Source organism: Lepidochelys kempii, chromosome 8 (assembly GCF_965140265.1).
Source record: "Lepidochelys kempii isolate rLepKem1 chromosome 8, rLepKem1.hap2, whole genome shotgun sequence".
Lineage (NCBI taxonomy): Eukaryota > Metazoa > Chordata > Testudines > Cheloniidae > Lepidochelys > Lepidochelys kempii.
In genome coordinates, this window is record NC_133263.1 from 57,238,493 (window position 1) to 57,526,850 (window position 288,358).

Genomic DNA, 288,358 nt, shown 5'->3' on the forward strand with positions numbered 1-288,358 from the left:
AAATGCCACAACCTAGTTATGCAAAAAGCTAGCCTTTTGAAACTATGCCCTGAGGAGACAGTGATTAAAAGGTTACAAAGTGCTGGAGATCAAAGGCCTGAGCTGTATAAAGAAACAGTTGAACTGTCCAGTTTAAGCCTAGTTCCTGATCTAAAACCTGATATGCACTTGTAACCAAGGGGTCAAATCCAGCCAGACTCCTATGTTGGAGATGGGATGATCTCTGGTAAACTTTCAGCACGTGTGTAGATTATTTAGCATGTTTTCTTAGTAATGCTTTTTCCCTAAGAATAAATGCAGTTTGCTTTGTGAAAGCTGGTTGGTAACTGGTGTACACCGTGATAGCTCCTGGAGAAAAAGTTAACCACAGCTGCTGGACCTCATTCAGATCTTCTGGGAAATTGCAGTGAAGTGCAGAAAGTTTGTAAGTCTAAACCTCTGGTCTGACCACAGGTGATGTCTGGGAAGCCTAAAACCTTAAGTGGGTACCCTAAAGGAAGACCAGGAAGTGGGTAAAAATGCAGTTAATCCTGAAATTCTGACAGGTGTTTCTTTATGTGTGTATTCTAGTCAGAGCTAGGTAGGAATGTAACCTACTTACATATATAATTGCATCCAGGCTGGGAATTTGCTGTGTGTGTACAGGATCAAGTCTGGTTACTTAAGAGCAAAATTATTCGGAGTCCCTATGTTAATACAGTCAGAGCACATGGGCCAAATTTAACTCATTGAGCTTTGCAGAATTTTGTGTGTGCTGATCTGACAGTAGGTAGAGTTTCCTGGCAAAGCTAAACCCTCTCTAATGACACTTTTATTAGAATAAAGTTAGGAAAAAATTAGTAAAAAGCCAGTATAATAACAGCAGAAGACACAGACAAGTGCCAACTTTTTGACCTGTTTCAGAGTGGTAGCCATGTTAGTCTGTATCAGCAGAAACAACGAGGAGTCCTTGTTGCACCTTGGAGACTAACAAATTTATTTGGACATAAGCTTTCATGGGCTAAAACCCACTTCATCAGATGCATGGAGTGGAAAATACAGTAGCAGGTATATATACACAGTACATGAAAAGGTGGGAGTTGCCTTACCAAGTGAGGGGTCTGTGCTAACGAGACAATTCAATTAACAGTAGAATACCAAGGGAGGAAAAATCACTTTTGTAGTGGTAATGAGGGTGGCTCATTTTAAACAGCTGACAGGAAGGTGTGAGTAACAGTAGGGGGAAATTAGTATGGGGAAATTAGTTTCTGTAATGACCCATCCACTCCCAGTCTTTATTCAGGCCTAATTTGATGGTGTCCAGTTTGCAAATTAATTCCAGTTCTACAGTTTCTCATTGGAGTCTGTTTTTGAAGATTTTTGTTGAAGAATTGCCACTTTTAAGCCTGTTATTGAATGACTGGGGAGATTGAAGAGTTCTCCTACTAGTTTTTGAATGTTATAATTCCTGATGTCAGATTTGTGTCCATTTATTCTTTTGCGTAGAGACTGTCCGGTTTGGCCAATGTACATGGCAGAGGGGCATTGCTGGCACATGATGGCATATATCACATTAGTAGACGTTCAGGTGAATGAGCCCCTGATGGTGTGGCTGATGTGGTTAGGTCCTATGATGGTGTCCCTTGAATAGATATGCGGACAAAGTTGGCACTGGGGTTTATTGCAGGGTTTGGTTCCTGGGTTAGTGTTTTTGTTGTGTGGTGTGTAGTTGCTGGAGAGTATTTGCTTCTGGTTGGAGGGCTGTCTGTAAGTGAGGACTGGTGTGTCTCCCAAGGTCTGTGAGAGTGAGGGATCGTCCTTCAGGATAGGTTGTAGATCCCTGATGATGCACTGGAGAGGTTTTAGTTGGGGTCTGTAGGTGACGGCTAGTGGTGTTCTGTTATTTTCTTTGTTGGGCCTGTCTTGTAGTAGGTGACTTCTGGGTACCCTTCTGGCTCTGTCAATCTGTTTCTTCACTTCAGCAGCTTGGTATTGTAGTTTTAAGAATGCTTGCTAGAGATCCTGTAGGTGTTTATCTCTGTCTGAGGGATTGGAACAAATGCGGTTGCATCTTAGAGCCTGGCTGTAGACGATGGATCGTGTGATGTGGTCTGGATGAAAGCTGGAGGCATGTAGTTAAGTATAGTGGTCAGGAGGTTTCCAGTATAGGGTGGTGTTTATGTGACCATCGCTTATTAGCACTGTAGTGTCTAGGAAGTGGATCTCTTGTGTGGACTCGTCTAGGCTGAGGTTGATGGTGGGGTGGAAATTATTGAAATCCTGGTGGAATCCAATGAAAAACTGAAGAACTGGAATTAATTTTGCAAACTGGGCACCATCAAATTAGGCCTGAATAAAGACTGGGAGTGGATGGGTCATTACAAAAACAATTTTCCCCTACTGTTACTCACACCTTCCTGTCAACTGTTTGAAATGGGCCACCCTCATTACTACTACAAAAGTGATTTTTCCTCCCTTGGTATTCTACTGTTAATTGAATTGTCTCGTTAGTACTGACCCCCACTTGGTAAGGCAACTCCCATCTTTTCATGTACTGTGTATATAATACCTGCTACTGTATTTTCCACTCTGTGCATCTGATGAAGTGGGTTTTAGCCCATGAAAGCTTATGTCCAAATAAATTTGTTAGTCTCTAAGGTGCCACAAGGACTCCTCATTGTTTTAACTTTTGACCTGTTTTTTTTCTCTCCATGACTTGTATACTAGCTGCCATATGTGAGCTATTGTTTATTTAGTTTAGCTTTATTAAAAGATGTGCCTGGAGAAATGTAATCTACTGAATGAATCCAATAGTGACTAAGAACTAGAAAAGAGGGATGGCCTTTTGGTTAAGGCACTGGACTGAGACTCAGGATGTTTGGATTAAATTTATGTCTCTGCAACAGAATTCCAGTGTGATGCTGTGCAAAGCATTTAATCTCTCTGTGCCTCAGTTCCCTATTCGTAAAATGGGGGTAATAGTTCCTTTTCCCCTACCCTTTGTCTGTCTTGTCTATTCAAATTGTAAGGTCATCAGGGCAGGGTCTATCACCTACTTTGTATTTGTGCAACACCGAGCACAATGGGGCCCCAATTTCACAGGAGCCTCTGAGTCCTGATTTAATGTATATCATTAATAATAATGAGGATGCTCAAAAATGTAAAGGCTCCAACATCAATTGTGACTTTGGTTTGTTCATTGGCTCATGGTGCATCCTTTCACATTGAGCTAAACTCCATTGTGTTCTGAGTGGTGTTCTGCAGTTTACTAGTTGTGCATCTCATGAAAGAAAGGCTTTGAAAACTATTGAGATATATTTTTAATTGAATATAGGATGTTCTGATGTGTACCTTGCTGTGCATTGCTTTTCCACTGCACTTCCACAAGCTGGGACAGGAATGTGGCTGATTTTTATGATGTAACTTCTTCTATTAAGACAGGATATCATTTTTCTAATAGCATCCCTAGATGGCACACAAGATTAGGTAACTAGATTTCTACCTCAGGCTGTTGTGGTTTAAAGCTTGTCTTTAGATCATAAGTAATAATGGGCACACTGGTGTAACTCCTAGTCCTCTTGTCCTCCATTTCTACACACCATGAAGTCACTCTATACTATGGAACAATTTCTCATTCTTTGCCAGAGAGAGGCTGAGTCTGTTTCAGCTGCAGTGCATTAGCAGAGCTGTGTACAGCACATGCCTGGACTGTGCCTTCCTGTTGCATACATAGTTAATCTTTTACTTATAAGTACAAAATTTACTCAGTTTTTAAAATGAAAAATAATCTGGGTATAGTCCACCCAGGCCTTAAAAAGCCAATACTCTATGTAGATGACCTCTCCTGCTATTGCCCCATTTACTTCCAATCATAGAAATGTAGGGCTGGAAGGGACCTCGAAAGGTTGCCTAGTTCGCTCTTCCCACACTGAAGCAGGACCAAATATACACAGATCATCCCTGACAGTTGTTTATCTAACCTGTTCTTAAAAACCTCCAATAACAGGGCTTCCACTACCTCTCTTGGAAACCTATTCCAAAGCTGAACTACCCTTAGAGTTAGAAAGTTTTTTCTAATATCTACCCTACATCTCCTTGCTGCAGATTAAGCTAATTATTTCTTGCCCTACCTTCAGTCAATGTGGGAAACAATTGAGCACCAACCTCTTTTTATAACAGTCCTTAACATATTTGAAGATTATCAGGTCACTGTTTTGTCTTCTTTTCTCAACACTAAACATGCCCAGGTTTTCTTAACCGTTCTCACAGGTCAGGTTTACTAAATCTTTTATCACTTTTGTTGCTCTCCTTGGCACTCTCTTCAGTTATTCTACATCTTTCGTAAAGTGTCATGCCCAGAACTGGATACAATACTGCAGCTGTGGCGTCCCCAGAGCCAGGCAGAGTGGGACGGTTACCTCCCGTGTCATACATACAACACTCCTGTTAATACGCCCCAGAATCATATTCACTTTTTTTGCAATTGCGTCACATTGTTGACTCTTAGTCAACTTATGATCCACTATATTCCCCAGATTCTTTTCAGCAGTACTACCACTTAGCCAGTTATTCCCCATTTTATATTTGTGCATTTGATTTTTCCTCCCTAAGTGTGGTAATGTGCACTAGTCTTTATTGAATACCATCTTGTTGATTTCAGACCAATTCTCCAATTTGCCAAGGTCTTTTTGAATTCCAGTCCTGTCCTCCAAAATGCTAGCAACAACCTCCCAACCTCATCCACACATTTTATAAGCATATTCTCCATTCCATTATCCAAGTCATTAGTGAAAACATTGGATGGTACCAGACCCAGGGCAGACCCCGACAGGAATCCACTGGATAACTCCTCTCAGTTTGACCGTGAAACATTGATAACTACTCTGAATACAATTTTTTAACCAGTTGTGCACCCAGTTTATAGTAATTTCATCTAGACCACATTTCCTTAGACCTTAATCTCAGACAAAATCATGCTAAAGCATCGACAAGCAAGTTCTGGAGTCATTTTGAGTCAGTTAACATCCAGTATGCTTTGCAATTAGGCTTCAGACCAGGGCAATGCATAGACAGTTCTGTATCGCCACCTTTTGGCCAGGGATGGAGACTACATGTCAGCATTCATGCTAATAGATCTCTTCACAGCTTTCGCTAAAATCAACCACAAGATGCTGCTGAACTGCCTACATGATTTAGGACAGGCCTATACTTAAAACACTGCATTGGCACAACTGCCCCGGTGCAGCTGCCTTGCTATATAGCTTTAATGAAGATGCCATAAGCCAACAGGAGAGAACTGTCCCGTGCGTGTAATTAATCCATCTCACTGAGAGGCAGTAGCTGTGTCAATGGGAGAAGCTCTCCCGCCAATATAAAGCTGTCTACACTGGGATTAAGTTGGTATGACTACGTTGCTCAGGGGTGTGCCCCTGAGCAACATAGTTATACCAATGTAAGTCTGTATTGTAGACCAGACCGTAGTTGGAGTAGATAGTGCAGCATTACAACTGCCCAATCATTCTGCAATAACAGGACTTGGAGAGTGGTGGAGCTAAAGTGAGTGGCACAGAGAGCATTCTACATTGGGCAGATACAACTATATCAGAGGAACTGATTATAACATGGTTGTCTCCTGTAATACATGCATCACCTCCCAAGCGCCCCCTCATGGCCAGAGGTGGCTCTGTGGCATCATGTCTCAGTTTCCCTTTCTGCTCAGGTTGCCAGAAATAGTCCAAAAAGGCTTTTTATCCAATAACACCTCTTCTAGGAGCCTGGACTTATGAACAAAAATATCAAAACAATCCTCAAAATGAAGTCCCAAAATAAGTCACTCTCACACGTCTCCAGATAGAGTTCTTTCATGGGCCTCTGCCTGCCATGTTCAACTCTCTGGCTCCAGCAGCTCATCAGTCCATCCCCCTTTACCGCTGTCCAGCCCTCCCCTGGCTTCTGAGGGTCACTGTAGGAGTCTCCTGCATGCTGTAGCTGTCATCTGCAGCTGCTTTCCCAGGCCAGCTGCACCTTTCCAGCCCTGCCCTGTGTGGTACTCCCAGCCCTGCTTAGCTGGAATGTTAGGCTCTGGTTCAACCTCCATCCCCCAGGAATCTGTCCCTTCCTCCTTTATATCCACAGGCCTGGCCTGAGTTAATCACATGACCTCATGCATTATTCCCCACCCAGGGAGATGAGCTGATCCTTGTCACAGGTGGGGCTGAGGTCCCATTTCCCCTTAAAGGAGCTAGCAGTGCTATGACATCTCCTGGAAAAGATACTTAGTGTAAAAATCACAGTTGTCTGATTATTTTTTTAAAACCTACTGTAGTAAACATCTAAGATTAATGTAAATGAAAAAGATTAGAGAAAAATGTACCTCTTCTCCCAATTTTTCTTATTGTTTACTTTGTGGTTTTGGCAGCACTTTGTGCTTAGTTGAACTTGACAAAAATGGTGGAAAATTTTCACCACAAATGTTTAAAATTTCACCATCATACAGCAAAACAGGAGAGAAAAATACTTAAAACTAGGGAAATTGATTGCAAAACCGCAAAAATTGTAGGGGGACTGAGTTGAGGGTCTGCTGTATGGTTATTTTGAATGCTAATTTTATTTTATCAATTGACTGAATTTAAAGTTAACTGTGTCCCTTTAAAGCATGTTTCCATTTTGCAGCATAAATGGGATTAAAGTGTGTTTTAACAGTGTCTGAAGCCTTGGACATCTCCTGGCTTTACAAGTGATTTGTAACCTTCCTGGGTATGTACAGCTCTGGATTGTTCCCTTGCAGGAGCTCCTCATGGGGAAGAAAAATTCCTAATGTATGTGAATAACAGATATTCATATAAATTCAATTCATAGATGTAAGACCAAAATGGCTCCTTTCATATATGAAAGTACACACACATGCAACCTCAGTTAAAACATGCATACTATTACACACACAAAACACACATCTTTCTTACTTTCCTGCATGCAAGATTGTCTCCAATTGACCACTACAAAACTTGAAATTGTTCTGGGTAATTGTGAAAATGACTGATCTGGAGGTGCTAAATTTGCGGCCTCACCTCTGCTATTCTTCTGGTGATCACTGATGCTCATGCTGACTTATACAATGCTTATAGCTAAAAATAAGTGGCAAAGGTCAATAGGAACTGCTACATTTTATGATAACACAATGTGAAAACTTCTCTGCCATGATTAAAGTTTAGATTTAAGAGTCACTGGACAGCATTTCAAATTAGGGAGGAAATTAGCGGTGTACAACTGCACTGACTAGTAGGTCTTTAAACAGTATCTTTTTAGAATAGTTGACTGATTAGACTCAGATCTTCTCACACTATATGGAGGCTAATGTAGCAAGCAATTCATATCTGTGCACAGTCTTCCTATTGTGCATTTTGCATCACATTAAAGTGTCACATGTTTAATGTGGAAGAATAGAATGGCCATAATAGATCAAACAAATGATCTGTCTATCCCACTATCTTGTTTTCCGAAAGTGGCCAGTGCAAGATGCTTCAGAGGGAAAGAACAGAACAGGGCAATTTACTGAGTGATCCATGCCCTGTCATCCAGTCCCAGCTTCTGGCAGTCAGAGGTTTAGGGACACCCCAGAGCATGGGAAGACATCCCTGACCATATTGGCTAATAGCCATTGGTGGATCTATCCTCCATGAACTTATGTAATTCCTTTTTGAATCCAGTTATACTCTTGGCCTTCACAACATCCCCTGGTAATGAGTTCCACAGGTAGACTGTGCATTGTATGAAGAAGTACTTCCTTATGTTAGTTTTAAATCTGCTGTGTATTAATTTCATTGGGTGACCTCTGGTTCTTGTGTTATGTGAAGGGGCAAATAATACTCCCTTATTCACTTTCTCCACACCATTTATGATTCTATATGTCACTCTGCCAGGAGTCTTACCACGAAGTCACAGACAGTCCCCTTAGACTCTCCAGTCTATCTTGCCACCCAGACAAACTGGACTTAGTGATACAAGGTCACTTACACTGAAAATAACACCACATTCAGGTTCATTCCAGTACCAAGAGACCAGTCACTTACCCTGATCAATTGGGACCCTAGATTTTACACCAAAGGCAATGCCTGTGGCCAATCCTGTAATGAAATATCTAAAGGTTTATTAACTAGGAAAAAGAAATGAGAGTTATTTGCAGGTTAAAACAAGCAAACATATACACACAAATGAGTTATCATCTAAATCTGATGAGTGACAGAGTTGTAGTGATCTGTCAATTCAAAGTATTTTTCAGGGTGGAGCCAGGGGTAACCCCTGGGGAACTCTGGCTTCAGTATCGTTTCTTTAACCCTGTCAGAGTTCAAATGGGCAAAAAGATGAAATATTATCACATCAGCTCTTTTTATTTCCCTCTTTCAGCATTCAAAGTGATGGGATGAGACCTTCTGCAGATACTCCTCCATGAGTGTGATAGGCCATTAACCAATTGTCTGTATTGCAATGTTTCTTGATGGCCCAACTGATTTTGATAACCCTTTGGATCTGGGAGGGATGATTCCTGTGCTTGAGATAACGAGTTCAGAGCAAACATTTTGAAAGTTATAAAGCCAATTACACCTATTTTCTTGTGCCATGGAATACAGACATTAGAAGTGCGATTAATGCACACGGCAACTTACAAGCATTTAATAGAATAAGGCCCAAAGGGTCTAGAACTGAGGCCTGTAGAGCTACCAGGCAGCTGGTATCACCAGGCTGCCACCCAGCAGCAGCTGTAATTAGCTGTACTCTACTCCCCCTGACTCACTGTGGACACAGACCATGGGAAATTCCACCTCAGAAATTTGACAGACGGCAGCCTCATAGTGCCTGATTGGCTCCCTGCCCTATATACCCTAAGGAGTATTTCAACAAGTGCCCAGGCAACAGGGTGGATCTTGTGTAGTTGCTGTGACTATGCCTGGCTTTTACCTCAACTTGACCTGGACTTTGCCTCCTGATTCGGACTCTAACACTTGGTATCGAGCTGAGTCTGGAACCCATCTATGAACTCTTCTGCTACTCCCAGTCTCAGGTTCGCCCCTGTTCTGACCCTTGGCCCTGACTGCCCTTGTTGGGACCCTGATACACAGAGTCTAAACCCTAAATACATTCCAATAAGACTAATACTGATTTTGAGCAAAACAGACACACGGGTGATCTGATTTGGTCACCAGCTATGAGTTTGTTAGTTCTTAGCTAAAGCCTTCAGCCTGGACACGAGCTGGCATCTGGCCTGCCAGCGTCACCTTATAGACCTTGATCATATGCCACCGTAGTTGTCTCTTTTCTAAACTCAACAGTCCCAGTCTTTTAATCTCTCCTCGTATGTTGGTTGCCCTTCTCTGTATATCTTTTTTGATATAACTTAATATATATATTTTTTGAGATGGAGTGACTAGAACTGCATGCAGTATTGAAGATGTGGGCATACAATGGATTTATATAGTGGCATTATGATGTATTGTAATTGTTATTTCTCCCTTTCCTAATGGTTCCTAACAGTCTGTTTGTTAGCTTTTATTGATGGCTGCTGTACATTAAGAACTATCCAAAATCACTCCAAGATCTCTGTCTTGAGTGGTAACAGCTAATTTAGACCTCATCTTTTTGTATGTGCAGTTAGGATTATGTTTTCCAATGTTCACCACTTTTCATTTATCAACACCGAATTTCATCTGCCATTTTGTTGCTGAGTCACCCAGTTTTAGGAGATGCCTTTGTAACTCTTTGCAGTCAGCATTCGATGCAACTTTCCTGAGTAATTTTGTATCCTCTGCAAATTTTACCACCTCACTGTTTTATCTGTTTTTTCCAGATCATTTATTAATAAGATTTGAATCTTTTATCTCAGTTATTGTGGGTTCACTCAATCCTGTTTAAAACACACATTCCATATGAATGACAACAATTGGAGAGATGTCAGTACTGAAGTTAAGTTGGGTTTTTTATTGGAGGCGGTCTGGTGGCAGAGCAGCAGTACAGTTCACTGCCTTTAAAAAGAACCTGAGTTCAAGGATGGACTAGAGACCTAAGACAAAAACTCAGAAGGGTGAGGTATTAACTCAAATTTGTCAGAAACAGAAATGTCTGTTACCCCTTGCAACACTGCTATCAAGTGGTGTTCTCAGATGTGATAATATTCCACCTAGACTTATTGAAGTGTAAGGTGATGAGTAGCTAATGGACCATGAGAAGCAAAATCTGAAGCTTGGAAAGGTGCACCATGTATGGAAAAAGATCAAGCAGTAAAGCTTACTGTAGACTTCTTGGCTTCACAAACTTTTACTTGCTGGTAGTATCATAATAAATTCTGAGGAAATATACTTAGGAAATTGATTGTCTGAAACAATTAATGGCCTGAGTGAACAGTTTGCAGCCTGAAGCAAAACTTAGGACCAAAAGACATACCAAACTAATCATTAACTGGTAATAACTGGTTTTCAGAAGCCTATTATAAGAAAACTAATGTTTTGATAGCATATAAGCAAACTAGTGCAGAAACTTCAGAAAAGTCCTTCCATCCTCTTAGGATGACTTCTACAGACAGAGTGGAGAAACTAACTATTTTAAAATCACAATAGTGAGTATTAACTCCATCAGTTTGCCTACCGCCAATTCAGATGTAAGACCCCAAATGACTTCTAAATAATAAAGAAAGAGCTCACCTAGGTCCCAGTTGGGACAATATTTGCACATGTGCTTGACTTCAGTGGTATTTAAGCTTAAAGTTAAGCATGTGTGTAAGTGCCATCCTGAGTAGGGATGCTTTCCTAATCAGGATCTTAATACTCCTACTGAATTTGTTAGCTAAAGTGCATGTTCCTAAAGTATATGTGTTCTTTCACATGATATAAGAGGCTGCCTTGGCCTATGGGGTGAAATAGTGTGAATGCTGACAAGTTCTATTCAGAACCAGGGACCAGATTGGTTACAAATTCACTATTTTGTGTTAGTTCACAAAAAGCTTGGTTCTGGGGCACATACTAGAGTTATTTCTTTTGTGGGAAACACATTTTTTTCCCTCAAGCCATTCAAATACCATTTCTCCTGTCAGTGAGGGAGAGAAGAGGCAGCCAACACGGAAACAGAGTTGCTTTTTGATAAGCACAACTCTGGAGTAGTCTGTGTTCTTGGCATCAAATAAGAGAATACTGATTTTTAAAAAACTTGCTGACGATGCTGTTGAGCCCAAATTGTTATCTAGCCTGCAGGGTTCTACTTGTTAATGTTTACATATTGGTTAAGCTTGCACATGATTTACAGGCTGTTTGTAGTTTTAAAAACATTTGATCAAGGGTTGTGGTGATGCAGAGGTGAATTGTCCGCAAAAAATATTAGTCTGCCTCTGGGATTCTAGATTTGTATCAGTGGCATTTCCCCTTTTTAATAAAACAACTTCTGTCTGCTAGAGGTGGGACAAAGAAAGGGCACGCTTTGGTTACAGGATCAAATATGAAACTTCACTATCATCCTTTTCTGGTGGCCAAAATCAGCCATTTATTCCTACTGTTTTTTGCCTCTTAACTGGTTTCTAATACATCAAACTTCATCTCTCATTCCATGGAATCTTTGTTTCCTTAATAGCCTCTAACTGGGGCCTTTTATGAAAGTTTAAATTAATCTACCAGTTCACTCTTATGCACTGTTCTGTTGACTTCTGTCTCTCTTTAACCTATTAGAATGATTAATGTTCCTCTACAGATGTGGTGATAGTTTGTCCTTAGATGATTTGTCCCATGCTCAGCTGGGGGTTTTTGCTCTCTGTAAATATATATATATTTAAAATGTGGGGTTAGCATCTCTTAAGGGGGTAAGACAAAGTAGTCTGCCTTGGAGGAAAATATCATCTAGTGTTCCGCCCCAGCATGGTCCTTTAAGGGTTCGGAGGGGAGAGAAAAAGATGAGGAGAGGGAGAGAGAGCACGAGTACTAAGAGTTGTGAAAATGAATGGTGCTTCAAATACATTTTAAGGGCCCAAAAATTTACAGAGAAGGCAAGGCTTCCTCTCATTCCTTCAACTGGGAGGGAATTGGGGCCCAGCAAAAAGGCTGCCTCCTCCTCCCTCAGAGCAGGCAGACTTGCCAGGAGATGACTGACCTGCTGAACCTCCAGAATGGAAGGCTAGTTGGAGAAGGGTTTAGCTGAAGGAATCTGACAAAAGCCTTGCAGCTGACTATTTCAAGGCAAGAGGCCTTTTCACAAACCCTAGCTCCAGAGAAAGGGCTGAGAGGGAATGCCTGTCAGGAGGAGGGAGATATTGACTGCTGAAAAGGTGAGAGAGTGAGGGACTCTGCAGCAGCTGGGCTGTATTGCAAGTGAAAGGATGGGAGCAGTCATTGAGAAAGTACCTTCATAGCTAGCTAAGGAGAAGCTATGAGGAACCATAGATTCAGCTGGGGACTGCAGAGTCTAGAGACTTGCTGAAGATGTTGACAAGCAGGGTGAAGGTAGGTACAGCTCAGGGAAATGGCAAAGGGATTTAAAAAAAACAACAGTCCTTATCCACCTAAAACAGGGTCCCTGGGTGGTAATCCAAGAGAGAAGGGTGGCTTGGGTTCCCCTACCCTTCCCCAGACTAAGAGGGAAGGTACAGGCATCAGGGGGAGAAAAGGACAAGTATTGCAGGCCTCAGACAAAGGTTGAGAACTAGTCTCAAAAGCCATTAGACTTTGAGGTTTCCTATCTGAGACTTTTCTGTTAAACCAGGAAAGGGGACTGGACAGAGCATTGACCAGGTCAGAGGGCTAGGCCACGTACAACAATAGACTGTTGTGGCATCAGAATAACGAAAGGGGGAGATCAACTGAAAGAACCCCTGCAACGCTGCACCTGGACACAGGGAGGCACTGTGGAGGTGAGAGGTGTGATTACAGGGGACTAACACAGGAACATGCAGAGCTGTAAAGAAGGTTCAGAAGCCTTGCTGTTTCAAGACTTAGCAAGCTGCTTAACTACTGGTTGTACTCATTAATCACTTGTAATAAATATTTTTTTGGTTTAGTACCTATCCAGTAGTAAATATCGTCCTCTGGGTATACTGGCTGAAGAAAGTCTCCCTTTACTGGGAAGCTTATTGTCAAGTCTCTTCTCAGTGGATGGTGAACTATAACTGGTCCACTAGGGACAGTTGCGAGGCTGAAGAGTGTTTCCAAAGTAGCCAGTAGTACCCTCATGTATGGGAAGTGACTATCAGATTTCAGATGTATTTACTGGAATATAAGCTTGCAACATTTGTCTTCCTGCCTTCCAGACAGGAAACTTCTCCCTTTTACTTCATAAGAATTGATAAACTGTTCCCTGAAAGTCTTATCGCTAGCTGGCCCACTCATGAGAATAAGTAGCACCACTTGTGGGGAAGGAGAGGAACTCCAGGGGAGAAATTAGCAAATCAAACTAACATCAGCCGAATGCAGGAACGAACAAGTAACATCAATAAGATTAGGGATGCGCAGCACTGGAACTTACTCAATTATAAGGCTGGTATCTTTTTTTTAAAAAAATCCTGTGCCAAATAAATAAAAATGATATTTATTAACATAGTTCTAGGGCTAAACTGTGCCTTCACTTCCTCCTGTGTTATCTAGCACTTACTGGAGAAGATGGTGTGTACATTAAACACAATTTCAAATAAATCTAGTAAGAATAGAGGTGCATACAAACCAGAAATTCAGATCTGGATCTCAAATACTCCCAGACACTGGGGGGTTCTCAATCCAGATATAATTTTATGACCTAAGACCACCCGAGTATAAAACAGTACAAAAGATGAGGAGTGACAAATAGAAGGGGTTTTATAATCTTTATCCAGGCTGTCATAAATATAAAGGAAGGGTAACCACCTTTCTGTTTACAGTACTATAAAATCTCTCCTGGCCAGAGGCAACATCCTGTTACCTGTAAAGGGTTAAGAAACTCAGCTAACCTGGCTGGCACCTGACCCAAAGGACCAATAAGTCTCTAAAGTGCCACTAGTACTCCTTTTCTTTTTGTGAATACAGACTAACACGGCTGCTACTCTGAAACCAACCAACCCTAGCAATCCTTCTCGAGGTACTGCTTCCCATCCCAAAAAGTTCCCCACCTACAAGGCAGGCGATGATACCAAGGCCTTCTTAAAAAACTTCAAAAGGGCCTGCCTTGGGTACAGCATCTCTACAGACCAGTACATGGTAGAGCTGAGACCCCAGCTCCGTGGACCCTTAGCAAAGGTGGCGGCTAAAATGCCTAAGAAACACATAAACAGTTATAAACTTTTTAAAACCCAGGCAAAAGTCAGAATGGGGCTAACACCCGAGCATTCCCGCCGGCAGTTCAAAGCCCCAAGGTGAAAACCAGACGTGTCGTTTACCTGACATGCCTACCACATTGTGAAACATTGGGATGCCTGGATATCAGGAGCAAGTGTTAAATCTCCAGAGGAGTTGCCCTTCCTAATGCAAATGGAGCAGTTCTTAGAGGGTGTTTCCTAAAAAAATAAAAAGGTACATCCTAAATGGGAAGCCCAAAACTGTAATCAAGGCGGGGAAGATTGAAGCCAAATGGGTGAAGGTGGCAAAAACACCCCCCCCCAAAAAAAAAAACAACTAGTAGCAGTTGGAGCAAATATCAGAAGGGGCAACCAAAACCAAAACCCTATCACCGGGGGCAACCCAAGGCCCCACCTACATCCCAAGAAAAACCCCAAACACCTTATCGTCCCACCACACCATTCTCCAGCAACCCACCTCGCCCCAAAGAGCAGTCAACTGGGCGATGTTTTAAATGTAATAAGCTGGGGAATGTGAAGGCCAACTGCCCCAAAGACCCCAACAAATTACAGTTCATTGCACTGGGGTCACACCAAAGGTCCTCAGGCCCAAATGCCTCCCAGATACCCTTAAAGCAAAGGGAAACTGTGAGTGTGGGCAAAAAAAAGGTTACAGCATGGCGGGACACTGGAGCACAGGTGTCAGCTATCCATCAATCCTTAGTGAACCCCAACTTAATCAACCCAGAGGCCCATGTGACAATTCAGCCCTTCAAGTCCAACTCTTTCGATTTGCCTACAGTCAAGTTGCCTGTCCAGTACAAGGGCTGGTCAAAAATGTGAACTTTTGCAGTCTATAATAATTATCCCATTCCCATGCTGCTGGGGAAAGACTTGGCCAGCCAGGTAAAGCTGGCCAAGAGGGTGGGAATGGTCACCGCAGCCAAACTAAGCAAGCTTCCACACCTATCCCTGTTCCTAAGCCTTCCACCAGGGTCCCATCTGTGTTACCAAAGACCCAGATGGAGGTGATGGATTGAACAACTGCAATGGCCGTAGTGGATCCAGTCCCAGAGACCCAGCCAAAGCCCGTCCCCAAACCAAAACTGGCAAAGCAACCAGCACCAGAACCATTGCCAGCACTAAGTCCAGCGCTTGCAACCCCGTCTACAGCTCCAACACCAGAGGGCAGAACCAAGCCTACACTGGCAGCAGCAGCAAATAACCCTACACAAGAGGCTCAGCCAGAGCCTAAAATACCCCATAGTGCACCAGCAAAAAGTGGTTCACCATCAGCGAAAACAGCCCCATCACCTGCATTGCTTCCAGAGGAACCAAGCCCAGGTCCACAATCCAGTAAGGAACTAATGTCTCCAGCATCAAGGAAACAGTTCCAGGCCAACAGAAAGCAAATAAAAGCCTCTAAAGAGCTTGGATGAAGGCCTGAAGCAACCCACCACCTCTCAACTCTTCTAATCAATCCCAGTTTGTTGTAAAAAGTGGACTTTTATACAAAAAAACTCTTTCGGGGCAGCAGAAAAAACGGCATCCTCAAAGACAGTTGGTAGTTCCAACTAAGTACCGGAAAAAGCTCTTAAGCTTAGCCAACAATCATCCTAGTGGCAATGCTGGGGTGAACAGGACCAAAGACCATTTGGGGAGGTCATTCCACTGGGAGGGAATGGGCAAGGATGTTTCTGCCCATGTCCAAGCTTGTGAGGTATGCCAAAGAGTGGGAAAACCCCAAGACCAGGTCAAAGCCCCTCTCCAGCTACTCCCCATCATTAAGGTTCCATTTCAGCAAGTAGCTGTGAATATTCTGGGTCCTCTTCCAAAAAAGACACCCAGAGGAAAGCAGTACATACTGACTTTCATGGATTTTGCCACCCGATGGCCGGAAGCAGTAGCTCTAAGTAACACCAGGGCTAAAAGTGTGTGCCAGGCACTAGCAGACATTTTTGCCAGGGTAGGTTGGCCCTCCGATATCCTCACAGATGCAGAAACTAATTTCCTGGCAGGAACTACAAAAAGCCTTTGGGAACCTCATGAGGTAAATCACTTGGTTGCCACCCCTTACCACCATCAAACAAATGGCATGGTGGAGAAGTTTAATAAAACTTTGGGGGCCATAATACGTAAATTTGTAAATAAGCACTCCAATAATTGGGACCTAGTGTTGCAGCAGTTGCTCTTGCCTACAAAACTGAACCCTATCCCAGTTTAGGGTTTTCACCATTTAAACTTGTATATGGCTGCGAGGTTAAGGGGCCATTACAGCTGGTTAAGCAGCAATGGGAGGGGTTTACACCGTCTCCAGAAACTAACATTCTGGACTTTGTAACCAACCTACAAACTACCCTCCAAACCTCTTTAGCCCTTGCTAAAGAATACCTAAAAGATGCTCAAAAAGAGCAAATAGCCTGGTATAATAAACATGCCAGAGAGCATTCCTTCAAAGTAGGGGACCAGGTCATGGTCTTAAAGGCGTTCCAGGCCTATAAAATGAAAGCGTTGTGAAACGGGCCATTCATGGTCCAAGAGCTGGGAGCTGTTAATTATCTCATAGCATTCCCCACCTCCAACCAAAGGCCTAAGGTGTATCATATTAATTCTCTAAAGCCCTTTTATTCCAGAGAATTAAAGGTTTGTCAGTTTACAGCCCAGGGAGGAGATAACACTAAGTGGCCTAAAGGTGTCTACTACAAAGGAAAAAGTGATGGTGGCGTGGAAGAGGTGAACCTCTCTATGACCCTTGGGCGTATGCAGCAACAGCAGATCAAGGAGCTGTGCACTAGCTACGCGCCGACGTTCTCAGCCACCCCAGGACTGACTGAACAGGCATACCACTCCACTAACACAGGTAATGCTCACCCAATTAAAGCCCAACCTTACCCGGTGTCTCCTCAAGCTAAAACTGCTATAAAACGGGAGATCCAGAATATGCTACAGATGGGTGTACTCCGCCCCTCCCGCAGTGCATGGGCATCTCCAGTGGTTCTAGTTCCCAAACCAGATGGGAAAATACGTTTTTGCGTGGACTACCGTAAACTAAATGCTGTAACTGGCCCAAACAACTATCCAATGCCACACACAAATAAACTATTGAAAAAACTGGGACGGGCCCTGTTCATCTCTACCTTGAACTTAACCAAGGGGTACTGACAGGTACCGCTAAATAAATCCTCCAAGGAAAGGTCAGCCTTCATCACACATGTCAGGCTGTATAAATTTAATGTGCTCGCTTTCGGACTGCAAAATGTACCCTCCCCCTTCCAAAAACTTGTAGATGGTCTCCTAGCAGGATTGGGAAAATAGGCAGTCGCATACCTTGACAATGTGGCCATATTTTCGGATTCCTGGGCAGAACACCTGGAACATCTACAAAAAGTCTTCAAGCGCATAAGGGAGGCAGGACTGTTACGGCTAAAAAGTGTCAAATAGGCCTAAACAAAATAACTTATCTTAAACACCAGGTGGGTCAAAAAACTATCAACCCCCTACAGGCCAAAGTGGATTCTATCCAAAAGTGGCCTGTCCCAAAGTCAAAGAAACAGGTCCAATCCTTCTTAGGCTTGGCCAGATATTACAGACGATTTGTACCGCAATACAGCCAAATTGCCGCCGTACTAACAGACCTAACCAAAAAAACCCAGCCAAATGCAGTTCAGTAAACTAAAGAGTGTCAAAAGGCCTTTAACCAGCTTAAAGCCACACTCATGTCTGACCCTGTGCTAAGGGCCCCAGACTTTAACAAACCACAAATGCGTCCAAGTGTGGTGTGAAAGCAGTCTTAATGCAGGAAGAACTGAATCTAAAGTTCCATCCTGTCATGTTTCTCAGCAAAAAGCTGTCTAAGAGGGAAAGCCATTGGTCAATCAGTAAAAAGGAATGTTACCCCATTGTCTACGCCCTGACAAAGCTACGCCCATATGTTTGGGGACGGCGTTTCCACCTGCAAACCAACCATGCTGCGCTACAGTGGCTTCATACCGCCAAGAAAAATAACAAAAAACTTATTCAGTAAAGTTTAGCTCTCCAAAATTTTAATTTCAACATACAACACATTTCAAAAGCTTCTAACAAAGTGGCTAATGCACTCGCCCATAAAAGTTTCCCAAAATCAACTGGTCCAAATCGTCCTTAAAATGTGAAAAATATTGTTAGTCTTTATACAGTTAGTAGTATATTTAGAAATGCATGTGTCTTATTAACTCTGTTTTCTCCTAAAGCTCCAAGAAGAAATCACAGCCAGTGTTTCACTCTATCTGTGATTTGGGGGGCGTGTTATAAATATAAAGGGAACGGTAACCACCTTTCTGTATACAGTGCTATAAAATCCCTCCTGGCCAGAGACAACATCCTGTTACCTGTAAAGGGTTAAGAAGCTCAGCTAACCTGGCTGGCACCTGACCCAAAGGACCTATAAGGGGACAAAATATTTTCAAATCTTGGGGCATGGAAGGCTTTTGTTTGTGCTCTTCGTTTATGTGGTTGTTCTCTTTTGGGACTGAGAGAGGCCAGACAGAAATCCATCTTCTCCAACCCATCCTAATCCAGGTCTCCAATATTGCAACCAGTATAGGTAAGCCAGGCAAGGCGGATTAGTTTATCTTTTGTTTTATGTGAATTTTCCCTGTGTTAAGAGGGAGGTTTATTCCTGTTTTCTGTAACTTTAAGGTTTTGCCCAGAGGGGGATCCTCTGTGTTTTGAATCCGAATACCCTGTAAAGTATTTTCCATCCTGATTTTACAGAGATGATTTTTACTTTTCTTTTTTTTTAATAAAATCCTTCTTTTAAGAACCTGACTGATTTTTCCATTGTTCCAAAATCCAGGGCTTTGGGTCTTTGATGATTTTGTAACCAATTGGTGAGGATTATTATCAAGCCTCCCCAAGAAAGGGGGTGTCGGGCTTGGGGGGATATTCTGGGGGAAGATGTCTCCAAGTGTTCTCTTTCCCTGTTCTTTGTTTAAAACGCTTGGTGGTAGCAGCATACTGTTCAAGGACAAGGCAAAGTTTGTACCTTGAGGAAGTTTTTAACCTAAGCTGGTAAAAATAAGCGTAGGGGGTCTTTCATGTGGGTCCCCACATCTGTACCCTAGAGTTCAGAGTGGGGAAGGAATCCTGACACAGGCCTTATCCACTTCAGCAATGGCTCTCATCCTTGTTTTGGTCTGTGATCTGCTAAATGGCTGAAAATCATCTTGTGACCCACCACATTCCATACTCCTTTGAAACTGCAGGATTGGGATTTTGGGGCAAACATAATTTTTTTGCCTATTGTAATCTTTACCAGTATTGGTTAGGCTGTCAGCCTGGAAGACAGGAGACCTGGGTTCTATTCCTAGCTTTGCCACTAAGCTACTATGTGACTTTAGGTGAGTCACTTTGCCAGTCTGTGCCTCTGTTTCTCCTCCCACCCTTTGCTTGTCATGTCTACTTGGATTGTAATTATTTGGGGCGGGGAGATTTCTCTTACTGCGTGTTTTGTATAGTGCTGGTCACAATAGGGCTTCTAGGTGCTATTTTAATTCAAATAATAACTAAAGACACTAGCCATTAATCAAATCGATAGCAAAATGGCAACACGAAGGGGAAAATATTTATTTCCATGGAATATTAGAAAAATTCCATCACCACAGAATCAGCCTTCATTAAATGAAAGGAGTAAAGCCATTGTGTTAGAGTGCCTGAAGATTTTGACAGACATCACTCTATCGACTCATGGGTTTGAGGTTATTCCTGCAAGTATACAGCTTAGAAATTTTTAAAATGAATGTCTAAGAGGCTGAGGGAAAGTGGCTGCAACCCACCTAAAACTTGTTTGTGATTCCAGGTTGTTCACCCTGGAAAATCACACACTAGACTGTTGTATACCCAGTCAAATCCTTTGGTGATCTTGAACCTCAGTTTCTGAATCTGTAAACTGGGGATAATAGTTACTTTCCTGTGTTACCTAAATGTGTTTCCAGGATCTTAAAATCTGTAGATTTCTGTGTTAATCACTTGCTTTAGATATTTCTCTACTTCTGCTTGCAAAATGACTGTCTTTCAGCTCATTTGAGTGGCAAATTGTCAGTGGGAGTGTTAATATAATATCAGTAAGGTTCATGTAGGTCTTTATTTTTGTTTTCTTAAGATTGCTGTGAGACCAAGATTCATGAAAGGACTTAGGTCCCAACTGCCACTTTAGATGCCTAAATCCCAGAATCAGGCCTAGTGGGATTCACAAAACATGTGCTCAGCTGCTGCTGAACCCTGTAGTTGCCTAAACTCTCTTGGTGCCTAAACTTTTGCAGTAAAAGTTCCCTAGGTGACGGTGTCTATGTTTCTGCTTCTTTGCATGCATAGAGCAGCCCAGTGCCTGGTGTCTGGATGTCAGAGCCCCAGAGCTTAGAGCTTGCTAGTGGATCAGGCTCCTAAAGGCATGCTTACACCAAATGGCAGAGGGAGGGGGACAAGGACCTACCTTGTAACTTTTAGCTTAGTGGTTAGGGTACATATATGGGATGTGGGATACCCCCCTGGTTCAAGTCCCCCTCTATCTGAGGGGGAAAAAGAGATTTGAACTGAGGCTCTGCCACCTCTCAGGGAGTGTTCTAGCCCCTGGGCTAAGGGATATTCTGATGTGGGTTCCCTCAGACTCTCCTTTCGAAGCTGTTCCAAATAATATTTTAAAAAGTCATTGGAACAGGGTATCCCTGGAGGTAGGAGACCATGGATCTTGGGGTATATCACCTACTAGGTGAGTGCTCTAATCCCCATGCTACAGAGTCATTATCAGGTGTTCTTGTTCTCTCTCTCTTTCTCTCACATAAGAATGGCGATAGTGGGTCAGACCATCAAGTTCAGTATCCTGTCTTCCAACAGATGCTTCAGAGGGAATGAGCAGAAATAGGGCAATTTATTGAGTGATCCATGCCCTGTCATCTAGTCCCAGCTTCTGGCAATCAGAAGTTTATTGACAACATGGGGTTGCAGCATGGGGGTTGCATGGGGTTGCCATCCTTGAGCATCTTGGCTATTAGCTATTGGTGGACCTAGCCTCCATGAGTTTACCTAATTCTTTTTTTGAACCCAGTTATACTTTTGGCCTTCACACCAGCCCCTGGCAATGAGTTCCATAGGCTGACTGTGCATTGTGTGGAGAAAGTACTTCCTTATGTATGTGTTAAACCTGCTTTCTATTAATTTCATTGGGGAACCTCTGGTTCTTGTGAAGGAGTAAATAACACTACCCTATTCACTTTCTCCACACCATTCATGATTTTATGATATTCACACCCCACAACCCCAGTCATCTCTCTTTCATCTCTCCTTGTATGAAAGTTGTTCCATACCGCTTATCTTTTTTGATTGCCCTTCTCTGTATTTTTAACACCAGGCACTTAAGTTCACCCATCTTAGTATTTATACTTCTCGCCCCATAATTCTTTCACTGTTTATCCACAGTGAGATATTTTCAACAGGAGAGCGTGAGGAATCCTGGTATCAGAATATCACCAGAGCTGAATGGTAAGGTCACTCACCTGAGAGGTGCTGGATCCCTGTTCAAATCCCTTCTTCCCTTCAGGTGGAGAGTATGACTTGACCTGGGGCTCTCCCATATCCTATGTGAGTACCTTAACTACTTGGCTAAAATTTGAGGGAGCTGCTATTGCTGTGGTGGTACCTAACTCCAAGAGAGGGTTTGTAGCTGAGAATCCCAAGAGGAGGTATCTCCCTGAAGCCTGGACTTAGGTGCCTGTCTGCCTGAGAGTTGAGCACAAACCCCTTGTCTTGGCATCTCACATTGGCTAGCTTAGGGAAGGAGCCACCTAGCATTCTGGCTGTTGTGACTCCCATTCTGAGGTACCTATCTCTCTCCATTCATTGTATAGAGAACCTTAGTGTGTATCCCAAGCTTTGTGAATCCCATGACTTTTTCTAGATCCCTAAAACTTAAGCATGGCAACCCTGAGTGTCACCATGCCAAAGTTCCTTTTTGACTATCATCCCAGACGTCAGAAATCATCAAAATATCCTCTTTCAGAAATGAATAATGTAAGTAATCCTGAAACTCTAGACACACAAGTAACCACTAGACTCCATTTCATGACTAGTAGTAGCAGTTCAATGGTTTAGTTTGCAAGTACGAAGAAGTCTGCATATTTGAATTCATTTCTTGAGTGTCCTCAGCTGTTTAAGATAGAATGGAGTTAATCCTTATGCTTCTGACTGAAGGAATGCTTAGATTTAAAAAATCCCCAAAGTGGAGCTGTCTCATCATTCTCTTGATTTTATTTCCTTTATGAAACAGATTGTTGGCAAAGTTTTATCAAAGGTAGAGAAGGTTATTGGGTGGTATGTCTAACTTCTAAATGTTACATACCATACAGTACCAAAAACAGGAGCAGGGCGATTATCTCACTCTCCAATTAAATGTGAAGAGTGAACCGTTCTGGTTCAATTGAGAACATGTCCACAGATTGGCTTGATCTTGTTTCTTCCCAGGTTTTGAAGGGTGAAGTTTGAGAAACCATACAATGTGTGGTTCACCTAAGATGTCAAACTGTGACTGGGAGAGGTGGGGAAGGGGGAATAGGTTAGTATGTGAATTCAAATAAGGTTTGTATATGGGAGGTCCACTTATTTTGGAAATATTTTGGAAATTCCAATTAGGAAAAATTCTTATGGGCAGGAACTGAGGGTAGCTGCAGCATTAGGAGCAGTCTAGAAGGAAATTGAGATGATTTAAAAAAAAATCAGTTATTTAAATTTCTTCTCTATCCCCTGTATGTCTCTAAACCTTCACATCTCTTCATGGGCCTGCAGGAAATAAGTTTAAAGCAAAGAATGGCATTCAGGTTTAATTTGTTTTAGAGGAGTGTTTCTCTGTGGCTAAGGTAACCAGATATCCCAATTTTATAGGGACAGTCCTGATTTTTGGGTCTTTTTCTTATAGAGGTTCCTATTACCCCCCACCTCCGTCCTGATTTTTCACATTTGCTGTCTGGTCACCCTATCTGTGACCCATGGAGCACTTTCGTGTAGTCTTCCAAGCTGCTTCTGTCATAATAGTGAGTATATGTTAGACTCCGAAAAGTAAGACTTCCTGCTGCTTTTAGCCCAGTTCAAGGTTTCTTTAGGATTTCCAGAGGCTTTCTTGAACTACAAGACCATGGTGAAACATACACTTCCCGGTACCTAGTCTGGCTTCTTCATATTTCTCTTGGAGGGGTTTTTCTTAGGTGCAAGTTCAACCAGGGTCAAATTTATGAATGCCAGCCACCATTTCTGGAGAGGTAGCAAACATTTAGCAAGACAGACAAAGAGAACCGGAGAGATTATTATAGTGGGGTTTATCATTGCATTTTCTGATGATTGGAGAACACTAAACTGCAGAATTGTTCCACTGCTACTCCTTCATCTTATGCCTGCCACCATTCCAAGCTTCCTCAGATAGTGGGAAGTCTATCAAGGATTGTATAATAGAATGATTCCTTTTCAGGATACCCAGTAGAGTAGTATCAGCAGGCCCCATTCCAAAGGATACTGTCGGCTGTAATAGGCAGACTGGAATGGTGAAAAACACAGATTTTTGGTACTTTCAGACTTCTGATATTGTTTCTGATATATGTCCCAAACCTACTGCCATTGAAGTGAATGGCAAAACTCCCATGGACTTCAGTGGGAGTAGAAGCAGAAAGAGAAACAACAATCCAGATTCCCAGAAATCAGAAATCTGTGTTAAAATAACATAGGAAGCTGAAGTACTCACTGAAAAGAATACAGCTGAAAAGTTGTATGCATTTTCATTGCTTCTTTGAACAAATCATGCTGATATAGACAGATGTAACAATCGAATTTGTTTTAGAACTCTGAGTGTTCTAAATGCTTCAGTGAAACATACTTTTAATTTTTTTTCTTAAAGTGGAGATGCTTTAAAAACAGACTTAAAATTAAAACTGAGCCAAAGTGAGACTTTGCATGTCTGTATATGGTATACTTTGTACTAGTGAAAAAAGAGTTAAATTCTGAGTTAAGCAATATTGTGAAAATGCTTTCCATCCATTAAAAAGACATGGTAATTGAAATGCACTCCTTCCAGGGAGAAGGGGAGGGAATATGCACTTTGTTACTCTTTAACTGTGATACAAGCTTTGAAAGACATGAATGGAGTATTCAGAAAACTAATGACCTGTGATGCAAACAATAAGGTGTCAAGAGAAGTTTTATTATGCAATAATTTTCCAAAGGGCAAACAAGGTTGTCCATACAATACAATCAATTTTTTTGGACACTTTTTATCTCCCAAATTAATGCCTGCTCACCCCACAAAATACCACAGACTCACTTTAGTTCACAAACTATTATTGTGAGTTCAGTGCAGACAGCTGCTGTAATCATGCATTTCTATTGAGTTGAACTGTAAAAAATCGCTGGGATTGTAGAGTCACACACTGATGGTGTCAGAGCAACTCCATGTACTTTAATGTGAAGGGCTCACTTCAACAAAATGGATCCCACTGTGTTTTTTCTGGGACCTTGCAAAGTTTTTTCACAGATCTTTCAGGATATAAAATACTCAAATATGGAGTCAGTCTTTCAAACACTTACTTGCATGAGTAGTTCCATTGACCGGGAATAAGGATTTGTCAGATCAGATCCTACATTATCTGTTAGTACAAGAGGATGGGAGATGGGGAAAGAAATCTTCCTATTCCCTACATTCAGACACTTGCTATTGCTGTTATAACAGATTACAGTCCCTATTCCTCATGTACTTGCAGGTGCCTTGTCCTCTTAAGATATGAGTGGTGTCTTGCCTTGAGTTTCAAGGGTTTGGATTTTCAGTTGTTTAGCAGGTGGGCTCTGCAATTCCACACAGCCCCGGCCAGTGCTTATAAGGCAAAAGCATGCCCTCGATATTATATATTTTTTTTAAATATCAAATATATATGATTTGATTTTAGTTTTGCTGGTTAGTTTCCCTTTCTGTTACTCAACAAAGTGTGTGTTGTTCTTGTATGAAATGCATTATGTTTACAATATGCACAAAAATAGGGAGAATTGCATATTAACATTAGGAAGAATACACTCCAGGACACTTGCTGGCACCCTTTAAAACTAGCATTCAAATATTGACCAAAGATACACATAGTATTTGTTCTATCTATAACTGTTCTTTGTGGGACACTTTTGCACCATTCTAGCAGTGTAAAAGGGCTTGAATATGGGTGTAAATATAATTTACTCTCACATTAAGGCCCTTTTACACTGACTGAGTTGTGTAAAGTGGCCTTAGTGTAAATTAAATTTGGGTTTATTGTATTTAATATTCTCATTATAAAATCACTGAATTTTCCTCAATCAATCATAATGAAACATCAAGTAATGAACAGAAATACAAGTCTGTACTGGAACTGCATATCAGTGGAATGGAAATTCTTGGAGTGAAATTAGCTTAATTCTACAAAAATTGACCATTAGGGAAGATAATCCAGCTCAGCAACCTTCCCCCTCTTCTGGTAACCAAAGCATTATATTTAACTTTGTTTCGTTGGCCACTTACCAATTTACCAAATTAGTCAAACCATGAAAATAAAGACTGTAAATACAATATACTGGTAGCATATACAGGGGATTTTGCACAGGAAAGTATTTTGTTTTGGTCATTTTAAACATAGGTTAAGATTATGGAGAAATCCTCAGATTTTAGTCACACTATGGCCCCAATCCTTGGGGTTCAACTGCATTGTGCTTGAGTGGGGATGGGGTGTTCAAACAGACTGTACCTTCTTGCTCAAGTAATCCACGGGGATGCTATGGGCTAGTTCAGCCACAGTTGTAAGTTAGAGCAGCCTCAGGGCTGCTCTAATGTGGAGCCGCTTGCAAAAGTCCCCTGTCCCTGGTGTGATGTAGAACCAGCTACCCTGACTTTCCACAATAGGAAAATCCCCAGCTGGCCACTTGGGCCAACTTTAAGGTTGGTTTCTACTGCCAGAGTAGAGCAAAAAAGAAATATAGGGGTTAACTTAAGTTCCTTTCAAGAAATATAGGGGTTAACTTATGTTCCTTTCAAGATATGACAGGGTCTGGGATGTTAACCATAAATGAGTTTAGCCACCCAGTGTAGTGAAAGTGCCAGCATCTTTTTTGCATTATTTTGAAATCACAAGATATTTGCGAGAGTATTGTAAAGGTGTGGAGAGTCAGCTCATTTCATAGACTGAGGAGAAAGGAAGGTTTGCAAAAGCACTTCTAGGTGAGAGACCGAGGGCCTGATTTTGCAAGCACATATATAAGTGAGTAACTTCCCTTATTCAGATCTCTCATGTGCCAGTGTGTTTTCACTATATCTTTGACTTCTTTCTTTCACTCCAGGCCCAATCCATGCAAAGTACTAAAGAAACGGTCAGGACTGTCTTGTATCATGGGAGACACTGAAAAGTACATCAGTTAATAGTGGCTACAAATCTTGTAAATAAACATAAGAAACTATGCTGAGGGAGGTTTATATCCTTTGTAGATCTATAGTGTCTTTCATTCAAGTGTAGGGCACTCAGAATGTGTAAGCATAAATGCACAGATGGAAGCCTTGGGGAGGCAATTGGAAATATGGTCCATAGTCTATCCATCTGCCTATTATCATAGTGCTTTATGTTCACAGAGGACAGGCAGTTTCTAGCATCAAAACCATGAAATACCAGGCTGACCACATATTGCAGCCATTGAATTTCAATTAAAAAAGCAGCAACATTTCTTAACTTCTTGCTTGGTTCTAACTCCATTCCTGGTCTGAGTTATATGAGTTATACATAACTATGACATCACTTAGAGCCGGGAACGTATTAGCTGTACTAAATTTAGTATGAACACCATTGTCCCAGAGAATAGGCACCGCTGGCAGTTGTTTAAGGGTCACTGAATCATTTCTCACTTTAAATAAATAGAAAGACACTAAAGGGGATGGTATTGTTTGTTGGGAATTCCAAAGCAGGCAGGCTGGCAGCTGAGAATCTCAGCAGCTAAACTGCCCTTTCAATAATCAGTGTTTTTCTTACATTTTGATTTATATGTACAAAGTGGTAGATTGGAATGGCCCAATGCTTCTATTCTTGTTCTGTTTCTAGCTGCATTGCAAATATGGCACTGGGGGATAAGAGAGGGAGACAATGGAGATGGGATATCTCATGAAATTACTATTGTTCATGGGTTTCCTTTAATTTTAGTAGCTGCAGCAGTATTGTTGTTTGCTGCCAAGTGTATAAACTAGGGGGAAATTATGTGTTTGTACCTATGGTTGGAAATTATAGTGAGAGTCTCTGAGGTGGAAACAGGAAGAAATCCAGGCCCATTGCTGCAGAGAGAGGACGTATCACATCCCTGCCTGCCTACCATGACCACCTCCTCATTGGTTGGACAGATGGTGGCTGCTTGTCAGAGTCCATGGTGCTCAAAGGAAGCAGTGCACAGAGAAGTGCTATGATAGCACCCACATGTGGTCATGTCCTTGGCCTATGGCCTTGATCTTGTTATTTTGTAGTACACTAGTAATCTGAGGCACCACTCAAGATCAGGGCCGTATTGTGCTAGGATGAATGAAGTAAAAGACAGTTCATTCCCGAAAGCTCTTACAATCTAGCTAAAGACAACACCATATGTGGGTGTAGAGCACAACAGAAGGGATTGAAGGAGGGAGTCAAGCGTAACAGGAATAGGAACATGTGGTTGTGTAAGACTAGCTCCATTCTTCCTTTCACCAGACCTGCTGTACCTCAGGCTCTTCTGTGTGTGATTCTTCTGGCTCCAAAGGCTGCATCCATAATCTCATGCCATTCAGTGTGTCTATGTCTATCAGTTCATCAAGTGCCATGGCTGAGATGGCCACAATCATGAAAAAGCCATCAAACAGATGGAAGGAAGAATAGAAAAAGATGGGTCTTTCCAAGACAGACTGCTAGGAAAAGGGCAGTTTTTGAATACTGGAGCCCCACTGCTCCCAGAATTCACTAGATTATGTCCCTCATTCAAAACAAAAACCCTAAATGATAGATGTCTGTTTTTTGAATGGTGAGAAAAGCCATATGCATGTGTGAGAGAGAATGGGAAAGGGGGAAGTAGACAACAGGAAGTTTCAGGCTTTTCAATTTTCCTTTGTTGGAGGAGGTGCCTGACACATTGGCTGAGAGGAACAAGCTGGAAACTAGAACTGTGAGGCACAAGCAAGAAGCAAAATTTAGGCCCTGAAGTAGTACGGTAAATTAAGCACATGTATAACTTTGAGCATGTGGGTTAATTCCTTATATACTTGCTAAGGCTGTTCTGGGCCTCTCTTGGTAGATACAGCCTCCTTCAGGGATGATACCCATCCTTCAGGGCCCCTGGTATAAGGGATATTGCCAGGGAACAAGGGGTCTCTCTGGTTTTGCAACACATGCAACTTGGTCAAACCAGAGAATCTGGCCATATTAAAAAACAAACAAACAAAAAACACCCCTAAAACAAAACACAACATCCAGGGTTCCTAAGGAAGAAGGCAATGCCTATTGACCATAAAGAGATAAAGAACCTCCTGAGACCTCCGCACACCCCCAAAGTTTTTATTCATTTCCAGCCTCCCATCTCCCACTTTAATCTTCCTATCATCAAACCCAGACATCTACTCCACCCTTGGAAAGCTGAGGAATAGAGAAAAAGCATGTCATGAAATTGAGTTCTGGGCTGGCACACTCAGGAGGACAAAAAGTTCCAAACCAAAGTGGGGCTGGAAGTTGGTGCTCCTCAGATGACCTCCTATGAGTTGGTAATACATAAAGAGACCCAATCTTTCAAATAACCAGGATCTAAATAATTTAGTGCTTTGCAGGTCAAAACAAAACACCCAGAAATCAACCTGTAGCCAGCACAGGTGTCATATACTTTCTGTGAGAAATGCTACTTTACAAACAGTCTGACTCATTATGAATCTGCTTCATCTTCTGATGGATCTGAAGGTTTGACACCAAGAAGAGGGTTGCAGGTGATTAAGATAGCGATAACCCTGGTGATGTCTGCATCCCAAAGAAAGGAATGCAATGTGTTCTGCCAAGTGCAGATGATAAGAGGTGCTTTTGACAATTGCTGTTACTTGGGAATGTGGCTGGAGGTGGGGATTTAACTGGACCTCTGCAGGCTATGCAACTATGTGTAAGGGGACTGTTGCCCCCTTACTAACATTCAGTGGGGGTGTTTTAGTTGCTAGCTCCCAGTACTAAAAAGGGGGAAGGGTCGAGGGGAATCAGGACCCTGAGACTGACAGCCCCCAGGAACAATGGGGAGATGCCAATGCTCCAGGTCATCCTGAATGACTGGGCGAGCAGGCTAATGAGGGAGTCAGGAGGCCAGGGAGGTCCCATCCTCTGTGTGAGCTGGATTTGCCTGGGTCAGGCAGAGTGGGGCTGAGCTAAGGAGAAAGCTGGGGCCCAAGCTAAGCTGGGGAGCAGAGCTGTGCCAGATCCAGAGGGACCAGAAAAGCAGCCCAGAGAGAGCAGAACCTGTCCTGGGAGCAGAGCTGCAGCCCCAAAGCCAGAGGCACAGCCCAGAGAGAGCAGACTTGCCCTGGGGGGAGAGCTGCAGCAACTAGAGCCAGAGGGGCCAAAGAAGCAGCCCAGGGAGCTGGAGGCAGAGCAGCAGCAGCAGCAGCAGCAGCAGTGCTCAGACAGAGTGGTGGAGCTGGGGCTGGAGCAGCCCAGAGCTGGGTGCGGTGAGCAGCTGGGGAGACCAAGGGGGACTCTGGGCAGCAGGCCCAGCACAGGGAGACGTCTCAGCCAAGAGGTTCTGCAGGCCAGGCTTGGATCGTAACCCCGACAGGGCGGGGGCGACACTGGGAAGAAGGGTCCTACCACTTAGAGCCTGAGAGCGTGTGGCCACCACCAGTGTCCTACCCATAGCATCACTACAGCACAGCCAGGGTCTGAGAAGAAGGCCTGGGACTTACAAGGAACAGACTGTGAACTGCCCTGACATTCCAGAGACACGGTTTGTGATGTTCCCTGCCACAGAGTAGGTTGATGTGTTTCCTTTAACTTTTCCCATTTTTCCTTATTCTTTTAAAAATTAATTGTTGATTAAATAACTTGCATTTGCTTTAACTTGTATGTAATGGTCAGTGGGTCAGAGAAGTGCCCAGTGCAGAGAGAGTACCCCAGAGTGGGGACACCCTAGCCCCTGTCCTAGGTGATCACAGCAGGGTTGGGGGTCGAGCCCCCCAGGAATCCTGGCCCAAGCCTTGTTGGGGTTACGAGGACTCTGCCAGACAGGAAAGTGGGAGGGGAGCCCTCAAGGGCAGGGAAGCCACTGGGTAAAGGAAGTGGGAGCGAGGACTCAGATCCTTTCACTAGCCCACTTCACCGGGGTAGTGCAGAAGCCAGGAAAGTTCCCCACAATAGCAGGACTGTTCTCCCGCTTACATATGCAGTATATCCAGATAGTGTGTAGGCCTCAGTAGAGGTGATTCTAAAGACATGTGCAGTGTTGGGTTTATGTCTGTTTTTTATTCTTTATGATCTATAAAAAGGACTGAAAAGGTTTGGATTTTCTTGTTCTGATGCTTTTCTTCTGGAAGAGGAGTTGTATTTTTACCTTGGGAATATCAGGTCTGTCAAGTCTTGTTTCCTCATGGAGACCCAGAGATTTACATTAGGAGCTCGGTCAACCCTTAACTGAATGAAACACACACACACACCCAGCCAATCTTTAGCAGAGTGCTCTTTTCTTCCATCTCTTTGTTAGGCATTTGTGTTAAAGAAGAGAAACCAAACCCAAAGGCCTCTAAACAATCTGAAATCTATCCCTTCCTCACACAATCAGGTTTCCTTTCCTTGGATAAGCAGTTAGATGTCCTGACTTTTCCAGTGGTTCACTCCGGATATTTGGAGCCTTAAAGTGAGACACTTAAGTGACCTGTGTTATACTTAGCAGCTCCCCATAGTCCTCCCCACAGCAGGACTGCTGCTGCAGGCTCTGGGAGGCCATTCTTCTCAGCTCTCAGAGAGAGCAACTACAGTAGTACAGCCAGTATCACCACCAAAGTTTGTGCCAGCTGGGACGATCTCCATCTTTGTCAATACTGTCACCTCACCTCCGTGGCTAAAAGCACGAGTCTCTATGGCTTGAACTAACTGGGAACTGTAACTGCCCCATATCCTCTATATGGATTGGGCACAAAACAGGATACACAGCATATACCATCCATTGGGTTATACTGGCACCACCAGTTAACCTATAGGAAGTAGCACGCAGCCATCAGCACTGGCATCACGAGGTGGCAGTAGTGGGGATCAGCTGTTAGCAGCATGAGCTTAGGAGGCAAGGACTGTGGGCAAGTGTGGGGAATGAGCTCTGTACTGGGGTGTGGGGGTGTAATGGGTGTCCTTTGTCATTTTGATAGTCTGGTCACTTTAACTTGCTGTTTATCCTGACCTAAATCTATTGGCTTTTCAGTCTTTTAGGAGAAGTAAGGCAGAAAAGACTGACATTTCTAATAAATTAAAAAGAAAAACTATCATAACAGAAATAAAACCCTCTCAGATGTTCCATGTGTATCACAAAGCAGCAAAAGACAGGTGACAACTGATATTTTCCCCACTTCTTAGATGCAGCACCCTAGAGAAGGGCTGGGTTATTCCTGTGGCAAACCAAGATCCAGGTGTTGTGACTGAAAACCAGGACAGGCAGCATTAGTGAATCGTAAGAGCTACCTTGTTTATTGATTTGTAACTTTGTTTTGGGGTTTACTGACTGTAAAGCTGCATGGAAGAAATATAGCCAGAAATGGTACTAAAAGTTTGTATTCTGAGTAAATCTGAATCCCCAAACAAACAGGGTGTTTTGTGTTTAAGCATGAGACTGCTGAGGTCTCTGTTGCTGTCTCTGCCTGGCTCTTAGTTCTGCCATATCAGTCTTAGGACAGGTCTACACTACAGGCCTGTATCAGTATAACATCGCTCAGAGGTATAAAAAATCCACACCCCTGAGTGACGTATTTATACTGACCTAACCCCCCGTGTAGACAGTGCTATGCTGATGGGAGAGCTTCTCCCGATGCCATAGCAACTGCCTTTCTGGGAGATGGATAACTACCTTGACAGGAAAAGCTCTCTGGTCAGCATAGCAGCGTCTTCACTAAAGTACTGCAGCAGCCGCAGCACTGTCCTTGAAGACAAGCCTTTAGGCACAGCTCAGGGGAAAAAAAGTAGAGACACTAAAGAGTAACCCCATCAGACACCATCTGAGGTCTATGGATGTGCTAAAAACACCTTCTCCCCTGTGTTATTGAAGGAGCTCACCAGCCAAAACCACCATCTGCAGCCGAAAACCACATGGAAGCAAAGGGACCCGAACCATCTTCCTAGTGCTGGAGCTGTCCTGCTGCAATTTTCTTCATAATATTCCTCAAAAATGGGAAGATAGGACATGGGGCAATTAATAGAGAGGCCTAAGAAGTGTTCTTTAAAGAGAGCTATTGTACCTTTCCGTTCTTCAAGGAGCACCAACAATCATTTAATTCTGCAGGCTTTCACCCTCCAGGTTGGACATAATGCTAATTCAAAGGTAGCTGCCTGAATTCCCCTGCACTTTTATCACATCACAGACATCGGGGGATATTCGAGACTGGGGAAAACTTGGTTGTGACAGGGAAGTGGTACTGAAACCCAACATTCCTGTATATAGGGGACTGGTGGCTAATTTGCTGCATGTTGTTTAATAATGGTGTTGCTAATTTTGTACATCTCTGTGCACCTCAGATGGAGAATGTGGGTGCATTTTTTTATTTTTGCTTTATGAAAATGTACCCTTCAGATTGCTGTGCTTAGTGGGATCATATTTTTTTATTCACCAATACTAAGACCCTCTGTGTTCTCCTCACCCCTTTTGGGACCAGGTTTTCAAAGGAGTCCAGCTCTTATTTAGGCATCTAAATAAGGGCCAGACTTTAAAAAATACTCTGCATCCTGCAGCTCCCATTATCAAACTCTTGGCCAGATTTTTGAAAAAGCTCAACATCCAACAGGCTGAGCACTCTTGAAAGTCTAGCTCTTTGTTTTGGTGCGTAAAAAGGAGCCGCGCTCTTGAGAATCTGGCCCCAGTTGTGCGTGTTTAGCCCATCTGAAAACTCTGAGGGCTAGAAATGATGCACTCAGGTTTCAGCCTGTAGAGGCACTACTATACTACCCGGGAGTGCTCCGGCCAATAAAAGGTTTTGATGGTCATGATATTGCAAAAATAAACAAAAATATTTTGAACACCTCTTTAAAGATATAACTATGCCCTGAATTATAAACCAAGTAGGGAGCCAATGGAGTTATATGAGATTGGGTGATGGGTGCTGTGGTTTACTTAATAAGAACCCATTGTAATGCATACATGCCAGGGGACAGCTGACAATGGGAAACTGACTGAGTAAAACAGTAATAATTTTCATATGCAAATAGGCATAGGAGCTTTGTGTTTGCTTCAAAACCCAAGCTTTAATAAGCAAATACTACTTTTTGAAAGTAATAAATGCTCTAGTGTAGTATCTCAAAAAACCCAGAGACTTTCCTGTCATCTGATTAAATCTCCTCCACACCATTTCTATTTGTCTTTCTTTAATTTGGCTACATGGTTAAAAGACTCACATAAATGTCACTTCATTTAATGTGATGGGTTTCAAGAGCTATCTTTTCCAATTGTGTTGTCGGTAGCCATGAGAGTTGGGAGGCAGTCCTCAAAGTCTGAGAAATCTCCTAAGTGCTTGGTCCAAGGCCAAAGCCTGTGGCTAGGCTGTGGGTCAGAAAATTTAGGACCCTGCATGAACACTGGCAAATGGTGAAACACTTAAGGTTGCTGTGTGTATTTGGAGAAATTTGTGCTGAAAGGGACATAGCCCATAGGTGCTTATGTTGCTTACCTGTTCTTGAAAATTACACTGTGAATTACTAAAAATTTCACTCTTTGGGGGGCAAGGGCCATTTTTGTTCTGTTAGTACCGTGCCTAGCACAATGGGGTCCTGGTCCATGACTAGGGCTGATAGGTGCTACGGTAATACACATAATAATAAAAATAGGACACTTATTTTGAAATGTCCCCCCACATAGACTTGCCATAAAGTAACAAAAGGTCTGATTTAAAACAAATTAGTTATTTTAATGCAAGTTTCTGTGTAAATAAGCTCCCAGTGTTGTACAATTCCAATCTATTGTAGTCCTAGGGTAGCTGTCGTGGTATCTTAGCAGTTACTAAATTCTCACCCTAACATTACATCCTCTTGTGGAAAAGTCATATTAATATTTGACAGATAATTGTATCCCTGATATAGAAATCTAAAGGTCAGATTTAAAAAACAACCACCAAAACAAAAAACAAACAAACCTTCAACAAGCCTGCAGAGAAATTGTTTTCCAGTAAATTCTCTAAGGTTTTAAAAATAGCATTTGTACAGAAAATATTGTTTTCCTTGAGTTCTATAGAAAAATTGTTTAATGTAGAGGATCTAGAAAGATGAACAATGTTGTGAATAAGTATCTGCAAATTATTACTTGCAAATACCCTTTCCATAAGAAATGAGGCAATATTGCCAGAATTTGAGGCACTTGTTTTGTATTTGACAGCATTTCCTTAAGACTGTCTTACAAACTTCAGCTCCTTGCTCTTTCTTCTGGAAGCCTTCTCTTCAGATCATGCCCATCAATCACCAAAGTTTTTTTTAGCTGTTTGCATATGTATATTAATAAGTTAACACTTGGTAATTGTTAAATGTGATAACTCTAATGTCATACCGTTGATCACTAAAGTTTGTCCTTGGTGCTGAGATATATCTCTAACTCTCTGTGCTTTCACCCCTTGCAATTTTTCTCCGTGCTAAGTATCAAACGATGTTCATCAGTGTTACTCCAAGGTGCTGTTTGCTTACTTATACCTCAGTACCACCTTAAGAGAGAGACAGCTGTAATAGATCAGCTGACACTTCAGCTCCACCCATTTATTACGGCTGAAAACTTCTCTATCCAAGCAATGAAAAAAAGGATCCTGCCTAGAAAGCAAGAGGGATATACAAGCCCAGAGGGATCTGATGTAACACTGAAACTGTAAGAAATACAACTCATTCTTGGTCTGGTTTGTTTTTAAATTTTGTTTTAAACTGCTACTTATTTTGTCCAGTTACCAAGGGAAAAAAGTAGCTTAGCCAGAGGAGGGAGTTAACAGATATGATGGATCATTTTTATATAGTTTTAAAGTGTACTTGTTACAACTTGAAACGAGGAAGCAGTACAAGCGATTTTTAATACTAAAAATACTTGTTTAGCCATATTAAAACAAAACTGAACCCAGAAAGGGGTGTGTCAGATCGTGAACATGAAGGAAAACTTTTAAAACACGGGGAGACTTTAATATGTTTCCATGTGATCATGTAACCCAGTGGTTGCTGATCCCACGATTCCTAACCCTTCAGGCTGGGACTAATCACCTTATCAGAGAAATTTTCTTTGCTGTAGTTTGTAGCAGGATGGCTTTATTTTCTTTCAGAGTAACAGCCGTGTTAGTCTGGATTCGCAAAAAGAAAAGGAGGACTTGTGGCACCTTAGAGACTAACCAATTTATTTGAGCATAAGCTTTCGTGAGCTACAGCTCACTTCATCGGATGCATTCTGGGATGCATCCGATGAAGTGAGCTGTAGCTCACGAAAGCTTATGCTCAGATAAATTGGTTAGTGTCTAAGGTGCCACAAGTCCTCCTTTTCTTTTTCTTTTCTTTTTCTTTTCTGAAAATCATTGCTAGGGAGCAACTACACTACCAGAAAAGGAAACCTAAACTGTGAAAGTTACTCCCATGCTTTTTAGCCAGGGTGAAAGTTTAAATGTGTATTGATGGAGGAAGCACTAACAATTATTTGTAAAGATTGATTTATTTATGTTAATAAAGTCTCATCCTATATGTACAGCTTGTGAGGTATCAGTCTCTAAGTTGACATGTCTAACGCTAACAAGTGCTGGAAGACAAATCACGACAATGTTTAAACTTTGTGCTTGGGGCTAAGTGATTGCTTTGTGGTCCTGGGAAAGATGGCATAAAAAAATCAAAATATATAGAGTGATTTGGGAGCATTTAGAATTGTTCCTAGTTGCAGACATTTAGGAACACCCCCTCCACACCTACTTCCCTCACCCCTTTTTTGCTGTGCTTTCCATTCTACACTGTTTATCTGTGACCCTGACATATTGTGTACCAAACTTGGTTTATTGCTGCTTCTACCTCTTGATAAAACTACTGGTGACCTACAAAAAATGTATATTCTAGGCCAGGGGTTCTCAAACTGTGGTTTCTGACCCCTCAGGGGGTCAAAGGTTATTATGGGTGTTTGTGGGGGGTCACGAGCCATCAGCCTCCACCCCCAAACCCCATTTCTCCTCCATCATTAAAATAGTGTTTAATATTAAAAATATGTTTTTAATTTATAAGGTTTCAGAGTAACAGCCGTGTTAGTCTGTATTCGCAAAAAGAACAGGAGTACTTGTGGCGCCTTAGAGACTAACCAATTTATTTGAGCATAAGCTTTCATGAGCTACAGCTCAATGCAGCCGATGAAGTGAGCTGTAGCTCACGCTCAAATAAATTGGTTAGTCTCTAAGGTGCCACAAGTGCTCCTTTTCTTTTTAATTTATAAGGGGAGTTGCACTCAGAGACTTGTTGTGTGAAAGGGGCCACCAATGCAAAAGTTTGAGAACCACTGTTCTAGGCCATTGTAATGGACTGTTTGATCTCTTACACTGCTGTGGATAAAATACTTTAATATTTTATTTTAATCAGAAAAAGAGAGACATTACTACTAAGTAAAATTGAGTTTTAACAGTGGGAAGGAAAAGGTGAATAATGCTGGAAGGATATTTACTGTTCTCTTTGGTTGTATCTATTGGCAGAGTTATTCCAAAATAGCTATTCTTGATCAACTCCCTGTTTGGATGCTCTTATTCTGGAATAAGAGTGCTTTATTCTGAAAAATCTTAATTTGGAATAAATAACTTTTATTCCAGAATAAGAGTGTCCACACAGGGCATTGATCAGGAATATTTAATCTACTTTAAATTCACACCTTATCTGAATCTGGATTAATTTATCTGTGTAGACAAATCCTTATGCTCAAGAGTGGTGATCTCTCTTGAGACAGAGAGCACTTATAAGATGCATTTAAATGACAATGGCATAAATGCACAACAATCCTCACAGCAAATCAAAACAGAGAGCTTTAAGAGTGTTAATAGACTCTCCTGTCCACCATAACATTTCAAGCCCTGGGGAAACAGACTTGTCTGTCAAGGTTAGCCTTGTAGGTCAAAGTGAGCTGGATCTGCTCTCTCAAAGAATGACGACTTCACCATTTCTGTGTTCTCGTCTAGGTTTGCTGTAAATTGCTCCCTCCAGCTTACTAATAGTTAAATGATTAATGAAGCAACCCATTGTGAAATATATAGAGAAGTAATGTGCTAAATGGTTAAGCAATAGTTTTCAAACTTCCTGTGGTGGACCTGTTTTCTCTGTGTGCACATGTGCACGCATGTATATATGTGTGTGTGTACACACACACAGATATAAAAATCTACTAGTGTTACATTGCTGTTGATTTATAATGGTCATCTGTTGTTGCACTTTAGAGCAGAGGTGACAAAACTGTATCCATTTTGCTTCCCTATTTTCGGATGGTTGTATATTCCTCAATATTTCACTTGTTAGGGGTGCATGATTATAAATGTCAGAAGTTGTCTTTTGTGTCTGAAAATTTTTGAGTGAAATCCCATCAGCTGTTTGAGCTCTAAGAGTGCACACTTGTTCTATTTACTAATAATTAATAATTCTAACCATAGACTGGGCTAGTGCATTAAAAAACAACAACAAAAGACTGGGATCTGAAACTTGCTATGGGCTTCGTCCTCACTGAGGACCAGGCTAGTTCAGACAAGGCTTCCATCTTTGCAATGGCAGGGGCCCCCTAGGATATTTTTGGGGGCAGCGGGGTCTGCCTCACCAAGGCCAGAGAGGGCTGTTCATCAGTGTCAATGATCCAGTTTTGATTGGTGTGAGGAGTCAACCCCTTTGTAGTGATGAAGGACTCTATGGAGAATAAGCTGGGCCCACTAGGGGCTTGTGTGCCTATTTTCTTTCCCCCAATTTTAGGCTTAATCTTTCCTTTCCCCATGAGGTATCTAGAGAGGAGATTTTCAGACAAAAATGATAGTTTCATAGATTCATAGATACTAAGGTCAGAAGGGACCATTATGATCATCTAGTCTGACCTCCTGCACAACGCAGGCCACAGAATCTCACCCACCCACTCCTGAAAAACCTCACCTATATAGTTAGGTGTGCAACTGTCATTTTTGCCTCTAAAAATCTCCCTACTACAAGCTCTTTCATCTGGCATGGTAAAGCTATTTGAGGTAGGGAGAAGGGCATACGCTGACTGTTGGCCCTTACAAACGGGCCCCAACTGAATAGCTTCACAGGGACCCCATCCTTTTTTGAACAAGCCCTGAGTGAGGTTTAGGTCCTTTGTTTGGTTTTGTGAGGTGGTAGTGGAAGGTTTTCATTAAAGTCAGGAACACTTTAAAATTGTGCTGTTGTCTTATGAAGTTCATACATACTTGTTGAAAGCTATTGCAGCCATGTGTCAATGATTCCTGATCAAATATGCAGAGTTTGCAAGTGGAAAGTGTCTTTTCTAACAGCCAATACTGCAGACTCAGCCTGAAAGTCAGTGCTGGTTTTTCTCTTCTTGAGCATGCTTGGCGCTTTATTGTATCATTGGCTGTTCTGGAATAACTCCCCCTGCAGGCATTCTGTTCTGAAATACAAGCAGTTTTATTCTGGAATAATTACTCTTCTTCAAAAGTGACGTACGTATTCCAGGATAAAGTCTGTTTTTCTTCAGAATATTTTGGCCACATGGGGAGCTATTCTGCTGCAGCTGTGCTGGTTAATTGCCCTGTGGAGATGAACTCTCAAAAAAGACACACTACTTTCTGCCTGTGGCAGGTGTGTATATTGGGGGCTGGGTATGAGGTGGCATAGGGCCAGTCTTCTAGCCCTGAACTTTCTGGGGAACACCCCTGTATGGTGCCCAGAGGCTAATGAGCAGGCTTTGTGGAACCTTGGAGAGTATGTCCCCCGTACTACCTCCCCAGCAGTGCTGGAGTGTGTGAAAGTTCTGTTACAATGTGGTGGTGAGTTTCCAGCCGTATATAATTTTGGGAAAAGTCTAAATGCCCTGACCTGAGTAAATCTGAATTGACTTCGCTAGGTTCAGGCTGTAGGGCAACCTTTCAGATACACACTGGAAGAGGAGAGGGACAAACAGAAGGAGGTGCGTGCGGGAACAGTATCAAGGGAGCCAAGACAAACTTCCACCTCAGACAGACAGGAAGGTCCATATGCCAATGGTTCCTCCAAAAGATTATAAGCGGGCGAATAGTCCCGCTATTGTGGGGAACTTTCCTGGCTTCTGCACTACCCCGGTGAAGTGGGCTAGTGAAAGGATCTGAGTCCTCGCTCCCACTTCCTTTACCCAGTGGCCTCCCTGCCCTTGAGGACTCCCCTTCCACTCTCCTGTCTGGCAGAGTCCTCGTAACCCCAACAAGGCTGGGCCCAGGATTCCTGGGGGGCTCGACCCCCAACCCTGCTGTGGTCACATAGGACAGGGGCTAGGGTGTCCCCACTCTGGGGTACTCTCTGCACTGGGCACTTCTCTGACCCACTGACCATTACATACAAAGCAAATGCAAGTTATTTAATCAACAATTAAGTTTAAAAAGAATAAGGAAAAATGGGAAAGGTTAAAGGAAACACATCAACCTGCTCTGTGGCAGGGAACATCACAAACCGTGTCTCTGGAATGTCAGGGCAGTTCACAGTCTGTTCCCTGTAAGTCCCAGGCCTTCTTCTCAGACCCTGGCTGTGCTGTAGGGATGCTGTGGGTAGGACACTGGTGGTGGCCACACGCTCTCAGGCTCTAAGTGGTAGGACCCTTCTTCCCAGTGTCGCCCCCGCCCTGTCGGGGTTACAATCCAAGCCTGGCCTGCCAAGCCTCTTGGCTGAGGCATCTCCCTGTGCTGGGCCTGCTGCCCAGGGTCCCCCTTGGTCTCCCCAGCTGCTCCCAGCTCCAGACTGGTCCAACCCCAGCTCCACCACTCTGTCTCTGTACTGCTGCTGCTCTGCCTCCAGCTCTCTGGGCTGCTTCTTTGGCCCCTCTGGCTCTGGTTGCTGCAGCTCTGCTCCCAGAACAGGTTCTTCTCTCTCTGGGCTGCTTTTCTGGTCCCTCTGGATCTGGCACAGCTCTGCTCTCCAGCTCAGCTTGGGCCCCTGCTTTCCCCTTAGCTCAGCCCCACTCTGTCTGATCCAGGCAAATCCAGCTCACACAGAGGACGGGACCTCCCTTGCCTCCTGACTCCCTCATTAGCCTGCTCGCCCAGTCATTCAGGCTGACCTGGAGCATTGGCCTCTCCCCGTTGTTCCTGGGGGCTGTCAGTCTCAGGGTCCTGATTCCCCATCGACCCTTCTCCCTTTTTAGTACTGGGAGCTAGCAACTAAAACACCCCCACTGAATGTTAGTAAGGGGGCAACAGTCCCCTTACAGATAATTGAATTGCAAAGATATAGGTGCTTACCAGTCAACATATGATTTAAGCACTAAAATAATTTCAGGTTTTGGGTCCCCTGAATTATTTATTCCCCATGAAATTATTTATTTCCAGTGCCACAGTTCAGTGTGGCACATAAGCACATGCCTAACTTCAAGCACGTGAGCAGTGCCATTGAAACCAATGGGGCTACTCATGTATTTAAAGTTAGACGTGGCCTTATGGGTCTTGCTGAATTGTACTCCAGTTTTACTCTGTGACATCCCCTTTCAGGGTGACTAGGGTTCTAGTTTGAAAGGCCATTGAAGTCAATGGAAGGACTCCCATTGATTTCAACAGGCTTTGAGTAAGACCTTGCCTTTATAGGAGGGAATATAAGTGTGTATAAGTAAGTGTGTATTTCCCATCTCTCAGTGATATAGCCTTATTCTTTTCTTACCAGTCTGAAAAACAAATTCCAAAACTTGGCTTAGTAATTAGCAATTTAGTGAGGAATGAGCCCACCATTGCTCTGGGAGTTACAACAACTTGGTGCAGGAAAGGAGTGGTTTCAACAAAACTCTAATTTCTTCAAAGCTCTGATATTCAGACTTCCCTGAGGGCTTTCATTTGCTGTATACCTCAGAGAACATTCCATTCGCTTTTTTGGCTCAGTGTGTAGCGGCAGTCAAAAAAGCAAACAGAATGTTGGGAATCATTAAGAAAGAGATGCAAAATATGATATTTTCTGTCTTCTTATCTCTCTATATAAATCCATGGTATGCCCACATCTTGAATACTGTGTGCATATGTGGTTGCCCCATCTCAAAAAAGATATATTGGAATTGGAAAAGGTTCAGAAAAGGGCAACAAAAATGATTAGGCACATGGAATGGCTTCCATATGAGGAGAGATTAATAAGACTTGGACTTTTCAGCTTGGAAAAGAGATGACTGGGGAGGGGAGAATATGATTGAGGTCTCTAAAATCATGATTGGTGTGGAGAAAGTAAATAAGAAAGTGCTATTTACTCCTTCTCACAACACAAGAACTAGGGGTCACCAAATGAAATTAATAGGCAGTAGGTTTAAAACAAACAAAAGGAAGTATTTCTTCATACAAGGCACAGTCAGTCTGTGGAACACTTCACCAGAGGATTTTGTGAAGGCCAAGACTATAACAGGGTTCAAAAAAGAACTGGATAAATTTATGAAGGATAGGTCCATCAATGGCTATTGCCAGGATGGGCAGGGATGTTGTCCCTAGCCTCTGTTTGCCAGAAGCTCAGAATGATCACTTGATGGTTACCTGTTCTGTTCATTCCCTCTGGGGCACCTGGCATTGGCCACTGTCAGAAGACAGGATACCGGGCTAGATGGACCTTTGGTCTGACCCAGTATGGCCGTTCTTACATTCTACACTCCCTGCTTCCAATACTGTATGGAATAGGATAATTTTTGTGGAAGTGAATAAATACCAAATTGATGGGGAGTAGGGAAATATTCATTTTATACAATGAAGGAGCTGATCAAACTTGTTCTCATGCTACAGAGCTGCTTAATTTGCTGTCTCTAATATTCATATTGAAAACTTTATTTTTGACTCTGGGCAAAGTGCACAGTTATTTCTGAAGTACAGTTTGTACAAGCATTTCTGTTCCAAGGGCTACGATGGAAGGCATGAGTAACTCTTGCCACGTATCTCCTTAAGCAACCATGCGTCAAAGGGAGAGTAGTGATGTGAGGTCTAGGTCTCTGGCTCCATGGACTCCTCTCTGAATTTTGCGGTTCCAGGTGGCTGAGGGCAAAACTTGTATCATCCACTGTGGTTTTGAGATCCTACAGATCTGTCTGCCACTGCGGGGGATGATGTATCAATAAATGCATATGGTTGACAACTGTTGGTTCTATGAACAAGTTGTAGTCTCCCATGTTTCTTTTCCCCACGGGACGGAATTGTCTGGCTTCGTAAGATGTGTGACTACAACTAAGGCATCAGTGTGACTTACATGCACAACTAATGGAATGATCAGGCTTCAGAACTGCGGTTTATATGTTGCAAGGCATTGAAATGATTCTTAAGAATGGTCATACTGCATCAGACTAAATGTTCATGTAGCCCAGTATCCTGTCTCTGACATTGGCCAGTGCCAGATGCTTTTGGAACTTTGAGGTTTAGGGATACCCAGTGCATGGGGTTGCATCCCAGATCATCTTGGCTAATAGCCATCGATGGACCTATCCTCCATAAACTGATCTAATTCTTTTTTTAACCCAGTTATACTTCACTACATTAATTGGCAATGTGTTTAAGGTTGCCAACATTCCAGGATTGTCCTGGAGTCTTCTGGAATAAAAGATTAATCTTTAAGTAAAGATTATGTTCTGTGATGAAACTTCCAGAAATATGTCCAACCAAAATTGGCAACCCTGATCCAGTTCTACAGGTTGACTGTGCATTGTGTGAAGAAGCATTTCCTTATGTTTGCTTTAAATCTGCTGCCTATTAATTTCACTGGGTGTCATGTAAAGGGGTGAATAACACATCCCTATTCACTTTCTCCCACCATTCATATTGTTGAGTTCCAATTTCCATTCTGTTGAAATTGTTAATAACTTTCTCAAAGTAATTTTGTTTGGGCTGGAATGTTGCTTGCTTGATCTTAGCCCCAACCTGATTTTTTGGGTGTGGTGGTGCTTTTTGAATAAAAATGAGTAAAAGTCCACTTGCATTATACAAATACACATTTTCCCTCTAGAGTCTAAACCAAAATTTTTAATATCTCAAAAATGGCTCAAGTTATGTAGATCCCTGATCTTGGGATAGCTTGGGAGCTGATTCAGCCTCCAGCAGAACTTTGAGCCATTTTAGGGCTACTCTAAGTTACACGAGGCAGTAACTGCATTCAGGGGTGCTGTTCCGACAGCCAGGGTTCACTAATGCAGCAACACCCTGGCCATTTCTCCTTTTCCAGCATACCCCTCATGCTGTGAAAGCAGTGTGGCGAGGTGAAAACAAACTTATCAGGAATCAGGCTCTGGCCCACTAAGTTCTATTCCCTTTGTTGCTTGTAGGTATTACAGCTGGTAACTAAATTGTCTATTCTGTATGAAATTATGTAGCCTCTGTTTTGTTCCACAGATTCCATTTACTACTTCAAATACATGTAATGGGGCATAAATACATGAGATAAAGTCTACACTGAAATACATGTTAACTGTAATGGAGATGATGGAGTTGTACGTCAGCGCACAATCTGATTCAGTGTTTTAAGTGATGGAGAGTGCTAATTAGTTCAGAAACATATTTTTCCCCATTTTCTAGTGGAAACACAATAATTCCCTAAATTCCCAAATTGGAAGGATTTGCTAATTTTTTGGAGGCAACACATGAAATGTGTTGTGTAATTTCTAACGAGACCCATTGGTTTATTTCTAGTCAAATGTCAGTGTTGGACTTATTTCCACATTTTTGTACTTAAAATAGAATTCTTGTAAAGTAGAGATGCCTCAAAGGATGGGCTTGTTTTGTTTGGAAGAATCATTTTTAATAAACATAAAGGCTCAATGGTCCCCGAAATTCTGAAACAATTGTTTTGCAGGAAAGGATGTAATGTTACCTGATATTTGTTGCATTTCTTATAATTTTTCTTACAGCTGTTTCTGATTACCAAAAATATTGATCTGGTAGCAATATAATGATGAAGAATGTGACACCACATTAATCCCCATGACAACAGACAGTGATGTTACAGATACACTATGAATTCCCCACAGGGTCAAACAGAAGGATAAACAGGGATAATAATCAAACAAATTAAGTGGAATCAGAGAACACACACAAAAGACAGGCCCACTGAACTAAATCATGTACAAAGGATCCCTCTTGTCACATTTACTTTACTTACAAGTAGCAGTTCAATAAAGCCATTTCCATTTTGGTACTTTGCACTTATAGAACCTTTCAACTAAGGATCTCAAAGCACTTTATAAACAAGCCTCATAACACCTACTAGTAGTCAAGTATTACCATAGCCACCAATAAAGCAGGTAAACCAAGGCATAGAGAGGTGAGTTAACTTGAGGTCATTGATTGGTTTGGGAATGGAACCCAGGGACTCACTTAATACTTGCTAACTATTAGACAAAGGATCTCTGTTATCTAGTAAGGGGTAAAACAAGGTACATCAATGTAATCAGTTGCTTGCAGGTAGAATACCGCAGATAACTGTTCTGTGGAGTGTGAAAGTCAACATAATTAGTACAATTAACAAAAAAGTTTGGGACATGTGACATAGGTTGAAAACCATTGAGTTTGAAGTCCTCTATTTATCAAAAGAATGGATGTAGCAAAGGTACATAGTGCCTCATCAACTACTTTTACTTGAAGGGACTATTGCTGTGTATGAGATGGTTGGTCAGGCTCCATACCCTATCCCTAATCTATACAGGATCTTGTCTTTCTGCTGAGACTGCCAAAATATTGGCACTTATGGTGGTGACTTTGGACCCTTATGGCATTTTCACCAGGAAGTGGACGGAGAGCGCAGAGTTAATTTAACATAGGCTACTGACCAGAGGGGTGACTGAAAATGTGTCCGTTGAAGTGAATTCTCTTCTCCAGCAGAGGCTAGTGCTGATAATGGCAAATGACAAGGAGAGTACAACCAAGTAAAATACATCTTTCTACCTGCATGATACACTTTTGCAGTGTTATTTTGTGAATAGTCTATTTATTAATATGATTGCCTATAATTTTAAAAGCACAAAGTTTAGCAAAAGAAAAGAATACATGTCGCATAGTAACACCCCAGCCATGGCATACATAAGCTCCTTGTTAGCATAAACCTTGCTACATAATATATTTGCAAAGTCCAGCCTCCATTTAACTTTTTTTCTGTTCTCCATCACCTAACATTAACCTAATGTAAATCTAAATATATTAACTTTGGAAAGAGAGAGAGAAGAGGACAATAGGAGACTGGAACCACTGTCAAATTCATCTCTTTCCATAGCTACCTAATATTAGACCTAGCTGCCTAACCTGATCCATCTCTGCCATTTTTCTCACACTCCCCCTGAGGGTCGTCGTCTCAGCAAAAATCAGTGAAACATGCATTTCTTCTACCAGATGAGACTGTTATTATTTAACACACATTGTGATAGTGCCTAGAGGCCTCATCCAAGACCAGGGCACTGTACTGTACTGTCATATAGTAAATGACAGTCCATGCCTCAAACAGCTTATAGTCTGAAAGACAAGAGATAGATGAGACAAGGCGGGTGAGGCAGGGTAGATGGGGAGGGCAGGGTAACAAACATAAAGGGATGTTTTAACACAGACTAGTTGTAGGTGCAATTCCTAACCAATCGGTAATCCCAATTTGCCATCTGCCTGGGTTGTTACAGTTGCCAGTTTAGCACACTGAAGACTTGGCTTTTGCATAGCATTTCTCTAGGCCTGATCTGTGAACATACTGTATATAGATGGCTCACTTTACAAGTGGAGATTAACTATTAGAACTGTTTACCATGCAATAAATTTAGTTAATTATTAGATTATAATTTGCAAAAATAAAAATCCCCACACCCCTGTGTACATGTGGCTTGATCCAAAGCCCACTGAAGTCAGAGAGTCTTTTCATTGATTTGAATGAACTTGGGATCAGGCTTATGGGCAATGTTCCCTCTAATTTTTGACAGTCTGTGTGCGCAAAAAATTTCTTCTGTGCAAATTGTTGTGCTTCTGTGCAAATTTTTGTGCATGTGGTGTTTCGCCATGAGCGCGGGGTTTAGGATCTGTGTGCGTGCGCACACGCACACAGCTTAGAGGGAACAGTGCCCATGGGCAGTTGTTGCATAGAGACATAAAAACATTGTATGGTTTACAGCACTGATTTACATAGGGTATCAATGGAACCAGGACTTTGAACCTGATTTGCAACTGTTTGGATCCCTATGCAAAACCAGTTGCTGTTGCTTAGCAATTTACTTCTACGTGGTCCTAGTAGAACTGAGAATATTTTGTTAGAAAGGATAGCTTCTTATCTAAAACCTTTTCAATTTAACTATCTCATTCTGCCCTGGTGTTTAACCCTGCATGTTTCCTGGCAGCATATCTGAAATGGGGTTGTAGACAGACGCTCCCTGGGTTACGCAAGACCCAATTTATGCAAATTTACACTTACGGAAAAAGTTCCGTAAGCTAGAAATAGGTGGTGGTGGTTTTTTTTGTTTGTTTTTTTTGGCGTAATGTTTGGGTATACGTTTCTGACTTACGCAAAATTCGAGTTACGCAAGGCTTTCTGGAATGGAACGATTGCGTAAGTCGGTGAGTGTCTGCACAAGAGTTAGGCCATGTGTACACTAGAGACCTTACAGCGGCACGACTATACCGATGTAGCTACGCCGCTGTAAGACCTCCTTTGTTGCTGCTCTGCACCAATGGGAGAGAGCTCTCCCACTGGCATAATTAAACCACCCTCAACCACCCAATCTCCTGCCGACATAGTGCTGGCCACACTGGTGCTTCTGTCAGTATAATTTATGTTGCTCTGAGGGGTGTTTTTTCACACCCCTAGTGACACAAATTATACTGACAAAAGTGCTAGTGTAGACACAACCTTAGTTATGAAACATTTATGGCTTTTGAGGCACTTGCAGCGATAAGAGTTCTTTAAATGGTCGGCATCTGCGTAAATGAATATGTGGAGTAATGCTCATACTTTACATACAGAGACTAGGAGGGTGAGATAATATCTTTTATTGGACCAATTTCTATGGGTGTGAGAGACAAGCTTTTGAGCCACATAGAATTTTTCTCTCTCTCCCACCTTGTCCCTCTAATATCCTGGGAACAACAGAGTTACAACTCCACTTCATACATACATACTTCATATAGACAGCGGGTATAAAACATGAATCCAGATTGTGGGGTTGTTTTAGGATATTATTACATTCAATATATATCATTCTTATATTGCGGGATAATTCAAATATCCTCTCTTCTCTTCCTCTTCTCCCATTTTCTCCCCCCTCCCCCCTAGTATATTGAGAATAATTTTTGTGTTTACAGCTATTAGTCCTGATTAGGTGAAAGGTCTTTTTTTCTGCTAGTATTTGTCTTTTGATATTGTTTTGACACCAATTTGCTGACACTCCTCTAGAGTGATTGTAGACAAAAGATGGACTAGGACTGTTATTTTAACAGGACAGTTATCTTTTATGCTCAAAGCTGAAGCACTGTAACCATGAGTCAATGATGGCATGAGTGAAAAATTTTATACAGATACTCAGAGGCAATAACTTGTAGCAGCAAAGATGGGAAAGAACCCAGCTGTCCAGTTCTACTTCCAGTCAAAAAAAAAAAAAACTGGCCGGAACGCCGCCCCTGGAATTGTTACGCCCCAAGCACGGGCTTGCTTTGCTGGTGCCTAGAGCCGGTCCTGCTTCCAGTTGTGTGGCAGTGTATTTCAAAGGTTCTCGACTACCTTCTTGTGCATTTAATGTCACTACATATTAATGATCCAATTCTTCAACCTTTATTCACTTGGAGTAGCAGTAACTCATGCAAGTAATTCCACTGAAATGAGCTAGTGAATTTAACAATTTGCCATTCTCACAAATTATACTAATACTTTGCACATAGGTCTTTTTTGGTCCAAGGATGCCAAAGTGCATTACAAACTTTAATTAAGCTTCCCCAAATCCCTATAAACTAAGTGAGCATTATTTTCATTTGACAACGGTAAGTTTAGGCCCAGAAAGGTTAAATAGCTTGCTTAGGGTCATGTAGTAAATCAGTGATAGAACCATGTATAAAACCAAAGAGACACACCTTCAGTCCCCTGCTCCATAGATAAATCTCCCTCCTGAGCTCCATGACATTGCGAAAAATATTCACTGTAATGTTGGAGAGTTGGGAGTATTAGCTCCCCCAATGTCAAATTCATTAAATATTATGACAGTTGGACATATGGCTGTTTTTGTTCTTGGTTGGTTTGTGTTTTTCTCAGCAGACAGCTAGGGTGACCAGACATCAAATGTGAAAAACTGGGACAGGAGGTGGAGGGTAATAGGAGCTTATATAAGAAAAAGGCCCCAAAATCGGGACTGTCCCTATAAAATCAGGACATCTGGTCACCCAACAGACAGCTGAGGTTTCACCCAGCTCTTCGTATAATTTTGAGCCATATGAAAAAACACAGATTTAAAAAAAAAAGAAGTGATGTGATGTGGGGAGGGGAGTGGAAAAGACAAGGGGTTTTGTTGGCAGTAAAAAGAATTTTAATAAGTGAATGGAAAGTGGAAATTAGAAACAGGTGTAAACCATGCCTGAATTTTGCATCTTGATCCCTCCTCTACTGAAAATTGGAACTTTCACATAGGTCCACTTACAACAAATGATGATGCTATATGAATGTGGGATGAGAGAAGGCCACAGAGAAGCAAAATATTGACTGCCATTCAGTTCTAATTAACGTAATTTCATTTCCCATTTCTTTTTCAAGGCTGAGTTGAAAAACTACGCAAAAAGCTAGTTTCAATTGACTACTAGCTAAGCCATTGATGTCCTAAGGAACAGTTAGATTGGGAACATAGGAAATTATGGAAAAGAATGGCCCAGTGTTTGTCTAATCTGCTGACCAGTCTCTGACAGTGACCAGCGCTGGATGAGTCAGAAGACAGCACAGAAATCCCATAAACTCCCTAATTGTGAAATGCTGTCCCTAGGATAGTGTGAGAGATTTGGGTTTTTTTTACTGACCCTACATGATTATTAGTTGATGCTATGAGTCATCAACTGTGGCTGGTGATCGAGTCAGACTGGTTCTGTTGCATTCCTAAAGGTCAGTTAGGGCTGCCTTAAGATATTGATGTCTTTTGTTGTTACCTGTGATGTAGTTTGGGTCTCTTCTCATGTACAAGGTCTCTTGATATTCATTGTATCTGGTCAAAATAGGGCTTGAAAAATCCTCTCACTCAGGATGAGTAGAAATCATTCCTGGTGAATACAATCAAGTGCTGTCAAATCCAGATTTTAAAGGGGGGCAGGGAAGAAGGGGAAGAGGGCCAGATTCTCAGCAGCTGTAAATCAGTGTCAGTCAGTGGAGCTATGCTGATTTACACCCCTGAGGTTCTGACTGTTGCTAATTTCTGGCTGTGAAGATAATCTTTCAAACATGAATGAAAGTGTAAACTGATGCAGTGCTGTTTTCCTAAATCTGAAGAGAGACCACACTAGTGCCTTTGTTGCAGCTCAGAGTTTTCACTGCTGTTGTTCAGAATTCTAAGGGCAGCCGCAAAACAGAGAAAATTAATTTAAATGCCACTGGCTGGAGAAGCTTTGAGCAACAACAGATTCAGTCACTGGAACTATTCACTGGGTAGAGGACTCAGAAGTAGAGGTTGTGGGAGGCATAGAGGAGCAGAAATACACCCTTGTAGCAGCTGGAAAGCAGTCACATGTTATTATGTTGAACACCTCCACACCTGCCTCAGTAGCACACAGGAGGACAGTGCTGCTTTGCCCTGCTGACAAGGAGAGAAGATTTTGGGGGAGATGGGAGCTTTCAGATTTGGCTTTCTGTCTGTCAAGCACAGCAGAGTCTCCTTTACTTCTTATTTAAATTGAACAGATACAGAATATCAAAACTGATTAATATATTCTATACTATACTGATGTGATCCTGGGCTTCCAGAACAGTTAAATAGCCCAAAAATCAGTTTTGTAAAGGTTCACATTTTGGATTGAAAGTTCTCCTCTGCTGCTCAGCTGGTCGTTTGGCCTGTGTGAAATGAGGTTGAGTTCCATGCAAGTGGACGTTTGTGCCCATCTGGGTAGAGTGCAGGATCAGGACCTTAGACCTCACTAGATAGGTGTCCATTGTCAAGCTGTCTGGAATGGCTCATGAATATGGGTGCCAGTCTCAAGGCAAACTATTACAAACCAGGACACAAACCCCAAATGACTGTGTGTTCTATAATTATATTTCACAAACCAAGTATCAAATGTGAACTCCTCAAGCACTATAACACCCTTAGCACGGAGACACAGACAGTTGCCTTGGACACTCTGGTCTATCTTGCACCCCGCAGTCTTGCCTTTGTGATAGATGCTTCCTTACAGCAAAAATCATAACTATATTCAGGTTATTCCCAGTCCAAAAGGACCAGTCACCTACCCCAGGTCAATTGTATCTTCAAGTCTATTTTAATAATGCTAACACAGATGAGTCAGACTGGTTTCCAACTATTCATTTGTTAGTGTTCAGTGAGGGCTAGGTGCCTTGGCATAAGCTGGCTCCTGGTCTGCCAGTGTCACACAACTTCCTCTGCCCCCCCACACAGAACCAACTGAACAGAGAAGCCAAAGATTAAATGAATATGGAAAAGGAACTATCTTTTTGTGTCTAGAGTTTGCATATCTATCAGCACACTGATGGTGCAAGGTAGAGAAATTTCTGTGTATAAATAGAATGCTTGTGTGTCTTGGTCTATGAATGAGAAATCTTTCCTAAGCATTAAATGCACCATTTTCCATCCTGGCCCCAAAAATCTATTTTTTAATAAATATTATAGGGAAAATAATCAAATGTGCATTATTTAACCTCTTGCCATGAATTAGATGTATTTTATAAAATATTGCAATGATACTTTATTAGTTTTGTTTAAATAGGATGCTAAACATTTCAGCAATACTTTAATGAACACCTACTTTACTAGAAAGTTGTAATGAATTACTTTGAGGATTTACTTTCACACACACACACATCTCAAAAGAATTTGTCATGATTTCATGTTATTAAAATGAAGGCCAAAGGAAGTAGCATAGATACACCCTTTATCACCAATTTGTGTCTAAAAGATCAAATAAACCCAAACCACAACAATAGTCATGCCAATACAGAGTCACGTTCAGCTAAAGTTCTGAGTGAAAGATGACAAACCCTGTGACCACAGTTCTTAGTCCAACCTGGCTGTGGTGAAAACGTGGCAGAACGCGTGCTATAGGATGCTTTGATGCATCCTTAGATGTGCCCACAAATCTGGAAAGCTCTAGAGTTTCCGTAACTTGTTCTAGAGCCTAATTCATTGAATCGAAGGTGTTTAACTGAAATATTTGAGTGTTTGGTTTAAATGGGTGGTAAGTCTTGAGCATGACTCATCAAGTTTTAATTGTACGGAACCCACGAATATTAATCCTTAACATTTAAATAGCACTTATTATTTATTGTTTACAGTAGTGCTGAAAGACTGCACTTGAGAATGAAGCCCATTGCACTAGATACTATTCAGACATATAGTGAGAGACAGTCACTGCCCCAAAGAGCTTATAACCTAAATAGACAAGAGAGAGGGTGGGAGACAGTAAGTATTCCTCCATTTTACAGATGGGGAACTGAGGTACAGAGAGCTTGAGTGACTTGCCTGTGGTCACACAGGAAATCTGTGACAGACCCAGGAACTAAAGCTAGATGTCCTGAGTCCAAGTTCATCACTCTAGCCAGACCATCCTATAAAGTGCTACAAATTATTTCTAAGGCTTTTTAAATGAGTTGCCTGGAGATTTCAGTCTCCTGCCCTGTAATAACCATAGCAGAGCATTTCCTAGTAAGTAGCTTTCGTGGTTATATGCAGTCTCTCTGAAATGCATCCCCTTGCTGGGAAGAGGGCATCCGCCAGCACACAGTACCTGAAGTAGAATATCTGGCCAAAGACAACAGGAGCAAACTCTTGTTGTGTGTTTTCCATTAACATTTTTTAAAGGGATATGCAACCCCACTCCCCAAACAAATGTATCCCACTTGTTCAGATGGGGCACCTAGGGCTATATATTGTTTCATAATCTTGCATATATTTCATGTATTGTTTTGGTATTTGTCACTGCAGTCAAAATTTTCAAAATGACCCATTGGCTTTAAGTGCCTTCATTTTGGAGTGCCTAGTCTGAGACACTTAGGGCTCAGTTTTGAGAGGGGCTGTGTGTCTGCAGCATCCTGGGACTTAAAATGGGATTGTGAGTTCTCTGTCCAAGTTGAGCTCCCCAAAATGAAAACCCCACAAATGCCACCCACTCACAACAATGTGGGGAGGGGAACTTGAGGGGCCCAGAAGTGAAAGGGGGACAGTCACAGTAGCAATGGAGGGAGACAGTTCCCAAGGGACAGTAGGTAGCTCTTCCCGCTGGGAGTCTTTGGCACCCACTGGCCCACTGCGGGAGAAGGATGCTGACTGGCCAGCATTCCCCAGCTCCCAGGATTTAGCCCCTGTGCTGGGGCCTTCTGGAAGCTCTATCAGCTCCGTTTCAGCAGCCCACCCTACTCACCCAAACTAGGAATGGGACTGTGGTCTGACAGATGCAGCTGATCTACCCGATTACCTGTTTAGAGGGTCAGGAAGTAATTTTTCTCCCCCAGGCCAACTGGCAGAGGACCATGGAGTTTTTTGCTATCCTTGCAGCACCATCAAGCCACAGTGGGTTGAGTAGGAACATGCTTAGTACGTAACTGAGGTACTGGGGTGAGGGTGTTTATTCACTGCAACTTGTGGCCGGTGTTCAGTGCAGTTGAGACAATAGAATGAACAGTTCCCAGAGGTAATAGGCCTTGGATTTTGGTGATGGGCCTTGGGCTCATGTGAAAGAGTGAGATCTTGTGGCTTTTACAGGCTGAGGTCAGACCATGTGGCCCTAGTGAGCTGAGCCCAATCTGTGCACCCTCTGTCTTCCTCATGGGGGAGTAGGACGGTGCTAGGGCTCAGAGAGAGCTGAGTCCTGAGTAATAAACTGAGGAACACCTAACCCGCATTATGGGGTATATGAAAGGAGCCCTGTAACCTTGGTGCCAGTTATGGGTTATATGGTAACCCTGTAACCCTGCAGTGGAACTAATTAAATGCCCAATGTAGGGAAGTATAGGTGATGGGCGAGTAGCCCTCCCCGTGTTAATGTTTAATAAGTTGTAGCCTGCCCCCTAATTCCATGCTAGTGCCTATCCTCATTTTGCTGCTGTGTCCTCATCAAATTAATTAGTTTTTTTTTTTAAAAGAGGCTGTTTTTATTGCTGGAATTACTGATTGGGCTTCCAGCTAACACAACTGGTTCACCATTTTTCTTACCTCTATTCCACTTGTACTGCAAAGATACTTATCCTGCAAGCCTATCTCACTCTTTGCTTGAAATAAAATTATCTAGTAAAAATGTGGATAATGATTGTTGTGCTATGATTGTCATTGCTGGGGCGATCCCCAAATGCTTCCTTTTTTCCATTGACTCAGTTTTAGGTTTTTCAAGTTCTTCTTTTTGATTTTTTGGGGGGGCTTTTATTGATGACAAAAATAAATGATTGTGTATCTCATGTAAGCCTTCAGGGAGTCCCACAGTACACTGAGGAGACTACTTTTGTTTGGGTTTCCCCTTAGATGTTTTTAGAATCTCTGGCAGCTAAATATCATTCCACTGGTCCAGATTCCATTGTAGTTAGACAATGATCTTCTCCACTTTTAAATACTCTTGGAATCTTTCATTTGAATATTTTGCCTTGGAGCTAGTTTTGTTATTTCTGTTGATTTAGAAGTTGAATAAATGTAAAAAATACAATACTGAAAAAAATGTTACTTGTATGTAAGAACTCTATGAAATCTTCCTTCCATGGAAACACCTACTCGTTCTGTTGGCATCATGGGTCTCTGAATGTATTCTTTACATTATATGTAAATACTTAGTGCAATAATAATATATCAACGATTATTGCAATTCATTTGTCTAACTTCCCCAAAATTTGGCATGCAGCATAATTATGTATAATGATGTGCTTTTGTCACAGGCCTTCACAGGACCTTTGTAATGTCATGCCCCTGTATGAGGAACATTTCCTTTTACTAAAACTCTTTGCATAAGCACTGGAATTATAAGCTAAAACATGAAGAGCTGTGCCAAGTAACTTATTTCAAGCCTGTACTTATGAGGCCCAGTCACCAGGACAAACACAATACTTGTCTGAAAAATGTACTGGCAACTTATGTGAGGAATAAAAAAATCCTTGTAGTTATGCAGACAAACCTATGGGTAACTTTAACCTCATGCTTCAGGGTATAAATTAATTCCTTGCAGAGGCTGGGTAGAAATATTTTCCCTCCATATTCAGCACTGTGCAACTGATTAGGTATTTTATGTGATTATTGAATTCCTCTGACTCATCAAGTATTGTCTACTGTTTCATGGGAGGGTACTGTAAAGTAGGTTTTCATAAAAGGTACCAGAGAGCTGTCTACAGATCACTGGTCTGATTACCTCCCCCTACACACATGGCTTTTATATACCATTGACATCTGCCCCAACCCCGGCCATCCTTTCATTCTTAGCCCCAGCCCCTGTCCTCATCACTAGCTCTGCCCCAATTAAAACCTCCCTTTCAAACCTCAGACCTGCCCTTTTTTCTCCTCTTCCCTTTGCCTGCTTCATCTCCCAAAAATATCACTGGCATCCATGATTTTATCTCTCACTATTGCCAGCCTGTGGCACTCTGACGCCTGCCTCCCCGACCACAGAACTTCCTCTGCAGCTACTCTCGCTGCATCATTTTCTCTCACATAGTCCACCTAAGTCATCTTCCAAGAAATGGGGCACATCGGGCTTCTCCTCTACCATTCCCAGCTCATCCTTCCCACTCCTCCTCCTTTGTCAGCAAGGTATCACTCTTTGTGATGGAAAGAACAAAGGAGAAAACAATATATATTAATAAGGCTTAGAGTTGCCATTTGAGTTCAGAGTCCCATTGTGCTAGGTGCAGTGCATACACACAGTCCCTGCTCCAAAGAACTAAATTAAGATATAACACTTCCATGTTTTCCCCTGAACTCTTAGAAAATTCACTCTGAAACAAATTATTCATTATACAATCACATTAATATGCTGTGAGGAAAATAAAATCCTGCAATCTGATCTGATAAAAGTAGATACAACCCTTTTGATGACATTCACACCAGAAGCCTGAGTCAAGATCAAACCTACTCTGTATCTTTCCTGTTATTATCTTGGACGTGTTTTTCATAGATGCCTGTGTCACATTTATTCATTTTCTTTCAATTTTCAAGTGTTTTCTCTTCCCAGACCTTGATGTCTTTAAACAAAAACAAGTTGGCACAGACCTGGGATAATCAGTCCTCTTTTTCTTTTGCAGTTTTCTTATAAACTTAAGACTGGATTCTGCCAGCTACACTCACACCGAATTGTACCTTATTTGTTTTCTGAGATCATTTTTGTCAGTGGGGCTAACTGCAGAGTAAGCTACAGCTCAACATGAATAAGGGTAGCATGATGTCCTTGGACGTCATGAAAGAAGCTGGACTTAGTGATTGAGCTTGAAGTCCTCACTTTTTATATAGGGTGGGCATTGGCAACTAGATGCAATTATAGTGTCATTTGTTATGTGGACCCTGTGAACTGGACTGAGTCCACAAAACGCATTTCACATAAATCCCCAAACAGTCATCAGATGACAAATTTTTACCTTCCGCTGACCTCAGCTGAATTTGAATTGGGAACCTAATGTTAAGAGGTGCATGACTTGGCAACAGTATATTTGATATGCAAATGACTATAGTGTTAAATAAATAATTGATCAGAAGACTGTTTTTCTGTTATCAAAATTATCAAACTAACCTATGATCCTTCAAGACAATATTCAATGTGACTAATAAAATAGGATCTAGTTTATTAATACCAATAAAATAGCAAAGAATTGAACACTAGATGAAATTCAGTAAGGACTAATGCAAAGTACTCCACTTAGGAAGGAGCCACCTGTTGCACACATACAAAATGGGAAATGACTGCCTAGGAAGGAGTACTGCGGAATGGGACTGGGGGGTCATAGTGGACCACAAGCTAAATATGAGTGAGCAATGTAGCACTATTGCGAAAAAAGAGAACATCATTCTGGGATGTGTTAGCAGGAGTGTTTTAAGCAAGACATGAGAAGTAATTCTTCCACTCTACTCTGTGCTGATTAGGCCTCAACTGAAGTATTGCGTCCAGTTCTGGGTGCCACATTTCAGGAAAGATGTGGACAAATTGGAGAAAGTCCAGAGAAGAGCAACAAAAACGATTAAAGGTCTAGAAAACATTACCTATGAGAGAAAATTGAAAAATTTGGGTTTGTTTAGTCTGGAAAAGAGAAGACTGAGAGGGAACATAATAACAGTTTTCAAGTACATAAAAGGTTGTTTCAAGGAGGAGGAAGAAAAATTGTTCTTAACCTCTGAGGGTAGGACAAGAAGCAACGGGCTTAAATTGCAGCAAGGGAGGTTTAGGTTGGCCATTAGGAAAAACTTCCTAACTGTCAGGGTGATTAAGCACTAGAATAAATTGCCTAGGGAAGTTGTGGAATTTCCATCATTGGAGATTTTTAAGAGCAGGTTAGACAAACACCTGTCAGGGATGGTCTTAGATAATACTTGATCCTGCCAGGAGAGCGGAAGACTGGATTAGATGACCTCTCAAGGTCCCTTCCAGTCCTATGATTCTAAGATTAATCAGTTTGCTAAACTTAATTAATTTAATTTCAAATCTAAGCACATATCCCTTCATGTACTGTGTCACACAGATGAATATAATTGAAATTGAATGATCATTCAAATACAGGAATTCACAGATTCAGTTTAGGTTGAGCTTAAAATTACTTTTCTCTAAAGTAGACTGTGCTGTAGTAACAACTTTAGATCATGGTTGTATTCCATCTACTGTTTCTTTTGGCAGCAGTCTCAAAAACAGAGGTTGTCTGAAATTTTGAGTCAGTGCTGTGCACTGAGGCAGGAATCTTGTGGGGAAAAATAGTATGTGATCATGTAATTAAAGTCTGAATCATAATGCATAATCACAGCAATGCTAAATTAAGGCTGCACAGGAAACCTTAATTCTGGCATTTCTTAACTTTTGAATGCTCAACTTTGCAACCTTAATTTATTTTTAACGGTCTCTCTCTCTCTCTCTGTGTAGTCTGTATAAAGCATCTTAGTGAGGTCTTAGTGAGAGTGAATGTCTTCAGCTATCCCTCGATGTGAGGATGATGTCTGCCAAGGAGGTTCGTTGGTGGGTTTTTAAGTGGCTGAGGAGCCCAATTTGTGCCCTACAGATTTTCCAACAGAAGTGACAGGTGTAATCTTGGAGACATAGTTGTTGGCTGGACTGTTGTGCCCTTTTTTCCCTCCTGTGTTGCTTCTCTGTCTCATGAGCACATCTGTTCTCCTCAAAGTGAGCTGTGGCCTGGTGTATGGTGTCGCACCACTGTGTTCTGTTCTGTGCTGAGTCCTCCCAGTGTGTTGGGTTGATGCCTCCCTTTTTAAGGTGTAATTTCAGTATGTCTTTGAAGTGCTTCCACTGCCCTCCGTGAGCTCTTCTCCCCTGACTTAACTGAGAGAAGAGTATTTGCGTTGGGAGGTGAATGTCAGGCATACGTACACAGTGGCCACCCTAGCAGAGTTGGTGTTTCATGACCTGCATTTCTATACTGCTGATATTGGCTGCAGCGAGAAGCTGATGTTAGTGCGTCAGTCTTCCCAGCAGATCCTGAGAATCCTCCTGAGGCAGTGCTGTTGGAACCACTCTAGCCGCTTGAGATGTCATCTATAGGTTACCTAGGTCTCACACCCATAGGGAAGGGTGGGGGATGACAACTGCCTTGTAAACCAAGATCTTGATACTTATTTGCAGATCCCTACCGTTGAAGACTTGTTTGAGTAGTCTTCCAAAGAGTGTGCTGGCATAGCAGATCCTGTATTCAATTTCTGTGTCAATGCTGCCTGTTTGGGAGAGGTGGCTGCCATGTTATGGAAAATGGTCCACATTTTCCAGGGGTTCTCCACTGATTATTTGTGGAATACAAACTGTAGTTTGTGCAGGTGAGGGCTGGTAGAGTACCTTGGTTTTCCCGATGTTAAGAGACAGACCAAGGCTGCGATAGGCATCTGCAAAAAGATGTAGGATACTTTGCAGGTTGGCCTCTGAGGGTGCAAGAATGATGCAGTCATCTGAATTCCAATTCTTGTGATCTTAGATTTTGTTTGGAGACATTTGATTGAGGAGTTCACCGTCCATATGATACTCAATCACGATTCCATCAGGGAGGCAGTCACAGATGAGAATCAGGATCACAGCACGGTAAATGGAGAAGAGTGTTCGAGCAGTAACACAGCCCTGCTTGACACTAGTGCGAATGATGAATGGTTCGGTCTCTGAGCTGTTGCGCAGAATGATGGCAGTCATCCCATCATGGATTAATCTGGTGATGGAAATGAATTTCTGTGGACAGCCAAACCTACACAGCATCTCCCATAGGGCATTATGATTGATAGTCAAATGCCTTGATTAGATTGATGAATGCCATGAACAGTTCCTGGTGTTGCTCTCTGCACTTCTCCTGAATCTGTCATGCCACAAAGATCATGTCAGTTGTGCCTTGGGATGGCCTGAAGCGACACTGTGATTCAAGGAGGAGTTCATCTGCAAGGGGGAGAAAGCGGTTTAGTAGGATCTGGGCAAGGATCTTCCCTGCAATGAGAGGAGGGCAATACCTCTGTAGTTCCTGCACAAAGATTTGTCCCCTTTCTTGAATATTGTAACAATGTTGTTATTCTTAAAGTCAGGTGGAATATCCTATATTTTCAGCACATGCACTGCGAATGGTATTTTTAAGTTGATCCCAGTGCTCTTGAATATCAGTGATATTAACAAGCAAGTCAGAGAGTTTCTCAGACAGGTATTGCTGGAACATCTCGCAGCTGGCTTGGTCCTGAAGTGCTTTGGTGTTATACTGATTTCTCTTAGTCTTTGGGTGTTTGCGATGTGGTGGCATAAACTGCAGATACATGACTGATCTTACTAATCGATGGTCTGTCCAACAGTGATCTATACCTCTCATGGCTTGAGTTATATGGACATCGGTGTAATCTCGAGCTTTGTCTGTAACATAGTCAAGGAGGTATGGGGGGAGGGATAGCTCAGTGATTTGAGCATTGGTCTGCTTAAACCCAGGGCTGTGAGTTCAATCCTTGAGGGGCCCATTTAGGGATCTGGGGCAAAAATTGGGGATTGGTCCTGCCTTGAGCAGGGGGTTGGACTAGATGACCTCCTGAGGTCCTTTCCAACCCTGATATTCTATGATTCTAGGTACCAGTGTTTGGACAGAGGATGTTTCCAGGTGGTCTTAAATTTGTTACTCTGCTTAAAGATGGTATTTGTGATGAGCAGGTCATGCTCCACACATTTGCTGAGGAGAAGAATACCATTGAGGTTTACATTATCCACCCCTTCTTTGCCTATTTTGCTGCTCCAGAGTTGAGAGTCCCATCTGACTCTGCCATTGAAATCTCCCAGGAAGATAAGTTTGTCTACCTTAAGTGTGGCTGTGAGGACTTCATCAAGAGTGTTATAAAACTGTTCCTTGTCTTCCTCATCATTAAGTGGTGGGGTCTAGGCACTGATGGCTGTGGCATATTGGTTGTTGGTGAGCTTGAGTCACAGTCATGAGATGCTCGTTGATCCACATGGGAAGCTCCCGTGAATGCATTTCTCTTCAGGTGGCTTTCCTTTCCAAAAGAAGGTGTAGCCTTCTCTTTTAAGTGGCCCTCATCAGCCCGGCGTGTCTCACTAAGAGCTGCAATGTCAATGTTGAGTCTTGCCCTTTCTTCTTTCTGGGCATTCACTGTGCTGAGAGTCCATAAGGGTGCGGACATTCCAGGTGGCAAAATTCATTGTCTTAAATCTCATGTTTCGGCCGCAGAGTTGAGTGATCCCACTGGATGCGGTCATCCAATCGCCAGAGTGTGAGACAGCCTGTATTTACAGCACCTTTTCTATCCCCCTCCCCATTCAGGGTGAGCAGAGGGGATCCTGAAAAGGCCTGCTCAGTCACAGTCGCTGCTCCTGAAATGTACTTCTGTCTCATTCAATCAGAAGATGACTGTCACGCGGCTGCTGCCTGCTTGTAGATTTGTGATTAAAAACTCCCAGAGATCACTGCTCCTGTCTTCACCGCCAGTTGTCCATCACTGCAGGGCTTTGTGCTGGTGTGAGCCCTTTGGCAGAAGTCTGCACGTGAAATCTTTTAATGTGGGGAAACCAGTGCACAGACAGGAGGAAAACCCTGACCCAGTGGCAAGGAGATTCAAGACAAACAGGGGTCTCCCTCCTGCTGCAGCCCTCATCCTCCTTCACAGCTGCAGAGTACTAAAAGGTCTTCCATATGCACCTGATCCACCATTGGGCAAGGATTAATTGGGCAAAGGATTAATCCACTGTGGTTAATCAGGAACTTTGCCTCAGACCTGCTTACCAAAGGGGACCCTACCATGTGTATGAAAGTTCCAGATGATGTAGGTCTTTAGCCCACACGAGCCTCTCCAGCACAACAAAGTTTTGGTCCATCAGAGAGGAAGAGTGGATGTATTGAGCATGTGAAAACAGCAATTTTTCAAAGGCTTATATCAGCCAAATTTGAGTGGATTTTCATGGGGACAGCAAAATGAACATCCCTGGGATAAAGGTGACTTCCTTCCAACCTTCAAATTCCTGCTCCAAAGCTTGAGGGCACTAGAGCTTTTCAAGGGAAAGGTTGCCACAAGTTTTGACCACGGGCGAAACTACATATTGTTTCCTAGCCTCGTTCTCGGAAATGACTGAACAGTTTTGGCAGATATTTTTTAAAACAAGTCAGCCTGGGACAGACACTCAGCTCAAAAAATTTCACCCTGAACAGTTAAAGTCTGGCCAAATTATAAATAATTGAAAACAGGGTCTTAGAATGGGAAGTGTAAGCCAACCTCAATAATAGACGGTGCTACCAGCTCCACCTTTAATATAGCTTTTCCTGTAGGCAAATGGGACGAGCTATACCAGTATAAGATACCTTTACACCATTACAACTTTGCCCATACTAAGGTTGGTACTGGTATGACTGTACTGGTAAAAATTACACCCTGAATCAACTTAGTAACTCCAGTATAACTTTCAAATGTAGACCAAGCTTTTGACTGAATTGTTATGGAGAGATTTTCAAAGGCATAAAAGACAGGTGCCTGGCTTTCATTGAAAGTCAGTGGGAGATGGGTGCCTGTGCCTGTGAAAATCTTCTCTTAAGTCTCAAACTTACAGCAGCTTCCTGGTTCCAGTTTCCTCACTTTAGTACAGTCTTTTTTGCTGACCCATGTTAACTCTTGGGTTGTTGGCTGTTGTCTCAGGAGGCCGCAAGTTCCCTGTTTTATAGCTCTTAAACTTCCTTTTGCTTACAGTTATTGAATATCCTTTATTTTATGCTCTTCCTGAGGAGCTTTGAAATTCTCAAAATTTCCTTAATAACTAATTTAGTGAGGCTTAATTTAAAAAGATAGTGGAGTGTTTTACTGCTCCTTTTTGGTAGGACCCAAGGGAAAAATAAACAGACTTGTAGACAGAAACACTGGGCCACATGTGTTGCTGACATAGGTGGGTGCTACTTCAGTTAAATTCTGCCCATTTGTGTGACAGTGACAAATTTGACTGACCTGAATGAAAAAATGATTTGAATGATCTTTCTACTACAGTTAATTTAGTCCATATTAAAATAAGGATATGAAAAGATGTATTTGTGCATTGGGGGTCTTAGAATTAAACCAAGTATGAATAGCTATTTCCTCTTAGTTATAGAGAGGGATCATTCTTTCCTCTCTCCTAGGGATTGAGCTGCCTCAGCATTAAAAATATGAATGAAATTTCATTAACCCCTGTCTTTCTGATTCAGATGGCCTTAATTTTTCACACAATGCATTGCAGAACTTGTTGCAACAAGTTATTGAGTTTAACAAGTATAAAGAGGGGATTTAACTTTTGTATAAACAACAAAAATGTCCAAAATTCTTACAGTAAGTATTAAAGTATGTACCAAGAGTTTTGGAAGGGAAATAAACTCTTATTCTTCAGGGCTTTTGGCAATCTCTAACTATGGCAATTCCTAAATTAATATTACAAGTGGCTTCTTTTTGTTTGACTCAGTGCTCGTGTATAAAGAATATTTTGGGGGGGGGGTGCAGGGAAGAGGGAGGGTTGTATGGCCTCAGTTGGCGTCCTATTGACTCGAGTAGAGCTCTGCACTAATTGCAATGAAAACAGGTGCTGCTAGTTCATAGTTAAAATGGAAATCTAGAAAGGAGCAATATTGTGCCAGCCAAGGTAGCTGCTGAATAGCTGCAGTAATCCATTAATTTTTGGTTATTAGATGTGGTTATATAAGACCGTGGGAATGTGTGATTTGAGCTGAAGTTTGCCAAAAGCAAAGGTGGTGGTAGAGACATTAAAATGGCCTGATGGGAACCACTTATTACCTCCAAAGAGTTGCAGAATTCTTTGTACTGCAAGCATCCAATTGTCCTGCTGGCTACCTCCTAAACTAGCTCTTCAGCTCCGCCCCACGGCCTGCCTTTTCTGCCCCTGCCTCCCCAGGAGGCACGATGCTTCACAGAGCACTCAGAACCACCGGGGGAGTATGCATGCTTCACCATCTCTTTGAATGGCCAACTTTGCTCTGCCCTTTTTGGGGCAACTTGTACCTTTTAGTGTGCATGCAGGACACAGCCCTGGCATTTCCCCTTGTGCAGAGGAAAGGCCTGCATATGTCCTTTTCCCACGCACTCCTGTGCACCTGCCTAAGGCAAAAACTGGCTTCTAACAAGGAACCAAATGTACACACAGTAACTACCGAGAATTTGCATGAGAACATGAAGAAAACTGTTAGCTAAATGATTGAACTGTATCTTAAATAATATTTATAGCTAGTATATGTATATGAACGTACATAACTGATGCTTCTAATTGTACTGTACTGTTTCATTAATTTGTAAGGCTGCAAGAATATGAGAAACACTTTGATACATGACATGCTGGATAATTGCAGCTGAGCAAAGCATTCACTTGCATTAGGGTGGGTGAAATCACATGAGAAACATGGCTAATCAAGGTTATACTGGGTTGAAATGTTTATATCCTCAGCTTCTCTCAAACTTCAGGTCTTCATTAAAAGTCTGAAGTTTGGGAACCCTTTTCAACCTAGGTGGTTACTCTGCTATATTAGAAAGTATATTTTAGAAGGAAAACGTTATTTTTAACCATGGGTCATGGTTCATTATGCAGTGATGAAAGGAGCTGTGGTATTACAGTCCACTTTGGAACCACGTTGAAGTCTGTCCATTGTGAAATTGGATCCGTAAAGAACAAGATCTTTGATTGTGATACCTGCATATAAGATCTGAACCTAAAATGTCCTGTATAGATCCATTTCAACACATTACAGTAAGTACATTTGACTTTCCTATGCATGTTGTATTGTGCATCATCTGTTGCAACCAGTTACTATCAATAACCGTATAGTGTTAGTATCATCATCTCAATATAAGTTTGGGTGAATTAAGAATAGATTTAGGAGAATTTTATTTAAAATAAATTTGATAGATATTATTGATGTTTTTGTAAAATTTTCAAAAGTTCCCAAGGGTATGTCTACACTGCAGCTGGAGGTGAGCCTCACAGCCTGAGTAGACAGACTAGCACTAGCTTGGCTTAAACTAGCATGCTAAATAGAGCATCATGGACGTGACACCAGTGAAGGCTCGGGCTAGCTACCTGAGCTCAGGTGGCTAGCTGGAGCCTCTGCACCTAACTCACCTTTGAAAATAGAACTTATGCTCCTACGTCACACAGGCACTTTTCAAATATTACCCTTAGACACTAATTGTAAATTATCATAATTTCAATGATTTTTGGAGTCAAGACTCACAAACAGTTTAGTCATATGGTGCTTTGATAATTTGATAGTTATATTTCCTCCTATTAATATTCTCATGAATTGATTGTCAGATAGAATTGAGAACAGAAGAGTTCACCAATTTTCTACAGATGCAACACCAAATGTGTTTAACTTTCTCTTAAAAGTGATTTTTCTCGCAATCTTGACGGGCATGATAAATTGAAAATAATTTAACCTGAACCAAAGACTGCTGAAGTCAAGGGAAGGCCATTACTGAATCCTCCAATTTCACCAACAAACTTAGTCTATAAATAACTAAAACTTTGCACATAGAACAATGGAATCACAAATCCCATCTCAACTGGAATCAGTAACTAGCAGGATGTGTTCGTAAAATCACATATTGTTTGTAACTCTGTTTGGGAAACCTATTACAGCAGGAAAAGCAGTGTGTGTTCAGAGGTAGTTACTAATATACTTGTCATAATGTTGAACTTCTGAGTTTCTAAAATACAGTACATGTTTCCTTGAAATGATCTCTTATCAACTATGTGGTTTCTCCCCCTATAGTCACATCCTTTAAATGAGTCTGCAGCCAACGGATGTCAAGCACATGTTTTATTCGCGCTGAAGCTTTGTGAAGGCTGTTATGATGCCAGTCTCAGGTTGGCAGGCCGCATTATTTAATAGAGTTAAAATGGCCTGCCAACTCTGAAGATCGCTGTTTGTAATCGGATGGCTAGTATGTATGTGTATCGCTTCCCTCTCCTGGATGGAATGTTACACCAGCTAAAATATCTGTGATGCAGCTGTTTGAGATATTCGCAACAAAACAAAACGTGCCCAATTTAAAGTATCTGAGTAACTCCTTGAGGTCAGTGGGATTACTCATGTGCTTAAAATTAAGCACATGCTTTAGAACTTCATTGAATCAGGGCATTAGATTATATTTTATTTAGCTGCTCAGAGAAGTTTGGTAGGACTGCTGTCATGGGACAGAAATATAATGGGAAAGTGCAGTTTTTAAAACAAAATGTAGTTAAACTCCTCCTCTCCTGTTGAAGCATAGTTCATTGTCAATAAAAGTGTTAATAAGAGTTAAAATGAGACATCATTTTCATGAATTTTTGATTGAAATATGAAATTTCACAGAAAAGTTTAATCAAAATCCTGAACTTTGGGAGTAATCTTTTCCTAGTTTTTAAATGTTGTCCCTTTTCTTTTTCATGAAAGCCCCACATAAATAGAAGGGGAAATTGACTGAGTTGAGTTATTGAGTTTACAGGAAGACAGTGACACTCATTGCACTGTTAGAAGCACAGAAATTAGAGAAATCATTTTCCTCCCTAAAAAAAGAAAAGGAGGACTTGTGGTACCTTAGAGACTAACAAATTTATTTGAGCATAAGCTTTTGTGAGCTACAGCTCACTTCATCGGATGGGGGGGGGGGTGGGGGAAACCTTTTGTAGTGATAATCAAGGTGGGCCATTTCCATCAGTTGACAAGAACGTCTGAGGAACTGCGGGGGGTGGGTGGGTGGGGGGGATAAACATGGGGAAATAGTTTTACTTTGGTAATGACCCATCCACTCCCAGTCAACTGCTGGAAATAGCCCACCTTGATTCCCCCCACTCTCCTGCTAGTAATAGCTCACCTTATCTGATCACTCTCCTTACAGTGTGTATGGTAACACTCATTGTTTCATGTTCTCTGTGTGTATATAAATCTCCCCACTGTATTTTCCACTGAATGCATCCGATGAAGTGAGCTGTAGCTCACGAAAGCTTACGCTCAAATAAATTTGTCAGTTTCTAAGGTGCCACAAGTCCTCTTTTTCTTTTTGCGGATACAGACTAGCACGGCTGCTACTCTGAAACCTGTCATTTTTCTCCCTGTAACTTTCTCCAGTTATATTGATGTTTAGGTGTTGATTGAAAGAATAATAGGTAAAATATATACAGCCTTGAGTGTGGATTTTTTTACAGTGTCCCTTTGAAAGAAGGAAATATACTTTATTAAAGTTGTTTAAACAAAACAATCCCTTTCCTCCCTAGCCCAATTATCTGCTTAAATTTCCTATTTGGTACCAAGGAAGTAAAAATGTTGTTATACAATAGAATGCTTTGATGTATGTTTTGTGCATGGTTACATCTTGTCTTCAGATTAAATTATATGTCTCAGCATCCCCATGAGTGAATGGTATCAGGCACCTTTAAAAACAATATGAAACTTTTTGAATTTCTCATCAGGCACAGAAGATTCTTACTCAAAACCAGTTCACTTTACAGAACAGTTTGAGTGAAACTTGAGTGCGCTGTTCTGATTCCCAGGATAATGGTAGTAAAGTGCAATGTAATCAAACTCATTTTTTTTTTAAAGGGAATAGTGAATAATTGTCGCTTACTTGCCTCATATGTAAGAGAGAGAAAGTAAGTTAACTAAAGAGTTTTTATTGAGGACAGGAAGACATTAAAACAAGAGACAGAAAGGATAAGCTAAGAGTTGTAAGAAAGGGATAGGAGTGTGTGTGTGTGGAGAATGAGGTGCCAAGAGATGGCTGTGAGTGTACTCATGACAATTTTACACTTGTATGTACACAGTGTTAGCCGCACAAAAGTCTCTGTTACTCACACACTCAAGGGCACCCACCTTTACCCAGTTCCTAGGGCACAAGGCGTAACCCTCTTAATTTAGGCACCCTCACCCTTACCCAGTTCCTAGGGCTTCAGGTGAAAAGCACCTAACGTTACCCCTCCATGGGCTCCGGGCTCTACTCCTCTGTGGGCTCCAGGCTCTACTCCTCCATTGGCTCTGGGCAAACATCCTTTCCCTGTTGACTCAGAGCAGACACCCTTTCCCTGAGCTTAATCAGGGCTTAATCTTCTTTGTGGGTTTATGGGGTCTTTTACCAGTGAAAGAGCCGTACACAGTAATATACTACACAACCTCTATTTATTAGCAATCACCAAAACCAGAATTCACACGCTACACATACAGTGCTCACCACTCCCGATAAGACAGATGAACTTATCTTGATGGCCAATCAGGATCAGGTCCATCTGGGGGACTCCAGTTTCTGCACGGTGTCATTGGCAGAGTGTTGAGGTCTGGCAGCTTTGATCTTTGGGGCTGTGTCCTGGAGTTGGTTCCCAAATTAATTCCTTTTGGACCCCAGTTTATATAGTGAAATTTGAGCCCTGTTTAGCTGTACCTTAACCAATCATTATACTAAAATGTTTCTAACCAATCCTAACATAGTGTAACAAAAATTCTCTAACTAATCCTACCCCACCACGTTAATTAATTTATACCTATCAAAATTAATTATGTAACAGACAGAAACAAGTAAATAACCAGACAGAGACCATACAGCTAAACAATGGGAAGTGGGGACCGTAATGACAAAACAATAAAGAAATGAGGATTTCATAACCACAACTATTGATAAATGATTTCTTGATGGGTAGAATGCTATCAAACTAAGTTTTCTTTAGCCACCTTAAGATCTGTATCTTTATCTGGTGATAGTGGGTGCCATTAGGACGGGGTCTCCTTCTTAACAACCTTATATTACATTGTTTAAATGTAATTTAGATAGAATGTGAGGATATGACTTCCTGCTTTAGTTTATGATTGTTGTCTCTTCAAATATGGCTGCTATTGCTTAGCCAAAGAACAAGGTCTCAGACCTTACAACAGAGTGGACTGAGCCATCAGAAGGAGAATATTCCTGGCAGAAATTCCTGTGACTCATATAATCCATCCAGGTGGCCTGTATAATTGAGTGATTTCCTCCCTGCTTTTCCACTGGAGAGGTTCAGTTAGTTTTGCAGGAGAAAGAGGAATTGAGGTAAAATTGTCAAAAACCCCTAAGTAATTTAGGAGACTAAGTCCCATCTTCCAAAATGTCACTTTTGAACATGGGAATTAGGCTCCTAAATTACTTAATGGCTTTTGATAAGTTTATCCTCAGTGTCTAAGGCCCAGGTTTTTAGAGGTATTTAGAAGTTCTTTTGCTTGCTATTGCAAGGCCTAAATGACTTATATAGTTAAGTTCCATTTTCAGAAATGACTTAAGCACGTTGGAGACTCAGTCCCATTGACTTTCAATGTCCATCCTTCCTCTCTGCTTCTGGGTATTTGGTTCTCTAGAGTAATGGCCTCCAAAAAGACAAATGTCTCTAGCGGTGGAGATCTGTGGGTGGGTTTATGTATTGTGGGCTGCTGCTTTTAATTATAACCCTATCTATAAAAGAGCATCCATAAAGAAACACCACATTATAAAACAGATGTTGTTCAGCAGACCTGAGTCACTGTGGATGTAGAATATACTAATTAACTGGGTTATAAAGTATCATCAAGAAGCAAACAAAAACTGAGAGGCAGCAATGAAAGAAGATTTCCCTGCCCTTCCCCAACTATCTTGTAAAACTGCTCGATAAGCTGTAAATGTCAAAATGACAATGGGAAGTTACGTTTTTCTTTTTCTTTTAAGCCTTGGCACCTGGGAGGCAAAAAGCACTGGGCATGCTAAAACTTCTAGGGTATGTCTTCACTACAGAGTTAGCGTAAGCTTTTATGTGGGTGTTTCCCCAACCCTCTTTGCTCCCCCTCCCACACTCTGTTATCTGAGTTTGGCGTTATTTTCAATCTGGGCTCACTGGCACAGTCTGAGGTATGGGTTAGAACTTGGGTTCTGCTTTCACTTGGGCTGGTAACCTCACTTTGCAGTGAGGGCATTGGTTAAATCTTTCAAGTGCTGGTGGTCCTTCAATGCCCTCCCACGCTTCCCTGTGTGCCCAGAAAGACAGACAAGTTTTTCCACAGTGCATTGTCAAGAAATCATAGGGCAGCTCAGCTTATGGCAGCACAGAGAACTATGGGTTATGCCTCAAAAGTCCTAGTGAGACCCATGAAGGAGTGCAGCACTGGAGAGAACACAGTAATTTGGGGATGGCTTTGTGATGTGGCTTCTCGCACCCAGGCTAGGCTAACCTGGCTGATGAAACCTGGGTGCTGATCCCCTGGACTAACTCTGTCGTGAAGACCTATTCCTGGAGTCACTCTGAATGCGCTCTCATTTTGTTTTGTCATTGTGGTCTGGCTTCATACTGCTGACTGCTAGGAGGAGCCCACTGAGGCTACTGAGTTTTTGTCTGTTCTCCCTGACTCACAGTTACCGAGTTGTTCGCTAGTCAGATTTGCCACCTGAGAGTCACTGTCTTGAGAAACCAATGCAGAGAATTAATGGTAGCGCTTACAGGGATTGTCATTTATCATAAGTTTGTATAGTACCTAGCACAATGGGGCCCAGCCTTATTGTGGTCTTTAAACACTACTTCCATATACATGGAAAATAACGAACGCTGTATATAGTGTTTCATCAGTAGCTCTCAATGCACCTCACAAAGGTGGCTATGTATCGTTACTCCTGTTTCCCAGATGGAAAGCTAAGTCACCGGCATATGTAAGTGATTTATATGAGGTCACACCGGAGTCTGTGACAGAGCCAGGAACAGAACTTAGGTCTCTCAACTCCCAGACTTGTGCTTTGTTGCCCATATATGTATCAGCTATAAATTATTTAGGTCGGGGCCATGCATTCTATGTTCTCTACATTGTCATACACAGTGATGATGCTCCTAAAATATGGAACAGGCTTTCAGCGCCACAGTGTGACAGGGATGGGCAAATTGGAGGGCTAGATGGATGAAATAAGAACAGACCTGAACCAGATTTTGAGGTTCAGCAAAATTCAGTTAAGCCTGTCGCTTTTTTCCTCCTATTTTCATGTCTCTAGACTTCCTGATTCCATTCAGACACTATGGCATTGGGAGTGCTGACATACCATGAAAGAGGTTTCTCTTGAAATGCTCAGGGTCTGATAGAAAACAGGAAGTCCCTGAGACTGCATGAGATTCTAACTTCTGGGAGCATAACTGATTTGGTGAACTTTTGTGTTCACTCTTCACTGTTACTCTACTAGGGTCTCTTTACACTCTGAATTTTGATACATGCTGGACATATACACTCTGTATGCATAACTATACGCATACAGTATACGCACAATATACATATATATTCAGCAACATTATTTAGGTATAATTGTATCATTTTTATTGTTGAAAGGGAGTTACAAGCACAAACTGAAATAAAATATCTTGCAAAATAGCTTTTCTCTTCTTGGTAAGCTGTCACTGACTAATTAAATGCCTCATAGCAGGTACCAAGCTTGGAGAGGAGGAGTGTTATACACTGAAACTAAAATTAAAAAAAAAAAGCGTGTGAGGGAAAACGTGTTGTGTAGGAGTGGCTGAGGGAACATCAGGCTACGTGTAATGCATTGTCTGAACTTTCAGTAAAGCTACAAGACATTAAAGGGTGCATTTCTCTTACATTTTGAATAGGGGATTTTCCTTTTTGTTGCTCCTTGGCAAATGAAAGCTATTTTGACAATTTATTTCTGTTTTTGGAGTTTTATTTCCTGTTTAACCACATGCCATTTCATTTCCAGGTGGAACACCAGTATTCACACAAATTAACTGTGACAGTATTGAAAGCCACAAATGTTACAAAAGGGGCTTTCGGTGATATGCGTGAGTATTACTGTTATTGATTCACCAATCTTCATTTCTCACCTATTCAGTTGTTTCTTCTCACAATGTGGGAGCATTCTAAGCTTGTCATGTATTAGCAGTACATGACATTGGTACTTTCTCTCTAGTTTTGCTAATGCCAAGGAATTGCTGTTTAAACATATTTACTTTGTCATTGTTCACTCATATTAGTTCACATGGCACTTTTGCCTCTTCTCCCACATTTGACCCCAAAAAAGATGAATGAGTGAGTTGTATGCTGCTAGCAGCACCTAGAATAAGTCAGTGGCTGAGCTGGAAGTGAGTTCTCAGTGTAAGGAAACCGGGGGTTGTCATGTCTTCAAAAGGTTGCGGTTTGGTGAAAGACTAAAAAAAAAAAAAAAAAAAGAGAGGGAGAGAAACCCAAAGCCCTGCTGATTCAGCACAGAGCCATAAAGCAACTTGCACTATGAAGAATTATATATGGCAACAGCGTTACTGCTACTTACTCTGTGCCTGTGTTTCTACAGACACAGTTGCAGAACAGGAAGCCACTAGGAAGGATGACCCATGAAAAACATCAGCAGTTTTAAGAAAGTATCTGCTTATTCCAAAAAAGGGTGTCAGCTTCTCATTTTTTTGCTTCTTTGGATATGACTGTGCTATTACCAGGTCATGTCTCCCTTACTTGCTGTCCCCTGAAGTTCATCACAGAGGTCACTGCTTGGGCTGATACTGCAGCCTTCAGTCCACCTGAATGACTGTGGCCCCTGGGTTGCTCCCCTGCAGGGTTTTTTTGTTAAAGCAGTTGTCCCTTCCCCCGCACACTCCAGTAAACCCCCCTCATGTTACATTGGAGCTAGTGCAGGGCTTCTCTGCAGCCTATCTCCTTGTGCAGTGGAACCTTGGCAGTTCCTTTGCATTTGGAGTCCTCCTGACAGTGTTTTATGCATGTTGTTACAAGTGACACTTAAGATCACAATAACTGAAAGGAATTAGAGAATAAATATCTGCCACCACTTCTTATTTACTTTTACTTTTTTCTCCAAACCCTTCCCCCACAAGGCAGCATTTTGTTTCACTGTTTTCCCTGTATATTATGCAGTCAGTCTCTCCAGTATGTGTGGGTCTTTCACACTGTAACAAGGGACATTTGCAAAACATAGGAAAAAGTGATTGATAAACCACTCAGGTTTACCACAACTTATTAATATTTTTTATTTGTTTTTTATTTGTTCTGTGGTAGCTCCTAGCAGCACCACATGAGGATTTGGGCCCCTGATGCTCGGCCCCGAACACATCTTACTTTTTGAAAATGACTACATTTCAGCTTGATTGGGCCCCTTAAATTGGCTGACCTTGTCTGGCCTTGCGTTCCACTCAACAGTATTTCTCTGTTTGGATGTTTGTCTCTAATGCAAAACTTTTGAATGCTCCATCTGATCAATCCCCAATTTTCAGGGAATGTGCTAAGCATCAGTGAGCAGAATTAGATTGATGTTGGTGAAAAAAGGGGGAAACACCTGGGACACCTGACATCTGGTTAGCAGACCACGCATCTTCAGCCACCTCTGGAATTGTCTGTAGATGAAAGGACAGGATGATAGAAGCCTTTAAGAGATTCCAGTATAAGACCACCTTCCATCTCCCCTGTGGCAATTCTGCCAATACTGTTTAAAACTGCTGACATCCTGAAATAGAAAAAAAAGAGCAAAGAAATAAGAGAACAAGAATGGTAGTGTGGGGATGGGGAATGATGGGGGTGCACCCTGAGTCCCTGGTATGGAGGGGAGAATGGGGGACCCAGACAAAGGGAGGAATAGAAGGGTTCACAAAGTCCTGGACTTCGAGAGGTGAATGGGTGACCCCTGGCATGGGAAGGAAGAGGGAATGGGAGGGCATATAGATTCCCTGGTATGGGTGGAATGGGGGGCACACAAAGACAGAAATAAAGGTAAAGGTGGTGGAGTAGCATTGTATATCAATGATGAGGTAGAATGTAAAGAAATAAGAAGCGATGGAATGGATAAGACAGAGTCCGTCTGGGCAAAAATCACATTGGGGAAGAAAACTACTAGAGCCTCCCCTGTGATAGTGCTTGGGGTGTGCTATAGACCCCTGGGATCTAATTTGGATATGGATAGAGCCTTCTTTAATGTTTTTAATGAAGTAAATACTAATGGAAACTGTGTGATCATGGGAGACTTTAACTTCCCAGATATAGACTGAAGGATGAGTGCTAGTAATAATAATAGGGCTCAGATTTTCCTAGATGCGATAGCTGATGGATTCCTTCATCAAGTAGTTGCTGAACCGACTAGGGGGGATGCCATTTTAGATTTGGTTTTGGTGAGTAGTGAGGACCTCATAGAAGAAGTGGTTGTAGGGGACAATCTTGGTTCTTGTGATCATGAGCTAATTCAGTTCAAACTGAATGGAAGGAAAAACAAAAATAAATCTGTGACTAGGGTTTTTGATTTCAAAAGGGGTGACTTTCAAAAATTAAGGAAATTAGTTAGGGAAGTGGATTGGACTGAAGAACTTATGGATCTAAAGGCAGAGGAGGCCTGGGATTACTTTAAGTCAAAGCTGCAGAAGCTATCGGAAGCCTGCATCCCAAGAAAGGGGAAAAAATTCATAGACAGGAGTTGTAGACCAAGCTGGATGAGCAAGCATCTCAGAGGGAAAGGAGTACTTGTGGCACCTTAGAGACTAACCAGTTTATTTGAGTATAAGCTTTCATGAGCTACAGCTCACTTCATCGGAAGCTTATGCTCAAATAAATTGGTTAGTCTCTAAGGTGCCACAAGTACTCCTTTTCTTTTTGCGAATACAGACTAACATGGCTGTTACTCTGAAACATCTCAGAGGGGTGATTAAGAAAAAGCAAAAAGCATACAGGTAGTGGAAGATTGGAGGGATCAACAAAGAAAGCTACCTTATTGAGGTCAGAACACAGAGATAAAGTGAGACAGGCTAAAAGTCAAGTAGAGTTGGACCTTGCAAAGGGAATTAAAACCAATAGTAAAAGGTTCTATAGCCATATAAATAAGAAGAAAACAAAGAAAGAAGAAATGGGACCACTAAACACGGAGGATGGAGTGGAGTTAAGGATAATCTAGGCATGGCCCAATATCTAAACAAGTACTTTGCCTCAGTCTTTAATAAGGCTAATGAGGATCTTGGGGATAATGGTAGCATGACAAATGGGAATGAGGATATGGAGGTAGATATTACCATATCTGAGATAGAAGCGAAACTTGAACAGTTTAATGGGACTACATCGGGGTGCCCAGATAATCTCCATCCAAGAATATTAAAGGAATTGGCACATGAAATTGCAAGCCCATTAGCAAGAATTTTGAATGAATCTGTAAACTCAGGGGTTGTACCGTATGATTGGAGAATTGCTAACATAGTTCCTATTTTTAAGAAAGGAAAAAAAAGTGATCCGGGTAACTACAGGCCTGTTAGTTTGACATCTGTAGTATGCAAGGTCTTGGAAAAAAATTTGAAGGAAAAAGTAGTTAAGAACATTGAGGTCAATGGTAAATGGGAAAAAAATACAACATAGTTTTACAAAGGTAGATCGTGCCAAACCAACCTGATCTCCTTCTTTGAGAAAGTAACAGATTTTTTAGACAAAGGAAACTCAGTGGATCTAATTTACCTCGATTTCAGTAAGGCGTTTGATACTGTGCCACGTGGGGAATTATTAGTTAAATTGGAAAAGATGGGGATCATTATGAAAATTGAAAGGTGGATAAGGAATTGGTTAACAGGGAGACTACAGCGGGTCATACTGAAAGGTGAACTGTCAGGCTGGAGGAAGGTTACCAGTGGAGTTCCTCAGGGATTGGTTTTGGGACCAATCTTATTTAATCTTTTTATTACTGACCTCGGCACAAAAAGTGGGAGTGTGCTAATAAAGTTTGCGGATGATGCAAAGCTGGGAGGTATTGCCAATTTAGAGAGAGACCGGGATATCATACAGGAAGATCTGGATGACCTTATAAACTGGAGTAATAGTAATAGGATGAAATTTAATAGTGAGAAGTATAAGTTTATGCATTTAGGGATTAATAACAAGAATTTTAGTTGTAAGCTGGGGATGCATCAATTAGAAGTAACGGAGGAGGAGAAGGACCTTGGAGTATTGGTTGATCACAGAATGACTATGAGCCGCCAATGTGATATGGCCATGAAAAAAGCTAATGCGGTCTTGGGATGCATTAGACGAGGTATTTCCAGTAGAGATAAGGAGGTGTTAGTACCGTTATACAAGGCACTGGTGAGACCTCACCTGGAATACTGTGTGCAGTTCTGGTCTCCCATGTTTAAGAAGGTTGAATTCCAACTGGAACAGGTACAGAGAAGGGCTACTAGGATGATCCGAGGAATGGAAAACCTTATGAAAGGAGGCTCAAGGAGGTTGGCTTGTTTAGCCTAACTAAAAGAAGGTTGAGGGGAGATATGATTGCTCTCTATAAATATATCAGAGGGATAAATACCGGAGAGGGAGAGGAATTATTTAAGCTCAGTATCAATGTGGACACAAGAAAAAAGGGATATAAACTGGCCATTGGGAAGTTCAGACTTGAAATTAGACGACGGTTTCTAACCATCAGAGGAGTGAAGTTCTGGAATAGCCTTCCAAGGGAAGCAATGGGGGCAAAAGACCTATCTGACTTTAAGATTAAACTCAATAAGTTTATGGAGGAGATGGTATGATGGGATAATATGATTTTGGCAATTAATTGATCTTTAAATATTCATGGTAAATAGGCCCAATGGCCTGTGATGGGATGTTAGATGGGGTGGGATCTGAGTTACTACAGAGAATTCTTTCCTGGGTATCTGGCTGGTGAATCTTGCCCATATGCTCAGGGTTCAGCTGATCACCATATTTGGGGTCGGGAAGGAATGTTCCTCCAGGGCAGATTGGAAGAGGCCCTTGGGGTTTTTCGCCTTCCTCTGTAGCATTGGGCATGACTTACTGGAGGATTCTCTGCTCCTTGAAGTCTTTAAACCACAATTTGAGGACTTCAGTAGTTCAGACATAGGTGAGAGGTTTATTGCACGAGTGGGTGGGTGAGATTCTGTGGCCTGCATTGTGCCGGAGGTACCACTAAATGATCATAATGGTCCCTTCTGACCTTAATATCTATGAATCTATGAAAGTCTCTGGCAGGTGGGAGAGTGGGGGATCTTGGTATGAGGGGAAGAGGAGATAAGGGGGGATGGGAGGGGAATGTGGGAAATGGGGGTGCACACAGTCCCTGGAATGGGGGGAGAATGTGGGACCCTGTGGTGGGATGGGAGAGGGGCAATAGGGGGTGTGACAGGATCCCCCCTGGGTGCAGCCTGGGACTGTGGGACAACTGTGCCCCCTAAACTCTCTCCAGCCTGGGCTGTCTCTCACAATGCTTTGCAAACGACCAGCAGCAAACCCCTTCAGGCGCTGTTATCACTCAGCACAACAGCACAACCCCACACCCAGCTAGATAGCATGAATGCTCCCACAGAGAAAGGCACCAGAGTCAAATCCCCCCAGCTCCCACCACGGTACCTCAGGAATATACCGTCTTGCGCTGCCCAAGACGAGCAATGCAGATTGATTAATCGGTTCATTAAGTGGACATACACCAGCATTTGTCAAACCTGAGCAGATTGCCACACACGTCATACAAACTCACTGGTAAAGATAAACAGTAAAACAAATTTATTTACTATAAAAGGTAGATTTTTAAGTCAGTGATGGGCAACCTGTGGCCTGCGGGCCGCATACGTCCCATCAGAGTAATCCACTGGCGAGCTGCGAGACAGTTTGTTTACATTGACTGTCCACAGGCAGAGCTGCCTGCAGCTCCCAGTGGCTGCGGTTCGCTGTTCCCGGCCAATGGGAGCTGCGGGAAGCGGCGGACAGCATGTCCCCGTGGTCCGCACCGCTTCCCACAGCTCCCATTAGCCAGGAATGGTGAACCATGGCCACTGGGAGCTGTGGGTGGCCATGCCTGCAGATGGTCAATGTAAACAAACTGTCTCGCAGCCTGCCAGTGGATTACCCTGACGGGCCGCAGGGTGCCCACCACTGTTTTAAGTGATATTAAGCGATAGGCAAAAGGTCAGAGTTAGTTACCAAAAGAAATAAAATATAAGCAAGTAATCTAAACTCTCAACACTATTAGACTGGGCAACAACTAGATTAAGCAGTTTTTCTCACCCCACTAGATATTGCAGTGCTTAGTATACAGATTTCACCTCTGCTGGAGTCTTGTCTTCTTCTCGGTGTCTTAGTTGCTTGCAACGTAGGTGGGGGCATGAGAAAGGGTCAAGCATATGGCCACTGTCTGTTTTATACCTTCAGTCCATGTGCTTGGAAAACACAAGTCCAGGCATGTCTGGGGCAATGCTGAGTCTCCCAGCAAGGTTGAACAATTCCCCTGGTGTGGCCTCATGCAGGTGAGTCATTGCATGGTAGCTACCTTGCTAGACAATGGTTGTTGATGGGTTGATTGATATCCCGCCCGGGTGTTGGCTACTTTCCTTGCTGTTGCCTCTGGGGAGCTAATATCTGGCTGATTCCCCAACTTACAGTATGTTTTAGTGACCACCATACAACACTATTCTCATAATTTCATATGCATTAATGATATACATATGTGGATAGAGAAATTATTTTCAGCATATCATAGCCTTTCCCTGATACCTTACAGGGCATGCTTTATATGTAAGATCAGGATTATATAAAAATGAGAAATATGGGGTTCCAGGACACTCCCCCAAGCTACAGAATGTCACAGGGGGCATTAAAGGGGGTTGCACGCAGGGGGTGGGGGAAATGGAGGGATGCAAAGAGCTTCTGGTGTCTGCTGTGAGTTCAGCCTACAGAAACAATTAAGTGTGCAGTATACTTTCCTATTCTTCCTCCACAGTAATGTGCCCTGGGGTATAGGAAAGTTCATACACACTGACATGTTTTTTAAAAGGATGATTAGGAAGGCTTTGAGCAAATGTTCAGATGTGGCTCTTCCACACTGTTGTTTGAGAAACTCTTTGAAATAAGACAGAAGTGTGTGTGTATGAGTGAGAGAGAGGCAGAGAGAGGGGAGGGGGAAAGGATTGAGAATTATTTCTAGACTTTGCTACTTTACAGCATCCACAAGAATCAGTGTGTACTGCCACCTACCATGATCCATGCTTTTGTAACCTTGATCCACGTCAGTCTCTTATTAGTAATCTGGTGTGTCACACCTGTTCTACATCTCTTGTATGTGAAGCTTAGTTTAAATGTTTCATGACATGTAGCAATCTGGAAGCTATTGTGCCCTACTTGTTAACCAGGGATGCCTACCCGTTAACTAGCTGAGGGTTATATTGGCAATTATGCCAGAAGCACAAGAACTGCACTGTTAATAGCTTGTATAACATGAACAGGATTTAGATGCCTGCCATTTAAATAATGGTGGAACATTACATGTATTTTCCTTGCATGAAGAAAAGGAGGACTTGTGGCACCTTAGAGACTAACCAATTTATTTGAGCATAAGCTTTCGTGAGCTACAGCTCACTTGAAGTGAGCTGTAGCTCACGAAAGCTTATGCTCAAATAAATTGGTTAGTCTCTAAGGTGCCACAAGTCCTCCTTTTCTTTTTGCGAATACAGACTAACACGGCTGTTACTCTGAAACCTTTCCTTGCATGGTGTCTCTGTATAAAAGAAGAAGGTTGAATAGGGGATCTCACTGCAGAGCTGTGTGAGAGGCATCTGATCATTCTTGCAATAAAGCATGGGATAACTGTTCTGAAAACCTAGGTTAATGGGTGTAAGAGCCCTTGAAGATGTTTCTGAATTTTCTTCAGCATTATTATTATTGATGGCAATATTAAGCCTGCAGTCAGATTTATTGTTGAAGCAATGTTTCAAGTAGAAAGCTTTTTTGTTTTTGTTGCTTGTCATAGACTAAAGTAGAGTATTTCCTGTCAGTTTTTGTGTTAGATTTGTGTAAGCATACTGGACAGTTGGAGTTAGTTTAACTATTTTATAGAGCTTCATTTTTTCCCCACAAGGAGTTTTCTGTCTACTTTGATGAACAGATGGATCAGGATAAGGGCTGGTCTGCCTGGCATCATGCAGGAGTATCAGTGCAGAAGATTATAAATGCACCATTTTCTCTGCTTGAACTTTGGCTCCGTTTTTACTATGATCTCAGATGTATTTATGGAGCTTTGCTTGTGTATTTGAGATTTGGATCCTTGCCTCTCATGACTGGTAAAGATCTATGGTGCGGTCTCATTCCTGTTATTCACACAGGAAGTGTTAACGCTTCTTTTTAAGGAATGATGGAAGCCACACTTAAATACACCTCAGCTCAAGAAACTAACACTTGGTGTCAACTTCAACAGTTGGGGTAGGTTGTTGAGAAGACGCTGTTTGAGCAACACCAGGCACATCCTGACCTCATGAACATCCTTCATCCTTGCTAGCCTGGTTCAGGCATGGGTGTAGTGACGAGACAATATTAATGCCATGCCACAATCTCCTTGTGATGATGGAGGAAGGCAAAATGTCTCTGCTGGTTTTGTTTGATCTTTTGGCATCTATTGATGCCATTGCATTGAGGCTGTGTTGAATCACCTACAGGATGACCCATCATGGTATGTTCCTTCCTCTTGGAGAGCTCCCAAAGGGTGGTAATGAGTATTTACTCTACTTCCCAAGGACTGTTGCATGCAGAGCTTCATCTTGTCCTCCCAGCTGCCCCAAATGTATGGGTGGCTGACATGTTTAGGTCACTAGTGTCACCCATGTGTGCATAACACTTAGATCTCATTTTACAGTCGTCTCTGTGCTTTCCAAGGAACTGACTGAAGTAGGGAATAGTTCTGAAAGCTCTGGCTAGATCTCAGTCCATATAAGACGGGGAAGATGCTCATAGTATTTGACAGCAGCTGTGATATGTCTGACCTTTGCCAGGTCAATTGTCAGTCTTGGGGTCATAAACAGAACTACGCCTGGATTGTCAGGTGAGAACTGTGGCACCTGGTGCCTTTTTTCATCTACAGTTGGCTTGGAGGTAGTGACCTATTCTCCCAATGGATATTTTTCCACAGTGATCCAACTCTTTTGTGATCTCCAAACTAGATTAATGAAATGTGCTGGGCTTGGGGCTATGCTTAATACTACTTCACTTAGTGCAGAATATAGCAGCTCATTTCTTGAAAGGCATTGGCTCTTATATACACATAATAAGAGTGCTCTCTGTCCTGCACCTAGTTGTTCCCTTCTGTTCACACAGAATGGTTCTCAACAGAGAGATTGTCCCTCCGTCCTAGGTCTTGTTATGAAAATTAGTATCTCCTGAGCCACGTTTGCTTTCAGTTTTGGGTTTACAGAGCCAGGATGGACTGTTTAGCAGTTATTTGTGTACTAACTAGTGCATCCTACAGCTCTGAATTGGTGTTTTCTGTAGGCATCTTTACTGAACAAACATTTAGCAGTGGTCCCCACGTACTGAACTGTCTGATTGGTGGCATAACTGAATTTGTAGAATCCTAGAAGTGTAGGGCTGGAAGGGACCATGAGAAGTCAAAAGTCCAGTCCCCTGCACTGAGGCAGGACCAAGTGAAACGAGAGCATCCCTGACAGGTGTTTGTCCAAACTGTTCTTAAAAATCTCTCATGACTGGGATTCCACAACCTCCATTGGAAGTCTATACCAGTTCTTAGCTATCCTTATAGTTAGAAAGCTTTTCCTACTATCTAACCTAAATGTTCCTTGCTACAGATTAAGTCCATTACTACTTGTCCTGCCTTCAGTGGACACGGAGAACAAGTGATCACTGTCCTCTTTATAACAGCCCTTGAAATATTTGAAGACTGCTATCAGGTCTCCTCTCAGTCTTCTTTTCTCAAGAATGCTTCATTTTTTTAACCTGTGTTCATAGGTCAGGTTTTCTAAACCTTTTAAAATTTGTGGTGCTCTTCTCTGGACTCTTTCCAATTTGTCCACTTCTCTGCTAAAGTGTGGCACTCAGAACTGGACACACTACAACAGCTGAGGCCTAATGAGTGCCAAGTAGAATGGGCCAATTGCCTCCCATGTCTTACATATGACACACCTGTTAATAGACTCCAGAATATTAGCCTTTTTCACAATTGCATCACATAATTGACCTGTAGCAACACCCAACACCCAAGCTCTTAGGCTATGCCTGTAGTGTGGCAAGGAGAAAAAAATTCAGAAAATAAGCAGGAAAAATGTGCAAGAGGTGTGGAAGAAGAAATCTGGCTACCTCTACTAATTTTCCATGTGTCAGTTGCTGGGGTGTCCCCTGTGTTCACAATGCCATTCTGCATGAAGAGGTGTGTTGCCATCAGTGGAAGTCAGGATGCAACCAATCTACACAGCCAAACTGTGAGTGCCCTCAGAGTCAAATTGCTGGAGAGGCTGAAAGACATGTGGAGGGGCAGCTTTCATGCACGAAATATCTCAGCATCTGCAGTGCTTGGTTAGGATTTTAAAATTTTCAGCTCCTAAGCTTTCTGTAGGTCATATGGTTTGCAACCTCTTCTGGCCTTCCTACAAAAGGGGAGCCTGCAGTGTTTATCTCCGTTCCTTCAGGATATGGTTCTTTTCCAGTAAGATTTTCCCTTTCCAGATTTTGACATGGCAGAAGTGGAAGGTAGAAATTATGTTTCTTACATTCACCTGGCATTCAAAATTATGTATTGAGGTAGCAAAGTAAATTAGCTATATGACTTCTCTTTTAATAATCTGTAATCTTGCTTAAGATGAGTGAATTTATTTGCAATTTTTATTTGCAATCAGATTCTCATCTTACGATGATGACTTTTACCAGAAGGACCACAAACTACTTTGCCTTTCTAAGGAAATGTGGGTTTTTTTTTAAAAAAAGTAATAATCAGCAAGTGGTTTAGAAAGAGAACATGCTCTTTCTGTATGGACCTGAAGAAGAACTTGAATTTTGAAGAGGTATTTGGGTCTGGATGTAATGGAAATCTCATGGAAATGGTCCAATAGTTTGTCTCTAGACAGCACTATAATATAATTAATTAATAATATTATTGAGAACAACTCATGAGATTTCAGTTCCGTCAACTCCAAACCTATCCATGATTTGGATACAAATCCGAAATCCAAAATCCCTGATCAGGATCCAGTTCTGATTACCACTTTCTTGGCCCATCACTTGTTGCAAGAGTAGCTGGAAAGCTAATCTTGTTGCATTGAAAAGGGCAAAAGGGTATGAAAATGATCCAGAAAAAAATTGCCATTTCCCTTGACAAACGTCTTTTGATGGCAAAATTGCTGTTTTCTGACTTTACATTTAGACAAAGAAAAAAATTGGAGGCAAGAGTGATTATTTAACATAAATGTTGGTGAAAACTTGATTTTTTCACCCCAGTTGAAGCCTCTTGTGTATCTCTCTATCAGTGGTTTGCAGCATGTCATATTTGGCAGAAGGGAGACCAATTCAGGTCAGAGAGCAGCTTCTGAAAATAAATAGAATGTGTGCTACATTATCCCCCGGACTGCTGGTTTCATTCTGATGGGAAAAAATTCAGTTAACCCACAGCAGCATCTCTACAGGGTGAAATAATTGTACAAAGTGTGTTAGTAAAAAAGCAACACTTTGGCAAAAGATAGAGGGCTGACAACTCTAATTGACTTCAGCTAGTGTGGTGTGTATGAGAGTATTGAGAGCTGAAACTTGAGAGCTAGGGAGTTTGTTTACTTTGGGCCAGACTGTGCAACACTTATTCAGACTACTGAGTGTTTACTCATATGAGTAGTCCCATTGACCTTTGTGGAACTATTTGTGTGAGAAATCCTTCACCAGTCTGAGTAAAGATGGTACAATGCCTGCACTAACCATGCTAATAGATGGGTTAATACAGAATGAATTCAAGAGTGACACTTTATTTCTGGGTCAGGATTCTGGGTTGAGCAGGATATTTTCATAATCTGTTTCTCTCCATCCTTTTCGTGCATACATCAGCAGTGAAATCTTCAACACTGAAGGTGTCATCATTCAACTTCAGTGTTAACTTTCTATTGAGATGACCTGGGGAAGTTTGTATATTTGAGCTCTTGTTTCAGGTTATCTGCATATTCAGATAGACACCATAACATCAGTTCACCCTCTGTTCACATTTTTAGCTTATGTCTGCATAAGAACTAGAGACTTAATTTTTTTAATGAAAGCTGAGATTCTGGTACATGAGACGGCAGCCCCCAGAAAAATGTGTCCATTCAGTGCACTGTTGAAAGCTAGCTAATACAATCACTTCTTACTGCTGTCTGATCTGGAATGGCGTTGAACTCCCTCAGTCCTTAATATGGTTCTGACATAGACCTGTTGTCATGCCTTGGGCAAATCACTTAAGCTTTCCTTGGTTCAATTTTTTTCTACATGTAAATTAGAAATATAGTAATACCTACCTTACAGGAGTCTTTTGTGATTAATGAATGTTAGTTTTTAAACTGCTTTCAGATGAAAGGTAGTACAAAAATACAAAGTATCAATAAAGTCTCTGGTGAGTTAACTATTAATTTAGATTATTTCACAGATAGGAAATCAACTCATCTCTGCATTGCACAACCAAAACATGCCTCAGGGTCTGTTCATGTAGGTGAGTGATGCAACCATCAGATTTCGTAATCAGCTGATCCTTGTGATATGTAGTATTCTGCTCAGATGTGGAATCATGCTATCCATACTTTGCATGCTACAGAACAGAAGCTGTGAGTGACTGGATCCATGAATGAGGCTGAAATGGTTCAAGACCAGTTGTGGAGCTCAGAGCCAGGAACATGCCTTTAGGGTGGTTAGTGGTGCAACTGTTAGACTTGCTCCACTAGAGTGGCATTTGGCCTTGAGGACATTCAGTGCCCAATGGAAGATTTAAAAAATAGGTGTATATTGGCCAGTCATTAATGCTAAAAACACTGTGCATGAATGTCCACAGAGTCATTTAGACTATCACTGTTCACTGAGTGCTGGCAGGGCTTTTGGCAGTGTACAGAGCATGCTGAAAGGCATTGGCCTGACCAAAGGAATTGACATTCTGAAATAATATACAGGTTCCATGTCTTTTTAATTAAAAGAAAATGGAAAATAATAGGCTTGCATCAAAACAAGTCTTGAATATAAAGTGTTGTTTTCATATTTAATTACATATGTAAACAAACATATTTGCCACAACAGCTAAGAAACTCAGGCAGTTGTCGTAGCAGCTAAGCAATACTCAGCAAGATTGTCGATAAACTTCCTTCTCCCTGGTATGACACCCGCTAATAATCTTTCTGTGACACTTATAGATTCCTCATATCCTATGTGTCCCTGAGGACTCCCTTCACCCTGGCATCCAAGTTCCCACCTGACTAGGAAAAAGCTGTTGCCCCCCCACCCCAATTAAGTTAGCTGAAACAAGCTAGCTTAACTCAATCAACCCCACATAACTGTAATGTCCAGGAGCCAGGTACATCAAAGGGCATCCTGATTAGTGGGCAGAATTCATGCATGAAGTCTGCCTGCCAGGAAATTCAGTCCAAGGGGAAGGTACAGCAAGGTGGCTGATGGGTCAGGTGGGATAGAAATGGCATGATCAGGTGGGGCCGTGTAGACATAACGTGATCATGATCTATGCCGAATTGCAGATCAAATCAGATTTCCATTGTATTGTAGAGTGTGGTGTGCTCTGGGCCAATCAATACAGATAAACACAGATGAAACTGCTTCCAACAGAGGGACAGGTTCAGTGGCTATGTCTGTGTTGCAATAAAATACCTGTGGCTGGCCTATGTCAGCTGACCTGTGCTCAAGGGGCTTGGGCTGCAGGGCTATTAAATGATAGTGTCAACATTCAGGCTTGAGCTGATGCCTGGACTCTGGGATCTTCCCATCCTGGGAGCCCATAGCCCAGGCTCCAGCCTGATCGCAAATATCTGCACTGCAATTTTATAGTCCCAGAGCCCAAGCCCCAAAGAGCCAGAGTCAGCTGACACGGGCCATACGCGGGTGTTTTATTGCAGTGTAGACATACCCAATGTGGCCAACACAGGGGGATCCTACTAGCACTGTCTTGATCCACTATGGCTCAGGACAATTAACCTCAATGTGAATGCCCTTACATGATCTCCCTTAGAGTTTTATTGGGAAAAGTTGGCTTTAATATCCACAAGGGGCTCCATAGGAGCCCTGTCAACAGACTGCAGTGGGAACGTGTTGAATTGGCATAATTTGTGTGCCCTTGCCATGTTCCTTTCGCTGACCAGAGCCACGCACTTGTGAAGCCATGCTGGTGGCTTGTGGTTTCTTTGGTGATGGAGAGCTTGTGGGTTTTTTCCATGGCAACAACTTCCACTCCCATTGGGCCCCATGACTGGGGACAGACTGGTGAATCCTGGCCTCAGTCAAATCACTTGGTTCCAGATGACAATATCTTCATACGATTATATTTAAAGTCAAAACAATACCCATAGGTGTATTGGTGGATTTCCCCCTTACTCTTAGTGTCTTGGGGAAAATAAACATTATCAAGAGGAGCAAGTATTGAATGTGTTTTCATGTGGGGAGACAGCAGGAATGTGTCTAAATTTGTCCTTCTATCCTCGATACAGTTTTGATTTCTCCTCTCAAAAAATAACCACATCCAAAATTTATTGGAGGAAATCATAAATAAAGCCTCTTAATAAACTTTATTTCCAGAAAATGGAAAACTTCTTGTCCTTCAGTGGATAGCTAATTTATTTATATTTGTCTTGATTTATCACATTATTTTTAACTCTTTAGACTGATATCCGTTAATGTTTTGCACTTCAACGTGTTTAACAATCATTAATGAGTTAAACTTCAGTAGGTATTTTTAGTTTTATGTTATGAATGGCATCAATGAACTATAGAGAGATTAAATCACTTGCCTAAAGTAATGTAGGAAGCCTGTGGCAAAGTTAAGAATAGTCTGATGCCTTATTCACAAGAGGAACCTTCCTACACAACAAAGAACCTATTTCAGAAAAGTAACCCCACAGGAGAAATATGAATGAACTGTCCTAGATTGTTTCTCTTGAGAAACATTTGGTTGCTCTTTCAGACAGGCTGGTTAATATATTGTGTAAGAGAGACTCAGAACAATTCCAGACAATATTGCATCTTTAATATGTTATGCACTTACTGCTCCTGCAGTGGTGATGAAGCTATTTTAGATTAACAGCATTTGACCCTTGAACCATTTCCTAATAATGTTTCTCTTTTAAACTGTACTTTTAAATTGAAATCTTCAGATCATTAGTACTTTTCCACTGGATTAAAGGTTTTTTTTTTGTCTATGAAACTTGGCAACTTTAACATTTTGAAATAAATACAAAATCAAATATTACAGTGATATATGTGAAATAGCTTGTAATAAGTCTTTGGTCTCTGTTTCTCCAAGAAATAACAGATCTAGGCTTTTGATTGCTATTATATAATTTACATCAGTATTTTCTTCTTCGAGTAAAAAGAAAAGGAGTACTTGTGGCACCTTAGAGACTAACCAATTTATTAGAGCATAAGCTTTCGTGAGCTACAGCTCACTTCATCAGATGCATATCGTGGAAACTGCAGCAGACTTTATATATACAGAGAGAATATGAACCAATACCTCCTCCCACCCCACTGTCCTGCTGGTAATAGCTTATCTAAAGTGATCATCAGGTGGGCCATTTCCAGCACAAATCCAGGTTTTCTCACCCTCCACCCCCCCACACAAATTCACTCTCCTGCAGGAGGGTGGAGGGTGAGAAAACCTGGATTTGTGCTGGAAATGGCCCACCTGATGATCACTTTAGATAAGCTATTACCAGCAGGACAGTGGGGTGGGAGGAGGTATTGGTTCATATTCTCTGTGTATATATAAAGTCTGCTGCAGTTTCCACGATATGCATCTGATGAAGTGAGCTGTAGCTCACGAAAGCTTATGCTCTAATAAATTGGTTAGTCTAAGGTGCCACAAGTACTCCTTTTCTTTTTGCGAATACAGACTAACACGGCTGTTACTCTGAAACCTGTCCTTCTTCGAGTAGTGTCCCTAGGGGTGCTCCACTGTAGGTATATTTGCATCCCTGTGCTTCTGATTGGAGATCTTTGGTAGCAGTGTCTGTTCATCCTGCACCTGTGTTCTCCCCTCTTCGTGCTCTGCCTCAAGGCTAATTAGCACTGTAGGGGCAGACTACCCTCAATTCCTTCCCTATTGCCCCAGGCTAGAGAGGGAGCCATTAGCAGTCCATTCACGGATACTTTACTCTCTAGAAATTCATTCTTAGCTAGTTTTATTGTTTTCTTAGTCTCAGAGTTTCCTTTAGTTTTTTTGTTCCCTGTTAAAAAAAAATGTTTTTTGCTTTACCCTTTCCCCCCCGGCCATACTAGGAAATGCCCCCAGGAGGAGTATTCCCAGGTCGCCTGGGTTTAAGATGTGTCTCTTCTGCACGGAGTCCATTCCGGTAATGGATGGGCATTCCTACTGTGTCTGTTGCCTCTGACAGGGCCACATTTCACAGATGTAAAAAGAAAAGGAGTACTTGTGGCACCTTAGAGACTAACCAATTTATTTGAGCATGAGCTTTCGTGAGCTACAGCTCACTTCATCGGATGCATACCATGGAAACTGCACTTCATCCGATGAAGTGAGCTGTAGCTCACGAAAGCTCATGCTCAAATAAATTGGTTAGTCTCTAAGGTGCCACAAGTACTCCTTTTCTTTTTGCGAATACAGACTAACACGGCTGTTACTCTGAAACATTTCACAGATGTGTGCCTTCTGTTAGCAGCTAAAAACCAGATCCCCCCCAAAAATAGGAACTGAAGCTAAAACTGCTCCTTTTGGAGGGAGCTCTCCAGCCTGTATTTGACCTGTGCTCAGAGTCTCACAGGCAACACAAATCTTCTCCATAGCCTTCCAGTGAACCAAGGAAGAAATCCTCAGATGCCCCATGCAAGATCTCCAAAAAGAGATCTTTGAGCCTTCATAGTAAGCCCTGAACCAACCAGAGGTGGTTCAGGGCACATTTGATCTCTTTGGTACCACAGCACTGAAGGCATCTAAACATGATACCGCTGGTATGCCTAAGGACCCCCTGGGCACAGGCACCAAAGCAATGGCACCACTGGTCAGGGACAGGTGTGGAGATTGTGCAACCTCCAGGAAGACTGCATCGTATGGATGCTGTTGGTACCAATGATTGCGAGGCAACCATCATCCTCAGTTGGCTCAGTGCAGCCAAGGTTGCGAGCTCCCTCAGTACCGCCAACTCAATAACAGCAACTGCTCATGGTACCAAATACCGTGACACAATAGGAATTTAGGTTGTCTAAGGACCTCACAGTATCTGAGGTATCAGAGTCTCATTTAATTGGTACCAGGGCCTCAGTCCTGGGCACATCTTGAACTCCATAGTGAACACCAGCACTGATCCATGCACGTCTGTATCGGCTCCACCGTTTTCCAGTGGAGAGTCAGATAATGACCAGGAGGTCATCTCCCATCACTCACTATGCTTCCTCCAGCTACCAGACTGGGCCTTCCCAGTCATACCCTCAGTCTGGACATCAACCCCTGTGGTATGACCAACCATGGGGTCAGCCACCCATGCCTTTTCCATCATGCCAGTGGCCCTACTGGGATACATGGGGAGCATTATATACACTGAGAGATTGCGAAGCATTCCCCCTCAGACACCATCTCTAGAGCCTCAGAACCTCCTGAGGAGATCCTGGAGGAGTAGGAGGTTGGACTAGAGGTGGAGGTTATTCATGAACCTGGACCTGCAAATTAACATCCAAAAGTCGACCTTAACTCCAGTACAATGTTTGGAGTTCATAGGGGTCGATCTCGACTCACTGCAAGTGAGGGCACCCCTTCCACAACACAGATTTCACAGCCTGTCCACACTTAGAGACAGTTCAAGCCAGACCTCAAACATCGGCCAGACGTTCCTCCAGCTTCTGTGGCACACGGTGGCTGGTATGTTTGTAATATTTCATGGCAAACTACAGATGAGGTGTCTGCAGACATGGTTCAGCTTGGTTTATAGGCCAAACAAAGACCGGTTAGACAACCCTTTCTTGATGCCTTTCAGGGTCAGACTCGGTAAATGTTTGCATGGGGGTCCTGTTCACTCAGTCTTCCCTTGACATTACTTCTCCCTCATGGGTTGTGCTGCACACCTCAAGACTCGGGGCAAATGGTAGTCCTCAGAGGTAACTCTCCACATCAACGTTGTTGAACTCGGGGTGGTCAGGAATGCTTGTGTTCACTGCTCAGAGATACACACACGACAACATTGCGTGCTACATAAATCATCAGGGAGGAACCAGATCATCCTACTTCTGTGCAAAAGCGCTAAAGCTCTGGAACTGGGGCATTTGCCACAATGTTCTAATATTAGCAGCCTACCTATCATTAGTGCAGAACATAACAGCAGGCAGCTTTCACATGACCATGAGTGGGAAGTGAACCCAGCAGCACTTCGCAGCATATTTTGTCAGTGGGGGACACCGACAATAAACTTGTTTGCTACTTACCTGAACAGGAAATCCCCACATTATTGCTCCAGGGCCGACCTTGGACAGCACTCATTAGGGGACGATCTCCTTCTTCCATGGGAAAAGGGCCTTCTTTACACCATTGCCCCGTTCCCTCTCTTCTTGAAGGTCCTGTTGAAAATAAAGAGAAAAAGCAAATGTCATACTGATTGCTCCCACCTGAGCGAGACAGATGACTTGCCAACCAGTCCCTCTTCAACCCACTGCTTACCTCCTCTCAGAGAAAGAAGGACACACTCTCCATTTCAAGCTGCAGATACTCCAGCTCAAGGCTTGGCTTCTTCGTAGTTCCAACGCACAGAGAGCTCCTGCTTCCAGGAGGTACAGGAAGTGTTACTACACAGTAGGAAATTGGTTACCCACCGTACTTAACTATAAAAGTGGACAAGGGTTTGAGGTTTGGTGCAATTCCAGGCACATTATCCCTACATCTGCTATTCTCCTGGTGGTGTTAGATTACATACTGTCTCCATCAACAGGTAGAGGGATACTCAGTTTTCTCACACCCAACTACAAAGAGATTCCTTAAGGGCATAACAAACCTCTTTCCCCAACCCAGATGCCCTACTCCAACATGGGACCTAAAACTAGTTTTAAAGAGATGGACTAGATCACCCTTTGAACCAATGGCTACTTGTTTACTTACACACCTGTCAATGAAGATAACATTTCTGGTGGCCATCACCTCAGTGAGGAGAACAGGGGAAATAGCAGTACTTATGGCACACCCCACTTCACAGTATTCTTTCACAACAAGGTTACTATCTGGCTACACCCAAAGTTTATTCCTAAAGTGACCTCATCTTTTCACATGAACCAACCAGATCCTCCCAACTTTTTATCCTAAGCCTCCCCATGGTAACAGAGAGGCTATACTGCACATGCTAGATGTTAGGAGAGCCCTGACCTTCTACTTGGACAGGACAAAGACTTCTAGGAAATCTCGTAAGCTCTTCTGTTCCATTGCAGAAAGGTCTAACAGCACAGCAATATCAGCCCAGAGACTCTCCAAATGGGTCTTGAACTGTTTTCATGTTCGCAACATAGTACCTCTACCTGGAATTCGCACACACTCCATGAGGTCAGTTTCCTCCTTTGTCGCCTTCCTCAAGAATGTCCCTGTCTTGGAAATCTGCAGAGCAGCCACCTTGGGTGTCTGTACATACCCTCACAGAACACTATGCCATCACTGGAGACTCTGCTTCCAATGCTAGTTTCAGCTCTGCAGTATCATCATCCATAACAGACTTGATTCCAAAGCCCCAACCTCCCATTAGGGACACTGCTTGAGAGTCACCTATAATGGAGCACCCATAGGAACACTACTCAAAGAAGAAGAGGAAGTTACTCACCTTGTGCAGTAATGATGGTTCCTTGAGATGGGTGTCCCTATCGGTGCTCCATAACCCGCCCTTCCCTCTGTTTCAAAGTTCTTGATAGGGACTCTGTGGTAAAGAAGGATCTGAGGGTGGTTTGCTTGCACAGCACTAATTAGCCGCAAGGCAGAGCATGAGAAGGGGAGAGTGCATGTGTGGGTTGAACAGACACTGCTACCAAAGATCTCTTATCAGAAGCACAGGAATGCACATGCATCTACAGTGGAGTACCCATAGGGACACTCATCTCGAACAACCATTATTACTGCACAGTGTGAATAACTTCCTCTTAATCAACACGTAAAAGCTCCCTGTATTTTTGCTTTCCATTTGCAGACGAAATTCTTAAAGGAATAGATTTTCATTTTCTCAATTGAAAAGACTGCAAAGTAAACTTTCAAACGTGAAAGGGCAGTTGAGAAACTCTTGGCCTGGGGCATTTTTGTTACACAGTGGGATGAATGTTTTGTTTGTTGAGATTTTGAGCTAGTTAAATATTTTTCCTCCCAGTCATTCATACAGTAACTGCTTTTAAGTTTAGCTGCAAAATGTATTAGTTTCAGCTTCAACAGACTGACTTGGCATGGCAAAAGTAGCTTGGTTCAAAACCAAGCTGATGTGTAGAAGTTCAGTCCTTTGGCATCAGGAGGTCTGCATTAGTTAGTGACAGTATTATCAGGATATTCAGAATCCAGCATTTCAGTTTCCAGAGGTCAGGAAGGAGGTCTGCATAGCATTAAAGCAGATTTACTTTTCATCCAAGGAGCTAAAATACACAGTCATGTTAATCAGTTTTTTCAAAAGTTGGAGTAGATAGGAATTTGACTGACTTGACCCAGGCTTGGATCCTCCTCCACCGAGGGGGCCTGGGATTCTGGATCCAAGCCATGGGTTAGCATGATTTGTTTGTAGACAAAAGGGGGCGGGTAGGCTGGAGCCTGAGTTCAAACTCAGGGTTCAAGCCCTATTGCTTTGCAGTGTGGATGCATCCCCACTGGACTCACGCTCCTGGAGTCTGCCAAAAGTAATCCCACATCCTGATGTTTTGTACTCTGGACAGTCAAGTTTTCCCACACTGCACCATGAACAAAGGGCTATAGTGGCCACATTTTGGGAGGGCATTAGGAAGTCTGGGATATGGGGGTTAGACTTGGGCCCACATAATGCAGTATAGATCCTGGAGACCCAGGTTGGGACCCAGACTTCAAAAATTCATAGCTTGGGGTTACTAATGAGTGTAAATGCTCAAGCCCTAGGTTATGAAATGCAGGGTCTGCTAACTTGAGTTCTGCTAACCCTGGACATTCATTGCAGTATAGGCATACCCTAAAGGACTGCCCAGGCTTTCCTTGGTTTTTAAATAGTTATATAAATATTATGCAGAGTGGAATGTAGGCTGCCAAATCCTACAAGTTTGCATGCTCTCTCTCTCTCTCTCTCACAGTCACTATATTGCAAAACCCTCCTCTTATTTTTTAAGCAGTAAAAAGTTCTTCTGGTGGATCATAGTTTGCCATGAAAAATTTGACACAGTAAGATCTGTTCACCATAAAATAGGCAGGAAGCTAAAAGTGCTTTTTCTATGTGAATTTTACAGTTAGTAAATAAAATGCATTGAAGGGATTGGATTTCTGGTACAGTCCCTCAAGTCCCACTAATCAGAAAAAAGCATGATTAATATTTAACTCACACTATTGTACATGCATATTATTCCACATCTACAATGGGCAAAGGATATTTTGAAAATATTTCAGACTCTATAGATGTTCTGTCACCTCCCCCACCCGCTATTATTTGTCTTTGAATAGTACACTGATAGGCTGACTTGAAATTTGTCTTGGGTCTGCATTAGAGGTGGCTGGAGGACAAAAATTTCTTTCCATGACAACTTCTGAGGTTTTGAAATTTGTTTTCGTTCCACATAGGAACAAAATCAGAACTGTTCAAATGTTTTTGCAGAACAGAATTGTGTTGAAATGTCCATTTTCTGCTTGAAAGATCAAGTTTTCAATTCATGTCTCTTTCTCTGGTCAGAAGTGACCAGAGATCCCTGGACCTCTGAAACCTTCCTGGCAAAAGCATTGATGAAATCAACAGGTCTACCCAACATGTTTTGGCTTTGATGAAAGAGTGTATTCTGATGAAAATATATGTAGCTCAGATGCGGTGTAATTTTTTGGACCAAGAGAGATCCTTAAGAAAATGGTCATTGTTTGTGATGACTGCACATATTTAACTGCATGAACTAGACTGTTGGGCAAAAGCAGAAAACAACCTCTGATGACATGATCCTCTAAAGATGGGTATCAGTTTTCTGACATCAGACCAAATGACTCTAACTTCTGATAAGCCAAGAAGATATGGAGAGAATTCCTTGTATCAGCATGCATATGTAATTCAGCAATGTTACCCTGATCCTGTGGTGGGATGTCCCAGCCCAGATCTAAATTCCCACAGAGTCCCACTGAAATCAAAGGGATTGGTGAACATAAGGATCTACACTAGCAGATCCCTTTGCAGGATCAGAGAACTATTGCTGCAAAACCAAATATGTACAGTAAAAATTTGGTTGTCAAGAATGAAGTTAAGATAAATGGAACAAATTACTGGCTGTATTAGATAACTGAAGAAAAATGGACTGAATAGGTTGAACTAAATAAAAAGCTGATCAACCACTGGTACAACTTTTCTACCAATAATATTTATACTTACTGTAGTCATTACCTACTGTATGTATCAGCTCTGCTGTCTTCACTTATCTAGTATATCTGACATCTTCTCCTTTAAAGCAGATATAAGAAAATAATATCTATCATCAAAATGCTCTTTTATCTTTTAAAAATGCAATGTCATGGCAATTTTATCCCAGTTACAAAATTTACCTATTCACGCTTCCTATCAGATGATGATGGTTAAAAACTAGTTATTTACTTCTCCTGTCCAAAAAAATAAAAACTGTTTGCCTTCAAAGGATGTAGGGATTTAGCAAGGCTGTTTACAGCATAGCATTTGCTTTTAGTAATAAAATGGTAATAGTTAAAGCAACTTAATTAAGACTCTTCTAGCTACATTTTCCCCATCGCTCATACTCTGCCCTGGATACAAATGGAATAGTTAGAATTTCAGCTATTCGTCTACGCAGTCACAATTTAAATGGAATATGTAAATAAGGTCCCAGTCCTACAGTGATATTCATAAGGGTGGACCTCTGTGCCAGGACAGATCCCCAGTGATTTCAATGGCTCCACCCAGGGATGTGCCCACATGGATATCATTACAGGATCAGGAAGTACATAAATGGCTCATTACTGTATTCCTTAGTTCTGCAAAACCTTTGGTAGCCTTGGGAGTCTTTCCTGAATCCGAAATATCTTTTTTTAAAATTTTTAATTGAAGACCATTTCATTGGGTATCCTTTCTGCTACTGTGATACCACGTAGTGTTGCTATTGTGTGTGTGAGTGTGTATGTGGTCAGGGATGCTTCTTTAAATAACCACAACAACATTGTAGCATTTTTTCAATAAATATGTATCTTTACTCACAATGTCATTCTCTCAGTCAAGGCCTACTCCCACTCCCATTAACATCAGTGGCATCACCACTTTGATCTTTAGGGAAGCAAGATCAGGCCATGTACCTTTCATTTACTACTGTATATAATGAGATGACTTACAATGCACTTGTCCTTTCCTAAATTTGTTTTGGTTAATGCTATCCAAACACAAGTTCTAACTAATATTACCCTCTGTTTGGTACTCTACAGTTGACACTCCAGATCCTTATGTGGAGCTGTTCATCCCCTCAGCCCCTGACTGCAGAAAGAGAACAAAACACTTCAATAATAATGTGAACCCTGTGTGGAATGAGACCTTTGAGTTTATTTTGGACCCGAACCAGGAAAATGTTCTGGAGGTAAATCATATACTGAGGTACAGCTAGAAATGGATGTTGAGCAGTGTCAGGAGGGTTAAAACAACAACACTTTGCACATACACAACATCTGTTATCTGAGCATTTCAGTTTTCTAAACATTAAGGTTTTGCCTTTATACGCAGGCCTGAGCAAGGGGTTGGTGCATAAGTTGAACCATCCCAGGAGCAGCCTTGGATGGCATTGACACTGATACACTTCTGAGTCACAATTTCTTACCTGTTTGCTACTGAGACTAGTAATTTACTGTTCTTTACAGCAGCAGCAAACTAATATTTTCTCCCTTCATTGGCTCAGAAAGTAGGTGGGGGTGGAACCAAGTCTCTGCTTATTCCTCTCTCCTCTCTGCCAACTAGAGGAGGGAGTAAATGGGAGATTAGCTCCACTTACTTCTATATGCCTGGTCCCAAGGTCTGAGGTCATGTCTACACTTACTATGGATTGACACTGCTGTGATCAATGCAGCGGGGGTCGATTTATTGGGTTTAGTGGAGACCTGCTAAATCGACCACAGAGCACTCTCAGGTCCACTCTGGTACTCCATCGGAATGAGAAGACGAAGGTAAGTTGATGGGAGAATGTCTCCCTTCAACACAGCATGGTGTAAACACCGCAGTAAGTTGACCTACCCTACATTGACTCCAGCTACCTTATTTACCTAGCTGGAGTAGCGTAACTTAGGTTGACTTAACCACGTAGTGTAGACAAGGCCTGAGTAACCTCCCCTAAGGAACATAAGGGATCTGTCACTCCTTTGTACAGGCATCTAGTCCAAGTCACTATCAATCCCTAATTAATTAAGCATTATAACACTGTATGTACAAAAGATTGTGTTAGTCTAACCATTTTAGTGTGTCCAGAGTTTGAGTATATTTTCATTGCAGAGTTTACACTGGCTCTTGTTTGGTAACCTGTCCACTTTGCAGAGAGGACACAGGCTAAACTAATGGTTCTCAACCAGGGGTACATATACCCCTGGGGGTACTCAGAGGCCTTCCAGGGGGTACATCAACTCGTCTAGATATATGCCTACTTTTACAACAGGCTACACTAAAAAGCACAAGCAAAGTCAATATAAACTAAAATTTCGTATGGACAAGGACTTGTTTATATTGCTCTATATATTATATGCTGAAATGTAAGTGCTATATTTGTATTCCCATTGATTTATTTTATAATTATATGGTAAAAATGAGAAAGTTAGCAATTTTCAGTAATAGTGTGCTGTGACACTTTTTTGTATTTTTAGTCTGATTTTGTAAGCAAGTAGTTTTTAAGAGAGATGAAATACAAATCATACTCCTGAAAGGGGTTCAGTAGTCTGGAAAGGTTCAGAGCCATTGGGTTCAACCACTCAAGTACTGATAGTCTTCAATGTCTTCCTACAGTTTCTCCCCATGTGCTCTGAAGGACAGACAAGTTCTCCCACAATTCACTAGGACAGGATCATAGAGAGGCCCATCTGCTTACTGCAGCACAAAGAACCAGGGTCTCTTCCCCCTGAAGTCTTAGCAACATACATGGGTGAAGGCAGCATCAGTGAGAGAACACAGTAACTCATGGCTTTGTATTGTGGCTGCTCACACCTGGGCTAGGCCTGCTGCTCACACCTTGGTGCCCATCACCTTAGTTATGTGTGTAGCAAAGAGGTACCCTAAGTGATTTGCCTGGGAGTATTATCTGGAAGTAGGAAATCTGAGAATAGAACTCAAAGTTCTAACTCTTAGTCCCCTGTTGTAGGCACCAGATAGATACCAGCACAAAGAATGGAATGAGTCACTTTTCTTCACATGAAAGTATTTGTAGAAACAGCAAGGAAGAAAAAAAGCAGAAGTTAGGTCCACCAGTGCTTCCCTCTCCTGCAATTACTTGAAATAGACTGTGATACACCCACCCTATCAATGTGATATATGCCATCATGTGCCAGAAATGCCTATCTGCCATGTACATTGGCCAAACCGGACAGTCTCTACACAAAAAAACAAATGGACACAAATCAGACATCAAGAATTATAACATTCAAAAACCAACAGGATAATACTTCAATCTCCTTGGACACTCAATAACAGACTTAAAAGTGGCAACTCTTCAACAAAAAAACTTCAGAAACAGACTCCAGTGAGAAACTGCAGAACTGGAATTAATTTACAAATTGGACACCATCAAATTAGGCCTGAATAAAGCCTGGGAGTGGATGGGTCACTACAAAAACTAATTTCCCCCTTTGCTGATACTCACACCTTCTTGTCAGCTGTTTGAAATGGGCCAACCTTGATTACATTGGCCTCATCAGCACTACAAAAGTGATTTTTCCTCCCTTGGTATTCACCCCTTCTTGTCAGCTGTTGAGAATAGCCCACTTCCACCTTAATTGAATTGGCTCGTTAGCACTGACCCACCACTTGGTAAGGCAACTCCCATCTTTTCATGTGCTGTGTATTTATACCTGCCTACTGTATTTTCCACTCCATGTATCTGATGAAGTGGGTTTTAACCCACGAAAGCTTATGGCCAAATAAATTTGTTCGTCTCTAAAGTGCCACATGACTCCTCGTTGTTTTTGCTGATACAGACTAACATGGCTACCGCTCTGAAACCCACCTGATGCTACTTTATGATCCCTCCTCAAACCTCTTGTTGCCAAGGGGAAGTAAATAATAATAAAGAAGCCCAAAACATCCTTGCCTGTGTGTCCTATGCCCATGTCATCAAGCTTGACAATCAACTTCACCCCTTGTATTGGAGCAACACTGTCATTTTAGTTAAAACTATCACTATAACTGGGAAGACAGTGAGAGACCTCATTGGTGATTAAGAAACTATCCACATTTTCCATCTTTGTAAGGTAGATTATGACAGTTGTCTGCCGGGGAAGAATTTCACGTGTCTCCAAGCAGTTATCTTACATATTGTGTTTATAATGTGCAGAATGTCCATATTGGCTCATGTTGCTGGCTAATTCAAACAAAATAGGAGTTAGGATACATATTCTCATTTTACTCTTGCATTATGTGTACAAAGGCCAAGGCTATCACAGAGGAAAGGAGAATCTATAATATCGTGCGTCTTACCAAGTAGCTGCTGAAGGAGCATGGGAAGCTAGTGTAACAACAAGGGCAGAGTTGAGATTCTTTGAATGCCTTCAATGTGCATTTCACATATTTGGTTTCTTTTAAGTTTAACCTAATTTGTTTTGTTTTGTATTTATCCCATAAATTACTGGCTCATTCTTTAACTCCATCTTAACATGATTTTTGTTTTGAATCTCCTTTGGCTCCCCTCCCGCCCCATCTCAGTTTAAAAATGTTTAAGATGCATTGAAAGCAGGGAACAGGATACCCTGCAGAGCTACAAATTTTAAGGCACTGAGAATTGGGAAGTGATAGAGCAGTGCTTTCTTCAGGAGAATCTGTCACCAGGCATCCTGGCAGAGTTCAGGGCTCTGCATAGTCTCTACCCTCTGTCAGTCCCCACTACTTACCTGACTCCATACTTTTATTTGACTCCTTATTTGTGGCTCATCTAAGATTCTCACAACCTCTTTGGGCTTTAGAAGATGAACAGGAGCCATGAGCCTGATTTTCTGCATAAGGTCTACAATAGCTCCTGCAGTCTTTAAAAATCAACTGAGTGATCAGTGAGAAACTGGGTATGGGGCACAGGAATCAAGGTACAGCTAGTCTATCTGGTAATATTGACATAATAGACAGAATCCTTTTAGACAACCCGGCTCAAATTTTGCTAACAGACTCACAAACTTCACCGTGGTTGCATGAATGTGCTGAATATGGAATTTGCTCAATAAAATTTAAAAAGATAGAATATTAACTCAACTAACTGTAATGGCTAATGGCTTATCCATCCTGCCTTCCTCAAAGCAAAAACACATCTTTCTGTTCTATGTTTGTATGTATTAGGAGGTCAAGAAGAAATTGGGAAGGTAGTATTTAATTCAGACTATTGAGTGGTCTCAGTCATTTCTTAGTGTGGTATGGTCTGAATTACTCACTTTTCGCTATTGTATGGTCTGACTAAGTGATTTCCTGCTATGGTAAGAATTCAGACAGTTCCTAAAACATAACTTGTAAATCATCTTTGATTTTATTAGGTGTTTCTCACTCTTTCCCCCCACCCCCCATCATGGTTTTATGTAGTCATTAAAAAGCATAATATTTTATGAGCTGGCATCTAGTGCAATATGGTATGAGTCAATTTCCAGTATAATGCAGCAGCAATCTACTTCCAAGGTTATGTAAGTATCCTTTTCCTGTAGCAGACCTACCAAGATATATGTTATAAACAGGAATTCAGTGTGATTACTTAAACTAATTAAAGATTTTAGCTGGTTCCTGAGCCATATGATATATAAGGCCCTGAAAATTAGCACCACAGAGTCAGCAACACTACATAATAATGGTAAGTTGCATATTAGTTAGCAAAATATATAGTGGCCATAGTAAAGGTTTACTGTAATAATATAAGTTTACTAGACTACAAGAAATTGTGGCAAAGCTCCAACCTTGTCTCAGTGGGTGCCACACTTCCAGGCAGATTACGCTAGCCTAAGAGGCTCACTGTGACCCTCCACTTAGCCCTTCTCTCTTTAGAGGTAAGGGTCACAGCCTACTGAGCCATTTTCATCATAAACCAGCAAGGGAGGTGGGAAGAAGCAACTCACCCTCTCAAAGTCTCCGTTGTCTCACAGTCTCTGTGATTAATCAGGGAGAGCGGGGAGCCTGGGCCCACCCTCTACTCCAGGCTCCAGCCTAGGGACCCTAGTAGTAGCAGCTGTTGGTAGCTGACTTTCTGAAACAGGATGAGTGCAATTCCCTGGGCCATTTCCTCACAGCAGCCCCTACTTCCTCAGCATCTACTTCACCCTTACCTCAACGCCTCCTTCCTTGTGCCTGATAGGGTTCATACTGCTGAATTTCTCCAGTGGCGCAGCTTCCTCCTACAGCCCCTGGCATGCACACCTAACTGACTTAACTGGGAGGGTTTTAACTAGTTCCAGCCAGCCCTTGATTGGCTTCAGGTGTCCCAATCAACTTAGCTATCTCCACTGCTTTCTAGAAGGACCTTAATGAGCCCCAGGTCTCTTGATTAACCTAGAGCAACTGCCATTTGGTTACCATGGTAACAGGGATTTGTTTAGCCTGGGGCTAACATACCTGTTTCTTACTACTTTCCTATATTCATCTGGCTTTGCCCCATCACAAAATTGTCTATAGCATGGTATTATTACACACACATGCAATTCAGTGTAAAGTCTCTGTATTCTGCATAAAATTAAATGACAGAATTTGACTGTGTAGGAAGACACACTGAAAAATGCCTTTCCACCACAAAAAAGGCACTTCACACTCAAAAATAAAATAAACACTCTACCCCAAGAGGAGTTTTAACTCCATAAAGAGAGAAGTACCAGAGATGCTATTAAAGTCTCCTAGGGACTTTGCTATTCTTGTGGATTTTGTAGAATGGCATTCAGGTCCCATGGTGATTGGAGGCAATACAAAACCCTAAAATAGATATTAAAAATACAACTACCATTATTAAAATAATGACTGCCATCCTAACATATAGTACATCCTTCAAGTGTGTTGCATCCAGCATGGGAAGTTCTATATCATGTCTCATCTTGAGAAATGGAGGAATTGATCACAGAACTAAAAATTAGTGATTGCTTAGGTGCAAGTGATCAAGCCTTGTTATGTGCAAACAGAAATAAAGACCAAATCACTTATATATTTGTTACTTTAAAACTGCCAATTTCACAAAAATGGAAAAAAGTGAGCAAATCATCTGTGAGAAAGAATTTAAACAGAAGAATGTGCATAATTGTGAACTGTTTAAGAACACTATATTAGATGCCCCCAAAGCTGCAACTTGTCTTAGAGGGGGAAGTGAAAGCGGCTTCTTTAAAAAATAAAGGAGAGAAGGGGGCGGCAATTGATCGCAGTGAATATAAGTTATAAGCTAGGAACTGTAGAAACTTGACAAGGGAAGCAAAAGGACACAAAAGCAAAATATATGGCCAGCAGAGTTAAAAACAATTTTTTTCAAGTAATTAGGAACAGAAGGAATCCTAACAATGGTATTCATCCATTACTGGATGGAAATGGTAGAATTGTCAATAATAACAAAGAAAACACAGAAATGTTCAATAAATATCTGTTCTGTATTTGGGAAAAGGCTAAATGGTGTATTCATATGTTGTGAAGATAATGAAATACTTTACATTACAACAGTAACTCTGGACAATGTTAAACCGTGACTATTAAAGTTAGACATTTTCAGCAAATTCATTTTCAGCAAATTCTTCCCCCATCCAAGAATTTTAAATAAACAGCCAAAGAGCTACTTGGACAGTTCATGTGGATTTTCAATAAGTCTTTGAGCAGTGGAGAAGTTACAGAGGACTGGAAGAAAGCTAACGTTATGTCAATATTTAATAAGGGTAAATGGGATGACTCAGGTAATTGTAAATCAACCTGATGTTGATCCCAGGCAAAATAATAAAATGGCTGATATGGGATTTGATGAATTGAAGGAAGTTAATATAATTATTATCAATCAACATTGGTTAATGAAAAATGAATCTTGTTAAGCTAACTTGATATCTTTTTGATATACGTTTGCTTGATAAAGGTAATAGTGTTAATGTACTATATATACTTAGGCTTCTGGAAGGCATTTGACTTGGTACTACATAATATTTTGATTAAGAAACTAGACTGGCTGATAGGTCTCACAGTGTGATTGTAACTGGGGAACCATTGAGTGGATGTGCTTCCAGAGGGGTCCTGCAAGAGTCAGTTCTTCAGCTGATGCTATTTAACATTTTTGTCAGTGTTCTGCAAGTAAACATAAAATTGTTGCTGATCAAGTTTGCAGATGACACAAAGATTGGGGAAGTGGTAAATAATGAAGAGGACAGGTCACTGATACAAAACAATGCAGATCGCTTGGTAAACTGGGTGCAAGCAAACAGTATGTGTTTCAATACTGCCAAATGTAAAGTCATTGTAAATATCTAGGAAGAAAGAATGCAGGCCATGCAGGATGGGGGACTATATCCTGGGAAGCCAGGACTTGGGGATCATGGTGGAAAGTCAGCTGAACATGAGCTCCCAGTGCAGCGCTGTGGCCAAAAGGGCTAATGTGATCCTTGCCCGTATAAACAGCTGAATCTTGAGTAGGAGTAGAAAGGTAGAAGAGATTACTCCTGCATTTTCCACTGGCGTGACCTCTCCTGGACTATTATGTCCAATTCTGGTGTTCACACTTCAAGAAATATGTTGAAAAGAATGGAGTGGGTTTAGAGAAGAGCCACAGAGAATGCAAATGACTAAAGGATTGGAAAACCTACCTTATCGTGAAAGGCTCAAGGAGTTCAGTCTATTTACCTTATCAAAGAGAAGGTTAGGTGTGACTTGATCACAGTCTAGAAGTACGTACATGGGGAACAAATATTCGATGACAGAGGACTTTTCAGTTTAGCAGACAAAGGTATAACAAGATGCAGTGGCTGGAAGTTAAAGCTAGACAAATTTAGAGTAGAAATAAGGCCTACTTCTTAAAACTGTGAGGATAATATAACCACTGGAGCAATTTACCAAGGGCAATGGTGGATTCTCCACTATTGGAAATTTTTTAATCAAGAATTACAAACATAAGGAAGTACTTCAAAACACAATGGACAGTGAACTTGTGAATTTGTTGCCAGGAGATGCTGTGAAGGTCAAAAGTACAATTGGGTTAAAAAAAGAATTAGATAAGTTCATGAAGGATAGGTTCATCAGTGGCTATTAGCCAAGATGGTCAGGATGCAACCTGTGTGTTCCTAAACATGTGACTGTCAGAAGCTGAGACTGGACGGCAGGGGATAGTTTACTCAATAATTGGCCTATTTTCTTCATTCCCTCTGAAGTGTCTGGCACTGGCCACTGTTGAAAGACGGGAAACTGGGCTAGATGGATCATTGCTCTTACCCAGTAGGGCCATTCTTATGATATTGGATGTTTTTCTAAAAGATGTGCTCTAGTTCAAACATGCCTAACTCTGCTCCCATTCAAATCAATGATAAAAAACCCATTCCTGATATCTACAGGTTTCTTTCACCCTTGAAAGATTTACTGAAGGATATGAGAACATTTATTATTTTAATAATTGCAGCTATGTTCTTTGGTACGTCTGCCTCTGTCTGTGTGTGTGTATGTAAGCATGTCCTTGATGAAGAACATGATGATATCACCATAAGAAGGCTCTATCTGATGCATCCTCCTTTGCTTCTTTCTCTCCAGAAATATAACTTGTTATGCTTCTTCCAAACACTGGTATGGCAATAGGAATGGGAAATTGTGTTCCAGAGTCCCAGTTGTTTACTTGTGCAGCTCACATTCCAAAAGGTGTGGTCCCTGCTGAGATGGAGAACATGCCAATGGGTTTTTAGATTTGATTGGACATAGAGTAGATGTTTCCAAGTTTGGAATTTCTGTGCATTACGCCAACTACTTATTGCTGTACTGTGATCTAGTAATTAAAAAGAGTAGGGAACTGAAAGTTACATAGTAAATAGTAAGATGAGTGAACTTGAGTGCCTGGTATTAAATGAGGATATTAATATAATAGGCATCACATAAACTTGGTGGAACGGGGATAAGCAATGGGACTCAGACATATCAGGGTACAAAATATGTAGGAATGACAGAATTGGTCGTGCTGGTGGCAGAGTGGCACTATATGTGAAAGAAAGCACAGAGTCAGATATATTAAAAATGTTAAATGAATCAAACTGTACCATAGAATCTCTGTGGATAGAAATTCCATGCTTGAATAATAGGAGTATAGCAGTAGGAACATACTACAAACCACCTGACCAGGATGGTAATAGTGATTATGAAATGCTCCGGTAGATTAGAGAAGCTACAAAAACAGAAAACCCAATAATAATGGGGGATTTCAATGATCCCCATATTGACTGGGTACATGTCACCTCAGGATGCGATGCTGAGATAAAATTTCTAGACACTATTAATGACTGCTTCTTGGAGCTGCTAATCCTGGAACCTACAAGGAGAGAGGCAATTCTTCATTTTTGTCCCAAATGGCGCACAGGATCTGGTCCAAGAAGTAAATATAGCTGAACTGCTTGGTAATAGCAACCATAATGTAATTAAATTCAACATCCTTGTGTAAGGGGAAATACCAAAGAAGCCCCCACAGTAGTGTTTAACTTAAAAAAGGGGAACTATACAAAAATGAGGAAGCTAGTTAAACAGAAATTAAAAGGAACAGTTGCAAGATTGAAATGCCAGCAAGGACCATGTAAACTTTTTCAAAACACCATAATAGAGGGTCAAATTAAATGTATACCCCCCTCCCCCCAAATAGTAAGAGGACTGAAAAAAAAAGCCATCAACAAAGCAAAAGAGGCATTTAGAGACAAAAAGGCATCCTTTAAAAATTGGAAGTCTGTCCTCGTTTGTATTTTCTTCAATAGGATTTAATTCTGGCAAGTCAAATGCAAAAATATAATTAGACAGGCCAAAAAAGAATTGAAGAGCAACTAACAAAGGAAACACAAAAACTAACAGCAACTTTTTAAAATTACATCAGAATCAGGAAGCCTGCCAAACAATCAGTGGGGCCACTGGACAATTGAGGTGCTAAAGGAGCACTCAAGGAAGACAAGGCTGCTGCAGGGAAGCTAAATTAATTTTTTGCATCAGTCTCCACTGCAGAGGGATTGAGGAAGATTCCCACACACAAGTCATTCTTTTTAGTTGCAAAGCTGAGGCAGTGTTCCAAACTGAGGTGCCGATAGAGGAGGTTTTGGAACAAATTGATAAATTTAACTGTAATAAGAAACGAGGACCAGATGGTATGCACCCAAGAGTTTTGAAGGAACTCAGATGTGTAATTGCAGAACTGCTATATGTGGTATATAACCTATCGTTTAAATCGGCCTCTGTACCAGATGACTGGAGGATAGCTAATGTAATGCCAATTTTTAAAAAGGCTCCAGAGGTGATCCTGGCAATTAGAGGCTGGTAAGCCTAACTTCAGTACCAGGAAGATTGATTGGAACAATAGTAAAGAGCAGAATTATCAGAGACACAGGAACATGATTTGTTGGGGAGGAATCAACATGACTTTTGTAAAGGGAAGTCATGCCTCGCCAATCTATTAGAATTCTTTGAGGGAGTCAACAAACGTGGACAAGGGTGATCCAGTGGATATAATGTTCTTGAACTTTCAGAAAGCCTTTGACAAGGTCCCTCACCAAAGGCTCTTAACAGGCCCTCTCAGAGGTCCAGAGAGGCCTGGGCCACTTCCAGCTTTTGAGGCCCCTAACCATAGTAAAAATTAAAAATGACAACACATGAAAACAAATTAATGCACCAAAAAAAGAGTAAGACATAATTTCAATATTTTTTTATTTAACAAATGCTTTTCTAGCCTTTTTCTGTGCAAATGCATTAATTAATGAGGAAAAAATCTAGCTTTCGTGCAATGTCACAGTTGATATTAAGCATGGTGAGCCCATTCAAACTCTCTTGTCCCATAGTTGAATGGTGATTATTCTTTACCTGCTTCAACACATTGAAGGTACATTCACCTGAAGCCACTGATGCAGGCAAACTGACAAAAATACGCAATGCAGTTGTGATATTAGGAAACACCCAAGAGAATCCAAGTTAGAGTATTTCTTGAAGCAATTCCTTTGGCTTGCAATCCAATTCAAAGTTCATGGACTATATTTGTTTGAGGAAGATGACCTCATCACTGAGATCTTTTGAGATTTCTTTTTTGTACTGTTGCTGAAATTGTTCAGCTGCAGAAAGTAGATCTTCATTACTCAGTCTGTTGAACTGCCAAAGAAACCCCAAAAAGGTACAAATTAGTTGCAGAGACTCAAATCGACGTGTAAGACCTGATTGAATAGAGTCAGTGATGACAAGGAAGACATTGAGCCTATAATGCTGCTCAGCATTGGATTCAGTAGGTAAATTGCGATTGGTGGAGAACTCAGATGAAATGCCAATATTCTGTGTTACTAATTTGGACTCAGTCAGGATCGCATCCCATTGTTCACAAATCTGTTGGATGTAATTGATAAGACTTTCAATGTTATCCCTCTCAACATCAAGTGTAGCGTTGTGTGCTTCAATTACCAGATTAGTTTGGTAAATCATTGTAAGTAGCTTCATCTACAAAGATGACATCAGAATGCATTCGAATTTGGACATGTGCTTCTGAATAGACTGAAGTTCAGTTCGAGCCTGTGCAGTGAGCTTGAGAGATTCAAGCTCATTTAAAACCTTTCTCACTGAATTCAAATGCTGCGCAACTGATTGAATACGGATTGAATACGATCAATCCGTGCAGACCATATAGTTTTGGACATCCCATGCAGTGAAACACGAATATACTGCTTTAGAATTTCCCACCTTTGTGGACTGCTACTGAAGAGATGGTACATTTGCTGAATAGTTCCAAAGTAAGTAATTGCCTCCTTGTATGATTCAGCACAGTCAACACCTACAAGGTTTAGTGTGTGTTTCCACAGCTGGAGAAAATACAGTTTGAATTATACTCAAGCAGAACTGCTTGTGCACCTTTGTATTTCCCAGCCATATTAGATCCATTGTCATAGGCTTGATTAGTGCAGGCTTGAAAATCTAACTTAAAACCTTCTAGAATTGCTAGTACTTGAGCAGCAATTTCTTTTCCAGTTTTTCTTGTGAAATTATCAAACAAGATAAACCTTTCTTCAATTGAAAATTTTGAGCTGTCTACAATCTTAATATATCGAATAACCATAGTAGTCTGTTCCTTGTGAGAACAATAAGGAGTGGCAACAACAGTGATTGAAAAATACCTGGCATTTTGAATCTCATCAAGAATTGTACGAATGACCCACATAGCTCAATAAACTCGTTTTGTATGCGTGTGGAGAGATGATGGACTTGCATGCACTTTTGACTCTCTTGCAATTCTCGAACACTTTTAACATGCTCTGATAGAAGTGGGTCATATTTACTGAGGAGCTCAACTGTGCCTAGAAAGTTTGCATTTGCACGATCACCAATATCTTGACTGTAACCAAAGAAAGCCAATCCTGCTTAAAAAGAAAAAGGATGACATTCAGGATGCACTCAAGAAGTTTTTTCCAGTTATTAGTTTCTGTAGAGAGTTCAGTCAAGACTAAATTCTCAACTGAACTTTCAGCTGATGCTTCCCTACTGGCTGATTTCAGTGCATCTATGGGCTTGGCTATACTTGCGAGTTAGAGCGCATTAAAGCAGCCCTGTGTGCCCTAACTCATGACACATCCACACTAGTAAGGCACGTAGAGCACCTGGACTCCGCGGCTGGAGCGCTCCTGGCAGTCCACCTCCACAAGAAGCATAACACTTGCTGAGCCCCGGTTGGAGTGCTGCAGAGCCAATGTGGACACCCTGGTCTATTAATGTGCTCTGATCGGCCTCCAGAAGTGTCCCACAGTGCATGTTCTAGCCACTCTGGTCATCACTTTGAACTCTACTGCCCTGCCGTCAGGTGACCAACCGCCTGACCCGCCCTTTAAGTTCTCTGGGAATTTTGAAAATCCCCTTCCTGTTTGCTCAGCCAGGCGTGGAGTGCTCTCAGCGAATCTTTCCAGATGACCATGCCTCCACACTCCAGGCGATCCCCAGTGTGGAGCAATGGCAGTGTGGACCTCATCAGTGTTTGCGGGGAGGAAGCTGTCCAGTCCCAGCTGCGCTCCAGCCATACGAATTATGATACCTTCAGGCAGATATCAAGGGACATGATGAAAAGGGGCCATGACCGGGATGCACTGCAGTGCAGGGTTAAAATGAAGGAGTTGCAGAATGCTTACTGCAAAGCCTGCGAGGCAAACAGGTGCTCTGGTGCTGCCCCTGCGACCTGCCATTTCTAGAAAGAGCTGGATGTGATACTTGGGGGCGACCCCACCTCCACTCCGAGTACCACCATGGACACTTCAGATCCCAGTTCACCAAGACAGGAGGAGGAGGAGCAGCAAAGCGGGAGCGAGGGTGCTGAGGTGGAGGAAGACACTCTGGAATCCCTAGATGCATGCAGCCAGGAGCTGTTCTCAAGCCAGGAGGAAGGTAGCTAGTTGCAGCGGCCGGTGCTTGGGGAAGGACAAACACCAGAGGAGGTTCCCGGTAAGCGGCTTCTATTTTGGGAAGGAAGTTATTCGGTACGGGCTCTTGGGGTGAGGACGGTTAGGGCTGCATGCAAACCTAGATGCGGAATAGGGCATTGATACGCTCTCTCACATCGCAGTAATTGGCCTCAGTGATCTCTTCAAAGGTCTCATCCAGAACTTGGGCAATGCACTTGTGTAGGTTTCTCAGAAGAGCCACTGTGTTCCTTCTCCCAGTAAGGCTAACTTGTCCGTGCCACTGTGCTGTGAGGGGCGGGGGGACCATTGCTGCACACAGGCAAGCTGCATATGGGCCAGGGCAGAATCCTCATTGCAGTAGAAGACCCTACCTTGCTTCTCAGGTCACCCTCAGCAGCGAGATATCTTCCAGGACGAACTCCTGTGGAAAATGTGGGGACAGTGTTCAGTATAGGGACACCCGCTGCTGTTGGCTCTCCCCAAGGCACAGAAACCCAGAGGACTGTACAGCCGTGAAACAATCAGTCACGCTTGACCCTGTGCTTACTCACCATTTTGGGGCTCCCATGGGTTATGTGCGCTCGCTTTGGGATGGGCAAATTATGCTATTGTGTAGACTGTGCTTGCCCTTAAGTACGGGGAAATCATTGCTCTGTCTGGTGTGAACAATGCTGCCTCTGTTAAGTGTTGCATTTTGCCTTTACAGATGCAACCTTGAGATCTCAGCCGTCCATGTTATCACCGTCCGAAAGACTCCAAAGAATCAGAAAGAGGCCATGTAGAGGCAAGGAAGACATGTTGCATGAAGTAATGCAGCATTCAAGTAATGAAAATCGTAAAGTGCAGGAGTGGCGAGACAGTGAAAGGAGGATCCGCCAGCAGAATGAGGAGCGCCAGCAGAAAAGCGCGGTGCTCCAGCAGCAAAGCACAGATCGGTAGATAAGCATCATGGAGCGCCAAGCGGACTCAATCCAAACGCTCGTAGCCATGCAGGCGGAGAACTACCGCCCCCACCCCCCAACCCACAGCCCTTATCCCAAAACTCTTTCCCTTGTGCCCCCATGTCCCTCCAACCCACTTTCCCCAACTTCCAGGTTCTTATCGCCACTAGTTGCCTCCAACACCCATAGCTTCACCACCCAGCCCTGAAAACTATGACCCTTACCCTCTGCAGTCAACCCTCATCACCATGCAGTATAGCCATCCTGAAGTGCAGCACTCATTGCACAGCACTCCAGACAAGAAGGCTGAGTATGATAACAGGGCATACGCAAATCTGTGATTGTACCATTCCCCACCCCACCCACTTGCCCTTTCTGTTTCCCAAGCAGTTGTGTTTCTTTTCAGTAAATGAATTTTCTTTTCAATAAATGGATTTTTTGGCTTTGAGAACATTCATTATTATTGCATAAAGTAAAAGATACCTTAGCCCAGGAAAGCAACAGGCACTGCAAGTCAGCATAGCAAACACAAAAAGAAAAGGAGTTCTTGTGGCACTTTAGAGACTAACCAGTTTATTTGAGCATAAGCTTTCGTGAGCTACAGCTCACTTCATCGGACTCACGAAAGCTTATGCTCAAATAAATTGGTTAGTCTCTAAGGTGCCACAAGTACTCCTTTTCTTTTTGTGAATACAGACTAACACGGCTGTTACTCTGAAACCTGTCATAGCAAACACAATTTCCTATAAACATTGGAACCACTGCACTTCACTCCCGTGCAGGGCACCAGACATTACTGATGGCTTTCAGCCTCAGATTGCTCCCTCAAGGCATCCCTAATCCCTGCAGCCCTGCGCTGGGCCCCTCTAATAGCCCTGCTCTCTGGCTGTTCAGATTCAGCCTCCAGGTGTTGAACCTCCGAGTTCCATGACTGAGTGAATCTTTCCCCCTTCCCTTCACAAATGTTATAGAGGGTACAGCACGTAGATATAACCACGGGGATGCTGTCATTGACCAGGTCCAGCTTCCCATACAGAGAGCATCAGCGGCCTTTTAAACAGCCAAAAGCACACTCCATAGTCATTCAGCACCAGCTCAGCCTGTTGTTGAACCGCTCCTTGCTGCTGTCGAGGCTCCCTGTGCAGGGTTTCATGAGCCATGGCATTAAAGGGTAAGTGGGGTCTCCAAGGATCACAATGGGCATTTCAACTTCCCCTACAGTGCTCTTTTGATCTGGGAAAAAAGTCCTGGCTTGCAGTTTCCTGAACAGGACAGTGTTCCGAAAGATGCATGCGTCATGCACCTTTCTGGGCCAGCCTGCGTTAATGTCAATGAAACGCCCATGGTGATCCACAAGCACCTGGAGAACCATCGAGAAATACCCCTTCCAATTAACGTACTCGGAGGTTAGGTGGGCTGGTGCCAGAACTGCAATATGTGTGCCCATCTATCACCCCTCCACCGTTAGGGAAACCCATTTGTGCAAAGCGTCCACAATATCATGCACGTGACACAGAGTCATGGTTCTTCTGAGCAGGATGCGATTAATGGCCCTGCAAACTTGCATCAACACGATTCCAATGGTCGACTTCCCCACTCCAAACTGGTTAGCGACCGATCGGTAGCTGTCTGCAGTTGCCAGCTTCCAGATTGCAATAGCCATCCGCCTCTCCACCATCAGGGCAGCTCTCAATCTCATGTCCTTGCGCCACAGGGTGGGGGCGAGCTCCTCACACAGTCCCATGAAAGTGGCTTTTCTCATTCGAAAGTTCTACAACCACTGCTCGTCATCCCAGACTTGCATGACGATGTGATCCCACCACTCAGTGCTTGTTTCATGAGCCCAAAAGCGGTGTTCCATGACGGTGAGCATGTCCATGAATGCCACAAGCAAACTCGTGTCATATGCATTACTTGAGTTGATATCATCATCGGAGCCCTCACTGTCACTTTGGATCATAAGGAATAACTCGACTGCCAAATGTGATGTGCTGGCGAGACTCGTCAGCATACTCCTCAGCAGTTCGGGCTCCTTTCCCACAGACTGAAAGGGAAGACAGAGTGTGCAGTACAAAAAACGTTGAAAGATGGCTCCAAATGTGGACAGAAGCACAGGGATTGCTGGGATGTGAACTGATGCATCACGGGGCATTGGTACAGGACCCAGAATGCCCTGCAACCCCCGCCCTCTTCCCATAAGCCATAGCACTAGAATGGGAAGAGGTGCTCTGTGGGATAGCTGCCCATAATGCACTGCTCCCAATGCTGCTACAAGTGCCAGAAATGTGGCCATGCCAGTGCGCTTGTTCCTGTCAGTGTGGACAGACTGCAACGCTTTCCCTACTGCACTCTCCGAAGGCAGGTTTAACTCAAAGTGCTCTACATCTGCAAGTGTAGCCATGCCCATAGTTTTCTTTGTGTGATGTTGAACTCTCATGTGACGGTATTCGGTCTTTCAACTTCCTCCAGCCTCTGTTGATGCTCCATCCTGATTGACCAGAGAGAACTGATGCATTTGAAGCACTTTTGTTCAAAAGGAAGCAGGGTGCACAGTACAGAGATTGTTTTTCCATACTCCAGCATAATCAGTCTCTTGTGCAGCTCTCACCATTTGGAAATGTTTTTGTCAATAGACGAGTCGGGAAAGCATGATTATCAGCATCTTGTGGAATGTTACTTGGAATCTGAAAACAACTAATTTGAAGAAAAGAATGCATTTGGGCAGCATTGCTCTTGTCAGTAATTCCAATGTCAGTCACAGTCAAACCTGTAGTACTCATGAATTGCTCTTGCTGCGTAAGATCTACATCTTCCTGTTGCTGTTGAGTTTCTTGATTGTACACAGGATCTTCTCCTGCATCTGTTCCTGTTGGCACATCTCCTTCTTGACTACTGTCCTCATGTTCAGATATTGGCATTGAAATATCACCTGTTGCAGTTGCGGAGTTTTCATTATCTGCAGCATTGTTTGTTGGGTAAGGTGTGTTTTCCAGTGGTTTGAGAAATGAAGTTATTGGCTTTGAGCTCTTAGTTGCTGCTGCTTCACTCAGTTGTTTTTGCTGTCTCTTGTTTGCACCACTTTCAAATCTCCTCTTCGTAGTGATCTAACTGGTCAATATGTAGCCTATCCACACTTGAAATATTCTGCTGTAAATAAGTAGCTTATCTACACTTGAAATCTTCTACTGTAAACATGTACACAAATGCTGAATGGTACACAAATGCTGAAAAGACTTAAAATGAAGGAATACTAATTAAGAACACAAAATGAAAGATAATAATGAGGAATTCTCACACATAAATAATTCCTTAATCAACTAGAAGTAAAATGATAAAGACACTAAAATGTAACAATTCTCTACCTTTCAACATGCACTTGATCCAGCACCAGCCACTAGTAGTGGTTTGTTTATATAATCAGCTGATCTGAGAGGACATGTTCATCACGGTCTAATCTTGTGGCATCAGAACTGATATATTTTTATTAATATTTATGAACATTTTTAACTCTTTAATATGACAAAATCAGTTAGCAAAAAAAATATGTCTTTTACCAAATCACATCTCTTATTTGCTTAAATTTGCAGCTCTAAGCTGAGAGAGTGTGTTACATTTTGGTGCGATATGGATGTGCATAAAAACAAGTTGTGAAACTTATCAAATGCCAAAAAATTAACAAGTGTCTAAATTTGAGACCCCTTTTGAGCTTGAGGCCCAGGCCAAATGGCCCTCCTGGCCTCTCCTCTGATTGGCCATGGATCTTAAACAAAATAAGCAGTCATGGGTTAGGAGGAATTAGGGAAAGTCCTCTCATGTTCAGTAACTGGTTGAGACAGGAAACAAAGGGCAGGAATAAATGGTCAGTTTTCAGTGGAGAGAAGTAAATAATGGGGTCCCCCACAGATCTGTACTGGGACCTGTGTTGTTCAACATTCATAAATGATCTGTAAAAAGGCATAAACACTGAGATGACACAGTTTGCGGATGATACAAAATTACTCAAGATAGTTAAGTCCAAAGCAGACTGCAAAGCATTGCAAACGGATCTCACAAAACCAGATGACTGGGCAACAAAATAGGAGATGATATTCAATGCTGATAAATGCAAAGTGATGCATATTGGAAAACATAATCCCAATTATACCTCCAAAATGATGGGGTCTAAATTAGCTGTTACCACTCAAGAAAGAGATCTTGGGGTCACTGTGGATAGTTCTCTGGAAACATCCACTCGCTATGCAGTGGCAGTCAACAAGGCTAACAGAATGTTCAGCGCCATTAGGAAAGGGATAGATAATAAGACAGAAAATATTATAATGCCACGAAAGAAAGCCATGGTACTCCCATACCTTGAATATTGCATGCAGTTCTGGTCATTCCATCTCAAGAAAGATATATTAGAATTGGAAAAGGTACAGAGAAGGGCAACAAGAATTATTAGGGGTATGGAACAGCTTCCATATGTGGAGAGATTAAAAAGACTGGGACTGTTCAGCATGGAAAAGAGACAACTGAGGGGGGATATGATAGAGGTCTATAAAATCTTGAATGGCGTGGAGAATGTGATTAAGGAAGTGTTATTTACCCCTTCACATAACACAAGAACTAGAGGTCACCCAATGAAATTGACAGTCAGCAGGTTTAATACAAACAAAAGAAAGTACTTCTTCATACAACTCACAGTCAACCTGTGGATCTCGTTGCCAGGGGATGTTTTAAAGGCCAAAAGTATAACTGGGTTCAAAAAAAGAATTATGAAGTTCATGGAAGATAGGTCTATTAATGTTTAATAGTCAGGGATGCAACCCCATGAACTGGGTGTCCTCTGATGGCTAGATGCTGGGACTGGATGACGGGGGATGGATCAATCGATAATTACCATGTTTTAGTCATTCCTTCTGAAGTGTCTGACATTGGTCTTTGTGAGAAGACAGGATGCTGGGCTAGATGGACCATTGGTCTGACCCACTATGGCTGTTCTTATCTTCTTATAACTTGAGTTAAGGTACTTTGAGTTCTGCTCCCACTGCTGCCACTGACTTGCTGTATGATCTTTGGCATATAGCTTTTAAATTGTGTACATTATCAGTTTCACCACCTATAAAATGTTATCCCACATGGCAAGGGGAACCCAGTTATACTTTTGGCCTTCTAAACATCCCCTGTCAAGGATGGTGGTAGATCTGATAAGTTTGTAAAGCACTGTGATAGTGTGAATGATGCTACGTAAGTGTTCATATCTGTGCAGTGCAAACCCTCAAAAGCTTCTACTAAGTCATAAACAAACTATTAAGTGCCAAAGGAATATTGTTGCTTGTGTCTGGTCATTGAGTACAGAGCGAATGGCTTAGACATGGTCCTATCTATAGTCTATATTTTTGTTTTTAAAGCTCTCTTTTTATGTCTTTTGTAGATCACATTAATGGATGCCAACTATGTCATGGATGAGACTCTTGGCACATCAACATTTCTTATATCCTCTCTGAAACTGGGGGAGAAGAAAGAAGTTCCATTTACTTTTAATGAAGTAAGTTGCAAATCTCAATAGTTTGGCCTGTTTTGCTAAAGTCTCAACCATGACTATGAATGTTAATGCAGTAGCAGCTGACTTGAAATCTGGTATTTGGCAAGTCAGAGCACACAATGTAAGTCTGTTTTCAGGTTTCTTATCTTTAGCTACACAGTATTCTGGTTGGGTAGCAGCCTGGGAGTTTTGCTTTTTCCTAGATCACATAGAAGCTATTGCTTCTGTAGTAGATTACATGCTATCCATGTATGTACTATCATGCCCTGACAGCTTTTCCAAAAGGACCTCACTTTCTCCTCACTGATGCTGATTTCAACTCAGAGTTGCCTCCCAATTACACTGTTGGAAGATGAGGAGATGGTTTATCCTTCCTTTGATACTGGCAGGGAGCTCCTGCTCTGAGATATATGGAAGTCCCAAGATCACCCTCATCCCCAGCATCCTCATCTCAATAGTATACACATTATATATTTCTGTATGGGAGAAGAGTGGGAAAAACATCAACATTCAATAGTTATTTTTAAAACATAATACATTAGTATCCCTTCCAAGAGGACTCTGTGTGATGCAGTAACTTCAAGATACATCTCAGTGGAGCAAGCCTCTGCTCAATTCAATTCAATAGGACTTTATTGGCCTGAGGAGCAATTCAAATGCTGTAATGCAAGTTACCTTCTACTACTGCTGTGTGTGGCTCCAGGAGCACTAACAGAGATTATTTAACTATTCTACATAGCACTGCTAGTAAATGACTCGCAGTAACGCAGTCTTGGTTAACATATAATGATGTGTTTATGTGACTTCTGTAAAATCAAGGCAAGTCACAACTGAATTATTCTGTCTGAGCCTTTATACAAAACTAATTGAGTTAATTTAGCAGCAATCTCAGTCTATACTATAAATCCTTAAAAAAGAGATAGCTGAAAGAGAGTTTGTAGCTGAAGTTTTTCTTTAGATGTTAAAGTATTTACATTCTATACAATGTATGTGTTTCAGTTTCACTCCATAATGTATATAATCATAAATTTTGATCAGTGGCCCTTCCTACAAAGCTTTAGGGGATGTGGTATCACTACTAAAACCTGTTTGGTTAAAGCAAATAATTGATTAAGGCCTTTTTGGTAAATCAATTAAGAAATGTATATAAAGTGTAATTTACTGCAGCCTGAGAGTTGATGTAATTCTAACACCATCTCTTTCGGAAGTTGTTGCTTATCTGACACACTTACTTGTGTCTTATGAATGCTCTGGTTAATTCCTGATCTTTTTCACTTTTTGGTTGACTCTTCTGTATTGGTGTCTTGGTCTTCCATGTTACAGAAATAAGACTTGAATCATCATTTAGTTAGTAAAAAGGAGAGGTAGAGGAAAAGGGGTTGATGTATCTGTAATTAATTGCGAACAATATGCTTTATATATTGTGTGTTAATGTTAAGTTGTCAAATTGCAGATACCTTTTTTCTGTGGATGGAGTCATTTAGTTCACTAACTTTCCTTTACATTAGACAATGAGTAGGGAAAAGGCTTGTTTAAAGAAATCAAACTATGATGAGCCTTACGAGTAGAACTGTTCAAATAACTGATTTTTCAAGTCCAGTGGTAGTTCTGAAAAACAGAAAAAAAATCAGTTCGGGTCAAACCAAATCTTAAATGTTTCAAAAATTTGAATCAATCGAAAAGATCAGTTTCACGTCTGTTCCACAGCAGTCTTCCACATTCTAGCAGGGAGGACAGTGGTGGTGGCAGCAGGACTTCCTCCTCCTCTGGCAATTTTGTGTCAACTTCACAGATTGTTTTGGGTCAACCAGGACTGCATTTTTTATTGAATAAAATATTCATGAGAAATTTTTTACCCAGCTCTACTTATGAGAGAATGGTGAGGAATTCCAAATCAGGTTGAACTCAACATGCACAGCTAATATATACCATCTGTGCCTAATATTTGTATTTTGTCATAGAGAATGGAGTGCTGTTGAATCTGGCATTTCACTTCTGGAGTCTATTTAATATTCAGAGTGTACATTCTTAAAGCCAGTGCATCACTGCATGTTTTCATTTTGGCCTTCTAAAGGCCTTACTGGTACTCCACCTTCTAGAGGCAGGTGCTATGTGGGAGAGTTTGTTACTCATAAAAGAGTGTAATAGCAGACATATTTCCCTTATGCATCATAGAGTTCAGGGAGGTAGAATTGATCCTAGTGCTTGCCTGGTTCGAGCTGCTTCTTACACTGAGACATGCCTAACAGATATGATCTATCCCTTAAGGATCAGGCGTTGACATTTTTTCAACTTTTTGATTTCAAATGCCACCACAAATATTGTTTGATTAAAGAATATTTGTATCGGTCCTTCTAGCTTTGAATACATAGTGAGTTTCTGTTGGACTGTTTATTCAAAATAGGCAGAAAACATCTTTTTCTTTCTCTTTGACTCTCAGTCAGCTGTGATAAAGTCTTCTCTTATCTTTTAGCCTTTATGCATGCCTAAAGAAGTTAATTAAAAGTTTGTATAATAATAATGATAATTTTAATTGCATGTGCAAGGGCTGCAGGCTTGGACGTTTTATCTTTTAAATTACACTGTAAACATATTTGCTTGTGATGGCAGACTTGGTGTCTCAGACCATACAGTACAATCATTTACCTGTGTGTCATTGCTTCAAATCCAGATCAGTGATGTAGTACCTACTGGTGCGGCATGTTGAGCAAATAACAGATAGTACTGCTATTGGCAGCAGAGGCCAAGGTTTTTAGAAATGTGGAGCTTGAACTAAAATTACATCCTGGTCAAGGGTGACACTCACAAAGCAATGTATGAGGGAAGACAATGCTAATGGGACTTGACTAATTCAAGTCAAGATTTAACACCATATACTCTCTGTGTTAACTGAGAACTGTAGTCTCTGTACTGTGTGACCCCCTTCGAAAGCACTCTGTTCACTCTTCCAAATAGTCATTCTTCCTAAGGAAATCCATTTACATATCTGGTCAATTGTTTCCTCTTTTTAAAGTGAATGTATAACTTATAAGGAGGAGGATGCGTGTATATTCAAAGTGCATGTGTTTTCTTTCATCTATAAATGATATAATCAGCTTGAAATGTTTCTTGTTTAGGTCACAGAAATGACTTTGGAATTGTTTCTTGAAGTCTGGTAAGTATCTCACTTAACCAAACAAATATGTAGAGAATGACTGTGTGAGCAGCCTATTTATGTGTTTTCTATTCATTGTAATTTTTTTTCCAAAGTATATAAAATGAAATGCAAAATTAACTAGTATTAAGGTTGAAATATCAAGCACTGAAAACTCAGGACAATTCAAAAGTGAAGGTTACGCCCACAAAGTAAGTCTGCTGTTGACTTAAATGGGACCATTCATGTGAGTAAAATTATGCACTTGTTTAAGTGTTTGCAGGAGCAAGGCTGTAGTTGATAAGATCCTTGTTCCAGGGCCTCCACTACGTGCGCTCCTTTCCAATGGTCCTCTCCTATGCAGAACTTTAGAAGCTCAGTAGGCAGCCAGCCTCAGGGGTTATCCTTATTGCAGTCATCTCCCACTCTTCCACAGCAATTTTCCAATCTAATCTCAACTTTTAGCTAGCTAGCTGCAGATGCATGCTCATCAGATCAATCTTTAAGATTTTAATCCTGCAAAGACTTATGCTTATACTTAACTTTGCACACGGAGGATATTCCTGTTGAAGTAATTGCAACTGACTTTAATGGAACTGTGCACTATCAATAAAACTATGGCCCCACTGAAGTGAATGGCAAGGCTGTCATTGACTTCACTGGTGCCAGGATTTAGCCTCATGTGCAAAGTTAAGCACATGCATAAGTCTTTTCAGGGTAAGCAAATAATGAAATGCTCTCATGCGCACCTTCACATTTTCATCTCAAAATCTTTATTTTAAATCCATTCCTCATCTCCACACATAACAAAGTAAGAAATAATTCTTCAATGAAGGCTATTTACAGACTGGGTTTTATAGATCAACTATTTTTTGAATGATCCCTATGAAGAAAAATGTGGTCATAATATTTTTTGAAAGTGAGGAAAAATTATTTGTATGACTGTAGCACCTAGGAGCCCTAATCATGGTCCAGGGCCCTATTGTGTAGGTACTGTACCAACGCAGAACAGAAAGATGGTTCCTGCCCCAAATTCACTTCTCATTTCTCAAGAATGTCTGAAGTGATTTAGTGAAATAAATATATTTGGGAGAGGAGGGAATTCTATTTAATCCTAATCTATTTAAATTCTTATGCCATCCTCGTCACTGTAGTACCTGAACACCATCCACCAGTGAATGAAGTGATATGACTCATTTTTATCATGTGTGGTTTTGCCTCTCTTCAGAGAAACAACATATCTTGAGGAATAGGTCAGGCACCAAAATTTTCAATCTAAAATTTATGAGCAACTGAAAACAGAGAACTTAAAAATTGACTAATTTTCTTCTGTAACTATAGTAGTGATTTCATGCACCATCACTATATTAAATATAACTCCTTATGGCGGGAAACAGCCCCTAGGGTTTGTTTCATCTTATTCTTTATGCCAACAGATGGACATCTGTGTGTGGTCCACTCGGCCACCCCTAAAACTCCTATGGCTTATACATTTAGACACAACAGGGTGTGATTAATTCATGCTTATGATGTTAACTCAATACAAGCCTCATAGCCATGTTGTGTGGCAATTATAGAATATATTAGGATATCGTAACAACATGGCACAAGGGGCCAAATTATGCTCCCAGCTACACTTTGGAAACCTCACTGGTTGTAGAGAGACTGCAGAGATGTAAAAGACAGCAACATTCAGTCCACTGTATTCCTAAATCCAAGGCCAGGGCATTGTGATTAGCCAGTCTGGTTGCTGTATTTTTCATGTCTGTAATTTTCATCGAACACATATGAAATATGCTATTTAATTTAGCTGATGAAACTCAGAAATCTGGAATTCCTTTCAGTTGTGCTGTACGGTACAGCAGTCACTGCTCTCTGAATTGTACCATTATGTGCATTTTGGTGGTGCCTTGCTTCTAGGCAGTCTTTTTTCTTCTTTACTCATTCTGTTCATCTGACTGCATAATAGTTTGATTCACTGTCTTTTGATGTATATTTCCACTTTACCTAAGATGTTACATGTTCACAAGTCTGTATGTTTGTCGAAAAGGAACCCTGGAGGGTGCTGTCTAGTAACTGAATTGTCAGAATACCCCAAAGAGTTGTTTAGCTCATCTTTCATAATGGCTCACTTTCAGTGAGGTATATGTGAGCAAAGATTTTTGCCAGGTCCCCCTCCCCCCCCCCACCAAACCCCCTTTTCCAACATACAGCCTATAGCCCTGATGCACCAAAACACTGAAGTATGTGCTTAACTTTCAATGAGTGGTCTCATCGAATTCAATGGCACTACTCACAGAGTCAAAGTTAAGGGCATGATAAAGTCCCTGGTGGATTGGAACCTTTCTAATAGTGTGTATTGATAAAATAGACATGCAATAAAAAGTACAGACGGAGTACTGGGGATCACACCCTCCGAGTGGTGTACAAGATCAGTGAGTCTTAACCATCCCGAGTCAAATGGCAGATGAAACTTCTTACCCTGCCTACACTATGTGCAGTGGAAAGTAGGAGCCCAGTTTGTGGAATCCCAAGAAAATCCCAATACAAAAATTAGGCCCTACTGGATACATTGGGGATCCACTTCTGGCCTAAACGACACTGGTGCAAGTCCTGCTGAGTTTGCTACCACATTTGTCACTCAGTGACAATCTCAGGGGAGAGGCCAAGGACTGAGTGTCCATGGAGATTGAATTATCATCTCACCACTTGACACAGCACCTCTAAGTCAACATTAATGTGCGCTAGTGAGGTTATGCAAAGAAGCATTCGTTGCAGTTGTTCAGACTGTCTTTGATCTGTGGATAAGCAGAGAATTCAGTTCCTGGGCTGTGAATCTAGCACTTTTTTATCAGTGCTAACTTCACTTTTTTTTAAAAAAAGACCACAGAATACATTACTAGCAGCTGAATATTTTATGTCTTCTCTTTCATGTGTTCACTAGTGTATGAACTGTAGTCCTGCCAGATAAAATGAGTTAAATACTGGGAGGGTTCATATTTGCTAAAGAGACACTGTGACCATTCTTTCCCCTTAGAATGGCTTAATGGAATGTACGATTATGCAATGTATCTAGCACTTTGTATTTTATTGCTTTTATAACGTAAACCAATAGCTCCTGTTCCCATTAAAGTCTATGGGCTCATAAGTGAAATTTTGTTTATCAGTTTTGGGGTTCACAGTCTGTCTGTTTTGCAAAACAGCTCTTCAACTGACCTCCGATTCAGCATGGCTCTGTGCGATCAGGAGAAGACATTTCGACAGCAGCGGAGGGAAAATATCATGCAGAAAATGAAAACCCTCCTAGGAGCAGAAAACAGCAAGAACTTGGCCACTTCCCGTGATGTGGGTTTGAAATGCTTCTGTGAATAATTACAACCTGAGCAGCCAGATCAGTACAGTATTACCTTTGGAACCCTATTCCTGTCTTTCTGAAAGACATGAAAATAAAGAATAGGATGAAGGGTACAATTCAAAGTTTAGTATAAGTACAAATAAACATCTTTTAGTCGCAGCACGTTCATAATATGGGATGAGGCTGATTTTGCCATCTCTCGAAGTTGTAAGTTAAATCTTTAGGCTTATCCTGCAATGAGTTTCATGCTCATGGAGCTCCATTGAAGTCAGTCGCGCTCTAGTCATGGCACAGGGATCTACCTGGATGGAGCACATTTCAGGATCAAAACCTTGGCTTTTAATCTTTATTGACACTTTCATTAAACAGCCTGTAACATAGTTTTCTGTTCTTTTCTTTCTGAATCCTTAACAAAACACCTAAAAGAAAGTCTACTTATGTTAGATCAGAGATCCATCAGCTCCTTCTCTATTGCTATTATTGTATCTTTAGTGTCAGGAACCATGAGGTTGAGTTCCCTCTCAGCTGATCCTGGGTTAGCCAGTTCAGCATTGCTCCTCCTCCAGTCTGCCCCAGCTCTGCTCCCTTGCCTGACTCCTGATGCTGGCTCTGAGCCTTGGCTCTGGTTAGTGCAGTGATTCTCAAACTTTTGTACTGGTGACCCCTTTCAAATAGCAAGCCTCTGAGTGTGACCCCCCCCTTATAAATTAAAAACACTTTTTAATATATTTAACACCATTATAAATGCTGGATGCAAAGTGGGGCTTGGGGTGGAGGCTGACAGCTCACAACCCTCCATGTAGTAACCTCACGACCTCATGAAGGGTCCCAACCCCCAGTTTGAGAACCCCTGAGTTGGTGGCTTCTGACCCCAGCTCTGACCCTTGGCTTGACTCCTATCCCCTGCTCTAACCATTAGACTGCCCACATCCTGGTTCTGACACTTAGAGCTTTATACTGCAAAGTGCTGGGCATCTCCTACAAGGTGCTTGCACTCTGCTGAGTACACTAGCAGGACTGGGTCCTTGCACTCTGATTTTTTCAGAGGAGATAAGCACCTGCAAGACCCATTGTTATGGGTGCTCAGCACTTCTGAAAACCAAGTCATTAGGGTCAGATTCATAAAATATTTAGGTGTCTAAAGATACAGATTGCACATAATGAGCTTTACAAAACTGTCTCAATGGGCTAAGGCCTAACTCCAATGGCTTTCAGTGGGAATTAGGCACCTAACCTGTTTAGCCATATGTGTAAATCACACCAGGCACCTATCTGCATTTTTAGGGACCTAAATTCCTTTGTGAATCTGGCCATTAGTGTCTAAGGATCATTTTTTGTCACCACCAGTTAAACACAGTGACAATTATTTGTTTGGTCTCTGCACATTGGCTGGCTGATAACACTGAAATGAAGACTGTCCTTACAGCATATGTTTATATGGGTTTAGGTTAGGGAGCTGTCTTTTTCTTTTAGCATTAGCAGAATGTGATAGACTTTTGCAGGGATTGTTTTAAATCTGCAAGTTTTATAAAACTCAGGTTTGTATCAAGTTAACTGATTACCCAAACTGACTTTTGTTGAAATCAAAGAAAGACTCCCATTGACTTAAATAGGAGCTGGATTGGACTATTCCAGAACAAAACTATACCACAGCCCTTTGGATGTTTGCAAATGGACATAGCCTTACTGTAGTTTGATGGAGGCAATGTGGTCTAGGGATTGGAGCATAAAACGGGGAGTTGGGACTCTTGGATGCAGTTCTCCTTTCTGATATGACCTCCTGCATGAGTCACTTACTCTCTTAATCTATTTTTAAGTGGACATGTCACCTGTGCCTAGGCTTAATTGATTGATTGTAAAAGGCTTTGGATCGTTGAGTGAAAGGTACTATACAAGTGCAATTAGAGCTGGTGAAAAAGAGAATGCTGTTGGAAAATGCTCATTGAACAAACTTGAATCATTTCATGGGACTGTATTCATTTCATCAACATTTTTGATGGGGAATTATCCAAATGTTTCATTTCAATAAGGTCAGAACATTTTGTTTCAACTTTATCATATTGTTTTGACTGTTATATTAGAATATAATATAAAAGACAAAATGATAAAGTTGGAACCAAATGTTTCAACCTTATCAAAAAGAAACATTCAAAACAAAATATTTTGGAATATTTAGTTTTATAGAAAATTCCAAGATTTTGACTTCTCATCTCAAATCTGGATGAAGCAAAAATGTGAAATCTCACCATTTCCAGTAGCACACAAATTCTGGTGTTTGGTCAGCTTTGTGTACAGTTCCCAGAAAACATTGCAACTAGCATCCGGCAGATAGGGGAATAGGGACAATTTTGATTGGCTGTTCTGTATTCTCTGATTGCTGACAAGCTTGTTTCCCAATTGCTGCTGTCCCTTTGCTCTCCACCATATTGCAGAGGCTTTTTTCCTTCCACCCCCAAGTCCTGCATCTCCTTCTCTGTTTCTCTTCCCTCAGGTCCCACTGATCTAGGTGAAAGCTTGTAACTTGGGCATGTCTGCTTTTCACAGTGTATGTTCCTTGCACATTTCCATTTAAGCCTTTATGAAAATTGCATTGCACAAAAGCAGTTGTAGCAAAGCCTTGCAAGCAGGGAAGTTACATATTTAGAATTGCATTTCACCTTCCCTTGAGGAGCGAGAAAGCCTCTTGTCTTCCTCTCTCCCTCTCTCCCTTTTCTGGTTTTGAGGAGCTGGGGGTAGGGAAAGACTGGCAATAAACTTGTCCTCTACTATGTCTATAGTACTAATATGCAAGCCTGCACTCGACACACATGTTACACCAGCTGAGTGAACTGAAACCAAATGCATGGAGCCAACTGCTCCTCTTATAGCAACACTTGCTACTTTGCACGGCCCCAGGCCACCCAGTTATTTTTCAAAGTGGGCAAAGTGGTTAATAGGGGTGTGGTTAGGACGTGCTGTCTTTCTTAGCCACTTCCTTTCTACACAGACCCACGCTATAGCTCTGCTCTAGATTTGTGTTGCTGGAAATGAGGAGGTGATCGTACAGGCAATAGGTATTTATGCAGCAGCAGGGGTCCTCTCTCCTGTGGCAATGATTATTTTTCTCTGCCACTGACATGGTCTTTAATTACATCAAGTAACTAGCCAAAATAGGAGGGAGGGTAGTTTTAGATAAGAAGAATCCCTTCAAAACCAGTTCCCTACAAGGGAAGAGGTACCACAATCGGGCATTACTCTGAGCTCTATGATCTGTTTGATACATTGGGGGCATAAACTATTAAAATTAGTGGGAGTTTTCTGCATGCAGCTATAGGTCACTTCCCACAAGCTCTATATCATGAATTCTGTGATTCCCATGATGGCTGTGGATTTAAATACAGAGGGAATGTAAATGATGATCATTCTTTTCTTTGTTGAACACTTCAAAGAGCAGCCTTTTGGAGTTTGCTGTGTCCTGAAGAGGATTGAGCCTTTCCCTCCTTCTCCCGCCATTACAGTGGTTAATAGACTTGCTGACCAGTGATGGCTTGCGAGTATCCTTAAATACTTTTCTTCTTCTGGGCTTGCACCTGGAACTCCCCTCTGCTTAGCCTGTTGAGATTTGCCTTTATAGATTAATTAGCTAACGTTTGTAAAGAGCTTTCAAAGTTTAAAGCACATTGTAAGTGCTGAGTAATATTACTAATATAGCGCTACTGTTCAAAGCAACCTCTCTATCAGTGGGGTGTTGGTTTAGTAAAACAGGCATGTCCTAATTCTTCACTTTAGTTTTGTTGTTCTTTGACAGAAAACTATCCCTTGTACAGAATGACAAAGAAAGATAATGCCAATAAATACCTGTGGTTGGAATTATTAATACCTAGAACTTATATGGTACTTTACATCTGAAAAGTGCTGTACAAACACTAATCAGTTAATCTTCTTTTACTGAATTAAAATCCAACCTTTTGTATAGAGCGGAAGGTCAAATATGACATCCAAAGTTTTGCAATTGTTGGGTGCAGCCATTTCTACTGGCTACGTGTTTTAGATCTAAGAAGCAAAAGTGGGGTTCATTGCTGATTTATTTCAATGTTGACTTAAAATTTGCAGCCTGTGTTAAAATTCCCATGTAAACTATAAATAAGTAAACTATAACATTTGTTTCCTCTGCATCCTTAAAATCTTCCCAACCACTGTAAATATGAAAATGTCTCAGTGCAGGTACAGGAAGCAAACACTGAAATTAATAAAATCCAAAGTGGGGGGAAGGGATAGTTCAGCGTTTTGAGCATTGGCCTGTTAAACCCAAGGTTGTGAGTTCAATCCTTGAGGGGGCTATTTAGGGATCTGGGGCGAAAATTGGGGATTGGTCCTGCTTTGAGCAGGGGGTTGGACTAGATGACCTCCTGAGGTCCCTTCCAAACTTGATATTCTATGAAATTAAAACAATTTTTTGCTTTCATCAAAAGAATCACATGCTGTTATAAAATGCAGTAGAGCAAGATCCTTCCACCCTTACTTGCAGTACTTTACTGTGCAAATGGTGCCATTTAAATGAAGAGAAGGGCACTAGTCCCTGTGAGTAATAATTGCACAATCTTGCCCTTGTTGATTTAATATTGCTTAAGTAAACTATGATTGGCATGTTGGCTAGCATGTTGAAATCATACTGCAGATAATGTACAGCACTTTCCTGTCATGGGTATAAGAAGTGTCATCAGTGAGATGTATAAACTGATGAGTGATTTTGGTTACCTGCTATTTTATTCCCACAGCTAATGAAATGGACTGGGACTGAGATAACTATTAGAGGGATTAGACCAGAGATTAGATAGTGGGATTAATTTACCACTCTATGGGCCAAACTGACTTTCCTGGGATTTGCAGACTAAGAAAAAGAGAGAGATGAAATTGTGGCCTCACTTAAATCAATGGGAGGTTTGCCATTGACTTCAATGAAGTAAGGATTTCACCCTGTTAGTGAAATTCCATCACCCTTTCCTTTTTTCTTCACTGGTTTGAGGATTTCTTTCCCCTCCCTTGTTTCTGATGTGCATTCGCTTTGGCCATCCAATAGCATTTTCTGTATTTTGTATATCCGTATACAGCTCCACCTTGGAAATGTATAACTTGGCATTTGTCCTATAGTCAACAATAGCATCAGTTAAATTCTCAAGATGAGGACAGTATCCGGTGTTAATGGAGGGAATGGACTCTGCTAATTTAATAGTTTCCCCTCCTCCCTAATCCCTAACTACTTTGAGTCCATAAAAGATTGAGGAGGAGCACGTGAAGGCACAAAGCACAATGAAAGTCAACGGGAGATGGGTGCCTATCTGCCATTTGTGCCTTTGAAAATCTTCCCTTTATTGTTGTGGAAGAGAATAGTTAGGGAGTTAGCTAAGCAATTATGAATTGTTATAATTGGTGGTCTTCACTGAATTCCACAGCTTCTTATAAACAATGTACATAGCCTACTATTTAGAATGCATTGGACAAATAAATGACATGAAACAGATACACAATTGTTGTAAATGTTGGGTACTCAACCTTGTGAGAGAAATCTGTTTTCAATTTTTTGTTGGAAATTATTTTGTCTAACTCGTTTTTCTGTGGCAGGGGTATGGCACAAGACTAGGATAATAGATACATCAGCACCTCTAGATCCTTTGGGTCCAAAGTCTTCCTAGAGTTAGTGGGAGTTTGGGGTGTGTATAAGGTGTGGAATCGGACTCTTTAAAGTCGTTCTGCATGGCATTTTCTTTTCATGGTATTGGAGCTTTAGTTATGGCTGTGTTAGGATTTCCATCCATCTCCCCTTCCTATTTGACTGAAATATCTCATATCTATTCACACTTGAACTGAAGTAAAACTTGATAATAAAGGACCCTAAATTTTTTCAGCACAAACTAAGTTTGTCAACAGTATGACCCCTTTAAAGGTGTGTTAGATCATTAAATTATAAATAAGGATGTGCAATAAGGGCCAACTTAAAGACCGCCTAAAGAATAATCATGGGTGCCCAAAACCTACGTGTGGATGAGCATCCACTCCAATAGCTGTCAGTAAGTGAAATGACTAATACACTCTCCAAAGAGAGAGCCACGTCTCTCTGCTAAAGGCTGTAGAGCTGAAATTTCACTGTCTTTGGTTCCTTCACTGAAACGTTGCTTAGATGTGTTTCCTTTTAAAAAACATTTCTGTGGATTTATTAGTTTTAGATCATTAGGCGTAACGTCTTTTCTTTTCTTTATATCCTGGGCTGTTGGTGGAGTGGTGTTGAGGGGAGCAGGATAGTGTAGAGAAATTTAAAATGAACTGTTTAGAAAGCTGGCTACGAATACAGACTTCTTCAAATAAATTGTACTCATTCTTTTTCAGGGAGAGTACTAGGCAGCATCGTATATAGAAACAGCAGCTTCATTGACATAGAATCATAATGTTCTCGCTGAGCTCACTTGAGCTATTCAGCCACATTCTGATCTCATGTTCACCAGTGTGAATCTAGGGTAACTCCACTGAAGCCAGTGGAAGTATCCCAGATTTGGCACAGTGGGAACTGAGATCAGAATCTGGTGTGTTGTGTTGGTGATCTGTGGATCAAGGAGGATTCCTTTACAGTTACAAGATATTACATTTCTGTAGTGCCTTTTTCCCTTGGGGATTCAAAAGCAGGGCCTTTGTTTTGTTCTATGTTTATACATCGGCTAGCACAATGGGGTCTTGGTCCATGATTAGAGTTCCTTGGTGCTAGAGTAATACAATAAAAAATAATGCAGCACCACTGAAATACAGCTATCTTTGGGAGGATCGAAGCAATCAAATTACACACACTGCACCGCATATCATGGGTAGGGAGGGTAAGTTTGGGCAGGAGATTCATTACTCATGAATAGTGCCATGGCATCTTTCATAGCCTTTGTTTTTAAGGTCTCGTTTCACAGATTTTTACTAGACTATTTGCCACTCTTCTATAATATACATTTTAAAAAGAACAGTTCTAATGCTAAGAAGAATCTTTTTGGTTCTCCTGTTAGATCTGCAGCCTAGAGATAAGGATTCAGGTTTGAGTCTCTGCTGTGGGGACTGTTGAATGGTGACTATTAATTGCATAAGTCTGATGTCTTTGGCTACTGATTGGTGGACACAAAATGTATTTAGCTCTTTAAAATACATCCTAGAAGCCAACTGTATTGTGTGCTGTCTTTTTCATTTTTCCAGGTACCAGTGATAGCGGTATTGGGTTCAGGTGGTGGATTTCGGGCCATGGTGGGGTTTTCTGGAGTTATGAAAGCGCTCTACGAATCAGGAATTTTAGACTGTACAACATATATTGCTGGTCTATCAGGATCTACATGGTAAGCTTTCTGCACCCTCCCTCGTGACACCCCCCCCCCCCGCTTTGTTTTGGTGCAGTGGAAACTTTCCACTGATAACTGGGAGAATGTATTTTATGATGTAGGGTACAATCACCAGAGGAAAGGCATTCTCCATCCAGTGCAGTAGAGTGGCAATAGAGTTGATCTTTGGTTGCTAGTATTTTGGAGTACCTACCAGGATGTAGGCAACGTCAACTCCAAGAGGGTTGCATAGGAGCTTGATCAGTGAGGATCTGAATTAACACAGTTCCCATCTCCAATAGCCATGTCACTATACAACCAGTGTCCTCACTTTTCATGCTGGATGATACAGTTTGGCATCACCGTAGCCTTGTGGACTTTCTGCCATAGGAGCCCTTGACCAGGGACTCTAGCCACTTAAGAACAAATTCACACAAAAAAGGCTGATGATTTTTCCTTGCTTAAGAAAACAAAAATCAGACTTTTTGTGAAGAGACTTGGGTGTGCGCGTGTTGGGTTTGCTGCAGAAATGAAATGGGTCAAGGCCATTAGAATTTCATAACAGGGTGAAGATATACTAATGCATTTATAGCAACCAGTGTATGTGCCAAGTTCTAAGTAGACATTTCTCATGTGGACATAAGAAGATGGGAACACACAGTGCCAGAAAGAAGCCCTGTCTCCAATTATTGGCTTTTGAGATATATTCCTGTTTTCTCTGGAGAGTTTAACAATGGATGGTCTCGTATGAAGTTCTTTACCATTGGTAAGAGCAGGGGAGAATGGAATATGGCTTGCAGAAAAGTGGGCATGTTGTGCCCACATGACTGATTTGCTCATGCTAAACCCAAGATGTGGCAGAAACTGTGTGTGCTGGTGTTGCTTTGCTTTTTTCCTATATAGCTGAAGGGTGCCTCTGCTGTTACCAGCTTTTGCTCAGTTTGAGACCAGAAAAGAAGCCAACATCGGACTGGTGCCAAGCCTATATCTCCCCTTTAGGCCAGCCCTGGTAAACTGTGTTGAGGGGAATGACAGATGTCCTTCCTGCCTCAGCTGAGTCTGCAAGTTCATTGAATTAGCTACTTACTAGTCAGAACGTGAACCGGTTGTGCCTGAGGTCTGGATCTCACTGAGCTACATTTTAAACAAACACTGCGTTGGTGAGAGTTCAACCCTGTATGTTGATGTACTGTAAAGATAATAGAATTTGAATCCAAATAGTAAAATTCTTTAAACCAATCAGGTCAGAAAAATAAGTTTAAAAATAGCTGGGGTTTAAACAAATAAGTCCGCACAGTCTGGGTGATAACACCGGTTCAGAATTGTCCTGTGTAATATAAAGAAATACTATTTTTGACACTTAGCCAGTACCTCCTTGTTTTTTTCTTTTCCATACCATCTATCCCCCAGGAACAGGGTTATGCCTTCCATCTGAAGGGTGGAGTATTCCCTGTTCCTTCCCTTGCGGGAAAGGGAAGGTTTCTGCCTGTTCCCCAGGATGTGTGCTTGACCTTGGAAGAGAGTGTCTACCTCATTAATTGTGTCAGTCATCTTGCCTGACCATAGACTGATCTTCTGTATCACATTTTCCTTTTTTCACACACACTGTAGTTTGCTGGTGTACTTATTTCACCTGTGATTTGATACACGTTAATACTTTGCACTACCATAAACTCTCAAAGCACTTTGCAAACAATTATATCTTGTATCGGACATGTGGCATAGGTTTCATTATACTAAAGCACAGTGAGACTAAATGACTGATCTAAAATCCCCCAGCTATGCAGTGACAGAATCCAGAGGCTTCCTGCCCATTTGGTAAACTCTAAAACACACTAAACCACTGCACAAACTATTAACCCTTCACTATCCCTTAACTGTGAAAATATCTGGCTCTTGCTAACTGATAACCCACACTTCTATTAATTTTCAAATGGCATTAATAAAAAAGTGAAAGATTAAAAGAGAGGACTGTAGAAAGATATATAGAGTACATGTTACTGCATGAGGACGCTGTGTACTTTTACATAACCTCCAATCATCAAACCTTTGTTTGCTGTGAGTATTTAAAAGCGGTTATATTAGCTTAGATGCATATGTTCTTTACCTCTTAAGAAGAGGAGTTACAAACTGCTGGATGCTGCTATAAACTCTTTAATCTTTCAATTACTTTGTAAATGATTGTGGAGTATCCGGCTGCTTGTCCATTTTTTAAAGATATATTTGCAATCAACTTCTTAAATTTCTCCATTTCAGTCCTAATTTATGAGATGACTGCTAAGTTGTGTAAATGCTGGTCAAATCAATTTGGTTTTAAGTATCAGCATATGTGCTTTGAATTGTTTTCCAGCTCTCCATTTTATTGTTTTAAAGAATTTCCTGGAATTATGGTAAGTTTTATTACCTCAGTAATGCTTTGCTGGATTGGAGCCTTATGACATGCCTTTCCTTAAGTATGTGAATACTCATTAGTGGCAGTGGGATTGCTTTGGTCTTTAAGGTTAGGTATGAGTGTAAGTGCATTGCTGGGTAATGGCCTAAATGTGTAAAATACCATTCACTTGGACTAAGAGTTGTTTCCAGTTTGTACATTTGATTTTAGCCGTTTTTAAAATTGGTTTGTAAAATGTAAAGAACAAAATATGTTCATTTCCTTATTTGCTTTACTTATTAGTACAGTAGACTTCAGCCAAAATAAACTGTTAAGGACTATCTAAGCTCTATTTTCATATTTACTACTGCATACATTACAGTGTGAATCTTTCCCACCTAAATTATGCAGAAAGCTATTTGTATTTACATCCATACAAAGATGTAAAGTAGACAAACCTGTTCAAATTATAGTGGGGTAAAAATAAACTTCAGTAAGATGGCTTTTGAGAAGAGTTGTAACATGTATGGACAATCCAATTGTCCGTTAAACTGTATACACACTACATGGGGGAAATTCCCCAAACACAGGCTTCTGCTAATTTGAAATAGTGAAAAATCTCCATTTCTTTTCAGTAATAGTATATCCCTTTTGGCCACTAGAGGGTGACATAATTACCAAATTGGGTTAGGTGCCTTACCTGCTTAGAGTCTTTTTTTGAAAATCCCACTAAACACCTATCTCAATGCTTAATTTGTGCCAGGGCTGGGCCCCGGCACCTCTAGGCGTGGCAGTTCATAGCCCTGGCACCTTTGGGCTTGCCGCATCAGTTATGAAAGTAAAAAAATTGCTTGAGCCCCAGCACCAAATTTCTTGAGCCAAGATACTTTTTTCTTTACAAATTAGGCACTGACCTATCTATATCTTTTAAGTTCCTAAATACCTTTGTAAATCTGGCCCAATGCTGCTGTGTAATAGATGACAGTGGTTCATATACATACCAGTCAGTACATTAGATGAGATGAAGTCAGAGTTGATAATATGGCACTGAGAAATTTGTTTGGTCATTCTCTGAGTAAGACTGAATTGCCAGAATATTTTTTGTACTGTTAGCTTGTTGCAATAATTTCTTCTCTAATTTTGTAATCCTCAAGCATGTATATAAATAAGCAAGTTTTACCTAATTGAAATGCAGTGCATTTGGGAGCCCTATTCTGAAGCCCTTCGTCAATCAAAACCCCATTTATTTCAAGAGAGGTTTTGCCCAAATAAGGAGTGGTTTAGAACTTCAGTTTTTGAGCCTTGTGACTGGATAAAGATCTGCTGCTGAAAGATAATTGTCAAGACCATAATGCAGTTGGCACATATAGTTTTATTAACATGATTATATTTAATTGAACAATTTAAACAATTATTTGGAGCTTTCACGTATAGTCACGTTTACATTTGGAGAACTGACTCATCAAATAATGTAAAATAATGTATTTGGAGCCTGAAAAGAGCTAAATAAGCATAACTCTCTGTGTGTTTGTATGTATGCATGCACAAACCCTTCAAAAGCAAGAATATACCATGAGTAAAACTTTTCATACTATATTCTGTGTATGTGCGTGAGTGTTATATATGTTTAACCTCATTTTATACCTTCCTATCTTTCTAAAATTTAGCTTATGGGTTATATTTGTGTGTGTGGCTTTTTAAAATAAAACATTCTCCTGTATTTTTTCCACTTGAGTTATTTCTAACTCTTCATTCTTAACTTCAGCTTAATTTTTTTTAATGTAATATACATATCCTCAAAACTAGGGACATGCCTGAATATATCAATGATACAAAAAGAAATTATATAAAACTTTTAGGGCTGTCAATTAATCACAGTTAACTCATGTGATTAACTCAAAAAATTAATCATGATTAAAAAATTAATTATGATTAATTGCTCTGTTAAACAATAGAATACCAAATGACATTTATTAAATATTTTTGGATGTTTTTCTACATTTTCAAATGTACTGAATTCTATTACAACACAGAAAATGAAGTGTATAGTGCTCACTTTATATTATTATTTTTGATTATAAGTATTTGCTCTGTAAAAATGGTAAACAAAAGAAATAGTATTTTTCAATTCACCTCATAAAAGTACACTCTTTATCATGAAAGTGCAACTTACAAATGTAGGTTTTTTTTTATTACATAACTGCAAAACAATGTAAAACTTTAGAGCTTACAAGTGTACTCAGTCCTACTTCTTGTTCAGCCAAGCGCTACGAGAAACAAGTTTGTTTACATTTATGGAAGATAATGCTGCCCACTTCATAATTACAATGTCAACTGAAAGTGAGAACAGGCGTTCGCATGGAACTGTTGTAGCTGGCGTCGCAAGATATTTATATGCCAGATGTGCTAAAGATTCATATGCCTCTTCATGCTTCGGCCTTCGTTCCAGAAGACATGCTTCCATGGTGATGACTCTCATTAAAAAAATATGCATTAATTAAATTTTTGACTGAACTCCTTGGGGCAGAATTGTATGTCTCCTGCTCTGTTTTACCCACATTCTGCTATATATTTCATGTTATATCAGTCTCGGATGATGACTCAGCGCATGTTGTTCGTTTTAAGAATACTTTCACTGCAAATTTGACAAGAAGATACCAACGTGAAATGTCTAAAGATAGCTACAGCACTGAACCCAAGATTTAAGAATCTGAAGTGGCTTCCAAAATCTGAGAGGGATGGGGTGTGGAGCATGCTGTCAGAAGTCTTAAAAGAGCAACACCCTGATTGGAAACTGCAGAACCAGAACCACCAAAAAAGAAAATCACCCTTTTGCTGGTGGCATCTGACTCAGATGATGAAAATGAACATGGGTCGGTCCACACTGCTTTGCATCGTTATCGAGCAGAACCCATCAGCATGGACACATGTCCTCTGAAATGGTGGTTGAAGCATCAAGGGACATATGAATCTTTAGCTCATCTGGCATGTAAATATCTCACAACGCTAGCTACAACAGTGCCATGCAAATACCTGTTCTCACTTTCAGATGACATCGAATGGAAGAAGCAGGCAGCACTATCTTCTGCAAATGTAAAGAAACTTGTTTGTCTGAGAGATTGGCTGATCAAGAAGTAGGACTGATTAGACTTGTAGGCTCTAAAGTTTTACATTGTTATATTTTTGAATGCAGTTTTTTTTAACGTAATTCTACATTTGTAAGAGCAACTGTCCTGATACAGAGATTGCACTACAGTACTTGTATTAGGTGAATTGAAAAATACGATTTCTTTTGTTTTTTACAGTTCAAATATTTGTAATAAAAAGTAAATATAAAGTGAGCACTGTACATTTTGTATTCTGTGTTGTAATTGAAATCAATATATTTGAAAATGTAGAAAACATCCAAAAATATTTAAATAAATGGTATTTTATTATTATTTAACAGCGCAATTAATTGCGATTGCTTTTTTAATCGCTTGACAGTCCTAACATTTTTCAAAAGCACCTAGGTCTCATTTTCAAAAGTGGGCACACTTGAAAATTTTACTCATGGTATATTCATGTTTTAAAGGGAGTAAATAAGACATGAAGGTCAAATCCAGAACTCCCCATCCATGGGAGCTTTTCTTGCATAAAAACTCCAGGGTTTTGCGGAAAATGAATAATCACATAGGAAATCTGTTAAATTGAGTGAAATATAAAACTTAGATGGTCCGTCTGTTGTAAATTTAGCTCATTTGGGCCTTTATACTGCAAACTGCAAAATCAGGACGTGAGTGTCTTGTGTATTTATTGACAGAGCTATTGATCACTGTATTTTCATTACAGGTACATGTCATCTTTGTATTCTCACCCAGATTTCCCAAGGAAAGGACCAAAGGAGATTAATGAAGAATTGATGAACTCTGTCAGTCATAACCCACTTCTGCTGCTCACTCCTCAGAAAGTCAAACGCTACATTGAAGCATTATGGAATAAGAAACGTTCTGGGCAGCCTGTAACATTCACTGATATCTTTGGAATGTTGATAGGGGAAACACTTATCCAAAATGTAAGTGTGTTTTTATAGTTATTCAAGCTGTGAGAATACTGGAAAATAACGTCTGCAGATATTCATTTGAATTGACCTTTTTGTGTCCTCACTAACATTTTATCAAACACGTTTAATAGCACGAATATTTGTCAAATAATTTTAAATAACTAAATCATTCAAGAAAATTGCAATCTGTCCATGCACATTTAGTAAATAAGAAAAGAGGCAGCATTTGTCTATCAAGTCTGTTATGAGGTAATAGTCCAGATCCAGTTTGTCTATTTATTTATTTATTTTATGATTCTCCTATCACCAACTTTCTGAAAGTGAAAGAGATGCCATAGGATAGTACTGTTACGCAGTATTAAAGGCAAATCCTGCTTGACCAACTCATGTAATAGGCTTGTTGAAGTCCAGTGAATCATGTGAGCAGGATTTGCCTTTAATCATGTACAGTAAGCAAAGAGTACGTACATAATGAAATATAGTAATAGAATATTATAGATTGGTCTGATACTCTATAGTGTGCATATGTACAAATAAACTATACAGATATTGACTTATTCCAAGGTTAATAGCAGTAAAATATTGACAGAGAGGAGGGCAAAACAGCTGGTTAGAATCATAGAATCATAGAATCATAGAATATCAGGGTTGGAAGGGACCCCAGAAGGTCATCTAGTCCAACCCCCTGCTCAAAGCAGGACCAATTCCCAGTTAAATCATCCCAGCCAGGGCTTTGTCAAGCCTGACCTTAAAAACCTCTAAGGAAGGAGATTCTACCACCTCCCTAGGTAACGCATTCCAGTGTTTCACCACCCTCTTAGTGAAAAAGTTTTTCCTAATATCCAATCTAAACCTCCCCCACTGCAACTTGAGACCATTACTCCTCGTTCTGTCATCTGCTACCATTGAGAACAGTCTAGAGCCATCCTCTTTGGAACCCCCTTTCAGGTAGTTGAAAGCAGCTATCAAATCCCCCCTCATTCTTCTCTTCTGCAGGCTAAACAATCCCAGCTCCCTCAGCCTCTCCTCATAAGTCATGTGTTCCAGTCCCCTAATCATTTTTGTTGCCCTTCGCTGGACTCTCTCCAATTTATCCACATCCTTCTTGAAGTGTGGGGCCCAAAACTGGACACAGTACTCCAGATGAGGCCTCACCAATGTCGAATAGAGGGGAACGATCACGTCCCTCGATCTGCTCGCTATGCCCCTACTTATACATCCCAAAATGCCATTGGCCTTCTTGGCAACAAGGGCACACTGCTGACTCATATCCAGCTTCTCGTCCACTGTCACCCCTAGGTCCTTTTCCGCAGAACTGCTGCCTAGCCATTCGGTCCCTAGTCTGTAGCTGTGCATTGGGTTCTTCCGTCCTAAGTGCAGGACCCTGCACTTATCCTTATTGAACCTCATCAGATTCCTTTTGGCCCAATCTTCCAATTGGTCTAGGTCCTTCTGTATCCTATCCCTCCCCTCCAGCGTATCTACCACTCCTCCCAGTTTAGTATCATCCGCAAATTTGCTGAGAGTGCAATCCACACCATCCTCCAGATCATTTATGAAGATATTGAATAAAACCGGGCCCAGGACCGACCCTTGGGGCACTCCACTTGATACCGGCTGCCAACTAGACATGGAGCCATTGATCACTACCCGTTGAGCCCGACAATCTAGCCAGCTTTCTACCCACCTTATAGTGCATTCATCCAGCCCATACTTCCTTAACTTGGTGACAAGAATACTATGGGAGACCGTGTCAAAAGCTTTGCTAAAGTCAAGAAACAATACATCCACTGCTTTCCCTTCATCCACAGAACCAGTAATCTCATCATAAAAGGTGATTAGATTAGTCAGGCATGACCTTCCCTTGGTGAATCCATGCTGGCTGTTCCTGATCACTTTCCTCTCATGCAAGTGCTTCAGGATTGATTCTTTGAGGACCTGCTCCATGATTTTTCCAGGAACTGAGGTGAGGCTGACTGGCCTGTAGTTCCCAGGATCTTCCTTCTTCCCTTTTTTAAAGATTGGCACTACATTAGCCTTTTTCCAGTCATCCGGGACTTCCCCGGTTCGCCACGAGTTTTCAAAGATAATGGCCAGTGGCTCTGCAATCACAGCCGCCAATTCCTTCAGCACTCTCAGATGCAACTCGTCCGGCCCCATGGACTTGTGCATGTCCAGCTTTTCTAAATAGTCCCTAACCGCCTCTATCTCCACAGAGGGCTGGCCATCTCTTCCGCATTTTGTGAATCTGTCAATGATTATTCTTGTTACATAGAGGAACAAACAATAGCCCAGAGAATTTAGCTGAATATGCAAATTGAAGCAACAAGTCATTGAAAGAGCTGGAAATATAACCCAGGATTCTTGGCTCCCAGGATTCTGTCCTGTGCAGTAGATCACATTTCTTATATCTATCACATTTTAGTAAATGGTGCTTCAGTTTAAGAGACAGCATTAAGGTTTTGATGACCTTCCTAGCCTCCTGATATAGTAAATGGTGCTTCAGTTTAAGAGACAGCATTAAGGTTTTGATGACCTTCCTAGCCTCCTGATATATTTTTCTTGATGCTTATTCTTAGGGCTTGTCTATACATGAAAATTAATCTGGAATAAGTCCAGGTATGTATTTAAAGCAGATTAACTATTCCCAATTAACTTCATGTGTTGATGCTCTTATTATAGACTAAGAGTAGTATATTTTGAATTTTCTTAATCCAGATTGATATAATTCAGAATAAATCAATCTCATTCTGGAATAAGAGTATCCACACAAGGAATTAATCAGAAATAGCTATTCTGGAATAGCATGTAGACAAGCCCATATATAACAACAGAAGATAAGAATCTTCAGTGTCCACCAATATTGCTACCCCAGCAGTCACAGGAAACAGAGTGTATGGGAGACACTGACTTCATCCTGCATATCTCTGCCAAATTTTCAAAACATCCCAATGAGGTCCCCAAAATCTCCCCCTGCTCTCGGATATGGTAAATAGTTCAGGGAGAATGGGAGCTGCTTTAGGCATTTACTACCTTGATTCCTATACATTAACATGTGTTGTACAGATAGTGACATTCATAGAGATTAGCTCCTTTTATGGTGATGCATTCTGATTTTTCAGGGGTTCCTTTTTCTCTTTTGATGATTTCAGCAAAACTAGAAGTCTCCCCAAATAGCAGCAGGTCATCCATTTCCAGAGTGCTTTTGTACCAATAGTTTTTATGTAACCTCTCTCCTCTTTTTTTTTTTTTGCAGAGGATGAATACCACTTTGAGCAAGATGAAAGAGAAAGTCAATGAGGCACAGTGTGCTCTGCCACTTTTTACTTGTCTCCATGTCAAACCTGATGTGTCAGAACTTATGTTTGCAGGTATGTTTTCAGTCTCTTTATTTAGTTGTCATTTGTGAGATTTCCCCCACCCCACTTTAAAAAAAGTCCTACTTCTTCTTAATGCTTTTTTGGACGAATAATATCCCATGGTTTGGATAAATCTTGAATTATTGGTCCCACTGTGAGAATTACAAAAGAGGTTGGGTTAATTTAAAGCAATGATAAAAGTTTATTAAAGTTCATAAATATATGGAAATTGAACCAGATTTTTTTAGATTTTTGACCAAATGAAAATGTTTGTGGAAAGTGTCTGCTTTTCTCAAAAATATTCTACTTCTCAATGGAAAACTGAAACATTTTCAGCTGAAAACCGAAGACGCTCTCAGTAGTGTGGTTTTTTTTAGGAAAAGTTTAAATTTTCCACTGGAGAGAGGTGAAGGAGGCATCCCATCAACTCTGCTCACGAGTCCAACTCTAATGTCTGAAACACAAGACCACCTTTCCTTCTAAATATTTATTTTAACTTAACAGTGTTCTTTTAAGACTGTCTTCCTTATCAGTATATTTAGTGTACCATGCTCTTGAAGTTTTCCATTCAGTATAATTTTCATTCCCTCCCTATATAATTGCATAACTTGTCTTGACTTGAGGTACAGTAGGTTTTGAACAAAAATACTTCCACTTTCTTACTTATTAGGTTTTGGATGTAAGATAAATCCTGTCTTGTTCCTTCTTGTTGAGGTGCATTAATTGTATAGGATAACATTCCTCAGAAAGGTGATGGTGCAAGATTTCATGCAGCTGCCATCTGCTTTTATGCTGACGGCTCTTAGTGTTCATTCTATTCATAGTATTTCTGACCCTAGTGGCGCCGGTCATGCCCAGAACAGTAATAATTACTAACTAAACATAATTAATATGGTTTATTTCAGGAAAGTTTTTATTGAGATAACTTTTATAAAAACCTATCCAGCTATTTTTACTAAAGCAAGGTCAGACAGTGACCCTTGTAAGAGCTGACAGATTCACAGCACCAGCGTATATAGCTCTAGTTAGTCAGATTTACCTATGGTGAGAAATCTGAGTTCACAAAACATGTACTGGCTGCACTGTGGATTTCCCAAATTTCTTCACATATAAAAGACAAATTGCAACAGAAAGAAAAGTTAACTGAAGCCAGGTCAATCCAAGTTTAGATTTTTGAGCTGCTGCACCTGAAATTGAGTATAGCAAACCCATGATTGTTACCAACATTTCAGAGAGAGTCAGGTGCATGCATGCATAAGTTGCACGGTTCAGTTGGAAACACTTTCTCATGGCACACTTATTTTCTCAGCATTGCCACGTATAAGAAGCTAAATTTTGCATCCCTTACTGAAGTGCCATTGAAGCCAATGGGACTCCTCACTGTCTGCCTCCTCATATCAGAATAGGCCAAAATTGCCATCTACTCAGCTGTGTAAATCCATATAATTCCACAATGGAGTTTCACTGATTTACGTCAGGGGACAGATGCAAGCAACATTGAAGCCAATTGGTGGTTCCTCCATTGACTTCAGTAATGTTTGGAGCAGGCCTCAGATGAGGAACTTACATAACTTATTTTGATGTAAGTGCCTTTAAAAAGGGCATTGCCACAAGTGCTCAAAACCAAACCACCGCAACTCCTTACAGGGTGCAAATGACTATTCAATTTCCAGACATAGTATCATCAAACAAGATTTATACAGTGCAAGAAGAAAAACAAAATACAAGGGGTTTTGACAGTAATCACATATTAAGATTTCTCTAGATTCATTGCCTTACCAGGGTATTGATATAACTAGGAAGAGTACTGAACATAGATATATAATTATTTACACTATGATAGCTTTTTCCCTTCAGGTCAAAGCTTGTGTCTCCGGACAGTTTGAGTCCTGTCTTACCACTGAGACACGACCCATCTCCAACGAGATGAGTGACTAAAAGTGAGATCAGTTAATTTATAGGAAAAAAGATCGCTTGATTTCCCTATGCTCTGGGTCTGAATAGAAAAAATATCTTCCTCTATGCAAATACCAAGGCTTGGCTATGACAGATTCATTTAATTTGTTGGTTTTCTGGCCACTCTGTTCCTAAATTTAGTTACACTATTAAGATCAAACTGCTAAAGTGCATTAATGTTCAGATTAATATCATTGGGTCTCTAAGTTTCCTCTCATGCCTGTACCTGTATGTATGAAACACTTCAAGTGTTTTTGCTTGTGTGTGTATGGTATATTTTGATCAGATAATTTATACCCCCCACAATCAACCTTGCCAGGCTGTGAAGTTTGAGTGACAGAGTAGTCCTGGTCAAATATTTCCTCTTCAGACAGATATGGTTTCCTTTTTATTTTCTTTTTACCCAGATCGCTGAATTTCACCAGCATCTGAGAAAAAGCTTAACACCTTGCATTTTTCTGGAATCTTCTAAGCAGTTTCTTTCATAAGCAAGAATCAATTGTCTCAAAGGATTTAAAAAAATAACACTTGCAGACAACACGTTGTTAGCCAAACACTGTGTGTTCTAACATTAGGCTGTTTCTTAAACTGGTACTTCACCGTCACATTAATTTCATTAAACTCTATACAAGAAAACATTCCTTCAAATTAAAAAGATTCTCTTATAGGTGGTATTTTCATGTATTCAGAAGTTTTGTTGACATTAGAAATCAAATGCTGGTGTCTTTTCTCGTCTTTGAGTCTTTGGTATGTTTATAATATATTTTAAAGTCACCTTTAAGAAGGCATACGACAGATGGTATGTCACTCCCTTCAGTATTGATGATTGATTTATAAGGGCACTCAAATAGGTTATTGTTGTTGAAAAGAGTGCATTCAATTATAAGACAATGTGAATGAAGACCAGATATTTTAGGTTGTATTTTTGTCTACCATCGTTTTCTTTTATTAATTCATGATTTAGAGCTGAATCCTGCAATGTGAGTGCATTTCACTGGATTCAGGGTAAAATTTTCAAAAACGTCTAAATTCTATTTTCAGAAGAGAGATATTCAGAGCCTATCTCCTACTGTAAGTCAATGGGATTTAGATGTTGAAGTGTGTAGGTCACTTTTGGAAATGGAACTTAAGCTCCTAAGTGAAATTAGGTTGGTGATTCACATTGATGCATGAGATGGAACCCAGATGTTGTGTAGCCTGTTTCAAATCCACAATCACTATCTCTCTCCCCCCTGCCACCGCCTGCCTAATTTTTTAAACACATTTTGTTATGGTAGGAATGGGTGAGGTTTCCAACTTAACTTCAGGATCAAAACTCCCATAGATGTCAAAGGGCGTTTTGACTTCTGCATAACTTGGAAGACATTTCCAGGGGTTCTTGACCTGTAGTATACACAGATCACGTGTCCTGGAGAAACTCTCTCAATTTAATTATATCTCCAGCATTTTATAGCAGATGAACAGGGAACAACTTACCATCCAGTATATTTCCTTGTATGCTTTTCTTTCCTCTTGGAGAAAGGTGCCAGCCATTTGTGTATATTACAGCTGAATTGTTTTTGTTCATGCTGCATTTATGTCTAGAGGGAAAATGTGAGCTAATTTCTTTATGTTATGCATGCAGATTGGGTGGAATTCAGTCCGTATGAGATCGGTATGGCGAAGTATGGCACATTCATGCCTCCTGATTTGTTTGGAAGTAAATTTTTTATGGGAACAGTGGTAAAAAAACATGAAGAAAACCCCCTGCACTTCTTCATGGGTAAGTGAATGATTAAAATAAATAAATAAAACAAAACTGACATTTCAATTCTCTTCTCTCCAGTGCTTTTAAGTTTGTCTTTCTGTAGTCAGAAACAGTCTGACACAAGAATAACCTCTGTACAAAAAGTAATATTTTAATAGCCTGGTGGGAGCCCATAAGAATGGTTCCATATTCAGTGATGGGAATTTCATTATATAGTGTACATCTGAATTTAGGATCTAATCTGTCCAAAAATCTCATTGTTTGTGTTATTCCAATGCATTCTCAAAGTAGAATTAGCTATTTAAATAATTTCACATATGTTTTGTTCTGCAAGTTTCCATTGATTTAGTCATTTTCTTCCCATTTCAGGCGTTTGGGGCAGTGCATTTTCTATATTATTTAACAGAGTACTTGGAGTTTCCAATTCTCATAATAAAGGTCCCACCATGGAGGAAGAATTAGGTAATGTAACAAAAACAAATCTATTAGCCAGCAACTGGTATTAATATTTTAGTGAATTAATAACTCAAACATCACTATCACTCTAGATCTGTTTGTGGGTGTATGACACTGTGTTAACCTTTTCTTGTACGTCAAAAGCCAGGGAAATTTCCTTTCACCAATTTACAGTGATAGACACCAGTAAAGGACTTGGAGGGCAAGGGAAGAGAATTAGTATTGGCTTACTTTTTCAATACTTTCCCCACTTTTATTTATTTGTAGTCTGAATAGGCACCATACCTGACCTGTGTCAAGGCTATTGGAAGAGGAGAGGTCTTGCACATAAATATTATTTAAACAGATTTTTTAAAAAACATGATGGTTTAAATATACGTACACCAAAGTGCTTTTTCTGATTGATGTGGTCAGCTTCAGGAGCCAATAGGCTGAAAACCTGCCCTCATGGCTACCTGCCATTATAATAAATGTGTTTGAAGATGGGACTGCTCATGTAATTGATAAAGGGATAATGGAGCTTTTCACCTTTTGGTTGCCAGTTCCATTCCATTCCAGGGTGCCCTAAATTCTTACCATCTGATGATAGTTTAATTTCTGTTAAATTAGTTTAGTGGTCTCCATTCACTTTCTACTGGACAAGTGTCCACATCATTGTAGGGAGGGGAATGTTGGAGCTTGATGGTTGTGGTAAGGTACATCTTTCAAAAATGCTAGTTTGGGGTTTTTTTTTAAAGCTTTTGATATTGGAATGATTTTTACTCCTCTACTTTGTCCAGAGACTGTGGATAGGTGCACATGAAATGCATTTAAACCTCTAAATAAACCAGAATAGTCAGCACCTATGTCGATAGTCTGAGTTGAGTGGAAGAGGGCTGGCTGGGCATAAAAACTCCACTATACCTTCTGTCTAGTGGTTGAGACTATTGCTGGGGCAATATGAGGAAGCTAGCTTTGTCATGCTGCTCCTGTCTTGTGGCAAATAGAAGAATTCATCCTACAGGGCTTTCTGTCTGGTATAGTTCATGAGCAACAAAACTCACTGGATAAAGAAAAAATGATTTGGTTAATATAATAATCTGTCTATTTGAGTTAATTTTTGAGGTACTGAAACATAGGAACTTAAGCATTAGTCATCAGAACACTTCAGCACATGCTTAACTTTAAGCATGAGTAGCCCTATAAAAATCACTACGTTTACTTATGTGTTTAAAGTTATGCCTGTACTTAATTGCTTTACTAGAACAGAGCATCACTTTGAATTTTTAAAGAGCTCTTTTCTCTGGTAGGAAAAAAATCCTTAAAAATAATATTTATTTTTTACACTTCCAAATATATTTTTCAACTTTTTTTCATTAATAAAACCCTTGCTCTTGGTTTGAGATGTTTCATGTTTGTGAGAATTTTTACAGACAAATACAAAATACCTCAAAGTGAGAGTTTACCATGGAAAGGGGGATGAAACCTGAACTATATTACAGTGGCAAAACTGTGGTGGATTCCTGGCCCATTAAAGCTAATGACAAAACTTCAGCTGAGTTCAGTGGAATCAGGATTTTACCCAAAATCTATAAATCACACTGAACATGAGAATTAAATAAGCTATTTCTCATATCTTTGTCTTTAAAAAATACATCTTTGACATTCAAAATCTATATTTGTGGCTTTTAATAGTTTCTTTTTTTGGTTGGTTGTTAATTTTTGTCTTGTCAGATATTATTTGTCATCATCCAAGAATTTGTACGTTTGTCTTTGTTGCATACTATTAGCATTAACAATAGTTTAGATAGTGTCTGAGTAGCTATTTAGTTTTCAAGAGTGAAAATATCTAAGGAGAAAATCCGTAATGACAGAAACGCTTGTGTGTCTGTATAGATTTCTACAGTGTAATATCTAATCCTAAAAGGACTATCCTCATAAACAATCAACATAGATACAGTGTTATATTATAGCACATTTAAATTTAATTTCCACATGCCTTTTGTTAGCCTGAATCTCTCTCAATCAAGCTTTCTGTTTTGAGCTAGCAAAAGTATTGGAAATACAATGTTGCTACTTGCCTAATGTTTTAGTTGTTCTGATCCTTGATTGGATAATATACATGGTATAAAGTACAATCCCAAACAAAGAATTTTTGGCCCAAAATGAACTCTGTCATTGTCCTGCCATGACAAAAATTTGGTTTATGTCATAAATAACATGGGTGATGTTCTTTAGGAAGAGGCAATTGGTGTATGATATCTATTCCATTCTATTCAAAACAATTATGAGAAGACAGTCTTCTTGTTTTCAGTCTTCTTGTTTTCAGATTTCTCGTATAGACTATTTACATTATAAATTTTCTTGGGGAGGAAGAATTTTTAAGGCTGGAATTTTTAAAGGACCCTAAAGGAGTTAGGCACCAAATTCTCATAGAACTTCAATAGCAGTTGGGTGTCTACTTTGAAAATCCCAATTTAAATCTTTACAACCAAACAGAAGAAGTCAGAATATTGGGAGCTTGGTGAGCTTGTTTGTTCCAACACACATTGCCCACAGTATCAGCTGAAGATGGTTTTCCAACACTAGGCTGTTTATAAAACATATAATTCTGAATTATAAGTTAATAATAATTAACTTATAATTCAGCTGAAGTTCAATAACTAAAGACAATGAAAATTGAAAATCCATTTGTTTCAAGAAAGGCTTTCCTTATTTTAAACATAGTTGGTTACTTGAAAGTAGTAGCAGAAATAATTAAAGAAAACAGAGTTTGCTGACTAGAAAATAGTTTTCACATAAATTAATCTCCTTTATGAGCTATTTGATCTGACAGTGGAATGAATTGCTACTTTAATTGCACAGCTCTCAAAAATCCTTTACCTTTTTTTTAATATTCTTTTATGGTTTTGGAAAAATCCCAAGTAATTTACAGTTTCAGGCTGACTTTGATTATTTTGGATACAGTGATCTTATCCTGACTGAAAATAGATTTTTGCCAAATACATACCTTGTGTTCATTCTGTCGATTAATGGAGTGAAATGTAAAATGCCTGCTTCTCCACTGACATTAATTGCTTTGGCCTAACTGCTGATTTTTTGTTTGTTTTTCCCTCCAAAATAGATTTGTATTAAAGTTATGTAATTTTCTTGTTTTCTTTTACTTCCCAGAATGTGGAGGGGTAATTGATATGCACACGGCATTCCCATTACCACAAATTAAAGGCATACATTCAGAGGAGAATATATGGCTTTGTTGTCAGGCTTATTTCTGTTAAAGTAGTTTTATTTTGTGGGCTTGCAAAACAGTCCTTAGTTTTGTTATTTTGCTTACAATCTTGAAGAAATCAACCCTGTTATAAGCAGTTGTAATTCACAATGGATGTTAGTATGCATTGCCCATGCTTAAGTCTGGACTGCACCTTAAAATTCCACCTGTTCTTCAGAGGATTTTCTGCCTTGAAAGGAGAATTCCATTAGATAATGCCGAATTCCTGTGAAAAAAAGACAAACCTATCCTGAACTTTGCAACAATTCCAAACCAGGATCACACACAATAGATTCTTCACAGTTATGTCCAAATATAATTTGACTCCCTACAGCTGTCTTGCTTAGTTTTCATTTCCTATCTATCACAAGTACTATACAATGATACACCTTGACACTTTTTTGATCTCCTAGTAAGCTTAGATCTAACAATTTAATATATTGTATATATATTTTTTTTTTCAACAGAAAATATTAGGCTAAAGCATCTTGTGAGCAATGATAGTTCAGACAGTGAAGATGAATCACAGGGACCAAAAGGTAAGGAAAACTCCATGGTCCAGGGCATGTTTTACTTACTATACCTGCTCCACTTTCTCTATATGTACTGTTGATTTTTCTAGCTAAAGCAAGGTGATTGTGATGGCAAAAGAAAATTTAGGGACCTTTGTTGCGATCAATCATGTACATACCCCTAAAATGGGCTGAATCCCGTTTGACTTACCCATGTATGTTGTCCTTTGTTGGGTCCCATTGATGCCAATGGTAAAATTCTACTGCTTGATCCAGCAACCTTAAAAAAGTATATGCCTTGGCTTTAGCTTAGTCAGGGCAAGAGATCTGAGCAAGAGACCTGACTGAGGCCTTTCTCTTCCTATCAGCTCAGACTGTTCAAGCTGGTAAACAAATGACCTCTCAGAGACTTGTGCCTTAACATCAGCTCAGAAAGCCAGCAGTGTTGCTCTAATAATCGTCACAGAAGCCCACATCTTGGCATAAGCCTAGTACATGAGAGTTGTTGAGACAGTAACCTCATCAAGCCATATTTCCCAGAAAGCTGAAGTTGATGAGCTAGCAAGTTCACCAGTGTCCCTGGCTTGGTCATCAGCCCAGTAAGCTAGAGATAGATGCCTGTTGATTTCAAAGGGCCCTTAATCAAAAGTTCAGCTGAGTGTGGCTCAGTCTAAGTCCACTGTCTTTGATTAGCATTTCCGGTGCCTCCAGATACCTGTGTGAGTGTCCTCAGTATAGCCATTCTGGACCTAAGGCCACCATATTGGGTAAAATTTGGAACTTGAACTTTGTATTTTGGAAAAAGTGACTTAGACACTTAGGAGCATAATTCTAATTGAAAGTCAGTGGGGCTCAGGCTTCTAAGTCACTTTTGTAAATGGGATTTAGGATCCTAGCCACTTAAGTACTTTTGACATTTTAACCATTATCTCCATCTTGCCCAAATAGTTTATCTTGATTTTTATATATGAAAATATTTTCAACTGGGAATGGGCGACAGGGGATGGATCACTTGATGGTTACTGTTCTGTTCATTCCCTCTGAAGCACCTGGCATTGGCCACTGTTGGAAGACAGGATATTGGGCCAGATGGACCTTTGGGCTGTTCTTATGTTAAAATCTCTTATTCTTTCATGCACGTACCACATCATAGTTTTGGGTGTCTCTATTTCTTCTACAAGAATCAATATCACCACTAACAACTAAAGCAATGAAGGGGATGCAGCTCCTTGCACTATTTTAGGTTTTAAGGATGGTGCCAGCAGTGGCAGGAAGAAAACAATACCTTTGAAAATGAGGTTTAGTCAAGTAAGAAGCTCCTCATTTCTCCTTTGACTTGAAATAATGGGGAGGGAGAGATACCAATTTTGGTGTTTATTTGAAGATATCCTGTTGCAGTGTCACATAAAGAAAATAATCTTTATTTACGGCCTTGTATGTCTGTGTGGGCTTTACACAGCTTGATTTGTGACACTAAGCGCTGGGGCTTGCCATGATTCTCACACTTCCACAGGATAAGTCTGCAGTAGGACCTGCAGATCAGACTTCCTACTCTTTTGACACTTGCTCTGCCCCTATTTAAATGAAAACCAGCTCATTGTGAAGCATGCCTTAAAGAGAAAAATGAGAGTGCTACACTTGGAACATCAGGCCTGATTCTAAATCCCTTGAACACTCAAAACACCTACAGTTGGTGGGAGTTTGGAGAGCTCAAGGTCATGCCCCACAGGCGGTAAGATCCTTTGCAGGTTTGAATGGAAGCTATGGGTCCTCATCACTTTTGGAAATCAGGTGCTATGCTTTTGATTGCATTGCTAGTTTACTTGGGTGATGTTATCAGAACAATCTTGACCCAAAATTTAGATTTTCAATAGTTATTTTTTAATAAAGCAAGATCCATAGACAAACTTTTGTGACTTAATTATTAAATGTTCAAGTTTCTCTGTTATGCAGATTTGTAGAATTTAAGATTTAGCTCAATATCTACATCCTTATGTATATCTATATACCCCTTATCGCTGTGAAGATACAGCTCTGAGTGTGAACAGATACAGCCTGAGTTCTCACCTGGTGAAATGCTGCTGACCCCTTCACCAGCACAGGGGGCCCTAAATGCAGCACGGCCAACGTGGTTCCACCTAGCAGGGCCAAGGCCATACAGCAGGAATTTTCCTGCAACTCAGGAGTGTGTCATGGAGAGGCCAGTGAATGTGCTATTACATGGATCCACACCCATCCCACAGTGGCAGGAACCCAGGCATCTCCACATGCTATTATAGAAGCAGCAAAGATGTTAGATGGACACTCTGCGTTGAGGAGTGAGAATTCCTCCAGCTCCTCTTAAATGCTCTGCACAAACTCCATTTACTTGAGCTGCGCACGAGAGCAGGGCATGGTTTGGTCTTGGGAGAGATGTGAACGCGCCCTTTTGCTTCAGTAGGGTGTTGAAACTGAAGCCTCATTTTGAGACTTTTCATGTTAACTGTTTCAGTGCTGTTCATTTTTTTACACACAGGCACTGAAAATCCTGAGGCTGAAAAAGAACTTCAAAGTAGCAGTCAAGAAAGCTGGGTCCAGCGCATGCTGATGGCCTTGGTGGGAGATAGTTCCCTTTTCAACACCAGAGAAGGGCGTGCTGGGAAAGTACACAACTTCATGCTGGGCTTGAACCTCAACACATGGTACCCACTCTCCCCTTTAGCAGGCCTGGGTACTCAGGAATCTGTGGAGGAGGATGAAATGGACACGGCAGTTGCAGGTTAGTTCACAAAATATCTGTGCACTGCATTTCTGTCAGTGAAAGAATAAACTGAGCTACAATTGTGGGAACATGCCATTAGACTGGAATGCTTACAACTGAACACTTCTGAAAGCTAGAACACATTTGCATAGGGGCAGTCTTGAATATTTACAAGCATGTTGAGGTCCTTAAGATGACTGGCGCTGTAAGCGCAATGTGTTATTCCTATATGAGGCAAGTCGAGGCCTCCTGGCAGAATCAGGACGGACTCCATAGAAGTGCAATGTGTTGTTGGTTCTGTATGATGCCCACTCCTAAGGCCTCCTGTCAGAATTGGTTGAACAACATACTTACTTGTAGGGTGGGGAGGAGTTGCTCTTTCCTTGGTAGAGTTGACTAAGGTGCCTTTTGTACATGGCCACTTCCTGGCTTTCTTGAAATACCCACAAAAGACTATGTGGAATGTCCCATCATGCTCTTTTCATCTTCTCTTATTAGCATGGGGCAGAAATGAGTCTTGCCAAACAACATCATTTTCTTCCCTTAATGCTCCCCCTTCAACTCCCTCTACAAATTCTGTCCCTTCCCTACTCCCTACTCCTTGAATTTTTCATAGTAGATCAGCAACAATAACAGTTAGTTCTTATATAGCATTTTTCATCTGTAGATCTCAAAGCATCAGCCTCTGCCTCCAGTCTTGCTGCTCTGTTTTTCTGCTTCTCTCCCAGCTATCTGGGTGTTTCCTCCACACTATCCCCAGTGTGGAACACCCTTACTCTGCTAGTCCACTAAGACACACCTTTCTCCTCATTAAAATCCCTACCTCAGCATGCTTGATCCATTGGGCACATCCAAATTTCTTCATATTTAGTCCATGTGTGTGCAGGAGGGGGAAGTTTGAACTTGTCATTATGGAATTGTAAATACCAGATGTCATTTAAAAGCTCAAGAAACAAATTGACTCTCTAATGTGTATTTGTTAATGTAACTATCCTTTTGAACGGCTCATACATTCCTTGTGTGCTCCACTTTCTAAACATTATTTTTCAGCTCAGAGGTGTTTACAATTGGGTAATCTTAATATTTATAGTGGTATTTATAGTGCCTAAAACAGGCAGGAAAGTGCTTAGCAGATCTGTGATAAAAATAACTTTTAATGAACTGTAGTATATTTAAGGCATATAGTATGTAAAATCAAACCCTCAACCTCCAGGGTTTTAATTTGGATTAAAATTGAACCTTAGATAGTCAGAGAGCTGCCTCCACTTGAGAGAAATTTTTGACTACAGATCATCTGGAGTTTCCCTGGCCATGTTCTAATAGTTTTTTGCTGTTGACATTTTTTTTTGCATTTCTAAGCATTTGCTCAAATTACAAGATTAGAATCCAGTCCTGCAAGCTACCAAGCATAGTGCTTATCATTATGAGTAATCCCTGCACTTTGCTCAACAGTAACTATCAATAGAACTGGGCCCTCAGTGGTTAGGAACAGAGGGGCTGTGCTAAGATGAATTATTCAGTGGTGTACTTTCAGTACTACTGGTGGTTTATCTATATTTGTACAAGAGCCTGGGAGTCTAAAGAAGTGGCTGCAAAGGAACCTTTGAAATAAATTCAAAATATTACATGATTTTCATGTTCTTTTATATCAAGGCACTGGATGTATTTAACCATCAAACAATTATCCATGGTTTTAAAAACAATATAATTTGACCAGAATTAAAAATATTTTTTCTTTTTGTTTATTAATAGGAAAATTAAACACACCAGAAATAAAGACATCTTAAAAAAACAGAGCTGACATATGTATAGTGCTTTTCACATTGACCACAGACTTATAAAGTCATAGTATAGGTAAAGAACCAGGGCTGCACTTAGGCATACTTGACAATCATCAGTGAGGATTGAATTCAGGACCTGCACCATTGAAAGTACAGGCATCTAATGCTTCAGCTAAAAGTAGCAGCTGGCAGAAGAAAATACAGTAGATAGGACCATCCACTAGGAGACATGACCACATGCATGAGGCCAGGCCAGTGTATTATACATAATAAACATGAATAAAAGCCCTATACATCATAAGACACGATAATCACACTAGATCACAAGGTGTGTTAGAAATTTTCAAGAGAGAATCATATGATTCTCTGCCTCCCTCCCTGCCCTTATATGGCATGCAGGGGTTATGTTGTTAAATACCAGCCAAATCGGCCTGATAAGCCCAGAAGAGTGGTGGGGTTGGGAGAACAGCCAAGCAACATACTTTAGCTTCCCATTTGCAGAATTGCAAATGCTATGTTGTGCAGTTGTTTCTAGGTATGTTTTAGTGGGGAGTGACTGGCAAGAGAGGAGAGTGAGCAGAGCTGGGGACAGGTGCTCTGTGTGGTATCATGCTCAATCAAACCACCAAATTTAACTGGGAAGAGAGCTCCACTCTTTGGGTCACTTTTCTCAGGCAGTCCAAAAGTCTACTCAGCTTGATGACCTGGAGAGACAGGGGAGCAAGAACAACTCTGGGCCTGGGGAGCCCTGCCCCAGCAGGCATGCTGGGCATGCTCCGGTTGGAGAAGGGGTTTAAAAGGGAGTCTCCTCAGCACAGCAGGGTGGTGGGTGGAGAGGGACAGATCTCCCTATGGAAAGTGATCCAAACTGTAGAGTTCTCTTCCCAGTTAAATTTGGTAGATTTAATATGGAGGGGTTATGCCAGGAGAGCATCTCCAGGAGGAGGACTGCTGCACGGAGCTGAGACCCCCCCACAGCCTGCAGACCATGGGTCAGGTTGCAAGAGACAACCGCAAGCCACAACGTATCTTGAAGAAGGATAGAGCAGTAGGCAGAGACCCAGGAGAGGGTGTTCGCTGGACCATAAGTAGCAGAAGTCTTCTTTATGGAGGTCTTGGGGTTGGAACCCAATGATGTGGGTGGGCTCGGGTTCCCTGATCCCTTACCACTAGGTAAGACTCCACCACAAAAACTAACTGCTTGATGGGGATGCAGCTCCACTCACACCTGGTCATGGAATTGCTACCTGTTCAAGACAACCAGCTCTCGCAGATCTAGATCCTGGTCTCATTGCAGGCAATCCCCGGGACTATTGCCACTGACTTCAAACAGACCAATGCTTGGCTCTAATCCCTTGGAGCAGGAAGTCCTCACACTGAGACTTTTTGTTTTTCCTTTAAGAATTTCAGCTGTTTACAATCTTTGAGTTTTGATTCAATTAAAACTCCAGATTGGCTTCTGCCTCTAATCTGTATATATTTTTTAAACATATGCTTCCTCAGCTGGATGGAGTTTTATTGAATCCAGTCCTTTAGTTCTGCCCGAGCTGTCCACTTCTATTCTAAGTAGAATTCCCATCTAACTTTTCCCCACGTTATTTTTGTTTTTAAGAAATAACCTCAAATCTACTTGAAAACTCCTGAATAATTTCTATATAGACCCACTGTTGATCTATTTCTGTACCTTTGATATTCCAACACCCTTTAAAACACTCTTGAGAAAATGCCAAATGAATAACAATGGGGAAAAATTATCTCATAAGCTTTGCTTCCTTATTTCAATATTTATGGAAACTATTTTATGGTAGATGCACGTCAGTTGTGAATGCCCTTTTCAACTCCCTCACTTTCCTTTAAGTTGATTGCCATGACAAGGAGCATCTGGAAATAAAAAATGAGAACATGTTTTATAAGCTATACTTGAAACATTCTTTCTTCTAAATCAAATTCTTGTATATCGGATAGTCAATCTGTGCTGGTCCCACACAGATTCTATTCATTTATGACTGTTCTTTATGTTTTACTGTTAAAAAAGATTTCATGTGATAAGCAAGTCTCTTAGCAGAGGTGCATTTTTCTTTGATGAATTCACATGTAATAAGTCCTACCATTTTTATCTTACCTCTCACAGAGAATAGTTTGCAGAATTCCTAGGAATATAAACTAGTATCTTTTAAAAAAAAGAAAACCGGGACCAGCCATAACTGAGTAATCCAATGATCTCTCTCACCTGGCACCCTGTCTGCAACAGTGGCCAATGCTGATGCTGTAGAGAGAGGCAAAAATTCCATGTAACATACTGTAATTGACTCCAATTCATGGAGTCACTGTGTGTGCTGTGCTACATAAATACCCTAGTTTGGGCTCAGTACAGGGGTAGTTTGGGGAAATTTGAGGGCCTATGGTATATAGGAGGGCAGATTGGATGATCTGATGGTCCCTTCTGAACTTAACCTCTCCGAATCTATTTGGTAGCAGGCTGGGTATGCCACACATTTGGGGGCAAGTGCTGTAGGTGTTCCAAGCATTAGGCCTTTAAGGTGCTAACCTTTGGGGGGGTTCCCGTAAACATTCAGAGTCTAATAAAAAACATGGGATACCTTACAAGGGCTGCCAGAAATGCACAGAGCAGTTACCCTGGGCATCCTTGCTTTAACCTACAAATCCAAGATGAACCAACAGTTCCTAACCCAGCCCTTAAGGGGAGTGCAGTACTGGGGTACAAAGGGCAGCTCCTCCTGCCTGGCACCAGAGATCATATAGGAGGGGGAAGGATAGCTCAGTGGTTTTAGCATTGGGTTGTTAAACCAAGGGTTGTGAGTTCAATCCTTGAGGGGGCCATATAGGGATCTGGGGCAAAAATTGGGGATTGGTCCTGCTTTGAGCAGGGGGTTGGACTGGATGATCTCCTGCGGTCCCTTTCAACCCTGATATTTTATGATTCTTTCCCTGTATTGTTGATGCAGTTTAGGAAGCAATTTTAACATTATCAGCTGTTCCTTTTGCTGATATAGATGGAGATATGAAGAATAGCATCATTAATAACAATACAGTACGAGTGTTAGTACAAGTGGTCTCAACACTGATTTATTCTCATCCTGGAGATGGGAGACCCTACTACCGTTGTGAAATCAAATGTGGTGTTCTGCTTAGCATTGTGGAGCAGTGGTAAATTGAAAAAGAAGACTATACTAACTAAAACCAGTTTGTGGCAAGAGCCAGTGTTGCACCTCTCAACAAGAACTTTATTTTGGCCCCATATTTAAATTTCATAAATTTAAAGAAAGAAAGGTTTTATAAATTGATGAAGTGATTTAAATTTTTTAAAAAAAATTCTAGTGAAAGCAAATGGTTTATAAACAAACAAATGCAAATGAAACACAATCATTGTATCAGTAAAAACTGGAAAGGTAAATTGGCTACAGTACAAACAAAAGAAAAACAGATACAGCTGACTTTTATTTTCCAGGTTGAAAGAAATGTAAATACATACAAAGTAAATGTGTGTGTTTTTACACTTCCAGTAATGTAAGGTGTTATTAACATATAACGTAAGTATTTGCCTGTGACTTAAGTTAAGAGTAGCTTTTTAATAAGGCATAGAGAACTATTATTCTGGTGTTTGGTTAGGTCTCAATAGAAGTTCTGCGTCTCAGTTACATGTTGCTCTGAAGGTGTTTTCCCTTGAGAAATTCAGATACAAAATAGGAAATTGGTGCATCATTTGATGAATCTGTTCTTGGGTAAAGGGAAAAGAATCAAAGTACTTGATTTGAGGTTGAATGGGCAAAGTTTTCTTCATGGAACCTGAAGTGCAAGGGGTAACCTGGTTTTTATGAACTAGAGTAAGAATCAATTTCCATTCATTTTTCCTTACATGAAAACACCTTTGCAAGGGTGACTATTTACTCTGACATCTGTGTCAGACATGCATGATTGTTTAACTTTAGAGGCATAAAGTTTAAGGCCAGAAGGGACTGCTAGATCATCTAGTCTGCCTTCCTGTATAGTACAGGTCATCCGCATCTGGACACTACCCTACACTAGGAGGTATTAGAGGGAGAGACAAAAGAAACGAATAATCTGAGTGCTCAGGTGGTATAGTGTTCATCATTCCTTGGACTACAGTGGCCTCTTCAGACATCGCTGTTTAAATCAAAATTTCAAGCTGTCAGGGTTCCTTCCCCACTCTGAACTCTAGGGTACAGATGTGGGGACCTGCATGAAAAACCCCTAAGCTTTTTTTTACCAGCTTAGGTTAAAACTTCCCCAAGATACAAACTGTTTTACCTTTTGCCCTTGGACTTTATTGCTGCCACCACCAGGCGTCTAACAAATATATAACAGGGAAAGAGCCCGCTTGGAAATGTCTTTCCCCTCAAAAAATCCTCCCGAAACCCTACACCCCCTTTCCTGGGGAAGGCTTGATAAAAATCCTCACCAATTTGCATAGGTGAACACAGACCCAAACCCTTGGATCTTAAGAACAATGAAAAAGCAATCCGGTTCTTAAAAGAAGAATTTTAATTGAAGAAAAAAAGTAAAAGAATTACCTCTGTAAAATCAGGATGGTAAATACCTTACAGGGTAATCAGATTCAAAACATAGAGAATCCCTCCAGGCAAAACCTTAAGTTACAAAAAGACACAAAAACAGGAATCTACATTCCATTCAGCACAGTTTATTTTCTCAGCCATTTAAAGAAAACAGAATCTAACGCATATCTAGCTAGGTTACTTACTAAGTTCTAAGACTCCATTCCTTTTCTGTTCCTGGCAAAAGCATCAGGCAGACAGAGAGAACCTTTGTTTCCCGCCCCCACTCCCGGCTTTGAAAGTATCTTGTCTCCTCATTGGTCATTTTGGTCAGGTGCCAGCGAGCTTATCCTAGTTTCTTAACCCTTTACAGGTGAAAGGGTTTTTCCTCTGGCCAGGAGGGATTTTAAAGGTGTTTACCCTTCCCTTTATATTTATGACACAAGCATCTTAAACTTAAGTTTGGGAGCAAACCACGGTTTATGATTAAAGGTCCTGTTACGTGGTACAATCAGGTGTGCTATGAAGAAAAAAATCATTCTTCAGAAATATCTTTAAGACCCAGGGGGAAATATTCAAGCTCTACAGGGAGTGTTTAGCAGTATCCAAAGACTGGGATGGTGCAAATGGACACACAGAAATCTCCCTTTCCCTCCGCCCCCCACCCCTCGTACACGCAGATTGAGCTTTGGGATCAGGGAGGTTACACTGCATGCTTTTGGCTCTGCAGACTCTAACCTAACAACTTTTTCTGGAAAACAATATTATGGTTCTGGCCAATGTGACAAGCAACATGGTAACGTGTTAATTCATGCCTAAAGTCTAATTTCAGACAATGGAGCCTTGAAAGGATGTCAACATAGTGTTTGGATATGCAGATTGGTACTGAAGGTCATATAGTGAACATTTATGATTTTGCAGTCAGATATCAGATTTGGATAACTATTTTCTTTGCATTTCTGGGGGGCTAATTCCTGTCACTTTGGAAGTCATCTTATTGTGATTATTTTTAATACACACATACATTTTTTGTTAAGACTTCTTACTTTACAGTAGATCACGTTAGACTTACATTTAGTTAAGTTACTTAATGCAATTATCATCCATAGTTCTGAGTGATTCTACAATCCATTAGAAGGGTACTTTACCTATTCAGTTACTAACTGTTGGGGATTTTTGGATCTGTTTTTTGTTTTGTTTTGCTTAGATCCTGATGAATTTGAGAGGATATATGAGCCACTAGATGTGAAGAGCAAAAAGATTCATGTAGTGGATAGTGGGCTCACCTTTAACCTGCCATACCCCCTTATCTTAAGACCTCAGCGAGGCGTTGATCTCATCATCTCCTTTGATTTCTCTGCAAGGCCAAGTGACTCCAGTCCTCCTTTCAAAGTAAGTAGAACAGGCCATTCCTTCAGTTTGTGTTATCATTTTTGAGGAGGTTAGGCCCAGATTCTCAAAGATATTTAGGCATTTAACACCAACTGATTTCAATGGAAGTTATGCGCCTAAATACCTTTGAAAAGCTGGACCATGCTTTTTATCCTCCCACCATGCTGGTGGCAAACTCCACTCTTTTGTGTCTTCTAGGCCCTCCCATTCACAGGGCTCTTTTTCAAAAGTCTTACTTTGGTGCCATCATGGCTCCAGCTCTGCAGTAATTGACTTTCACATCACCAGTTTTCTACTCAGCCCCCAATCCTGCTCACTTTACTCAGGAGATTAATTCCACTGAGATAGAAGAGTCTACTACCACAAGGAAGGCAGTGGGATTTGACCCTCAACAAAATGTCACTTGAAATAATTCCTCACCTGACTTTTATGGAAACCCTGACTGCACAATGACATGCAGAATTTGACCCTTAAATCTTTTTTTTAAAACTACATGCCATGATCTGTTGTCTCCTCTTGTAAAAAAAAAAGTTTGTAATCAATATTAAGCAAATAAGTAGCTTACATTTATACTATAAAATATACTACTAATAAAAAATAAAACAGTACAACACAAATATAGAAGAAAATACCATATGTAAGTTCCATAATACAGGAGAATTACAATAAGCAAACATCCAGAAATCTGAACTGCTACTTCAGTCTTCTTTTGATGTCATGATTATCTCATGTTAAACAAAATACAAAAAGATAAATTCTTAGTGTAAGAAGTGAAAAATCTTCTCCTTATCTACCATAAGCTACTCATTAGATCGTCTATGGAAGGTGTATCAGCACACTTAGGGTTTGTGTACACCGAACCACAGTGTGGGCTATGGGGATGTGAACTGCAGAGCACACCAAAGTGTTGCAATCTCACTGCCCTGTGTGGATGCAGCTGGTGCAAACAAAAAGGTTCCGAGTTCACATTAACGCAGTCCTCTTTCAAGCAGGAGTGTGCTAACGTGAACTAGATACCTTTTAGTTCATGACAGCAACGTCCACCCGGGGCAGTTAGATCGCAGTACTTTGCATCGCAGAACTTGCATGCTGCGCAGTTCATACCCCTATAGTCCGCACTATGGCGCAGCGTAAACGTAACTTAACCTTAGTTTAAATACCACTAGGTTGTTGTTGTAAATAAATAGTTAATAGGGGTAATGTTTTCAGAAGTACCTGTCTTATTTTCAGATGTGAGTGACACGCTTAGGGCTGGATGCACCAAGGGACTTAGGTGGCTGGTTCTGATATTTATGTGACATTGAGATCCTCAAAATCTCCATTCAGCTAACATCTAAATTCCCTAGCCACCTAGGGGCTTGCCTACACTTGAAATGCTGTAGTAGCACAGCTGTAGTGCTTCCGAGTAGACATTACCAGGGCTGACAGGAGAGGTTTTCCTATCCACTTTCCCAAACCGCAGTAGCTCGGTCGACAGATGAACTCTTCTGTTGATCTAGTGCTGTCTACAGCAGGGATTAAGTCCAGTTGGCATGCTCAGAGCACACCTACTGGATCCGACTTTGCACAAAAGAAAGCCAAGGCTGACTGATCAGGAAGTTGGCAGGAGGGGTGGCTGGTTGAGGAGGCTGGAGGGTAGTGTACCGTGTGCATGTACATACCTAGGTACCAGGTCAGTTGCCCAGTGGTCAGGGCTCTCATCTGGGATGTGGGAGACTTCAAATCCCCACTCTGCTTGATTTGGAGCAGGGACTTGAACTCAGATCTCCCACATCCCAGGGTGAGTGCCCAGGTCGTCGGTTTGTCCCTCTCTTGTTTTTTGTGAGAAAGGGCTTAGGTGCCTAGCTCTAGGAGAAAGTTCACAGCTGTGAAGTCTGAGTGGATATAGGCATCTTCATCCAGCTTGGAGTTCGGTGCTTAACTACCTCTAATGGGTGGTGCTTAGGCCACTCCCCTCTCCTCAGCATTTCCCATGGGCTACCTTATATGGCTCCCCCTTTCAGCATGCTGACTTCTGTGAATCTCTCTCTGAGGCACCTAGTTCTCCCCATGCACTGTACAGGGAGTATAGGTGCCTAACTTGGGGCTGAGGAGTCCACTGGATTGCTACACCTAAATCCTGCTATGGATTATTAACTTTCAGTGAGCTTTAGACTCTGACAGTGCCTGAGTCACTTCTGAAACTGAGATTTTGGCTCCAAAGTCACTTAAGGGTTTTTTAAAAAATTACCCTAAATGTAAAAGTATGATTACAGATCAGTAACTGGCCATAAAGGCTTTAAATAAAGAAATGGTTAGAAATTTCAGGAGTCTAATTGTCGTGGCTTGGAGATTTTTCATCAGAGCAGTTCTGGTTGTTGTTTTTTAAAGTATCCAGCACCGTGTGGTAGAGATTTAGAACAATCTTTCCCTTTGCCATTCTGACGTCTTTCCAGACAAGAGATTTTCAAAGCAAATGAATTTCCCTGTCATTAGTTTAGACATGGAAGACCTGGTCTGACTCTCGGTGAATTCAATGGAAAGGCTGAGAAGTGGATCAGACATTATGACTTCTTCAGAAACTCCCTGCCAGAAAGCAGGTTTCTTTATAATCCAAAAGCTAACCATTTCTCCAGCTCTAAGAGAAAGGCATTTCCATTTATTAGGTTATTAATTAATCATTAATATAACGTTGTTATATATTGAGCACCAAGCATATGCTTGGCATTGCAGCAACATGGGTTCCTGTCCTTTGTAATGTAAAATCTAGTGCACTGATGGGAATTCAGTAGCATTGAATGGGTTTAACTGAGATGAAAATTTGGCACTGTGCCTGCAGGATTAATGTGGCTGTTCTTCAAAAATAGATGATGATCATTGCCACAGTTCAGAGCAACTGCACCTATATCCCCCTCTGTGGTCTAGCAGGAACACCTGCTCTAGCAGCTTCTGGCTTCCCAGCTGTCACCACTCTTGGGCATAAGAAAGGCCACACTGGGTCAGACCAATCGTCCATCTAGCCCAGTATCCTGTCTTCCAACAGTGGCCAGTGTCAAATGCTTCAGAGGGAATGAACAGAACAGGAACAGGCAATCATTGAATGATCTGTCCCCAGTCGTCCACTCCCAGCTTATGGCAAACCAAGGCTAAGGACACTCAGAGCATAGGATTGCTTCCCTGGCCATCTTGGTGGAAAGCTGCTTCTTTTTCCCTCTTGACTGGGGTATTTCTAGGCTGCACAGTTTCCTGCCTGCACTGTGAATTCCCTTGCAAGTCAGACTGCCGCAGCAGGCTGCTTTACCTTCTTCTCAGACGCTATAAGCAGTGTAAAAGCCCAGCATTTTAACTTATCACACAGCTTTTTCTAAGCAAGTACATTTATTCTTGCAGTAAAGGCATTACAGAGAAAACTTATTATAAACAATAAAAGAGCCTACCTGTATGCTAATAAGCTAACTAGAGATCACCTTCTATTTCTGCAAGTGCTTTGGTCAGTGCTTCCAACCCTTCCCAGCCGATTGGGGCCCTCTCTTGAACAGAAGGTCCTCTCTATTTGCTGGGCCAGAAAGAAGGTCCTGTTGTGATTCAGATTAAACTCACACTATTTATCCAAAAATCCTTTGTCTGTGGAATCTCTCTGGAGGTCTTACAACCTAAGTAAATTTGCCTAATTCCCCCCCACCCCAACCCCCAAGTTCTTGGTTCAAGGGAGGGGGCTGTCATTACTCTCCCCTATGGAATGACATACAATCCCTGACCCACAATGATACATAGATTTAACACAGTAAGATCTTCCAAAGAGTTTGGAGGAAATTGCCATATCTGTTACAATAATGATGATTAGGTAAGAGGAAGTCTGCAAAATGGATTGCATGGTGTCATTCAAAAGTGAATCAGATATTCTGTTAGAAAGTACTATCAGGAAAGTGACCCAGCCTGACACATGCGGTTGCAGAGTGAGAATTAGGGCAGTTTGAGAACTGTTGAGCCCTGATCTTCCTTTACACTGCTACATGCATTTTCAGGCCCCTTTACTCCGCCAGAGTGATGTAGAGTGGCTGTAATATACATGAGAGTCAGGTCCTTTGTATTCACGTAGGAGTTAGGTGACGTCTACAGTTTTGTTTGGGAAAAGGGAGGTAGAAATGTACACCAATCTTACTGTACCACAGCATCTCAATCGTATTAGAAATAGCATGAGAAAGGTCCAAGTTTATAATTACTGCATGTTGTAACTACTTGAGAAGGTGGTTGCTGACATAAGAATTCTTAAGATTAAACACATACACATTAGTAGCTGGAAAGAATGTAATAGCTGGAATATGAACCAGAATTCCTATGCTCTAGCTTCATAGAGCAACTCCATTATATGACGTAGGAAATGTCTCTGTATCATCTTGTAGAGATTTATCATTGTTCAGTCACTGCAATACAGTTGATTATACAATATGTTGGAAGCAAACTTTTCAGTTGTGCCATTGCCAAAGTAAGCCCAGTGTTTTATCTGGGATTTTCTAAGAATAGTCCCATCCAACCTAGAGTAAAGTAATCACTGCAAAATAAAGGTTAAATGACATCTATTATTTCTTAAGTGGCAAGAGTGGAATGCCTGATCCACTGCCTTTACAATCAAAACAGACAGACAAAACATGCAGACAGCTCTAAATGACCAGAGGAAGGTTAATGTCTCCCAGGAGTATTAAAGCCAACAGAAAAACAATAACAGCAAGGACATTTTCATGGGATACTTAAATGGACACCATCTATTTGAAATCCTAGTCAGTTGTTAAAAGTGAGCTTAAAGTAGTGTCAGGGAATACACCTGTTTTGGAGACCCACTGAAAATTGTTGTGGTTTTACAACCACATTGTCAATTCAAAAAGAAAGATTTCTCTCTCCTCTGCTGCCACATATAAGAGCCACCCAAACACCACTGACCATTGACTATGTCGGGTACAGTAATATGAGTTATAGAGTATTGCAGAGAGTAAACAAACTGAAAAAAGAGAGAACTTCTCTCTAATCTCTTTCCACTACAGTAATAAGGTACTATTTGTAACAATAGTAGGTTAAACAAACTCAGACTGTCCCTGTACTTGGCATGCTGCTTAGATCTTCCCTGCATAAACACCTCACCTCCACTTAATTGACTGACTCTTGAAGTCTAATGGTTAATTAGGCAAAATTCACTTCCGAATTTGGCCCATTTTTTGTCATTAAGGGAGCATGGGGTCCATTGTCCTGATCAGCTAGTATCATTGACTTTGTAAGGTCATCTCCACTGAGACATCTTTTCTTTTCTCTCATTTTTATGTTTTCCCAATAGTGTTGCCTGGGCAATGTTTTAAATGCCTAGTCCTGTATTGCTTTTTGTGCATTGAGCTTTCTGTCTGTTGGTAGGTACTTTGCATGCAGATTGGAAGGTAGCAATATAGCAACATTAAGATATTTATTAAAAATAGCAACAGGGTTTCATGCACTTTTAGACCTTATATAAATTCCATCAAAACTCCCAACAACTCTAAAAGCCATTTGACAGAAGGGTAGGAGCTTGGCAAAGAACAAAAATGAAATGCATGAAGTTTTGTCTCAAAGTGATCTCTTAAAAGACTGAGCTATTAATTCTGAACACTGACGTGTATGATAGAAATACTGACATACCTCCACCTAGCACCCAGCTATAATCTGGAGACAGTAGTTTTCTGCTAGCCACTTTCACTCTGCCAAGAAGGACCTGAGCAAAATTCTGATCTCAGTTCCCACTGTGGCAAATATGGGGTACTTCCACTTCAGGCTTCAGTGGAGTTACCCTAGATTCACACTGGTGAACATGAGATCAGAATGTGGCTGAATAGCTCAAATGAGCTCAGTGAGAACATTATGATTCTGTGTCAATGAAGCTGCTGTTTCTATATACCATGCTGCTTAGTACTCTCCCTGAAAAAGAATGAGTACAATTTATTTGAAGAAGTCTGTATTCACAGCGCATACATCACTGCAGAATTTGCCCTTTGTTTGCAGTAGATTTGAAATATGTCTTATCTCTGCAAAACATAGTGAAATCTGCCAGCTGAAGACAATGACTGCATTCACCCATTTTTATTTCATATCCACTGCCTTTTAGTCTCTTGCATGTCCAAAATGGTTTCCTAAAGGAAAATCCTATTTCATTCTGATTACACATGGTTAAATATAGACTGGTCTTCCCTAACCTCCCACAATATGCCCACATTATGTGCTTTTGAATCATTGTTTGCCAATGATTTTGTTTACTTCTCTGTCATGAGAAAACAACATACTATTTTTCAGGTTTCCATCCTGGCTGTAGCATGATTTAAAATGCAGTTCTGCTTGGAGAAGTACTTATGTAAACGTAGTGTTCTGTGGGTCAGTGTTGATAAATCTCTTTGGTTTCCATAGCAGTGGTGGTCAGTTTAAAAATAACATTATGGGTGGGGTTTTGTTTAGCTGTCAGCAAAGCAAACTCATCCTAAAATCTGAGAACCAAGATGAGCTCTCCCCTTTTCGTGAATCATCACTTGTCATAAAGGTTGTGCAGGCCAAATTAGGCCCTGAATTACAGCTGTGCAACTCCATTGTCTTCAAATAATGTCTTCAATGGCAACTGTACAATCCCATTATTTTCACTGGGTTCACACAGGTTTAACTGGCTTTTTAAGCGATTCTGATGATACTGAAGGTGGAATTCATTTTTGCTCCTTCTCGGTTGGCCCTCCAAGAGTAACGGGGGTAAAAATCATTTTTAAAATGTATTTTTATCAATAAAGTCATCAGATATGAGTCTCTGGGGAGCAGAGTTGCATAAGAAAATAAATTTGGAGACCTGCTTTTAAGAGTGGAACTTCACTTTAATGATTTGGGATTGAGCAGTCTTTAAAGGAGAGCCTACACTTCAAACCAAAAACTGTTTGTGTTTAGATATCAAGCCCAATTTGGCAACACTTCACTCATGCCGATACTCCTGCTGCAGTCAGAAAGCAATGGTTTGTAAGATTGTTCCTATCATTGGTTATCTTTGTTTATCTCTGTGACCCTCAATAAAAAGTCCCCAATTGTGATGGTTGTTCGTAAACATTTGAAACTTTACTTCCTTTTTTAGGAAATTTTGCTTGCTGAAAAATGGGCCAAAATGAACAACCTTCCTTTTCCAAAAATAGATCCACATGTGTTTGATCGAGAGGGCCTGAAGGAGTGCTATGTTTTCAAACCCAAGAATACGGCTACAGAGAAAGACTGTCCAACCATCATCCACTTTGTTCTGGCAAACATCAACTTCCGGAAATACAAAGCTCCAGGTGTGTTTGCAATAGACACTAAAAGACACTAAATCTTGGTGTTCCTGGAAACAAGAAATTAATATATCAGTTGTTACATTGTGAATACTCTTTATCAGAAAGACCTAGAAATCTTTCCATAATGGCCATCAATTTCCAAAGCCCCATATAAAAGCAAGTTATTGTTATATAATTTATATTTCATCTCTTAAAACTTTCCGTTTTATTTTTTCAAAATGATCAAATATTGTCCCTGTTTTTTTTTTGTCTCTATAGGTGTTCCAAGGGAAACTCAGGGAGAGAAGGACTTTGCTGACTTTGATATTTTTGATGATCCTAATACGCCATTCTCTACCTTCAACTTCCAATATTCCAATGAAGCTTTCAAAAGGCTTCATGATCTAATGGAATTCAACACTCTGAATAACTTAGATGTAAGTACAGTGTAAAAATGTCTGATTTACACCAGTTCAGAGGTGCTTTAGGGAGTCCACATAGTGATAGGATTAACTAGAGACAAGAATAAACCCCTAAATTTACTGCTTAAAATCTTCAATTTTTTTCTGCCTGTGTGCAGAAAAGTGCAAACTTGCACACAAATGTATTTGTATATGCAGTTATCTATGCTGTTTTGCATTAATCTTTTTTACACAATTCACAAAAGAAGCACAGCCCAACTAGTAGGATGAAAAAGTTCACTTTCAAAAAACAAAGCCAGTTAACTTTTAAGGATCCTATACTGCCCTTGATTTGTGTGCAGAATCCCATTGATCTCAATGGAAGTTCTACATACCAATTTGAATGTATAACACTACCTATAACAGGGAAGGTAAATAGCATCATGTCCCAGCTTTCTCGGTGACTGACCAAATCAGCACCTTGATAAAGGCAACTGACAAGACCAAGTGATTTTGGTAGGGAGAGGGAGGGGACAGCTTGCCTTCTCCATTATGGCTCCTATTATTAATGGCATCTGGTTTCTGGAAAGAGACTGAATGGCCACGATGACAAAAAATGCCAATTTCCATGTGCGGCTGATTGTATCCATTAGTACCAGACACAAACCTATCCTTGGTGATCCATTTATTTGTTACTTGTTTATTGCAATACATTATATTTGTGGTAAGCCACACACTGAAAAAGCTCCAGTGAGTAAACAACTAGCATCCCATCTGCCTAGCAACTCTGGACTCACTGTAACACATCAATCAGTGCTCCCTTCTGTACTGGCTCCCCAGTGAATACAGACTGTCTTGATATTCAAAGCACCTGCATGGGATTTGGTCCTAGTTCACTGAGAGATCACCTTGACCCTCCACAACCAGGATGCTTCATTTCACTTGAACTCTGAAGCAGCTGGACCAAGACTTGGGAACTGACCTCCAGACTTTCAAATTTTAAGGGCAGGCTTACAGCCCATTAAAGTCCATGGAAAGACTGACATTGATCATAATGGGAGTTGGGTAAGGCCTAAATGAAAAATGTTCAATTAAGCTTTCCCTGGATAAGTTGTTTATGAACTTGTGCTTCCATGCAATGCACACATAAACACAAAACTATGAAGTGGTGGAGTTATTTCCCCTGCAGACTGGGAAGGGAGGGAGAAAAAAAGTAGTTGTTTCTATTTTAACTGCTCAGATACTACACTGATAGGGGCCTGTTTAAAGCAGGGGAAAAGATGGATGAGATGGGCAGTGAGATTCAGAGAGGAGAATTTTGCCCTTTCTTTTGGCATCTGGTCTTAAAGTCTGGAATTCCGGAGTTGCAGTAAATACAATCATACATGATGATCTCTTCTTGTAAGCTCTGAGGTAATCATGCTGCTGAAATAACAGAGATATTTTCCATTCAAAAGAAACAGCTAAAGAATGTTTCAGGAGCTATAGAACCATAGAAATATAGGGTTGGAAGGGATCTTGAGAAGGTATCAGGTCCAGCCCCCTGCGCTGAGGCCTAGACCATCCATGACAGGTGTTTGTCCTACCTGTTCTTAAAAACCCCCAATGACAGGGATTCCACAGCCTCTCTTGGAATCCTATTCCAGAGTTTATAATCCCCAGATCCTTTTAAGGAGCATTACTACCTAGCCAGTTATTCCCTGTTTTGTAGTTATGCATTTCATTTTATATGTGTCTGTAGATTATTTTAATGTACTGATAGTTTCCTGCCATAACAGAAGAATTGGATAGACTGTAACAAAATCTATAATGCTTTTCATGTTTGAGTTCTTGTGCTTGTTCAGGGTTCATTCCAATTTGGGTTAATATTCTAATCTAATCTGTTTTTTGTTTTTACTGTTCCATTATTGCAGTATCTGAGCTCCTCCCAGGTAACTGGGTGAAGCCAGGTGGTTCAGTGGCCTAGGGGAATAGGAGTGAAGTTCTGGAACAGCCTTCCAAGGGGAGCAGTGAGGGCAAAAAACCTAATTGGCTTCAAGATTGAGCTTGATAAGTTTATGGAGGGGATGGTATGATGAGACTACCTGCAATGGCATGTAGCCAATTTGTGACTGCTAGCACCAAATATCTTCATCAGCCAGTAATGGGACACTAAATGGGGAGGGCTCTGAGCTACTACAGAGAATTCTATAGGTGTCTGACTGTTGGGTCTTGCTGAAATGCCCAGGGTCCAACTGATCTCCATATTTGGGGTCCGGAAGGAATTTCCCCCAGGTCAGATTGGCAGAGGCCCTGAGGGTTTTTCGCTGTCCTCTGCAGCATGGGGCACAAGTCACTTGCTGGTTTAAACAAAGTAAATGGTGATTTCTCTGTAATTTGAAGTCTTTAAATCATGATTTGGGGACTTCAGTAACTCAGCCAGAGGTTATGGGTGTATTAAAGGAGTGTGTGGGCGAGGTTCTGTGGCCTGCAATGTGCAGGAGGTCAGACTAGATGATCATGATGGTCCCTTGTGGCCTTAGTCTATGTAATGTATTCTGAGCTCTGCTACTTACTTTGCCGTGTGACTTTGAACAAGTGATTTCACCACTCTGTTTCCTCATCTGAAAATGGGGATAGTGACATTTGCCATCTCTGTAAAGTGGTCTGAGTTCTAGGGATGAAAATTGCTATATAAGATATATAATTCTTAAATAATGCTTTGGTAAATGAGCTCAGAATCAGTCTGTTAGAGATTGATTTGTTCTGCTGAAACTGTAACCAATAAATGCTTTTAAGTTTGAGCTAAAGAAATAAAAGTAAAATTTAAAACAGTTAGAAGCCATATTAATGATTTAATGTTACCATTAAATCTCAATATTCTTGTAGTGTTTGATTTATACCCCAAAATCCGATATGGACCAAATTCTGATTTCATATACTGCAGTGTAACTCCAGTCATTACATCTGATTTGCATTACTTTAAACAAGATCAGAATCAGGGCCCAAGTATATTTTTGTTCTAGTGATTTCATTCAACAGCTGTAATTTTTTTCTGCTGCAAGTTTCAGATCTTTGTAGTAAGTACATGATCAAAATATGCCACCTACTGGCTAAATTGCATTCTACTTTCAACATCAAAGAATTAGGATTTTTAACATAGACTTTTTTTAAAGACAGTCTCTCCTCTTCTGTTCTGTATAATTTTCTATAGAAGGCACGGAATATTATTTCATAACAAGATTGTCTACATAGCAGAATTGAAACAGCTGATGAGAAATGTTTACCTGACTAATTTATGAGGTTCTTCAACTAATTCAGTTAGCAGAGCAAACATTCTCTTTAGTTTCCACGGTAAACATCTGATGAAGTGAGCTGTAGCTCACGAAAGCTCATGCTCAAATAAATTGGTTAGTCTCTAAGGTGCCACAAGTACTCCTTTTCTTTTTGCGAATACAGACTAACACGGCTGTTCCTCTGAAACCATTCTCTTTAGATGATCCAAGGAGTATGAAATCAAGCCAAAGTAGATGAATTTAGCTTTCTGTCTTTCTTTAGCTGCTGCTGCTATTGTGCTCTTCCCTTTTTGGCAGAGTGAATTGTTGAGTTTGCAGTGATTTATAGAGGCAAAAAACACAAAAAACCCTGACCTTTTTGCCTCCCCAGACTCTTGCATACCCTGGCAAATGTTCTTCGTGGAACAATGTTCTTTTTTTCAAAAATTTCAACATACAATCTGTTTATTTGTTTTTAAAGCCCTTTCTTCTACGCAATACTGGCTTGCTTCTGGTATTAAGAGCAACCGTTGTACAAGCTGATATGGCTTTTTGCTATCAGTTAAAAAACCACCATCAGTATCAATTCTTTGCCCTGAACTCTGACTCTGTTTTACAGGTGATCAAGCAAGCAATGGTGGAAAGCATTGAATACAGAAGACAGAATCCATCCCGCTGCTCTGTGTCCCTCAGCAATGTTGAGGCAAGAAAATACTTCAACAAGAACCCTCTGAGCACTAACCATACATAGGATATGTACTGCAGGTGCCACTCCTTCAAGAAATTTTCTAAATCTATGTAACTGGATCTGGACATGCGTTACAACACACCATTGCTCAAGTGAAAGGGCCAGGTGGAACTGAGGAAAGCATTTTTCTGTGACATTTCATGTTGCACTGTGATTTGTACTTTTTTACATTTTTGTTTTGCATCTACAAACATTTACAAAATTCCGGCATAAATGGCCATTCTTTATTTAAAAAAATACAGAATTGTGCATGCTTTGGATGCAAAGTAATTTGGTTTAAAATGCTCCTGTTTTTGTAAAACTTCTCCCAATTTCATGAATATTTTGTCTCAATATTTTCCATTTTAAAGTTTTGTTAAAATGGTGCCTGTGTCTGGGTTCCTGGAAGGGCCACACTGAGAATGCTACATGCAGGGCAGACTGCAAGGAGCAGGCAGACAATCTTCCCAAACTGGTGGTTTATTCGATAATTCAGTTAACCAAACCAGTAACAAAATAGCTTTTGTGATACCACATTGGTTAACCAGAAGCCAAACACAGTCCCCTTTTAAACATTCCAGCCCTTGTCTACCAACCAAGTCTAATATACAAGTCTACAACCAAGTCTAATATAGTGGGGGGTTACTGAAAACCCATTTCACCATATGTGAGGTTCTTTCTAATCCCAAAGGATCAGACACATACCCCCAGGTCAATATGAATCTCACCCAAATACCACGCTGTCAGCCCATCTTTAGTAAACAAACTAAAGATTTAATAATAAAAGAAGAGAGTTATAAATGGTTAATAGATCACATACATACAAACAATTGCAAAGTCCTAATTTCAGCTTTGTAGCAATGATGGAATAGATTGCCGGCTTGTAGAGTCTCTCTGGTAACTTCCAAAAGATTGGAAGGTCCTCAGTTCAAAGTTCAAGATGCTCCTTTTAGATGTAAATCCACAATCCAGAAAATTAGGGCAGGAAAGAGGCAAAATGGAGATATCTCAGGGTCCTTTATATCCTCTGCCATGTGCTTGGAATTTTACTGTCCCAAATAAAGCCCATTGTCCCTGTTTGTGGAAAGTTACTGGCCCAAGATGGAGTCCAGGGTCACATGAGCATATCACATGCCTCTACGTGTTTTGCTGAATCACATGGGGTGGCCACTGGCTCCTCGCTGGCTGAAGCATCCTCAGGAAGACCTATCTGGATGGGATGAGTTTCTTAAATGGCCCTTTGTGAGTTTCCTTGATGGGCCATCAATACATAGCTGTCTGGCCCTAATGTAAGTCCTATCTGCAGGATGTCACACAAGAATATAACACAGGTTTAAGATAACAGCACATAGCCAATATTTATAACTTCAGATACAAAGATGATACATGCATGCAAACAGAATAATCATACTTAGCAAATCATAACTTTTCCATTGGCACCTTACATGATACACTTTGTATAAGATTTAAGGAAATTGTGTTACAGTGGTAAGAACAGTGATATAAATGGTCACCTTTCTTATACACAGCATCACGATGCCGTTTTCAAATATGTGACAAAATATGAAAAACTTGGAATGCAGACTCTTGTCCAATACATTTTACACACCTGTACAATTCAGGATGAATTATTTTACTACACAAAGGCATTGAATTTCTTCAACACAATAAAACATTAAGGGCATGGATTTCATGGATCTATATACTTAAACTAGAAGCTAAGGCCCAGATCCCACTCCACTTTATATCACTGGTAAAATTGCCATTGACTTCAGTGTGAACAGGATTGGCTCTTTACTCAATATGAACGTGCTAATGTATAAAATTTCTCAGCAGTTGCCACTTATCAGGGCTAGTAATGTTGATTCTTCCTATAGATTTCTTTTATAGATAACCCTTTCCTGATCACTGCTCTCCTTTGGCCAGACTGACCATGCCAGAAATCCAGTCTACGAAATCCCTAAGGGAGCTGCATTTCGAACTTTGTTTTTCTTGCACAAAGAACATAGTGATGTCTCTTAAAAAAAAAAAAAAAAAGAGAGAGAGAGAGAGAGAGATTCTTATAACTAGTGGCAGAAAAATATTTTTAATTATCTTTACTAAAGATTATTGGTCCCATTTTCAGTTAATGTAACTTACCACTGACTTTAATGGAGCAATGACAATTCGCTCTAGCTGAATATCTGTTCCCAAAACATTTTGAATATTTTCACAAAAAGTAATGGCAGTTTTCCAGAACTATTAATTAAGACAGCCTTCCATGTCCTCAGTGATTCATGTCAGTAAGTGTTAGTGCCTGATGATAATTTTTCAGTGATTCACATATCTATTCAGCAGGAGAAAACAACTTTAGCACTTCAGAGAACATGGATTTTCACAGCAAAGATGAGGAAAAGGATTAAAATTTCTGGATGACAGTGAAAAATGCATCACTCCTTAACTAATGTAGTGTTTGAAACGTAACTTTGTCAGTAATGAGTGTGTCTGTGTATGCTCCCACGCAGGCATTTTTAAATTTCTCCTCAGGAGCTGACATTTTCTTACATATACCACTTAAGCTGCAGCCATGGTGGACTACATTAGTGGTTAAGTTGGAAAAGCCCCAAATCCTGTAGTTGTGGGAATAAGAAATGCTTATAGAAATGCTTATATGGTAACTTTCTGCTAGTATTTCTTTGTTTTTAAGAATTGCCTGCATTTGGTGTGCAGATTTTACATGCTTTCTAAAATGAAATACAGATATAGGGCAATGAGATGTTTGTCACAGAAATTCTCCATGTGGTCAGCACTTGAGGACTGACATTTCAACACCAGTGCAGCAACAAAATTCCAAGATAGTGATCTGAGTTCACATCCATGGACAAATTCTGATCAGTTTTATACTCCCCGCTATAGCACCCAAGCCATGGGCATGGGCTGTGAGGCAGCACAGAATCCATCCCACATTTTTGACCCATCCTTTGCACTTAATTAACTTGTCTGTTACCCTCAACAACCCTTGGCCAGTCTCTAAAAAGTATGAGGACAAAATTATACCCTCAGCTGTGTGCACACAGCTCCCATTGAATCTTAGTGACTGAAGTCGGGTTGTCAGAAGGATAGACAAGTTATTAATAGGCTTAAAAGCTTTTGTGAGGATGAAGGTATCTCAAGGCTTCTGCTGTGAGGAGAATTGTGAACAAGGCCCTTGTTGTTAGGGAGGGAGGAAGGTTTTCTGTGTGAATTTATTATTATTTATTAGTTTTATTTGTATAGCACTCAAAGATCTCCATTGGGTTTAGGGTCCCATTGTGCTGGGCACTGTGCAAATTCACATAAAGATGTGATCATTGCCCTAAAAAGCTACAGTCTGGCTTAAAACAATACAATGAGGGGGTGTAACAATCACTATAGGGAGGAGGGAAGGAGCATGAAGATAAGGATGATGAGATCTCATGGTGACATAGGTTACCTGTGTGCACAGCTAGATGGTTATGAATAAGATGAAAGGGCATCTGGTTTACTTCTACAAATAAATAATATTAGCTCTCTCTTGATTGCCACTCAGCCCAGCAATCATTAGCTGGCTAACTTCACATAGGTGTCACAGCAGAAGTGGCATTTGAAGTGGAAGAGGGTAGTGGATTTACAGCTTTGTTCAAGGAGGGCTTGCTATGTGTGGTGGGCAGTGCAGTAGAAAACACAGACACTTGTGGGAGAAGCAGAGGTAAGCATTCCAGACTGAAGCTCAATAACTTTATCAAACCTTTTTCCTGAGAGGGCCTGACTTACACACTATGAGCAGCGTTAAGCACATGCACAAGTCTGCGCAGGATCAGGGCTTCAGATTGTAAACTCTTCAATGCAAGGACCTTCAGTGAAATCTAAAGTCACTGACAAAAATATTGAGTTCAGTGGAGCCAGGAATTCCCCCCTTTATCTTCTTACTTGTCCATTAGGTTCCCACCAAACTTGGCACTGTATAAATAATAAAAATCACAATTAGCAACACTGCTTCTTGCAAGCCCTACTGAAAGCTAATCTGATTTTTTATTTGATAATTTTCACAATATACAATTTTTACAGCAACTGCTCATTTATCAAAGAGATTACTGTTAATCCAATGGCGGTTCCTTTTATTGTGAATTATAGCACCATTTTAAATTGTCTAAGATCTTCATATCGTGAGGAAGTAAGCAATTATAATGAAATTTTCTTAATAGTCACTGCAACATCCCTCCTTAAATTTATATGTAATCCTCAGTAATTAATAAACACTTCCCTTATTGAGGAATAGGTTTTATTTGTGTTTGAATTAGTACCTGTTTAAAATCAAGAGAGAAAATAAAGGTAATTTATCTTACTGATGCATAATTTAAACATTTGCAGCAAATGATTGAAAACAGGAAGAAGCTGGTACCACCTTTATATTGTAATATTTTTCTTTTCTAAATAATTGGGGGGAGGGATAGCTCAGTGGTTTGACCATTGGCCTGCCAAACCCAGGGTTGTGAGTTCAATCCTTGAGGGGGCTATTTAGGGATCTGGGGCAAAAATTCCCAGATAGCTGAGCAGGGGGTTGGAGTAGGTGACCTCCTGAGGTCCCTTCCAACCCTGATATTCTATACTATTTTTTCTTTTGGTTAACATGATAATATTTTTATTTCATAATATGTATTCTCTGTGATGCCCACAAAATGTAAGATTTATATTATCACATTATTATGTTATCAGATGGCAAAATATAAATAAAACTTGGTTTGTGGCATTCGTTGTTTCAGGAGGCATACACTAATTCTCAGACACTGCACTGTACTTTACATTTCATTGTGATACGGGCTCAGATGTGCCAAACTAATGAGAGTGGAAACCAATGGGACTTATATGAGCAAGGCATACCAGTACAGCTGGTCCATAACAAAATGTAACTTCTGTGAAAATTTTAACTAAAATGTCATTTTAGCTGAAATTCAACCTTTAGTTGAAGAATTGAATTTTGGAAAATTTCAACCACTTTTGGGAACAGATCTGGCCCATGTTTATCCTTGTCAGAGTGGTGTTAAAACATCACTCTGGGAGAGATTCTGTGCTGTCTCTCTGAGGCGCACACCGCTATTGGGATTCTAGGAAAGATCAGCCCTGGTTCTGGGGGATGAAGACAGGTTGGCTGAAGGGCTCCCTTTCCATGAAGGGGTAACAGACTGAGAGTCAGGGCCCAGGAAATGTGGCAGAGAGGCCAAGGGAGGAAACAGTGCTGCACCCTGCTGAGACCTAGGGAAGCTGAAAGTGCATGGGGGATTCAGTGTCTGGATCCCCTCACAGAAGTCTGGTGAGCTGGCAGCACAGGGGGTCTAGATCTATGACAACTCACTTTTCTGATGGGAAGGGAACATTTGAGTGTTGTAAATCTTTTCATGAGGGACCATTTTATTACCATATGACAATCAAGGCTCGCAGTCTGACACTGGCCGTCACCAGTAGGGTGGTAAAATATTAGACAAATAAAAACTCTCAATAATATTTTAACGTGACTGAGTGCAGGACAGACCTTTCCAATATGCTTATACCAGCAAATTTTCTTGAGTCCGCATAGATGGCAACCTGGTGTTACTGTGGATTTAAAATAAAAGGATTTACCATTCAGAACCAGAATATCTGCTAATGCCCTCCCTTTTAGGACAAAGCCTGCTGTTCATCTGCAAGTACTTGAATTGAATTTGTTTATTTGGCACGAGAAACATCTGAGATGACTTGGTCTCCCTGACTAATTTATTGATGAGTCTGGTTTTGTTTATTCCAGTTGGCAGCCGCAATCAAATGAAAAATCTTTCATAATCCAACATTCCTAAATATAAAGGAGGAAATCTATCTGCGTGCAGTCAGAAAGTGACGCATTCAAACCTAATTCAGCTCAGCTGTAGCGTAGGAGGCTTAGCCAATTGTCATGCAGTGTCTTAGAAATTATATAAAATGTGAATACTAGCCCAGAAAAAGTAAACATCTTCCCCTCCTCACAAATGACATGAAACCGATGAAATTGTTTTCTGCTTAAACAAAGTATTTGGTCCTGTGTTTCATAATTAGAGCTGGGTGAAATTTTTTGACAGAAACTTGCAGATTTGGATCAGCTTGAAACATTTTGTGAATTTGTGTAGATGTCATTCAGTTGTTTTGAGTGGGGAAAAATAATCCAAAAACCTGATATGTTTTGTTTTGAAATGAAACACCAATTTTTCAATTCAAAATTATATTTGTTGCTTCCAAATTTCCTTTAATTTCAGTTGGAACTAAATGAATCATTTCACCCAAAATGTTCTACTTTTTGATACTCCAAAACTTGATGGGGAAAAAATTCAGATCAACCCGAAACAATTTTTTCTTCGCTTTGTCATATTTTCCAGAAAACCAAAACATTTGTTATTCACACAGCAATATTCACACACTTTTTTTTCAAAGCTTCTGCTGTTTTACTGGTTGTGATACTTTTTCTTACAAAGTAGTTTGCTAGTTTAACAAAATAATAATTGCATTTGGAGCTAATTTTTAAAATAAATTTAAAAATTTGGACAAAATTTTAAAATTAAACAAAAAGTTTGACTACATTTTCAAGAGTCCAACCCTTCTCCCATATGTGCACATGCCCTTTTTTCCCAGCCAACTACAGAGTTGGTTGCTATCCTTCAGTTTGGAAAAAAAACCCAACAACACAGGAAAGCATTTTGAAAAAAAAATATGCATTTTCTCCCTCTGTTTTCTGCAACAAGCTCCACTTGGTGTATGACTGGCTTTGGGGGAAGGGAAGAAACATTGTGCTTTAATTTTCTGAGATTACTGGCAATTGTCTGATCTTATTTGGACTGTTCATAACAACTCATGGCCCAGTCCTGCTCCTTTTGAAGTCAAGGACAAAACTCCTGTTTTCAGGATTGGGCCTAGAACAGAAACTTTAAATGTTGAACTGTAGCTCTACCCTACTAAGTGGCATTATGAAAGTGGCACCATAGAGATCCATATTCATGTATCTCACTGATTTCCAGATTAAATTTCCTCAGTTTCCAAGTAAAAAGCTGTCCCATCCCACAATTGCATTCCAGGGTCGAACAGTCAAACTGTTTTCTGTCCACCTCACCCGTCATTGCCATCAGGGAGGTTCACTGGGACAAATCAAGGCCCCAGCCTCTTAAATGAGTTGTATAAGTATCATTAATGACATCTGTGGGTTGGCACAGCCGTGTCGGCCTTTCCTCAATACCTTCCACAGTGAACAGAGGTGGAATAAGGAGCCATTGCGACAGCTCAGCGTTACTTTAGGATCCCCATGGATGGAGAGAATCTCCCAGTATAACACTACTTCAAGCAAGCTTTATGCCCCAAAGCTGTACTGTTGCTGGGAAAGACCTACTGAGTTTGGAGACATCATTCAGATTCCTTGTCTCGACATGTTGATACTGACCATATGATAGAGTTTCCAACTTGGAAGTCAGATGTATTAAATGTCTATTTACATTATTGTTTTTGAGGGTTTTTTTGCCAAGAGCAAATTTGTGGGATGAACTCTGACTAACCTGGAAAGCACGAGAAATGGATCCACATGAATGCCGATGTCAAGATTTGAATGTTTGCAGCAGAGAAAGAAAATTCCGTCAGCATCAAATCTCTGTTTTGACCCAAAGTATTTGTCTGTGGGATGAAATTTGAGAAAGAATATGGAGGGAATTGGAAACCACTAAGGTCTTTTCTTTAACACACTCTAGGTTGGCAAGGGATCTGTCTGCTTTCAGGCCACTGGAAGGATTCTTTTTCAGGACGTTGTTCAAGCAGTCTGTAATGGCAAATGGATTTGATATTAGTAACACAGGTTATACAACTAAACAAATTTACATGACACATGCTTTCCCTGCTGCTCACTCAAGTTGAAAGCATGTAGACATTTCCTGAAGCTGTAAATTCACCTATCACACTTACTTTCTTTACTTACATAAGGGTTAGATTTGTGTACTAATCTTCTGAGTCATCAAATTAAGTTATACATGTAAATGGGCCCTTCTCACGCGAGGAAAAAAAAATAAAGATCATAGTGGTTCAGCTAAAAAGACTATAAAGCATAAGAGTTAAACAGTAAGCTAAATTCCATGCAAAAAAAGTCATGTTGATGCAATGATAAGGTTTATAAATTGATCTGTGAAAACTTTGACCTTAATTCTGCTCCCTTGTGTTTATAAAGACTGTATTTTAAAAGTATAACTCGTGTCCATTAATACAACATTTTGTATAATAGAAATTGGAATTTCTTATGTGGCCTTAGAGTCCGTTACAATTTAGTATATACAGATCAGAGTTTGGCTTGATTTTTAAAACGTAATGAACTCTCCCAAACAAGCCAAGTTTGTGGAAAACCAGTAGTGTGAAGGTTTGGAATGCTTAAAGTTGAATGGCCTGAGATGATCCAGAGTTTGAGAAGATGTTGAATTTTAGGTGATCTCTAATTTGAGGGAATCCTCTGTATGACATTCTCTAGAAAATAATCAGATCCCAAGCAGGCCGGGTGGGGGGGAGGTTGACCCCCAGTGTTCTAACAACACTAGCTTTGAATCAGTTTAGAAAACTGAATGACAGTGTTGCAGGTTTAACTTTAAAATATTGGACTGTTTTTATTCAAAGCTGGCTTGTGGTAACTGGGATGACTTTAATGCTGAAGTGCCTTTAACACTGACACAGCTTTGTAATTTTGCACATAATTGTAACAATAATTGTAACAATACTTGAATAACACTTTCCATCTGAGGATCTCAAGTGCTTTGTAGACAATAGTGAATAAGGCCATACAACATCTGTGTGGGTAGGTATTATTGTTTCTATTGCATAGCAAGGGAAACCAAGCCACAGATATTATGGGACTCACGAAGGGCTACAGAGGACATCTGTGGCAGGTCAAGGACAAGAATTAATGTCTTTTTTTATTTAGGTTTTTGCTTAATTCACTAGCCTGCCAGCCAAGTCATTAGGTCAACATTTTCAAACCTGGACGACTAAAATTACGCACCTCAATCCAGATTTGGGTGCACAAGCAAAGTCATCTCTTTTTCAGATGTGCTAAGCACCCAGCAACTCCAAATTAATCCCAATTACTTCAGTGCAGGTACAGACACACACTCTAATTTAAGTGCTTCTATCTTTTGAGCAGCCAAATTGTGACACTGAGGGCCAGATTGTCACAAGTACTGAGTCCCTCTTCCTGCACCCCACAGCTTCTATTGACTTGATCTGGAAAGTAAATGGGAGCTGTGAGTGCTCAACACCTCTGTAAGGAAGGCTAGAAGTGTCTCAATATGGATGTATATGCTAATTAATGGGAGGTTTTTTCACTGCATTCAGTAGGAACAAGATGTAAGATTGAAGTTCATCATCTAGATAAGATAAATGCATGTTTTGCCAAGATGTTCTGTAGGATGGATTATAGGGAGCAGGGAAAGGGAATAATGAAATAGCACTAAGAGAAATTGAGGCAAATATTTTACTTAAATAGATATAAAACAGAGAGACTGATTTTTTGCAGCTGTAGATTTAAAACAAATATTTGATTTTGTTTCAAATTTCTTTTAATCCAGAGGATTAGCGAAAGGAAATTTTATTTGCTAGGTCTGCCAAATGCTGTTATGACGATGACACATCCCTGCTAGCAGTCAGCAGAAATGGATGGGATCTGATTTGCTAAGATAGCATCTCCTTATTGGCAGATGTGAAGTTGGGAGTCTGTTCGTCTGTGCTGGGAGGAGAATGTGGCTTATCAGAGATAGTATCTCCAGTTCTGAGGTGGTAGCTCATTGAAAATGGTAGCTCAGAAATCTGCTATATGAATCTATATGGATGTGTCAGTCTCAGAATAAGAATACACAACTTCTGCTTAAAATGTTAGTGCTAAACTCAGACTCATAACAGACAATGTAAACAGACACACCACTGATGGCTGGGAAGGCTGAGTCTGGCCATTGTTCTGAGTGTTATGTACATTCATATGTTCATTTAAGAAAGTGTAGACAAGCAAATTAAGAAACTGTGAAAACAATGTGAACCCGTTACCCATTTGTGATGACAAGCACCTTTATATGTGCTAGTAAATGCAAGTGGAGACTACCCAGTGCAACTTCTTCAACAAATTTACTCTCTGGCTTTTTTTCCTTCAAAGCATGGTATGCTGTTACCTACTGATGAATGTTGATCACTGGGATAAGAGCCCCACTAAGCAATTATGGGTATGTCTACACATACAGGTCTAAATTAGCTGTTACCACTCAGGGAAGAGATCTTCAAGTCTTTGTGGATAGTTCTCTGAAATCATCCACTCAATGTGCAGTGGCAGTCAAAAAAGCGAACAGAATGTTGGGAATCATCAAGAAAGGGATAGATAATAAGACTGAAAATATCACATTGCCTCTATATAAATGCATGGTACGCCCACATCTTGAATACTGTGTGCAGACGTGGTCACCCCAACTAAAAGAAAGATATATTGGAAATGGTACAGAAAAGGGCAACAAAAATGACTAGGGGTATGGAACGGCTTCTATATGAGGAGAGCTTAATAAGACTGTACCTTTTCAGCTTGGAAAAGAGATGACTAAGAGAAGATATGATAGAGGTCTATAAAATCATGACTGGTGGGGAGAAAGTAAAATAAGGAAGCGTTATTTATCCCTTCTCAAAGCAAAAGAACTAAGGGTCACCAAATGAAATTAATAGGCAGCAGGTTTAAAACAAAGAAAAGGAAGTATTTCTTCATGCACTGCACAGTCAGTCTGTGGAACTCTTTGCCAGGGGATGTTGTGAAGGCCAAGACTATAACAGGGTTCAAAAAAGAACTAGATAAGTTCATGAATAATAGGTCCATCAATGACTATGTAGCGGAGTGGTCACCCAGCTCTGGCTCTGAAGGGGTTAACAGCAGCCCTTGAGAGGGCTGCGGCTCGAAAAGCTGAGTGAGTAGCTGACCACAGGTGTGGTCAGCTCAATCAGGGCCCAGCTGGCCCTTGTAAGAGGGCTGGGGGCCAGGAGCTGAAAGAATCTCAATCTAGCTCTGCAGTGGGAAGGGCTAGCTGCCTGAGAGGAAGGTACCTGAAGTAGAGCAGGGCTGGTGGAAGGCAAGATGAGCTGGGGAGCTCTAGCCTGCTAAAGCCCCAGGCTGCAGGGCTTGGTAAAGGCCCAGAAAGGTACTTGAGCTGCAGAGGGGCAGCTTGGGAATAGGAAGAGGCAGCTGGTCCTATTCCCTTGTCAATGGTGAGTGGCCATTACAGACTGCAGTTTGCCCCATTGAGTGGGGGCTAGATGATGACTGGCAGTAGTCCCTGAGGCAAGGTGGGTTTAGAGGGTTGGGGGTTCCCTGGGGGGGGGAGACCCAGAGTGTGGGGTTACTGCTGGGGCAGAACCCCAGGGTAAAGGGCACTGGGTCCAGGAGGGACACGGGACCAGGGGCAGGTGAGATACCTGCCTGCAGAGGGTGCTCCATATGGCCTGGAAAAAGTGGATGACCAGCGGAGGCACTGTGCTGGTGAGTCATTGCTTCTCTACAGACTATTAGCCATGCTCTGAAGTGCCCCTAACCTCTGTTTGCCAGAAGCTGGGAATGGGCAAGGGGATGGATCACTTGGTGATAACCTGTTCTGTTCATTCCCTCTGGGGCACCTGGCATTGGCCACTGTCAGAAGACAGGATACTGGGCCAGATGGACCATTGGTCTTACACAGTAAAGAAAAACCCATGCCTGGCTTGTGCCAGCCAACTCAGGCTCCTGGGGTCTGGGCTGTTTCATTGCTGGAGCCTGAGCTCTGGGACCCTCTCACCCTGCTGCTGCTTTAAGTGCAGTAACTCACTCCCATCTACTTCTGGGTTCTCACTCAGCTTCAAGGCTTCTATGTCTTTTTCTCCTAGGCTTCTTTCCTCTCTCTCAGTACTCTTTAGAACACTCACTTCCGAAATCCCCTTGGCTTCAAACTCTCTGCTTCTTGTCTGTCTCTGTCTGTCTGTGTGTGTGTGTGTGTCTGTCTCTCTCTCTCTCTCTCTCTCTCTCTCTCCCTTCAGGCAGGGAACAACTGTGTTGTAGCTCTGCCGACCAGGAAATGAGGAAGTAAAGGATTTGTGGTTTAAAACACACTACATAAACCTCACTCAGATCCTTCCCACTTCAATTCTTTTGCCACCCTTGCCACTGAAGGACAGAGTCCTTGCCTCAGTCTTCCTGTTCTCTCCCTTCCCTCTCTATCTTCCAAGTCCCTGAAGAAAGAAAAGGGACAATTGGAGAAGGCTTTGCAGAGGGAGGATGTGGATAGCAGGGTTTTAATCTGTCAACATTCCTGCTAAAATGCAACGGTACTCCTCTGCAGGAGAGTTTTTTTTGAGCCAGCTTCCTCAGTCACTCGGAGGAACAGTTACTGTGGATCCCCAGAAGCATTCCCACCTCTGAAAAGGGAAATGGTTTCCTGGCTTGATCTGGACCCTTCTCACAACTCAACGATTTTAGCACTGCCTGCCTGTGCATTCCAACTGCTAAACCTTGCTTTCAAGCTCTGCTTCCATCTTCACTCAAAAGATGGGCAAACCTCAATAGGTGTGGAGGTTTGGTTCACAAAAAGCATCAAATAGTCTGTCTGCTTATCAGTTGCCTCATCAGAACAGAGCACAGTGTTAGAGGCTGGAAATCTTTCAGAGGCTTATGTTCTGATGAGATTTTCCATGTCTTTAGCTACTGGCTAGGCTAGAAGTATCATCATTTTCTAGGGTAGACCCATCCTCTGCATATCCCAGGGTATTTTGTGGTTGATCTGGGTACAAAGCTCTGCAGGGCATGGGTTGTTTCTTCCTTTGTGTCTTATTCAGAGTCAAGCAAACTGTCATTGCTTAACAAAAATATAAATAAGAGGCCTAAAAAGGTGACTGCATTACAGGAAGCCTGGATCGTTCAGGGGTTTGGCAGTGAGACATTGAGTCTTTCTAATCTACATTGCATGTTCATGACCAAACATTGATAACCTCTAGATCTATGTGAAGCCAGTTGCTGGGTTCAGTTCATTTCCAAGCTTCTTAGTGGCCAAATCACAAGTCACACTTCTAGACACTCTTGATGACCGTCTCTACAGATGGACCCAAACAATGAATGGGGATGGGAAGCTGACCTAGTTGCCCTTTCAGTTGAAGCATTCAGGATGGAAGTGCATGCATAGCCACTGGCCATGCTATGGATGGGTAAAGGGATTCCATTGGTTTAGAGGTTTCTCAGTTTGGTACCTTTTATAAGCATTATATATACTAATTTTCATGCTTTTAAAGAAAGGTGATTTTCTGTATGTACTCTTCTCTCCAGGTTGCATTTTTATGTGCTATGGAGGATATGGCTAACTAGTAGACTTCACTGATTCTCAAGTAATGAGAGTGCTTGCATCGAACAATGAAGATTTAATTGAAACAATGGGTCTTGCAAGCAAATCTGATTAACAGGAGGAGGAGGGCACAGCACAATTTTTCCCACAAGAAACCCTCAAGGTACATCAGGCATATCTGTTTATCCCCAAATTAAGATTCATGTTTTTGCTGCAATTATCTGGTAAGACATTCTGAATGATATCAAAGAAACTCTTTATGTCTAGACACAACACTTGGTAGCAGTGTGAGGGGGCTAGATGTGGTTTTTTTATTATTGCATTAATTACATGAAGCTTTTGATATATCTTTTAAGACTGGGGCAATAAAACATCAAATAAGATTGCTGAGCAGTATGTTATGCTGGTCTGAGTCATACGGTCAGATGTTGAGATTAATTTTTATAAGGGATGCTCTATAGGCAATATTAGAGCCTTTAGGTAATGCATGGTTACTAGCAGAGGGACATCATCTGAAGCTTTTTCTCCTCGCGGTGTCAACTGAAGATTAGAGTACTGTTTCAGTAAACCATGTGTCTAATTCCAACCATATTCGGTGAAGACCTGTGCAGATGTCCTACAGGGCTGAGGGGAGTGCATCCCCTCAACCCTATCCCTCCTCTTCCCTTCTCCAACATGTAGTATTGCCTACTTTAAATTCTCCAAATGAAGCTAAAACCAGGGGAGGGGGGTAGGAGGGAGATTGTCTGCATTTCTCCTAAATCTGACCCCTTCCAGACATGTCGCCTCTGCGTCTTTAAGCATACCACAGTATTAGCAATCCTGTACCCCATCATGGATGTCTCTTACAAGGAAGCTGAGAGGAGGAATGCAGCCATAATTTGGACCTTAGGCACTAAACTGTCTGCAAGAACAGATAATAAAGAAGAAAAGTTTGAATACTTGATTGTTTGGGATTATCTTTCAATCCCCTGCTTCCTGCCTGTTTGTTGAACACCATTTACCAGCTGAATGAGTGTATTTTGTTTCACATTTTTGCCCAATTTATTGAACTCATTATTTAGAGGCAAATGAACCATGCTCCAGCTCATTCAGTTGGAAAAAACACAGTGTGCTAGATGTCAGTGTAACACTGCACAATCTAAAACCTGTTTCCACGTGAGCGCTTATGCTAAACATAAACAGGTGAGAGGAAAGTTCCAATTCAGAAACCCAGTTCTTTGCCTAAAGAAGGTATTAGACACAAACATGAGCACTTCAGCACTGTTTTGTTAGGGTCTCAGAAAATGTATAATAGAACATCAGGACCAAGATTTTCAAAAATCATCCCAGCGTACTTCTGAGCTGCCCACACTCTTTGAAAATCCGTCCATTTATTTAGTCTAACTATAGGTTCCTGTTTTTGCAAACCTTGATCTGGAAAACTGATTGTGGCATTTAGCTAATGATGTGAGTCAGGGCAGGTGAGGAATCTCCTCTCATTCCATGAGAAACTCATGAAGGGACTGTGCTTTATGCAAGCATAGTCCAGCCCAAGGGCAGCCCAATAGAGTGAGACTGAGCAGGCTTTTTGTTCTGTGTTGTACAGCACCTAGCACCAGGGAATTTTTGGTCCATGACTGAGGCTAGTAGGTGCTGCTGAAAACTAATAATAATAATAATGTACTATCTTTTGTGAACCACTCTTCTCATTCCATCCCCACCATTTGGGGCACACCCTAGAAACATGGCTGAAACTGGGATGGATTCTTGCATTCTCCCCATACTGCTGCATGCAATAGGAGTCTCTTGAGCTGGTCGCTATGATGCGTTATGTTAGCATTGTTGGTACGGCTCATGGTTTTGTGAGGGTTATTTAATTACTATCTTGGTTAAACTGCCAGATTGCAGAATGTTAAACAAAGAAAATAATTGGTACTTGCGAGATAAAGCTAGACTGTGAGTCACATCCTCAGCTGGTGTCAATCAGCATAACTTTATTGACTTCAGCTAACTGCACAGTCTGAGGATCTGGGCCTGTAAGCTAAATGGCTCACTGAAGCCATTTGAATTTCACAGTGTAAATGAGCCAATTTGGCACCAATTGCTATTAAGTAGAGAAATATTAATCAGTGAAAAGAGCAAATCTTAACTAAAGATGCTTACAGAAAATCATAATGTTTAGCTTTCATGCTCTATAGAAAGTCTGGGACAGTTGAGACAGACATTTTGATCTGTTTTATGCCAGGTTAAATCCAGAGTAACTCCACTGAGTCTGGTCTGTTACACCAGATTTATGAACTTTAACTGAGGTCAGAAGCTGGTCCTACATCTCTAGCTCTGCAGTGTCAGACATATTATACAGCATAAAAGCTAACACCTCTAATTTCCTATAAGCAACAATAATTTGCTTCTGCTAATAATATCAAAAGGCCAAATCCGCACCAGTATACAGCCCACACAATCTCAGTGTCTTCAGTGGGGTTGTATGGGGTAAGACTTCAGAACAAATTTTCTTAGTTTTCCTTTATCTCCTTAATACTAATTTCATTCTCTGTTAAACTGGTTATATAATGTTCTGTAATCTGACATTTAGACCAATTCAGTACTGACACATCATTATTTACTCTATTATCAAACGGGTGAAGTTCTGAACAGTCTTTAGCATGACATACCTAGGATACCAACAATTCTGCACTGACATTTAATCAGTTTTCATTTTTCTAGCATTTTTTAAAATAATACTTATTGTAGGGTGCCAACTGAATATCAGATTGATCATTTTCTGTTATAATATTATGAGTTTAAAAATATTTTCCTGCATATTGACTCCAATGGATTTGCTCCAAATTCAAGCCCAGGGTAAGTGGGGACAGAATCTGTCCCACAGAGAAAACATGACCCATATACACAGTAGGAAACAGTAATGAACGTTAGTGTGAAAGGAACTCGTATTATAAAATCCAGTCAACACTGTAAACCCATGTCCTATAGAAAGATTAACCCAGTGCTTTCACTATGGCAACACTTGTGTCCTAGGAGAGATTATTTTATACTCTGTAAATTCATATTTCACATAAATGTGGAAACACTCGCAAAAGCGAATCATAGGGCCAATGTATTTCCTGTCTCTTTAAAAGACAGACGGGAAGTTAGCATTAGTTGGCAGGGAGAGTCCTCATGAGAAAGAGGCGATCAAAGCGTGATGGGTCCAGCAACAGATGCAGGAGGAGGTGAGTTTGTGAAGGGGGCAGGATGTCTCCAGCTGGGAGGTTTTACCTTGAAAAAATATATTGGGGTGATAAGCAAGGGTGGAACAGGCAAACAGAAGCTGTCTAGTTCTCGGGGATAGTTGGTATGATAGTCAGAACAGTTGTGTAATTGCTTAGGTGTGTCACTCTCAGGACTGTGGTTCGACAGGTGCATGGGGAATACATAAGACTGTAGGGGACAACTGTGTTTAAGGGAGTGAAGATGGCATATACTCTTTCCTTTGTATAACCACACAGGAGCTGACCTCAGTTTGGCCCTTATCGATCACTTTAACTGTCTGTACAATGATTGAATGTGAATTGCCACTGTGCTGTCAAAAATAGATTTTTTTTAAAGATTTAATGTTAATTTTTGGTGACCCAAAACCCATTAACAATAAGTGGGGGAATGTAGGTAGTGAAGAAAACCCCAAACGCTATTCTTTTGAATTGGAGGGCTGGCTAGTACCCTCAAGACTTGGAATTCTCAGTGGTTTGTCTCATCTGTAATTTTCATGTTACTGAAATGGTGGAATACAATTGACTTTTATCCTAATGAATATTGAAAGCACGGTAGTAAAATTTATGAATATTGTACATAAAACAATTCTTTCTTTTTGGAAAAAAACAATTGAAACTTGCTAATTGGAACTGGTTAAAAAACAGAATATAAGTCCTGCAAGAAGTTCTGAAAGTTCAAAATCTGGTTTTGTGTCAAATTGGAAGGAAAAGTCACAATCTTGCAATTTGCTTAGAAAATAAAATATTCCCAAATATTTTATCTGACCTCACCAAACACTTTATTTAAAATATAATATAAAAGGCAAAATGGTAAATTCAAAATGAAATGCTTCAACTTTATCAAAACAATGTGCAAGTCAACTTTTGTATTATATTACATAATGTATCACAAAAGTAAAACCAAAACGTTAAACCTTTGTTAATCAAAATGTTAATGTTAAACAAGACCAAAACTTTTTTATAATTTGCCATCAAATGAAATTAATATATTCCGCAAAATGTTTCAATGTTCTCAAATCATCCTTTTCAGATGGAAAACTGTTCTATCAGAACATTTTGACCAGCTTTATTGCTCAATAGCCCTTCTAATTTGCAAGGGTGTTGAAGAAAGCTGTTGTTAAATATAAAACTTTCATTCCTAAACACACACACACACACATAATATTCAAGTAAATGGGCTTTGGCCAGGGAAATTTACACAGAGGATTAGGAAACAGAATCTAGGCTTCAACCCACAACTGGGGTTTGGGTATCTCAGAAGTCCCTCCATAGCCACTACTTTAGTCCCTGGTTTGGATGTGGGACCGTTCCTACTACTCATTCCCAAGAAGAAAAGGAGTACTTGTGGCACCTTAGCGACTAACAAATTTATTTGATCATGTAGCTCACAAAAGCTTATGCTCAAATAAATGTTAGTCTCTAAGGTGCCACAAGTACTCCTTTTCTTTTTGCGAATACAGACTAACACGGCTGCTACTCTGAAACCTGTCATTCCCAAGCGGTGGATCTAATGCATTTTCCACACCAGCATATTTGTTGATAGGCCACCACTCTAGGGTGCAAAATGCCTTTGGGTGGCCAATACTCTCCGTACCATAGGGGAAAAGATCACTAGCCACCCCATGTCAGGAGACTCAGTAGGAAAGCAAAGTACGAGACACGATGTGTTCATTTAGTTTAACGAACATAGTTTTAATGATGTTACTACTGCACAACTTAACAATAAATGCATTGCAGTGTATTTTGTAGAAGTGATGTAGTCTTAGCTGTATGACAATCAGCATAGTGCACAGGGCCTCACATATAGGACTCTATTAAATCTTTCTCAATGTTTTGTCCAAATGACACTATAAAATGTGTGGGTCAACATCCTGCTGATCAGGGAGGCCTATATTTGTTTTATAAATCTTTTAGACTCTAAGCTTTTAGGAGCAAGAACTGTCCAATTGGTATGTGATTGTATAGCGCTTAGAATAATGGGGACCCACGTCTTTGTGATCATTAGGAGCTACCAACTTATAAATGTTTAATAATACAATTATTAGTAGGTAAAATGAGATGAATGATTGAAACATGCTAGATGCATAGATTATCATCAGCGAATTCTCGCATCCGTTTTGAGTTTTGTGTGTTTCAGTGAATTGCATTAGAGGAGTAGGGACAAGCACCAGTGTCACTGCATTGTGCGTAATATGCGCTATGCATGGAACTCCGCCTTAATATTTTCTCTTCAGTAAGTCATGCTTGCATGTGGTAGCAGAGGTAGAGTTTAGCACATGATAGGTTATTGAACTTCTTGTGGAGTCCACCCGTCTGCCTATGGAAAACATTACAAATGCAGTGGCTACCAATGCCTCTGTGTGTTCTATCTTTTCCCACATGTCACAGAGGTCGTGCAGAGTTGCTTGAAGTGGTAGGCTACTGCTCAAGAGGGTCTTGGAGATGATACGTAGTTCTTTGCAAAGCAATGCAAAAATATTTACATTTCAAGCTGCCTGCTTGGTAGTGGCCTATTGGTAGCTAAATAGAAAATGTGTCATCCCTTAACTTTTTTATGAGCAAGGATAGCCAGGTGAAAAAATTGCTTTCAAGGGCAGGCACTTTTAAATTTATGAGTTTTATAGTGGTGACAAAAACAGAGCTGGCAGCACCATCTTTCACATGGAATCAATTACCATGAAATCAGTATTTGCATGGGCCGATGGCCTTGACTGTGCTTATCATAGATAACTCACATTTTATGCTGATATATACCTTATTTAGACCATTGTGTTGTCCGAACCAAATATGCACATATTGTGGGTTTCTTCCATGTCCGTGTGTAGTTTGTTGAGGGACAGTCTTATCTTGTGCTTTTGATGGGTTAGTATTTGCTTCAGGACTAACAAATTCTCCCACACCAACCTCTAAAGTTACCAATGGATTGATAGTCATTTGGGGTGAAATGTATCCACATTCAGAGGACCAATGCAAAGCTTATGCATCAATAAGTTACACTTGACCTTGAGTAGTACTAAAAACCTTTGTGCCAGTCCTCTCCGAATGGGTGAATTTTGCTTGTAGCCTATATACACCGTTAACATGAAGTTCTAAAATATTATTAAAATCCGTTAAACTGAGGGGTTTTGTTGGCTGCTGAGGTTGTGGGGTGTTTTTGTGTGTGTTTTTTAATTCATGTCTGTGAAGACTGAAGGCCAGCCGCTCTACATCTGCTGTAGTTCCATTGGCTGGTGTAAGTCAATATGGCTCCAATTTCTTCAATGGAACTATGACAATTTACACCAGTTGAGGATCTGGCCTTACAAGTCAGGAATTAATGGCAGATACAAATCCGTTGAATTGCATTCTGTTGTTAAGTCACTCACTTCACTTCGTTCTTTTTTCAATTGCAAAGAGCAAAATAATACACTGATAACGTGGTGTGTGTTGGTTTTTTGTCTGAAAGTTTAAGGATGAAAACGGCTCTGACTATGCTTTTTTGGCTTAATTTGTACAGATGAGATCTTTGCTTTTTTTTATTTGAAAGTAATTAGAGTGACATTGATTTTGGGGGGGGGGGGGAGGAGGGAATTTTTTGGCAGATTATCCTTTAGAAGGATAAAAACTCACATAACCTTCTTAATTACCATCAGGTTTAGGATTCTAGAGCTAAGGACCTCCATTGACTTCAGTGGGCTTAGGATCAGGCCCTCAGTTCAGCACGTGTGCTGTGGAGAGTCTTGTGTGGGCCTGTTGTGCTACAGTTAACCCTTTAATTTTTAGGATTAAAGTACTTAAAGAAGACCAATTGCCTCATTGTTTATTAGCACTCTTTGTATTTCAGTGACATCAGGAGACAAGTTGTACCTAGTCATTCACATCATTTCACACAGCAATGTGGGCTGAAAATAGAGGGAGGTGGAGGCACCAAAGGGGTTCTTGGAAGCAAGTTATCAAAGGTAAATAAAGCAAGAAAAAAATAGGATTGTGGGGGATTGTTAGTATTGAGACATCGTGGAGTTCAGATTCTGCATGGCTTAGAATCTTCAAGGAATAATGTGGCTGCTGGGTACGCCAGCACAAAGCCCAGCAGGAGTGATATTTCTCTGCACTGAAATACTGCTAATCAGTGTAAAAAGGATGTAGAAGTTCATAATATGTGACAATAACTTATCAGTGATTCTCAAACTGGAGCCTGGGGGTCCACAAGGGTACTCCAGGATGTCCACGAGTCATGTCCAGGGCCACCGGCCTCACAGATCAGCTCCTCCCCCTCCCTCTCAGTGCCTCCTGCATGCTGCGGAAAAACTGTTCGGCAGTGTGCAGGAGGCCCGGAGGGGGAGGAGTGGAGATGGGGCATGCTTGGGGGAGGGGGGCAGAAAGAGGAGGGGCAGGGGTGGAGTGGAAGATAAGAGGTATGGGTGGGGCCTTGGAGGAAGGGGTGGAGTGGGGGGGCGGGGCAAGGGGCTGAGCAGGGGTTGAGCACCCCTGTGGAAAATTAGAAGCCAGCTCAGGGGTCCATGAAAAATTTTAACCCCAAATGGGGGTCCTTGGGTTGCTAAAGTTTGAGAACTACTGACTTACAATAACAAAAGTTGATGGGAAAATTTTTGAAAAGGAAACAATTACTGAATTAGTCTAAACAAAAAAAGGCCAAGCTGGCATAATTCTAGGACTGTGTTAAAATTATGCTTGTTAAAAACGGGAGAAGTGAAGCCAGATGTTAAAAAGCCAAAATTGTTGTCATATTTAATTAGTTGACAAAATAACGAGGGAGTGGGCTAGTCCACCCAACACTCCCTTTTTGGGTTCTGACAAGAGAGATGTTATGGGAAAACAGCAAAAGAAGAACAGATGGAAAGAACAGACAGAGGATACTAGACCAAGTGTCACCATCTCATTTTCTGTGACCTCTCAGGATCAGGACAGTGAAGATCCAAGATGTCCTTACCAGAACAGGTGGTGGTGTCATCTGGGTCCCTATCTGCTCCAGTTGAATCCCAAATGCCACCTGAGATGAGTTACTATCTTTGATACCATCTAAGAGTGTCAAACAAGGGGGCTTTTCCTTCTATAATTGGACTTTAACAACACTGCAGCAGCAACAAGAACTCCAACCCATCTCGGGTAACTTCTCTTTTCTGCAAAAGGACAATTATTGCTATCTGTGCTGCCATCTTAGAGACTGTCGAACAATGGGAGTTTTTAAAAGGAAAATAATATCTCCAGCAAAAGGGAAAGCGAACAAAGGAAGTTGTTAAAATTAAAGCCTTACTTAATACCTTACATTTCAACTGCTTTGCCTGTTTTTCCTCCTTTTCTGTATCTTTATTAAAGATTAAAATATTTTTAATTATGTGTTTACCATGGAGATAAGCTGGCTGGGGTCTCTGGATACCAAGCCCCAGACCTTACTTAAAACTACTTAATATAACTCGGTGACTGTGTCACATTTAACACCTTTAGCCCATATACTCCATCTAAATTAATACAGCAGACACAACTTTTTTTGTCAAGGCTCACTTTGCTTAACAAGCCCTATGGGGAAAAATACAGTACCTCATAAAAATTGGCCTACAAATAGAAAAAGCAATTTTATGTAGGTAGGTTGTGACATTTGATTTTAAAGATTGATATTATCTGTTACCCAGCATAAAGTGCCTGATAAATTATATAAATATATAACACTCTTTGTGGGACTGAAGGTTAATTTTTTACATGTTCAGAAGTCCCATGGTGGAGATGGGAAGTACTCCTATAAAGTAATGTATGGCTATAAAAAAGATCGCACAGAACAAAGTCACAGGGATTTCCACAGATTGCTTAAGAGTCAGAAGATCAAGTAAAATGTAACCACTTGAAGTTACTCTAGATGACCTTTCCAAAAAGCATGTAATCGGGAACGGAGTAACATAATAAGCATTTGCTATATTAATCTATGCATGAAGAGTTCTCTTTTTAAGATAAATAATTCAATTGTGAAACTTCACAGGGAGGATGAATCTATTGTTTGCAGAATTTCAAATTAAATCGGACTCTCGCTGACAAAAACATCAATCTACTCTCTAAAGTTCTAGCCCAGCTACTTGTACCACTGTAATAATGTTGAAAAGAGTGTAGCTGTTTATAACTTATTCACATGAAAGAAACTCACAGGAGGAAATCTTCAAGTTCATTGTTGTCCCACTGTTAGAGTTCAATGAAGAATGTTGCTGCTGTCTTCTTTATACAACGAGAATAAGCCCACACCCCTCAGGGAGTAGGCATCTATTAAACTGTTTCTGGGGACAGAACAGGAAAGACCTTTGACCTCTCTGGTTTTATTTTATTGCCTGTATCACAGGATGCTCTTAAAGAGTTAAGAGTCAATTATTACACAAAAGATAGTAAGGCTGATTCTTCTTAAACTGAGGCCCCTTTAAGCTACTCTGGCAACATGATAAGGCCTTAAAGAAGTTAATTTACATCCCTTAATGTCCTTTTATACTATTTGTGTGGTGTAAATGGCCTTAGTGTAGATGAGTCAGACCCAGCAGAGACACTGTTGTGTACATGCTGAGATGCTACTTTTTACGGTAAAGTTTAGGATTGAAATATTTACAGCTCACATTTATGTGGTGAGAAACTGCTTATTTGAATCATCACAGTGAGTCTCTGCAAATGGAAAAGTACATTTATATAGTGTGACACAAATTCAACCTTAAGGTCCATGCTTCACCTGTGACTCATTCCACAGTCAAAACGGGAACAGCATGTATAGGGATAGGATACTATTCACAACCTCACTTCCTTTAGTGCTATCTTAACACCCTATATGTCCCTCAAATGGGGCCTAATCCTGAAAGCACACAGCTCCAAATAAAGTTGCCCAGTGGAGCTGTGGGTGCTCAGTATATCTCAGGAAATGCTCTTACTGTATGTAAGTCCTGTAGATATTCATAGGAATCATACCAATGATTGAAAGCAATGCAGTATCACTGGGGTTGCTATGCTGATTCAGACCAGTGTCTGTCCAGTCCACTATCCTGTCTCTCAGTTGCCAGTACCAAATGCTGCAGAGAAAAGTGCAAGAAGCCTCAAAATAGGTAATTCTGGAAAAACCTGTGTACAGAGGAAATTTCTTCCTATTTCCCTCAGAGATTGGTTATGAAGCATTAAATCCTCTTTCTAATGTCTTAAAAAATCATATGGAAACTTTCATTATAAACATAAGTATCCAATTCTTTTTATTAATTAATGCTAAGCTCTTGGCTTTAGAGAGATCTGTGGCAAGGAATTCTACAGGCTAATAAAACTGCATTTAAAAAAAGAAAAAAGAATTCTTTATCAGTTTTACTGTTTTCTGTTGCCTCTGAAATAATTGGACATCTCCTTGTGCTTGAATTATGAGGGAATCAGTAGGAGTGACCAATCTATCTCCTCTGACCTGGTCAGTTTGCTTATCCTGTTCATCTCATTTCTATATGAACAGTCCCAGTCTTTTTTCAACCTGTCTTCATCTCTCCAAGATCCTAATCAACTTTGTTGCCTTCTCTTTCTCCTATATCATTCATGAGATGAGGTGACCAAAACTATATATAGTGTTCCTGGTGAGGACGCATCATTGATTTATATAATAATTAATAATCTCATCAGTAGATCTCCAAATACTTACAAGAGGAAAATATTATCCCCAACTGAAGTGATATGATTTGCTCAAGATTACCTAGCCAGTCAGTGGCAAAGTCAGGAATGGAACCCAGATTTTCTGAGTCCTATCTCTATATGCTGTTTTCAGTATTTCTGGTCCATTCCTGACATGATGTGGGCTTTTTTTTTCCCCACTGCCACTGTAAACACAATATAGCCCTAATATATATTTGTAGGGAATTAATTCCCACAACCTTTTTTTTGCATGTACTCATGGTTTTCCTTCCCTAGGAGTCAGACCAAAATACATATAAACTGCTTGCTCAAACCTTTGCTCCACTATTAACTCGCCCTTTGCCCCTGCATTGTGATATTACCCATGCAACTCTCCTTTTACCCTCACAACCAAATCTAAAGGCAGTACCACATTATAGAAATATAGTAATCAAAATGGAAGAATTAAAAAGTACCTTAAACTACATGATGCATAAATTGATGACATAATTGGTTTCATACTCTTTACATTCAGGGTGGTTTACATTTGTAATATGGATACTGCATATTCACTTTAATTTGTGACCCAAGAAATTTAAACCATGACTAGGGCTAGTCAAACAGAAAATCTGAGCAGGGCAGAAAGTCTACAATTATTTTTATTACAGAATTTATTTTGTATTCTGTTCAAACGTTAATCTAGGTGGTAACATAAAATTGAAGCTGAGGTCAAATGAAGCCAGGAGAAACATACAGTCTGTGCTGAATAAATCAATAAATGAATTCCTGGCAAATGGTATAAATTATTAAAGCCTCAGATACTCTGGGTAGACTCCGAATAAATAAAGAGGAAGATTAGGAACTATAAAGCCATGTCCCACTTGTTGGTCCCCTGTTCCATCCAAGCTGGCTAAGCAGCAACTAAGGAGTCCCCTTCTTCAGGAGAATCCATCACATAGGAGAGTTGTTGCTGGTATAAGTCATTACTGTTGGCTTCATCTTGTATGTAGGGAGCATGGTCAGATTGCAGTGCGACATTACTGGCTAACCAAGAGCTCCTTTGAAAACATAGGTAGTCAGGTATAGTTCAGAGCAGTTCTCAGGCCCAGTAGCCCAAGATTGAATGTGGAGAGAAGCAGAAAGGTGGCACAGCTATGCAGGTGAAAAGGTGCTTTGGCAAACAGCAAAAGCATGCAATCTTCCAATGTTATCCAGTCTACCAAAGATTTACCCCACTACTGGATATCCATCTGATATTTGCTGTATAGACTTCATTGCTAGTAACACACTTCTGGTCTGTTTCACAGTTCCTGAAGTAAAGGACTGAACTACAAGCCTCCCAAAATATCCACTGGTTTCCTAGCGCCATCTTTTGGACAGCAATAATAAATGAAACCCAGCTTGCCCTGTTTATCCACTTACCGTACTCATTCTCACTATGATCTTATATTTTGGCTTGGTCAGAGCACATGACATTAAACAAAATGAGAAAATCCAGTCTGGTAATCGTGCATAAAGAAGAAATTAATAGTAATATAAATAATATTGTTCAGCAGAATCTGCAAATCTACCTACTAGATTGTTCTCTTTAAGGTGTTAGAGAACAGTTGAATATCCTGAACTAAAATAAAAGCATCCTTAAAATGTAACAGGCAAAATTAATGAGAAGGTATAAAGTAAACAGCAAAAGTTGTGTAAATTAAACTTTTATGCATGTGTAGTACATACTACTCAAAGCTTAATGCTGATTGAAGAAAAGCTAATGAATATGTAATGTGGAAATGTATAAGAAACCAAGTGAATGAGGGCCCAAATTGGAGAAATACTAGTCCAGAACCTTAAGATATGAGATTGAAGGACCAGACCAAGGATCAGAGGCTAAGATGACCATCGTGAAGTGGAGGAGGGCTTCCCACTACCACAGAACTTGGTAATTTGGGCCCCAACTGTCCCATCTTATCTGTTTATTGTCTGGCATAAATATATGTCCAGACTCTATAAGTGATAGTAATTCGGTCTGAAAATTTATAAAGAAAGGTGAACTTGCGACTCAGTTTTTTAGCTTACCCTCCCAACAAAAGCCTGCACCTGCTCTGATTTAAATCAGTGGCAAAACTCGCACTGACTTCAATGGGAATAGGACCAGTGCTTTATGGGTGCATTGTTTTCAAATATATGCTGTACAGTATTTAGGTATTTATTTATTGCACTGTGGTAATGCCTAGAGACTCTTATCAGGGATTAGAACCCCATTTTGTTAGACACTGTACAATATGTAGCTAAAAGATTATCCCTGCCCCCAAAAGCTCGCAATCCAGGGTATGCTAATCATAGAATATATAAATTGTTAACATGAGCGGCAGTAGTTCAACAAAAATGTCATTTTAGCGCAGACTGTGTGTGTGTTCCATAACAATACAATACTGCAGCAAGAAGAAGGTGTTCTGATTAACGAAAGGGATTCATGTAACTGGGTATGACTGAATCCAGAGATTCTTCATATTTGCTAGTAACTGGAACATAGGAATTGCCAGATTAGATTAGTGGTCCATGTAGTCCAGAAACCTGTTTCCAACAGTAGCCAGTATCACCTATTTCAGAAGAACATGCTATACTCCCCATAATAGATATTTATCTAATACCTGACTATAGAGAAAATTTCTTCCAACCCTGTTATTTAGTTATTAGATCACATTTTGAAGTGTGAGGATTTATATGTCCCCTGTATTTTTTATGCAACTGGATGTAGCTATACCTATAATTGTCGAATCCCTTTTATAATCCTGCTATACTCTCAGTCTCTATGACATATTGTGGCAGTGAGTTCTACAGGATTATTCCATGTTGTGTTCTAAAGAAAAACATTTTCTTTTGTCAGTTTAAATTTAATGAATTCCAGTTTCATTGTGTTCCCTTGTTTTATAATGTGAGAAATATAACTTCCCAGGTCACTTGGTGTGCAGCAGGTAGACCATGGACCACTGGTGGGGTGCAGAGAGCTGGCTGGTCACATGCTGATGACTCTCTTGGTTTCCAATGATGACATTTTGTCAACAAACAGATAAAACTCTCGCTAAACATTTCCCTCATATGACTTTTCCATGTAAGCAATTGCAGTAGAAATCACTGGGATGATATGTGGTGTGTGGAAGGGAAGGAGGTCTGCACAACCAGGAAGTGGACCATAAGATCACTTCTATTTAAAAGGCACTCCACACTATGAAAAAGTTAGCGAACCCTGGCTTTATAGCATTCATAATTTTATATACATCTCATCCACTCTTCTTCATTTAACTTGTACCTCCATTAATCATCCTCATCGCTCCTCATGGGGAATTCTTTCCCTATCTCTGATCCTCTTCACTGCCTTACCCTTTCTGTTTCTGCTTGGAGATGGGATGATCACAGCTGAACACAGTATCTTAGGTGAGGACTGCCATTGACTTGTATAGTAGTATTAAAATGCGTTCCATAAAATTATCTGTTTCATTCACTATACATCATAACATTCATTTGCATTTTCATCACAGCTGTGCAATAAGCAGATGTTTCATTTGCCATTTTTCTCATCTGTCTACCTTTCATTTTACCAAATCATCTACAGTATCTAAGGCATTTATGCCACATTCCTTACTAAGTGAACACCTTTCAAACGCTAACAGTAAGCACAATTAAAAAACTGCTGAGTCTTTCATTCCATTTCATCCCTGTAAGGAAGAGCTACAGGAAACCCAGGTTTCCATTTTAAGGGATCAGTGGCACTAGTTCATTTAATAACTGTTTTTGACTCTGCATGAAATCACTGAATGGAGAAGCAGAAAAAGAAAGGGTTAAGTATTTTTGCTTTTTAGAAGATGGATTGATGAGACCTTTTAAATAAACTAAAAAGCACTTGCCATGCAGGATTAACTGATTTTGCTGCTAAAGCGAAAGATGATAAAACCAAAAAGCAGTCTGTAAATTCCAGCAACCAGAGGCGCCAACATCTGCATCTCATAACAGATGAGACATTGACATTTTTATGTTCTCCAGTTTGGTTCTAGCTGGAGGAGACAAAGTTAATCGCTAGAAGCAGGAAAAAAATAGACATAACAATGGCAACATGAGCTTTCTGGAGATATTTTGGGGGAAATGAGTGTTTGATTCCTCATGTTTTCTGTTTTTGTCAAGAATTAAAGAATCATTAAAGAAAGTTATAGGCAAAGCTGAACATGGCAGCTAGGTGAGGGTATTGATTGAGAGGACTGAAGGGAGGCATAAATGTCTACAAATTGATAGAGGGATGCTTTAGGGAGGATAGAGGTCCATTATTCTTATGAGACAATGAGGACAGAGCAAGAAATAATGGGCTTAAATTGCAGCAGGTAAAATCTAACTTAAATGTTTGGAAAACCTTTATATTTACACAGTCTTAGTTTTTGTGAAAGATATGGACTGACAGTCCTGCAGATCTGAAATCCTGTATTTATCCACAGAACAGACACCGCATCAGCCCTGATCTAACAAACATTTAGATACATTAACTTTAACCATGTGCGTAGTCCCATTGAAGTCAAAGGGCTTAAGCCGCGTTCATTATACTGACTGAAGAAGTTTTTGATGGGTAGTAAATTGTAGCATTTTGCATACTGAACTGATCAGCTGACCCCTTTGTAAGTCCAAGTGTGGTAATGAATAAGCCGTGTTATGTATGAGGGGAAGGCCATTGTTTGTGTACACCAGAGCAGATTGGATAAATATGTGCTTTCATCTTGGTATATTCCTAATGGACAACATTGCTTCCAGAGGTGTTTTCCATTAAGAACAAGTAATCAAAATTCTGTTCCAAATAGCTATAGTCCTCAACATAAATATTGAGCCCAGCGGGGGGGAAGAACCATCAGAACTTTATACACCCTTTTGAAAATTATTTATTTTTCTCCTCACCATCTAATTTAACTTGAATAATAATACGAGTCATGGCACAAGCAAAACTTTGGGGAATAATAACAAAAATGTATGATAGTAAATGGAAAGAAGGAAAAACCAAAGTGGAGTTATGTTTTAAACATATAATGATGACAGATGACTGTTAACTGTAAAAAGCAGACTCAAATTCAATATTCTACATTGCTCAGTCATAACTCAAGGGACCGCATTCTTTCTAATGTAAAAAAAGCAAAATCCTTCTGGATTAATAAAAATAAATCCTTGTGGACATCAATTTCAGCTGAGTTTTCCTTAGCAAAGATTAGAAATGTGAAGGGAACCATCAATCATTTTTCATAGTCTCATTTATTTTTCGTTCTATTTTAAGCAAAGCACTGAACATGGAAAAAATTAAGTCTTATATAAATTAGGACAGAATATTGATGGGGAAAACAGGCTATGGTCAAATTGAACAATTCAGGCACAGACCCATGCTGGGGGATGTTCACAGTCACCCACTCCAAGGAGAGCTCCTGGAGGCATAGTACCACAAGCTATGGAACACATTTTGTGCATCATCCTCTTTTCCCCTCCTGGCTGAAAAAGGTCCTAAGGTTGGGGGCATATTCTATCTGTCTATCCAAGTATTCATTTGGCCTCTATCACTGTAACACCTGAATATTGATAGATTTATCCTTCTGTGAGGAAAGGAATAGAATAGGTGGGAATTATTTCAATGCAACACCTTTTTTTCAAAGAAAAATGGTTGTTTATTTTGGGCCACTAGGTGCTACTGTAGTACAAATAATAAAGAAACCGGTTACCCAAGAGATGATGATAGTGCTGAATCAGGTAATCCTTGGTCACGCCAAAAAGTAAGCCTTATATTGGATTTTTTATAAGTATAGGAGCTTCTTTCATCAACCAACAACCCTTCAAAAGGCAGATATTTTCTTGCTCAGATCTTTTTTTTTTTTCTTCTTCAGTGTGGGAATGTAGCTAATCTCTGGTTTTATAGGCTAGCAAACCTGAACTGAACATTGTGTTTTGATTTAGATTCCTCAGGCCAAGATCTGGTTTACACAAAGGCCTCTTTACATCATGAAAGAGGCCTTCATGTAAATGCCCCTTGTGTATATCATGAGTTTTCTGAAAGCTGAAGGAGAACAATATATCACATTCTCATCTCCCAGGACAGATGCATTTTATTTGAAGAGCCTTGAACATCAAGATGGATAAACCAACAACGGAATGTTTTATGCTATGCTTTCAAAGCCGTGCCACTATTTAAGCCCAAGTGCCTACCGAGCAAGGGAGGTTCCCCTCAAGATAATATAAAATCTTGTTGCTTTCCCAATGGATGGAAAAGGAGAGAGATTTTTTTCTACCAATACATTTGTCTGAAAGAAGCTGGGTCAGTACCTTGTAGCATGCTAAGACTTAATATGGAGGAACTAAAGGAGTGATGCTTTAGTCTTCACAGTCCTTCCAATTCAATATAGTTTTTGACTTTTTTAACTTTAGTACTGTTATTGACCTGTTTCTTCAGGTAACTCAGTCCTCATGTGTTCCAGAGGCCATGCACATTCATTCTGTTTATTCCCAGATATCTGTGATAAACAAGGACATTATATCAAAATGACAGTAGATTGTCTCCTGGGCCCAAATTGCTGATTCCTATTTCTGAAAGCTATTTCTAGTTTGTTCCCAATGGTAAAATCTTTGCAGCAAATTTAATGAGGTTGTTCTTATCTTTAGAAAAAGGTTTGGGTTTTTCTTTTAATTAGTTATCACTTATTCATAGTTAAAGTTATTACATTTTCAATGACAATGGAAAAAGAGCATTGAATTAAATGTTTCAATAGAAGGAAAAAAAAGATACTTATTGCTATATTTCTTACTTGGAAATAAAATGTGTGTACTCTGGGTTGCTTATACCAGGAGACACCTTAAAGACACCTCAGCAGTGGAATGAACGATTTGAAATATTGGTAAAGAGTTCCTTGCATCACAGTCATAGGTGTAAAGATGGAAAAGTTGTGAATTAAACTGAAAAAAGAAATTTCAGTTTGAAAGTGTGTTATGCCAGAGGATGGGTGGCTACCAGGGAATGTATCTTTGATCTATGGACAGTGACAAACCTTGTTGAAGCTGGTGGGGATGATAACCACCTTCAATTAAGGCTAAATGAGGGAGCAGTTAAATGCAGCTTTGTTTCGTGATAGCTGAAACAAGTGAAACCACCACCCAATCACAGACTAACATGGCAAGGCTGAAGCTGGAGCTGAGTTCATGCAGTCTGAGGGATTTTCCCTTAGGGATTGAATGCAAAAGCATGAGCTGGGTATCGTTTTATGTAGCTCTGTGTATGAGTCAGAAGCAGTGGGAAAGCCAGCAAAGAAAAAGGAAAAAGCAATTAGAAAGCTCTGAGACACCAAATAAAATATTTGGTAATGTGGCTCTGAGAGAAAGCCAAGAGAGAGAGCTTTTGGGGCAGAGTACAAGCTCAAACTAGCTTGCAATTGTGAGCAAGGAAACTGCCTTCTATTTTTTGATTCTTAGTCTGTTCAGGGAAACAGGACAGGTTGTCTATTCTTTGTAAATAAACAGGATTACATCAAAGAAATACTTTATGGAAACATCCCATTTTAGTAAAAATAAATGGACAATAGGAAAATTTGCCTATAGGCAAATATCTTTTCTGTGCCAGAAATCTCTGAAGCCATTTCTCCCTTGTTCTGAGTTTGATATGTTTTGTTCTCTAGTAACATTGTGAAGAGAAAAGAGGGAGAAGATATATCTCAGCAGCCTCAGGCTGGCAGAATTAGGCTATCCAGTATGTAGGAACACTGAAATTGCCATACTGGATCAGACTTGAGGTCCATGTAGTTCAGTATCCTGTCTCTGACAGTGGCCACATGCTTCACAGGAAGATGTAAGAACTCCAAGGGAGTCACTCACCCCTCTCCCCCCACCTTTTCATCTCCTCAACCATTTCTGCGATTTTGTGTTTGTTTTTAACCTCAGGCAATTCTGTAACTACTTCGTCCATCTTTTCCCTGTCAGTGAACTTTTCAGACACCACAGAGCCAGGTGGTCTGTAAGTACCTGACTGGAATAGAAGTCCATTCTAAAATTGACATGGGACACAAGGATGAGCAAGGAACCGAAAAGAGAAAAGCAGAATCACTGGAATCATGGGTCCCTGGATTCATTGTGTTTTCTCCCAGTCTCTAACATGAGACAACTGGGAGCGCTGTGTGGTGAGTAATTCAGGTATTCAGATTATTTTGGGAACTCAGGGATATTCTGTTGTGTTACCTCATAAATTAGACCATGGTTAAACTTTCCTTCTGGTTTTGAATTGCATCATTTTCATGTCACCGGAGATGGCCTAAAGCCTTGAGGTTTCTAACTAGCTCCAAAATCCAACTTTCCCCATGCACATGGCTGTTTGTATCCAGGGCTCATTTTCAGTCTTATCTCTGCGTTTGACCTTTAATGTATTAATTATTTTCTCTTTACATGTTGTGAACATAGAAGCCACACTCTGTTCAATATTATTAAAATAAACAGTGCCATTGTGTATTTTCTCTTCCGTTGACTGCTACTGACTCCTGAGAGATGGGAGAAATAAAACCCATGTTTTCCTCAGGAGGGTCTGAAGTTCGGACTTAAGAATAATAGTCATAATATGTGTAGAGATGCAACCGACAAAGCTGATTTCTCTTTAGGGGATTCTGGGGAGATTACATTTCAATTTTGCAGCCTGTGCACTTAGAAAAGCAGCTACTTAAGAAAAGGGCACTGCCCAAAATACCTCTCGAAAGTCCCTTGTTTCCAGGGATGATATTTACATTAGATCCAAAGTTACCTATGTTCCAGGCAAGTTTAGTGCTTGGGAGGAAAGATGGCATTATGGTTAAGGCACTTGCCTGGGCCACAAATGATCTAGGGTCAATTCCCAGCTCTGCTGTGGACTACTTCTGTGACCTTGGGCAAATCCTATCTGTGCCTCTACTCCTTTTCTCCTCCCTCTTGTCTACTTAGACCGGGGTGGGCAAACTTGGCCCGAGGGCCACATCTGGGTATGGAAATTGTATGGCAGGCCATGAATACTCAAGAAATTGGGGGTTGGAGTTTGGGAGGGGGTGAAGGCTCTGGCTGGGGGTGTGGGCTCTGGGGTGGGGCCAGAAATGAGGAATTCAGGGTGTGGGAGGGGGCTACAGGCTGGAGCAGGGGTGTAGGGTGTGGGGGGTGGGTGAGGGTTCTGGCTGGGGTTGTGGGCTCTGGGGTTGATGAGTTGCGGGTGCAGGAGGGTGCTCTGGGCTGGGACTCAGGGGTTCAGAGGGTGGGAAGGGGATCAGGGCAGGGGGTTGGGGCATGGGAGAAGGTCGGGGTGCAGGCTCCGGGCAGCACTTACCTCAAGCAGCTCCTGGAAGCAGCAGCATGTGCCCCCTCTGGCTCCTATGTGGAGGCACAGCCAGGAGGCTCTGTGCACTGCCCTATCTACAGGTGCCATCCCTGCAGCGCCCATTGGTCTCAGTTCCCAGCCAATGGGAGATACGAGGACAGCGCTTGGGACAGGGGTGGTGTGCAGAGCCCCCTGGCTGCCCCTACATGTAGGCGCCAGAGGGGGGACATGCTACTGCTTCTGGGAGCTGCACAGAGCCATGGCATGTGCAGAACAGGGCAACCCCCCGACCCAGCTCCCTGGCTGGAGCGCTGAGCTGGGTAAGCCCCAGACCCTACTCCCCGGCAGGAGCTCGAGGGCCAGATTTAAACATCTGAAAGGCTGGATGCGCCCCCCAGGCTGTAATTTGCCCATCCCTTACTTAGACTGCAAACTTTTCAGTGTGGGGACATGGGGTTGGTATTGTGATGTGTCTGCCCCAAACAGGCAGTGAAATGGTTAATGTGGGCCTGAGTGGCCAGTTATCCCACCTGGCTGTACCTGGAGGGTGGGCCATCCCTAATTAAAGATGAAAACCAATTGAGGAGGAGCTGGCTAATGGCTTGAAAGAGATGAAATTTGAAACATAAAGGGGCTGCAGGGAACACTCAGCAGCTGCTCTCTTTTTAGTAGAGGACATAAAGATAGGCAGAAGCTAGGAGAGAAGGTTGTGATGTACTGGCCAGAGCTGGGGAACCCTGCTGAGTAGAAGGCTGCTGGGGGAGACCTGAGGTAACCAGATCAACTAGGGAAAGGCTCAACCCAAGAGCAGCAGAGTGGTCCTGAAGGAGGTCAGCAGGGGTACTCAGAGGCGGGGAGGGAGGGAGTGGAATACTGCAGAAAGGCTGCTTGCAGGAACCCTAATGTGAATCATAGAATATAAGGGTTGGAAGGGACCTCAGGAGGTCATCTAGTCCAACCCCTGCTCAAAGCAGGACCAATCCCCAATTTTTGCCCCAGATCCCTAAATGGCCCCCTCAAGGATTGAACTCACAACCCTGGGTTTAACAGGTCAATGCTCAAACCACTGAAGGTTGTAGTGGATTGGGAACACAGGCAGGGTCAGGATCTCCAGTTTGAAGTGCTGGGGGAGGCACTGCTCATTACAAGAGCTTGGAAAGGAGCTGGGGAGAAGGCCTGAAGAAAGGCTATAGCAGGAATAAATCTAGGGAAGTAGCAGCAAGGAGCTGGATGGAGCAATCTTTGGTGTTAGATATAGGGTACCTGTTCTGGAAGCTGGTGTAGTGGGAGATGCTACTGCATATGGTAGTGTGAAGCAACCTCTTTCCCCCACACCTCTCAGTCTAAGGGGTCAAGGACCATTCAGAGCCACAGGACAAGGTTGTAAGGACCACTGAGAGCAGGATCAGGGGACAGAGACCTGATAAGTTTTGGGAATTATTATTTGGAGTTCTGTTTGTTGGACTATTGGAAGGGGTGGACTTCAGTGTGACCTGGCTGGAGGGCTGAGTCATGAGAAGAGTTGGATCACTGCGGTGTTGGATTTACCATCAGCAGGGGGCACTGGGAGGAGAGCCAGCTATGCCATACCCAGACAGAGGAGAGTGCTGGCAGGTACCTAACACAATTGGGTCTCAGGGTTTGCTGGGGCTTCTAGGCACTCCTAGTAGTGTATACATCATAACCCCATTTTTATTGTAAATTTCTTACATCAGAATTTGCCATAAAAGTGTAGACCTGAAGGACAGAAAATGTTAGTTATGCTTAAGTAATGAATCTCACCTCTGAAGTTTTCTGCTTGAGTAATCTTTTGTATATGTTCCTCATTCAGGATCTTTGTAATGCTTGCTTCCTGACTTTGGGCAATGGTAGGTTGAGGAATATGCTGCCCAAGGCTCAGAAACGGCAGGTGAGGCACTCTTCATTGAAACTGTGTACCATGTACACAAGAGAAATTTGTCATATCTTTGGTATATCTATTTGGAATTTAACCCCCCATTCCTTCCCACTCTACTACCTGAGTAGTTACAAACTGATTCATCTCCTTTGCTAGCAGGAAGTGACAAGCATCCCAATTCGTTTTGGTAGAGAGAAAATAAGATTTGATTACATGCATCATAAATAGGTGTAGATTTTTCAACATATCAGTGATGAGCAGAGGCATAGATTCCAATTTAATCTAGAACCCCATCTTTAAAAATGAGTCTGAACCTGCAATATTCCAGACTGAAAAAGGAAATTTCCAAAATATCCACTAGATGTCAGTATTGTTCTATAAAAATACATTAAACATGAGCTGGTGATATGGATCAACTCCCTAACTTTATGTGAAGATGGTTCTTTCCTGTATTAAGCCCTTCCAGCCTCCACACATCACCAACAAAACCCCCTTATTTACTTGTCCATTCTTATTGTCATATCTAGAATTTATGAAACTGTGATGTAGCAGAAAGTGTTAATTTCTCTCAAATTAATTTCTCTCTGTATATTCATAGAAATCTCATATGGCTTTTCCCAGGAAAATTAAATATAGCCAAAGTCTGCAAAATCTCAAGAGCTGAAATACCTTGGGAGTAAGGATGTCCCATTCTAGGTTTTCTTTGAATTTATGGACATTGGTCTGTTAAAAGGCCCTGTCCTTCCAAGACTTATACATGTGTTTAACTTTATGATCTATGAATAATGATCATAATGAATACTCATAGTGAAGTCCTGTCCCCATTGAAGTCATGTGTTGTTTTATGAAGTTAATGCTAACATTTTACTTATCCTTCTTAGGTCACCTTCAGCAACACTTAGTGGGGAAAAATATCTTTAGGAGCCCTGCTATTTCTGCTCTTTTTCTCTCTTTTCCCCATCTGTTTCTGTCCTTCCCCCTTCTCTGCATTTCATTCCCTTCAGCAACTTTTGATTCCCACTCCCTGGGATTCACCTGGCATCCTGTTCCCTGCTCCATCTGGTTAAATGGTCAACAATGAAGCAGTTACTGATAACTCTAAAGTTTAGTCATAACCCTTTATGTGTTAACACCTCAGTGAAATTAGTAGGGTAAGAGGGGAATTGACACCTCCCAGAAACATTGTTTCAGGTTGTCTGAAAACTCAGGAAGACAATACTGCATGACTATGCTTGGTTCAAGTGTGGAAGACTGTTTGCCAATGTAAGGGCTAGAGACTCTTTTTAAATGGAACACTGGATTCTACAGTATCCCTATGCAGACACATCAAGAGGGCTAGGTGCTTGATGCACTCTGGTTTTAAAGGGAGTTAGGTGATTAAAGCCCCAAAAGTGAAACATTTTAATTTTTGCCATGTGTTGTAGCCCAAGATATGAGAGAGACAAGCTGGGTGAGGCAATATTGCTTATTTGACCAACTTCTACATATGAGCAGCCATACTGGGTCAGACCAATGGTCCATCTAACCCAGTATCTTGTCTTTGGAGAGTGGCTGGTGCTGAATGCTTCAGCAGGAGTGAACAGAACAGGGCAATCATCAAGTGATTCATCCCCTGTCATCCACTCCCAGCTTCTGGCAGTCAGAGGCTAGGGATACCCAGAGCATGGGATTGCATCCCTGACCATCTTGTCTAATAGCCATTGATGGACCTATCCTCCATGAACTTGTCTAACTTTTTTGAATTCAGTTATAGTTTTTGGCTTTCACAACATCCCCTGGCAATAAGTTCCACAGGCTGACTGTGCATTGTGTGAAGAAATACTTCCTTATGTTTGTTTTAAACCTGCTTCCTATTAATTTCATCAGGTGACCTCTATTTCTTGTGTTATGAGATGGAGTAAATAACACTTCCCTATTCCCTTTCTCCACACCAGTCATGATTTATAGACCTCTCTCCTATCCCTTCCCCCTTAGTTGTCTCTTTTCCAAGCTGAATAGTCCCAGGTTTTTAATCTCTCCTCATATGGAAGCTGTTCCATACCCTTAGTCATTTTTGTTGCCCTTCTCTGAATCTCTTCCAATTCTAATATACCTCTTTTTGAGATGGGGTGACCAGAACTGCATGCAGTATTCAAGGTATGGGTGTACCATGGATTTAGATAGTGACATTACGACATTTAGTGCCTTTCCTAATGCTTCCCAACACTGTCAGCTTTTTTGACTGTTGCTGTACATTGAGTGGATGTTTTCAGAGAACTAGCCACTATGAATCCAAGATCTTTCTTGAGTGATAACAAGCTAATTTGGACCCCATGATTTTGTATGTGAAGTTGGGATTATATTTTCTAATGTGCATTATTTTGCATTTATCACCATTGAATTTCATCTGCCATTTTTTTGCATAGTCACCTAGTTTTTTTAGAACTCCTTTCAGTCTCCTTTGTACTTAACTGTATCGACTGAAAATTCTGACACCTCACCGTTTACCCCTTTTTCCAGATCACCCAGGTCCCAGTACAAATCCCTGGGGAAGTCCTCTATTTACCTTTCTTCACTGTGAAAACTGGGAGTCAGAATTATCTCTGCAATTAACTCTCCATATGATTTTGAGGAAGTCATTTAACTTTTTTTCCATGCTTCACTTTACCCTGGTGTAAGACCGATACCTGATTTACCTTCCTCAGAAGGCTGATGCAGCATAATTAAATCTTATCAACTTTGTTGAAATGCATTTGTTGAAATGAAAGATAATCTATAAAGGCAAAATTTTAGAGGGACACAGTCAACTTAAATCATACTTCTCTCTGAAATTTTGCTGCTACTTTTGTTACAAGTGACACATGAAAGAAATACAGTTGAAAGAGCAAAGAAAAATCTTTTTTTTCCAGTTTGTTTACTTTGGGTGTTTGGCAGCACTTTATGTAAAATCAGTGTCACTGTATCTCTTGTATAATCAGTCAGTTTCCCCCTGCATGGATCTTTCCCACAAGGGGAGAAACATTTTTTAAAATAGGAAAGTGAGATTGAAGTCACAAAATTTGGCAATGAAACTGTAACACAGGATGATACTTGAAGCTCACTCTTTTAAAAAGTGACTAGATTTTCCAGGTGAAAGTGTCTCCTTTAAATAAATATCACACTCTGTAATTGACATCTACATTTGGTTACATACTATCCTGCCCTCTACTAAAGGGCCCTCTTAAAAATTGCTTCCAGGGGATTTCAGTGATTCCTGAAGCAGAAACCAAGGGGTTAAAGTCAAGTAGCTCAGTCCAAACTATTGCTATATTATTTATTTTCAGGCTCAGAAAAAAAAAAGATAAATGTCTAATAGGGAGTAAAATGTCCAATACAAATGAACAAGCACAATTAAATGGAAGGGATAGGCAGCACCAGACAGGGAGAGAAGCATGGAGGGGAAGTGCTGAAGATTCTCTACACTTGAGAAAGTGACACAGGGAAAGATACATGTGATTCGGGTTGCACAGGGGTTATAGTAGGAACACACAGAGCGGCACTGTAGCTCAGTAGATGTGGGTTCTAGTCTAGACTTTGCCACTGACTTTCCTGTGATCTTGAGCAGGTTTCCTCTGATGAAGTGTGCCTCTGTTTCCCCTTTATCTGTCATGTCGATTTAGATTTTAAGCACTCTGTGAAAGATTGTCTTTTACTGTGCACCCAGGAAAATGGGGCTTCAAACTTGCTTTAAGCCTCTAGGCATGACTGTAATACAAATAATAATAGAATAGAAGAATCAAACACACATGGTTCTGAATGCTCTTTTTAAAAAGGTCCCACTAAGCAATGCTGCTATAGTGCTATTCTTTAACGAATGATCGTTTCAAAACTATCCAGCAGCTTTAAATAAACACCACAAAAATAGGACCCTAGTAGCAATAATTACATTTACATGGTTAAGGACATACTTTTTCAGAGGAAAATTGCAAATTGCTGAAACAAGTCCTTGTGGTTTTCAATGCTTGTTCTCCATTATTTTTCTTTCTATCTATTTTCAAAATCAGACCTTGTAAATTCAAACCAGTTCCACTTTTCCATAGAGATGGTGGAACCAGTTCAGATAAAGAACAGTGCCTTTTAAGAAAGCCATTGCATGATTTGCACTGTTTGGTGTCATGTTCTGGGGTGCAGTGTAGACCAATGCAAGGTTGTGTCATTGCCTGCCCAGTAATTCTTTAATGCCCTGATGCTGCAGCTCGCAGCCCAGACTCCAACAGCCAGCAGACAAGTATGAAGTTCCCTGAGTGTCTGTGTGATGTGCAGGCCTGGTTCAGCACTGTGACTCCAGTGGCCCGCCTACAACACAACAGCCCCATCCTGGGTCTCCACCAGCCTTGGTTACTACTTGCAGGATGACCCAAACATATCCCAGTCCCAAATGTCACCAAAACTGTGAGCCCTGAAGTGTCCAGCCTTCTCCTGGAACACTCAGAAGTAATAAGTTCTGTTGCTCCTTTAAAGAGACAAAAACCCGGTTTATTTAACTGGAGATAACGATCACTTCAGTGCAAACACAGCTCTGGATTGGTTTTGATTAAAAGTACAATATGTTTACTTAATCAAAAAGAGGTTTTAAGTGAGTTCAAGTGCAATAAATAAAGACAAAATGGTTACAAGCAAATTAAAGTAAAATATGCTTTCTAGTGGTTAAGACTTAACAAGCTACAGTCTTGGTTCAAGGTAGATTTACCAGTCTATTTCTTTCCAGCCATGGCTCACCTTCTTTCTCTGTTAGGACCTTCCACAGAAGAACAAGGGACTGGTTTCCCCTGTCATCCTAGATGAAAGATCTCCATCTAGTCAGGTTTTTCACTTGTATTCAGTTCCCAGAGGTTTCAGCCCCTTTGCCTGAATGATCCATCTTTCTCAGCTTGCAAGAGTTCTGGCCCCTGGTATCTGTTCAGTGACTGATGCCAAGATGGCCTCTTCTCTCTCCTAATATCATCTTAACTTCACACTATTCTGTCCCCACACTCAGGATGACCTCATGCTGTTTTCCCCTTTCTGTGGACTTTCCACCCCTGTGCTGATTTGTATGTAAATGGGGCTTGCATAGGCACTGATTCCGTGGGTGCTGCGGGACTGGAGCACCCACAGGGGAAAATTAGCGGGTGCTCTGCCCCCACTGGCTGCCAAGCTTCCACTGCCCCCACCCCTCCTCGCCGCCTCCTCCCCCCGAGTACACCACATCCCCTGTCCTCCCATTCTCAGCGCTTCCTGCCTGCTGCCTAACAGCTGTTGGGCAGTGCTTAAGACTTTCCAGGAGGGAGGGGGAAGAGTGGGGAGGAGGTAGTAAAGAGGTGGGGCAGGGGTGGAGACTTAGAGGAAAGGGGTGGAAATGTGGCAGGGTGAGGGTGGGGCCAGGGGTTGGGTGAGGGTCAAGCACCTATGGGGCAGAGAGGAAATTGGCGCCTATGCGGGCTTGCATTGTTTTTGGTCACACATTGCTTAATTTCATTGGAGATAGGTAGAGAGGATGGAAGGCAGCTATCTGGGGAAAACCTGTTTCTCCCTATGTTTGGACAGAGACTTTAAAGCATAATATCAGTGAGGATCAATAATTCCCCTTATAGTGTTAATACGTACATTTCACAGTGATATCAGTCACCTGTGTGATGTTAGCTTTCCTAAAAGACCTTACTTGATACAATTTTATATTACTGTGTATAATCAGCTGATTCAATTACTTATGATTTGAGATTCAGCCCTCCTGTCTCTCTAGTTAAGAGGCTATCTCCTGCACTGGCCAGGTTGATGGCTTTGTTTACCGTTTATGCAAATGTGCCTTCATTGTCTCTGCCTGACGATCAAGCTGCTCAGACAAAAATATGCACATTCCGTTGTCTAGGGTAGACTGGGCTTATGCATTGCTTGCAAAACACATTGTGAGAATATAATTCTAGCACATCTCCATAACTTCACCGCATCCATACATCACACAAGAATATTGATGATCAGTGTTAGTTTTCCAATGAGATATTACATACCACCTTTTGCGGATATATCATGACAACAATATGTTAGGTGTCATAAGTACTTCAGGCCTGACGAGGGCTGTTGACACAGAGTGGTGAACCTCCAGCGGGCCTCTGCATCTCAGTGGGCAGTCTCAGCAGAGCAGCCAAGGACTGCTTTGACATCAGCTGACTCAATCCTCACCTCAGAGGTCATGGCTGAGGCACACTGAAAGGGAAGAGCAGAGCGGGAAAGACTGCACTATTGCAGCCCATGCTGTACTGGCTCCATGGAGATGGCACAAAACCCCTTTTATTTTAAGAGCTATCAACTTGACACCTCCCAAGAGCAAACATGCAAAATCCTTACACTTTGTGTGAACCATCTGTCATTATTACTTCTATTGCAGTTGTGCCCAGATATCCCAACCAAGATCAGAGCCCCATTGTGCTAGGTGCTGTACAAACACATTGAGAGACGGTGCCTGTCCTGAATAGACAAGACAGACAGGAGAAAGGAAGGATTACTAGCCCCCATTTTACAGAGTGGGAACTGAGCTATGGAGAGATGAAGTGATTTGCTCAAGGTCACACAGGGATCTATGGCAGAGCTGGGAATCGAACCCATCCAGCTCTTCCACTCCAGTACCTTACCACAAAATCCATCCAAAAGTCATCAGGGAAATGAGCCAAATCCTTTGAGCTGTGGAAAAGTGCTGTTAGCCATTTTTCTTTCTTTGTTTTCATGTTCAACCTTTCCTGACTCCAGCTGGAGCTTTGAGCGGAAGTGTTGAAAACCCACATCAGAGGCTGCTCTTCTAAGATTTTTGGAGGAGGTTCAGACAAGAAACAGCGACACTTCTGAATTTTCAGGTGCATAATCTGAATCAGACCTTGGGGTCTCTTAAATTCAACCATCACTAACTTTCATCAGATAATAACAAGAAATAGACCACTCAGAGATGCACATTTATAAAATGCCCACCATATTATTCATAAATCAGTCAAGCATGATTTGAGTGTCTGATTGCACAGCACATGTGCACATTCATGTGTGTTGAAAATAGCATGTCAGTGGTTGCTCACTTAACCCCTACAGACCAAATTGCCCATATAAATAAAAGCTCAGGCATTTTGGAGACAATGATTTGAAAATGCAGTCCAGCGGGGCTTACTCAGATCATTGTTCTTTTGCTTTTACTGAGGCTTATGTTGCAAATCACTGTGCCAAATCATCCCAATGGGTATTTTATTGGGGAAAATAATGGGTTCTGCAAAGTTAATGTTCTTCTACTTGACTATTAGAAAGGGTTTTGATATTTTGGAGGAGTGCACGTCTGTCTGACTCTCTTACAGATGTAATTTTCCTTTTTTGTTTCTTTGTGTTGGAAATTGGAAAGGGGAGAGGGACTCTTTGAAAAGATTTATGATAGAAGTTTGCTTCATAGGAAACTTCACTGTCGAATAAGATGAGGTAAAATTTCAGATTGTGACCAAAGGCTAAAAAAGAGAGAGACCAAATCAATAACACAGTAGGTGCCAGCCATTTGTAAACTCTATTTTCTCATTCAGGTACCATCTAGCATCCTATTAGTTTTGTGCTTTGTACAGGATTTGACTCTGATAGATGAATGGCAGAGATTTCAGTACTTTTATCAGCAGAGCTTTGTATCTAATGCTATATATATAAATCAAATCTGAGTGTAAACCCAATATGGATTAGTCAACATTTCCTTAGCCATCCCCCAGTCTCTAGTGGCTTTCCAGCTGACTGATAACAGACTTAATTACCTCAATTTTTTAAGATCATCCTAATAAAGAATGTTGGCTGAGGGACTTCCAAACCTCTTAGGGCCTATCTACATAGGGAGTTTAAACTGGACTAATTCAAATTAATCTGGTTTGAAAACTCCTGTGTCCATGTGACACAATTCACTGTTGAATACTGACTTTGCATTTATCATGAATTCTAGAGTCCTCTTTCAAAGTGAACCACATTGGCTGTGAATCAGGTTAGTGTGGTCTGCTGCACACAGTGCTGCTGCAAAACACTTGGACACTCTTCCAGTAACTATCCCACGCTGCTTAGCAGTCATGCACAACTGATTTGTTGCTTTACATGTGTGGCCTCCCCTGTGCTGGGATCAAGTTGCCCAAGAGGTCCCCTCCCTGCCTATAAACTGGCTCACAGCCAAATTTTGTCCATTTGCTCCTGGATTCCAGTTATCACACTACCTTAATACCCCAGAATCCCTACAACATGCCTCAAGCAGCTGCTTGGTGCTGGGCTGGGACCTGGGTCTCACCACCACCTGGGGAGAAGTGTCAATGGTGAAAGCTCTTGTGGCCAGCCATCAGAATAAAGACTTTTTTGTGGATGCTGGTCAGCAAATGTCCATGAGGGGCCATGACTGGGACACTGAGCAGTGCTGGATAAAGATCAAACAGCTCAGGACCACCTACATTAAAACTAGGGTCAACAGGAAAAAATTCAGAAGGGGACCTGTTACCTGTCCATTTTTTTTATGAGCTCTGGACAGGAGTTTACATATCTACATGACCACCAAACCCAGGAAACTTATGAAGCCTGTTGCTCACTCCTTCTCCACTACCCACCCCAAGGAATGACCAGCAAAACTCCTCAAAGGATGAGCCCAAGGAGCCAGTGAAAAGACCTCCATGGAAAGCCAGGATCCCTGATTCTCACAAGGTAGAAGACAAGTCTGATTCCTACCCTGCTTCCCAGTCAGCAACACCTACCAGGACTGAGGAGTTTGATTCTACGGAAGAGAACCTTTATAATTTTTTAATTAATATTCGTTTTAATTTATTATTATTGCTACACCCCGTCCTAGCTGGGTACCCATGGCTACAGACGTTGCAGGCAGATGTGCGCTAGAATCCTTTCTGAGTCTTTGGTCACTTTCTCTCTCGCTCTATTGGCCCCCACAGTCTGTTTGAACACCCCACTCTCCAAATATATCTTTCCCAAATGGCAGCTACTCTGGCTGGGCAGTCAGCCTTTGTCTCCTACTAAAGCCCTGATTAGTGACCATTTTCAGGCCTACGCTGTGCCCATGCACCTATTTGTCCTTTCCTCTTCCCTCAGCTGTCCTGCCTGGCAAACACTATCCCTGCTCCCTTCCCCAGCTCCATTCGAAATGGCAGCTGGGTGCATGGCATAGCTGCAGCCTCTACTCTACACCACTCCTGTAGGATATTTGAATAAGGGAAATATTCTTTTGTCCAAAATGCAGAAGTTTATTAAGACAGTGGTTGCAGGAAAATAAGTTTGGCTAGCGTTCTCACTTTACATGAGGTAGACATGGTCACTGCATGTCAGTAAAGCTACAAAGAGTAAGTGCCCTGTAACAGCCGTTCTTGCAGATTGGAGCCAGTGAATGTTTCTGCCAGTCAGTGCAGACCCCATCTATTTTCCTCTACCCTTTTTCCGACAAGTCTGCAGGTGAGAGAAAACAAAATCTAGGCTGAGAAATTGCAAAATTTTTGTTCTGAGACTGAAGAATAGCTGCATGGCCTTCACCCTTCTGTCCTCTCCCCCAGAATAGCTTGTGACTCCCTTCCACTCCTGCAACATTTCTGGGAGGAGACTGTCTTGGTGAATAACTTCACAGTGTATCTCACTCATCTGCTCTTTGCCTGTTTGAATAGAGCCATTCTTTGCCTGCTAGTCATCCACCTCTGTGTAATGTCATCCCCAGTCAGGAGAACCTAAAGGGAATGTAGAGGGGGTTTCTATCCAGCTCACCCACAGATGTCCCCCATTAACCTCTCCTACACCATATAAGTTTACCTCCAAGGCACAGCAAAACTGCAAAGCCAGACTGGGAATGTAATTCCCACCCGCAGACCAAGAACATAGTTCCTTACACATCTTGTCTCCCTTCCAACCTCCAACTACAATGCACAACTGCAAAACCAACCAGTCCAATGCACATACCACTTACCATCTCTGAGGATCCCCCCAGACTGGGAAGAATCTCAGGGAGGGAAAGTCAGAAATGTGTTTCAAAGAAAGAAAAGAGATTATGAACAATAACCAAATTTTAATACCCCCACAGCTACTGGCAAGACCCTCGAGGATAGGGCCTTTATCAGTGGCTGAAAGGGAGGAAATAGAAAACTTGTGATGAAATGGTTGTGCCTATTTAGTCTGAGTCCCTCCCCTCCCCCTCAAAAAACCCTCTGAAAAATGCAGAAGTAGAGGCAGTATCTAAAGATGGAGAGGGAATCTAGCAAGGAGCTTTCCAGGGAGACTGTTGCAGTGGCAAAGTGTGGCAGTAGCATTACCGTGGCCAAAGACAGTTTGGAAAAGATGGAAAGATGCAGAGGCAGGTGCTGGAGGCAATACAAAGCCAAAATGCACAAGTTGCAACACATAACTTTTAAGGCATCAGTAAAGCAGGTAAAGCAGTACTGCAAACCCGCACCCAGCCATGTTATTATAGCCCCTGGCCAATATAGGCGACTGAGACACCCCACCATTCCCCAGCAGCATTGCTTCCAGAGGCCATTCCCCTCTCAGACCCCAGCCCAGGACACTGGGGAAAGTGGTATCTGGGATTCTAGTTCTTTTGAGCTCTCTGTCACCCCCAGTATCTTCAAGTCACAGCACTCCACACCGGAATCCCTCATGAACCAGAAGAGGCAGATCCAAGTTGTAGACTCGTCTGTGACTTTCAGCCCTCCTCCCCTTGCACTGTGTCCTGTGCTGCACTGTTGCACGTTGCTGTTTTGTTTCACTGCTGCTTTAATGAAAGGGTTCTGTGTAGTTAGATGTCTGTTTAGTTTTTCATTGATTGTTTCATAATTAAAAACATTGTTTCATTTTTGTTTCAGTTGAAGGTTCATTTGTTTGTTACACAGTAGATTTTTAAAAAAATCCTTGCCCATCTTCCCCAAAAATGTTTTTTTTTAATATTCATATTCCTTGTACCCTGTTGGGATAGATTCCTAACTTTATTTTTCTTTAAAAAGCTTCTATTGTGGCCTAGTGCTGCAATTATCTGTGCATTGATTACCTAAAAAGGAGTCACCTGTAGCAGTCAGGAAGTCATTAGTATATTGACTCGTGGACAACCAACTTTATTTAAACACGTCATTAAAGTTGCTTGAGTTTGTAGCAAAATGTGAAGCTGCTGGCCAGATTGATGTTTTGCACTAAACTACAATAGAATTTATATAGTTTCCCAATGCAAGCTAGAATCAGTTTTGGTGGCCCATGGAATTTATTTATGATGGTGCTGGTGGTAGGTCTGCAAGATGAGTGGTAGATATGGGTAGTTTATATGAGGGGGAAAGTAGAGTCTCTTAAATAAAAAGTTACACTTGGGCGGATTAATATTCATTTATATCTGAATTTTGTATTAAAAATCTGAGCATGTCTGAATGTCAGTCTATATCCAGAAATTTCATTGCACTATTGGTTAATTCTTCCTAATTATGGTATGGAATAACATGTTGCATTTCTATAGTGCCTTCTGTCGAGGATATCCTGGTTCTGTATGAATGTGAAAAATTAAGCTGTACAATGCCCCTTGGAAGACATGCGATGTAAGTACTATTATCCCAGTTTTAGATGGGGATTACAGATTCAGGGTGAAATATTGGCCCCAGTGAAGTCTGTGGAAGTATTTCCATTGACTTGATGGGGCAAGGATTTCACTCTCAATACTGGGATGTAATATGATATCAGTATTCTCTGGTGATCTGTTCATGATATACTCTTCTGTATTGTGTGGGCTCAAATTTACAAAATACCGAGCACTCTGCCTTGATCCAGCAAAGCACTGAAGTGTGTATGTAAGATTATGTCCCATTGAAGGCAATGGGGCTAAAGTTAAGCACACGCTTAAGTGTTTGCAGGATTGGAGCCTACATTTTCCTCTCCTGATAGGAATGCCTGGCAAAATCGAAAGCTCTTACAAATGGCATTGTTTGCATATTTATTTTGTGGTGTTTAAATGTAGTTAACTGGAAAGTAATAAAAAAACAATTTATTTTCCATTACAATGTGCCTTAGTGATGATGCTTTAGTAAAAGAATTAGACAAGCTTGTTAATTTTTTCATCATCCAGGGCTGGTGTTAGACTTGCTGGGGCCTAGAGTCCTGGGCCAAAGCCAAAGCCTGAGATGCATCACTCGGGGCTGAAGCCCCAACCTTACCTCCCCGTGGCCGAAGCTCGAACTTCACTGCAACCCAAAGGCTTCATCCCTGGGCAGTAGGGCTTTGGTTTCAGCCCTGGGTTGTGGGGCTCAGGCTACAGGCTTCCCGCCCAGGGCTTAAGTCCTTTGGCCACCTCACCTGGGCTGGTGGGGCTTGGACGGGCTCAGGCTTCAGTCCCCCTCCTCAGGTCATGTTGTAATTTTTATCAGAAGGGGGTCGCGGTGTAATGAAGTTTGAGAACCTCTGCTCCACTGTATTCTACCTAGTATAAACAAATTATTTTGGCCACTCAGTGAAAGTAGAGGATAGCTAATCTTGAAAGCTGGTGTTTGTAAAGAAAACATATAGTTTGGAAAAAATACATTGATCAGAACCAGTTGTTGTACAGAAAAAGATGCTATGTTAAATGTTTGATGTGTCATTGTGAGATGAACTGATAGTTTCAGTCCCAATCCTAATTGACAGGTTTCAGAGTGGTAGCCGTGTTAGTCTGTGTCAGCAAAAAGAGCGAGGAGTACTTGTGGAGCAGCTTTTCACATCTCAAAAATGCCACCATGATTGTCACAAATTATCGATCTTCATGTCCGCTTTGGTAGAGAGGTCAAGAATTGAATGGAATAGATTCTTGCCAGTACAAATGATCCCTGCAGGCCATTGCTGAGCCACATGGGCAAGCATCGGTTTGGGTAAACTGGCACTGTTGTCAGCATTGATGCAGTTCCATGGATAAATTAAGAATAATAGTTTCCAATACTGTCGATCAAGCTTCATTCAAATGCCTTAAATTCACTTCAACAAAGGCCCTGTCTAAATTCAGATGTAGCACTAATTTAAATTAATTGGTTTCTCATGTGGTGTCTAAACACACAAGTTGTACTTTAACTCTACCAATATAGTTAGTGTGGTGCAACTCTCTTAGGCCTTGTCTACACTGGGAAGTTTCTGTGGAGTAAAGCAGCTTTCTGCACTGTAACTCCCGAGGTGCACTCACTGCCAAGCCACTTACTGCGCAGAAATTGCTCAGCTGTAACGCTGTAAAAACCCGACGAGAGGCAAACAGCTTTCTGTGTCGGGGGTACAGCACTGCAGTGCCAGTGTAGATACTGTGATTGGCCTCCGGGAGGTGTCCCACATGCCTGTTCTCGCCTCTCTGGTCACTGGTTTGAACTCTACTGCCCTGCCCTCAGGTGACCAACAGTGAGCCCCACCCCTTAAATTCCTTGGAAATTTTGAAAGTCGCCTTCCTGTTTCCTCGGTAACAAGTGCAGTGGTCTCAGCGCAGTTTTCCAGGTGGCCATGAATGCTCCACGCACCAGGTCATCCTCCACTTGAAGCAATGCCGAGCTGCTGGAACTCATTGACATTTGGGGAGAGGGGCTGTCCAGTCGCAGCTGTGCTCCAGCCATAGGAATTATGACACCTATGGACAGATTTCCCGATGCATAACAGAAAGGGGCCATGACTGGGACACACTGCAGTGCAGGGTCAAAGTAAAGAAGCTGCAGAACACCTATCACAAGGCGCAGGAGGAAAGCTACCACTCCAGGGCTGCACCCAGGAGCTGCCAGCTCTACAAAGAGCTGGACACGATACTCAGTGGCAACCCCACCTCCACTGCGAAGGCCCCTGTGGATACTTCGGTGGCTAGTGTGACAATCGAGAGTCTACCAAGCCAGGAGGAGGAAATCTTGGATGAGGATGTGGACGGGGAGGGGGACCGAGAGGCAGAGGACGACTCGGAGGTCAGAGCTGCATGCAGTCAGGAGCTCTTCTCTATCTCGGAGGAGGCTAGCCAGTCACAGCTGTCAGAGCTTGGCGAAGCACAAACAGGAAAGGAGGCCCCTGTTAAGTGGATTTGTTTTTGAGTTGTTGGGGGCAGGAGGGTTGCAGAAAGAAGGCTTGTGTCTGTATGATGCGCGTACCACCACATGCCTAGTCTGAGCAGTGGAACAGGGTGTTGATTGACTCCCTCACTTCATGGGAATCTCCCTCAGAGATCTCCATGAAACTCTCAAGGAGATACTGGGCAATCTGCTGCTGCAGGTTCTTTGGCAGAGCTACTTTGTTTCTTGCCCCATTAAAGGCAATTTTCCGGCACCACTTTGCCATCACTGGGGAGAGCTGCATAAGAGCCAGGGCAGAAGCCGCAGTCTTTGAGAAGATTCCCTGCTCATCCTCAGCAGTGAGATATCTTCCATAATGATCACAGCATGTAGAAAACGTGGGGACAGGAATGATTATATATGTTGACCAGTATACTGCTCACTCTGACCAACACATCACGAGTGGCAGTGGAGTTATTCCTTCAACTACAAAGGCAAGAGTTGTTCGACATTGATCTCACCATGTGAAGTAGCTACGACACAAGATTGCTTGTGGCATTCCTGCAGCCATTCCTGCAGCCCAAAGAAGCAGGGCGCGCAGTACACAAACCGTTGAAAGATGGTGCCAAATACGGATGGAAGCACAGGGATTGCTGGGATGTGAAGCAATGCATCATGGGGCATTGGGACAGGACCTAGGATGCCCCATGACTCCCTCCCACAACTCTTAGAGGCAGAAGAGAAAGAGATGCTCTGTGGGGTAGCTGCCTGGAGTGCACTGCTCCAAATACCGCTGTGTGAACATGCTATTGCACAGGCAGCTGACAGTGTGAACACACAACTGCAGTTTCCCTTCAGCGCTCTCTGAGCTGCGCTGTAACTGCCGGCAATGTAACTCTGCCAGTGTGGACAGACCCTTAGTGAGAGCACAGCAATACAAGTGTAAAGATGCTCAGATCAGTATAGCTTATTCCTGTGCTGGAAAGGAAATAAACTCTACTGACATAAAGCACCTTTTATACTATATAACTACATCTAAATTAGTGAGACAATGTCTGTTCTATGGTGTTAGCATAGCTATGTTAGCAGAGCCACCTAACAGCGATGCAGTGTATCTGACAGAAGGAGTTCCTCTGCCAGCCTAGTAATCCCACCTCCCTGAATGACACTAGCAATGCCAACGGAAGAGGACTTCTGTTGGCATAGCTACATCTTCACTAAGAGTTTTGCTTGCATAACTGTGTTGGTTAGGGAGTAACCTTTTTGTTTGTTTTTGATCCTCCTATCCACATCACTAGCTACCATAACTTTATAGTGTAGACCAGGCCTGAAACTCCTTGGCATGAACACTTTTAGTCCGTCATGAAATAAGCTAAATCGATATTAGCCACTCAAGCCAATTTCTCAAAACGGATTTAGTTAGATCAATGCAATTTCTGTGTACACACCAGTCCCAAATGTAGGTTACTAAATCATACCTCATTGCGCATCATCAAGGTGCATTTCATTGGAAAATCAAGTACTGACTTGTGAACAGCTACTCCTCACATGAGGTCATAAGATATGCGAGCATTTAAACCAATGCTAAGATCCTTTTGATTATTCCTAAATATCCAGGCTGTGAGAGTTAGAATCCTCCTGAAGAGACAGGAGAGTGCTCTGCAGACAGACACTAGGAAGGTGCCTCCCCAAATCGATAGTTCTGTCAGTTTCTGATGTGAATGAAGCAAGGGAGAGAAAAGCAGCTGCCTTAGATATCTCTGACTGTAAGTAGGCTGAGAAGCAGTTTAGATAAGCTGGGATAAAGAGCCTTTAATCAGCTAGCACGTTATTTTTGATTTCTTGATGTTTTAAGATGAAACCTGTTCATCTCCCCTGTTGTTAATTCTAGGTTGCCTAGGTAACAAAGAAATGGATGGCTTTAGTGATGCGTGTATAGGGAGTAGCTCGATTCTTTGGCAAACAAATACAGTCTAAAGGAAAAGCAGCCTTTCATTATGTGGTTATATTTATTTTGCTGAGTGTTAAGTCAAGAGCTGTAAGGAAAAAGTGAGTAGAGATATATACCTTCTTCCTACCTGCCAGCCTTGCTTTTATCTTACTCTAAGCATGACCATCTTAACAACCCTCAACTTCCTTTGTATCATAAGTTTTCCTTTATAGTGTGTTTCCAATTTCTTAGTTGATTAACTTTCATTTTCTCATGTTGAGGGGGAAAATCAGGGTAAAATAGGATAGCAGGAATGCAATCTTATTAAAACCCTCTAAAATTCATAATAAAGACACTAGGTTGAGCTGTACATGGCATGGACCCCACAGTGTCTGCACAGCATTGCATTTCCTTGATTCCTGGAATTTCCAGGGCTAGTTTTGTGCTGGAAATGGCCCAACTTGATTATCATACACATTGTAAGGAGAGTGATCACTTTAGATAAGCTATTACCAGCAGGAGAGTGGGGTGGGAGGAGGTATTTTTTCATACTTTGTGTGTATATAAAAAGATCTTCTACACTTTCCACAGAATGCATCCGATGAAGTGAGCTGTAGCTCACGAAAGCTTATGCTCAAATAAATTGGTTAGTCTCTAAGGTGCCACAAGTACTCCTTTTCTTTTTGTGAATACAGACTAACACGGTTGTTACTCTGAAACAGGGCCAGTTTGGCTCTCAACCCAATTAGAGCAGTCCTTAAGTCTGCTCTAACTTGTGTCAGCTACAAAACTCCCAAGGGGCAATAACACCAGCCAGGATTGAGAGAACACAAAGTCAATCCAGCCACACTCCTTCACTGGCCACAACCCTAGCTCAGGTGCTACAAGGTAGGAGTAGTAAACAGCTTTGCTGGCTCTGTGCCACCTGGGGATTCCCCCGTATTGGGGTATCCTTAGCTGCCAGTTAGGGCAGCTTTATGGTGCCTATGAATTGCAAGTGTGAAGCAAAGAGGCTATATTAAAGCACAGAAACTATTTCTGCTAACTAACTCAATGTTGTTATTAGTCAGAGGCTTGTTTCAGAGAAGGAATCCCTGACCCTGCCCAACCCAGACCTTATTTTGCACTGAGCTATTGATTACTCCTTTCACTTGTCTAGAGCTGTAACTTCAGAGTTTAATTAACCGGGGCTGAAAGATTCATTTCACCCCAAACACACACTACAAAAGTGGTTCTAATGACAGGGATCCTAATGAGCCAGACATTTTGAAAATGTAAATATTCTGTGACTTTACCTCTGTTACACTTTATTTTTTCCCCGATTAACATAAAATGTAAAGATATGTATCTGATCAAAGGAAGCCATCCGATGTTTTGTGCAATATGTCTTTCTTTGACTACAAAAGAAAAAAGAGATCAAAAGTACTTTAAATTCTAATCTATTGAAAGCAGGACTGTACTCATAGCAGATTTCACATTTGTGATGTGACTTAGAGAGATTTTTCTCATCTGGGTTTACATTGTTTTACTCCATTGTTAGTGTATTAAACACACGTACACAACAACACCCTTTCCCCCACCAATAATAATTTTAAGGGAATGTAAAATAGCATTCATGACCAACACTACATTTTCCACTGCGGCTAGTCTGTACATTTTATGGAAGCTTCTTTGATTATTTTTTAATGTGCTCCATGGTGAGCTAATCCATACTTACTTGTTTAATTTTTTCTTTTACATGATCTCCATAACTAGATAAGAAGGGATAATTCATAATGTCACATAGTTAGAAAGCCAGAAAGTGCCTTACAATCAGGGATGGGTGAACCTCAAGAACTTCAGCCAAACACAGCAGAATGACTTAAAACTTTATCTGGATCTTAATTTAGGTCTGAAAATTTGGCTGGGAATCTTCTAAAAAGAGGTTCTGAGGAGATGGCTGGTGTTTCCTGCTTCTGACAGGGATTTAAACACCCAAGGACAAGACTCCAAGATTGTAGGTAAACTCTCTGGGGCAGAGAAATGTATCTTTGATTTGTATGTGCTTGGGAGTAGTCCCAGTTCAGTAATCTGTGGCCTGCATTTGCCGTATCTCTTGTTCCCTCTCTTCTGAGCAGTAAGAGATTTTGGGGCCTTAGGTCATTTTATCCATTGGCTCAGAAATCAGTAACAGAGTCAGTGTTTTTCCTTATGTCTTGTTTATTTACAAATGCACAGGAATCCTGCTTCCTGGACAAGGGGTGGCAACAAAAGGCATGCTGGCAACCCTGTTTGGCAGAAACCTTGGGCCCAGTATCTCTCTGCTGTCTTTGTTGCCCCCATTTCTCCCAAGGACCCATATTGACCCACAACCCAAAACTGTCTGCTTCTGTTTCCCTCCAGCTGCTGAAACACACAGGAGAGCAGCCCTAGTGGCGCCTGCTGTAGCTCCATGGGCAGCAAAGGATAGCTTGGTCCATTGGCACTACAATAGCCCTAATGACTCTGGAGGGTTAACTTGCTTGTAACCATCCTTTTGAAAGAGAGTTCCTCCTACCTCAATGACCCTTAATGGCAGGCTGTTGAGCTATATATAACTGTAAGGTACAACAGATAGTGTCCAGCAGGGATGCTAGAGCACATTTAATTACAGAGGTATCAAGAAGTGCATTTGCTTTTCAAACAGGGACCATTCACATTTTGAGTTGACATTGCCCTTAAGTCTGACCCTGCAACCCTCTAAGCTGAAAGTGGAGCGGAAGCCTCCCTTTCTCCCTCTGGTTTAGGTACACAGCACTCCACTCCCCCATCCCTCCTCTTGATTGGTTTGGTGACAACTTCTCTTCCAGTTTTGATCTTCTCTAGCTATTAAATGGGCCCTTCAAGCTGGGAAGGATTCCACCCAGAAAGTAATTATAATCTCTGATTAAAAAAAAACCTTTAAATGGACTGACAACCACGATTTTATTTTTAATTTGCAAATTTGCTTTTCCAGCCCTTTTGCTGGGTTCCGAAAGATGTCACTGCATCACCTTCAATCACACAAAGGACTTTGCAATGACCTTCCTCTCTAATGAAAATGCTGATACACTTTATATCTTTCAAGACACCAGTGCATTTTTTTTTTAAAGACTGACTGGTGGAATACTTGTTGCTCAAAGTCATGTTATACAAATTACTGAATGGTTGGATCCTTTGTCCATGTTCACTGTGATTTAAAAAGCAAAGGGACAGCTCAGGTCTCCCAGAGCTCCATCACGTACCTCCCCCTTAGAGGTTGGTGACAGAAGGATTTATCAGATGGGAGAATTTGTATTTGGAGAAGGAGGGGGAATCTGGCTGGGGAATTCAAAGGTATCTGAGCCTCCCCACCAGTAGGGAGAGTAGCACTAGTATCCCATAGGCCGCTCCTTGCATGGACAATCAATTTTCTCCTATCTGCCTCCATCTTCCAAAGGAAGATCTACCTCCCCCTGGTTCCCTCTCTCTTTCATTGGGGGGAAAAGACATGAAGAGACTGATCCTGCTACTGCCAGGTTTCCCTCCCCACTTCAGGAACAGGGAAATCCTGCCACTGGCATCCCTCTATCCAGAATCAGCCGGGGGAATCAGGATATTCCTATCAGTTCCTTCTTCCCTCCTAGATCTCCTTAGTAGGGTGTGTTGATAAGAAGGAGGATATTTCCCTACGCAGTTCTACACTCTGTGCACACATCCTCACTCTGGGCCTGCTTCGAGACATGGACTCCTTTCAAATACGTTTAATGCCTTGTTCCTATTATTTTCCTATGCCAAGTCCCATCACATTAAGATGATGCAATTTGAAGTCTCTATATGACGTCACACCCACAATAATGATATTTAACCTCTCAAATGGACTAGCTTCCCAAAGGATACTCCGAGCTGTTTGTGACAGAGCATTCAAATGTTTGGCAGCAGCTAATGTAATGCTGCTTTAATAAGGTAATCCGATACAGTATTAATCGGATACAATGGTATCTAACCAAACAGTCTTGTAATAATATAGCTACTACCATTTCAAATCTAATGGAAGCAAACTGTTTGCTGAAAGTGACTTTTGAATAAATAAGCCATTCACAATGATAATGGCACAGCAGACAAGTGCTGTGCCAAATGCCTATTAAGAATCATTTGTGGTTGGCACATCAAATTTGCTATTAGGCAGTTGAGTAACAATACTACTTTTAACCAGATTGGTTGGATTCTGTTCAAATTCATGTTTCCACAGCCAATGGAGAATATCAGTAGATTCATGGCCCAAATTCCAAATAATCAGAACATTTTAATTTTTAACAAGACACAAACATAGATTTAAAAGCTTTATCTAATTTACATTAAAATGCTTACTAAGGCCTTGTCTACACGTAGAAGTAGTGCTGGTTTAATTTAAATCACATTTTGTAAACTGATTGAATTAAACCAATGCGAACCCTTATGGGGACACACTTGTTTGGATTTATGAATGGCTTATTTCAGTTTAGCTTAAGTCTGTTCCTAATCAACTTAAGCTAAACAGTAATAAGCATGGTCAAAACTGAAATAAGTGACTATTTGGCACCACTTTAATTATGTCCGTTGAAAAATTTCTCCTTTAATTTATGCTTTCTTGTATAGAAAAGGCCTTACTTTATACATCTCTGATCCCCTCCACATCTATCTTGGGCCAACCCTCTCAACTTTTAAGCACCTTACACTTTTCTATCTCACAAAGGAATTTTTAGAGCTAAGCAAACATGAATGAAAAATATTCACAAAAATGTCGTGTACAAATTTTAAAAATTCAGGTTTCAGAGTAGCAGCCATGTTAGTCTGTATTCGCAAAAAGAACAGGAGTACTTGTGGCACCTTAGAGACTAACCAATTTATTTGAGCATAAGCTTTTGTGAGCTACAGCTGCATCCGATGAAATGAGCTGTAGCTCATGAAAGCTTATGCTTAAATAAATTTGTTAGTCTCTAAGGTGCCACAAGTACTCCTGTTCTTTTTAAAAATTCAGTAATTTTCAAACAGATTGTATGGATTTTAGCCTGACCAGTCTTGGTAACATCGTAATAATCCTTTCCCTGTCTCTTTTTCTTTTCTTCCTAGTTCTCCTCTGTTATTCCTTCTTATATGAAGTTTGGTGAAATTGGTCCTTATTATTTTTGTAACTTTTTTGTCAAGTGTTGGTAGCAGCAAGGGATGAATTCAAAAAGCTGGGGGGGGGGTCCCTCTTAAAAGTAACAAACACTACAAGTTCAGGCCCCCACCCAGAATTTCTGGACTCACTATATACCTTCCCTGGGTGCCTTTAACAGGCAATACTTCCCCATATGCAAGCACTGAATATGTATGAAACAAGAACTTTTTTTTTAGGGGAAATAGAATATGGTCACAACATATTTCTATGACAGATAAACAAAACACTTCCCCATAATACCTTTGGCAGCAGTCCATTAATTTGGCTTTCTATGTGTGCTATGTAATAATATTATGAATACTGAGATGTAAGAATTTTGTGAACACTGTATGTGACATGTTCAGTGAGGGAAGTTATAGTACAGTGGACTACTAGAATTTCCTTTGTGACTGTACTGATTTAACTTAACAGTGGAATATGGGAAGAGCAAGCAGAAAGGTGACACAATACATCTATATAAGGAGACCCCTGGACACACATGACAGACACTTAGCTGCAGGGCAAGCTGTTAGCTTTAAGAATCCCATCTTCAGTATCTAAAAAGTTACAAGCATTGTTTTGCCAAAACTCGGGGCTGGAGATCGAAAGAACATTAAAGAGTTTACAAGTGCTTCCTAGAGGAAGAAGGAGAGGGTTACTAGTCAGAAGCTATCTAGGAAGACAGGCTGACATAGATGGAAAGACTCTAGAGAGGGAGTCTAAGACATTGGGCCTCCCCAGCACCAGGGAATGGTAAGTCTAGAGAAAAGCTAGATATGCATACAGGTTAGGTTATTGTTTCAAGAGAGGCTTTCTCTGATTACCGATATCTAGGGTTGCCAACTTTCTAATCACACTAAACTGAACACTCCTGCCCCACCCCACCCCTTCTCTGAGGCCCTGCCCATGCTCACTCCATCCCCCCTCCATCCAGTGCTCGCTCTTCCCCACCCTCACTCACTTTCACCGGGCTGGGACAGGGGGTTGGAGTACAGGAGGGTGTATGGGCTCTGGGGTGGGGCCAGGGATGAGGAGTTTGGACTGAAGGAGGGGATTCTGGGCTGGGGCAGAAGGTGTGGGCTCTGGGGTGGGGCCGGGATGAGGAGTTTGGGTGTGCAGGAGTGGGTGCGGGGTCCCAATGGCACTTCCTGCGGCTCCAAGGAAGCGGCCAGCAAGTCCCTGCAGCCTCTAGGCACACAGGCTGCCAGGCAGCTCTGCGCTGTGCCTTTGTGCCCACAGCTCCCGTTGGTTGCGGTTCCCGGCCAATGGGACCTGTGGAGCTGGCATTCAGGGTGGGGGCAGAACGTGGAGCCTCCCAGTCCCTGTTTGCCCCAGTGCCTAGGGGCCGCAGGGACCTGGTGGCCGCTTCCAGGAGCAGTGCACAGCCAGAGTATGTAGGGAGTCTGCCTTAGCCCTGGACCCCTGCTGAGCCACTGACCAGACTTTTAATAGCCTGGTCGGCAGTGCTGACCAGAGCCACCAGGGTCCCTTTTTGATCAGGTGTTCTGGTTGAAAACTGATGCCTGGCAACCCTACCAACATCATTGCGATGGACAGAACAGAATTGCAGGGTCTGGACTTAAGTCAGGTAAATCACAGTTGGTACACAGGAGACTGCAACCTAGAGCCTAGTCTGAGAGTGGGAGAATCCTGTGATTCCACTTAAGAGACAGGTCATGGCTTGAGGGGATGCACCTGGAGAGACTGGGAGAGGTCAAAGATGTAGTTAGCCTGGAAACTGTGACACCATCTGTTCGTGTGAACATCCAATAGGTGAATGTCCTTTGTTTACACTTTCCCCATCTGCTAAACGTCTCTCACAGTCTGATGTCAGTGGGAGCATAGCTCCCGAGCCCTGAGATGCACTCAGGCAGGCTTGTCTCCAGTCCCTGGGGAAGTGCTACCTTGTGCTGTCTTGATGCTCCACCCTGTTATAATGACTTCAGCTTTATTTAGTGGCTGGGTAGTCCTGGTTGTTCTCTGCTGTTGTTCTCTGCAGTGTAAGCAAAGAGCCCTCTCTGGTTTGCACCCTATCGAAGAGTTGCTTCTGCATTGTATTATATTGAGGAGTCCTCTCAGAATGCTCAGTGTGGGGGAACCAACAGCATGCCGAACCTTTGAACAGAATCCTCACCACAGCAAATACACTGCTGGCTGACATGTTTGGGGGCAGAGCTAAGACTGAGTAATCCCTGCCCCTTCACACCCATCCCTGCCCACCTATGGGAATAGGGGTATGGCAGCACTGCAGAGGCTACATCTCCCACAATATAAATCGACCTGGCTGCTCTGCACGGCTGCACACTTGGGCCACAATTTGGCCCATTATTATTTATTTTGATTATTATAGTATTACTATATGCCTCCAGAGGGAGAGCTCAAACCTAACAAAGAGATTGAAGACACCTTAAATTTCCTAGGAGTCAAGTGTTGCCAGCCTTAGCTGCACTGAATGTAACTTTGCTCTACCTGTAGTCCCATTGAAATCAATAATACTTCTCACAGAAGGACAGACTGCGGCTCCTTTACTCACAGTGAATAGTACCTTACCCCCTGCCTTCCCACAGGTCTAGTGGAGTCAGTGGAAGTACTTGTGGGGCAAGGTGCTCTGCAGCATGACTAAGAGTATCACACCCTGGCTCAGAGTACGGCGCTACCTCTCCCCCCCAAAAGAGTTTAGCTGGCAGAATCTGGCCCTAAATGTATTGTCTATTACTCCAGTACTTGTCACAATGAAGTAAATATACCTAATATGTTTGTATTACTATATGTAGAGCACATATTTCTCTACAAATGTTATTGCTTCTCTTTTATATTAAGTTTTACTTTGGTATTGCTGCTGTCACTTAATAAATTATTTCCCTACTGTAGATTAACAGAGCTATAACATTCTGTGCCACAGGCAAATCCTGATACACTACCTTCGTTGAGTAGGATGGCAATGAATTATGATGACTCTTTTATGCAAAACAGAGTCCCAAACTGATTATATATTTCAGTAACTGAAATCTAAAGTATTACTCTAAACAGACATAATGCTGCATATTGTTTTACCCTAGCAAAGCTACCTTTTGCATGAAAGTTAAAGAGGATACTGATAGGATTAATAGCACCACAGTTGATACAGACGTAACAACAGAGTGAGACAAATTCTGTTCACTTGCAGATATTTTTGCAGGCTGTTACCCTGTCCTCTGCTAATATGACACGTCCCTTTGGTAGAAAAGATGGTGTGTTTGGCTGGACACTGCTTTGTGATTTCTTACTGCAATTTGTAAAGATTCCTTTGGCTAGGAAGGGTAGGGACAAAGAGACCAAATTCTGTTGATCCAAATGAGGCAAAACTATATTTCTAGGGCCTGCACGTGGCCTTATTTAAATCAATGACAAAACTCTCACAGACTTCATTAGCAGTGGAACTTGACCTCAAATGACTTGAATGACACCAAAATTGGACCAGTACATTCCTCGGCAACAAGGTCATTTCTGGGTTCCCCAATCATCTGCGTGTTTTGTGCCCTATTACCTCATCCAACCTGAATTTTGAAACTAATAAATTTAATTAGGATTACTAATAGATGACCACCACATTCAATTTATTTCAAACCCATTAATGTATTCTTTTTAGAGAGAGCAAGAGAAAGAAAATGTTTTTATGGTGCTCATTAATGGTCTACTTCTCAGGCCTTTTTGTGAAAAGTTCAAGAGTCTTTTAATCTTAAAATCTTTTAAAGTTCTGCCATCCCTTTGGCATAGATCCTCCCTGTCCCTGTGTAGGTCACGCCATGGGAAGCAGTCTTTGGCCTCATCCACAAATGTTACTTTTCCTCTTGTTGGACTTCTCCTGCTGAGAAATCTTTGGTAAGATCTAACAAAGGCAAGTACTTTTGATGATGTGCTGTCAGTTGGCCCAAGAATTATGCCAATGGAGTGGAGTTGACTGTGTACCAAAGAAGCAATTTATTCTTTCCTTTTTTTAACATGATTTCAGAGGAGAAAACACTTTTAAAAAATCTAGACTGCTGGAGAAATATATTATCAGAAAAATACTTGTAGTAGCTTGTACATGGCCTTGATTATAGAAGTAGTCAGTATAAAAGACTGAAACAGAAAATATGTTATAAAGAATCAAATGAAAACAAATACATGAATACAAAAATGTCTAGGCTAAGTTAACATATTATATTTGTCATAGAAAAATTGTTTGTGAGCATCTATAGTCAATTAAGAAACAATAGGTCTGAATCTTATTTTCATGAAGTCCCTTTTACACCACTCTGGTAGGATAAGAGACTTAAAGTAAATTACGTTTAAAGGCTAGAGCAGTATAGAGAGGCCTTAGTGTAAATGAGAATCTAGCCCGATGTGTATACACCACCTCCTGGATGAATTGTGAGTGGGGTTTGAACCCAGAAGCCATAGCTTCAAAACACTGGTCTCTACCACTTGAGCTGAAAAACTAAGTCCATCAGTTAGGAGCAGAGACAAAGGAAGCTATGCTCTATAGATCAGCCATTCAGGGGAGGGGTGGGGGTGGAGGGAAAACACATTTTCTTCTCTTCTACTATGGGGAATCTCTTATGAATAACTGGATTTCTCATCTGTTATAGTGTGACAGTAGATAAAGGATCATGTCCAACAATATTTCTGAACACATATCTTTACAAGATCCCAACAGTAAATGCCAAAACTTATGGATTTCCCCAAATCCTTGGAGACCAGGGCCAACTGACTGGGCCTTTACATTGACTCCTTGCTTACATCAACACGGTTCATCCAGGAGGTAAACTAACCTGGGCTCATTGACTGCTGCTGCCCTCAAGAAACCTTTTCAGGGGAGGGCAGAAGCATTTTCTTGCAATGAAAATCTGCATGATTTATTAGGAGAGGATGCTGATACCACATAGAGTAGTCACACCCTCCCAGTCTGCTCGTCCAACCATTTTGCTCCTCCTCACCCTCAGAAGCCAGTCCCTATATGTCTACAATGCAGCAGGGAGTGACTCTCCCAGCATGGGTAGGAAGAACTGAGCTCACAGGGCTTGAGCTAGTGTGCTAAAAATAGCAATGTGGATGTTGCGGTTCTGGCGGAGACTCGGTCTATTCCCCTGAGCTCAGACCCCAGGGGTTGAGTGGGCTAAAGAACTTGAGCTGTTGCCTGAGCTGCAATGATCACACTGCTATTTTTAGCATGCTAGCTTGAGCCTGAGTCTGTCTGCCCAGGCTGGGTAGCTGGCTCCCAGCTGCAGTGTAGACATACCTCAAGGATCTGACAGAGAGAGGCTTGTGGGGGTCTTGAGGAAGCATGCCTCAGAGCAGAGCTGGCTTTTGCTGTTTCTGCACCATCCCACAGCATGGATCTATTGATTCTACCCCTCTCAGGAGCAGATGGTGACTTACTGAATGACCCTTTATTGTCAAAGTTTTTGGTTGCTCTAATTGTTCTGACCATGGGCTACAATACAAACTGTTGCATGGCTGTTTTGTTGCTGTCCCCATAAAAGAATCTTAGCTGAAAAGGGCTGTCATGAAATAAAAAAATGTAGGTCAGGATACAGTTTAACCAAAAGATGGTGCTGATGTATCTGTAGAAGCCCTTTAGCCATGTATAAAAAGAGAAAAAAAATTATCTTCACAAGGAGGTAAATGTAGTGCAGATAATCATACATTTTTAAATAATGAGTATTTATATTTACCACACAGCATTGTAAATGTAAACAATTTAATTTTAACAGATAAGCACAGCTTCTATAAGTGGATTATTAGCTATTAGCAGCTCAGTGGTATCTCTCAGAATTAAATATGATAAATGAAACACATTTTCTTCGAGTAGCCTAGCTTTCAAATTTAGCAATTACATTAACTCTTCTTGCTGCTCTCCCCACAGAAGATGACTCTAGAACAGATTACATGCACATCCAGAGTTTCCAAAGGATTAAATGCTGATGGACATATTATGCTGATGATAGTTCTGAAAATTTGGCTAAATATTCAATAATATGTGTGCAAAACAACAGGTAATGGAAAGTGAAGATTTCCCACTAATACTATAAAGTCAGGAATTGCAAAATGCAAGGGACTGATCCTGTTCCACTGAAGTTCATGGGAGTGCTTCCAACCTATGCCAGGAAAGAAAATCACCAGGTATCTTCCCCCATGCTTCTACACTCTTCCTGCAGTCAGCCCTCAGAAGAGCATGATGCAGCTTCTAAGCCAGACTTCAAACTCATTGAATTTTGTGCCAGGTCAACAAGCAGTCATTCATTGCTTCATAGCAAATGAGACCCTGAACTTGGCATGTATTATTGATGTTGCAGGGCCAGGATTGGCTTACCTCAAACTGCACATACCACATTCCCTGAACACACATACAAACAATGAGGAAGGTGGTGGTGGTGGGATGAGGGGAAACGGCAGCTATTCTACATCAGTCCAACCTCAAACACAGAAGGAGCTTCAAAGGGAAAACATATGAGGGTAGCCACTTCATCTGTGAGTCAGTAGACAAAACCAACTGAGAAACCCTACCAATCTACAGCCCCCTGCCCCCACCCAGACAATGAAGGTTTTCCAGAAGAGCTCCTGAAGATGATGATTGACAGTGATAGAGTCCCCAAAAATCATTGGTGGAGACTTCACCATCCATGTAGACATAACTTTCCTCTCCACTGGTCTCATATAGATGATCCCTGGACCCACACAAATGGCTGCCCATACACTAGATGAGGAGTAAAATTTTCAAAAGTGCCTGTGTCCTATTTTCAAAAGCGACAGGTACTTAGGCAACTAAGTCTCATTGATTTTCAGTAAGATTTAGGTTCCCAATTGCATGTTATTTTTGAAAAGAGACCAGGGCTCCTAAGTCACTTAGGTGCTTTTGAAAATGTTACCATGGCTAGTCTGTGTAGAACTGGACATACAGGGCCAGATTCAATGGAAAGACACCGGTTCACACAAGTTGAGGATCTTGGCCTGGAAATGTAAGAAGTTCACTGTCGGATGAAATCACTGTCACCTCCAAACCAGACATCAGGTTCACCAGCAGGAAAAAAGCTCATCCATTAATGTACTCCCTCAAAAGCTTGTAACAGGGTGGCCAGCCTCTTTATGGGCCAGAGGCCTTGGGCCAATCAGCCCTGTCCAATTAGCCCTGCCCTGCTACACCTGTACATGGTGTGTCTTCGGAGGAAGGAAAGCCCAGCTGCGGGGGGCTGGTGATGGAAATATAGCAGACAGATTGTTCAGTGATGGATGAAAGCCAAGCTGGAGACAGAGACAGGGAGACAGTGTGGCACCCCTGAATGTTGAGGTGGAAGCCCAGGAACTGGGTCAGTGTTGGAACTTTTTATTGCAGCTGAGGCTAGTCTACAAAGAAGAAGGCTAACAGCTGAGTCCAACTGGGCTGAAGATTTAGTTGTTTTGCTATTTTCTGGTGGAATTTAAGTGAAAGATGTTGAGGATCCAAAAGGGGTTGAACTCTGTTATATGGAGGGCCAGGTCTCTCCTGTAGCCAGAGTGAGCCAGAAGCGACAATGGGGAACCTAGGCAGAACTCTGCAATATTACTTCTGGCCATAAAGGGGCATGCTGAGATGACACCTCTATGATGGAGTTTATGGACCCAGCCAAATTCCAGAGCATCCTCAACAGAAACATTATCCAACCCATGGGTCAAGGAATGGAACATCTGATGAGATATTATGGTGGTACACTAACTCACAGATGAGCTGTGTCGATGAAATAGAAAGGAAATACAAATATAATTGTAAGGAAAACTCACTGGGATGAACTGCAACCAAAGGCTTTCTTAAATTGTGTGCTGTAGCCCTGGGAAAGGCTAAGAAATCTTTATTTTCTGGCAAAGATCCACAAAATGAGGAAGAGCAAGGGCCATTCCCTCAATCGTATCCACCACTTACACCAAATGCACTGCTCCATTTCTACCCTGACAAAGAACTTTGAAAATAAGAAAAGGAGTACTTGTGGCACCTTAGAGACTAACCAATTTATTTGAGCATGAGCTTTCGTGAGCTACAGCTCACTTCATCGGATGCATGCCGTGGAAACTGCAGCAGACTTTATTTATACACAGAGAATATGAAAAAATACCTCCTCCCACCCCACTGTCCTGCTGGTAATAGCTTATCTAAAGTGATCATCAGGTGGGCCATTTCCAGCACAAATCCAGGTTTTCTCACCCTCCACCCCCCCCCCCACAAATTCACTCTCCTGCTGGTGATAGCCCATCCAAAGTGACAACTCTTTACACAATGTGCATGATAATAAAGTTGGGCCATTTCCTGCACAAATCCAGGTTCTCTCACCCCCTCACCCCCCTCCCAAAAACCACACACACAAACTCACTATCCTGCTGGTAATAGCTCATCCAAAGTGACCATTCTCCCTACAATGTGCATAATTAAGGTGGGCCATTTCCAGCACAAATCCAGGTTTTCTCACATCTCCCCCACCCCCATACACACACAAACTCACTCTCCTGCTGGTAATAGCTCATCCAAACTGACCACTCTCCAAGTTTAAATCCAAGTTAAACCAGAACATTGGGGGGGGGGTAGGAAAAAACAAGAGGAAATAGGCTACCTTGCATAATGACTTAGCCACTCCCAGTCTCTATTTAAGCCTAAATTAATAGTATCCAATTTGCAAATGAATTCCAATTCAGCAGTTTCTCGCTGGAGTCTGGATTTGAAGTTTTTTTGTTTTAAGATAGCGACCTTCATGTCTGTGATTGCGTGAATGAAACAATGGACAGTGACAGCTTTGGAAATATGTGCAAATTTGATCATGTCCTCCTTCCTAACAAATCCTGCCCACCCAATCTTAAAGCTTAAAGCTAAGAGTTGGGATTCCTAAACACAGTAATAAGTGTCCATGGATCACAGTTGGTTAGTAGGGACTGGAAGCCTCCTCTAGATATATATGGATCTGAACACACGACTTCCAGAGCTAAAAGTTTTCTTCCTAAAATTCTGCTGTCAAGACTGAAGAGAATGTTGGAGTGATTTCTCTGCCTCTGATGGAGTTTAGCTCCTTTCTGGATATTGTTTAATCATTCCTGCAAAAGACTACGCCCCTGGAGCTCCACATCAAATATTTTGCCTTGGAATGTTCTGGGATGCATCAAATCTCAAGTATTTAAAAATAAATAAATAAAGAGAAATCCTTTAGAGAAATAAAGGGAAAATAACCATCTCAGGACCCTCCACCATCACCACAACACAAAGCTTTGTGTCTCTCATCCACATCTCTAATTACATAGGTTGGAAACTGTTCTATACTGTTAGCTAGAGGTGATGGGGGTTAAAAATGGGGAAAAGAACTTTGTGAACCAATTGTTGTATTTTCTCCCTCTAATTCTGTCATCCACCTGCCTTTCTGAGGGCGAATCCCCCTCCATGAGCGTGGCGGGTGTGCAATTTAGTGGCTGCTTACTTAGGTTTTAGTAGTTAGAAGGTGATTTGCACTAGATGCCATTTGATGTCCAGGCAAAGATCTGTTTTTGTGAGGCTGACCTTTAATTTTGGTAATGTGTCTAAGGAATTCAAAAGGTAAGACTAAAAACACCTAAGTGAATGGATGAGTAATTGATATGACTGCTTATCAAATGGTGTTGCTGGCTTTCTTGGTCAGGGATATTACAAAGCTCTTTTTATATGAAAAGGAAAACCAATTAATAAATTCATGAGGCCATCATTTTTCCTCTCTGTGGGCACATATACACATGGAGACTGTCACAAGCTAAAGGGAACAAAAAACTGGGACCCACTTCTTTAAAGATTGGCAGCACAATGCTGTGTTGTACTGTCTTTCAGCAAAGGTTTCACTCTGTTTATTCCACTCACAAGGATGCAATTAATGGTTGAATTTTTTGAAAGGAAAACCAAATAGTTTTGCTTCCTTTTAACTTTTTAAGATGCAGAGTACATCTTGCCTGTTGGTAAAATGATCTAGATTAAGCCACTTTCTGATAACAGTTCAAACCTCTTTCAGATTTCTGGCATAGTGTGACAGCAGGGGTCACTGTATTTAGTAGTCTAAATTCAAATGTATATCATGTGCCAATAATGTCATGCAAATCTTTGTTTTAAACCAAGCTGACAGCATGCTTTTCATTCTGGTTCACAAACAATCTTTTTATGCATTGCTTTTCACTTTATTTATTCCAGACATAGCCACACAATTGTTATTTCTGTTTTGTCTACTGTGCAAACATGCTGATCTATAAATGTAATATCTGTGGAGAAAGTTCAGCAAAAAGGTCTTTGCAGTTCCATATCAGCTTGCTGTTGAATGCATAGAAATGTCTTCATCACCTGTAATTATTTCAACAACACTAATGAAGGAAATAATTTATGTGGGGAGGATTTACTTTTCCTTGTCATCATGCAAGGGGATAGAATTAGGAAATAGAAAAGATACTAACCATTTGGAAAGGAAAAAAAGAATTGAATATGTGTCTGATCCTGCTAAGTGCTGAGGTTAAAATACTTTCATTGACATCAATGAGAATTGAAGGCATTTAGTGCTGTACAAAAGGCACTTCTGCAGGATTGGGCTCTAATGGTCTGATTTTTAAAATAATCCAACCCTGACAATTGATAACAGGGATGCTTCCATTTGCAAATAAAACAGCTCATTAAAGATTATACATGTCAATTATAAATCAGTTCCATTGCTTTGGGTGAGTTGTCTTAGGGGTTTAAAACTTGTATGTTGCACGATCTAAATATACTCCAGGAGCAGATATTTTCCTGCCTTCAAGGATAAAGAATTTCCCTCGGCCTTCATAGACCAAGATAATTGCATATAATCGAAAATGAATATAAATTCCAAAACAGTTTAGAAATTGAACAGATGATTTTTTAAAAACATGTAGAAGTACATAATGCAATTCTGGGAGATGCTAAGCCATAAACAAATCTTGCACTACTAGATATAGTATGTAATATTTTCTTTTGATGGTACTTCTAGCAGCTGTCAAGTAAAAACAGACTATGAAAAATATGGAATAAAATACTGTCAGTGCATATTTCATTCAAATTACTGCAGCATACTAATGTTCCTATAGTTCACCTAAATATTTTAATAAATGTTGTTGATTAAATACACTTAGAAAATTTAAAAAAGATTCCTGCTGCATATGCAGATCACTTTTAGATTATTTGTACACACCTGAGAAATTGCTAACTGATTTCCTTAGGGCCTCTTTGGTCAGAAATTGAAGAGGTTCTGCTAGTGTATGTTGCTTTACACCAACAAGGCTTCATCATGATTCATGACACGAAAGAGAGCTGTTTTTTGTATATGCTGAAGCTCTCATTACTGCATTCCACTCCACCACAGACCACTACAGAGCACAAAGGCATGCTTTCTTCTCTTTCTATGTCACAGGGTGACACTATCTCTTTAAGAAGAAAGAGGCCAATCCACCTGTGACTGGCCACCTGACCCCCAGTTGGGCTTAAAACAGAGCGCCTGGGCTCTTGAATAGGGAGCGAGACCTGGTAAGTCAGTCAGGAAATAAAGTAAGTGAGATGAGAACAAAGGAGAGATGGAAGGAAATGCAGAGAATTGACCGAGGAGAAGAACTGCAGGGAACCAAAAGGAGACCAGAAACTGCGAGCTGCTGGTGAGAAACTGAAGGAGTGGCGAGACATGGGGAACCCTGTCAACTTGCAGTCTTGAGCAGTGGAACCTAGGAAGAAGGAAAGAACAAGTGTGGTCTATCTGAGCTGGACCCAGAAGCAAGGGGTTGACTCTGGAGGGAGTTCTCGAAGAGCAGGGATAGGACTCACAGGTAAGGAGGCCCGGCGGAGTGTAACCCTGCAGGGAGCTTTCTGGCATAAGACTCAATTGGCAGGCTGTGGGAGAAACTGAAGAACAAGGGGCTGGTTCTGGAGGAATAGGACTGGCAGACAGGGAGGCCTGTCTGAGTGGAATCCTGCAGGGAGCTCTCTCATGGAATACCTGGCTTGCAACTATGGGAGAAGACTTGTGGCAGAGAAGTGGATCTTGGACCTCTCAGACAGAAGGACTGGAGAACAGGGTCTGAAACATGGACTAAAGGATCTAGGACAGCGTGGTTACTGTGGTTAATGTCTAGAGCCCTGCGTGGATACAAAAAATGTGTATCTGCATCCAATCTGCAAAAATTATCTGTGGCTATGTGTGGATTCACAGGGCTCTACAGCAGGGGCTGGCGTGAGACTCTGAGGTACCCAACTCCCCTGCCAGAACCCGGTCGAGAAGAGCTGCGGGCAGCTGTGGGGAACCCGCCCAGAGTTGCAGACCCTCCAGGCAGGGAGCTTGGGGGCAGGGACCCTGCCAGGGGCTGCTCTCACCCCCCACCCTATGCGCACCGCTGGCAGGTGGAGGGTCTGCAGTGGCTCCCCATGGCTCCCCAGCTGGGCTCCATGCTGGCCTGGCTGGAGGGGAGGGGGGTGACCTATGGACCTGCCCGAGGGCTGCTTGGGGCCCCCCACCCAGGGCAGGTGGAGGGTCCGCCGTGGCTCCCCACAGCTGCTCACCCGGCTCTTACCATGGCTGGACTGTGGCTCCAAGCTGCCCCACTCCCCGGCCAGAGCCAGGTCAGGGAGAACCATGCTGGCAGCTGTGGGGAGCCCGCCTGGGTCCCGCGACCTGCCCTAAGTGGGGGCCCCGAGCAGCTCCTGCCAAATGTCTCTGCCTCCAGCCCCCCACTCAGGGCAGTTGGTGGGACCTAGGCTCCCCACAGCTGCCTGTGTGGCTCTCCCCGGCTCTTACTGGACTCCAGTGTGTGTGTGTGGGGGATGCCTCAGAGCCGTAGCCTGGCCACGGTAAGAGCCAGGCGGGCAGCTGTGGGGAGCTACGGTGGACCCTCCACCTGCTGTGGGTGGGGGGCCTGAGCAACCTCCATCCAGTGTCCCTGCTCCCCAGGTCCCCCACCTATGCCAGGTGGAGGGACCCAGGCTCCCCACAGCTGCCAACACCGCTCTTACCCAGATCAGGCTCCATCAATGGAGGGGGGTGCCTCAGAGCTGCAGCCCAGCCATGGTAAGAGCTGGGCGGGCAGCTGTGGGGAGCTGCGGTGGACCCTCCACCTGCCCCAGGTGGGGGGCCCAAGCCACACACGGCTCCTGCTCCTGCCCCTGCCCCCCAGGTCCATCGACCAGGGCAGGTGGAGGGTCCGTGCCATGGTGCCTCACAGCTGGCCCCCCGGCTCTTACCATCAGAGCTCTGCGCGGATACAACATTTGTAACAGCATCTGCGCTGCTATCCACAGAAATGGTCCATGGATATTTGCACCCATGGATGCAGATATCAGCAGATATAAAGCGGATACCCATGGATTTGCAGGGTTCTATTAATGATTCTCGCATTTGTGAACTGGGAACCTTTTGATTGGGAATGAAGAGCTGCTGCATTATAACCTTGTTTTATTTTGGGGTTCTGAGAGGAACTGTTCTTACTATGATAGATCTGTGGATTATGGCACTTCATATAAATAAAAGAATTTGAATTTGCCCCTAAGAGAGACAGTATTCCATTGCACAGGTGAATTTCAAGGGGAAGACTGTGCTCCTGGCATGACATGGCCTGCTGCTGGATGGTGCTTGGGCGGGGCACCTTGTGACACTATTCACGAAAGGTAGGTTACAAAGTTAGTGCAAAACTTTTTTTTTTTAAATGAGCATGCACTGAGAAAATGGTATACACACAAAGAACTACTCACATAGCCTTATAGAATGCATCACACCCTGCATAGGAAGTCATGTTTGTATTGTCTTTCAGAACTGGTATCGATAAGGCTTGTATCAATGGATTCTTATCCAGAAGTAATTGAAATTATAGAGCTAGTTTAAAATCTCTCTCTACCCCACTCTCCTCATATGCGCGCACACAAAATTTACAAATGTTTTTGTGCATTTTGTGTGTGGGAGGGAAGAAAGTTATTATTCAAAAAAGTAATTAAATTGAATTTTGGAAATTTAACTAGCTCTAAAAATTTAACTGTAAGTCCACTATATGGACTCCACATTCACATTTTATGGCATGGACATGTGCCACCATTATGTCTTATGATGTTATATACTGGAGAAAACTAACTATTAGCAATGACAGAAAAGTGTTTCCTCATATTGCTTTATACTTCTGGTCCTCAGTGAACGTATTCATATAAGCTGTCTACCTAAATAAAACAAACTGCAATTTTTTGTCTCTGGCAGGTTTAAATTTTTGTGCAATCCATAAAGGCAAGGGCAGAAATAATTTGGGTATCACTGACAATTGGGATAGTACCAGAGGCTGTATAAAAGAAAGGTAGAACCACAAAATAAGCAATAGAAGTGTCAGTCTCAACAAGATATAGAAGATTCTGCATATCCAATTGAAGAACGTTCCCCAACAGCTGTTATGAGAAATTATAAGTCACAAGAACAGCATTGCTCAAGCAGGGAACACAGACAAGAGCATGAGTTTATTCTTTCAGAAGGAACCCAGTGACGTTTTGGAAAAAATGGCATAACAGAATGTATGGTTGCTGATGGGTAGGCTATATTATACTACATAATACAAACTTCAGGCAAAGGGGAAAAAAAGTGGCCAAGCCAGCCAAGACTTCAAAGTGGGTGTCATGTTGTTGCTGTTCTTGAAGTATTTTTCCATACCCCCCCCCCGTGCTTAATTTGTTGATAGAACAAAGCACTAAACAAGGAGTGCCATCATGGGAGACTGCCATGTAGTATCTTCTGTCTCATTGAGATTACCACTGCTACTGGTTGTTTGGCTTCTCCATCACTCTTTCCATCAGCCTTCAATTTCCTAAGTGAAATGGACATAATTATTACCTTCAATTTCAATGGCAGAAACCTGTAAGGAAAAATTAGAATCCAGAGACCTTTGATAGGTCTGGTTGTCAAACTGGACATACGTAGAACCTACACAGTGACCTCTATGTTCAGTTCAGAGGGGCATAACACTCCAGGTGAATGGGCACAATGATACTAAACAGATGTTTGTGAAAAATAATGTACAAGTAAAGACACACCATGTTAGAATGTTGCGTAGGTCGCTATTCTAAAATATCCCCACAGTTCCTCCTGAAGACTTTCTTCATATTTAAGAGGATAAGCTTTGGCTAGTCCAGCACCAAGTTCAAAAATAGCTTCTTTAGTGTGGGAAGTGAATTTCTAAATCTTGTGAATCTGGAGCTGACTTCCATGAATAGGAGAGGAGTACTAGCATGAGGTCTCCACTTACATACATCTGTCTAATGGCCTCATATTCTGTATTTCTTGCCTAATGGCAAGTGAAGAGCAGAATGACTCATCCTGGAAGCCTGCATATAGCTTCTGCTAAATATGGGGCTTAAGATTTTGGTTCATAATCTGGATTAAAGTTCAATAATGCTACATATACTCAAATCCCATGATGCAATGTATAGATCTGTATTACATATCTATTAGGCATACCGGTAAGGTCAAAATAGTCAGAAAATGAAGCACAAACTCAGGTTTCTGAAAAAAAATCTTTTATCAAAAACATATTGAAAAGGGGGCAACAACAAAAATTAACTTGAACAACACTCGCTTAGTGCTGTGACACTTGATCATTTAGCTGTAGGCAAAATTATTGTTGTTGGTCTAGAGATCTAAAATTGTAACATTTGCTATACTTTTACTGAATACCACAAATTAACGTTTCTGCATGCCTGACTTTGTAATCAGAGGCTGTCAGGCTGCTGTTTGTAGGTAGTGTGACGGGGCAAGGCCAGATGGCTATAGAAAAGTAGAGGGAGACAGATATATTAGCTCCAGGCTAAACAAATCCCTGGTACCAGGATAAGTGAAATGGCAGCTGCTCCAGGTCAGTTAAGACACCTGGGGCCAATTAAGAACTTTCCAGAAGGCAGGGAGAAGGCTAGGTTGATTGGGACTCCTGAAGCCAATCAGGGGCTGGCTGAAACTAGTTAAAAGCCTCCCAGCCAGTCAGGTGGGTGTGCATGTCAGGAGCTGTGGAAGGAATTTGTACTGTTGGAGAGGCTGAGTAGTACACACCATATCAGGCACAAGGAAGGAGGCTCTGAGGTAAGGGTGAAGTGGAGCTTGAGGAAGTGAGGGCTGCTGTGGCGGAAGTAGCCCAGGGAATTGTACATGTCATGTTTCTAAAAGGTCAGCTACCATAGCTGATACTATTAGGGTCCCTGGGCTAGAGCCCGGAGTAGAGGGTGGGCCTGGGCTTCCCCCTCCCCCCACCTTTGCCCCCTGATTAATCACTGAGACTGGGAGACAACAGAGACTGTGCAAGGAAGGATAACTTCTCCTCACCTCCCTTGCTGGCTTATGATGAAAGTGGCTCAGTAGACTGTGACCCTTGTCCCTAGAGAAAGAAGGGTTATGTGGAGGGTCACAGTGAGCCTCTGAGGCTAGCAAAATCTGCCAGGAAACGCGGGACCCACGGAGGCAAGGACAGAGCTTTGTCACAGCAGCTTCACTTGCAAATGCAGAAACAGATTTGGTACATCAAAGCTGATAATGCAGGATTAAAATACTTACTGCCCTACTCAAATTTTCTGATTTTGAGTGAAATACTGACTAAGATTATTTGTGCTTTTCCATTGTTAGGTTAGTACATGCATGACTGAGCAACTTTCAATTACAGAATACCTGAAGCTTTGAAAATCTTGAATCCTTGCACAGGACTTGTTATTAATATTGGTATCATGCTGTGATAAAACCACATTTTTAATCTTACAGTATTTACGGTACATAAAGCACCACTGCTGTTAGAGATTTACTGGTCTCCCACTGTTCAAGTTCATGTCGTCAGCAATAGTGGAAATTCAGCTTTTAGCTCATAGGCAGAAAAACTATGGAAAAAGCAGATGTTATTCAAGGGCCTTCCTTCTGTTAAAAAACAAAACAGTTTACACCCCAAAAGTTTGCTACTTTACATACAAACCATTTTGTTACAAATGTATCGCAGGGGAAATACGTCGACATTCATAGTATATGTATAGCTCTTAATGGTCATCACCTTTGAAAAACCAAGCTTTTCTCTTTTAGGGGTGCCTAAATATGGTTGTAGGAACTTAATTGTAGATGCCCACAAATCTTAGTCAGAAAATGGAGTAGGAATGTTCAAGGCCAAGGACTATGACAATATTTCACAGAAAGAATGAAAACGGGAGAGCTGAAATAAGACATGGGACGTGCGGGGTCTTTGAACAGGCTCCATGTGAATTAGCTCAGGAGCCTGAACAATCTCATGTTTTGTGTTACCTAAATTATTTGCAAGGAGTTTGATCTGTCTGTACTTTTTTCAGCTGGAGGTCTTTCTATCAACAAATTCTTCTCACAGCACCCTTTTGCTAATCTTTTCAGAGCATTACAGTGTAGAACACACGATCTTGAACCTTCACAGTGAATTAGAACATTGTCACCCCCTGGAAGCAGCTGATAATTTAACATTTTGATATGAGCTAAGAGAACATTTCATCACACTGAATGTGCTGCTTCCATTGCATAATTTGGCATCTGTGAGCAAAGAGGTTAATATACCCATGAATAATTGGATATTTCTGCACCAGCACGTCACTATTTAATTGCTTTTTATAAAATTACATGATTTCACCATCGCCTTCTTCCCTGTAAACTGCCCGCCTTAGATTTTTTCTAAGCCAGATCCTCAGATGGTGTAAATTGGCATAGCTCCCTTGAAGCCATTGGAGCTACTCTGATTTACATATGCTGAGGATCTGGTGCTTTGACTTTTGCAGCTTCTGTTGAGTAGAGAATGCTGATATATAATTATATTTACACTGGTGGCAATATATTTATGGGTCATGTGATACTATAGGGAGAGTGATTCATAATCAAAATATGCCCCTAAGATGTCTGGCTCTGTAAATATTTGACTATTAAGTTGAGAGCTCTCTGACACCTCTCGTTGTCTGCTTCAACAGAATGGTTACATTCCTGGAATCTTGAAATCTACTCCTGCCTGTAGTGGTTGCCTGCCCTGCAGGGAGAGTTCTGTTGAATAATATGAAGTTGCAGTTGGGGGGAAAAAAATACTCACTAGTTGCAAGGTAGGTAGGACTTCAAGGCTTCAAGACTACAGGTGATTTGGCCTTCAAGCACAATGCCCAGATTATTTTCTCTATGATTAAATTTACACATTGTTTTATGACCAAAAATGTAAATTGCCCTCCTCTTCGTAGCAATTTATGACCTGTTGACATTTCCAGGTCTGTTGTGAGCTGCTGTTACTTCCAGCAAATGGATGACATTTTATTGAGGGTCTTATGGTTTGATATAGGATTCTGAGTGGAGGCTTTCAAAATGTCTTTGGGGATTTAGACACTGTCGTAGGATTGCTGCCCCCTTTTAAAGCAAGTTAGGTCTCAGCCCTCTTGTGACACAGCTGATCTGCCTTCCCCAGTGGAGAAAATGACTTAAGACACATGACCGATGGTTATGTGACTAAATCAGGTCTCTGCAGGAGTAGAAAAAACAGACCTGTGGACAGCCAAGTGGGGCTTGCAGCATGAAGCTGGAGGAAGAGGGAGTCTCCTGCAGTGGACCTGAGAAAGGGCTGGGTAGAAAGCACGGGCTGGAAACTCTGTTTTCCTTTTGGGAAGAAGGCAGGTCAGGTCTTGCGTCTTCTCAGAGAATACCTATATAGGTTGTGCCCAGCTTAAGGCTCAGGTGGAAGACTTTTTTGTGTTTATTTTGAACTTCATGTTAATAAAGCAAACCCCAAGGAGAGCTGTTATTGGGCTCATGAAAATCTCTGGTTATTGGGCTCGTGAAAAGGGGTAAAAGGATGATGCTGCAGAGCCGTCCCTTACTATGAGAGGGTGATCAGGATGCTCCTGACCCTGGTACAGACACATCTTCCATTGAAATTAATGGAAGATATGTTTAAATTCCCCAGATTACTTTGGAAATCTAAATAAGAACCTCATACATTTTGTTTTGTTTATTTTGATCTAGCGCTTCCTCATCAAGTGTTTGGAGTTTTTTGATAATGAGCTTAGCCTCCCTGTGGAGTATGACCCTTTGTTTTGGTTTTTGGAAGGTGCATGGGTGGGCAGCCGTGCCCTTTCTCATAGGCAAGTACCATGACTTCCAATATGTCACCAAGTGACACATTAGCACTGAATTCCTCATGGGTAATTGGCAATTCTCAGGAACATCACAGCATATATTTATGGGATCATTTATCTGGCAGCACATTTCTAACTACATAGCTAGTAGGCTAGAAATGTCATTCTCGCCTCTTTATGATAAAATTTAGATTAACAAAAACACTGAAACAGGAAGGGATTCACAGAGAGAAGACAGGCTGCTTGAAACTTTGAAAAATACAAAGTAATTGTGGAACATAAAACTGATTTATTATGGAAAGTGCGTATCATCATCCCCATTTTACAGAGTGGAAACTCCAGCATGAAGAGATGAAGTGACTTGCCTAAGATCATACAGGAAGCCTATGGGAGACCAGGGAACTGAATCTCCATCTAGTGCTTTAAGCACAAAAATATGCTTCCACACTAACAGTCTGGGGAACACCAGGGTATAAATAACTACTTAAAGGAACCTGTAAAGACTTTAATGACCACCACTCTACTACATTTGATATAGATTACGTATAACATATGGACAGGTTGATGAGCTCAATAATGATTGCTTTACATGTACTAACTTGTTTCCAGATTTAAGTAGCTGTGAGATTAAAAAAATACTAAGAAGTATAGGACCATAAATAAAATACACATACACATGCTATAAGGCACTTACTTGGCATGGGTCATATTTTCAAAGGAATCTTCAATGGGAGTTGAGAGGGCTCACCCTTCTTACAATCAGTTTTTCTATAGCAGTCTTAAGCCTTGTATATACTAGGCTTTTTAGGGATTTAGACATTGGGACTTAGACATTGCAACACTCAATATTGCAGTGCCTAATTTATAGGCAACCTAACTAAATTTTCATTGAAGCAGGGACTGGAACCCAAGTCTCCAGGTTGAGTGCCCTAACCATGGGGCTGCAGAGTCATTCTCCCTCTCCCTGCCCACTGCATATTTAATTTATACAAAGTGGAAGAACTTCAACAGGTGGGATTGAGCAAGACCCACTCCAAAATACTCAGTAACCTGGTGTCTAGGGAAGTCTCCTGGGAAGTGGAGACCTGGGTGCAAGTCCCTGCTCCAAATTGGGCAAAGTGGGGTTTCAGCCCTAGGTCTTCCACCTCCCCAGAGAATACACTAATCATTGGGTATATTAGGGACACACATGCCCACCCTCAAATTTTCTCTCAACTTGCCCCTGGCTGCCTTTGTGGGGGGCCTCAGCATACCTACTGGAATGGATTTCTGCAGGCAAGGTCTAGTTTGTAAATGCTACTGGGTTTGAGCTAGGGTGTGAAGCCTTGATGCCCCTGATCTGCTCAGTTGACTTTGCACATGCCCACCAGCAGAAACTTAGGCACCTAGGGGACTTTGCCAGTGGGAATATAGGTGCCTATAGGATTAGGTAGCAGCTACGTGGGGTTTTGAGGATCTCAGTGGCATCTAAATGTTAGACCTAGCCACCTAAAGTAGCAGTTAGGTGCTTATATCCCTTTGTGGAGCTACCCCTGAGCTGCTGGTGTAGCCACATCAATGTAGCTGCACTAGTGCAAACCCCTGCTATTGATACACTGCACTGGTGTAAAGTATGAGTTGCAATCTCAAATGAAGGTAAGAGGCACTGGTGCACTAGGAGTTTGCTTCCATGCAGTTACACTGGTGTAGCTACACCCTGGCTAAAGCCCTAATATAGACAAGGCACTAACAGCATTTTTCCTTGCTCCCCATAACATCCTACACCTCTGATGCTCCTGAAAGCCTTCAGATAGTCTGAATAGGAGGTGGTAATCTCAGTTGATGATGATCTTAGTTTTTCCAGCTTCCATGCACTATTGGCACTAACAGTCAACAGCCCCTCAAGATTTGATAATAGCCAGAATTGAGTATGATCTTAGTCAATAAAAAAGATACTTAGCAGAGTATTCAGTAGACGAGCATCTTCTATACTGTGATTATTGTGAGACAATGGCTACAGCCAAACAGCTATTTCCCTTCTGTCCAATGAGGGAGATGCAGTAATAAAAATAAAGTGGTCCTCAAGTACCATGCTCCAATTTTCATAAGATTTTATCTTTTGTTCATAGTGGTACATAATGGCTACAGTTTCAGTCAGATACTAGTGAACCTTAAGAAAAATAGCATTTCTTGTCAGTTCCCTTTCCTCAGTTCTATCCAAAATAATAGTGATGATAAATAAAAAGTAAACATGCAGTTTTATTTCTTTTATAAAAAAAAGTTTATTCTATTTTATTGATGGACACTGTCCATCTTTTATCTGTGCTCAGGGCAAAAATCAATAATGCCAGTAAAAGGTAGCATTTCAGAGGAAAAAGTTATATGAGACTGAAATTCACACCACTGCCAGCCCGTAATTGGAACCTTAGCTCTTGAATATCTCTGCACTGCATAGAGGAACTTCAACCACAATTTTGCCTTTGTGGAGTTTAAAGCTGATCTCCCTCCACTTCCATCCTGCAAAATGTTTAATAAACATTAAAGGAGACACTCTGAGTGCACATGCTTTTCCACTCACTCATCAGGGAAAGAATCTTAAGAATCAAACAAATGGGCATAAAAATAAACCATCACTTACAGGCAGCTTTATCTAAATGTCTTCAATTGCTGTGGCTGTGGAACCATGCGACAGCACACATAGATCCTACCAAGGGACTGGAAGAAAACAGGCTCTTTCTGTCTCTGTGAAAAATCACAGCTGTCTCCCTGAAGTGGGGGATTGTTAAGGTGTAGCAGGTATGAGCTGGGTTCATTGAACTAAGTGAATGTTCTGAACACATAAGAGGAATGGGCTGTGGGAAGATAAAATTGGCAGTGTTGGAAGCTAGGATCTCCTGGAGAGTGATGGTACTGTTGGTGGCAGAGCCCCCTCATCAAATTCAAATCTTGTTTACACAAAACCGGTTTAACCCCTGACTATGGAAGAGTTTGTTTGTTTGACAAGGGCTCTGAATCAAGGCAGGAGTAAAGTGTTTGTCCTTATTTGTTAGTTTAAGCCCTACCTCTGGGGAGCAGCTTGAGGGCTATGTTGACTGGGCTCATTTGTCCCTATTGGTTGGAGTTTAGTCACTGAGCTATTGGCCCCAGCTGGAACTGTAGCTCTTCTGACTTAGTGCAACTTCCCTTTCACATTTCATGTCTCTACCTTTGACAGCCACCACCAGGAGAGACTATTTAACACAGTTGTAGAGTATTGAGTTGATTAGGTTTTAGTCTTATGGTGAGGCAAATCTACTATGGTTGTGTAAACCAGGAAAGAGTTTAATTTGTCATGTTCAGCAAACTGCTCTTACCTTCCACGTTGTAACAGCTTTCTGTGCTTGTGAAATACTTTAAATTATGTGTCTAAAGAAGAAAGAATAGATGAAAGGTAGCATGTCTCAGGTCAAAGAAAATCCTATTTATACTTGGTAGATTGGGGAAACTTGTATGCATGTCAGCTATATGAATTCTAATCCTTGCAAAGACAATAATATTCTGTGTGTCAAAGTTCCCCTAAGGCCACTTTAGCTTATATGTTGTGTGCAGCCTAATATCCAACTTTCCACCCCTTTTCTAAACTTGAAAAAATGAATTTTGTGTGTGTGAAAGATACTAGGAGAGCTTGACAGAAATCCTTTTTATACACAGCTCAAGTCATGCATGGGTAAATACCTTGGACCTGAAGAAGCAATTAATAAAAAGAAGTCCAGAAGAATGGTCTTATGCCTAAAACTACAGACTGGCACCAGTGAGGAATGGGTTGTATTCATAGTTCCTGTCGTGAACTTTGGTAAGATGCTGAACTTCCCTTTGCTTTATTCCACTTCTTCCTTCCCCAGCCCTCTTTAAAACAGGCAAAATACATTCAGCAGCATCTACCTCACAAACATGCTGTGAAGTTACACATTAATGTTTGTAAAGTGCTTTCAAGTCTTCAGAAGATGTTGTTTTATTTATTTTTTTGCTAGGATCAGCCTCACTTCTACCTGTAGAGGCTGTAGATTAATGTTGAACTGAGGGGTGGCTTCAGCCCTACTGAAGGTAATGGGAAACAGTGACCATGCTGAATAAAGAAAGCCAATACAAGGAATCAAGTGCAAAGAAACTTCAGCTGGAGAAATCTTGTGTGATGATCTTGGCTAGCATATTTTGTACAAACTGGAGCTTTGCTGTAACCTGATTGTGCAAGTGAGAAATAGTGCTGTATGAAAGGATTCACAAGTAAAGAAAATCTGTCCAGTACTGATATTTCTTGAAAGGTTTGGTGGTAGGAATGGGAACCCTCTAACTTATTACTGTTACAACATGAGTGTTACTGTACTAGCTATAGGGAAATCACAATTCACCAAAGGTAGGCAGGAACACTTCCAGTTTTGATGAAAATTTTGAATCTTTTGGGAGAAACTGAAAGCTGTTCCGGAAAATTTTAATTTTCCGGAAAAGTCCCTTTTTATGAGAGAAATTTTGAACAAAAAAGTTCAACCAGCTCTAACTATAATAAAATGAGTCAAATTGTGCCCATTAGGCACAGACACTTGCTGGGGGTAATGTGGCATGAAGATACCTCAAGATACAATACATCTCCATGCTCATGGGTGCAGAGAGGGCCTGTGTTGGCTGTACCATCACTTAAGCTGGTGCAGTGTGTTCCTCTTTCTGTGGTAACAAAGACATTGCAAATAAATAACTATGGCAACGTAATATTGCAATTGCAGGGTATGGTTCTTAAGAAATAATGGTGGTCGGTTCCAATGTTCTGTTTTACATTCGATATAAAACTTCTGCTTTCCGAAAAGACCAAGATTCCCAGGAAGTCACTGCCAAATGCTGTTGCTCAGTATTTAACAGAGGGGAAAATAATCGGGCTGGCAATTAATCGCAGTTAACTCATGAGATTAACTCAAAAAAATTAACTGCGATTAATCACACTGGTAAACAATAGAATACCAATTGAAATTTATTAAATATTTTTGGATGGTTTTTCTACGTTTTCAAATATATTGATTTCTTTTACAACACAATACAAAGTGTACAGTGCTCACTTCATATTTTTTATTACAAATATTTGTACTGTAAAAATGATAAAAGAAATAGTATTTTTCAATTTACTGCATACAAGTACTGTCATACACTTTCACATTAAAGAGATTGCAACTTGCAAATGTAGATTTTTTTTTTTTTTTTTGGTAACATAACTGCACTCAAAAACAAAACAATGTAGGCTCTAAAGTTTTACAATTATACTCAGTCCTATTTCTTGTTCAATCAATTGCTAAGACAAACAAATTTGTTTACATTTACAGGAGATAATGCTGACTCTTTCTTATTTACAACATCACCTGAAAGTGAGAACAGGCATTTGCATGACACTTCTGTAGCTGGCATTGCAAGGTATTTATGTGTCAGATAAGCTAAACATTCATATGCCCCTTCATGCTTCGGCCACCATTCCAGAGGACATGCTTCCATGCTGCTGATGCTCGTTTTTTTTAAAAAAAAGCGTAAATTAAATTTGTGACTGAACTACTTGGGGGGAAAATTGTATGTCTTCTGTTCTGTTTTACGCGCATTCTGCCATATATTTCATGTTATAGCAGTCTCGGATGATGACCCAGCACATATTCGTTTTAAGCACACTTTCACAGTAGATTTGACAAAATGCAAAGAAGGTACCTGTCATAAATATAAAGGGAAGGGTAAACCCCTTTAAAGTCCCTCCTGGCCAGAGGAAAAATCCTCTTACCTGTAAAGGGTTAAGAAGCTAAAGGTAACCTCACTGGCACCTGACCAAAATGACCAATGAGGAGACAAGATACTTTCAAAAGCTGGGAGGAGGGAGAGAAACAAAGGGTCTGTGTCTGTCTGTATGCTGCTTTTGCTAGGGACAGAACAAGAATGGAGTTTTAGAACTTTTAGTAAGTAATCTAGCTAGGTATGTATTAGATTATGATTTCTTTAAATGGCTGAGAAAAGAACTCTGCTGAATAGAATGACTCTCCCTGTCTGTGTGTCTTTTTTGTAACTTAAGGTTTTGCCTAGAGGGATTCTCTATGTTTTGAATCTAATTACCCTGTAAGGTATCTACCATCCTTATTTTACAGAGGTGATTCCTTTACTTCTATTAAAAGTCTTCTTGTAAGAAAACTGAATGCTTTTTCATTGCCCTAAGATCCGAGGGTTTGGGTCTGTGGTCACTTATGCAAATTGGTGAGGATTTTTACCAAACCTTCCCTGGGAAGTGGGGTACAAGGGTTGGGAGGATTTTGGGGGGGAAGGATGTGTCCAAACTATGTTTCCCAGTAAACCCAGTTAAAGTTTGGTGGTGGCAGTGGAAATTCCAAGGGCAAAGGGTAAAATTAATTTGTACCTTGGGGAAGTTTTAACCTAAGCTGGTGAAAGTAAGCTTAGGAGGTTTTCATGCAGGTCCCCACATCTGTACCCTAGAGTTCAGAGTGAGGAAGGAACCTTGACAGTACCCATGTGAGATTTCTAAGGATAGATACAGCACTCAACCCAATGTTTAAGAATTTGAAGTGCCTTCCAAAATCTGAGAGGGACGAGGTGTGGAGAATGCTTTCAGAAGTCTTAAAAGAGCAACACTCTAATTCGGAAACTACAGAACCCGAACCATCAAAAAAGAAAATCAACCTTCTGCTGGTGGCTTCTGACTTAAATGATGAAAATGAATATGCGTCAGTCCACTCTGCTTTGGATAGTTATCGAGCAGAGCCAGTCATCAGCATGGACCCATGTATTCTGGAATGGTGGTTGAAGGATGAAGGGACATATGAATCTTTAGCGCCTCTGGCATGTAAATATCTTGCGATGCTAGCTACAACAGTGCCATGTGAATGTCTGTTCTCACTTTCAGGTGACATTGTAAACAAGATGTGGGCAGCATTATCTCCTTCAAATTGTAACCAAACTTCTTTGTCTGAGTGATTGGCTGAAGTAGGACTGAGTGGACTTGCAGGCTCTAAAGTTTTACATGGTTTTATTTTTGAATGCAGTTATTTTTTGTACATAATTCTCCAGTTGTAAGTTCAACTTTCATAAAAAGAGATCGCACTACAGTACTTGTATTAGGTGAATTATACTATTTTTTTTACAGTGCAAATATTATAAAAATATGAAGTGATCACTGTATACTTTGTATTCTGCGGTGTAATTGAAATCAATATATTTGAAAATGTAGACAAACATCCAAAAATATTTAAATAAATGGTATTCTATTATTTAACAGTTCTATTCATCACAATTATTTTTTAATTGCTTGACAGACCTAGAAAACAGTGTGTGACTATGAGATAATATTAATAAATATTAGTTTGTATTTACAGCACCTCCAAAGATCAAATTGACTCATAGGTAATCTTGGGTCTGAACTGCTCAGAATAAAGTAAGAGGCAAAACTTTGAGGATTAGGATCAGGTTTCATAGCAGTGTGTCCTGACCTGTATTAGATTTTTGTCTGTCTCTCTCATAAACTTGCAGAAACTTTTGATTGCAGTTTTTGTAGTTTCGTTTGTATGATATCCTTCATATAGTCTAGTGAAAATGTGATTTCATTAGAATCTTTAATATTACTGCTATTAATCTAGCATTCCTGTACTACCTCAGATGGCCTTTATGTGCTGTTTATATGGCGCTGATATTGTACCACTGTTAATAAATGCCACTTAACCATTCCTGTATGCTTAATATAGATATCTGGAATTACAGTAGGGTACAAAGTTTCCCCATAAAAATCAACCAACAAAACATGTCTGTCTATAAAACTTGCAAGTGAAATGACCTGTTTATTGAAAGAGACAAGTGGTAATACTACTTGCAGAGATCTGCCCCCAAAGAAAAGGATGGAGAGTCAATGTGGAGGTCAGTTATACCTAAGTTCTGATTCCTGCTCCACCACTCACTTGGTACATGGTGTTAGGAAAGCTGATCTGCGCCCCAGTTTTCCAGCGATATGTAGGAATAATATTCACTTTCCTCACCCAGGAATTGTGAGTTGCCTTATGTTAAAGTCTGAAAGCACCGAGACACTCATATGGAAATATCATAAAAGGAAGGAACAATGAGGAGTAATTATTTAATGCATAACACTTTGATTATCTAAACCACTGCATAAGTGGTATTAACGGTCAGAGCAACTAATGGTGTGTGGTTCAAGAGCTGAGACACTCCATAAGGAGAGAGAAAAGCATTACTATATATTTAACCTAGTGGGCTAGTAATTGAGGACAAATGTGTACAACATCACACCACTGCAAATTCAAAACCCCCAGCAATTCTGGTTCCTTGATTCTCTTTTGATTCTTATATTTTACCAATCCTGGTGGAATCAGACCTCCTTCCAGAGCTTAAAAACAAACTTAGATTAGCGAAGTTAGTAGTGGGAGTAACTTACATCATTGGTGGCTTAGTTTTTGTACTCTACCTGTAAATAGATGATAAGTTGTTTTATGGAAAGCACAACTAAAGCAGTGTTTTGCATTTGGATCTGGAAGTGTGGTAAAGATTTGTGATCTTTCTTCATTCTGCCAGGAATGAATTCCATGACTGAAGGCCAGCTGTGACGAACAGCATAGGGGGCTGAATAAGATGACTTCTTGATGTCCCTTCCAGCCCTAGATTTCCATGAGTCTATGAAAATAACAGTTTGCCGCATGGGCTTGAGCTCCCTGTAACACTCTCACAGTGAGCTGTTTCCTCTTTGAATTTGCTGATGATACTTAGAGTGTATTTTGATTAGATGATATCCTGGTCTGTAAGTGAAACAATAGCTCTTTGCACTGAGTGGTGCTATATTTTACAGAGTGCAGGCTGGATTGAAGAGGTGATTCACCAACTATAATAGCTCTTGGCAAAGAATTTTTGCCACGGAGGAGGAGAAAAATGTTCTCTTAGCCTGAAACACAGCCTCAGCATAACTTGTCAGAATTCTTTGCATTTAAATCTGTCTCAGCCCTAGCTTTCTGCCATTGACTCTACATTTTGCACCCTCTTCTCTTTCATCTGACTCAAGTCATCCAAGAGCCATGCAGATGTGTGTGGGATATGTACAGAAAAGGGCCAATTCCATAACCATTGTGTTGAGTTGATGGCAAGTGTGTGGTGATAGCAACTCACCAGCTCTGCAGCATCTTGTTTTGTTGGTAATCTGTCATCATTATAGAGTGCACTTTGGAATTTGGTAGGATCCATGAGCTTTCGGGACTTGACATAATAGAGTGACTTTGCTGTTGCCTAGAAGCATAGAGAGAATTCTGGCAATTGCTTTTCTCAGATGGTGTTCTGCCCAAGTTAGGGACCGGCTAGTGTTGTTCACTGCATCCATATGTAATCCAAAGTGGATACATGTAGATCTTAGTGTGGACCAAATTCTGTTGGTGAAAAGACAAGTTTTTGCGCTTACACAGACCTCTTCTTTAGATCTGGGAAAGGTAGTAACTTTGGTCAAATGAAAGATATTACCTCACCTGCCTTGTCTCATTAGTTAGATAAGGCTTTCTTCTTCTTTTCAACAGCTCTGCCCAAGAGTTTACAGTGTATTCTACCAGCATTTATGAGTCAATTTGTCTTTGATATACATCTTTTTTCTTTTTCTTAAAAATCCTCTCACAAGGTCCTTTTAGTTTCTTCTTTCCCAAGGGAACCTTAATATTAAAAATGTGAAACTGCGATCAGAATGAATTAAAGTTTTACTGTTTCCCATATGAAGAATTAATTTCTTCTATTCTTGTTACAACCTTTGTCATGAGCATGAATTAACACAAAGTTTCATTGCTTAATAGTCTATCTAAATTATGGCAGAAGAATGAAAATTTGACCTTTGTAGTATATTGTCTTCTGGTTGGATTGCCCCTGCTCTTTTTTTCATAAAACTATAACCAAAAAGAGAACTGCAAGAAGGTGGTTTAACAGCAGACCTGTGTAAATGTCAGTGGCGTGTGTTCTCAAGGTTTTGTGGGACCCATATTTTGAGGGAGGGAGGTTTAGTTCACATTGGATTTTCACTTCCAGTGTCTTAATTGATATTCTGTTTTGGGTTATGTGGGTGTGTTTTTGCCTTATTCTGAAGCATCAGAGATTGACCACAGCTGGAGATGGGACACTGGACCAGTGCTGTGAGGTGGTACACAGAATATTTGGCTTAGATACTTGGTTGCCCCAGGTCAGATTGGCAGGAACCTGGGAGGGGTTTCACCTTGTTCTGCAGCATGAGGTGTGGATTGCCTGCTGGGATCATTTGGACATATCAATTCCCTAGTATTGCAGGAACCTTGGGAACTGGTGGCACCTTGGTCTCTCCTGTTCTCTGCCTGTGGCACACAGCAGTTTAGTTAGACCAAAGCATTTCAGTCCTTAGGATTCTAAAGTCATTAGGCTCAATATAGGGGCATCTGAGTTAAATGTATTGGCCCATGATATATAGGAGGTTGGACTAATGATCTAATGGTCCTTTGTGAGCTTAAACTCTATGAAATTATTGGGATATGAGCCTGACAAATCAAATTGGAACTGAGCTGAAATCATTGTGTTCACCATGAACTTAGGTAAAGATTGTAAATCACTTCTTGGCATCCTCAAGCAGGAGGCCAACACAAAGCTCAGTCCAGCTTTACCCAAATGAATTATCAACCTTTTAGCAAATCTGAGATGAGTTTAGGGTTGAAAAACTAAATCCAAACTATGAAATCCAGGGAAAAAACACTTGATTTCTAATTCTATTTCATACATTTTTCATCAGATCTTTTTTTTTTTCAGTGAGGAACATCTGAGACTCATTCACTCTGGACATAATTCACTTCACAGCAGAGGGCTTATACAATGGCATCCATCCTACCTGGACTCCCACATGGAGGGTTTATGCCCCAATCGTGTGAGCACTTATGCACCTGTAGTACCATTGACTTCAATGGAACTACTCACCTGAGTAAAGTTAAGCATGTGTCTAAGTATCTGCAGGACTGGGGCTCAGAGCAGTTGAGTTATACCAACATAGTCCTGGAAAAATGTAGTGCAGAATCACTCCGTTAATAGCAGCAAAAATGAATCCGAAGAGATGGAAATCAATCCTGGTGTGGAAGACTTGTTACCCAGGGTTTTCAGAACCCAAAGCAGTGGTAACTTAACTGTTTCTCTCCAGGCAGCGTCAGGAACAAATCAGTGGGGACGTAGCTTGATCTGTCTGAATAAATAATTGATACAAACCAGAAGTGCTTTCATCTAAAGCTACTTTTTTATTAGATCTCAAATGTGCTCATGTGTGCGCACATACACATTCATGCTGCTGCAGTAGGGTTTACAGCATTTCAAAACAAGTATATTTACCTAGAATTAAGAAATGGTTCTGAGGGATCTGTGGCCAGCCTTCCAGGGGGCTCTGCATTCTGGTTAGATGCTGGAGAACTTAGCTGTCAAATCCTTGCCCACAGAAAGCTTCCTTGGACTGCTCCAAAGCATATTCCTTTGCCTAATCTTTTATTGCTAACTTCAAACAAAGCACTTAACCTATAGTGTCTCCTCCTGGGTCACCAATGCTCCTAATTTCAACATAACTACTCATCTCTTATCAGAACAATTCTAGTCATAACGAGAATGTGTCAGGGCACTTAAAACCAAGGTTGCTTTACTCTCTTCCATACTTGTTAACTTTCGATTTCATCCTCCCATTCTGATTAACAAACTGCAAGCATGCAGCGGTCTGACCTTGCCTCACAAAGGCCTAAGATTTTCCTAGCTCTGTGAAGTTTGGTTTTCTGCTGGCAGTGGCTGAACATACAAAATGGTTGACTGTTGTATTGTCAAATTCTGGGGTAACAGACTTGCCATTACATGTCCCTCCATACTAGTTAAGTCGTGTGTGTGTGTGTTTTTTAATACACAACATATGTACTTTCTCCCTGGAACTGATTTCAATGGTGTTACACAGATGTAACCCAGAAGTAATGACATTGTGAATCAGGCCCATGTATTCTATTTATGTGCCAATATTGCTCAACTGGGCACGGTTCATTGTTGTTCCTTAAGTAAATACAATATGCCCTACCTTTATATAGTAAAAAAAAAAAGTTAAGATTTAACTGTAGGATTTCTTTTTTGAGCCCCATCTGCAGCATTGTTTTGTATTAACTTTCCAAACGTTAACAAATTCAGTAAGTTTCTTACTTTACTAACTAATACTGGAATTTTTCCACATTCTTAATTAGCTTTTACCTGTACTGCCATTATTTCAATAGTGTATTCCAAACTGTATGCCTTCCAAAAAGCATAGCCAATGTTATGGCTCCAATCAAGCAACATCAGTTTTGATTAATTACATTTAAGTAGGGAGCTATTAATGAATAATAAACTTTCACATGTTCCTTCCTTCAACTTGTGATGTAGAAAAACAGGCAGTTTCTGGGCATTAATACACAAAGAATGAAACAGTTAAAAATACATGTACAGGGGGCTTCTCTAACCATTTCTAGAAGGCCATGCAACTATCGCCTTTCTATGCCTTTTAGGGATTGGACTGGATTCTGGTCCAGGATCCAGTCCTCATATGCTGCTCTGGTACAAAAGGGGCTCAAGGGCCAGTCCTTTTGCGTGGGGCTGACACAAGTGTCCCTAAGCTATCCTCCATGGAATCCCATATATAAATAGAACCCTGGCGGTTGGGTAAGAAGAAGCATGCTTATTGCACTCAGCACTTTGGGAATTCAAGGCTGTAAAGCAGTTTGCAAAAGGAAGTAGTAAAATAGAGTAACAACATGGGCTTATTTCAGCCCCGGCAGGAGCCCAAAATCTAGGTCGCATAAAGACATCTTTACCTCCCCTCCCCGTGGGCTGAACCTCCTATGCTGTGTCTCTCAGGAGGCCAGAACAGATTCCAGCCCCTCTTCTTCAGGGAAGGTAAGAGTGTTTAATGGGCACTAGAAAATAATAATGGGAAGCTATTGAATTTTTAATCACCACTGGGGACAAGTAAATAATACTCCCAGTAGACGTAGCACTACTGTCTTATTTAAAAAAATGGCATGTCATTTACGATGGAAATTGAAATGCTCAATAGTGTACAACGCTGAGTTGAAAATCAATTCCACCACTTACGGAGGATGTGATTTTTAGCAGAAACTTACATTACTTCTTGTTTTGCCTCTTCCATTAAGGTGTTTATGGTGGCAAAGAATGCTGTTAATAAAATATTCCCAAATATTGGTACAGTGACTCTAGTAGGGCAAGTCCTTTACGTGAAAAGCTATTTTGGAAGGTGTAGTGTGCTATTGCCTAAGTGCTTCCAATATTGTATAAATACTGTGTTTTTACACATTGCTTTTGTTGCTCAGAACAACAGGAATTGATGGTAAATGAAGAACGCTTACAGAATAAGGAAACTAGATGGTAATGGGAACATGCTCGCTGAAAGGATTTGTGACCTTCACAGGATGTACTATGTCTTTCTTCCACAGGACAGAAGTGACTTTCTCTGTACAAAGTGAAAGCTGGTCTCCATATTGGAAGAAGAAAAGGAGTACTTGTGGCACCTTAGAGACTAACCAATTTATTTGAGCATGAGCTTTCGTGAGCTACAGATCACTTCATCGGATGTATACCGTGGAAACTGCAGCAGACTTTATATACACACAGAGAACATGAAACAATACCTCCTCCCACCCCACTCTCCTGCTGGTAATAGCCCATCCAAAGTGACAACTCTCTACACAATGTGCATGGTAATCAAGGTGGGCTATGTCCAGCACAAATCCAGGCTTTCTCCCCCCTCCCCGCCTTTTTTTTTCCCGGGGACACACACACACACACAAACTCACTCTCCTGCTGGCAATAGCTCATCCAAACTGACCACTCTCCAAGTTTAAATCCAAGTTTAACCAGAACGTCTGGGGGAGGGGGGGTAGGAAAAAACAAGGGGAAATAGGCTACCTTGCATAATGACTTAGCCACTCCCAGTCTCTATTTAAGCCTAAATTAATTGTATCCAATTTGCAAATGAATTCCAATTCAGCAGTTTCTCGCTGGAGTCTGGATTTGAAGTTTTTTTGTTTTAAGATAGCGACCTTCATGTCTGTGATTGCGTGACCAGAGAGATTGAAGTGTTCTCCAACTGGTTTATGAATGTTATAATTCTTGACATCTGATTTGTGTCCATTTTACGTAGAGACTGTCCAGTTTGACCAATGTAAATGGCAGAGGGGCATTGCTGGCACATGATGGCATATATCACATTGGTGGATGTGCAGGTGAACGAGCCTCTGATAGTGTGGCTGATGTTATTAGGCCCTGTGATGGTGTCCCCTGAATAGACATGTGGGCACAGTTGGCAACGGGCTTTGTTGCAAGGATAAGTTCCTGGGTTAGTGGTTCTGTTGTGTGGTATGTGGTTGTTGGTGAGTATTTGCTTCAGGTTGCGGGGCTGTCTGTAGGCAAGGACTGGCCTGTCTCCCAAGATTTGTGAGAGTGTTGGGTCATCCTTTAGGCTTCAGCCTTCCACACAAACTTCCTCGTGGCTGGATTTTACTAAAACTAGACAAGCCATTTACAACACACACTTTGCTTCTCTACAAAAGAAAAAGGACACTAAACTTTCTATACTACTACATGCTACAAGGGGCCACAGCAATGGTTCCCTCAACCCACCTAGCAATATTGTTAACCTATCCAACTATACTCTCAGCCCAGCAGAAGCAGCTGTTCTATCTCGGGGCCTCTCCTTCTGCCCCTCCACCCCCACGAACATGATACAGTTCTGTGGTGACCTAGAATCCTATTTTCGACGTCTCCGACTCAAGGAATATTTCCAAAATACCTCTGAACAACATACTAATCCACAGAGGCCTCCCTACCAACTCTGCAGAAAGAAGGATTCTAGGTGGACTCCTCCTGAAGGTCGAAACAGCAGACTGGACTTCTACATAGAGTGCTTCCGCTGACGTGCACGGGCTGAAATTGTGGAAAAGCAGCATCACTTGCCCAATAACCTCAGCCATGCGGAATGCAATGCCATCCACAGCCTCAGAAACAACTCTGACATCATAATCAAAAAGGCTGACAAAGGAGGTGCTGTTGTCATCATGAATAGGTCGGAATATGAACAAGAGGCTGCTCGGCAGCTCTCCAACACGAGTTTCTACAAGCCATTACCCTATGATCCCACTGAGAGTTACCAAAAGCAACTACAGCATTTGCTCAAGAAACTTCCTGAAAAAGCACAAGATCAAATCCACACAGACACACCCCTGGAACCCCGACCTGGGATATTCTATCTACTACCCAAGATCCATAAACCTGGAAATCCTGGGTGCCCCATCATCTCAGGCATTGGCACCCTGACAGCAGGATTGTCTGGCTATGTAGACTCTCTCCTCAGGCCCTACGCTACCAGCACTCCCAGCTACCTTCGAGACACCACTGACTTCCTGAGGAAACTTCAATCCATCGGTGATCTTCCTGATAACACCATCCTGGCCACTATGGATGTAGAAGCCCTCTACACCAACATTCCACACAAAGATGGACTACAAGCCGTCAAGAACACTATCCCCGATAATGTCACGGCTAACCTGGTGGCTGAACTTTGTGACTTTGTCCTTACCCATAACTATTTCACATTTGGGGACAATGTATACCTTCAGATCAGCGGCACTGCTATGGGTACCCGCATGGCCCCACAGTATGCCAACATTTTTATGGCTGATTTAGAACAACGCTTCCTCAGCTCTCGTCCCCTAAAGCCCCTACTCTACTTGCGCTATATTGATGACATCTTCATCATCTGGACCCATGGAAAAGAAGCCCTTGAGGAATTCCACCATGATTTCAACAACTTCCATCCCACCATCAACCTCAGCCTGGTCCAGTCCACACAAGAGATCCACTTCCTGGACACTACAGTGCTAATAAACAATGGTCACATAAACACCACCCTATACCGGAAACCTACTGACCACTATTCCTACCTACATGCCTCCAGCTTTCACCCTGACCACACCACACGATCCATCGTCTGCAGCCAAGCTCTGCGATACAACCGCATTTGCTCCAACCCCTCAGACAGAGACAAACACCTACAAGATCTCTGTCAAGCTTTCTTACAACTACAATACCCACCTGCGGAAGTGAAGAAACAGATTGATAGAGCCAGAAGAGTTCCCAGAAGTTACCTACTACAGGACAGGCCTAACGAAGAAAATAACAGAACGCCACTAGCCGTCACCTTCAGCCCCCAACTAAAACCCCTCCAACGCATTATTAAGGATCTACAACCTATCCTAAAGGATGACCCAACACTCTCACAAATCTTGGGAGACAGGCCAGTCCTTGCCTACAGACAGCCCCGCAACCTGAAGCAAATACTCACCAACAACCACATACCACACAACAGAACCACTAACCCAGGAACTTATCCTTGCAACAAAGCCCGTTGCCAACTGTGCCCACATGTCTATTCAGGGGACACCATCACAGGGCCTAATAACATCAGCCACACTATCAGAGGCTCGTTCACCTGCACATCCACCAATGTGATATATGCCATCATGTGCCAGCAATGCCCCTCTGCCATTTACATTGGTCAAACTGGACAGTCTCTACGTAAAATGGACACAAATCAGATGTCAAGAATTATAACATTCATAAACCAGTTGGAGAACACTTCAATCTCTCTGGTCACGCAATCACAGACATGAAGGTCGCTATCTTAAAACAAAAAAACTTCAAATCCAGACTCCAGCGAGAAACTGCTGAATTGGAATTCATTTGCAAATTGGATACAATTAATTTAGGCTTAAATAGAGACTGGGAGTGGCTAAGTCATTATGCAAGGTAGCCTATTTCCCCTTGTTTTTTCCTACCCCCCCTCCCCCAGACGTTCTGGTTAAACTTGGATTTAAACTTGGAGAGTGGTCAGTTTGGATGAGCTATTGCCAGCAGGAGAGTGAGTTTGTGTGTGTGTGTGTGTGTGTCCCCGGGGAAAAAAAAGGCGGGGGGGGGGGTGTGAGAGAGCCTGGATTTGTGCTGGACATAGCCCACCTTGATTACCATGCACATTGTGTAGAGAGTTGTCACTTTGGATGGGCTATTACCAGCAGGAGAGTGAGTTTGTGTGTGGGGGGGTGGAGGGTGAGAACCTGGATTTGTGCTGGCAATGGCCCAACTTGATGATCACTTTAGATAAGCTATTACCAGCAGGAGAGTGGGGTGGGAGGAGGTATTGTTTCATGTTCTCTGTGTGTATATAAAGTCTGCTGCAGTTTCCACGGTATACATCCGATGAAGTGAGCTGTAGCTCACGAAAGCTCATGCTCAAATAAATTGGTTAGTCTCTAAGGTGCCACAAGTACTCCTTTTCTTTTTGCGAATACAGACTAACACGGCTGTTACTCTGAAACCTGTCATATTGGAAGAGAAGGTTCAAGGTCTGGTGAAACGAGCATCAACCCTGCGTTGCATAAGAGAAAATGAAGATTTCCTGGACAGATGTCAGGATATACATCTATGGGCACAACATTCTGAAGAATCACAGCAGGCTGTACAGTGGCGACAGAAGGACAGTGAAGAAAATTGGCAGCATGTGACCTCCAGAAGAAAAAGGAGCATCCATGTACCAGCAATGCAGATACAAGTGAGCAGCCGTTTTCATGTTCTCTCCACAGGTACTAAAGCAGAAAGTGGAACAGATGATAAATCTGAGGGAAGGGAGCAGAAGGAGATGCCACCAACTAGAAGACATGAGATGCACTGTCCTAGGGATGGGGATTCCAAGACCACCACTCCCAAAAGAAGGAGGTGGGTGGTGGTGGTCAGGGACTCCCTCCTAAGGGGGACTGAGTCATCTATCTGCCATCCCGACTGGGAAAACTGAGAAGTCTGCTGCTTGCCAGGAGCTAGGATTCATGATGTGATGGAGAGACTGCCAAGACTCATCAAGCCCTCAGATCGCTACCCCTTCCAGCTTCTCCGTGTGGGCACAAATGATACTGCCAAGAATGACCTTGAGCGGATCACTACAGACTACATGGCTCTGGGAAGAAGGATAAAGGAGTTTGAGGCACAAGTGGTGGTCTCGTCCATCCTCGCTGTGGAAGGAAAAGGCTCGTGTAGAGACCGTCGAATTGTGGAAGTCAACAAATGGCTACACAGGTGGTGTCGGAGGGTATGTCTACACTACAGAATTAGGTCAAATTTATAGAAGTCGGTTTTTTAGAAATCTGTTTTATATATTCGAGTGTGTGTGTCCCCACAGAAAATGCTCTAAGTGCATTAAGTGCATTAACTCGGTGGAGTGCTTCCACAGTACCGAGGCAAGCGTCGACTTCTGGAGTGTTGCACTGTGGGTAGCTATCCCACAGTTCCTGCAGTCTCCGCTGTCCATTGGAATTCTGGGTTGAGATCCCAATGCCTGATGGGGCTAAAACATTGTTGCGGGTGGTTCTGGGTACATATCTTCAGGCCCCCGTTCCCTCCCTCCCTCCGTGAAAGCAAGGGCAGACAATTGCTTCGCGCCTTTTTTCCTGTGTTACCTGTGCAGACGCCATACCACGGCAAGCATGGAGCCCGCTCAGGTAACCATCACCTTATGTCTCCTGGGTGCTGGCAGATGCGGTACTGCATTGCTACACAGTAGCAGCAACCCATTGCCTTCTGGCAGCAGACGGTGCAATATGACTGGTAGCCGTCATCGTCATGTCCGAGGTGCTCCTGGCCATGTCGGCCAGGAGCGCCTGGGCAGACATGGGCGCAGGGACTAAATGTGGAGTGACTTGACCAGGTCATTCTCTTTAGTCCTGCAGTCAGTCCTATTGAACCGTCTTATGGTGAGCAGGCAGACGATACGGATTGCTAGCAGTCGTACTGTACCATCTTCTGCTGGGCAGGCAAGAGATGAGGATGGATAGCAGTTGTATTGCACCATCTTCTGCCGGGCAGGCAAGAGATGAGGATGGCTAACAGTCCTATTGCATCATCTTCTGCCGGGCAGCCATGAGATGTGGATGGCATGCAGTCCTTCTGCACCGTCTGCTGCCAGCCAAAGATGTAAAAGATAGATGGACTGGATCAAAACAAGAAATAGACCAGATTTGTTTTGTATTCATTTGCTTCCCCCCCACACATGTCTAGGGGACTCATTCCTCTAGGTCACACTGCAGTCACTCACAGAGAAGGTGCAGCGAGGTAAATCTAGCCATGTATCAATCAGAGGCCAGGCTAACCTCCTTGTTCCAATAAGAACAATAACTTAGGTGCACCATTTCTTATTGGAACCCTCCATGAAGTCCTGCCTGAAATACTCCTTGATGTAAAGCCACCCCCTTTGTTGATTTTAGCTCCCTGAAGCCAACCCTGTAAGCCGTGTCGTCAGTCGCCCCTCCCTCCGTCAAAGCAATGGCAGACAATCGTTCCACGCCTTTTTTCTGTGCGGATGCCATACCAAGGCAAGCATGGAGGCCGCTCAGCTCACTTTGGCAATTAGGAGCACATTAAACACCACACGCATTATCCAGCAGTATATGCAGCACCAGAACCTGGCAGAGCGATACCGGGTGAGGAGATGATGTCAGCGCAGTCATGTGAGTGATCAGGACATGGACACAGATTTCTCTGAAAGCATGGGCCCTGCCAATGCATGCATCATGGTGCTAATGGGGCAGGTTCATGCTGTGGAACGCCGATTCTGGACTCGGGAAACAAGCACAGACTGGTGGGACCGCATAGTGTTGCAGGTCTGGGACAATTCCCAGTGGTTTCGAAACTTTTGCATGCATAAGGGCACTTTCATGGATCTTTGTGACTTGCTTTCCCCTGCCCTGAAGCACATGAATACCAAGATGAGAGCAGCGCTCACAGTTGAGAAGCGAGTGGCGATAGCCTTGTGGAAGCTTGCAATGCCAGACAGCTACCCGTCAGTTGGGAATCAATTTGGAGTGGGCAAATCTACTGTTGGGGCTGCTGTGATGCAAGTAGCCCACGCAATCAAAGATCTGCTGATATCAAGGGTAGTGATCCTGGGAAATGTGCAGGTCATAGTGGATGGCTTTGCTGCAATGGGATTCCCTAACTGTGGTGTGGCCATAGACGGAACCCATATCCCTATCTTGGCACCGGAGCACCAAGCCGGCGAGTACATAAACCGCAAGGGGTACTTTTCAATAGTGCTGCAAGCTCTGGTGGATCACAAGGGACATTTCACCAACATCAACGTGTGATGGCCGGGAAAGGTACATGATGCTCGCATCTTCAGGAACTCTGGTCTGTTTCAAAAGCTGCAGGAAGGGACTTTATTCCCAGACCATAAAATAACTGTTGGGGATGTTGAAATGCCTATATGTATCCTTGGGGACCCAGCCTACCCCTTAATGCCATGGCTCATGAAGCCGTACACAGGCAGCCTGGACAGTAGTCAGGAGCTGTTCAACTACAGGCTGAGCAAGTGCAGAATGGTGGTAGAATGTGCATTTGGACGTTTAAAGGCGCGCTGGCGCAGTTTACTGACTCGCTTAGACCTCAGCGAAATCAATATTCCCACTGTTATTCCTGCTTGCTGTGTGCTCCACAATACCTGTGAGAGTAAGGGGGAGATGTTTATGGCAGGGTGGGAGGTTGAGGCAAATCGCCTGGCTGCTGGTTACGCGGAGCTAGACACCAGGGTGGTTAGAAGAGCACAGGAGGGTGCAGTGCGCATCAGAGAAGCTTTGAAAACCAGTTTCATGACTGGCCAGGCTACGGTGTGAAAGTTCTGTTGTTTTCTCCTTGATGAAACCTCCTGCCCCTTGGTTCACTCTACTTCTCTGTAAGCTAACCACCCTCCCCTCCTCCCTTCAATCACCGCTTGCAGAGGCAATAAAGTCATTGTTGCTTCACATTCATGCATTCTTTATTCATTCATCACACAAATAGGGGGATGACTACCAAGGTAGCCCAGGAGGGGTGGTGGAGGAGGGAAGGAAAATGCCACACAGCACTTTAAAAGTTTACAACTTTAAAATTTATTGAATGCCAGCCTTCTTTTTATTGGGCAATCCTCTGTGGCGGAGTGGCTGGTTGGCTGGTGGCCCCCCCACCACGTTCTTGGGCGTCTGGGTGTGGAGGCTATGGAACTTGGGGAGGAGGGTGGTTGGTTACACAGGGGCTGTAGTGGCAGTCTGTGCTCCAGCTGCCTTTGCTGCAGCTCAACCATACACTGGAGCATACTGGTTTAGTCCTGCAGCAGCCTCAGCATTGAATCCTGCCTCCTTTCATCACGCTGCCACCACATTTGAGCTTCAGCCCTCTCTTCAGCCCACCATTTACTCTCTTCAGCCCACCACCTCTCATCCTGGTCATTTTGTGCTTTCCTGCACTCTGACATTATTTGCCTCCACGCATTCGTCGGTGCTCTGTAGTGTGGGAGGACTGCATGAGCTCAGAGAACATTTCATCACAAGTGCATTTTTTTTCTTTTTAATCTTTACTCGCCTCTGGGAAGGAGAAGATCCTGTGATCATTGAAACACATGCAGCTGGTGGAGAAAAAAAAGGGACAGCGGTATTTAAAAAGACACATTTTATAAAACAGTGGCTACAGTCTTTAAGGGTAAACCTTGCTGTTAACATTACATACATAGCACATGTGCTTTCGTTACAAGGTCGCATTTTGCCTCCCCGCACTGCGTGGCTACCCCTTCAACCCTCCCCCCTCCCCGTGGCTAACAGTGGGGAACATTTCTGTTAAGCCGCAGGCAAACAGCTCAGCAGGAATGGGCTCCTCTGAATGTCCCCTGAAGAAAAGCACCCTATTTCAACCAGGAGACCATGAATGATATCTCACTCTCCTGAGGATAACACAGAGAGACAAAGAACGGATGTTGTTTGAACGCCAGCAAACATACACTGCAATGCTTTGTTGTACAATGATTCCTGAGTACGTGTTACTGGCCTGGAGTGGTTAAGTGTCCTACCATGAAGGATGCAATAAGGCTGCCCTCCCCAGAAACCTTTTGCAAAGGCTTTGGGAGCACATCCAGGAGAGCTGTGAATGCCAGGGCAAATTAATCCTTTCACATGCTTGCTTTTAAACCATGTATAGTATTTTAAAAGGTACACTCACCGGAGGTCCCTTCTCCGCCTGCCGGGTCCAGGAGGCAGCCTTGGGTGGGTTCGAGGGGTACTGGCTCCAGGTCCAGGGTAAGAAACAGTTCCTGGCTGTCAGGAAAACCGGTTTCTCTGCTTGCTTGCTGTGAGCTATCTACAACCTCATCATCATCTTCTTCGTCCCCAAAACCTGCTTCTGTGTTGCCTCCATCTCTATTGAAGGAGTCAAACAACACGGCTGGGGTAGTGGTGGCTGAACCCCCTAAAATGGCGTGCAGCTCATCATAGAAGTGGCATGTTTGGGGCTCTGACCCAGAGCGGCTGTTCGCCCCTCTGGTTTTCTGGTAGGCTTGCCTCAGTTCCTTAAGTTTCGCGCGGCACTGCTTCGGGTCCCTGTTATGGCCTCTGTCCTTCATGCCCTGGGAGATTTTGACAAAGGTTTTGGCATTTAGAAAACTGGAACGGAGTTCTGATAGCACGGATTCCTCTCCCCATACAGCGATCAGATCCCATACCTCCCGTTCAGTCCATGCTGGAGCTCTTTTGCGATTCTGGGACTCCATCATGGTCACCTCTGCTGCTGATCTCTGCGTGGTCACCTGCAGATTGCCATGCTGCCCAAACAGGAAATTGAAATTCAAAAGTTCACGGGCCTTTTCCTGTCTACCTGGCCAGTGCATCTGAGTTGAGAGTGCTGTCCAGAGCGGTCACAGTGGAGCACTCTGGGATAGCTCCCGGAGGCCAATACCGTCGAATTGTGTCCACAGTACCCCAAATTTGACCTGGCAAGGCTGATTTAAGCGCTAATCCACTTGTCGGGGTGGAGTACGGAAATTGATTTTAAGAGCCCTTTAAGTCGAAATAAAGGGCTTCATCGTGTGGACGGGTGCAGGTTTACATCGATTTAATGCTGCTAAATTTGACCTAAAGTCCTAGTGTAGACCAGGGTGGAGAGAAGGCTTTGGATTCTTTGACCATGGGATGGTGTTCCAAGAAGAAAGACTGCTAGGAAGAGACTGGCTCCACCTAATGAAGAGAGGGAAGAGCATCTTTGCAAGCAGGCTGGCTAACCTAGTGAGGAGGGCTTTAAACTAGGTTCACCAGGGGAAGGAGACCAAAGCCCTGGCAGAAGTGGGGTACCAGGAGAAAGCACAAGTAGGAGAGCGCAAGAGAGGAGGACTCCTGCCTTATACTGAGAAAGCAGGATGATCAGCGAGTTATCTTAAGTGCCTATAGACAAATTCAAGAAGCCTGGGAAACAAGCAGGGAGAACTGGAAGTCCTGGCACAGTCAAGGAATTATGATGTGATTGGAATAACAGAGACTTGGTGGGATAACTCACATGACTGGAGCACTGTCATGGGTGGATATAAACTGTTCAGGAAGGACAGGCAAGGCAGAAAAGGCGGGGAAGTTGCATTGTATGTAAGAGAGCAGTATGACTGCTCAGAGCTCCAGTATGAAACTGAAGAAAAACCTGAGAGTCTCTGGATTAAGTTTAGAAGTGTGAGCAACAAGGGTGATGTCGTGGTGGGAATCTGCTATAGACCAGTGGACCAGGGGGATGAGGTGGACAAGGTTTTCTTCAGGCAACTAACAGAAGTTACTAGATTGTGGGCCCTGGTTCTCATGGGGGGAATTCAATCACCCTGATATTTGCTGGGAGAGCAATACAGCAGTGCACAGACAATCCAGGAAGTTTTTGAAAAGTGTAGGACAATTTCCTGGTGCAAGTGCTGGAGGAACCAACGAGGGGCAGAACTCTTCTAGACCTGCTGCTCACAAACAGGGAAGAATTAGTAGGGGAAACAAAAGTGAATGGGAACCTAGGAGGCAGTGACCATGAGATAGTCAAGGTCAGGATCCTGACACAGGAAAGAAAGGAGAGCAGCAGAATACGGACCCTGGACTTCAGAAAAGCAGACTTTTGACTCCCTCAGGGAACTGATGGGCAGGATCCCCTGGGAGACTAACATGAAGGGGAAAGGAGTCCAGGAGAGCTGGCTATATTTTAAAGACTCCTTACTGAGGTTGTAGGAACAAACCATCCCGATGTGTAGAAAGAATAGTAAATATGGCAGGCGACCAGCTTGGCTTAACAGCGAAATCCTTGCTGATATTAAATACAAAAGAGAAGCTTACAAGAAGTGGAAGACTGGACAAATGACCAGGGAGGAATATAAAAATATTGCTCAGGCATGCAGGGGTGAAATCAGGAAGGCCAATTCACACTTGAAGGTTCAGCTAGCAAGGGATGTTAAGAGTAACAAGAAGGGTTTCTTCAGATATGTTAGCAACAAGAAGAAAGTCAAGGAAAGTGTGGGCCCCTTACTGAATGAGGGAGGCAACCTAGTGACAGAGGATGTGGAAAAAGCTAATGTACTCAATGCTTTTATTGCCTCTGTCTTCACGAACAAGGCCAGCTCCCAGACTACTGAACTGGGCAGCACAGTATGGGGAGGTGGTGACCAGCCCTCTGGAGAAAGAAGTGGTTCAGGACTATTTAGAAAAGCTGGACGAACACAAGTCCATGGGACCGGATATACTGTATCTGAGGGCGCTAACGGAGTTAGCGGATGTGATTGCAGAGCCATTGGCCATTATCTTTGAAAACTCATGGCGATTGGGGGAGGTCCCAGATGACTGGAAAAAGGCTAATGTAGGGCCCATCTTTTAAAAAGGGAAGGAGGAGGATCCAGGGAACTACAGGCCAGTCAGCCTCACCTCAGTCCCTGGAAAAATCATGGAGCAGGTCCTCAAGGAATCAATTCTGAAGCACTTCCAGGAGAGGAAAGTGATCAGGAACCATCAGCATGCATTCACCAAGGGCAAGTCATGCCTGACTAATTTAATTACCTTCTATGATGAGATAACTGGCTCTGTGGATGAGGGGAAAACAGTGTTGTTCCTTGACTTTAGCAAAGCTTTTGATATGGTGTCCCACAGTATTCTTGCCAGCCAGTTAAAGAAATATGGGCTGGACGAATGGACTATAAGGTGGACAGAAAGCTGGCTAGATCGTCAGGCTCAATGGTAGTGATCAATGGCTCCATGTCTAGCTGGCAGCCGGTATCAGGTGGAGTGCCCAAAGGGTCAGTCCTGGGGCCGGTCTTGTTCAATATCTCCATTAATGATCTGGAGGATGGCGTGGATTGCACCCTCAGAAAGTTTGCAGATTACACTAATCTGGGAGGAGTGGTAGATACGCTGGAGGGTAGGGATAAGATACAGAGGGACCGAGACAAATTAGAGGATTGGGCCAAAAGAAATCTGATGAGGTTCAACAAGGACAAGTGCAGAATCCTGCATTCAGGATGGAAGAATCCCATGCACTGCTACAGACTAGGGACCTAGTGGATAGGCAGCAGTTTTGCAGAAAAGGACGTAGGGGTTACAGTGGATGAGAAGCTGGATATAAGTCTACAGTGTGCCCTTGTTGCCAAGAAGGCTAACGGCATTTTGGGCTGTATAAGTAGGAGCATTGCCAGCAGATCGAGGGACAGGATCATTTCCCCTCTCTTCGGCATTGGTGAGGCCTCATCAGGAGTACTGTGTCCAGTTTTGGGCCCCACACTACAAGAAGGATGTGGAAAAATTGGAGAGAGTCCAGCAGAGGGCAACAAAAATGATGAGGGGGCTGTAGCACATGACTTATGAGGGGAGGCTGAGGAAACTGGGATTATTTAGAGAAAAGACTGAGGGGGGATTTGATAGCTGTTTTCAACTACCTAAAAGGGGGTTCCAAAGAGGATGGATCTAGACTGTTCTCAGTGGTAGCAGATGAGACCATTACTCCTTGTTCTGTCAAGTTGCAGTGTCGGAGGTTTAGGTTGGATATTAGGAAAAACTTTTTCAGTAGGAGGGTGGTGAATCACTGGAATGCATTACCTAGGGAGGTGCTGGAATCTTCTTCCTAAGAGGTTTTTAAGGTCAGGCTTGACAAAGCCCTGGCTGGGATGATTTAGTTGGGGATTGGTCCTGCTTTGAGCAGGGGGTTGGACTAGATGACCTCCTGAGGTCCCTTCCAACCCTGATATTCTATGATACTATTCTATGATCTCTAAGTCACTGGTTCAAATCTGATCTATTTACTGAGCACCATCCATCGTCTGATCCAGCAAAGCAAATGAGTATTCCCATAGACTTCACTGAGGCTATTCACATGCTTAACATTAAGTGGATTATTAAGTGCTTTGTGGATGGGGGTCTGAACAAAGTAGGGTCCTTTGGGGAAAAAATAGTATGTGATTATGTAATTAAAGACTGTATCATAACACATACTCAAAAGGATCTGAATTAAGGTTATACAAGCAATCCATCAGATCAGTGAGTTCTGCTTTAGGATATTGACTTCAATGCCATTTAAGCAGGTGCTTAATTGCTACTTAGTTAAAAGCATTTTTCCAGGTATGTTGCTTTCCTATCCCAGGGCTTCAATGCATTGAACTTGCTCAAGTGAGTAAAGTGAGCAGGATTTAGTCCTTCAAGATATTCTTTCATTAGTTAAAAACATAATAGTTGCATCTAGGTTAATAACTCTTACTGTGCAAAATTGTATCCAGTCTACATAGAAGAATGTTAAACATTAGATCCCTATTTATCTTCACAGTTCTAGTTAACAAGTTTAATGTGTTTCACTGTAGAATTTTAATTCTGGAGAATAATTTCTTTTCAAAAAGGAAATCAATATACATCTCTGCACGTCAAAGAGAATGGCTGTCCTTTTAATATTTAAATCTGTAAAGCTGTACAGTCTCACCTCAGAAAGGCATTCAACATCAAAACCACCAACAGAATGCAGAGAAAAGATGGTATCATATGGGGAAAAATATGAACAAGGGTAGTTCAAAGTCTGATGCTACAGTTATGATCTGCTGCCAGTTCTAGTGTATTCTCAGTAATTCATAAAATGCTATTATTAGCAGTGGAGTGTAGAGCAAACCAATATTATTAGAATGTATCTCTGAGACTGGTTCATAGCACTGAGCATTATAAAAGCTGATCTCATTGATAAGGCTGACTTCTTTGGAAAAAATTATTCCTTTTCCTTAACTTTGTAGGAATACAGGACAATAATTATGCTGCTGATTTAAGTTAAAAGCAGGAAAAGGCAGGAATAAGTCTATGGAAAGAAGATAGGAGTCTGGGCCCTAGATCAACAAGCATTTAAGCATGTGCTTAATTTTAAACATATCTTTTTAAGTCAATGAGACTTAAGCATGTGCAGATGTGTAGGTACCAGAAATGATCAACAAGAGAATAAAATGAAGAAATAGTGGCTCCAATTCAGGAATGTAATTAGCACATTCCTAAATTCATCCATCTTTGTGAATGCACTTGAGCATGTGCTTAAAGTAAAGCATAATTTGAGGTACTATTGATTTAAAGTTAAGCAGGTACTCAAATGGTTTTCTGAACTGGGGCCATAAGTGGTGCTGTGATGAAAGATGGCAGTGTTCCAGAAACAGAATTAGAAAATCGAAAGAGGACAGACAGACAGGAGGGTAAAAGTAGCACACGTGGAAAGAAACAATAGAGTGGACAGGGCTTAAAAGCAAAAACATTTGTTCATCTGTTACTTTTTTTCAAGTACAGTGAGAGTTAGTGTCTATGGATTGACAATATTTGAGAACTAAAGAGTAGATTGCAACATTTTTGTGACATTTGGGATGTTATGAGGTCTTTTGTTTAACAACACCAGTGCTCAGCAGTGAGATCCTGCTGCAACATTGTGTGGAACTCCTCTGTAGATAATGAAATCCTGAAAAAAATGTCAAATTCCCATAAAATATACTTTATTTTTCTATTTAAAAAACTGATAATTGTCTTTCTGTTTTAATTATAGGAGTAAAGGTAGGAGAATGGGTTTTGTTTTTGTTTTTTGGCAATATATCAGATCATGAAGAGCAAATAAAATTCAAAAGCAGAGAGGAGGTCAGGCTCAGCTGTCATTTCCTCAGGAATGTATGAAAGAAACACCACAGAGATCCATCGTGCCTGGAAAGGTGCCTGGAATCCTGGTGTTGGTGCTCTTATCATTATCTTGTAAATGACAAAAAAAAAGGTGACATGAAGGAGAATGCATCCAACAAGTACAAAGCAGACACAGACCGCTGAAGGACACCAAGTGCTGTAGTTTCACTAATCATGGTATAGCATATTAAGGAACAAAAAAAGTATCCTAGGGAAAGGACAGCAGAAAAATGGCAGCTACTCTCTGAAGTATTAATCTTATGGAAGTATTGGTTCTTTCTGTCTGTCTGTCTTTTCTTTCTTCTACATCTTGAAGCTCAGTTTTAATTTATTCCTCTCTCATTTGCTACATGCTGGATGTTGAGGAGTAGAATTGGACAAACTCATTATAAGTCCATATGAAAATCATGGTTTCAAAAGTTTGACATAACTTCAACATTACTAGATGAGAGTTCTGTTTAGTATGGACTCTGAAATGGGAGTACAGATCAAGGGGGAGAGGGAAAGGAAAAATAAGTTTAATACCTTTGTAGGGCACCCAGGTGAGCCAAGCTAGATTTTAAGGGGTGGTTCTATCCTTACTGCAGACCGCAGGTGTCTCTAATTCGAAAATCATAGTTTGTTTTGTTTTTCAAATTTAATCATCTTCAATTAATCATGGCTTTAAATGAGAGGAAATAAAGGATTTGCAAGATCAGGCTCAGGTCCTGATCCTGCAATGAGCCCCACACAGGTCCTCATTGATTTGAAGTCAATAGGGCTCCTCATTGGATTCAGGGGGACCTGGGACACTCACATGAAGGTCATTGAAAACCCAAAATTTAGTTAGAGGTTTGCAAGGTCTTGAGCTTCTGAAGGGAGGAGAACCATCTCTTATGAAAGCAAATTTTGCAGCCACGTACCAACATTCTCTCCCCAAAACTACAGAGCGATTGAGAAGAAAAGGAATTATAGCTGCTCTTGTTTTCCTTTTTCAGTAAATGATGTACTGCAGAAGCATAAACTTGAAATAGTGAACTAGCAAACAACAAGCCCAGCACAATTTTCTCCTTCAGTACTACAATAAGGCATATGTATTGCTAGTATTTTCCTTTGATTTCCTTTCGGAGGATACCTGAATTCCTCCAAGTACAAGGTCTTCTCTTTGGGACAAAATAAGTGTTGCTGATCATTGGTGCATGGTAGTAAGATATTCCTTGGACAGTGGCATAATTAACTATGAACTCTGACCTATTGTGCCTGCTCCTTAATTCTGCAGTGGGTTAATCTAAACCTTAGATCTGGACATGCCTGGAGTTTGGGAAGTTCAGAAATGGCTCCACCTGTCACAAGAATAAAGCTGCATTCTGAGCGGGATTTACAACAGGACTGTTGACTTCAGCTATTGTTATTTAAACAGAAAAGTGCTTACTATTTAATGCAGACACAGAACCAACACTTACTTGCTAGCACAAAATCTTAACTTTTCCTACTTCCTCCTAGCCCCCTGCCTTACGTCTTATTCCAATACATTGTAGCAGAGTTTCCTGAAGTGTTTTGTCTTTCTACCCTGTGCTAATGATATATCTGCACATATATTCCTGCATATTAGCCCTCGGGCAATATTAAGGTTAGCTCATTTATCCTACTAGGCGAGGTATGGTTATTATAAAGCTACAGGTTTTTTTAATGATAAAACTATGCATACATTATAGTTAGGTTTCAGAGGAACAGCCGTGTTAGTCTGTATTCGCAAAAAGAAAAGGAGTACTTGTGGCACCTTAGAGACTAACCAATTTATTTGAGCATGAGCTTTCGTGAGCTACAGCTCACTTCATCAGATGTTTACCGTGGAAACTGCAGCAGACTTTATATACACACAGAAATCATGAAACAATACCTCCTCCCACCCCACTGTCCTGCTGGTAATAGCTTATCTAAAGTGATCAACAGGTGGGCCATTTCCAGCACAAATCCAGGTTTTCTCACCCTCCACCCCCCCACACAAATTCACTCTCCTGCTGGTGCTAGCCCATCCAAAGTGACAACTCTTTACATAATCAAGTCGGGCTATTTCCTGCATAGATCAAGGTTTTCTCACATCCCCCCCACCCCCATACACACACAAACTCACTCTCCTGCTGGTAATAGCTCATCTAAACTGACCATTCTCCAGGTTTAAATCCAAGTTAAACCAGAACATCTGGGGGGGGGGGTAGGAAAAAACAAGAGGAAACAGGCTACCTTGCATAATGACTTAGCCACTCCCAGTCTCTATTTAAGCCTAAATTAATAGTATCCAATTTGCAAATGAATTCCAATTCAGCAGTTTCTCGCTGGAGTCTGGATTTGAAGTTTTTTTGTTTTAAGATAGCGACCTTCATGTCTGTGATTGCGTGACCAGAGAGATTGAAGTGTTCTCCGACTGGTTTATGAATGTTATAATTCTTGACATCTGATTTGTGTCCATTTATTCTTTTACGTAGAGACTGTCCAGTTTGACCAATGTACATGGCAGAGGGGCATTGCTGGCACATGATGGCATAGATCACATTGGTGGATGTGCAGGTGAACGAGCCTCTGATAGTGTGGCTGATGTTATTAGGCCCTGTGATGGTGTCCCCTGAATAGATATGTGGGCACAATTGGCAACGGGCTTTGTTGCAAGGATAAGTTCCTGGGTTAGTGGTTCTGTTGTGTGGTATGTGGTTGTTGGTGAGTATTTGCTTCAGGTTGCGGGGCTGTCTGTAGGCAAGGACTGGCCTGTCTCCCAAGACTTGTGAGAGTGTTGGGTCATCCTTTAGGATAGGTTGTAGATCCTTAATAATGCGTTGGAGGGGTTTTAGTTGGGGGCTGAAGGTGACGGCTAGTGGCGTTCTGTTATTTTCTTTGTTAGGCCTGTCCTGTAGTAGGTAACTTCTGGGAACTCTTCTGGCTCTATCAATCTGTTTCTTTACTTCTGCAGGTGGGTATTGTAGTTGTAAGAAAGCTTGACAGAGATCTTGTAGGTGTTTGTCTCTGTCTGAGGGGTTGGAGCAAATGCGGTTGTATCGCAGAGCTTGGCTGTAGACGATGGATCGTGTGGTGTGGTCAGGGTGAAAGCTGGAGGCATGCAGGTAGGAATAGCGGTCAGTAGGTTTACGGTATAGGGTGGTGTTTATGTGGCCATTGTTTATTAGCACTGTAGTGTCCAGGAAGTGGATCTCTTGTGTGGACTGGACCAGGCTGAGGTTGGTGGTGGGATGGAAATTGTTGAAATCATGGTGGAATTCCTCAAGGGCTTCTTTTCCATGGGTCCAGATGATGAAGATGTCATCAATATAGCGCAAGTAGAGTAGGGGCTTTAGGGGACGAGAGCTGAGGAAGCGTTGTTCTAAATCAGCCATAAAAATGTTGGCATACTGTGGGGCCATGCGGGTACCCATAGCAGTGCCGCTGATCTGAAGGTATACATTGTCCCCAAATGTGAAATAGTTATGGGTAAGGACAAAGTCACAAAGTTCAGCCACCAGGTTAGCCGTGACATTATCGGGGATAGTGTTCTTGACGGCTTGTAGTCCATCTTTGTGTGGAATGTTGGTGTAGAGGGCTTCTACATCCATAGTAGCCAGGATGGTGTTATCAGTATAGTTATCCAACTATACTCTCAGCCCAGCAGAAGCAGCTGTTCTATCTCGGGGCCTCTCCTTCTGCCCCTCCACCCCCACGAACATGATACAGTTCTGTGGTGACCTAGAATCCTATTTTCGACGTCTCCGTCTCAAGGAATATTTCCAAAATACCTCTGAACAACATACTAATCCACAGAGGTCTCCCTGCCAACACTACAGAAAGAGGGATTCTAGATGGACTCCTCCTGAAGGTCGAAACAGCAGACTGGACTTCTACATAGAGTGCTTCCGCCGACGTGCACGGGCTGAAATTGTGGAAAAGCAGCATCACTTGCCCCATAACCTCAGCCATGCGGAACGCAATGCCATCCACAGCCTCAGAAACAACTCTGACATCATAATCAAAAAGGCTGACAAAGGAGGTGCTGTTGTCATCATGAATAGGTCGGAATATGAACAAGAGGCTGCTCGGCAGCTCTCCAACACGAGTTTCTACAAGCCATTACCCTATGATCCCACTGAGAGTTACCAAAAGCAACTACAGCATTTGCTCAAGAAACTTCCTGAAAAAGCACAAGATCAAATCCGCACAGACACACCCCTGGAACCCCGACCTGGGATATTCTATCTACTACCCAAGATCCATAAACCTGGAAATCCTGGGCGCCCCATCATCTCAGGCATTGGCACCCTGACAGCAGGATTGTCTGGCTATGTAGACTCCCTCCTCAGGCCCTACGCTACCAGCACTCCCAGCTACCTTCGAGACACCACTGACTTCCTGAGGAAACTTCAATCCATCGGTGATCTTCCTGATAACACCATCCTGGCTACTATGGATGTAGAAGCCCTCTACACCAACATTCCACACAAAGATGGACTACAAGCCGTCAAGAACACTATCCCCGATAATGTCACGGCTAACCTGGTGGCTGAACTTTGTGACTTTGTCCTTACCCATAACTATTTCACATTTGGGGACAATGTATACCTTCAGATCAGCGGCACTGCTATGGGTACCCGCATGGCCCCACAGTATGCCAACATTTTTATGGCTGATTTAGAACAACGCTTCCTCAGCTCTCGTCCCCTAAAGCCCCTACTCTACTTGCGCTATATTGATGACATCTTCATCATCTGGACCCATGGAAAAGAAGCCCTTGAGGAATTCCACCATGATTTCAACAATTTCCATCCCACCACCAACCTCAGCCTGGTCCAGTCCACACAAGAGATCCACTTCCTGGACACTACAGTGCTAATAAACAATGGCCACATAAACACCACCCTATACCGTAAACCTACTGACCGCTATTCCTACCTGCATGCCTCCAGCTTTCACCCTGACCACACCACACGATCCATCGTCTACAGCCAAGCTCTGCGATACAACCGCATTTGCTCCAACCCCTCAGACAGAGACAAACACCTACAAGATCTCTGTCAAGCTTTCTTACAACTACAATACCCACCTGCAGAAGTAAAGAAACAGATTGATAGAGCCAGAAGAGTTCCCAGAAGTTACCTACTACAGGACAGGCCTAACAAAGAAAATAACAGAACGCCACTAGCCGTCACCTTCAGCCCCCAACTAAAACCCCTCCAACGCATTATTAAGGATCTACAACCTATCCTAAAGGATGACCCAACACTCTCACAAGTCTTGGGAGACAGGCCAGTCCTTGCCTACAGACAGCCCCGCAACCTGAAGCAAATACTCACCAACAACCACATACCACACAACAGAACCACTAACCCAGGAACTTATCCTTGCAACAAAGCCCGTTGCCAATTGTGCCCACATATCTATTCAGGGGACACCATCACAGGGCCTAATAACATCAGCCACACTATCAGAGGCTCGTTCACCTGCACATCCACCAATGTGATCTATGCCATCATGTGCCAGCAATGCCCCTCTGCCATGTACATTGGTCAAACTGGACAGTCTCTACGTAAAAGAATAAATGGACACAAATCAGATGTCAAGAATTATAACATTCATAAACCAGTCGGAGAACACTTCAATCTCTCTGGTCACGCAATCACAGACATGAAGGTCGCTATCTTAAAACAAAAAAACTTCAAATCCAGACTCCAGCGAGAAACTGCTGAATTGGAATTCATTTGCAAATTGGATACTATTAATTTAGGCTTAAATAGAGACTGGGAGTGGCTAAGTCATTATGCAAGGTAGCCTGTTTCCTCTTGTTTTTTCCTACCCCCCCCCCCCAGATGTTCTGGTTTAACTTGGATTTAAACCTGGAGAATGGTCAGTTTAGATGAGCTATTACCAGCAGGAGAGTGAGTTTGTGTGTGTATGGGGGTGGGGGGGATGTGAGAAAACCTTGATCTATGCAGGAAATAGCCCGACTTGATTATGTAAAGAGTTGTCACTTTGGATGGGCTAGCACCAGCAGGAGAGTGAATTTGTGTGGGGGGGTGGAGGGTGAGAAAACCTGGATTTGTGCTGGAAATGGCCCACCTGTTGATCACTTTAGATAAGCTATTACCAGCAGGACAGTGGGGTGGGAGGAGGTATTGTTTCATGATTTCTGTGTGTATATAAAGTCTGCTGCAGTTTCCACGGTAAACATCTGATGAAGTGAGCTGTAGCTCACGAAAGCTCATGCTCAAATAAATTGGTTAGTCTCTAAGGTGCCACAAGTACTCCTTTTCTTTTTACATTATAGTTAGTATGCTAAAATAATAACTCCTATTCAGATGGGAAGATAAAACTGCAGCACAGCATAGCTCATGCATAATATCATCCTGCTTGCTTTTTGAATATAGCTTTCAGTTTACATAAAACTACGGGTGAAATCCTGATTTCCCCCAATCAACATTCATGAGAATTTTATAACTGACTAGGGCCAGAATTTCACAACAGGCTTCCTGACAAGAATACAAAAGTTTAGACTCACCAGGATTTGGGAGTAAATTAATCCCTAAAATCTGGCCTAACAAACGGCTGGGAGCTGTGAAGATCACACAAAGAGCAATGACACTTTTTTAATATGATCAGAGAGTGAATTCCAGTAGCCAGCCCCAGTACGGTCATCTTCATAAAGTTCTCTCTACTGAAGTTTCTGCATAACAAAAGTGGAGAGACCTCTCATATTCTGGGGTGCACCCCAGACCAGTGAGGGGTTGTGTCTTGGCTCGCCCTGTAATTCAGGGTCTCAAAATGCCCTGCTGTGGTAGCTCTCTTGACTGGGTGCTTTCAGCCAACATACAAGCATGCATTGAGTGTCTGTGCGTTAAGCAGCCATTGTTCAGCGCTCTGACTCCAGCAGCCTGCTTGTTACACTACAGCCACACTCTAGCCTCCATCAGTCTTGGTTTCACTTGGCAAGATAGCCCCAACACCCTCAGTCTTGCTTTTTTCTTAAAACCATGTGCTCTGCCATGTCCAACCCTCTCCTGGACCATTCAGAGAGATATTAAGGTTCATTTGTTCTTTTAAAGATGCTTGCCACATTAACTGGCATTAACATTCATTTTAAATCAAAGACAGCACTGGGTTGGTTTATATTTAAAGTAAAACAAGTTTACTAGCAAAAGGAGATGGGATTTTAAGTGAGTTCAAGTATAAAGGATACAGTTAGAAATGGCTACAAGCAAATACAAGTGAAAAACACTTTCCAGAGGCTAAGACAACAAAACAAGTGGCAGTCTTTGTTTAAGGTAGTTTTCTTACCAGTCTAGCTTCCACCAGGATGGTTGACCAACCCCTCTGGTCAGGATCTCCCACAGAGTCCAAAGTGCTTGGTTCTTTTGTTGTCTTAAGTGAAAGATAACTAGGGGTTCTTTGCCCCTCTCTCTTATAGTTCAGTGAACCTTTGAAATGGATTCTTCTGCATGTTACCCCCCAACACTCTCCAAATTAAAGCTCATTCAAGCCACGAGGAAGGCAACATGGAGTCTCCTGGTGAAGGAAGTTCCTTGTTGGTTTCTTCCTTTGCTGGTATTTGCTAAAATACAAACTGATCTGTTTTCTGCAATCTCCTCCCCCTGCTATGATGCTGAATGGTTATCTCTTTCCCTTATTAGCGTGATGGTTTTGTTTACCTTCTATTAAATTGCATTCCAATTGTCTCTTAATGAACCTTGGAAATAACCTTCAAGTGGCAGAACCACATTCCTTTGTCTAGGGTGGGGTGATTTTAGCCCTGCCTGACAGACACACTTTGATAACCTAATTTCCAGGATGTATATAATTTTGAATTTCTCCTCTGTACATACACGACACAATAATATTAATGATCAATATGTTATTAGCTTTCTATTGATATATTACATGACACCTTCTAGCTACAGGTTATGACTTGGCACATTCAGCTGGTCAGGACGGTTGAAACTCACTACCAGATCCAATGAGACCCTTGCCCTCTTGCATTGGGAGGCTCTTAGGATCACAAGACCCCATTGTGGTGTATATGCATGAGCAGGTAGAGTTCGGATCCTTCATTGATGTAGAATCCTTCATTCCAAACATCATGCCTTTGGAAGATTTCAGATCTCAGCTTTTTCTGTTAAGGGTGAAAATCACCTCTGTGTGAAGGGCTAGCATAAGGGCTATACATCAGTTAAGTCCCCAAAATAGTACTTAAATTGTGCATAGATTTTGTTCTGTCCCTCCACACAGAAATGAATTTCATCCTAATGTAGAGGAAAAGGAACTGTATTTAAAACAGAGACAGTAAATATTTAGCTAGAGAACATTCAGCTGTAATGAACAGGACTTTTTGTTTTCATGTCAGAACATTTTACTGGGATATAATTTTATGTCATCCAAAAGAAATATATTTTTGGCTGTTATACCTTTGAAGGTTATATGAGCAACACTGACAGACAGACACATTTATTCATTTATGCCTTGTAATAAAATAGAGCTGGGTCCAATCTGGACCCTGCATCAGAACACCTGCAAGCTTTGGTGAAGCTCAGATCTTCATCCAAACTTCATAACTAATGCCTGTCATTATAACCAGCAGAACCATATAATGATATGTCCTTTAAAGCTACTGAAGTATTGTTATCTGAGAATGCAAAAGCTACTGAAGTCTAGTCTAATGCATAAGGTGTCAGACTGGGGAACTATTTTGTGTTCTTGGATTTACTTCTACAAGACACTACAAACTGGAACACCAAATTCAAGCACGTTCCCACTGCCTGACTCTACTACCTGAACCACTGAGGAGAACATCATGGTTTGGGCATGTTTCTAGTAGTAATGGTAACCGAGGTGATGAAGTGTGTCTCCTGCAGTGTGTTAAAGGGTTCCAGTAGAACTATAATTAGAGCAGTTGAAAATATTTTCCCAGAAAATCTAAAGCTGCATGTAATTTTCCTAGTTTGGGGTTTGAATTCAATCTTAAATTTTTAAAGATTCACCCATGATGGAGATCTTGAACATATCAGGTGAACCTGAGTCCTGATTCAAACAAATGAGCACAGTTTGAGAGAACATGCCCAATTTATAATTATGCATCACATCCTTGCAAAATGTTCAGTTGCTATGCCCGTGGTTCTCAATCTTGTGTATTATGTCCCCTTTTTACATACCAGGCACTCCCCCAGAATCCATCTTCCACCTAGCTGGGATCTAGTATGGACCATTCTCCAACCTATCAATATGGGAAGGGCAGAGTGGACCTCTTGGCACCTGTTTGTGGCCTCCATGTTGAAAATTGATGCTGTTTGGTTTTAACTAGAGAGAGCGACCTGAACCAAAAAAACTTCATAGAAACAAACCCAAACTTTGGGTCACTTTACACCCAGATTTCAATTTAGGGACTGGATTCTCCCTCTCTGTTGGACTAAACTGAAATATCAGCACTGAGCATTCTCAAACTTTGGGGACTTCTAGCTTGGAAACTTGTAGCTTGAAACATCGCTAGTTTTGACTTGGTGGTTTTGGCTGAGTTTTGCTTTCAGATTTTCAGATAGCTTGGAACACCAGCTCAAAGGGAAACTAAAGAGGGAAACGTCCATGTGAATCAGAAGCGAAGAAAATGTTTGTATAAATCCCTATAAAGGGAAACCACCTTGTTTCTCGCAGCTCTGTGAGGTTGGTTAGCAAACAGAATATAACTGGAATGATTTTCTGTTCTCTAAAGTTCAGCAGCTGGCTTGCCAAAGATAATCCTCTCTCCCAAAGTCACTGGTTGCCAGATCATTTCCAGAGAATGGAGGAAGAGATAAGCAATTGGCTCAGATTAGCAGAAACTGAAGAAGGACATCTTCCAGCTACTAAAGGTCTAGAATGCAAAGCATCATTTGGAGGCTACTATTAGCCTAACACATCACAGGAAGTAGGAGTGTGACCTTTTTGAATCACTTCTGGTGGACATTCCACTGCCCATTTGAGAGAATACTCTAGATAAGTCAGCTCATCAAGGACTAGATGACATGGTCTGAGAACTTGACTGATGTGATTAAAATATGCCCTCCAAGCAAATTTCCAAGCTGAGAGTGAAATCACATCTCATTTCCTGGCTGGCCTTATATAACTCTCCAGAACCTGTAATGCTGGTAAGCATCTAACAAGAAGCCTTTGGGGATCTTTATTTTTGTTTGTTTGTTTGTAATCAGAAATTCAGAAGTAAGGGAATGGGCTGCTGACTTTTTTTTCCCTTTTTTAACAAAGAATAACATACTCAGAAGGAGCAGTGGCTGTCAAGTTAGAGCGGAAACCACCAAAGAAGCATATGCACATTGCCCAGGGGCCACATGAAAGAAGGAAATCTCAATCCATAGAAAAGGAAGATGTCAGGAGTTGCTTCACCTGGAGGACATCAAGGACAAGGGCTCCACATATTTGTTACTTGGCATCACATCAACCAAAGCAATGTTTGGGTTATTTTTGTTTAAGAGCATAAGAATGGCCATACTGAGTCAGACCAATGGCCTATCTAGCCCAGTATGCTGTCTTCCAACAGTGGATGGGGCCAGATCCTTCAGATGAACAGAGCAGGGCAATTTATTGAGTGATATATTCCCTGTTGTCTAGTCCCAGCTTCTGGTAGTCAGAGGTTTAGGGACACTTAGAGCATGGGGCTACATCCCTGACCATCTTGCCTAATAAGCATTAGTGAACCTACCCTCCACTACCTTATCTAATTCTTTTTTTAACTCAGTACGAAGACATTATTTTTGTGTTTTTTCCATAAGCTGATGTGTAGGAGCCATGTTAAGAGCATACAGCTTACCTATGTTATGCACCACAGCAGAGGAAAAAATAGTCATTTTTGCCTAAGTGCAGGATGGAAACTATGTAGGTGAGGCCTGTTACGGAATCTGTGCCCATTCATAGTGAGGTGGCTTGTGACTGATACTGTTGTAGGAGCAGCAGTGATCTGTATGCTTTGTATAACCTGTATGTTCAAAAGGTCTGTTACACCTCCCCCCGCCCTTTTTTGTCTCCTCTCCCTCTGTGAAGTGGCTCCCCCCCCCGCCCCGCTCTCCTGGAATGCTTGTGGGATGAATGGGCTGCTAAAGCAGCTAGACGATCAGAAGAGCTCCCAGGTAGACAAGGTGTCTGGGACTCTGATTAGGCAGTGATCACATGACCAATGCATGGACACTGTGCGAGGTGGAATGTGACCAACCAGAAGTGGCCAAGTCATCTCTAGTCGCAGGCCATGAGGAGCAGGTCCTTAAAATGGGAAGGGGCCACATGCTCAGGAGTGCACTCACAAGATTGTACCTCCTGTGAAGGCCCTTCGCCCAGACTGCCTGGCCAGTGGTTCGCCGCATTGCATTCCATCTTGCCTCGGGAAGACATGCACTTCATCGCACTGTCCATCGCTGCACTGTGGGACACTTACCTTGAAGGATCCTGATATCTCCAGTGCCGGGCCTGTCCTGGGAGTGTGAGAGTGTGAGTGTGACCTCCCCCCCATCTTTTTTTTGAGCTTTGCTATCAGTATAATAAACGTGCTGCTTTCTGCCAAACTCTGGTGGGTCATTAGTCCTCCCTAAGCTTACTAGCTGGCCCAGTTTCAGGTAACAGATACCACTTTGCAAAACTGTTTTTAATGCAGCATCAGAAGGTTTCAGATATTCTAAATTGGGTTAAAGCAAATATAAATAATGGAAATACAAGAATGGAAATTGATACAGGCTTTGCAGTATCTGTAATTTCTGAAGAGATGTGCAATTTGAGAGCCATAATACTATGGGAAATATCAGGCCTGCTGGTGTCACAAATGCACATCTTGCTCTCAAAATAGGTAGTTAATACAGTGACTCATGAGGGCTGGTGAATGTATGCTGCATTCTGCATGTGAAATAGAGAAAAGACTGAGTAATTCATAATCTAGCCGAAAACCATCCTTTATTTTTGACATAGCTTTTTGCACTCAGTTGTTGCTATATCCTGTGTCTCCTAGGTATAGCCCTGCCTAGAGTGATGCCCTATTGTTTGAAATGGGACTACATTAATGCACACTAGGGAACTTTTAGTACATACCAGCAGGGTCCACACAGGCCAATTAGTGCACAACACACTAGCGAGCACTGGAATTTAGACCCCTGTAATGCGCCATGTACACAAGCCCTGAAACTAACTGTAAGTATTAGGAACCTTGTATGAGGTCACTCAACCCCCACATAAGCAGTCAGATACCTCCGAGCAGCACAATTATATTTAATGTTCCTTTTCTTCAGTAGTGTTTTGCCTGGGGTTGTTTACCCAAAGCTCTTGGTAACTTTACTCTTTGCAAGGTGGTGGTAGGAAATAAATCAATAGGGACACAGCACATCTGGCTGATAGATAGTTGATGCAAGCAGGCAAATAAAAGTGCTTTCACGTACAGCTTCTACTTTATTTAGTCTCTAGCACTTACACACGTCCACAACAGGTTAGCAGAGCAACCCAAATTAACCCCATGTTAATATTTACCCAAGGTCTTTAGGTCTGTAGACATCCAGTGGCCACCCTTCTGTTTGCAGGGGAATTTGAGAGGTGTCCAAGAAATGTCCGAGTTCCAAGTGTCCACCGTGTCTTCCTCTTTTTACACCCAATTTGTTAGTATTACATAGCTTGTTCATCAAACACGAACAAACAAACAAAAATGCTGAGCAGAAGTTAAATGTGGAGTTTTCCAGCCTGTTAGGCAGGGAATTTTCCACCAGCTATCGAGCTGTATTTCACATAGCAATAGTTAACTATAGTTGACTATAACAGGATTCAAAAAAGAACTAGATAAGTTCATGGAGGATAGGTCCATCAATGGTTATCAGCTAGAATGGGCACAGATGCAAAACAATGCTCTGAAGTGTCCCTAGTTGCCAGAAGCTGGGAATGGGGAACAGGGGTGGATCCCTTGATGATTACCTGTTCTGTTCATTCCTTCAGGGGTATCTGGTATTGGCCACTGTCGACAGACAGGATACTGGGCTAGATGGACCATTAGTCTGACCCAGTATGGACGTCCTTATGTTCTTATTGCCAGACTTCCTATCTTGCACAACTGCATGCTTCAGCAAAAAGCTCAAAACAGGAGGGCATAGGGTTTACTCGTCATGGTCATTCAGAGCTCCTGGTCTGTTAGTTGTGCTAAGGTTTCAAAAAGGCCCCCATTTAGCTGCTTTTAGCAATAAGCATAACACTTGGTATTCCAGATGCGGACACTGATAAAGGCATGATACTAGGCTCTGGGTATCAAAAATCTCCCCCTGCCTACAGTGTTGTTGTTCAGGGTTTGAAAACTCTAGGAGCATGGTTTTGATAGGTAATCTTCTGTAAATTTGTTCATGCCTTTGTCCAGCTTTGATTTTTTTGTCCTTTCTTGTTGTGGTAAAGGTGAATTTGAAATTATATTTTATTAAATTAAAAACTATTTAACAGTTCATTAATACACTTAAATAATACATTTTAAAACAAAGAAAAATCATAATTTCTTTTGAAGTTCTGAATCTTAAAAAGATTCTCATCAAAGCAAATCTTCATGAGTTGAGATCTCCTTATCTTTCCATTTATTGCATTCAGATTTTCTCCCAACCAAGTCTAACATTTGAGTTAAACTGAGCGAGAACATGTCTGGTGGGTTATTTAAAATATTTGAGGTTAACTTTGATCCTAGTCCCTTTCACAATGAATTCACCCTCTAGTTCTGTGATGAAGGCTGCTGTGCAGGCTTTGTATGAAATAATATTTCATAATGGAATTTCAGTTGACCAGACTTGGTGACACAGCATGGCTTATTTTATCTTACAAGCATAATATGATGATTTTCTTAAGAACTTTGGAGACTAAAACGTTAATTCTTATGCTGTGGAGAGTCTTGTCTTTCCCTGAAATAAATCACTGGAGGTAACTAGAAAAAGATAAGTGTAAATCAATTGTGTGTATATAAGGTTACTACTTTGGCCCAAAAACTGGGCAGGAGCACAAAGCCCAGGTATTGTATAGTGTGGGAGGAAGGTTTGGAGGGTAAGACTCCTCTTTCCCCCCCCCCCCAGTTTCTTTTTGTCAAAAAACCAAAACAAATAAAAGCAACCCACCTCGCACTCACAAAGCTGAAAACTGAACAATTCCAGCCAAAACACCAAATATTTCAGTTTTCAGGCTTCAGTTGCCAAAAGCAAAACTAAATAAGGTGGGTTTTTTTTAATGGAAGCCCAAATTGTTTAAATCAAAAATTTTCATGGGAACAAAACACATTTCCCAGCAAACTCTGGTCTCAGACGCTGATGTGATTACACCTGGGGGAGGGGAGAGGCGCTGAGTTCTTAGTAGTGACTTTACATATGCAGTGAGTACTATGTGGGGAATACTTACTATGCTATTTTGGGTTTATTGCTACTACTATCGGTTATATTTTGACCCTAAAATGTAAAATGTATATGTATGTAGCCTACTAGAATTGTCTAGGGTAGTCTCCCTGACTGATATGTGATTCACATTAGCTATGAGAATAGCAGATGTCTTTTTACATGTTGTGCATCCTGTTTTGTATATTGTCTTAGTCTGTGTGATGTTTAATAGATGTTTGTTTGTTTATGTGGAATTACATTTGTTTGAGTACTATCTCTGTATGTTTGCTGGGGTAAGCATAGGAATAAATTAACATTTTTAAAAAAGGTGTTTGTTTCTCCTTTGCTGATATGGAAGATGTGCTGTCAGGTCCTGTTTTTCCCTGTATCAGCTTGAATTCACTAGTACTTAAATCTATTTAAACAATGACATCTCTCATAGGGAACAGTGAGAACTCTACCCTGTTGGTCTGTTAAATGCCTCTCAGTCTACCTATAGAATCCATTTTTTTCTGTTTATTTTCTTTGATCAGTCTTCCATCTGGGCCTGATTCAATTTCCATGGAAGTCAATGAAATGATACCCATTTACTTTAATGGGAGTTGCATCAGGTTCTACATAGGGCCACATTCTCCTGTAATCATACATGTGAAAGCCCACTGAACTTGTTGGGTTGTATGGATGTCAATGGGAGCAGTATTAGGCTCATTAATCCCATCCTAATATAGCTAGGGGCTCTTTTGGAAAGCAGGGATGTTACCCAAGTTTGGAAGTTAAAGATATTTGTACCCTGATCTAATGCCCATTAAATTCATCTGGGCACTAAAGGATATTACCGTAATTTTTGAGTTAACAGTTACAAGAGCATTTGATGACTGCCACTCTTTAGATCATAGGCTAGCAAACTGAACAGGTAACTTAATGTTGAGATTTTGTGTATCCATGGGCTAACTTTATTAAGTGCCTGATACACTGCAGCTGGATGTAAATGGTTCGACATTACTAGAGCCCTTTGTGGCAGGGCTCCAGGGAAGTCTTGGAGGTATGTGTTCTGCAGCACTTTGCAATGATAAAAGAGGAACCCAAGTGGTATATAAAGAGGGCAGTATTGGAGAGGGCAGTGCAAGCTGACCTTGTTGGGGAGGCAGACACATTTCATACTTGCACCTGACCTTTCTCTTCCCCTCTTGGTAGGAAACTGTACACTGGAATATTTTCATTGGAGGTGCTGCTCAAGCTTGTTTTTTAAACTGAACATGCATAGAGAAATGGCAGAAGCTCAGGGTGAAAACATTTCTCAGGCTGTGCAAAAATAGACACTCCAGGATGCTGTTATGTCTGAGACATCAGACGATAAGAGCTACAGTTTAGATTCTTTAGCAGGAGAACCCAGCCAACTAGAGAAAAATTAAGCAGAACAAATAGGACCACTTCATGTTTCTTCCCATAACATGACCTTGTCCCCCACTTCCATCTGACTCCGGGAAGTGATGACTTACCATTATCATTGCTGCTAACTGTTCAGCCAGGTTATGTATTTGTATAACAATACTAAATTCTATAGCAACTTCAATCTCAAACTAATTTGCAAACAAAGCACAGACAAGAAGCAGCACATTGCCTTCAAATCCCTTAACTTTTAGTAAAGCTGTACTTTGAGATTACCTCTCTGGGGATCTGTGTTACCCAAGGGAAGCAGAGAATTAAAAAAAATGAACAGACTTAGTTTAGCATGGCACCATAGAATGTTTCTGCTGCAAAGGACATTTTAGAGTTGATTTAGTGTAGTTTGGGGATAAAACGTTCAATAAAATATACATCTGAACTGTCTTTATCTTTTGGCAGTTCAGATAACAGACTGTTTCTCCTGATATTATTTTGGCATCCATTTATATTCTGTCCTTTTTGAGGGGGTTTTCTGGCAATCTATAACTTCTAGTCTGTCACTTGCTCTTTGTTTTTGGTTTAATCAATCCTCTGAATTTAAGT

The 288,358-nt window shown here is 41.5% G+C and overlaps 1 protein-coding gene across 2 annotated transcripts; it reads left to right on the forward strand.

The window, feature by feature from the left end:
- Nucleotides 1–35,257: 35,257 nt before the first annotated feature.
- PLA2G4A (phospholipase A2 group IVA) lies at nucleotides 35,258–173,091 on the forward strand. 2 transcript variants are annotated; one of them, XM_073356705.1, is made up of 18 exons: nucleotides 35,258–35,344; nucleotides 64,026–64,184; nucleotides 71,153–71,234; nucleotides 94,961–95,109; nucleotides 114,641–114,754; nucleotides 117,868–117,905; nucleotides 121,088–121,229; nucleotides 128,443–128,579; nucleotides 134,764–134,986; nucleotides 138,231–138,345; nucleotides 141,914–142,051; nucleotides 142,406–142,498; nucleotides 146,207–146,278; nucleotides 148,767–149,009; nucleotides 156,515–156,699; nucleotides 163,799–163,994; nucleotides 164,250–164,407; nucleotides 168,245–173,091. In XM_073356705.1, exons 2-18 carry the CDS (start codon nucleotides 64,152–64,154, stop codon nucleotides 168,374–168,376), a joined length of 2,250 nt encoding a protein of 749 aa, XP_073212806.1. In that variant the 5' UTR covers nucleotides 35,258–35,344; nucleotides 64,026–64,151; the 3' UTR covers nucleotides 168,377–173,091. The 2 variants fall into 2 exon arrangements, with proteins under 2 accessions (XP_073212806.1, XP_073212807.1); XM_073356706.1 differs by lacking the exon at nucleotides 94,961–95,109.
- Nucleotides 173,092–288,358: the final 115,267 nt, after the last annotated feature.

Excerpts from the sequence above, each read along its gene's own strand:
- PLA2G4A (XM_073356705.1), top strand. The coding sequence starts at position 64,152 with ATGTCCTGTATAGATCCATTTCAACACATTACA. Across the intron at positions 134,987-138,230 it reads GGGAAACACTTATCCAAAAT|AGGATGAATACCACTTTGAG; the intron begins GTAAGTGTGTTT and ends TTTTTTTTGCAG. Across the intron at positions 164,408-168,244 it reads ACACTCTGAATAACTTAGAT|GTGATCAAGCAAGCAATGGT; the intron begins GTAAGTACAGTG and ends TCTGTTTTACAG.